The following is a 288,358-nucleotide window of genomic DNA, read 5'->3' on the forward strand; positions in this document are numbered from 1 at the left end:
AGTTCATGACCTCTTTAGGCCTGTTTGTGACAGAGTGTGTTTTACGTGGCCAGAAACACACTCTTGAGTTTGAAATAGTTGAGGCTAGTCAACAGCCATTACTGTCAGGTTCTACATGCGAGCGCCTTGGGCTTATTAACTTCACCATCCCAGCTGATCTTAACATTATAGACAAAGTCCAGGCTGGGCCCCTGAGCAAGGAGACTCTCCTAAGCAAGTACCATGATGTCTTCAACGCACCGGTCGAGTCAGTTCCCGGCGAAGTCCACTTTGAGTTGGATGCAGCAATCCAGCCAGTCCAGTGTGCACCCCGCAATGTACCAGTGGCCATGAAAGCAGCTACGAAGGCTCAGCTTGACAAATACGAAGCAGATGGCCACATCATATCCGTCACCGAGCCTACAGACTGGATAAGTAATATGGTTATCGTCAAGAAACCAGACAAGCTACGGATATGCATGGATCCTAAAAACCTCAACCGGGCTCTGAGACATTCACATTACATTATGCCCACGTTGGAGGATGTTCTTTACAAGCTCCCAAAGGCCAGAGTCTTCACGCTCGTGGACGCCAGAGATGCCTTCCTGCAGTGCAAGCTTGACGAGCCCAGCAGCTACATGACCACCTTTTGGACACCCTGGGGCAGGAAGAGGTGGTTGAAGCTCCCGTTTGGTGTCTCCGTGGCTCCAGAGGTGTATCAGCGGAAACAGCACGAGCTGTTGATGGGACTCAGCGGCGTGGAACCCATAGCAGATGACATCCTCGTAGTGGGCTGTGGGGACAGTGATGAGGAGGCAGAATGTGACCATGACGCCAAGCTGCTGGCCCTGATGGTCAGATGCAGACAGGTCAAGCTAAGGCTAAGCATAAAAAAGCTTCAGTTTAAAGTGCCAGAGGTTCGCTTTCATGGCCACATCTTGTCCTCCACCGGATTGAAGGCGGATCCAGAAAAAGTGAAGGCTGTCTTGGATATGCCCCACCCATCTGATGTGAAGGCAGTGCAGCGCTTCGTCGGATTCGTCACCTACCTGGCCAAGTTCCTACCGCGGCTCTCTGAAGTGTGTGAACCACTAAGGAGGCTCATGGACAAGAACACCATCTGGCATTGGCTCCCAAAACATGACACAGCGGTGAGGGAAATAAAACAACTGGTCACCCAGACACCTGTACTGCGATACTACGATGTGTCAAAACCTGTCACGATTCAGAGTGACTCAAGCCAGTATGGACTGGGCTGTTGCCTCATGCAAGAGGGCCAGCCTGTTGCATTCGCCTCTAGGGCACTCACTCCAACAGAGCAGAACTATGTCCAGATAGAGAAGGAGTGCCTCAGCATTGTGTTTGCATGTCAACGCTTCCACCACTACCTGTACGGGCATGAAAATATTACCGCAGAGACAGATCACAAGCCCCTTATTGCTATATTCAGCAAGCCTCTCCTGAATGCCCCGAAACGACTGCAGAGCATGCTACTGGCCCTACAAAACTACAACCTCAAGGTGGTGTATAAGCCAGGGCCAGAGATGTATGTGAGTGACACGCTCAGCAGGGCTACTGCATCAGGCACTCACACACGCTCCATGCATGAACAACACGCAGTGTGCAGCTTACAAACAGAGCAAGTGGATGTTGAACACATCAACCAGGCTGACTATCTCAATGTTACGGACCAGCGCCTTATACAAATCAGACAGCACACAGGCAGGGACGAGCAACTCCAGGCATTGAGGTCTGTGATTCTGATGGGCTGGCCCGACTGCAAGGAAGAAACTGCTTTAGCCATCAGAGAATATTGGCCAGTCAAAGAAGAGCTCAGTGTTCAAAACTGAGTAATATTCAAGGGTCAGAGAGTCGTTATTCCCCGGTCTCTGCGCCCTGAGATGTTGGCGCGCGTGCACTCAAGTCACATAGGAGGTGAGGCCTGTTACAGACAAGCACGTGACACACTGTATTGGCCAGGAATGCAGAGTGAAATCAAAGACTATGTCAGTAAATGCACAATCTGCAATGAATATGCCATTGAGCAACAGAGAGAGACGATGATGTCCCAAGAGCTACCAATGCGCCCCTGGCAGATAGTAAGTCTAGATCTCTTCCAGCACAGTGGCAAAGACTTTCTGCTGGTAGTTGATCATTACTCAGACTTCTGGGAGATTGACCTCCTCCCCGACCTCTCAGCAGAGACAACGATCAAACGCTGCAAGGCTCAGTTTGCCCGCTATGGCCAGCCAGATAGGGTAATTTCAGATAATGGACCCCAATTCTCCGGATGTGAGTTCCGAAAATTTGCTGCAGAATGGGAATTCGAGCACGTCACTTCATCACCACGACACCCAAAAGCTAATGGGAAGGCTGAGTCGGCAGTCAAAATCGCAAAGAACCTCTGCAAAAAAGCTCTGTGAGAGGGCAAAGATGCCTGGAAAGCAATCCTGCAGTGGCGCAATACCCCGACAGAAGACATGGATAGCAGCCCGGCCCAGCGCCTCATGGCACGGCGTTTAAAAGCAGCTCTGCCAGTAGCAAGCACTCTCCTGGAGCCATGTGTGGTGACAGACGTGCTGGTGAAGCTACGTCACAGAAGACAGGTCTCCAAGTTCATCTACGACAAATCAGCAAAAGACTTACCTGAGCTCAGGGTGGGTGAAACGGTGCGAATGAAGCCACTACCAGGGGACCGGACGGGCCTCTGGAGACTCTGATCCTGTGTACAGAAAGTGGCACCACGCTCCTACTTGGTCGAAGTGAATGGATCACTGTACCGTCGTAACAGGGTTGACCTTCGGATTGCTGAGCCAGCATCTACTCAGAACTCTGATGGTCATAGGGGTCGCATGACAAAAGACGGAACCCCAGCAAGTCACAAAAAAAAGTAACTGTTCATGTTGGAAATTACTACTAGGTTTGTTTTGTTAGTGAATTGACAGCTCCTGTCCTATTTTATAAAAGGGAAGATGTTATGGGTGGAAGATGGCACAATGATGCCATCTGTTGGTAAATGTTAATTACTGTAACTCCAGTGTTTTACCGGTGTACTTGAGATACCCGGATGTATTGCAATTTACTGAACAAGACTGGTTACTCGCATCAATGCCCCCCCCCCCCCCCATCATGCCTAGGTACCTAGTCCTACTGGCTACTGGCCAGCTAGCTAACTGTCTTGATTGTAGTTACTATGATAAATAAAACATATCTCAAATTACCTGCTCACTTTAGCTTTAACTTCTTTGAGATATTTTCTGAACAGCTTCTAATTTCTTTGTTTCTCCAGTTGTCAGTTCGACCACACCATTTACACACTTGTTTGAGGCGCCCAAATTCAAAAATGACAGTTGGAACCCTGCAGCAGAAAATATGCAATTCTTGTTGCTAGGCTACCAGTTACAGTGCTTGCGGTTTGTGCACGCCTTTATCCAGAGGGAATACAAAAATTATAGTGTCTGAAAGAATTATATGGATTTAATATTTGTCCAATTATTGAGCATGTCGTCAAAACTCAAATAAGCATCAGAAATTGTCCTTATTTAGCATATCAAAATGCATATCAAGATCCTGATATGGACCTCAGCCAAGAGATGGATATCTGAACTCAATATAGCTTCCTATCGTCAATGTGCTGAGAAAACACAGTCAGTAGTTGTCAACATGAAGAGAGAAAATAAGATGTCACATATCTCAGGATATCGAATGACTCCATATCCGGCCATCGGAAATGTCCATGTGTGATATTCGGAGTAATCCCAATATCAAAATGTCTAAAAGACACATCTGGATTCAGAATTTGTCAGGATATGGTGCATATCCACAAATCTCCAAATATCTGTATTCTCTAGAATATCAAAAACGTATCATATAAAGATATCCCCTAAAATTGATCCTTTTTGCCCAGTGTAAAACTGCAAGACAACATTGCAAATAAATGAACTTTTTGCCGTGAGTTAAAAACTACAGGTTTGGGTCAAATCCAAAACATACCTTCTGTATTGTCAAGTATTGTGGTGGCAGCATCATGTTACGGGTATGCTTGTCACTGGCAGGGCCTGGGGAGTTTATCAGGATCAAAATAAACATGAAAAGAGCAAAGCCCGGGTAAATAATTTGAGGAAAACCCGCCTCAGATTTCGGATTTATTTTTCAGCGGGACAATTACATACCAGAATGGCTTTCCAAGAGGTGTTGAGTGTTCCTGAGTGGTCCAGTCTCAGTGCTGACTGTTAGTAGCCCATGTGCCTCACCCTAATAATTTGGTCTATTTTCCCCTCTTAATTTTGCCTACTGTTCTGACTTGGTCATACACATGTAGCCAATAACCTGTTTTAGAGAAATGTAATCATTGAATATTGTAAGAGCTTTCATTGTCTGCTTATATGCCCCCTTTATTTATCCTACGGTTCTGACTTGGTGTCACTGTAAGAACGGCCCATGTTCTGAATTCTGTCGCTGTACATTTCAAAAGTGCTGAACAAATAGTTATATTGACTACGCCCGTCCTAGCACTCTCATTAATGTCTTAATCGAAATTACAGATTGCCTCTTATCCGCTTGTCATCACTTTATGCCATAGTTTGTACATCTCAATTGTCAGTAGTAACCACATTTGTTTAAGCAAGTCAGCCATATCAGCTATGTTTTTTTTAAAGGCAGTAAATGAGGCTGAATGAACTGTTTTGCTGCCAGACAAGGCTCCGCTGATAGCCAGGTGTAGCAGTGGTAAGGTGTTGGGACTGCTGTTGGGACTCTGCTGTTGCGACAGCTTTATGTAGGCCCTAACAGTTTGTGGGCACCGTTTGTCACCGTTATAGTGCAATTAATGTATTGTTTAGTGTTGTGTTGTGTAGTGACTTTGCTGGCATGCATCCCACATTATTTATTTTTTTGCCCCACCAATATTTACATGCTAAAATCGGCACTGGTCCTAGCTAGCTAACATTAGCTCTGGTCCAACGTTAAGCCAACTCTCGGAAGTTCAAAGACATTCAAAGCTCCTCCATAGAAGCCGCTCCTCCTTAGGTAAAATTCTGTGGGCCTAATTCAGATAATGCATTTCATAACAAGATGCCCAGCGCTTCAAGCCAAGCCTCCTCCTCCACCCTCTTTCGCTCTCTCCCCACCTGCAATCCTATACAGATTAAATACAGTGTGGGAAAAAAGTATTTAGTCAACCACCAATTGTGCAAGTTCTCCCACTGAAAAAGATGAGAGAGGCCTGTAATTTTCATCATAGGTACACGTCAACTATGACAGACAAAATGAGATTTTTTTTTCTCCAGAAAATCACATTGTAGGATTTTTAATGAATTTATTTGCAAATTATGGTGGAAAATAAGTATTTGGTCAATAACAAAAGTTTCTCAATACTTTGTTATATACCCTTTGTTGGCAATGACACAGGTCAAACGTTTTCTGTAAGTCTTCACAAGGTTTTCACACACTGTTGCTGGTATTTTGGCCCATTCCTCCATGCAGATCTCCTCTAGAGCAGTGATGTTTTGGGGCTGTCGCTGGGCAACACAGACTTTCAACTCCCTCCAAAGATTTTCTATGGGGTTGAGATCTGGAGACTGGCTAGGCCACTCCAGGACCTTGAAATGCTTCTTACGATGCCACTCCTTCGTTGCCCGGGCGGTGTATTTGGGATCATTGTCATGCTGAAAGACCCAGCCACGTTTCATCTTCAATGCCCTTGCTGATGGAAGGAGGTTTTCACTCAAAATCTCACGATACATGGCCCCATTCATTCTTTCCTTTACACGGATCAGTCGTCCTGGTCCCTTTGCAGAAAAACAGCCCCAAAGCATGATGTTTCCACCCCCATGCTTCACAGTAGGTATGGTGTTCTTTGGATGCAACTCAGCATTCTTTGTCCTCCAAACACGACGAGTTTAGTTTTTACCAAAAAGTTCTATTTTGGTTTCATCTGACCATATGACATTCTCCCAATCCTCTTCTGGATCATCCAAATGCACTCTAGCAAACTTCAGACGGGCCTGGACATGTACTGGCTTAAGCAGGGGGACACGTCTGGCACTGCAGGATTTGAGTCCCTGCGGCGTAGTTGTGTTACTGATGGTAGGCTTTGTTACTTTGGTCCCAGCTCTCTGCAGGTCATTCACTAGGTCCCCCCGTGTGGTTCTGGGATTTTTGCTCACCGTTCCTGTGATCATTTTGACCCCACGGGGTGAGATCTTGCGTGGAGCCCCAGATCGAGGGAGATTATCAGTGGTCTTGTATGTCTTCCATTTCCTAATAATTGCTCCCACAGTTGATTTCTTCAAACCAAGCTGCTTACCTATTGCAGATTCAGTCTTCCCAGCCTGGTGCAGGTCTACAATTTTGTTTCTGGTGTCCTTTGACAGCTCTTTGGTCTTGACCATAGTGGAGTTTGGAGTGTGACTGTTTGAGGTTGTGGACAGGTGTCTTTTATACTGATAACAAGTTCAAACAGGTGCCATTAATACAGGTAACGAGTGGAGGACAGAGGAGCCTCTTAAAGAAGAAGTTACAGGTCTGTGAGAGCCAGAAATCTTGCTTGAATGTAGGTGACCAAATACTTATTTTCCACCATAATTTGCAAATAAATTCATTAAAAATCCTACAATGTGATTTTCTGAAAAAAAAAATCTCAATTTGTCTGTCATAGTTGACGTGTACCTATGATGAAAATTACAGGCCTCTCTCATCTTTTTAAGTGGGAGAACTTGCACAATTGGTGGCTGACTAAATACTTTTTTCCCCACTGTATCTTCCCCGCTCCATAGCAAGCTGCTCTTTCTGCACTGATTGGTGAAGTCATTTAATGTCGAGCTAAATGTTCAGAACTTTGTTTTGCTGGTTGGAACAGTGGAACGGAACGAAAAAAATTATGGTTCTGTTCAGAACAAAAATAATTTTGGTTCCAACCCCTGGTCTCAGCATGACTCCCTGTTAAAATAAAGGCTAAATAAATGTAGTTAAACAACAGTAACAATACTAACTTCGGTTCACTTACAATGTGTATCTGTAATGACTGTATTTTCGATGAAAAATCACTCGCTATGCTACACTTTGCAGTAATTCCACTCTCTGATTTAACAAATAAAATGTATTACACTTCTGTGCTTCAGGATACTAAGAGGTAAACCTTTGACAAACGAAAATACATCTTTGGGCTTGGTTTATGAATTCTTAATCAGTATCTACAGCATCCATGCTGCTGATGAAGCTGGTGTTACATATTACATGTGGTGATTTCTGTTTTCGCTGATTCTCCCAGCAAGACAGAGATAAACGGTTCATACAGTGGAGAGCCAGGAGTAAAGGCAAGGTAAAGCAAGTGTGTTCTGATGATTAGCTGGGGTGACTCGAAGGCTATTAATCTCTGCTCCAATGTGAGCTGCCTGCCTGCCTGCCTGCCTGCTTGTCTGCCTGCCTGGCTGGTCAAAGTGTGCTTACGAAACAATCCAGCAGCCAGTCAATAAGGCAGTGGCGGTGCCAGGCGAGGTGTGTGGTAGATACTAGATAGAGGATGTGTTCTGATGAATGGCACGGCATGGAGAGAGCCTTTTTGGAGGATCAATAGACTCCACTTTCACGTCACATTAGAACTCTGTGGAGCTGAGCAAACCCGAGAGCTAAAGGTTAGATGTGAAAACAAACTCTCTGACAGCTTCCATTCCTATGTACACTTTACGCCCTGTCTCAGAACTCCCGGAGAAGTTCTATATACTCTGAAGCCCTCTATCTGTCTCACGGCCCGGCACGGCACAGACTCACTGTCCCATCAGTTAACCTGGGGAGAGAGGAGAATAACTCTCTGTTCAATTACAGGTCTCAGTGGAAACATACAGTATCAGACTTCATCAAATGTACTGTATTTTTGATAGGTAGAGGACTTACAGAAACTACTCCACATGTCCACTTTGTAGAAATTAATACATGGATGTGGCTGAGGAAGTACAGTATGTGATTCCTGTCCTGATACTCAGTTTGTCATAAGAATGCCTTGTCTGATGACTTTCTGAATAGCCATTCTTTCCACAATGTATCGAGAACCTAAATAGTGTTATTGGTGAAAAGAGTGGAACGTGAAAGCTGCATATAAAACATTTTTTCACCCCAGTTGGTAATTATAGACAGCGTGCGCTGACCCCAGAAATGAACAGCAAGAGAACAGTGAGAGATTTCCCTGTCTCTGCAGTTTCTCACCATTTTCTCCTATTGATCAGACCTCCGTAGAGAGCTTGTGCTTTGCGCAGTCAAGGGGCTGCTATGAAGTGTGTCCTTTGTGTTCCTACTATTGCTTATATTTACTGCATTGAGCCTGCACTGACTGTGTCACTGGAACACTGATCATAAGAGACATGAGAGACTGAAAAACAACGTTTTTCATACATATACTACCAGTCAAAAGTTTGGACACGCGTACTCATTCAAGGGTTTTTCTTTATTTTAAAAATGTTTTACATTGTAAAATAATAGTGAAGACATCAAAACTACGAAATAACACATATGGAATCCTGTACTAACCAAAAAAGTGTTAAACAAATCTAAATATATGTTATATTTGAGATTCTTCAAAATAGCCACCCTTTGCCTTGATGACAGCTTTGCACACTCTTGGCATTCTCTCAACCAGCTTCATGAGGTAGTCACCTGGAATGCATTTCAATTAACAGGTGCACCTTGTTAAAAGTTCATCTGTGGAATTTATTTCCTTCTTAATGTGTTTGAGCCAATCAGTTGAGTTGTGACAAGGTAGGGGGGGTATACAGAAGATTGCCCTATTTGATAAAAGACCAAGTCCATATTATGGCAAGAACAGCTCAAACAAGCAAAGAGAAACAACAGTCCATCATTACTTTAAGACATGAAGGTCAGTCAATACGTAACATTTCAAGAACTTTGAAGTTTCTTCAAGTGCAGTCGCAAAAACCATCAAACTCTATGATGAAATTGGCTCTCATGAGGACCGCCACAGGAATGGAAGACCCAGAGTTACCTCTGCTGCAGAGGATACGTTCATTAGATTTACCAGCCTCAGAAATTGCAGCCCAAATAAATACTTCATTTATTTCAAGTCACAGACACATCTCAACATCAACTGTTCAGAGGGGACTGTGTGAATCAGGCCTTCATGGTTGAATTGCTGCAAAGTAACCACTACTAAAGGACACCAATAATAAGAAGAGACCTGCTTGGGCCAAGAAACATGAGTCCAAATTTGAGATTTTTGGTTCCAACCGCCATGTCTTTGTGAGACGCGGTGTGGGTGAACGGATGATCTCCGCATGTGTATTTCCCACCGTAAAGCATGGAGGAGGAGGTGTTATGGTGTTGGGGTGCTTTACTGGTGACACTGTCTGTGATTTATTTAAAATTCAATGCACACTTAACCAGTATGGCTACCACAGCATTCTGCAGCAATACGCCATCCCATCTGGTTTGGGCTTAGTGGGACTATCATTTGTTTTTCAACAGGACAATGACCCAACACACCTCCAGGCTGTGTAAGGGCTATTTTACCAAGAAGGAGAGTGATGGAGTGCTGCATCAGATGACCTGCTCTCCACAATCCCCTGACCTCAACCCAATTGAGATAGTTTGGGATGAGTCGGACCGCAGAGTGAAGGAAAAGCAGCCAACAAGTGCTCAGCATATGTGGGAACTCCTTCAAGACTGTTGGAAAAGCATTCCAGGTGAAGCTGGTTGAGAGAATGCCAAGAGTGTGCAAAGCTGTCATCAAGGCAAAGGGTGGCCGTTTGAAGAATCTCAAATATAAAATATATTTTGATTTGTTTTACACTTTTTTGGTTACTACAGGATTTCATATGTGCTATTTCATAGTTTTGATGTCTCAATATTATTCTACAATGTAGAAAATAGTAAAAATTAAGAAAAACCCTTGAATGAGTAGGTGTGTCCAAACCTTTGACTGGTACTGTATTTTAAACAGTCCATAAAGCTTGTGAAAACAGCTTTAAAATGATACATTAGTTGTGGCTCATTTAATAGAGAAGAGAATGTCAAAAATGTGTACGTCGCTCTGGATAAGAGCGTCTGCTAAATGATGTAAATGTAAATGTAAAAAGACCGAGACCCAATGACATTTTTAGGAAACCACAAGAGTGGAAAGTTGTTCTTCGCTGACACTCTGTAACGGTTCATTTTGTTGTTTATAGTAATTGATTAAGTTATATAATGTCCATCCCTGTAGAGTAACCGTTTTTGTTAATATCAGTCACTGAGAAATAAATAGAGAATTATTTTTTCATGACATTATAGCAGTGTTGTGCTTTTCTGTTTGAAGAGATAAACGTTTTCTGTTTCTGTGTTTTTTGGCAAGGATTTATTTTTTCACTCAGACAAGCAAGATTGTCATTCACCACAGCCACTGTCTGTATTACAAAAATCACATTTTAAGAGTTGTTTGCACAAACATAAACACACACTCACTGAATCAACATAATATTTACATTTACATATAAATAATAATATAATATTCTATGCTAGAAAGTGGAGTTCTACTGTAAATGTTGGAAATAATTTTCCTGAAATAAAATAATGAATTCAGGCCCTTGTCGACATACAATATCCTGTGCTACATAACACATGTAAGTAACACTTATCACACATGAACATCATTGTGTCACTTACAGTTCTTTTCAATCACCTTGGCAGATTTTTCAGATGCAAGTGGTATATTTTCAAAACTCTACATCAGATAATGATAGGCTCAGCATTTAGTCATTTTAACTACCATTTAATCCAATAGCAAAAAGTAAAAGATACACATTTAAAATGTTTCTTTGGAAGTGCTGAATAGAAAGTATAGTAATTTTATATACAGTACATGACTATAACTTGACGTGCACAATTGTTTCATAATTTATATCAAATTTTAGGTTGTGAGCATGTTAAGAAATATGTCAGTCTTACAGCTGCATTATCCTTATACAGTAGTAGTAGTGGTTTAGTATTCAAGTGTTACTACATGCAGGCTACTTGGCAGCTAAAAACTGAATTGCAGCATACCGCACATACAAGTAATTTGAACAAAAAAACTATTTTAAAAATCTGCAAGTCAGTTAGGTTGGGAGCTGAATAAAAGATGGTAATCTGGGAGTTGAAACAGATCAAATGGTAGTGAGAGCGGAGGAAGCATTGATGGTCTCGGAGGGAGCTGGTCAGTCAGAGTCAGAGAGACAGTCAGGTCCGCAGCCTTCGGAATCTCACCTCGCCGTCACCTCTCATCCTCCTTTCTCTGGCTTTGTTGATGGTTAGCTGGCTAGCCACTCCTCTCCACAAACACTGTGTAGCACCAGGGCCGTAACTAGGGTTTGAGGTTTAGTGAGGTCCGGAAGGGTTATTTACTATTTGGTGAACAGCAAAAACAAGCCAAAATGACCCCAGCCATTATCACCTTGGCTGCTGTAGGTTAATTCACCTCAGTCGATCTACAAAAAACACATAGCCTATTAGCTATACAATTTTAATGTAGCAACAGCGATAAAAAAAAACGTATGACATTTTTAGAACTGTATTGTTTGCATTTTGATTGCATTTTAATGTAGACCTATTGGGAAGATAGGCCATGTGGAGATGTTCATATTGAAAAATATTTTATTTTAATTTGTTTTACTTGTTTGATAAGATTAGTACAGTATTTCTCAGGGGATTGTCAGGAAGCTGATGTGGATGTGGTGTTGGAATCAAGCGCAGGACACAGAAGCTTCGTCTAACCAGACTTTACTAGACGACAAAATAAACAAAACGGGCCTAAACAAACCCGGAGGCGAACGATTACGCAACAGTGCGTAAAACACCAATATACTGAATGCGCACGAAAACAGTGCGACGGTCCTAAACAAGCAATAGGCAAAAGGACAGCACTAACAGACAGGCGGAACAATACACACAACACACGACTAACAAACGAGAAACTTATAGGATACATAATTAACACTAACAGGGAACAGGTGTACAACGAAGACAAAACCAAACAAACATCGATAACATACAACGGTGGTAGCTAGTACTCCGGGGACGACGACCGCCGAAGCCTGCCCGAGCAAGGAGGAGGAGCAGCCTCGGCCGAAACCGTGACAGTACCCCCCCCTTGACGCGCAGGCTCCAGCTGTGCGCCGACCCCGGCCTCGGGGACGACCAGGAGGACGCGGAGCAGGGCACGTGAGATGACCACGGTGGAACTCAGTCAGGAGCGACGGGTCTAAGATGTCCCTCCTCGGTACCCAGCACCGTTCCTCCGGGTCGTACCCTTCCCACTCCACGAGATATTGGAGACCCCCCATCCGACGTCTCGAATCCAAGATGGACCGAACTGTGTACGCCGGAGCCCCCTCGATGTCCAGTGGGGGCGGAGGAGTCTCTCCAATCTCACAGTCCTGGAGTGGACCAGCTACCACCGGCCTGAGAAGAGACACATGGAACGAGGGGTTAATGTTATAATCAATAGGCAGTTGTAACCTGTAACACACCTCGTTCAGTCTCCTCAGGACTTTAAAAGGCCCCACAAACCGCCGACCCAGCTTCCGGCAGGGCAGGCGGAGGGGTAGGTTTCTGGTCGAGAGCCAGACTCGATCTCCAGGTGCGTACACCGGCCCCTCACTGCGGTGGAGATCGGCGCTCGCCTTTTGTCGACGGATGTCCCGCTGCAGCTGGACGTGTGCAGCATTCCACGTCTCCTCCGAGCGCCGCACCTACTCATCCACAGCAGGGGCCTCGATCTGGCTCTGATGCCACGGTGCCAGAACCGGCTGGTACCCTAACACACATTGGAAAGGGGTTAGGTTGGTGGAGGAGTGGCGGAGAGAGTTCTGGGCCATCTCTGCCCAGGGGACATACCTCGCCCACTCCTCCGGCCGGCTCTGGCAATACGATCTCAGAAACCTACCCACATCCTGGTTCACACGTTCTACCTGCCCATTGCTCTCCAGGTGGTAACCCGAGGTAAGGCTCACCGAGACCCCCAAGCGCTCCATGAACGCCCTCCAGACTCTGGAGGTGAACTGGGGACCTCGATCAGACACTATATCCTCGGGTACCCCGTAGTGCCGAAAGACATGGGTGAATAGTGCCTCAGCGGTCTGTAGGGCAGTAGGGAGACCCGGCATGGGGAGGAGACGACAGGCCTTAGAGAACCGATCCACAACGACCAGTATAGTGGTACTCCCCTGCGAGGGGGGAAGGTCTGTGACGAAATCCACCGAGAGGTGAGACCAGGGTCGTTGTGGAACGGGCAGGGGTTGTAACTTTCCCCTGGGCAGGTGTCTAGGCGCCTTACACTGGGCGCACACCGAGCAAGAGGAGACATAAACCCTCACATCCCTGGCTAACGTTGGCCACCAGTACTTAGCGCTAAGACAGTGCACTGTCCGGCCAATACCAGGATGTCCAGAGGAGGGTGACGTGTGAGCCCAGTAAAACAGTCGATCCCGAACCTCGAGCGGAACGTACGTCCGACCCACAGGACACTGTGGAGGGCTAGGGTCGGTACGCAACGCCCGCTCGATTTCCGCATCGACCTCCCACACTACCGGTGCCACCAGACACGACTCCGGCAGTATAGGAGTGGGCTCAACGGACCTCTCCTCTGTGTCATACCGCCGGGACAGGGCGTCTGCCTTACCGTTCTGGGACTCAGGGATGTACGTGATTTTAAATACGAACCGGGCTAGAAACATGTTCCACCGCGCCTGACGAGGGTTCAATCTCCTAGCTGCCCGGATGTACTCCAGGTTATGGTGGTCAGTCAAAATGAGAAAAGGGGTGTTGAGCCCCCTCAAGCCAATGCCTCCACACCTTTAGGGCCTGTTCCACGGCTAACAGCTCCCTGTCCCCTACGTCATAATTTCGCTCCGCCGGGCTGAGCTTCTTAGAGTAAAAAGCACAGGGGCAGAGTTTAGGTGGCGTGCCGGACCGTTGCGATAGTACGGCCCCAATACCGGCCTCTGACGCGTTCACCTCTACCTAAAATGGTAAAGCGGGATCCGGATGCGCCAGCACCGGAGCCGACGTAAACAGGTCCTTCAGTCTCCCAAAAGCCCTGTCCGCCTCGGCTGACCACTGCAAACGCACCGGACCCCCCTTCAAAAGGTACGTTATGGGAGCTGCCACCTGTCCAAAACCCCGGATAAACCTCCGGTAGTAATTTGCAAACCCCAAAAACTGCTGCACCTCTTTAACCGTGGTTGGGGTTTGCCAATTACGCACGGCTGACACACGGTCCACCTCCATCTTCACCCCTGACGCGGCCAACCGATAACCCAAAAAGGAGACCGACTCCTGGAAAAACAGACATTTCTCTGCCTTGACATACAGGTCGTGCTCCAACAGCCTCCTCAACACTCGGCGCACCAGGGCTACATGCTCGGCTCGGGTAGAAGAGTACACCAGAATGTCATCAATGTACACGACCACACCTTGCCCCTGCATGTCCCGGAAGATCTCATCCACGAAGGATTGGAAGACTGAAGGAGCATTCATCAACCCGTATGGCATGACGAGAGACTCGTAATGACCCGAGGTGGTACTAAATGCTGTCTTCCATTCATCGCCCTCCCTAATGCGCACCAAGTTATATGCGCTCCTGAGATCCAGTTTTGTGAAGAAACACGCTCCGTGCAATGACTCCGTCATAGTCGCAATCAGAGGGAGTGGATAACTGTATTTCACAGTGATCTGATTGAGACTACGGTAATCAATGCACGGGCGCAACCCTCCATCTTTTTTCTTCACAAAAAAGAAGCTAGAGGACGCAGGGGAAGTGGAGGGCCGTATATATCCTTGTCTCAGAGATTCGGCTATGTAAGTCTCCATAGCCTTCTTCTCCTCTTGAGACAGAGGATACACGTGGCTCCGCGGAAGCGCTGCTCCTGCCTGGAGGTCTATCGCACAATCCCCCTGTCTATGAGGAGGCAACTGCGTCGCCCTCGATTTACTGAACACAAGTGCCAAATCCTCATACTCAGGGGGAATGTGCATTGCGGGCACCTGGTTTGGACTCTCCACCGAGGTCGCCCCCACGGAAACACCTAGACATCGCCCCTCACACTGGGCAGACCACTCCTTGAGAGCCCTCTGTTGCCACGAAATGGAAGGATTATGGGTACTCAACCAGGGAATTCCCAGCACCACCGGATACGCAGGAGAGTCGATCAGATATAGCTGAATAGTTTCCTCATGACCCCCCTGCGTACACATCCTAAGTGGTGCTGTGACCTCCCTAATCAACCCCGATCCCAACGGACGGCTATCTAGTGCATGAACGGGAAATGGAGCTTCAACAGGAAGGAGGGGAATCCCTAACTCTAAACAAAATTTCCGATCAACAAAATTCCCAGCTGCGCCTGAATATACTAGCGCCTTATGCTGGGAATGAGGTGCAACCTGTGGAAATCTTACAGGTATACAGAAGTGCACAACAGAGAGCTCTGGGTAAGTGGGGCGCCTACTCACCTGGAAGGGCTCCCCTGTGCGTGGCCTGTTGTCCCGTCCCCCTGGAGACCCTCCCCAGCACCTAGCCGCAGTGTGCCCTCCACAGCCACAGTTGGTGCAGGGGACGGCCCCCCTCGGGCTCCTTCTCCTCCTCTCTCTAGCGCCAGCACCCCCGAGCTCCATAGGGCTCGGCTCGGAGGTGCTGGAGGATGGAATGGACGGCCCCCACTCGGGACGTCCACGGGTGGCCAGCAGGGTGTCAAGACGGATGGACATGTCCACCAACTGGTCGAACGTGAGGTTGGTGTCCCTGCAGGCCAACTCTCGGCGGACGTCCTCCCGTAGACTGCATCGAAAGTGGTCGATGAGGGCCCGTTCATTCCACACTGCATCTGCCGCTAGAGTCCGGAATTCCAGGGCGAACTCCTGTGCGCTCCTCTTCCCCTGTCGGAGGTAGAATAGACGCTCCCCCGCCGCTTTCCCCTCAGGTGGATGGTCGAACACGGCCCTGAAGCGGCGGGAGAACTCCGCATAGGTGATGGTGGCGGCGTCTATCCCCCTCCATTTGGCGTTGGCCCACTCCAACGCCTTGCCGGTGAGACAGGAGATGAGGGCGGAAACGCTCTCGTGTCCCGAGGGCGCCGGGTGTACGGTGGCCAGGTAGAGCTCCACCTGCAGGAGGAACCCCTGACACCCGGCAGCTGTGCCGGCATGCGCCCTCGGGAGCGAGAGCCGAATCCCACTGGATTCCGGGGCTTGGATGGGAGGGCTGACCGTCGGTGGTGGTAAGGTAGGTGGAGGTGTGGGTACCCCTCTGGTCTCCCATCGGTGTAGAGTGTTTATCACGTCCTGCAGGGTGGTCCCGAGTTAATGGGTCCTGTCGTCCTGCCCACGGACGCGCTCCTCCAAAGACTTGGGCGCTGCTGCTGCTCCTGCTGACTCCATTAGAAGGTGTGTAATTCTGTCAGGAAGCTGATGTGGATGTGGTGTAGGAATCAAGCGCAGGACACAGAAGCTTCGTCTAACCAGACTTTACTAGACGACAAAATAAACAAAACGGGCCTAAACAAACCCGGAGGCGAACGATTACGCAACAGTGCGTAAAACACCAAAATACTGAATGCGCACGAAAACAGTGCGACGGTCCTAAACAAGCAATAGGCAAAAGGACAGCACTAACAGACAGGCGGAACAATACACAAAACACACGACTAACAAACGAGAAACTTATAGGATACATAATTAACACTAACAGGGAACAGGTGTACAACGAAGACAAAACCAAACAAACATCGATAACATACAACGGTGGTAGCTAGTACTCCAGGGACGACGACCGCCGAAGCCTGCCCGAGGAAGGAGGAGGAGCAGCCTCGGCCGAAACCGTGACAGGGATCCCAAATGGAACCCCTGACCCCAAGTTTGGGAACCACTGTACTAACCTCTCTCTCCACTTGCTTCCGCTCTCTCGCTCTCTGTCTCCTCTGCTTCCTCCTGCATGCATTGCAGCCTGTCTCAGCCTCACCACTGAGCACCACATCACTGTCTGTCTCAGTAGCCTACTATCTGTAAAGCAAAGTTATTATGAGATTTTAGTCGTGTATATTTTGCTCCTGCTGAGGTAGGCTTTGTTTAACTTTAGCTTCCTACTTCATCCTTCTAGCTGGCGAGCCCTTCAACATTTCTGCAATTGAAGTCTCTGCCGGCAGATAGCCACCTGACTGACATATCTATAAGCGACTATTTACCAGTTGTGCATTCATTCTCCGAGAGTCCAGTTTTGTTTGTTTGGGGGATGTTTGTAGACACGGCAGGAGTTGCGGGACTGTTTTAAAATTGCATTTTGTTCAACATCTCGCAAACACACTGTGAGCAGCGTATCTAGACTAGTTGCCTATTGAGCCGACTGCGAGCTGGGGTAGTTAGTTTCACGTCGCCCTCTGCCTGTGCCGTGAGAGGGCGGAGTTAGTCGTTTGAGAGAGTGGTGAATGTGCTGCTAAAATGGCAAATACGGGAGGCAAATCCGTGGGACGCAGGCGAATATAACACAACAAACCACTGTTCATGATTTCACTCGTTCGCAAAGAGGCAGGCACGATTAGAACTCAGCCAGATAAAACATATAAGCATTCTGAGCTTTGATCAATGCTGGGAGCAATATTTAGATGTTGACCCGTAATTTATTTTCTTTATTGTGTACAATACAGTGCATTCGGAAAGTATTCAGACCCCTTCCACATTTTGTTACATTACAGGCTTATTCTAAAATTGATGAAATTGTTTTTTTTCCCTCATCTACACATAGTACCCCATAATGACAATGCAAAAACAGGTTTTTAGAAATGTTTGCAAATGTATTAATAATTAAAAACTGAAACATCACATTTACATAAGTATTCAGACCCTTTACTCAGTACTTTGTTGAAGCACTTTTGGCAGCGATTTCAGCCTTGAGTCTTCTTGAGTATGACGCTACAAGCTTGGCACACCTGTATTTGGGGAGTTCTCCCATTCCTCTCTGCAGATCCTCTCAAGCTCTGTCAGGTCTCTCCAGAGATGTTCGATCGGTTTCAAGTCCAGGCTCTGGCTGGGCCACTCAAGGACATTCAGAGACTTGTCCCGAAGCCACTTCAGCGTTGTCTTGGCTGTGTTTAGGGTCGTTGTCCTGTTTGAAGGTTAACCTTCGCCCCCAGTCTGAGGTCCTGAGCGCTCTGGAGCAGGTCATCAAGAATCTCTCTGTACTTTCCTCCATTCATCTTTGCCTCGATCCTGACTAGTCTCCCAGTTCCTGCCGCTGAAAAACATCCCCACAGCATGATGCTGCCACCACCATGCTTCACTGTAGGGATGGTGCCAGGTTTCCTCCAGACGTGACTCTTGGCATTCAGGCCAAAGAGTTCAATCTTGGTTTCATCAGACCAGAGAGTCTTGTTTCTCATGGTCTGAGAGTCTTTAGGTGCCTTTTGGCAAACTCCAAGCGGGCTGTCATGTGCCTTTTACTGAGGAGTGGCTTCCGTCTTGCCACTCTGCCATAAAGACCTGATTGGTGGAGTGCTGCAGACATGGTTGTCCTTCTGGAAAGTTCTCCCATCTCCACAGAGGAACTCTAGAGCTCTGTCAGAGTGACCATCGGGTTCTTGGTCACCTCCCAGACCAAGGCCCTTCTCCCCCGATTGCTCAGTTTGGCCGGGCGGCCAGCTCTAGGAAGAGTCATGGTGGTCCCAAATTTCTTCCATTTAGGAATGATGAAGGCCACTGTGTTCTTGGGGACCTTCAATGCTGCAGACATTTTTTGGTACCCTTCCCCAGATCTGTGCCTCGACACAATCCTGTCTCGGACCTCTACGGACAATTCCTTTGACCTCATGGCTTGGTTTTTGCTCTGACATGCACTGTCAACTGTGGGACCTTATATAGACCGCTGTATGTCTTTCCAAATCATGTCCAATCAATTGAATTTACCACAGGTGGACTCCAATCAAGTTGTAGAAAAGGATGATCAATGGAAACAGGATGCACCTGAGCTCAATTTCGAGTCTCATAGCGAAGGGTCTGAATACATATGTAAATAAGGTATTTCTGTTTTTTATTTTTTATAAATTAGCAAACATTTCTAAAAACCTGTTTTCACTTTGTCATTAGGTGGCATTGTGTGTAGATTGCTGAGGATTTTTTATTTACTTAATCCATTTTAGAATAAGGTTGAAACATGTGGAAAAAGTCAAGGGGTCTGAATACCTCCGAAGGCGCTGTATATACAGTACCAGTCAAAAGTTTGGACTACATTGTAGAATAATAGTGAAGACATCAAAACTATGAAATAACACATATGGAATCATGTAGTAACCCAAAAAATTTTAAACAAATCAAAACATATTTTAGATTTTAGATTCTTCAAAGTAGCCACCGTTTGCCTTGATGACAGCTTTGAACACTCTTGGCATTCTCTCAACCAGCATCATGAGGATTGCTTTTCCAACAGTCTTGAAGGAGTTCCCACATATGCTGAGCAATTGTTCGCTGCTTTTCCTTCACACTGCTGTCCAACTCATCCCAAACCATCTCAATTGGGTTGAGGTCGGGTGATTGTGGAGGACAGATCATCTGATGCAGTACTCCATAACTCTCCTTCTTGGTAAAATAGCCCTTACACAGCCTGGAGGTGTGTTTTGGGTCATTGTCCTGTTGAAAGAAGAATGTTAGTCCCACTAAGCGCAAACCAGACGGGATGGCATATCGCTGCAGAATGCTGTGGTAGCCATGCTGGTTAAGCGTGCCTTGAATTCTAAATAAATCACAGACAGTGTCACCAGCAAAGCACCGCCACACCATCACACCTCCTCCTCCATGCTTCATGGTGGGAACACACATGCGGAGATCATCCGTTCACCTACTCTGCGGCTCATAAAGACACAGCGGTTGGAACCAAAAATCTCAAATTTGGACTCATCAGACCAAAGGACAGATTTCCACCGGTCTAATGTCCATTGCTCGTGTTTCTTGGCCCAAGCAAGTCTCTTCTTCTAATTGGTTTCCTTTAGTTGTGGTTTCTTTGCAGCAATTCGACCATGAAGGCCTGATTAACGCAGTCTCCTCTAAACAGTTGATTTAGAGATGTGTCTGTTACTTGAACTCTGTGAAGCATTTATTTGGGCTGCAATCTGAGATACAGTTAACTCTAGTGAATTTATCCTCTGCAGCAGCAGTGTTGCCAACTTAGCGTCCCTTCTAGCGATATCTTTTCAAAAAAGCGACGAGCGACAACTCTAGCGACTTTTTCTGGTGTTATTGGAGACTTTTGGAGACTCTGACGTGAAAGCACGTATCGTTCTTACGCTTCTCAACGAGCAGCGGGTGCTTTTTTACCCCCGTCCCAAAGCACTCACAGGCGGCCCAGTCCTTGCGCAGCAGTCCCTCCCAGCTGCAGTCAAAGCAGGAGATGTTCACCCCTCCGCGTCCAGACTGCAAATGAATCGTGCATGCTGGAAGCCGCCGCTGGCTGATCCCGCCCTGGCTTACATTCAGGGTGGGATGTAAATGTAGGGTGTTTTTTACTCCCTTTTTGTCTCTCCCATGATGTTATTCCTCTCTCCTACAGCGTCCATCACAATTACATGCACATGGCCAATTACGCAAATTAGGTGATGACGTCATTTAGAGACTTCTAGCGACTTTTAGGACAGCCAATAGCTACTTTCCTTACTGAGGAGTTGGCAACACTGTGCAGCAGAGGTAACTCTGGGTCTTCCTTTCCTGTGACGGTCCTCATGAAAGCCAATTTCATCATAGCGCTTGATGGTTTTTGCGACTGCACTTGAAGAAACTTTCAAAGTTCTTGAAATGTTACGTATTGACTGACCTTCATGTCTTAAAGTAATGATGGACTGTCGTTTCTCTTTGCTTGTTTGAGCTGTTCTTGCCATAATATGGACTTGGTCTTTTACCAAATAGGGCTATCTTCTGTATACCCCCCCTACCTTGTCACAACACAACTGATTGGCTCAAACGCATTAAGAAGGAAATAAATTCCACAAATTAACTTTTAACAAAGTGCACAAGGCACTTAACCCTTATTGCTCCTGTAAGTCGCTCTGGATAAGAGCGTCTGCTAAATGGCTAAAATGTAAATTCCATGTGACTACCTCATGAAGCTGGTTGAGAGAATGCAAAGGGTGGCTATTTTGAAGAATCTCAAATATAAAATGTATTTTGATTTGTTTAACACTTTTTTTGTTAGTACAGGATTCCATATGTGTTATTTCATAGTTTTGATGTCTTCACTATTATTCTACAATGTCGAAAATAGTAAAAATAAAGAAAAACCCTTGAATGGGTAGGTGTGTCCAAACTTTTGACTGGTAGTGTATATTGCCCTGTCACTACACAGCTGATTCAGATAATCAAAGCTTGATGATGAGTTGGTTATTTGAATCAGCTGTGTAGTGCTAGGGCAAAAAACATAACCCTAGGACAGAGTTTGGGAACCCTGGCTTAGATAACCTATGCAGGAAAATTCTCAGATTTCCGGGCAAGTGTCAGCCTCCTGGCAGAGGCAACCAGGTTTTTGGCTAAAATTGTCAAGGGCTGATGTGGATGTGGTGTTGGAGTCAGGCGCAGGACACAGAAGCTTAGTCCAACAGACTTTACTTGTCAGAAACACGACAATACAAAATAACGGGCCTCAACAACAACGGAGGCGAGCGATTACGCATACTGTGCGTAAATACACAAAATACAAGAGATTACGCAAATAGTGCATCCGTACTCTAAATATACGAGAGCAAAATACACAGCACCAACGGACAGGCGGACAACAACACACAACTACAAACAAAACCAAAGGAAACGTATATGTGACATAATCAATACGTGATATAGAACAGGTGCACTAATCAGACAAAACCAAACAAACACAGATAACATCAAACGGTAGCAGCTAGTACTCCGGGGATGACGAACGCCGAAGCCTGCCCGAACAAGGAGGAGGAGCAGCCTCGGCGGAAACCGTGACAGTACCCCCCCTTGACGCGCGGCCCCCCTTACGCCGGAGCCCCCTCGATGTCCAGTGGGGGCGGAGGGGTCTCTCTTATCTCATTCTCCTGGAGTGGACCAGCTACCATCGGCCTGAGGAGAGACACATGGAATGAGGGGTTAATATGATAGTCATTGGGCAATTGCAACCTGTAACACACCTCATTCAATCTCCTCAGGACTTTAAATGGCCCCACAAACCGCCGGCCAAGCTTCCGGCAGGGCAGGCGAAGGGGCAGGTTTCGAGTCGAGAGCCAGACTCGATCTCCAGGGGCGTAGACTGGCCCCTCACTGCGGTGGAGGTCGGCGCTCGCCTTCTGCCTGCGGATGGCCCGCTGCAGATGGACGTGGGCAGCGTTCCACGTCTCCTCCGAGCGCCGAAACCACTCATCCACCGCAAGAGCCTCGATCTGGCTCTGATGCCATGGTGCCAGAACCGGCTGATAACCTAACACACACTGAAAAGGGGTCAGGTTAGTAGAGGAGTGGCGGAGAGAGTTCTGAGCCATCTCTGCCCAGGGGATATACCCCGACCACTCCTCCGGCCGGCCCTGGCAATAGGATCTCAGAAACCTACCCACATCCTGGTTTACTCTTTCCACCTGCCCATTACTCTCCGGGTGGTAACCCGAGGTAAGGCTAACCGAGACCCCCAAGCGTTCCATGAACGCCCTCCAGACTCTAGAGGTGAACTGGGGACCCCGATCAGACACTATATCCTCGGGAACCCCGTAGTGCCGGAAGACGTGGGTGAACAAAGCCTCAGCGGTCTGTAGGGCAGTAGGGAGACCCGGCATAGGAATGAGACGACAGGCCTCAGAGAACCGATCCACAATGACCAGAATAGTGGTATTCCCCTGGGAGGGGGGAAGGTCCGTGACAAAGTCCACCGAGAGGTGAGACCACGGCCGTTTTGGAACGGGCAGGGGTTGTAACTTCCCCCTGGGCAGGTGTCTAGGCGCCTTACACTGAGCGCACACCGAGCAGGAGGAGACATAAACCCTCACGTCCTTAGCCAAAGTTGGCCACCAGTATTTAACACTAAGGCAGTGCACTGTCCGGCCAATACCTGGATGTCCAGAGGAGGGTGACGTATGAGCCCAATAAATGAGCCGATCACGGACCTCGAGCAGCACGTACGTCCGACCCACTGGACACTCTGGGGGAGTAGGGTCGGTGCGTAACACCCGCTCAATTTCCGCATCGACCTCCCATACCACCAGACAAGACGCCCGTGCCACCAGACAAGACTCCGGCAGTATGGGCGTGGGCTCAATGGACCTCTCCTCTGTGTCATACCGCCGGGACAGGGCGTCTGCCTTACCGTTCTGGGACCCTGGGATGTACGTGATCTTAAAAACGAACCGGGTCAGGAACATGTTCCACCTAGCCTGACGAGGGTTTAATCTCCTAGCTGCCCGGATGTACTCCAGGTTACGATGGTCGGTCAGAATGAGAAAAGGGTGTTGAGCCCCCTCAAGCCAATGCCTCCACACCTTGAGGACTTGAACCACGGCTAACAGCTCCCTGTCCCCTACGTCATAATTACGCTCCGCCGGGCTGAGCTTCTTAGAATAAAAAGCGCAGGGACGGAGCTTAGGTGGCGTGCCTGAGCGTTGAGACAGTACTTTCCCAATACCGGCCTCTGACGCGTCCACCTCTACCTGGAACGCTAAAGTGGGGTCCGGGTGCGCCAGCACCGGAGCCGAAGTGAACAGGTCCTTAAGTTTACGAAACGCCCTGTCCGCTTCAGCCGACCACTGCAAACGCACCGGGCCCCCCTTCAGCAGGGACGTAATGGGAGCTGCCACCTGTCCAAAACCCCGGATAAACCTCCGGTAGTAATTGGCAAAACCCAAAAACTGCTGCACCTCTTTAACAGTGGTTGGGGTTTGCCAGTTACGCACGGCTGACACACGGTCAATCTCCATCTTCACCCCTGACGCGGACAACCGATGACCCAAGAAGGAGATGGACTCCTGGAAAAACAGACATTTCTCTGCCTTGACATACAAGTCATGCTCCAACAGCCTACCCAACACTCGGCGCACCAGGGCTACATGCTCGGCTCGTGTGGCAGAGTACACTAGGATGTCGTCAATGTACACTACCACTCCCAGCCCATGCAGGTCCCGGAAGATCTCGTCTACAAATGATTGGAAGACTGAAGGAGCATTCATTAACCCGTATGGCATGACAAGATACTCATAATGACCTGAGGTGGTACTAAATGCTGTCTTCCATTCATCTCCCTCCCTAATGCGCACCAAGTTATAAGCGCTCCTGAGATCCAGTTTTGTGAAGAAACGCGCTCCGCGTAATGATTCAGTCATACTCGCAATCAGAGGTAGAGGGTAACTGTATTTCACAGTGATCTGATTGAGACTACGATAATCAATACACGGGCGCAAACCTCCATCCTTCTTCTTCACAAAAAAGAAACTCGAGGACGAAGGGGAAGTGGAGGGCCGTATGTATCCCTGTCTCAGGGACTCAGCTATGTAGGTTTCCATAGCCGCCGTCTTCTCTTGAGACAGAGGATACACATGGCTCCGCGGAAGTGCCGCACCTGTCTGGAGGTTTATCGCACAATCTCCCTGTCTATGAGGTGGCAGTCGCGTCGCCCTCGTCTTGCTGAACACGAGTGCCAAATCCTCATACTCAGGGGGAATGTGCATTGCGGGCACTTGGTTCGGACTCTCCACCGTGGTCGCCCCAACGGAAACACCTAAACATCGCCCAACACACTGGCCAGACCATTCCTTGAGAGCCCTCTGTTGCCACGAAATGGTGGGGTCATGGGTGATTAACCAAGGAAGCCCCAGCACCACGGGATACGCAGGAGAGTCAATGAGGTACAACTGAATAATCTCCTCATGACCCCCCTGCGTCTTCATCTTTAGTGGTGCTGTGACCTCCCTAATCAACCCCGATCCCAACGGGCGGCTATCTAGGGCATGGACAGGAAAGGGTGCATCAACGGGCAGGAGGGGAATCCCTAACTTAGAGCAAAATTTCCGATCAATAAAATTCCCAGCTGCGCCTGAATCGACTAGCGCCTTATGCTGGGAATGAGATGCAACCTGAGGAAATACCACAGGTATACACAAGTGAACAACAGAGAGCTCTGGGTGAGTGGGGCGCCTACTCACCTGAAATGACTCCCCAGTGCGCGACCTGTTGCCTCGATTCCTTGAAGACCCTCCCTAGCACCTAGCCGCAGTGTGTCCTCCACGGCCACAGCTGGTGCAGGGGACGGCCCCCCTCGGGTTCTCTCTCCTTCTTTCTCTAGCGCCAGCACCGGACAAATCTATGGATATTGTAAAGCAGTTGGCTACTGTAAAAACGTAGCACAGTGTTGTATGCCATTTCTGCCCCATGCAACATTGTATAAGATCACCTTTTCTATGTGACTTGTCAACTGATACAGTACTGTCTCGCTGCTTGAAATTCATCAGTTTGAAATTCAGATAATGAGTGGAATATATTGAGGCACACTGACTGAAGGAGATTGATGATGTAGTATTTACAGCCACATCCATATATAATTAGGTTTTCCTTCCAACATAAATTGATATAAAAATATAGAAATGTAACATTTTCAGCAGTTATCAAACTATATACAGTACATATATACGTTATATACTGTACAGTTGAGCAGTTTGATTAAGTGATAGTCAATTGTCTCCTGTTAACAAAAATCATATCAAAAGTAAAGTGAATATCGAATTTTGAAAAGCAGCCTACTTAGATTGAATATGTATCCAAATTGAAAGAGTGATTTGGTACAGTTCACAAGTGACTGTGAATGTGTTTGTTGTACTCAGTAAATAAAAAATCTGCTTGGAGTTTTGAAACATGAGCCATTTTGAGGATCTGTTTAGATATTTGTGCTGAGAGTTGTGAAAATGTACCACATACTTACTTGCACCAAAGTGATTGAAAAAAACTGTAACCATCACAGCAAACCTGAGTGAGCAGGTGTCATTTGTCGTTTGAGTTACAATAGCCACAGAATAGAGTGTGATGAGGAAAAATTGTTTTCTTGGTTCTTTGTTTTCTAAGAACTTGCTCCACACTTTTTCAGATCTCTGGAAAATAATGTGTTTCTGAAAATAATGTATTTTGTTTTTTACATTTGGCATGGTGGACATATTTGGTAGCGGCTAGACTGTTTATCTATCCTCTAGAGTTTAGTCCAAGAGAAACAGGACTGTTTCTTTTGCAACGTGTGACTAATGGAAATCAATGACAACAAATGTGGAAAAAACAGATTATGATATTGATTTCTCTATGGATGGGTAAGTGCTCTTGGGGTGGATTTGAATACGTGGGTGTAATGAACTCCGGAATTTAGTCAGTGAAACAAGAGTCCCTGTTAAAAATCCACTAGGGATTGTTTACACCACAGAGAAATTTGGGAACCTAAACTTCCAGCAGTGAGAGCGGAGCAGACCAGAGCAGAGCAGCAGCAGTGGTAATCAGTTCCTTGGACCGACTGGGAGAGAAGAAAATAACAGGGCAAATACGCAGAAAGTCGCGCTGCTGTCAGTCTCAGACAACCAGTAGATAGAAAACAAACTCAAGTACTTGTGCTTCCACATGTATTCCCCAGAGCCTGGCCCTGTATAAACTCGGGTAACTCTCTCTCCCCTCTTGAGATTGATTGTTCTCTGTCTGAGCTAGACTTGACTGAACAAATCTCCAGTTTATAGGTTCATCTGGAATGTTAAAGCATTCCTTATGCTATACGGCAGATCAATTTGTCTGCCGTCCGAAATGAAAATGTAAATTTGGTGAAATTCTTAAGAGAGACACGTGCCAATGGGAGCACTTGAGCTAGTTCTAAATACTTTGCCACAGGGATAGGAACGTTTTAAGGAGCGGCTTATCTGATTTTTGTTATACACATCATTGCCTTTATTGATCAGCTTTGTTGCTACAGCACCTGCTCTAATATTGGATGGATGACGTCAAGTAATGGCAACTTAAACTTAAAACTTAGCCTCAGTGATGTATTCTTCCAAACAAATGGCTCTTATCCAGTTGCAGATCTTTCCTGTTTTGTTGTTAATGTTCCCCAGGCACAGTTGATTTGAGTCGAATAAAGTTGCTCTACAATAAGTAATCATTTATTCACTGTCGAACATCAGCAATTTAATAGTATTGTCAAGCCTTTAAAGAAAAGTTGTATCTGAGTATGACTACAGTATTATATCGTTATACACCAGACAGTTGTTAATAGGAATACAGTAATTTTAATAGAAACTTTGAAACATGCCCAATGCATTTGCCAAGTAGTCAAGACTATAGATAAAAGGTTTGGCTCGTGTGAACACTTTTAAATAATTCTTAATCACCAAAGCTTTATTTGAAGATCAAGTTTGGCAGCAGCAAAACAGTGAGAGAACATCCCCTTTTTATCTATTTAGGCTATTGTACATTATGTTAGTCAGCTCCTGTTATACTTTTTGATGTGTGTAAAAATCCCTCCATGTAGGCCATATGCCCATCATGAAATGAGACGTGATAATCTGGTGACACTTGTATTTAGAAACATTTAAGTTATTTTCCTGTAACAATAGCTTGTTTTCCTTAGTCCTTAGTAGGCTACCCTTACCCTACTATAATGAAAGCTGGTTCAACAGTAATGCACCTGGTGTCTTCCTTATCCTGGCCAAAAGGTTTCTAAATGGTCTACTTGTGTCTTTTGCCGACATGCTTTTGCATTATTCACAATTCACATATGTCTACCTGCAGTGCATACTCCATTTGGCTTGTATCCATCCCCATTTCCAAAGAGTGCCTCTTGTCAGGGTTACCAAAGGCGTGTTTCTCCAAACATAGGCTAATAAAAAACAAATCTGTCCTATAACGCCATATCAACGGTAGTCCTAGGCTATATCTTGCTTATTGAGAACCTGCCTCTGGGCGGAAGGCTGGGTTTCATACAGCACAGCAGATAGAGGCAGAGTACTTCTTTCTGTAATCCATCGCAACTTTTTCCTTTCTGCTCTGCTCAACGGGATGGTTTGTATAAGTTTGCACAGGAGGCGCGGAACAGAGCAGAGTGGAGGCAGGATTCCTTGGCCTTACAAAATCTAAAAAAGCCCCGGTCTAACACTTAGACACAAGTCCATGAAACCCAGACAGCAAACTGTGAGCTGTGTTTACCCTTAATGCAAAGCAAGTGAGAAATCATGGTAGTTTATACTGGCAGTGGTGGAGAAGCACTTTATTATGCCAGGATGAGATGCCTGCCACTCTGTCCTCAACGCCATGACCTCTGAAAATACACATAGCTATATCCTCCCTGGACTGTTCAACTCAATTTCATTCTCTCCTGTGAGTTGCATTGGGTAATATCACAAATATGCACTGTAGCCTACTTTACAAAGGTAATGGGACTTTATTTTGAGAGAAAATTCAATTTAGTCTTATTCAGGATGACACATGACCAATGTCAACTCCCATAAAGAGTTTGATGGAGGTCAGTTATTTGCAGTTATTTATTTAACTATCGTAAAAATTAATCTTCAGATATGATGTTGATAGATGTGTCTGATGAAAAGCTATTGTTTAGTGTGCAGAATTAAAATAAAATTGTAATGCACTTTATTTTGGTGAGTTCTGCGGAAATACCAAATAATGTTAGTGTTTCTTGGGAAAATCTTTTTCAGAAAATAAACATTCATTATTAATTCAGCTGGATACTGCGTGACATAAAAGTATGCCAGCTTGTAGTCCTAAAAACTGGAAATGAGTTACCTCTGGTTCGTTCAGCCATCCCTATAGGGAAAATGAATGGGGATAGAATGGGGTTTTGGGACACAGGCTTAGGAGATCTTATACATTTTGTTCTATGAGATAATAGCAGTCAGTTAACATAACCTTTATGAATAATGAAGCCTTTATGTGCTTTGTGTTTTTTTATATTACATAAATTCATAGAAATTCACAAAAAGTGACGTTAGCTGAGGAAGATTATCTCATAGAACAAAACGTATAAGATCTCCTAAGCCTGTGTTTAGCACAGACCTTATTTTCAATTTTTTTTCCAAAAATGCCATTCATTTTCTCCATAGTCTTTGTCCAACGAACCATGGCGAAGTTAGTGCCTACAGAAAGATGCCATTACTATTTCTCTCTATTAGTATTATTTTTAACCCATTCATGTTCATAACGGAAATTAATAATTTTATTTGCTACACTTGTTCTCTGACCTTGCTGATGGACAAATCTGAAGAAGGTTTTACAATCGGCCAAAGCGTTTTTCTACAATGTGAGTTTTTGATATTGTACTATATTTAGTCTTTGGACACATGGGGTTACTGTTTTTTCCACATTTCATGAATGAAGTCATGTGAATACATGTTCAAATGACCAGATCTTAATAATTTTTGGTATATAGATTGTCCGGACCAATATATGAAAACAATATCTAAATAAATACACTCTCTCTCACACACATACCCCTAGAGTATATGCAGTATAAGCAAATCCAATGCAAGTCAATGGAGACTGGAGAGAGAGCCATTTTACAAAGTTTTCTCTCTTTCTCAGATCTTAAACATGTTTAGATCTTAATCATTGTTGCTATATATATATATATATATATATATATATATATATATATATATGTGTGTGTGTGTGTGTGTGTGTGTGTGTGTGTGTGTGTGTGTGTGTGTGTGTGTGTGAAAAGCTGCCATCAAGGCAAAGGGTGGCTATTTGAAGAATCTCAAATATAACATATATTTTGGTTTGTTTAACACATTTTTGGTTACTACATGATTCCATATGTGTTATTTCGTAGTTTTGATGTCTTCACTATTATTAAAGAAAATAGTAAAACAAACTGAAAAACCCTTGAATGAGTAGGTGTGTCTAAACGTTTGACTGGTGCTGTATATACAGTGCCTTGCAAAAGTATTCAACCCCCTTGGCGTTTTTCCTATTTTGTTGCATTACAACCTGTAACTTAAATGGATTTTAATTTGGATTTCATGTAATGGACATACACAAAATAGTCCAAATTGGTGAAGTGGAATGAAAAAAATAACTTGTTTCAAAAAATTAAATTACAAAAAATTAAAAAGGAAAAGTGATGCGTGCATATGTATTCACCCCCTTTGCTATGAAGCCCCTAAATAAGATCTGGTGCAACCAATTACCTTCAGAAGTCACATAATTAATTAAATAAAGTCCACCTGTGTGCAATCTAAGTGTCACATGATCTGTCACATGATCTCAGTATATATACACCTGTTCTGAAAGGCCCCAGAGTCTGCAACACCACTAAGCAAGGGGCACCACCAAGCAAGCGGCACCATGAAGACCAAGGAGCTCTCCAAACAGGTCAGGGACAAAGTTGTGTAGAAGTACAGATCAGGGTTGGGTTATAAAAAAATATCAGAAACTTTGAACACCCCACGGAGCACCATTAAATCGATTATTTAAAAAAATTGAAAGAATATGGCACCACAAGCCTGCCAAGAGAGGGCTACCCACCCAAACTCACGGACCAGGCAAGGAGGGCAAATAAGAGACCAAAGATAACATTGAAGGAGCTGCAAAGCTCCACAGTGGAGATTGGAGTATCTGTCCATAGGACCACTTTAAGCCATACACTCCACAGAGCTGGGCTTTATGGAAGAGTGGCCAGAAAAAAGCCATTGCTTAAAGAAAAAAATAAGCAAACACGTTTGGTGTTCACCAAAAGGCATGTTGGAGACTCCCCAAACATATGGAAGAAGGTACTCTGGTTAGATGAGACTAAAATTGAGCTTTTTGGCCATCAAGGAAAACGCTATGTCTGGCGCAAACCCAACACCTCTCATCACCCCAAGAACATCATCCCCATAATGAAGCATGGTGGTGGCAGCATCATGCTGTGGGGATGTTTTTCATTGGCAGGGACTGGGAAACTGGTCAGAATTGAAGGAATTATGGATGGCGCTAAATACAGGGAAATTCTTGAGGGAAACCTCTTTCAGTCTTCCAGAGATTTGAGACTGGGACGGAGGTTCACCTTCCAGCAGGACAATGACCCTAAGCATACTGCTAAAGCAACACTCGAGTGGTTTAAGGGGAAACAATTAAATGTCTTGGAATGGCCTAGTCAAGGCCCAGACCTCAATTCTATTTAGAATATGTGGTATGACTTAAAGATTGCTGTACACCAGCGGAACCCATCCAACGTGAAGGAGCTGGAGCAGTTTTGCCTTGAAGAATGGGCAAAAGTCCCAGTGGCTAGATGTGCCAAGCTTATAGAGACATACCCCAAGAGACTTGCAGCTGTAATTGCTGCAAAAGGTGTCTCTACAAAGTATTGAATTTGGGGGGGTGAATAGTTGTGCACGCTCTGTTTTTTTGTCTTATTTCTTGTTTGTTTCACAATAAAACATATTTGAATCTTCAAGGTGGTAGGCATGTTGTGTAAATCAAATGATACAAACCCCAAAAAATCAATTTTATTTCCAGGTTGTAAGGCAACAAAATAGGAAAAATGCCAAGGGGGGTGAATACTTTCGCAAGCCACTGTATATACAGTTGAAGTCGGAAGTTTACATACATCTTAGCCAAATACATCTAAACTCAGTTTTTCACAATTCCTGACATTTAATCCTTGTAAAAATGCATTGTCTTGGGTCAGTTAGGATCACCACTTTATTTTAAGAATGTGAAATGTCAGAATAATAGTAGAGAGAATGATTTATTTCAGCTTTCATTTATTTCATCACATTCCCAGTGGGTCAGAAGTTTACATACACTCAATTATTATTTGGTAGCATTGCCTTTAAATTGTTTAACTTGGGTCAAATGTTTTGGGTAGCCTTCCACAAGCTTCCCACAATAAGTTGGGTGAATTTTGGCCCATTCCTCCTGACAGAGCTGGTGTAACTGAGTCAGGTTTGTAGGCTTCCTTGCTCGCACACGCTTTTTCAGTTCTGCCCAGAAATGTTCTATAGGATTGAGGTTAAGGCTTTGTGATAGCCACTCCAATACCTAGACTTTGTTGTCTTTAAGCCATTTTGCCACAACTTTGCAAGTATGCTTGTGGTCATTGTCCATTTGGAAGACCCATTTGCGACCAAGCTTTAACTTCCTGACTGATGTCTTGAGATGTTGCTTCAATATATCCACATAATTTTCCTTCCTCATGATGCCATTTATTTTGTGAAGTGCACCAGTCCCTCCTGCAGCAAAGCACCCCCACAGCATGATGCTGCCACCCCGTGCTTCACGGTTGGGATAGTGTTCTTCGGCTCGCAAGCCTCACACTTTTTCCTCCAAACAAAACGATGGTCATTATGGCCAAACAGTTCTATTTTTGTTTCCTCAGACCAGAGGACATTTCTCCAAAAAAGTAAGATCTTTGTCCCCATGTGCAGTTGCAAACCATAGTCTGGCTTTTTTATGGCGGTTTTGGAACAGTGGCTTCTTCCTTGCTGAGCGACCTTTCAGGTTATGTCGATATAGGACTCGTTTTACTGTGGATATAGATACTTTTGTACCTGTTTCCTCCAGCATCTTCACAAGGTCCTTTGCTGTTGTTCTGGGAATTATTTGCACTTTTCGCACCAAAGTACGTTCATCTCTAGGAGACAGAACGCATCTCCTTCCTGAGCGGTATGACGGCTGCGTGGTCCCATGGTATTTATACTTGCGTACTATTGTTTGTACAGATGAACGTGGTACCGTCAGGCGTTTGGAAATTGCTCCCAAGGATGAACCAGACTTGTGGAGGTCTACAATGTTTTTTCTGAGGTCTTGGCTGATTTCTTTTGATTTTCCCATGATGTCAAGCAAAGAGGCACTGAGTTTGAAGGTAGGCCTTGAAATACATCCACAGGTACACCTCCAATTGACTCAAATGATGTCAATTAGCCTATCAGAAGCTATGACATCTAAAGCCATGACATCATTTTCTGGAATTTTCCAAGCTGTTTAAAGGCACAGTCAACTAAGTGTATGTCAACTTCTGACTTCAACTGTGTATTTATATATATACAGTGGGGAGAACAAGTATTTGATACACTGCCGATTTTGCAGGTTTTCCTACTTACAAAGCATGTAGAGGTCTGCAATTTTTATCATAGGTACACTTCAACTGTGAGAGACGGAATCTAAAACAAAAATCCAGAAAATCACATTGTATGATTTTTAAGTAATTCATTTGCATTTTATTGCATGACATAAGTATTTGATCACCTACCAACCAGTAAGAATTCCGGCTCTCACAGACCTGTTAGTGGTCTGATGAGACAAAAATAGATATTTTTGGTCTAAACTCCACTCGCCGTGTTTGGAGGAAGAAGAAGGGTGAGTACAACCCCAAGAACACCATCCCAATCGTGAAGCATGGAGGTGGAAACATCATTATTTGGGGATCCTTTTCTGCAAAGGGGACAGGACGACTGCACCGTATTGAGGGGAGGATGGATGGGGCCATGTATCGCGAGATCTTGGCCAACAACCTCCTTCCCTCAGTAAGAGCATTGAAGATGGGTCGTGGCTGGGTCTTCCAGCATGACAACGACCTGAAACACACAGCCAGGGCAACTAAGGAGTGGCTCCGTAAGAAGCATCTCAAGGTCTTGGAGTGGCCTAGCCAGTCTCCAGACCTGAACCCAATAGAAAATCTTTGGAGGGAGCTGAAAGTCCGTATTGCCCAGCGACAGCCCCGAAACCTGAAGGATCTGGAGAAGGTCTGTATGGAGGAGTGGGCCAAAATCCCTGCTGCAGTGTGTGCAAACCTGGTCAAGACCTACAGGAAACGTATGATCTCTGTAATTGCAAACAAAGGTTTCTGTACCAAATATTAAGTTCTGCTTTTCTGATGTATCAAATACTTATGTCATGCAATAAAATGCAAATTAATTACTTAAAAATCATACAATGTGATTTTCTGGATTTTTGTTTTAGATTCCGTCTCTCACAGTTGAAGTGTACCTATGATAAAAATTACAGACCTCTACATGCTTTGTAAGTAGGAAAACCTGCAAAATCGGCAGTGTATCAAATACTTGTTCTCCCCACTGTATATATATATATATATATATATATATATATATATTTACAGTATATACGCTGAGTGTACAAAACATCTTTCCATGACATAGACTGACCAGGTGAATCCAGGTGAAAGCTATGATCCCTTATTGATGTCACTTGTTAAATCCACTTCAATCAGTGTAGATGAAGGGGAGGAGACAGGGTAAAGAAAGATTTTCAAGCCTTGAGACAATTGAGACATGGATTGTGTATGTGTGAGGGTGAATGGGCAAGATAAAATATTTAAGTGCCTTTGAACGGAGTATGGTAGTAGGTGTCAGGTGCACCGGTTTGAGTGTGTCAAGAACTGCAACGCTGCTTGGTTTTTCACACTCAACAGTTTCCTGTGTTTATCAAGAATGGTCCACCACCGAATGGACATCCAGCCAACTTGACTCAAATGTGGGAAGCATTGCAGTCAACATGGGAACAGCATCCTTTCGGAACGCTTTCGACACCTTGTAGAGTTCATGCCCGACGAGTTGAGGCTTTTCTGAGGGCAACTTAATATTAAGAAGCTGTTCCTAATGTTTTGTGCAGTGAGTGTATAAACGATATGTAAAGAAATCCACACACTCTCTCTCACACACACGCATAGAGTATATTATATAACGGTAGTCCCGTGTAGCTCAGTTGGTAGAGCATTGTGCTTGCAACGACAGGGTTGTGGGTTCGATTCCCACGGGGGGCATGTATGAAAAAAATAATGATGCACTAACTAACTGTAAGTCGCTCTGGATAAGAGCCTCTGCTAAATGACTAAAATGTAAATAAGCAAATCCAAGTCAATGGAGTGTGAGGCATGCTAAAGCATTCTCCCTCTCTCACAAGCACACGTGTTTACACCCATGAGCGCACACACACACAAGCAACACCTGGTGGGAAATCACAACTGTTTTGAATTTATTTACAAATACAGGTATTTTAAGCTAATCTTGTTTAGTCTGATGTCCTAACTGGTTTCTTTGATTCAATGTTAAGTTTGTAGGAACTGTAGAATTGTTATCTTGTTACCCTTTGCTGTGGTATGTGTTAATAAGTGTAGGTTGTTCATACTATGAATTTAATCACTTTTTGAATGCATAAATTGTGATATGAACAAAACATTTGTGTATGCTTTATAATATACTCTAGGAGTGTGAGTGAGTGTGTGTGGATTTCTTTAGATATTGTTTTTATATATATTGGTCGAGACAATTATTAAAAGATTTGAACATGTTTAATAACTGAGAAAGAGAGAAAACACTGTAAAATGAATCACTCTCCAGTCTCCATTGAATTTGCTTATTGAAAAAGAGCGACCCAGCTCTACGTATTCTACTGGTTTGTGACCCACTGACACTGCCCCGGTTAGAGGGGGATAAAGCAGCCAAAGAGTTAACACATACAGGAACTTGTAATCACACATCCCATGCACATATGTCCACCCATGCTCTGACACTGAAAATAATACAGTTTAGGCCCGGCTAATACGTATATGCTTGAGAGAGTATGCAATGGACCCTACTGGCCAGTGCTGGGCTAGGAGCATCTAACCAATCACAGGATGCATGATCAGCGCATGGGCAGTGTGGGGTGCATGGGGATAGTCTGAAAAATTAGTCCCACTGTAACACTTATACTTCATGTGTGTGTGTGAAAGAGAGTGTGTGTGTATTTCTTTAGATATTGTTTTTATATACAGTATATATTGGTCCGGACAATCTATATACCAAAAATGACTTGATTCATGAAATGTGTAAACAAACACTAACCCCATGTGTCTAAAGACTATCATAGTATGATACAGAAACGGCAGTAGATCACAAACAAGTTGAATCATATATTTGGCATATTTTGGCTTACAACAGGTCTAACAATACTATATGCTTTTAAACAATTTAATTCTGAAATGTATTTCAAAATACACATGCTGAAGTCATTATAACGTTTTCTTTTTATTTCTTTTTATTTTCTCCAAAAATCCCAACTTTGATTGACACTGGAAGTATGATAGACAATCTTACAATTTCAATATGGCGTGTCTTGACACTTGTACTAACTATATTGACACACAAAATATCATGCATTTACGCCAAACAGAATTTGTTCTGTGGCGCATTTTGAAATTGTACTAAATATAGTAAAAGGATGTAAATGGGTTAATATTGTGAAGAGTGCTCCTTGTTTTCAAAGTGATCAGTGCAACACTGATACAGAGTTGTCTCACCAGCTCCTGACTAATGTTCCCTTAAAAATGTTTGGGCACTGAGCAAATTTCAGGTCTTGTGAGTGGAAACTTCCATTCTGTGCAACTTCCGACGCACATTAACTGCTCACTGGGCACACTGTTTGAATCAACGTTGTTGATTTGAGCATAATGTAGGCCTATCAGAGAGGCCTACCAACAAAACCAATGGAGCCAATGCCATAACATTTCCTCATTTGGTAGAGCATGGCACTTGCAATGCCAGGGTTGTGAGTTTGATTCCTATGGGGGACCAGTACAAACAAGTACAAAAATGTATGTGAGTCACTCTGGATTAGAGTGTCTGCTAAATTACTTAAATGTAAATGGATATAGATGTTGACTGCGATGATATTGATATAGCCAATATGTGCTCTGTGATCTCAAATGTGCTTAGGCTACTCTCCCACTGCAGGTGATGGAAAAACCGCTTGTGCCCATAAAATAGAATAAGACTACCTCGAGTGCTCTTTCATGCGCAATGATGTACATGGCCTGTCAACTATTCTTCTATCTTGTTGATTTATATTGAAAATTGGTGCAGATTTAAATGATTTTGTGTGTGATATTATTGCTAGTTATCCTATTGCAGATCTGGACAAACGATCCACCTACCGCTATTGTTACTATGGATAGAGGGCAGGATAGACAGTTGACTGGTAGACTATATTGACCTGTGGTCCTGTGGACTATTTTGACCAGGAAGTACCAAAACCTAGTCAATTGTACAACTGAATGCATCTTCTGCATTTAACCCAAACCCTCTGAATCAGAGATGTGTGGGGTCTGCCTTAATAAACATAATCTGCACCCGGGAGCAGTTGTTGGGGGTTAACTGCCTTGCTCAGGGGCAGAACAACATTTGTTTTTTACCTTATCGGCTCAGGGATTCAATCTACGAACCTTTCTGTTACTGGCCCAACGCTCCTACCCACCAGGCTACCTACCTAACCATAACACCTTGATAAGGGAGGCGCATGCAAGCAGATGAGGACATTTGGCTATGTGCAAGACATTATATAATAAAACCTGCAAAATGGTGAATGTAATTCAGGGAAAAAACGCACTACCCTCCCCTGTACCCAATAAAAAAACACATACAACCCTCCCCAAAGCAAAAAAAATAGTTTGACAAACCCTCCCCACCCCAGTAAATGAACTGTCCTCAATCAATTAAATGTTCATATTCAAAACCAGTATTAACACAGATTTATTTATTTTATTTTCACAAGCTATTATCGTTCCAGTTCCTGCTATTCCATGTTAAACCAGCTGGCACAGACCAACGGGCCAGAGCGTTTTTCACTTTTCATTGGTTCGTTGTTCCAAGTTTCCAACTCTTACCAAAGGAATTAGATCTAATCTTGGGATTTTAAGTAGTGAATTTATAACTGCACACTACATGGCATTTGGACAGACAGTCACATCTCCCGTTTTAGTCAGTTGTCTTTAATCAGGTCTACAAGCCAGCCACAGAGTCATGCCACACTTGTATTGCTTGCAAAAGGGTACCAGGATTATGGCAACAATAAACTGACTCATTCATCTTTGCACCCTATTGCTTTATTATATTCCTGTGTGTTGTATATAGTTAGGTTTCATTATTGAGAGTTTTATTCATTTGATTGTTAGTGTAGGCTACATAACTGTATGTGTCACAGGATCAAGGAATTTCACAAAACCTGCCAACATTTCTATGCCAAACTGATAACTTAAGGACTAGTAAGGCCTGATCCTGAATATTGAATATGAATTCTATGAACTTGTTGTTACCCTTTTCGCTTAAAAAAAAAAAACTTTAAATAAAGGACCATGTAATTGTTAAGTGTCTTAATGGACCTTAAAAGTCATATTTGTTACTTTTTCACAGTCGCTAATTAGCACAATGGTTGTCATTATACTTGTGAACAGGGGCGGCCTGTTCAATAGGGCGATATGGGCGACGCACTGCCAAACGGGAAAAGGAAGGGATTTTTTTTCTAATCAATTATATCACGGCAACAGTAGTTATCAGTGTTCTAATCTGATCTGACTGCCACTAAATGTCAAATCAGGCTAAAGTCGTGCTTCAAATGGCCCCGCCCGTTTTTGGGGCGATTTCAGTCAGGTTGAAAATCGCCCAGAAGTCTCTCATAGCCTCTAATGTAAAATCTATTTTTTTCAAATTTCAAAGCTTTCAATACAATCTCTATGGGTGTCTGAGGGCTTGCACTTACGCGCTTTCGTCATACGTGACGTAACCATGAACGTAACTAAGAAAATAGCGGCTAGCAGCGTCTCTGTTGCGACCTGCAGTGTGGCGTTATCTTATGTTTTTAATTTGTACACTTAGTGGCGTTATTTTATGTTTTTAATTTGTACACTTAGTTTACAAACATTCTGCCAACCATGGATTTCCAGTGGTGGGTTTTGGACTGATCTTGTTGATCGTGTACATACCCGCTACGAACGGACTAAATAATGAAAACGCTGCTGGCAGCGGAATCCAATACAGCTGGGAGACTTGGCTGGATGACAGAGACAGTCACAGGGAAAATCGATCCTGGTAAGAGAGCGACTCTGTACCCCCGACATTGAACTGCTTTCTGTGTCACTGCGACCTTACTATCTGCCCCGTGAGTTCCCCCAATTGTTTGTTACCGTTGTGTACTGTTGATAATCACAAGTTTACTGGAGAACTGAGACCAAGTAGAGACTTTGGACAGGGTGGATATGGTATAATAAAGGCAGTTTATTCAGAGGTAAAGATATCTGGAATCGCGTGCACGGACTCGTTCGTCAAACTCTTAGGGAGCTATCTGAAGAGAGCCCCGAAAACATTGTGTGCAGACATTTTATACAATAAATGATGTAGGTTGAATCTAGTAGTTCTGATCTTCTGATTGGTCCTGATGAGTTGGGCGAGGTCCCCTCCACTGTTGCATTGGCTCTGAGTCGGGTTCTCTGTCTTCAAATGTTCAGCCTAAAGAGAGGGGATTTTTGTGTGTGTGTGTGTGTGTGTGTTTAACAGTGATGATGTGTGTGTGTGTGTGTGTTATCAGTGATGATGATGTGTGTGTGTGTGTGTGTGTGTGTGTGTGTGTGTGTGTCCTCAGAGCAAGAACTCGTGAGTTGGAAGAACTGAGAGACCTATGGCGTGGGTGTTGTCCTTGGCCACCTGCTGACAAGGCTGACAAGATAGGACTCTTTTGTCCATTGTTATAGGATAGGAACAGCATTGATTGAAAACAAACGCCCAACACAAAATGGGTCATGCACAAGATTTTAGTCAGACCAAGCTATAACATTATATATTTACTACGACAGTACATTCAACCAAAAGCTAATATAACAAAGGCATCAGAGATTATTTATAATCTGTCACAGAAACTATAATCCATCTCCACAGATCAGTCAATAAATGCTTCTGGTATTGACTTATATGCTGCCCCTGTCTTCATGTTGTTGCTGGACATATCTTTTTTAAAATGTGTGTAGGTCACCTAAATCATCAGAAAAATTGCCCCTCCTGAGAATTTTTTCAGGAGCCGCCACTGCTTGTGAATATGGCCCAGTAATAGCATATCAGTTAGAGTAGGGGCACCTCTATGTCTGCCACTTCCAAATGGCTATACTGATGTAACGGGCCATAAAGCATCTTAAGATGCTCTGACAGCATACATCATTTATTAAATATGCTTAACCCTTCAGGGATGTTTATAGTTTTTTTGTTGACTGTGCCTCAGATTGCTTCATTCAGAACTCAGTGCCGTCAGGGAGCACAACAGTGATTGGCATGCTTTGAAGGAATTGGAGCATGGCCACTCTATAGCCCATAGAACAGTCATACTGAATAGAAAATGATATAAATTCTGGGAGACCTTGGACTTTGCGCAGAGGTCTTGAATACAGACGAGAGAACCCAGACTGTTGTTTATGAATCGTAAAATTGTAGCAGGTGTTAGGTTGTAAAAATATGGCATCCATTCTAATCAGTGTGAGACAGGAGGTTGTATTGTACTGAGGTGAAGGAGTCAGCTTGTGGTTCAATGGAAGTTTCTTTACACGGCATTCTACCTCCTCTGTATTATCTGAAGCAGGTCTGTGATGTCGCCACTGTGCTCTTGTTAACGTGTTACTGTAAGACCACATTATAATGATATCGTATGCCATATTAGTAGGATTTCTGGGATTTACACAATTGTATGGTCTTAGTGAGAGTGCAAGTCAACACCACTCAAACGGTTATAGGAATACCATCTACCGGGAACATGACTGAGCTTATTACTATTTATGTCTGAAGAGGTATTAAAATGTAGACATGAGCAAGACCTAGAGGGATTTTATAATTACCCATAAAGATACTGCATTCCAGATGGGAGGCCTGAATGCACACCTAACTATACACTTGGGTCCGAAATTACTGACACCCTTGATAAAGATGAGCAAAAATGACTGTATCAAATAAATAATTCAAATACTGAGCTATATTCTATGGGGAAATTACCTTATTTTACACTAATACAATAGATTTTGTTTAACAAGTAATACTTTTTTTCTCTCAAAAACATAGGGGTCAAAATTATTTTCAATATTTTTCAATACCTCACCTTTCAAGGATAATGGCACTGAGTCTTTAAAAAATGTATAAATGAGATTGGAGAACACATTCCTCCATACAGAATCTTTCCAGAGCCTTGTTATCCTTCGTCTGGGCTTATGGACTGCCCTCTTCAATTCAAACCACAGGTTTTCAATTGGATTCAAGTCCGGAGACTGAGATGGCCATTGCAAAATGTTTGTTTTGTAGTCAATTAACCACCCCTGGTGTGTGCAATTAATTATCAGGTAGAACAGAAAACCAGCAGGCTCTGGACCTCGTAGGGTAAGAGTTGAATACCCCTGCTATAGACTATTACTATAGTGATGAGGGAGTTTTACTTTAGGGTGTGTATAATTCTACTTCTGTCTTGAATGTGTGGCTTTTCAGTCAAGGTAATGCGCATACCTTAGGCTGTAAGCATAACTTCTTTTGGAACATGACATTACCACGGTCTCAATGGCTACCCGGACTATTTGCACCCCCCCCCCCCCCCCCCCCCCCCCCCCCCTCTTTTTAAGCTGCTGCTACTCTCTGTTTATTATCTATGCATAGGCACTTTACCTCTACACACATGTACATATTACCTCAATTACCTCAACTAACCTGTGCCCCCGCACATTGACTCTGTACCGGTACCCACTATATATAGCCTCGCTACTGTTATTTTACTGCTGCTCTTTAATTATTTGTTATTTTTCTATTTTTGTTATTTAAAAATGTTTACTTATCTTTTTTTTTACTTAACACTTATTTTTCTTAAAACTGCATTGTTGGTTAAGGGCTTGTAAGTAAGCATATCACTGTAAGGTCTACAGTTGTTGTATTTGGCGCATGTGACAAATACAATTTGATTTGATTAGGTAAATACTAAGTTCTTACATCACCACAATCCCTCCAACATTTGGGAAAGGGGATATCTAGTCAGTTGCATAACTGAATGCATTCAACCTGCAGCTGGTTTTCTATTAACAGATGAGTCCTTCTCAAATAATATCAGCTCTAGGTATTACTGTTGAAACACACTACTACAGTTTATTGCTATACTGAACATTTGATGATCACTTCAAATCTGAGTGTTTGCTTTATTGAATAGTTTGACATCAATCACAGTAGAGGTTGTACTTAATATCTACTCAGGCATATTTTGAGTGCCACTAAGTTTAGCTTATTTCTGCTTCATAAAATCACCTGCAGTCAATTCGATGCCCTGAACCGCTCTTCTTATTCACATTTGGGGTGCAAGTGTCTATAAAATATAATCTAATGTCTTGTATTATCGATTTTTAGGTATAGTCACAGCAGAAACTTCTCCCTGTAATCTCTCCCAGATGACATGACTGGATTGTTGGTTAGCCTACTGACTCCATAATCAATAATGACACTCTTCTAATGAAATTGAATTAGTTGTTCTATATTTTGAGAAACATGTGATTAAGATATTTACTCTGTTGGGAACTCTGTTTTGGGGGATAAAGAGACATTCTGGATGCATGGGTGCACACTGTATCCACATGATATACATTATTAACGGTTTGGCAAATTGCTCTTAATACTTGGCTGCGTCCACATGCCAGAGCAGAGCTGAGGGCGTTGGTGCCAGGCAGGGGAACTCAGTAAATATGAGACAGGAAGAGCACAAGTTAGAGTACGAGGAGCCCCAAGACCATCATTAACCCAAATCTATCGAGGAGTGGGAAAGTGTGTGTCGTTTTCAGTATAATGAGGAAGCTCCCTTGAAATTATGCTGCTTTTTTGGTATGCGGCATCTCCCAGTAAACAGTAACAGGCTGGCTTATACCTGACACACATGGGTCCCTCTGTGCCTGGCAAGGCATCTGTAGTGCACAGAGTTAGATAAGTTGGAAGCAAAGGATCTTCATGTTGTTGAGGATGAATATATAAAATATCATTATACCATGGTAAGCAAAAAAAATTCTGAATATCGGAAAATTGTTAATAGTGATTAAATGAATATAGAAAGTGAGTAAAGGGGACACTTGAAATCAGAGACCAGCTAGAGGACCTGAGGATAAGCTGTCTGGGTCAAAGCTAAGTTCAGGAACAGGAAGCAGCCAAATGATGTGGAAAAATATGGCAAGTGTGAGGCTGGTGAGAAGTCAGAGGTCAGGTTACCTGGCCCTAGAACGTCCTGATTAGGGAGGGGGATTAGAGCTCTGAACCACAGGGCCACAGCTAGGGGAAACCTGAGTCAGATGGCAAGGTGGCTGGAGCTCCATCTCGATTCCAGCATCAGCTAACTGAGGTCGGAGTTGAACTCAGTTTATCTCAGAAGAGACGAACAATGAGATATTGTTTTTAAGTGGCAAATTGAATACAGTTAAAAAGTGAAATGCATGCTTCATATTTAAGTTATTGTGGTACTTTTCAAAGACTGAATATAAGGTGTGATGGAGGAGTAAGATGAGATAATCTACAAAACACATTGCTTAGTTTGAAATGTGTAATTATAAAAGGGAATGGGTGATTTAGATGAAAGGGTGTCAGTATTTAATTGGTCTTCATCTTAAAATGAAAGACATTTCTCTCTGTTCCTCACAAGGTTTTTGATATCTGTTTACGGGCATATTATAAGATACGTAATTAAGCAGTTTGACACCCCTGACCTCACCTCTCAGAAGTTCCAATTCTACCGTACCTTTCACATATGAAATGGCTATACATTGTCAGTTCTTGATAGATTAATTTAAGCAACAACACGTAGCTTGGGCACACTACGTAAGCAAACACATTTGACAGTTATCCAGACAGATGGGTAATGAAGTCAAAGAATGCTGCATGCTAACGCTGTCCAATTTATTCCAAATGTGTTTGTTATAGTGAAGAACAGGGAAGAAATAAATTCTCCAAACACATTATCACATCACTGGATCTCAAAGCACGTAAAATAAATCAGGCTCATACAGATCTTTTCTACTCGAAATTGAAAAAATATATTTCAGAAATGCTCTTGAAAGTGATAAAATGTGTGTTTAACTAGAAAAGTACAGTGAGGGAAAAAAGTATTTGATCCCCTGCTGATTTTGTACGTTTGCCCACTGACAAAGACATGATTAGTCTATAATTTTAATGGTAGGTTTATTTGAACAGAGACAGAATAACAAAAAAAATATCCAGAAAAATGCATGTCAAAAATGTTATTAATTGATTTGCATTTTAATGAGGGAAATAAGTATTTGACCCCTCTGCAAAACATGACTTAGTACTTGGTGGCAAAACCCTTGTTGGCAATCACAGAGGTCAGACGTTTCTTGTAGTTGGCCACCAGGTTTGCACACATCTCAGGAGGGATTTTTTTGAGGCTGACGTTTGGCAACTCGAACCTTCAGCTCCCTCCACGGATTTTCTATGGGATTAAGATCTGGAGACTGGCTAGGCCACTCCAGGACCTTAATGTGCTTCTTCTTGAGCCACTCCTTTGTTGCCTTGGCCGTGTGTTTTGGGTCATTGTCATGCTGGAATAGCCATCCACGACCCATTTTCAATGCCCTGGCTGAGGGAAGGAGGTTCTCACCCAAGATTTGACGGTACATGGCCCCGTCCATCGTCCCTTTGATGCGGTGAAGTTGTCCTGTCACCTTAGCAGAAAAACACCCCCAAAGCATAATGTTTCCACCTCCATGTTTGACGGTGGGGATAGTGTTCTTGGGGTCATAGGCATCATTCCTCCTCCTCCAAACACGGCGAGTTGAGTTGATGCCAAAGAGCTCGATTTTGGTCTCATCTGACCACAACACTTTCACCCAGTTCTCCTCTGAATCATTCAGATGTTCATTGGCAAACTTCAGACAGCCCTGTATATGTGCTTTCTTGAGCAGGGAGACCTTGCAGGCGCTGCAGGATTTCAGTCCTTCACGGTGTAGTGTGTTACCAATTGTTTTCTTGGTGACTATGGTCCCAGCTGCCTTGAGATCATTGACAAGATCCTCCCGTGTAGTTCTGGGCTGATTCCTCACCGTTCTCATGATCATTGCAACTCCACGAGGTGAGATCTTGCATGGAGCCCCAGGCTGAGGGAGATTGACAGTTCTTTTGTGTTTCTTCCATTTGCGAATAATCGCACCAACTGTTGTCACCTTCTCACCAAGCTGCTTGGCGATGGTCTTGTAGGTCTACAATCTTGTCCCTGACATCCTTGGAGAGCTCTTTGGTCTTGGCCATGGTGGAGAGTTTGGAATCTGATTGATCTATTGCTTCTGTGGACAGGTGTCTTTTATACAGGTAACAAACTGAGATTAGGAGCATTCCCTTTAAGAGTGTGCTCCTAATCTCAATTTCTTACCTGTATAAAAGACACCTGGGAGCCAGAAATCTTTCTGATTGAGAGGGGGTCAAATACTTATTTCCCTCATTAAAATGCAAATCAATTTATAACATTGTTGACATGCGTTTTTTCTGGATTTTTTTTTTTGTTATTCTGTCTCTCACTGTTAAAATAAACCTACCATTAAAATTATAGACTGATCATTTCTTTGTCAGTGGGCAAACGTACAAAATCAGCAGGGGATCAAATACTTTTTTCCCTCACTGTACATTCCCTAAAGGTATATAGTATGTATAAGCTGAAAGTAGAGGCCTAAGCGTTGTTGTTCACTAGTTTATTCCATTTTGGGGAGGGGTAGTGGGATTGGAAAGTAATAAAGGGAAATATATTTAAAAAAAGGATATGTATATATGTATGTATGTATGTATATGTATTTATATGTATGTGTATATGTATGTGTATGTATGTATATGTATATATATATATATATATATATATATACACATATATTTGCAAGAAAAAAAAACACATATGGGGGATTGGAAGTGATGCAGACAATTACATTGATGGAAGTTACAGTCTATCTGCAATATTAAAGCTGATCTACCCCCTAAAACAAAAAAGAAAAAAGAAATAGAAAAAGAAAAAGAAAAAGAAAGAAAAAGTACATTCCCTAAAGAAAATGTGTGTGCTTGTTAGCTTGTCTTAAGGTATTTATGGTTGTGAAAGAAGTTATAGTAGTAGTAGTGACTGCAGTAGTAATGGTAGTGACTGGTTATAGTTGAAACGGTAGGTAGATGGAAATATTGATTGATTGATTGATTGATTGATAGGATAGCCTGAACATGTGAAAGTTGGTTTGGCGTCTTTAGCTTGAACTGTTGATGGGTTGATGGGTTAATATATGCACATTTGTGCACATTTTAATTGGTATAGTTTATAACATTTTGAAAATGTTAAAGTTGTTTTAATGTTTGTAGCTGAAATGGTTAAAGAGCAATAGCATTTGAAATGTCTACCACTGTGTTGTTATGGTTGGCATTGAATACATTATGCTAATGTATGCTCATTTAAATATGTTTATAGTTTATAAAGGTTTTAGAGAATTTGGAGTTAGAATAGCCTGAACGTTTTAAAGTTGGTCTTGTAGTGTTACAGGTGGGGGTCGCAGTTCTGGAGCGACCCACTAGGTGTCATCCTCTGACAACCTTAGGCACCTCCTCACTCACAGTCGGGACTAATCATCATCCTATTGGTGTCACCTGTGTCTATCGGTTCACCTGTGTATTTAGGCCCTCACTTCCCTGTGTTCCCTTGCTCAGTTTTCTCTGCTAGTTTCTCTGTCCAGCAGAATTACTCTGTGTCTGATCGGAGATCTACAGTGGGGAGAACAAGTATTTGATACACTGCCGATTTTGCAGGTTTTCCTACTTACAAAGCATGTAGAGGTCTGTAATTTTTATCATAGGTACACTTCAACTGTGAGAGACGGAATCTAAAACAAAAATCCAGAAAATCACATTGTATGATTTTTAAGTAATTAATTTGCATTTTATTGCATGACATAAGTATTTGATCACCTACCAACCAGTAAGAATTCCGACTCTCACAGACCTGTTAGTTTTTCTTTAAGAAGCCCTCCTGTTCTCCACTCATTACCTGTATTAACTGCACCTGTTTGAACTCATTACCTGTATAAAAGACACCTGTCCACACACTCAATCAAATAGACTCCAACCTCTCCACAATGGCCAAGACCAGAGAGCTGTTTAAGGACATCAGGGATAAAATCGTAGACCTGCACAAGGCTGGGATGGGCTACAGGACAATATGCAAGCAGCTTGGTGAAAAGGCAACAACTGTTGGCGCAATTATTAGAAAATGGAAGAAGTTCAAGATGACGGTCAATCACCCTCGGTCTGGGGCTCCATGCAAAATCTCACCTCGTGGGGCATCAATGATCATGAGGAAGGTGAGGGATCAGCCCAGAACTACACGGCAGGACCTGGTCAATGATCTGAAGAGAGCTGGGACCACAGTCTCAAAGAAAACCGTTAGTAACACACTACGCCGTCATGGATTAAAATCCTGCAGCGCACGCAAGGTCCCCCTGCTCAAGCCAGCGCATGTCCAGGCCCGTCTGAAGTTTGCCAATGACCATCTGGATGATCCAGAGGAGGAATGGGAGAAGGTCATGTGGTCTGATGAGACAAAAATATAGCTTTTTGGTCTAAACTCCACTCGCCGTGTTTGGAGGAAGAAGAAGGATGAGTACAACCCCAAGAACACCATCCCAACCATGATGCATGGAGGTGGAAACATCATTCTTTGGGGATGCTTTTCTGCAAAGGGGACAGGACGACTGCACCGTATTGAGGGGAGGATGGATGGGGCCATGTATCGCGAGATCTTGGCCAACAACCTCCTTCCCTCAGTAAGAGCATTGAAGATGGGTCGTGGCTGGGTCTTCCAGCATGACAACGACCCGAAACACACAGCCAGGGCAACTAAGGAGTGGCTCCGTAAGAAGCATCTCAAGGTCCTGGAGTGGCCTAGCCAGTCTCCAGACCTGAACCCAATAGAAAATCATTGGAGGGAGCTGAAAGTCTGTATTGCCCAGCGACAGCCCCGAAACCTGAAGGATCTGGAGAAGGTCTGTATGGAGGAGTGGGCCAAAATCCCTGCTGCAGTGTGTGCAAACCTGGTCAAGACCTACAGGAAACGTATGATCTCTGTAATTACAAACAAAGGTTTCTGTACCAAATATTATGTTCAGCTCTTCTGATGTATCAAATACTTATGTCATGCAATAAAATGCAAATTAATTACTTAAAAATCATACAATGTGATTTTCTGGATTTTTGTTTTAGATTCCGTCTCTCACAGTTGAAGTGTACCTATGATAAAAATTACAGACCTCTACATGCTTTGTAAGTAGGAAAACCTGCAAAATCGGCAGTGTATCAAATACTTGTTCTCCCCACTGTATGTACAGGTACTTGAGAAGTGTTCTCCCTGTTTCATTATTTGTTTCAGTCTTAGGTAGTATTTCGTATTTTGGCTGTCAGCCGGTTTTTGGAGACTTATTTGCTCCGCCTTTCTTTTATCGTGATAAGTCCGTTATTTTGTATTTTGGCTTCGGGACCACCAGTAAAGATCCTTGTTTCACCATCTCTGCCTACTGCCTACTGTATATCCTGCACTGCACCTGGGTCACACCTCACCCCTTACATTGTAGCTTAATTGGCCAAGGGGCAGGACCTTTTTGAATAGCTACCACTATATTCCTATGGTTCTCATTCAAACCTATGTTAATCTATGCTAATTTTAAATGTTGGGTCAGTCTGCACATTTCAATTTGGTTTGGTGTTGATATCTCAAACGGTTCAAGAGGAGTAGCATTTCAAAGTTTTTTACCATTCAAGTCTATGGCACTTTCTAAAATCCTCCTATGGAAGAGATATCTATGTGATGTCTGTGCTCTGGGAAGGAAGTCAGCAGGAACTAAATTAATTCCAAACTCTATTAAACGAGAGCTCTGAATATCTCAAATTCACAATGCAGACTGATGAGAAAAAAATAACCTACCTGGACTTATGGATCACCAAAGATAATGATGCATTACATACAGACTTACACGCAAAGCCCACACACCGCAATACCCTGCTACGTGCGGATAGTATGCATCCCTGTCCCCTCAAAAATTGTCTACCATATAACCAGTTATGCAGGGTTAAACGAATCTGTGGCCACCAGTCAGATTTTGACAGCAATGCTAAGAAAATGGCAGATACATTCAAAATGAGAGGCTACAAGGACAAAACTCTCAATGCTGCAATGATGAAAATATCTCAAAAACCAAGAGAGGAATTGCTAAAAACTAAACCAAAGAAGAAAAACAACGCTACAGTGTTTTGCACTAAGTACACCAAGTGTTCGGAGAAAATGAAAGCAATCCTGAAAAAGCACTGGCATATTCTGCAATCAGACAAAACTAATTGCACATCTCTTCAAGGAGCCCCCACTGGTGGTATATAAGTATGGTCGCAATATTGGGGATAGCTTAGTGAGATCTGACCTGCCCCCAGAGCCCACTCAGACACTCTTGACACCTATTCCAAATTGGAACTGCAAATGTGGCTCATGCGCACAGTGCAATAGCACTACAAAAACATCCTTCTTCAGACACCCACATACAGGTCAAAAAATCCCTGTTAGGTGTATCATCTCATGCAAGACAAAGGGAGTAATCTATCTCATCACCTGTACATGTGGGAAAGGACAAACGAAAAGACAAATAAAACAACGCATAGCTGAACACCGCAGCTCAATCAGGTGTAAGAACACAGACTATCCAGTAGCAGCCCACTTTGTTGAAACTAACCATCCCATCTCCTCCCCCAAATACACAGGCATTGAGCATGTTACTCTACCAAGGAGAGGAGGTAACATCGAGATCCTAGTACTACAGAGGGAGGGCTACTGGATATCCTATTTAAAAACATTGACCCTTGTGGTCTGAATATTGACTTTAATCTCAGGCCCTTCTTATGACCAATTATATTTTCTGTGAACAGGTCTTGAAAATGAATGTATTCTTTCTACAGCTTATCAGCATACACCCAATATGTTCCCCCTGTTGATGATGCATATTATGCATTATGGTTGAACCAAAAGATTATATGTAACAAAAACATTTAATGTTGCTAATGTTATGCTAAAGCTGATGATAACAATGACATAATATATTCAAAATGCTGTGGGCTATTGTCTTTTAACAGTTTAGCTCAATTCATTCTGAGTAACCTAGCAATTACGACACACCCCTCACTATTGTCATTGGTTGCACTTATTGCACTGTTTGTCTACATAATCAGGTTCAAGCATTCATGACATTACCCTGAAGAAGGCACAGTGATGCCGAAAACGTTGGTGGTTTCTTACCCAATAAATGACTGGGAGTTTATACATAGAGTGTGCGACTCTCTTTATTTGTTTTTACAGCTTACAGTTTATTCTCCGTTAGTCAGCACCTCTACACTAAATAATGTTCTCTGGGTGTGCGCCAGCTCATGCTTTTTACTATACTTTTATTACCATTGAAATGCATTGGGAGCTCATTTAAAAGTTGTTGTAGTACAACAAGTATAAATAATATCAAAAAGATTTTCTCAAGCAATCTAAGTTGGGGCAGTCTAAACAATGTTTATTGTTGATAGCTTAAGCAGTTTAAATAAATAGTGTCACGGTTGTTTAAGGATTGGTTGAACCAAGGCGCAGCGTGATAAGCGTACATTTTATTAAAGTACTGAACACACGACAAAACAACAAACAAACGAAACGTGAAGTCTTAAGGTTACACCAAACAAACCTATACAGAACAAGATCCCACACAGACTGGTGCCAAACGGCTGCCTAAGAATGGTCCCCAATCAGAGACAACGAGCTACAGCTGCCTCTGATTGGGAACCACCCTGGCCAACATAGATCTACACGATCTAGACACTAAACATAGAAAACTTAACATAACACGGAATATGCACACCCTGACTCAACAAATAAACGTCCCCTGAGTCAGGGCGTGACAAATAGAAACATAATAAGAGCGCTAGAGTGGTCTTGCTTTCAGCAAGCACATTAATGAAAACAAGGGTAGACTGGTATGTGATGCAACTGTAGACAAACCCTGTCTGGTCTACCTTTTCTTTTCCATAATTGATACAGTCCAGACTCCATGCAAACAGTCAGCCAAACTAGCAGCAGTGTTGGTATATTTTTGCTGGTTTAACAGTGCTGCAGTGATTAATCAGTTTCAGTATGCTGACTGTTGTGTATCGGTGTGCATCTAATGTATTGAGCTGGTTCTGTGACGACCGTTCTTGTGAATGGAGCACCTGTGTGGTGTGCCATTGTGTGTGTGTGTGTTGTATGTGTGTGTGTGTGTGTGTGTGTACGTGTGCAACATGTGTGTGCACAGCATGTACAGTGGGGAGAACAAGTATTTGATACACTGCCGATTTTGCAGGTTTTCCTACTTACAAAGCATGTAGAGGTCTGTAATTTTTATCATAGGTAGACTTAAACTGTGAGAGACGGAATCTAAAACAAAAATCCAGAAAATCACATTGTATGATTTTAAGTAATTAATTTGCATTTTATTGCATGACATAAGTATTTGATCACCTACCAACCAGTAAGAATTCCGGCTCTCACAGACCTGTTAGTTTTTCTTTAAGAAGCCCTCCTGTTCTCCACTCATTACCTGTATGAACTCGTTACCTGTATAAAAGACACCTGTCCACACACTCAATCAAACAGACTCCAACCTCTCCACAATGGCCAAGACCAGAGAGCTGTGTAAGGAAATCAGGGATAAAATTGTAAACCTGCAAAAGGCTGGGATGGGCTGCAGGACAATAGGCAAGCAGCTTGGTGAGAAGGCAACAACTGTTGGCGCAATTATTAGAAAATGGAAGAAGTTCAAGATGACGGTCAATCACCCTCGGTCTGGGGCTCCATGCAAGATCTCACCTCGTGGGGCATCAATGATCATGAGGAAGGTGAGGGATCAGCCCAGAACTACATGGCAGGACCTGGTCAATGACCTGAAGAGAGCTGGGACCACAGTCTCAAAGAAAACCGTTAGTAATACACTATGCCGTCATTTATTAAAATCCTGCAGCGCACGCAAGGTCCCCCTCCTCAAGCCAGCGCATGTCCAGACCCGTCTGAAGTTTGCCAATGACCATCTTGATGATCCAGAGGAGGAATGGGAGAAGGTCATGTGGTCTGATGAGACAAAAATATAGCTTTTTGGTCTAAACTCCACTCGCCGTGTTTGGAGGAAGAAGAAGGATGAGTACAACCCCAAGAACACCATCCCAACCGTGAAGCATGGAGGTGGAAACATCATTCTTTGGGGATGCTTTTCTGCAAAGGGGACAGGACGACTGCACCGTATTGAGGGGAGGATGGATGGGGCCATGTATCGCAAGATCTTGGCCAACAACCTCCTTCCCTCAGTAAGAGCATTGAAGATGGGTCGTGGCTGGGTCTTCCAGCATGACAACGACCCGAAACACACAGCCAGGGCAACTGAGGAGTGGCTCCGTAAGAAGCATCTCAAGGTCCTGGAGTGGCCTAGCCAGTCTCCAGACCTGAACCCAATAGAAAATCTTTGGAGGGAGCTGAAAGTCCGTATTGCCCAGCGACTGCCCCGAAACCTGAAGGATCTGGAGAAGGTCTGTATGGAGGAGTGGGCCAAAATCCCTGCTGCAGTGTGTGCAAACCTGGTCAAGACCTACAGGAAACGTATGATCTCTGTAATTGCAAACAAAGGTTTCTGTACCAAATATTAAGTTCTGCTTTTCTGATGTATCAAATACTTATGTCATGCAATAAAATGCAAATTAATTACTTAAAAATCATACAATGTGATTTTCTGGATTTTTTTTTTTAATTCTGTCTCTCACAGTTGAAGTGTACCTATGATAGAAATTACAGACCTCTACATGCTTTGTAAGTAGGAAAACCTGCAAAATCAGCAGTGTTTCAAATACTTGTCCTCCCCACTGTATTTGTGTGTATAGTTGATGTGTGTAGCTTGTCTGTCTGTGTCCTCCATGTGTCTGGAGAGAGAACACCTGTAAGAATTACACCCCATCTGGAGGGCATGGAGTCATGCTGGACAGTTACGACTGGAATACTCTCTCCACCAAGAGCAGTGATTGAGGCAATACCTTCCACTGGAGGCTGTTGAGAGGAGGACAGCTCATCATAATGGCTGGAATGGAGTGAATGCAATGGTATCAAATACATGGAAACCATGTGTTTGATGTGTTTGATACCATTCCATTAATTCCATTCCAGCCATTACTAAGAAACTCTCCTTCCCAATACTGTCCCATGCCGTCCCTTTGAGAAAGCCATTAGCATCAATGTTTCCTTGTAAATATTGCTTCCACGCTCAATCTCTTTCCCAGGTGTAAGCACATCAGAGATTTCCATTTTCGTGCTGAAAGGCGAAGGCCCAGTAATGCTAACTGATGCGTTTGTGTGTGGAGCCAGATGTTTCTTGCTGACTGCCACAAAATTTTTAATTCTAAACCAAATAACACATACAGTAATAGAGTGGCAAATATACCAGAATGGGTTAGTTATGAATGCGTTGCATCCAGGACAGCCCTTCTTCAAGACCTGCCCGCTGCTTCGGGACTCAAAGGAGAATGAATCAGATAAGCGCTCAAGGTGTAAATGTGTCATCGGTTGTCAGTTCTAATCAGACTTTACATCAGTGCTTCATACATAAACAGTCAAAATAGTTTCCATATGGATGAGAAGAAATCTTAATATTACAGGGTGAGTGCTTTTGTTAACAGTATTACAAGGTTATTCATTTGAATGATTCAGCTAACACAGGATACAGTGGCTTAGTCATAGCAATGCAACACCAATGGCAGAATGAGAGAAAAGTGAATTATACACTGCTCAAAAAAATAAAGGGAACACTTAAACAACACAATGTAACTCCAAGTCAATCACACTTCTGTGAAATCAAACTGTCCAATACATTTCACATGCTGTTGTGCAAATGGAATAGACAACAGGTGGAAATTATAGGCAATTAGCAAGACACCCCCAATAAAGGACTGGTTTTGCAGGTGGTAACCACAGACCACTTCTCAGTTCCTATGCTTCCTGGCTGATGTTTTGGTCACTTTTGAATGCTGGCGGGGCTTTCACTCTAGTGGTAGCATGAGACGGAGTCTACAACCCACACAAGTGGCTCAGGTAGTGCAGCTCATCCAGGATGGCACATCAATGCGAGCTGTGGCAAGAAGGTTTGCTGTGTCTGTCAGCGTAGTGTCCAGAGCATGGAGGCGCTACCAGGGGACAGGCCAGTACATCAGGAGACGTGGAGGAGGCCGTAGGAGGGCAACAACCCAGCAGCAGGACCGCTACCTCCGCCTTTGTGCAAGGAGGAGCAGGAGGAGCACTGCCAGAGCCCTGCAAAATGACCTCCAGCAGGCCACAAATGTGCATGTGTCTGCTCAAACGGTCAGAAACAGACTCCATGAGGGTGGTATGAGGGCCCGACGTCCACAGGTGGGGGCTGTGCTTACAGCCCAACACCGTGCAGGACGTTTGGCATTTGCCAGAGAACACCAAGATTAGCAAATTAGCAAATAGCAAAATTCGCCACTGGCGCCCTGTGCTCTTCACAGATGAAAGCAGGTTTACACTGAGCACATGTGACAGACGTGACAGAGTCTGGAGATGCCGTGGAGAACGTTCTGCTGCCTGCAACATCCTCCAGCATGACCGGTTTGGCGGTGGGTCAGTCATGGTGTGGGGTGGCATTTCTTTGGGGGGCCGCACAGCCCTCCATGTCCTCGCCAGAGGTAGCCTGACTGCCATTAGGTACCGAGATGAGATCCTCAGACCCCTTGTGAGACCCTATGCTGGTGCGGTTGGCCCTGGGTTCCTCCTAATGCAAGACAATGCTAGACCTCATGTGGCTGGAGTGTGTCAGCAGTTCCTGCAAGAGGAAGGCATTGATGCTATGGACTGGCCCGCCCATTCCCCAGACCTGAATCCAATTGAGCACATCTGGGACATCATGTCTCGCTCCATCCACCAACGCCACGTTGCACCACAGACTGTCCAGGAGTTGGCGGATGCTTTAGTCCAGGTCTGGGAGGAGATCCCTCAGGAGACCATCTGCCACCTCATCAGGAGCATGCCCAGGCGTTGTAGGGAGGTCATACAGGCACGTGGAGGCCACACACACTACTGAGCCTCATTTTGACTTGTTTTAAGGACATTACATCAAAGTTGGATCAGCCTGTAGTGTGGTTTTCCACTTTAATTTTGAGGGTGACTCCAAATCCAGACCTCCATGGGTTGATAAATTTGATTTCCATTGATAATATTTGTGTGATTTTGTTGTCAGCACATTCAACTATGTAAATAAAAAAGTATTTAATAAGATTATTTCATTCATTCAGATCTAGGATGTGTTATTTTAGTGTTCCCTTTATTTTTTTGAGCAGTGTGCTTAATTTAATCTCATAAATCTACCTCTTGTAGGTAATTACAATGAATTGCACATACCATAACAGGATTACTATCCCTCGGATTCACTGAGTCCAATGTCCTGTTGGCAGGGGTGCATCCTCATTTTGCTCACAACCATTTCATCAATTGGTGATGATAATCTGAGCACTACCAAAGTTCATGAAAAGTTTTAAATAATTTACTATACGAACTGCAATAGCACCGAACAGCCAGAATGTAAACTATGGCATAATTCATATCTGTAGATAATATTTGAATAATGTTTTCAGAAATCAAACTGCCATTATGACATGAACTTGAGATAAATTACACACCCATACAGTACAGTACCTTATTGCTCTGGAGATAATACTTCTGAGGACATATTATGTACAGTGCCTTCAGAAAGTATTCATACCCCTTGACTTATTCCACATTTTGTTGTCTTACAGCCTAAATTCAAAATGGAGTACATTTTTATTTGTACAAATGTATTCAAAATGAAATACAGAAATATGTACATAAGTATTCACACCCCTGAGTCAATACTTTGTAGAACCACCTTTGGCAGCGATTACAGCTGTGAGTCTTTCTAGGTAAGTCTCCTAGAGCTTTCCACCCCTGCATAGTACAATATTTGCACATTATTCTTTTAGACAGCCATTTTCAAGTCTTGCCATAGATTTTCAAGCTGATTTAAGTCAAAATTGTAATTAGGCCAGTCAGGAACATTCAATGTCTTCTTGGTAAGCAACTCCAGTGTATATTTGGCCTTGTGTTTTAGGTTATTGTCCTGCTGAAAGGTGAATTTGTCTCCCAATGTCTGTTGGAAAGCAGACTGAACCAGGTTTTCCTCTATGATTTTGCCTGAGCATAGCTCTATTCCATTTCTTTTTATCCTAAAAAAAAAACTCTTTACTAAAATAAAACTCTTTAGTCCTTGCCGATGATAAGCATACCCATAACATAATGCAGCCACCACTAAGCTTGAAAATATTAAAAGTGATACTCAATAATGTATTAGATTTGCCCCAAATATAATGCTTTGTAGTCAGGACATAAAATTCATTTCTTTGCCACATTTTTACTTTAGTGCCTTATTGCAAATAGGATACATGTTTTGGGATATTTTTATTCTGTACAGGCTTCCTTCTTTTCACTCTGTAATTTAGGTTAGTATTGTGGAGTAACTACAATGTTGTTGATCCATCCTCAGTTTCTCCTATCACAGCCATTAAACTCTGTAACTGTTTTAACATCACCATTAGCCTAATGGTGAAATCCCTGAGCAGTTTCCTTCTTCTCCCGCAACTGAGTTAGGAAGGACGCCTGTATATTTGCAGTGACTGGGTGTATTGTGGTACAGAGATGAGTTAAAGCTGGGACCGAGAGAATGAAAAACAGCTTCTATCTCAAGGCCATCAGACAGTTAAATAGCCATCACTAGCACATTAGAGGCTGCTGCCGCCTATTGAAATCACTGGCCACTTTAAGAAATGGAACACTAGTCACTTTAATAATGTTTACATATCTTGCACTACTCATCTCATATGTATATACTGCATTCTATTCTATAATATTCTACTGTATCTTAGTCCATGCCGCTCTGTCATTGCTTGTCCATATATGTATATTTTCTTAAATTCCACTCCTTACTAGTTTTGTGTGTATTAGATATATGTTGTGAAATTGTTAGATATTACTTGTTAGATATTACTGCACTATCGGAGCTAGAAGCACAAGCATTTCGCTACACCCGCTATAACATGTGCTAAACACGTGTATGTGACAAATACAATTTGATTTGATTTGATTTGATTTCAAAAAACATGTTTTTATTACTATTATTGCACTAAGAGTGAGTCCATTCAACTTATTATGTGACTTGTTAAGCACATTTTTACTCCTGAACTTATTTAGGCTTGCCATAACAAATGGGTTAAATACTTATTGACTCAAGACATTTCAGCTTAAAATGTTTTATTGATTTGGAAACATTTCTAAAATATAATTCCCCTTTGACATTATGGGGTATTGTGTGTAGGCAAGTGACACAAAATCTCAATTTATTCCATTTTAAATTCAGGCTGTAACACAACAACGTGGTGGAAAAAGTCAAGGGGTGTGAATACTTTCTTAAGGCACTCTAAATACCCTGTATTATGAAGATGTTCATATTATAAAAATACATTCAAAGTCCATAGAGATTCATACAATATTGCACACTGTACAGGACAAGGCCCAAGTGGCCAGATGCAGTCACGGTCAATACAAATGTGGTACATCTGTAGATTTTCCTTGTCCATTTCCCAAAAGGCCATTTCTGAAATTTGAATACATGGAAACATATCAAGTGATGGTACAGATACATATTAAGCTGTTCACCTCACTAAAGGTGAAACACTACACATTTAATTTACATAATCTGAGCAGTCAGAACCCCAATGTCATCTCCACAGCTTTAACCATTACCTCCTGCCTGGGAGTGTTTCAGGTCTGCTGTATAGACCATGTGGCAGCCTTTTGTATACATGTATCCCAAAAGGAGACGTGAACGCAATTAATTTCTTGAACAAAATGGGATTATGTGACCCAACCAGTAATGCAACCAATAGCCTATATGACTATGGCAACTGAAAGCATAATACGTATCAGTTACACTATTCTTGCATGCACTTAGACATGGCTCACATGTCATCTTCATTTTAATTACAGTCATTAAATCCAATCCTATATTCTATGTGTAATGTTGTTGTTGCATGTAATGATTTAATTCACAACCTCTTAGTGGATATGTTATTGGTATGTAGAGTAATTTGAGGCATATTTTCTGTTATGCTCAATGATTAATAAAAAGCATGAGCTGGCGCACACACAGAGAACATCACTTAGTGTAGAGGTGCTGACTAACGGAGAATAAACTGTAAGCTGTAAAAACAAACAAAGAGAGTTTGCTCACTCTATGTATAAACTCCCAGTAATTTATTGGGTAAAAAATGCTCAATGATTAGAGAATACTCTTTTATTTTTCTCTGACTCCTAAATCCTCTCAATCATAGGATAAATACGTGCTTTGCTTTTGAAATCTGTGCAGTTGTTCAACAATACATTTCTGTTGACAGCCTTACAAAATTAGGTATAGTGAGTAATTTCCAGGGCATTTCTGTAAAGTCACCATAAATCCTAACTGCCCTATCTGAGTAACCTCTATTTCTCCTTGTTTCGTAGGGAGTTTCTGCATTTATGGGTACATGAATCTAAGTTCCGGGGGCCCGATGCCTGTGATGGAGGAAGTAGATATCAGCGGCAGTGAGAGGTAAGGACAGTACACTGCATCAATGACCGCATGTGCTCTTGAAAAGGATATGGTAGTCAATGGAATGGAATTATCAATGGAATTCTTGTCTGAGCCAAGTTGATAGATATACTGATAAAGTCCTTGATAGCATAATGAAAAGGATACACATTTACAATGTGAAAAATGTGAAATGTGCACATTGGATATGATTCATGATTCTTCCATTAATTGAAGTGTTGGCACATGTAATAGCGGCTAGGTGTCATACAGTATACGTATGGTAGAGTAAGGGATGGTGGTGATATCGGAAGGCTAATGTCCCTGAGTCCACGACGACGGATGCCTGTGGTCAGTTTTGTAGGAACCAGAGGCTTCCTCCCCTGGCATCATCTTTCCCTGCTTCCTGCTTACCTTCTCAATGTACCCTCATTTGATATCCTGTGACAGGCTTCCTATCAGGAGGATAGGTTTCTATAGAAATATCCTTGAAATAGCATCATACAGAACATGAGCTTTAATGACAAGAGCACTCCTTACAAATAGAACCATTACCCTCTTGACCTGGTCATATAATTTTGACTGCATGACTTATAAATAATAGGTTTATAGCTGGTATCAGAAGTATGCGTTAATAACGTGTTTCTAGTGTAGCCTACACGTGATTGTGTCACGATCGTTATAGGAACCGGACCAAGGCGCAGCGTGATATGCGTACATCTTTTAATGAGTACTTTAAACAAAAAACAAAACTACAAACGATACGTGAAGTCTACAGGTTCACCAACACAAACCTATACAGAACAAGATCCCACAATTAACTGTGCCAAACAGGCTGCCTAAGTATGGTTTCCAATCAGAGACAACGAGAATCAGCTGCCTCTGATTGGGAACCACCCTGGCCAACATAGATCCACACGATCTAGAACATAAACCTAGAAAACTAAACATAGAATCTAACACCCTGGCTCAACATTAAAGAGTCCCCAGAGCCAGGGCGTGACAGTACCCCCCCCCCAAAGGCGCGGACTGCGACCGTGCCAACCAAACACCACAGGGGAGGGGCCGGGTGGGCATTCCGCCTCGGAGGCGGATCCGGCTCCGGGCGTGACCACCCCTCTCTCTCTCGCCCTCGTGGTCTGGCCCTGCTGACCGGAGCTGGACTGAACACCGGTGGAGCGGATTGCTCTGGCTCCGGCGTGGAGCAGCTGACCGGTGCCGGACCAGGCACAGGTGGAACAGGCACGGACCGTGCCGGACTGACGACGCGCACCACTGGCTTGGTGCGGGGAGCGGGAACGGCCCGGACCGGGCTGACGACGCGCACCACTGGCTTGGTGCGGGGAGCAGGAACAGGCCGGACCGGGCTGACGACGCTCACCACTGGCTTGGTGCGGGGAGCAGGAACAGGCCGGACCGGGCTGGCGACGCGCACCACTGGCTTGGTGCGGGGAGCAGGAACGGGCCGGACTGGGCTGACGACGCGCACCACTGGCTTGGTGCGGGGAGCAGGAACAGGTCAGACCGGGCTGGCGACGCGCACCACAGGCTTGGTGCGGGGAGCAGGAACGGGCCGGGCCGGGCCGGGCTGGCGACGCGCACCACAGGCTTGGTGCGGTGAGCAGGAACAGGCCGGACCGGGCTGGCGATGCGCACCACTGGCTTGGTGCGGGGAGCAGAAACAGGCCGGACCGGGCTGGCGACGCGCACCACTGGCTTGGTGCGGGGAGCAGGAACAGGCCGGACCGGGCTGGCGACGCGCACCACAGGCTTGGTGCGGGGAGCAGGAACAGGCCGGGCTGGCGACGCGCACCACAGGCTTGGTGCGGGGAGCAGGAACAGGCCGGACCGGGCTGGTGACGCGCACCACTGGCTTGGTGCGGGGAGAAGGAACAGGCCGGACCGGGCTGGCGACGCGCACCACAGGCTTGGTGCGAGGGCCAGGAACAGCCGGGCCGGGCTGGCGACGCGCACCACAGTCTTGGTGCGGGTAGCAGGAACGGGCCGGGCTGGCGACGCGCACCACAGGCTTGGTGCGGTGAGCAGGAACAGGCCGGACCGGGCTGGCGACGCGCACCACTGGCTTGGTGCGGGGAGCAGAAACAGGCCGGACCGGGCTGGCGACGCGCACCACTGGCTTGGTGCGGGGAGCAGGTACAGGCCGGACCGGGCTGGCGACGCGCACCACAGGCTTGGTGCGGGGAGCAGGAACAGGCCGGGCTGGCGACGCGCACCACAGGCTTGGTGCGGGGAGCAGAAACAGGCCGGACCGGGCTGGCGACGCGCACCACAGGCTTGGTGCGAGGGCCAGGAACAGCCGGGCCGGGCTGGCGACGCGCACCACAGGCTTGGTGCGGGGAGCAGGAACAGGCCGGGCCGGGCTGGCGACGCGCACCACAGGCTTGGTGCGAGGGGCAGGAACAGGCCGGACCGGGCTGGCGACGCGCACCACTGGCTTGGTGCGGGGAGCAGGAACAGGCCGGACCGGGCTGGCGACGCGCACCACTGGCTTGGTGCGGGGAGCAGGAACAGGCCGGACCGGGCTGGCGACGCGCACCACAGGCTTTGTGCGAGGGGCAGGAACAGGCCGGACCGGGCTGGCGACGCGCACCACTGGCTTGGTGCGGGGAGCAGGAACAGGCCGGACCGGGCTGGCGACGCGCACCACAGGCTTTGTGCGAGGGGCAGAAACAGGCCGGGCCGGGCTGGCGACGCGCACCACAGGCTTGGTGCGGGGAGCAGGAACAGGCCTGGCCGGGCTGGCGACCCGCACCACAGGCTTGGTGCGAGGGGCAGGAACGGGCCGGACCGGGCTGGCGACGCGCACTACAGACTTGGTGCGAGGGAAGGGAATAGGCCGGACCATACTGGGAACACACACCACTGGCCTTGTGCGGGGATCAGGAACGGGCCGGACCGGATTGGTAACACACCCCAGTACCTCTCACCGTGCCTCTACACTCTCCTTCCCCCTCATGACCAATGGCCCCCGTAACCTGGTGGCCTCCTCTACTAGTCCACAAACTCGCCCTGTAGCTGCCTCCAGCAGCCCCGTCTTCCATGCCGTGTGCCCCCCCCAATTTTTTTATTGGGGTTGCCTCTCGCCTGTCTGACGACGGCACGGTTGGCGCCGTACCTCCTCTCTCGCCAGGGCTTTAACTTTTGCCCGTGGCCCTTTGCCCGTGAACATGTCCTCCCAAGACCACCATTCGCCCACCTGGGACATCACCAACTTCTCCAGTTCCTTTCCCGGTGTTTGCTCCTGAACACGCTGCTTGGTCCTTCTTTGGTGGGATCTTCTGTCACGCTCGTTACAAGAACCGGACCAAGGCGCAGCGTGATAGGCGTACATCTTTTAATGAGTACTTTAACAATAACAACAAAACAACAAAACGGTACGTGAAGTCTAAAGGTTAAACACCACAAACCTATACAGAACAAGATCCCACAATTAACTGTGCCAAACAGGCTGCCTAAGTATGGTTCCCAATCAGAGACAACGAGAATCAGCTGCCTCTGATTGGGAACCACCCTGGCCAACATAGATCCACACGATCTAGAACATAAACCTAGAAACTAACACCCTGGCTCAACATTAAAGAGTCCCCAGAGCCAGGGCGTGACAGATTGTTGGTGTTTGGAGTAAAGATCTAGAGACTGCTTTCATAGACATTTACATTTTAGTCATTTAGCAGACGCTCTTATCCAGAGCGACTTACAGTTAGTGAATACATCTTTTTTTTATACTGGCCCCCCGTGGGAATCAAACCCACAACCCTGGCGTTGCAAACGCCATGCTCTATCAACTGAGCTACATCCCTGCCGGCCATTCCCTCCCCTACCCTGGACGACGCTGGGCCAATTGTGCGCCGCCCATGAGTCTCCCGGTCGCGGCCGGCTGCGACAGAGCCTGGATTCGAACCAGGATCTCTAGTGGCACAGTTAACACTGCGATGCAGTGCCTTAGACCACTGCGCCACTCAGGAGACAATGACAATGAGTGTATTCATTCAGCTCATGTTTATGTGGTCCTGATAAGCTGACCTCGATTGAAACCTATTGCAGAATGAAAAAGAAGAAGAAGAACAACAAGAACAACGAAACATCCAGGCATGGGTCCAGCCTGTGGTGCTGAATCGCTATAGTAATGCGCCTAACAAAGCTGTCAAAATCTCCATTGATAAAACCCCCAGGGATGGGCTAGCAAAAAATTATCAGCTGAAGCAGCAGAGAAAAGGCAGAGGCAAAGAAAGGCTGAGTTTTCCATTAGACATTGTTCGGACATATTTGTATTAATGTCTTGTAGTGTGATTTATCACATCTGTCAGTGATATCAGAGCACACCACATATAACTTCAATCCTTTTCTACTCCTTTTTTTTTTACAGAGAGTGACTCACTTTTTCGGTGACAGGTTATAAATGAAAAATTGCACCCACCTAAGACATTTGGCAGGACAAAAAGTTTGAACTCTGACTGACGACTTTGCTGAAATTCATAATCTTTCCTGTCACAATTAATCCTTTACACTCGTGGGAATGTCCTATATGGATAGGGCTAAATTGAAATGTTTCTTACAGAAGACATATGAAAAGCATATACATAACCATGGTTGCAATTGAAAGGGAAAATTTAGGAGATTGTGGAGATTATGGGAATATTATTAGACCAAAGGTTGAGGACACAACAGTTCACCTGACACAAGGCTGAATCCAAACATTACACTGTTGAATTTGTGTGCATTTTACATTTACTGTACTTTTCACCGCATTTGTTGATAACGAAATCTTAAAATACTCTGGATACATTCAATAACATGATAAGAATATTCCTGGAAAATGTGGGGTAGGTGCACATAAGACAAAAAAGGGTTTGAGTGAGAGAGTGGCCAAGTGGCCACACACCTCTCCAAAGTGTGCACAGTTCCTAATTCATTTCAATGCACTTTTATGACTCAAAGAATTCTTCAACTATAATATGCTTTTTGATCTCTTAGCTGTGCCGTTGAGGAACTTGAGCAAGCACACTTGTAGTTGTTTTGTTTGGAACACAGCCCTGCATCCCCGCCATCAAACAATTACTGTTGTTGTTTACACAATCCAAAAACGGCCCAATATAAATGGCAATATGGGTCAGGTGGGCATCATTTGAAACCTTATTCGATTGCCAACATGACTAGTTAAGTTATAAAATATGATATTACAGTGTTAGGCTTTCACAATGCAATTCAGGGAAACAGATCGTAATTTTGGTGCGCATAGAAAGGAGTCATGAGTGCATTCAGTTTACAGCATTTCCATCCCTCAGTTCACAAAAAAAATTGCTACGGTTGCCCAATTAGCAGGAGGGTTGCCTAAGTTCAGAAAGGCTGTCACTCAAAACCAATACAGCGCTGTGAAGCTCAGAGCCAGATTCTCACGTCATGTATAGCATGTTAATGTACAGCCACTGTGTTCCAAAATAGCCGTTTATCAGTGCCCAAATCTAAAATGTTCAACCTGGGTACGAGTATAAAGAGCCATGATCTTAACTTTAGGTAGCCATGAAGTTAAGCCATGGTCTGCTGCATGCAGGGATTTAATTCCAGAGATCTTTGATACAGCCTCACAGGACTGCAGCTGTGAGATAAAGTCTTGCTTTATTTCTGAGTTAACTTCAATGATATTGTGGATAGAGCCACACACTAGTGCCAGTCTTACCACCAGTGTGACTTCCATGTGCGCAGATGATTGAGATTTAACAGGTTGGGTTGCCGCACTTGGAGGGGGGATTATTTGTGAGGTAATAAAAGTGAAAGATTAGGGGTGGATAATTGCTTGCTGATACAGTATCTCTATCTCCTGGTAGTATGTGCTGCTAATACTAACTGTCTTGATTATTTCTGGAGGACACAATGTTTGCTTTGTCAGCTTTTTCATTATTTCCACTGACATTACGTGTACCTCAGAAACAATTTGAATTAATTTACTTCATTGTCTTTGTTCAAGTTAGGACACACATACTGCTGAATTGTTCATACGGATTTTTACGTAACTTGATCACTGTTTTGTCACAGAGAATGTTCCTGATGCATCAGGAAAATCAAATGAGCATCATGAGTGGCTGAAAATTTGCAGTTCTCTTTCTCTCCATGCGGCGGCATTGGGATCAGGGCTTTCTATCAAAATTATGTTCTCTTGCGCTTGCTCAAATGCTAGGCCTAGGTCCTATTACAGCAACATTGAAATGCACAAAATTGTATCTGAAATGTAGCCATATACATCAACAACCGTCGTTTTATATAGCTTAATAACACAATATAGATATTGGTCTACACTAGGCTACGCCATACAAGTGTCTAGTATATCCTAAGGTTACCAATTAACTAAACATTTAGTTAAATTGTGGCCTGGGGTGGTCTATTGGTTAAGGCTGCTGCAATCAGCACGCACATATAGGCCTACTGTGTTGGTGTGGGTTCGATTCTGGCCCATGCACTTCTGCCACAAACAACTCAGTCCCCCAATTGACTTGAAGTAGTTACACGTTTCAAATATGGACAGTCCAGGGTTATTTTAAACCCTATCTTGATAGGAAATGACCATACCAGACACTTTTGGATAACATAAATAGGAAACAAATAAAATAATAACAGTCAGTAGGCTACACCAACATTAGTTTCCATTCATACAAAGCGTCGGGTAAATTGCCACTGTAGATTTGCTGTGGTAAACAAGGAAATACTTTATTTATATTGTACGGAATGCTTGTCAAATAGATAAATCACCCTTAGTCTGTTCAAAAAGGACTAAGTTGTTGCGATGACAACACCAACCAGAGGGCGAACATAGCATCTTTCAGGGAGCGGTAATGAGGTGACCAATAATGGTTGCAGTTAAGATCAGCTGTGCGGGTGAATTTAGCATGTATTGATGGTTTAACAACACCAGCTGCTGATAATAAGGTTGCTGCCTGAGGTAGAATTTCCAGGCAGGACGTCAAAATTGGCATGTCCCAATCCAATGTATCCATCGCCGGGAGGCTATCCCATAACACAGCAAAAAATTAAGAAATCGGAATTAATGGCGGACAGAAGTCCCCGCTTGTGATAACATTTTCCAGAAATCCACGAAATGTAAGTATAACATTTATTTACTCACCACATTATGTTAACATTTTCAAGAAATTACTTTCATATGAATTGTGAATTAAAATGTTGAGTAACTGGTGATTATCAGCCCATTGCCAAGCTAGCTAACACATCGGACACGATAGCTAGCCAGAAGGCGATCTCATCCTGTTTATCGGCTGTTTAGAGATGAACAACTAAACTAACTAATCGTAGATTCAGCAATGTGTCAATTGTAAAGACCTGGAGAGTTTTCAAATATTTTTTTCCCATTTGTTTTCAGGGACTAAATTGGCACCTGATCGCATTTCACTCCATTGCATTGGCTTGGCAGGAGAAAAGCAGTCCTGCCCGACTCATTTAGAGGTAAGACATTTTAACAACTTCTGATGAAAAACGTAGGAAATGCAGCCAGCTGTGTTCTGTTCAATCTAGGCTTGCTAGCCAGCCAAGTTATTTGTGCATTCTGTTGAAGAGTGTTTTGCTAGCATGCAGTGTCTGTTTGCCTAGCTAACGTTAGCTAACTTTAGCTTGCTACTTTTCCTTCCCCTATTGTGTTGGTGTTACTGGATAAAAGTAGAGCTAAGTTATTCTACTCTTTACTGTAAACAACTTCATCAAGCCTAAAAATATGCCAAACTGTTAACAAAATGACTGTACATTAATAAAGGTAGTTGTGGCTTCAGCAACTTCAACCGGCACTGAAATTTGAGCAGTGAGGTTAATTTCTCCCCCTTTGTTTCTACTTATTCCAGGTTGAATGACATCCCACCCTGACACCCTGCAGATGTAAATAACTTGTTGCGAAACTCCCAGCCACCAGGATAATCACCATATCCCAGGATATTATTTAGGAGTGTGCCAACATCACAATGTTAGATAGAAATAGATTCACCCATGTTATTGTTTATCATGCAGATTTGTCAGGACATTGTAATTTATAAAGCTCATTCTAAAATAGGATTTCTGTCCCAGGGGATTGCACTGTGTTCAGGTCTTCAATTTAGACCACAATTAGTTGAATTAGGTGTTAGTGAAGGGCTGGAACAAAAACCTGTAAACTCCTGTCTTGTGTATAAACAGATCTGTGGCTGTCATGACTAAATTTTACCTCAAGCTTATGAATGTTGGAGGTTAATCTCCTTGAGATGTCCCTTACTTGGGAATTTATTTTGTACAATGGACTGTGTTTTAAGGACTCATGCACAGATACAGGAAAACCAATAAAAAATGTAACATTTATTCAAAATTACAAGTGTTGATGTCTCCACATGTTTCTGGTTTTAAGGCTTTGGCATCTGGTGACTGCTGTTCATCTGTCTAATTCCCTGCAAGGAGAGAGAAGGCATCAATGCAATTACAATGCTGTATTAATTTAATTGAATATACACTACCGTTCAAAAGTTTGGGGTCACTTAGAAATTTCATTTTTTTCGAAAGAAAAGCAATTAAAATAACATCAAATTGATATATACAGTGTAGACATTGTTCATGTTGTAAATGGCTATTGTAGCTGGAAACAGCTTATTTTTTAATGGAATATCTAAATAGACGTACAGAGGCCCATTATCAGCAACCATCAGTCCTGTGTTCCAATGGCATGTTGTGTTTGCTAATCCAAGTTTATTATTTTAAAAGGCTAATTGATCATTAGAAAACCCTTTTGCAATTTTGTTAGCACAGCTGAAAACTGTTGTGCTGATTAAAGAAGCAATAAAACTGGCCTTCTTGAGACTAGTTAAGTATCAGCAATTGTGGGTTCAATTACAGGCTCAAAATGGCCAGAAACAAATAACTTTCTTCTGAAACTCGTTAGTCTATTCTTGTTCCAAGAAGCTGAAGATCTCGCACAACGCTGTGTACTACTCCCTTCACAGAACAGCGTAAACTGGCTCTAACCAGAATAGAAAGAGGAGTGGGAGGCCCCGGTGCACAACTGAGCAAGAGGACAAATACATTAGAGTGTCTAGTTTGAGAAACAGGCGCCTCACAGGTCCTCAACTGGCAGCTTCATTAAATAGCACCCGCAAAACACCAGTCTCAACGTCAACAGTGAAGAGGCGACTCCGGGATGCTGACCTTCTAGGCAGAGTTGCAAAGAAAAAGCCATATCTCAGACTGGCCAATAAAAAGAAAAGATTAAGATGGGCAGTCTGAGATATGACCCCAAACTTTTGAACGGTAGTGTGTATATGTATATGTATGTGTGTATATATATATATATATATTCCTGTTTGATATGCATTTAGTGCATATCATTATATTGTACATGTTATCCTTTATCACATGCAAGTATTTGCATTTAGCTTACATTAGGAAGAAGTAGCCTAGGCATTCTAATCTAGTTAGAGTAGATTGCATCATATCACCTTTCAATATTAGTTATCAACTAATATAAAACCATGTTATCTTGAACATGTGATTTAATAGTATGGACGGGTGTGATATTTGTCTGAATTAATCACAATGCAAGCCTACTCATTAGAAAAATACAGCAGCTCTAATGCAATGTTAGCTTCACAGTGAAACACCACTATTCTGGCTATTAATCATTCTTAAACAGTCAGTAAAATAGCTTATTTAGCTGTCTAAAATAATCGTAGCCTGTATGATATCATGCATGCAAGCTTACCTGTCATGTCCACAGCGATGGAGTAACAGACCAAGCAACATGCAAAGGAGGACCCTAAACCGTAGGATAATTATTCTGGTTGGTGTCAACTTCATTCATCATTTAGGTACTGAGGAGATCGATTCTGTTACTTGTTTACCTGTTATTCGTGTCAGATATTTCCATTTTGGGATAGTTGTTCACTGAATTGCTAGCACTAGTTGCTCACGCCGCTACAGTTGCTACAATGTGGCTATATCTTTCGCAGAATGTGAATGAGTTATCACTTGATGATGCCTTCGAATTCCGTCCCAAATGGCAGTAACCTACTGGAAAAGTGCTACCTACTAAGGTAGGTGCCTTTGGAGGCAGGTAGGCAGCAGCCTTAGGATTGGTTAAATAATAACAGTATTCTACACCAACATACAAAGTCAAAATTATTACCCAGCACTGGGTGCGAACTCATGATGCTCAAAGCTGAAGCATGATGCTCAGACCACTGCGCTACAGCAGTTCACAATGCTCTAGCAAGCCGTGAGAATACTTGATGATACTTGATGGTATGAGGTCGGTTGGTTTGCAGAGCTTTCCCCAAACCACAGCCCCCTAGGTACGGTACTGCATTGTATAGCCTACAACCACCGCTTTCAGTTGCCCTCTGGCGGCGATTATTCATTTAAAATATTTATTTAAATCCTCTTGCTGCAGGATTATTTTCCTACTGCAATGAAATGGGTAATATTAAGATCCGACATCTGTACATAGTACTACTCAAGCTGTTTTCCAGTAATTCTATAGGTACACTCTTAGAAAAAAAGGTGCTGTCTTGTACCTAAAAGGGTTATTTGACTGTTCCCATAGGATAACCCTTTGAAGAACCCCTTTTGGCTCCAGGTAGAACCCTTTTGGTTCTAGGTAGAACCCTTTCAAGTTTCATGTAGAACCTTTTATACAGAGGGTTCTACATGGAACCCAAAAGAGTTCTGCTATGGGGACAGCCGAAGAACACTTTTTGAACCCTTTTTTCTAAGAGTGTAGCCTTTCTGTTGTTCTTGTGTAATTGTTGAGTAAGCTGCACAGGGTCATAACAGTTTATGGTCGTTTATTTTGTCTGGTGCTTTCCGGGTAGGAGTATCCACACTGTACGTACAGTATATGAGACAATGATTGTGAAAGATACAAACACAGGACATCAGTAAACCCAGTCTTTCATTTCCTCAACAGTGATGAAACTAAGAACTGAATGCTTATTTATTCTCATCCTGTTGTATCATATTTTATTACTAAGATCCAGCCAATGGATTGATTGAGCTGTTGAATGCAGTGAGCTTGCTCTGTCTCCTACCTCTATTGACATTGGAGTGGGAGTTCATGTGTGGGTCATCTGAATGACGGTGTATAGAGGTCCAACACAGCTCTATGTAAACAAAGCCCCAGTTCAGAGTCAATAACTCCTGCAATGTGACAGAGAGAGAGTTTCTCATGTGCTGGAATGATAGGTAAAAAGAAAAGTATCACCAAAGGCACATGCTTGCGTTGTACTGGACTGCTGCCAAATAATAGTATGACGTCCATGTTTATTAGTTATATAAATAATGCAACGCCATGTTCATTTTATGTTTGGATCAGGGCTGCTCAAACTTTTGCGCTTGATGGGCCAAAATATAATCTGAGTGGTGGGCTGTGGGCCGAACAAATATACTGTACATTATCTATTTAGAAATATAAAAGGTAAACAATAGCTTTTTAGGGTCTTTAAACAATGGCCTTTTAGTAATTAATCATAAAACCACACTTCAAACATGAATCAAGTTGTGGTCATATAACTGACACCTAACAACACATTCTGATGACCAGTATTAAATATGTATTAAAAACAAATGTCACCATGTTGGCACAGAAACTGCAACCAAGTTACTATGTTCATTAAGCCTCAGACACACCAAGGATTCAGACTTAGCACCTCTGCCCAGAGTGTCGGCAATACATTTTTTGTTGTTCACATAGAACAGATCATCCACCGTCAGTCTCGTTAAAATAGTCCAGAGCACAGGGTGGCAGTAGCAGTGCTTTCTTAAACTTTGTTTGGCTTGTGCCTGCTTCTAACTTTGTAGCTAGATAGCTAATATTAGCTAACTTGCAAGCTGCTCGAATGTTGTTGCTAGCTAGCTAGAATGTGTAGTAAGCCCTTGTCGATACTAGCCAGATGGCCACAACTAGATAACTAGCAACAATATAATTAAATCACAATGGATTCGTTTTTTTAAAGAAGCAGCTGCCTGTTATTGTACTCCTGAGTGGCGCAGTGGTCTAAGGCACTGCATCGCAGTGCTAACTGTGCCACTAGAGATCCTGGTTCGAATACAGGCTCTGTCGCAGCCGGCCGCGACCGGGAGACTCATGGGCGGCGCACAATTGGCCCAGCGTCGTCCAGGGTAGGGGAGGGAATGGCCGGCAGGGATGTAGCTCAGTTGATAGAGCATGGCGTTTGCAACGCCAGGGTTGTGGGTTTGATTCCCACGGGGGGCCAGTATAAAAAAAAAAAAATATTCACTAACTGTAAGTCGCTCTGGATAAGAGCGTCTGCTAAATGACGTAAATGTAAATGTTAGGTGCCGAGAGTCAGTGGAGTAGCTAGCTAGCAATGTTTTGCTAACTGGCGAAGCTAACCGTTTAGCTAACAGCTACCAAACGAGCTGGCACTGGCAGTATGGGATAATGGAGAGTGGATTAAATCATTTCTTCATCATCTTGTTAGATAGATAACTTGGTAAAGCATTTAGTATTGTGTGCATTGTGCTGCACTTATCATCCCCATTCGTTTCATATGAAGTGTGTGTGACTGCCTGGCTCAGTTAGCAAGATAGCTAACTAATGAGCAAGTGCACATTATCAAACCTAACAAAAAACGCTTCTTCAAGCATGAAACTCCTTTCCTAAAATATATATATTTGTAATAGTATGCAGCTTTATTGTTTTAGTTATAACAATTCTGATGAAAAGGGGGTAGATTACACTGGGAAAAGTGCCTTCTTTTTTGCTTTTGTTGTTACTCCTATTGGCTCCCCCACGTTGAGGTCCGTGCTCTCTGATTGGTTCAAAGTCAAGTTGTCGTCCACGGAGGCGCAGGGCGATTCTACATGTAGAAACGTCCGGTTCGTCCGTACCAGGTCGGTATGCAACAGACGGTGTCTTTTGTTTTACCTATCGGCCATCAGTTTTCTTGGTGTGTCTGACCTCTAAGGCTAATAACTTGAATATGTTTCAAATTATTTCAAAATGGGAATGGTGTAACAATTTATATTTGCAGTAGTAAGTCACTGAAAAGCATGAGAAAGATATTGGAAAGTTGAAAACAATTATTCTGAATTGCGGTTTAGTCACCGTCCCTTCAAACGTCCCCTGCGTGGCTGGTGAGCATTGTAAAGTAAAATAATAGCTGAAAGCTCCAACTGTTCAAAAGCTAGAGCAAAATTTGTAGGAAGAAAACAGAAACCACTCTGCTTGTTCAGACCGCTATTGGAGGTTACTCACGCAACCGCAGTTCTGTGAACTAGGCGGGACATTCACTCGCCAACATTTTTTATGTGTGTGTTTTGTTGGGGCAGGCCAAACCAAACGTCCTCCCCAGTTGGGTCAGCCCTTTTATAGATTATGCAAAGGAATGTTTGTTGGATGATTATCCATGTTTTTTTCCCATAATTGCTATTTAGCAATTAATGACATGATTATCCATCCAGAGTAATTTCTTGCAGCCACATACATAGGGCGACCATCATACATGCATGTTCAATATGGTCTCTCTGGTTACACTCAGATAAGTAAAGGATAATAATAATAATAATAATATGCCATTTAGCAGACGCTTTTATCCAAAGCGACTTACAGTCATGCGTGCATACATTTTTGTGTATGGGTGGTCCCGGGGATCGAACCCACTACCTTGGCGTTACACTACCCCTAATCAACGAGGGGCTATGCATTCTGTGGAAAATAATGCACGACGTGGAAGAGAGTGCCACAACACACAGCGCATAAATTATTTGTTGGTAGAAATGTGATCAACATCCACTGAAGTGCTAGCAAATTTACTAGATAGCTACAGTAGTTCCCTTCAATACAGTAGTTGGGTCATTCCAACAATTAGGTGCCTTCTGAGTAGTGTAAACTTTTGTTTCACTTCATTTTAACATTCTGTCATAAAGAGCACATGTTCAACTTAATAAAATAACATATTTTCCCATCTCAAGAGATTAAAGAAAAAATTGTCCATAGTAAGTGCCAAATAAAGTAACAGGGTTGACGACTTCATCTTACATCATCCATAAATCCCCCTGTGACATGGGGAATTGAAGCTTGTGTGTGCAACAGGGAGGGGCAATTGAATGCAAGTTTCACAAAAAAATTGAAATTGTTAAATCATTTCAAGCCTGTCAAGGTACGGGTAAGAGGGTTGATGTGTTATGCTTGACCCGCTCAGTTTTCCACCACAAAACAATAGAAATTGGCCAAAAAGAGTGAGATGCAGAGTAGGTGAACGGATGATCTCTGCATGTGTGGTTCCCACTGTGAAGCATGGAGGAGGAGGTGTGATGGTGTGGGTGTGCTTTGCTAGTGACACTGTCTGTGATTTATTTAGAATTCAAGGCACACTTAATCAGCATGGCTACCACAGCATTCTGCAGCGATACGCCATTTCATCTGGTTTGCGCTTAGTGGGACTATCATTAGTTTTTCAACAGGAGAATCACCCAAAACACACCTTGAGGCTGTGTAAGGGCTATTTGACCTAGGAGAGTGATGGAGTGCTGCATCAGATGACCTGGCCTCCACAATCACCCGACCTCAACCCAGTTGAGATGGTTTGGGATGAGTTGGACCTCAGAGTGAAGGAAAAGCAGCCAACAAGTGCTCAGCATATGTGGGAACTCCTTCAAAACTGTTGGACAAGCATTCCTCATGAAGCTGGTTGAGAGAATGCCAAGAGTGTGCAAAGCTGTTATCCAGGCAAAGAGTGGCTACTTTGAAGAATCTCAAATATAAAATATATTTTGATTTGTTTAACACTTTTTTGGTTACTACGTTATTCAATATGTGTTATTTCATAGTTTTGATGTCTTCACTATTATTCTACAATGTAGAAAATAGTAAAAATAAAGAAAAACCTTTGAATGAGTAGGTGTGTCCAAACTTTTGACTGGAACTGTACTTTAAATGGAAATGGAATTGGTTAGATGAGTGTGATTATTCACAAAAATTGCTAATTTGAAAGTCAATTAGCAGGATTGTGAAAGAGAATGTGTTTCTATTATCCAGATAACATCTCTGAGTCTTTTAATATAATATGGATTGTCGTTAGAGGCCAGGTACATGTGGAGTCAATCAGGAGACTGAGTTCCACAGTAAACGACAGGTCAGTGGGGACAACACACCCAGTTCAGTTTCCATTTCACTATATGCTTGAACTGTTTGATTGAGACAACCACTAAGCACATTATCCCATTTTAAAAGGACAAATGGAAGGTGCTATTTTACCTCTGTCTGCCCTTTGCCAAGGTGAAGATGTACCCAAGGAACTGAAAGGTAGCCCTTGTCTTAGACATGGCATATCTGGCCAATCTCTAGGAGGAAATCACTCACTAGCTCTAAATCTTACGTGCCCCAACAATGCAGAGAGAAAAATTGAACAATTATAGAAATAATTATAACACGAAGAATAAATACACAATGAGTAACAATAACTTGGCTATATACACAGGGTACCAGTACCGAGTCGATGTGCAGGGGTGAGAGGTAACTGAGGTAGATATGTAAATACAGTATAGGTAGTGGTAAAATGACTAGGCAACAGAATAGATCATAAATAGTAGCAGCAGCATATGTGGGTCAATGCAGATAGTCCGGGTAGCTATTTGGTTAACTATTTAGCTATTTGGTTAACTTATGGCTTGGGGGTAGAATATGTTCAGGGTCCTGTTGGTTCCAGACTTGGTGCATCGGTACCGCTTGGCGTGCGGTAGCAGAGAGAACAGGCTATGACTTGGGTGGCTGGAGTCTTTGACCATTTTTAGGGCCTTCCTCTGACACCGCCTGGTATAGAGGTCCTGGATGGCAGGGAGCTCGGCCCCAGTGATGTACTGGGCCGTATGCACTAACCTCTGTAGCTCCTTACGGTCGGACGCCGAGCAGTTGCCAGACCAAGTGGTGATGCAGCCAGTCAAGATGCTCTCAATGGTGCAGCTGTATATCTTTTTGAGGATCTGAGGGCCCATGCCACATCTTTTCAGCCTCATGAGGGGAAAGAGGCATTGTCGTGACTTCTTCACATCTGTGTCGGTGTGTGTGGACCATGTTAATTCCTTAGTTATGTGGACACGAGGAACTTGAAGCTCTCGACTGCTCCACTAGATGTGGATGTGGGCGTGCTTGGCCCTCCGTTTCCTGTAGTCCACGATCAGCTCCTTTGTCTTGCTGATGTTGAAGGATAGGTTGTTGTCCTGGCACCACACTGCCAGGTCACTGACCTTCTCCCTATAGACTGTCTCATCGTCGTCAGTGATCAGGCCTACCAGCGTTGTGTCGTCAGCAAACTTAATAGTGAGTATAGGACGGGACTAAGCACGCGTGTTGAGGGTCAGCGTGGTGGATGTGATGTTGCTTACCCTCAACACTTGGTGCGGCCTTTCCAGGATCCAGTTGCAGAGGGAGGTGTTTAGTGATGAGCTTGGAGGGTGTTGAACGCTGAACTTTAGTCGATGAACAGCATTCTCACATAGGTCTTCCTCTTGTCCAGGTTGGAGAGGGCAGCGTGAAAATCAATCACGTGAAAATAAAATGTTCAGGTTCAGAACTGAAAAAGCGTGTGCGAGCAAGGAGGCCTACAAACCTGACTCAGTTACACCAGCTCTGTCAGGAGGAATGGGCCAAAATTCACCCAACTTATTGTGGGAAGCTTGTGGAAGGCTACCCAAAATGTTTGACCCTCAACACGCGTGGGTTAGAAGTTTATATACACTCAATTAGTATTTGGTAGCATTGCCTTTAAATTGTTTAATTTGGGTCAAACATTTTGGGTAGCCTTCCACAAGCTTCCCACAATAAGTTGGGTGAATTTAGGCCCATTCCTCCTGACAGAGCTGGTGTAACTGAGTCAGGTTTGTAGGCCTCCTTGCTCGCACACGCTTTTTCAGTTCTGCCCACAAATTTTCTATAGGATTGAGGTCAGGGCTTTGTGATGGCCACTCCAATACCTTGACGTTGTTGTCCTTAAGCCATTTTGCCACAACTTTGGAAGTATGCTAGGGGTCATTGTCCATTTGGAAGACACATTTGCGACCAAGCTTTAACTTCCTGACTGATGTCTTGAGATATATCCACATAATTTTCCTTCCTCATGATGCCATCTATTTTGTGAGTGCACCAGTCCCTCCTGCAGCAAAGCACCCACACAGCATGATGCTGCCACCCCCGTGCTTCACGGTTGGGATGGTGTTCTTCGGCTTGCAAGTCACCCCCTTTTTCCTCCAAACATAATGATGGTCATTATGGCCAAACAGTTCTATTTTTGTTTCATCAGACCAGAGGACATTTCTCCAAAAAGTACGATTTTTTCCCCTATGTACAGTTGCAAACCGTAGTCTGGCTTTTTTATGGCAGTTTTGGAGCAGTGGCTTCTTCCTTGCTGAGCGACCTTTCAGGTTATGTCGATATAGGACTTGTTTTAATGTGGATATAGATACTTTTGTACCTGTTTCCTCCAGCATCTTCACAAGGTCCTTTGCTGTTGTTCTGGGATTGATTTGCACTTTTCGCACCAAAGTACGTTCATATCTAAGAGACAGAACGCGTCTCCTTCCTGAGCGGGATGACAGCTGCGTGGTCCCATGGTGTTTATACTTGCGTACTATTGTTTGTACAGATGAACGTGGTACCTTCAGGCGTTTGGAAACTGCTCCCAAGGATGAACCAGACTTGTGGAGGTCTACAATTTTTTTCTGAGGTCTTGGCTGATTTCTTTTGATTTTCCCATGATGTCAAGCAAAGAGGCACTGAGTTTGAAGGTAGGCCTTGAAATACATCCACAGGTACACCTCCAATTGACTCAAATGATGTCAATTAGCCTATCAGAAGCTTCTAAAGCCATGACATTTTCCAAGCTGTTTAAAGGCACAGTCAACTTAGTGTATGTAAACTTCTGACCCACTGGAATTGTGATACAGTGAATTATAAGTGAAATAATCTGTCTGTGAACAATTGTTGGAAAAATGACTTGTGTCATGCACAAAGTAGATGTCCTAACCGACTTGCCAAAACTATAGTTTGTTAACAAGAAGTTTGTGGAGTGGTTGAAAAACGAGTTTTAATGACTCCAACCTAAGTATTTGTAAACTTCCGACTTCAACTGTATGTCTGGTTCATGATGTTGAGCTGCAGACTGGGTGCCAGATAGCCCAGGAATAGAGGCAGAATGTATGTGGATAATACCTGTAAAAAGACAGGTGCAGGTGCAGCATTGGATTGGTGAGGTCTTTCTTGCATTGTTCAGTTAATAAAGTACACTCTTAGAAAAGAAGGCGCTACCTTGAACCATGAAGGGTTCTTCAATTGTCCCCATAGGAGAACCCTCTGAAAATAACTGGAACCCTTTCACTAATATGAGGTTCTACGTGGAACCCTTTCACCACTAAAATGTTCTAAGTAGAACCTTTTTCACCACAAAAGGGTTCTACCTGGAACCAAAAAGGGTTCTCCTTTGGGGACAAATTATGAAGCTTTTCTTTCTAAGAGTGTAGCCAAAGTCTTCATGATTCACAATATCAAACAAGCAGTGTTGAAAGGCAATTCATACTGGTCTTTGACAGTGGTGATCATAGATGTGATTTCACAAGAATGTCAAGCATAGAAGGGATAAAAGAATGTATCACTGACACTGTCTACACACTGCGCTGTTACTGCCATATTACCTCTGTCCATTATGCCATTGTAAAGCCCTGCTCTATTGCATGCTGCTGCTTTCACTGCTGCTACTCATGAAACTGGATGATATCGCTGAGGAATGGTCATCATCATCATTGTCAATCATCATCACCATCATCATTTATATTGATTACAGTAGAGGTGATGTGTATTTTGATACAGTGCTGATACGTTTGGCAAAACATCATCAATGTGAAGTATGCATGTATCTAATGTGAACAAATTAACTGTGTGCAGTGAGTATAAGGTTGGTGTGAAATGGAATAGCGTGGCATAGTCTGAATTCAGTTGGTAATTCTATCTGGAAAAAAAGAACAAAACAATACAAGACAGAAAATTGAAGGCTTTTCTGATTAAAAAGCATGTCAATCATCTTTTCAGCTTTAGCGCTAATTCAGTTTCACCCTAAAGGAGCTCTTTGTCCACTGGGAGTGAAGGAAGTCACATTCACAGACAGTTTAAATGAGGAGCAATCAAATCCCACCCCAGGTGCAAGCCATTTGCAGATTTCCTTTCTATTACATGCTATTCCATAAACAGGATAAGGCAAATAAATGATTGATAATTGCAAGGAAATAAATGTATTAACAAGAATAGGTTGTATATGATTGGTGGAGGTCAGCTCAATTGACCTAGCCTATTTAGTTTAACTGAATGATGGAAGTGTTTATGTGAGTGTTTATGTGTAAACTGTCAGAATTATGGTTGACTCTAGGATGTGTCATAATGAGAGTATTTTCTTACGAATTCTGTTCCTCTAATTATTATGCTCAACATTAACATTTAAATCTTTCAAAAGCATTAGCATTTTTTGTAATTTGTATTATACAGATACAGATGACATATATATAGATATATATTACAGGATACAGATGTTTCCCTCTAGACAGAATTGCTGAAGTGCTCTCGTCACAACAAATATCTAATTGCATAGTCAGTCACATTCTCCTCACAGAAAGTAGGGATCAGATCTAGTTTGACAGACTCTGTCCAGTCTGTCTGTGAGACAGCTACAGCTCTTTTGTTGCTGAGAATTTTCCTGCACAGCATGAAATGCAAACTTTTAGTGTATTCAAGGTTTAAAAAGGCTTCTAAAGTTATTAATTTCCTTGATTACCCTAACGAAAAATGTATCAACCCTACAAAAATGTTTCATGAATTATAATCCACATAATAATTCACATTTCCTGTTACTGCAGGATTGTTTTCCTGCTGTAGCAAACTGGATCAAATTAAGATCCTACATATGTAGCTAGTTTTAGTGTCTGGCGTGATGAAGTACAAGAGGTTGATTATCTCAGTCACAGTTCATTAGTTTTAACCACCATGCCTGCCACACTTTGCAGATAGAAAAACATCCTTGTCACATGTCTGCTATGCCATTTTATGTGGCCGTATGGTGGGCCAGAAGCCCTGTGAGCCTGAATAGACTCTTTGTCAACTGTCTTTAGAGAAAACAGGACTAACAGAGTGGAAAATTATTTATAATTGTATGCCAACGTCTTGTCCTGTGTCCTGCCCTTTTGTTGCATCTGTATGAAGAAATATGAATCAAATTTCAATGCGTCCCAAATGGTCAAAAGTAGTGCACTATGTAGGGAATAGGGTCACATTTGGAATGTAGACTAACGTCCTGTCCAGAACATTTAAACATCCATAATAACAGAGACTGACATGAATTGGATCACTTCTAGTAATTGATGCAAGATGTCAATCTATCTTTTAACTTTGAGGGCTAATTTCAAGTATCTCAAGTCATATCTTATACTGTATTTTTGAATATTCCCATTTGGCTGCCAGGGCTTGAAATCTGAACAAGCAGTGATGTTATTGGACTGTTTTATCATTTCCTAGACCTAGATATAACTCTCTTTTTCATCTGTATGAAGTGATGATATAAAGAAATAAAGTGTATCTTGCAAACTTGACATTTGCAATCATAACACTAAGCAAATAAACAGGAAGTTGCAATAAACTCTTATTAAAAGCTTTCTGCTGACCTATAGTAACCTCTGTCTATAAGCTTTTTTTCTATCAAATGTTTTGACTGAATCTCTCATTTAAATTCTTAACCTTTGTTTTTTTCATGAGCCAGAGGTTTAATATTTTCATCTAGAAAACTGCATAGCAATATACCTCTCCAAAGTCAGAACCATGCATTTTGATACATTTGCTCTGGTGTGCTTTACACTTTTCAACCAGATTATATTTCATGCATTCATTGTTTTCTCCCCTCCTAAACGATTTTTGCCTGAAAAATCTGTTTCACAAGAGGTAAAGATAACAATAGGATTAACACTTGTCTGAAGCATTCTCCATTACTTCAATGCGTGAACATAAATGTGCCATAAGAGGCAAATATAAGTAGCAGTAGTCTCATAGAAAGGCCCTTTTTGAAAATCTAATAATCATTGGGACTAAAATAACATAGGCTGCCTGGGGCCACTTCAATTAAAATCACAGCCAAGGTACACTTTCAACTTTCAACTGACTTTCTAAACAACAAATTCTGTGTTACAATAAATATAGGATTGAGTCCAACTATTGACTATAGCTATAAATACATGACTCTATTGTAAATGCAAGATTACTATTTTATGTGTTTTTGTTTGTCAATGTCTGTGACCACCCAGATAACAACACTCCTGAAAATGAACAAAAAATGTTTTAGAGGAATATAGCTTGGCTTATAGCTAGCGTTGACATACATTATTCCTGACATGTTGAGAAATCTCCCGGTATGAGTAAACAGGGTAGTGATACCTTCTGATAGTTTGTCTAGCAGTCTTTCTGCTTGGTTCATGTTGAAATAAGCACTTACCCTAATGCTTTGATTTATTCACTTCAGTTATATTTCAGTTATTATACACCACTCTCTGCTTAAATGCACTTTACTTTACAGCTTTTAAGCTTATTGAGGAGAACATACTGCACTCAATTTTCTCCACGTCACTCTGCATAGTCTGTTTTTGTGGTTCTGACCACATTTTGACACTGTTGATTGTAGTGATGAGCGATTGAATATTTGGAGCAGACAGACAGACAGACACTTTGGAGTACAAAATAGGTTGCTAGGACACTCCTGCTGAGAGGGACCACTAATAAAATGTTCATGTCTAGATAGCTATTGTTTATAATAAACCATTTGCATGGAGGACTCCAGCACGGCCAAGGGGCTATTTGTGGTTTGATAGGCCTGTGAAAGGGACAGCATTCTCCAATATAAACTGAATCATCGTGTCATGAATATTAGTAACACCTCTGGCTTAGGTGTGTTTATAATAAATAAATATGCAAAGTACCATATTGCGGTTGATTGTGACAGGTTTTGTAATTGTAGCCATGTAGCAGATGAAACTACTGGGCTGGTGTGTTCACTGAGCCTTAGGTCATCTGTCTTGGAGTTGGAGCGTTGATTGAGCCTGTTGCTCACTGATTGCCTGTTATTGATAGCTCAATTGTACGGCTAAGGGTCAAATGTTTCAGATGTCATCACACACATGTAGATGCATCATGGTAAATATGAGGGAGTTTGAGTTGGACTTCTTTACAATGGGACTTCATTCATGGCGTCATATAAATTGCAGTTAGAATATCTGAACTACATTTAAACTTGAAATCAAACACTTACTAAACAATACTTGTATTGTTAGAAGTTGATACAGTGAGGGAAAAAAGTATTTGATCTCCTGCTGATTTTGTACGTTTGCCCACTGACAAAGAAATGATCAGTCTATATTTTTAATGGTAGGTTTATTTGAACAGTGAGAGACAGAATAACAACAACAAAATCCAGAAAAACGCATGTCAAAAATGTTATAAATTGATTTGCATTTTAATGAGGGAAATAAGTATTTGACCCCTCTGCAAAACATGACTTAGTACTTGGTGGCAAAACCCTTGTTGGCAATCACAGAGGTCAGATGTTTCTTGTAGTTGGCCACCAGGTTTGCACACATCTCAGGAGGGATTTTGTCCCACTCCTCTTTGCAGATCTTCTCCAAGTCATTAAGGTTTCGAGGCTGACGTTTGGCAACTCAAACCTTCAGCTCCCTCCACAGATTTTCTATGGGATTAAGGTCTGGAGACTGGCTAGGCCACTCCTTTGTTGCCTTGGCCGTGTGTTTTGGGTCATTGTCATGCTGGAATACCCATCCACGACCCATTTTCAATGCCCTGGCTGAGGGAAGGAGGTTCTCACCCAAGATTTGACGGTACATGGCCCCGTCCATTGTCCCTTTGATGCGGTGTAGTTGTCCTGTCCCCTTAGCAGAAAAACACCCCCAAAGCATAATGTTTCCACCTCCATGTTTGACGGTGGGGATGGTGTTCTTGGGGTCATAGGCAGCATTCCTCCTCCTCCAAACACGGCGAGTTGAGTTGATGCCAAAGAGCTCGATTTTGGTCTCATCTGACCACAACATTTTCACCCAGTTCTCCTCTGAATCATTCAGATGTTCATTGGCAAACTTCAGACGGGCATGTATATGTGCTTTCTTGAGCAGGGGGACCTTGCGGGCGCTGCAGGATTTCAGTCCTTCACGGCGTAGTGTGTTACCAATTGTTTTCTTGGTGACTATGGTCCCAGCTGCCTTGAGATCATTGACAAGATCCTCCTGTGTAGTTCTGGGCTGATTCCTTACCGTTCTCATGATCATTGCAACTCCACGAGGTGAGATCTTGCATGGAGCCCCAGGCCGAGGGAGATTGAAAGGTCTTTTGTGTTTCTTCCGATTGCGAATAATCGCACCAACTGTTGTCACCTTCTCACCAAGCTGCTATGCGATGGTCTTGTAGCCCATTCCAGCCTTGTGTAGGGCTACAATCTTGTCCCTGACATCCTTGGAGAGCTCTTTGGTCTTGGCCATGGTGGCGAGTTTGGAATCTGATTGATTGATTGCTTCTGTGGACTGGTGTCTTTTATACAGGTAACAAACTGAGATTAGGAGCACTCCTTTTAAGAGTGTGCTCCTAATCTCAGCTCGTTACCTGTATAAAGACACCTGGGAGCCAGAAATCTTTCTGATTGAGAGGGGGTCAAACACTTATTTCCCTCATTAAAATGCAAATCAATTTATAACATTTTTGACATGCGTTTTTCTGGATCTTTTTGTTGTTATTCTGTCTCTCACTGTTCAAATAAACCTACCATTAAAATTATAGACTGATCATTTCTTTGTCAGTGGGCAAACGTACAAAATCAGCAGGGGATCAAATACTTTTTTCCCTCACTGTAGATGACAAAGCTATCACAAGAAAGGCAGTATTATTTGTCTGCTCTCAATGTCAACTAAATGTAATAAAAACAATTTAAATGACTACAGTACATGAAAGTGAATTGTCGTCAGGGAGAGGTCGAATACATTTTTACAACAAATCCTAGATGACAATAAATGTGTTACATGTTGAGTTGGCATCTTTCTCCATCTCTAATTGCTAGAGGAGGTGGATGCTGAGTAACTGTCAGAACTCACAGTGTTTCTGATTAGAACATACCTGTAGGAGCTGACATCAAAGGAATGTTTCATCTTTGAGAAATTACATTTCCTTTTAAACTTGCTGGGATGCTGTGAGCATACCTATTTGGGAAGTAGCTACATTAAGTATTTGGTGATAGTCAAATTCTTATAGGCCCAGTGCAAGCAAAAACTAGATTTTTCTGTGTTTTATATATATTTCCACACTATGAGACTGGAATAATACTGTGAAATTGTGAAAATTGTGAAAATGCCCGTTTAGTGTAAGAGCTGTTTGAAAAGACCGCTTGGAATTTCCGCCTGTTTTGGTGAGATTGAGTTTTGGCCTGCCTAGTGACATCACCAGGTGGTATATTAGTTAATCGACCAATAAGAAAGAGAGTTTCAAACCTCTCTGCCAATAACAGCTAGTTTTCAGTTTTCCCCTCCCCACTCAGACCACTCCCAGACAGTCCTAGAACATTTCTTGCTTGAGAAATTGTTCTTTGCTAAGAAGGTATTTTTGTTTCTTTTTGACCATTTTAATTGAAAACAATCACAGTAAGGTACTTTATCGTTACCCAGAAACTATTTAATATTGAGATAAAAACGGCTGCATTGGATCTTTAAGTGAGGTAGCTCTAGATTTTAGACTTGAGGTAACTTCAGGTCAAATAAAGTAACATAGCGAAGGCAGCAAAAAAGTCTGATCTGAGACATACAATGAAAATATAAAGTTTGTAGTATAGCTGGGTTGATACATGTATTCTATTATTTTCTGTATAAACTCCCAGGGGCAACAACTGTAGTAGTGACTTATTGTGTGGATACTTTAGGCTGACTGTATAACCTGGAGTGTGAAAACTACAAGTATCAGGGGATTACAGTAATGTATTAAATATATCAAACATTCACAACCATACAAATCATTTTAAGGACTTTAAATAATTGTTGTGACAGATACTTACCTTTAAATATCACACACGACACATTAGCCAGGATTTTGGCAGTGTTGTCTGGACAATGCCTGCATACAAATTCATGTTACCAAGGGGACAGAACCAATTTTAGTTTCTCCAATCATCATGTAACATTTAGTTGGATCATTAACAGTAGACTGCAATTCTGAACAAATATGTTCCTTCAACTCACTGTATAAATGAAAGTGGTAAAACAAACTTTTTCTCTTAACAGGTGACTATAATATCAGTGATGTTTTAATAATTCGGAATGTGTTCTTTCACCAGACTAATTTGTCCAGTTGACATTTAGGTATACTCAGACAGGGAAGGTTATTACATGGAAATAACTTTCCAATCAGTTATTACTTCATGGCTTGTTATTGATATGTTCACTGAGTGGTTGTCCTCTCTCTTGTCGTAACCACAGCAACAGCATGCCGAAGAGGATTGCTCTCATCTGCTTCCTTTCCCTGGTGATGCTCATGAGCGTCCTGGGGAACCTCCTGGTCATGACAGCTGTCTGCAAGGACCGCCAGCTCAGGTTAGTCTATCCTTACGTTCTGCCCTCTGTCTGTCTGTCTCTGTTTCTCTCTCTCTCTCTCTCTCTCTCTCTCTCTCTCTCTCTCTCTCTCTCTCTCTCTCTCTCTCTCTCTCTCTCTCTCTCTCTCTCTCTCTCTCGCAAATGTACTCTTCTGTTTAGCATCTTATCACCTGGTTGCACTACACACAGCCTAAGTCAGCCCTGATTTGAATGATCCTGCTCTGAGAGTATTATGCAGTAATTATTTTGTCAATTAAAAGAGCGCCTCCTACTGAGTGGTCTATTGTGATCCCAGTCCCTTGGTGGTTGAGTTACTAGCATGGCATGTGAAAGGCTATCTGATAACCTAGGGATAGTATCATCTCTCAGCACTCCTGATGGGAAGATACAATAGTACTTTTCACTGTTTACACAATCATGCACGCACGCACGCACACACACGTGCGCACACACACACACACACACACACACACACACACATACACACACACACTCAGGAAATGACAGCACGAGGAGGGTTTCTAGGTAGTGTTAACTTCCAATCCCTATTCATCCAAATGTTCAGCCCCAAAAACAAATCACATATCAGCAAAAAATATTGTAATCAGATTACAGATACTTTGAAAAACTAGATGTATACTTTTAAATTCAGGATGGTTGCTAAACCTACTATGCCAATTACACTGCTCCTTTCTACCCACCATGACTTCCCTGCAGCTCAGATTAATAGTGACGTGAAGCAGTACCTCTACCATAGCACATTCCCCATACCCTGAAGAATTCATCCACAATCACCAATTTACCCTGTAATAGCACACCTGTTCCAGCCATCCATAAAATGAGAGCTGTCGTAAGACGGCTTAGCCATAATGGGAGACATTGTGCAGCTGGAGGCAAAGCAACAGAGCCACAGAGCCAGCCTTATATTTGGTCAACTTCTGAAAGTTGATTACCAAAATGGAAAACTGGAGATGGCCTTATTGACATTGACACATTGCGCTAATTCAAATCATCATCATGTCTCTCTCTCTCTCTCTCTCTCTCGTTTTTTTTTATTGCTAACAAGCATTGTTCAATACTGTGGATACATGTGCAAAACACTAAATACAGTTATCAAAACAACATGCAACTTGGCAATGCACATCCATGTCTCAAAAGCAAATCTTTCTACCAAATGAAAGCTAACAGTCTCTCAGGACATGCACACTTTGTCATTCATAGTATCATGACCTACAAAACTCTAAAAACACCTACCACTTGAAAATGTGTCAATTTGTCTTTAATATCATATTTTTTTAGATGGACCAACAGTCATTTTTACAAAAGAAGTGTGGCAAACCTGTACTGTATAGAATGTTCTGCAAGATATGTAAAGAAATAAAGCAGAAAGGCTGAAATATGCTTCAATACAATTTACTGTATTTTTGCAAATTACTGTATTTTGCTTTTTGCAATTCCAAAATACACAAAAATAAATAATTCCAGTACTGTTAAACAAACAAAAAGTGTATACACACTATGAATATGCATAGCATATTGTCCAAATGAAACAGATATATAACAATGCTAGTCAACCCTGTCTGCTGCATTGGGCCACAAGTTCTCATCCACATCACACCGTATGGCCTCTCGCGCAATACACATGGGAAATAATCTCTTTGCATGCCTGATCCATCCCTGGCAATCTTCTGCAGAGATATCCAGGCATTCTGCATTCATTGCATCCAAGAGTGACATTTGATCATGTGGATGGTGGTCATAAACTTTCCACCTCCATGAGGAAAATAATTATTCTATGGGGTTGAGGAAGGGAGAGTAAGGGGGGAGGAAAAGTGACACCATCCTGGGATGGGCTGCAAACCACTGTGACTGTATGGGAGTGGTAAAATGCCACATTGTCCCATACAATCACCCAGGTTTCCATATTTCTTCTGACTTGCCCTCTTTCTTCACCTGGCAAAAGCCTTCCATAGAGGTCATCCATGAATGAAATGAGGCGCTCTGTGTTGTATGGCCCAATTAGTGGTTTATGTAACAGCAATCCTTCAGAGGATATTGCAGCACACATTGTGATGTTGGAACCCCTCTGCCCCGGGACATTCACTGTTGCTCTTTTCCCAATCACATTCCTTCCACGTCGGCGTGTTTTGGCCATGTTAAAACCAGCCTCATCCACAAAGACGAACATGTGGGGTGTTGGCCTGGCTTCAAGCTCCATGACACTCTAAAATATTGTAAATCCACAGGGCAACATAACAGTTATTCTATAACAGTAGTTTACATTACAGTATACTGTAACTGAAATCACTGCTGAATGTGCAGTGCTCTGGTGGGTTTTGTTTACAGTAAAAACAGTACTGTATTACAGGATATAGACATCTTACCTGGACATATTGGTACCGGAGTTCCTTGACACGATCAGAGTTCCTCTCAAAGGGAACAGTGCTGATCATGCTGATATGATGCTTTGTCAAGACTCTAGCAATGGCTGTCGTGCTTACACTTTCAACATTTTGAAATGTATTATTGTCTGCCAACACTCTCTCTTGAATTTCTCAGAGTTTTATGACATTGTTGCTAATGACCATGTCAACAATTACAGCTTCCTGCTGAGCAGAGAAAATCCTACCTCTCCCCCCTCCATTTGTAACCGTTGGGTCCTAAAACATAAATAAAATTACACTCAAGTGGTTCGGAGAGCTTTTGGTCGATTTACTACTCTACAGTAATATTCAGTACAGTTAGATGCCCATGCAGAATGCATATCTTACCTGTTAGTTTGCTGGAAGGTTCTTATAATAGATGACACAGTTGAGCGTTGCCAATTTGGCTGCACTCTGAGACCAGCATCTCTCATTGATAGACCATGATTGACAACATGATCAATGATTGTAGCCCTAATCTCATCTGACACTACAACTCTGGGTCTTCCCCTCAGTCGTCTTCCACCACGGATACGTAATCCTCTGCCTCTCCCGGCAACTCTTCCACCTCTGTAAGCCACTACACGATCTCTGGCTGGGTCCATGTTTATGTAAAATATATTCCAAAGATGTCCCCTTTTGTAGAGATGGTAATGACATAAAAATGGAAAACACCGGGGTAGGTCTTCAGTTATGTAATGTAGAATGAAAATTAGCTGTGAATAATTAAGAGTTATTATTATTATTTTTATTTTAGAATTTATATTTTGCTTTTACTGTAGCAATGTAAAAAATTGCAGTCTAATTCAATTTTCAGTAGCTTTTGAACTTGAGTTTAACAGTTTTTATAAGGGTATCTTAACATTTGCAAAATGGTCTGTAGATACATAGAATTTTGTTGGTAAATGTGTTTTTGTGAGACAAGTATTTATGTAATTTGAAAGATGTTGTCATTGAATGCATTTTGTGTCAAAGCAATGACAAATGATCCACAGGTTGCCACATAGAGTGTTGTTGTGATAACTGTATTTAGAGTTTTGTACATGTATCCGCAGTATTGAACAATGCTTGTTAGCAATCGAAAGAAAACTGTAATTAGGCTTCAGTTCAGTGGTGAACCCAGTGGCGATAAGATGATATCGATTTTTATGTAAAAAAAGTATTTATTTGCATCACTGCAAATATGATCTTACATTCTTTAGATAGTACATTCAGATTTGAATGAAAGACAGTATTTCTGCACTGCATGAAAGCATGTTGATAACAGATAGCTGGTAAACAGCATTTATGGCATGTTCTGGTTAAATGACAACGTGATTTGACAGCCGTTAGCCGTTCTCAGGCAGCTATTTTTAGCCGAGCGGGCTCTGAGTGGTTGCCTCACCCAGAGTTTTATTTGTCATTAATGGAGTGCCCTTGGCCCTGGTCTTTCTCAAACAGACTGAGAAGAGGGATGCCACCACACCAGTGGCTGATCACATCTCTGATTCATTCTCTCTCTCTCTCTCTCTCTCTCTCTCTCTCTCTCTCTCTCTCTCTCTCTCTCTCTCTCTCTCTCTCTCTCTCTCTCTCTCTCTCTCTCTCTCTCTCTCTCTCTCTCTCTCATGTAATCTCTTTCACTCTCTCCTTAAGTCTCTCACACCTTATGTTTCCCTTACAAAAACACACGTCAAATTTGCATTTTCACATGTTTTTACATGTTGAACTTAAATTTCACACTTGAAACCATATTTTCACATGTATTCAATTTAGAGTTCACAAGTTAACTCCACCTTTTCACGTGAGAAAACTAAAATGTTTTCATGTGAAAATCGGATATGCAGTTTCCGTGGAATTGCAAGTTCACGTGAAAATCAATCACATGTGAAAACAAAATGTTCAGGTTCACATTGAAGAAAACTCCACGTGATAATCTCACTTTCAAAAGTGGAATTGCATTTTCACATGTGAAAGTTATTCACATACGAAACTGCAAATTATATTTTTACATGTGATTGTTTTTCACATGTGAACTTACAATTCCACATATGAAAATGAAAATCTAATTTGCAGTTTCACATGTAAGAAAACGTTCACATGTGGAATTGCAAGTTCACGTGAAAATAATCACATAACAAAAATTGTCATAGGTAAGAAAACTGTGAAAATCTAACTTTCGCAAGTTTTTTTTCATGTTTTTTTTGTAAGGGCTTCTCTTGCTCTCTCTCTCACTCTCCTTATGTGTCTCTCTCTCTCAATCTCATTCAGTTTTTACCAATATTTACTGCAAGGTGGAGATTAAAAATATTTATAGTGAAAGCATATTAATATGGCAAATGTGTTGTCATGTGTAACAGACAATTCAAACAATGAAATAGTTTAGTGCATACCTCAGTACATACTCACATACAAAAGCCTATACAATTGTATGTTTATATGCATTTACCCCTAGTAGACAGTCTGTTCTGTTCTTTTCAGTGTGTTCTGAATTATTTATTATTTGTCCACAGCATACCTTTATCATACACTCTACCATATGATACACCTATGCTGCTTCAAGTAAACAATGGAAATCATCTTTAGACATATAGCCAATAAGATACCTCTCACTCGATTCTCTCCCAGGAAAATCAAGACCAACTACTTCATAGTATCGCTGGCCTTTGCAGACCTGATGGTGTCAGTGCTGGTGATGCCGTTTGGTGCCATCGAACTGATCCACCAGAACTGGATTTATGGAGAAACCTTCTGCCTGGTCCGGACATCTCTAGATGTACTGTTGACAACAGCCTCCATATTACACCTATGTTGCATAGCTTTGGACAGGTAAGCACCACTGCTCAACACCTGGCTTGGAAAGATGCTTCCAAGTCAACATGAAGTCAGTAGATATAGTATTTAGTATCGTACTAACAGTATCAAACCATCAACACATTTTACCATCCTATTTTATGAACTGACTTACTTATGGCACTTCCTGTAATTGACTTCATCAAGATATTGAGGACTACTGTATGAGATATTTAAACAGTTGTATGATAGTGTGATAAGTCTGATATGCTGGGCTTACATACACTATATGACCAAAAATATGTGGACACCTGCTCGTCAAAAATCTCAATCCAAAATCATGGGCATTAATATGGAGTTGGTCCCCCCTTTGCTGCTATAACAGCTTCCACTCTTCTGAGAAGGCTTTCCACTAGATGTTGGAACATTGCTGCGGGGACTTGCTTCCATTCAGTCACAAGAGCATTAGTGAGGTTGGGCACTGATGTTGGGTGATTAGGCCTGGCTCGCAGTCAGCGGTTCAATTCATCCCAAAGGTGTTCGATGGGGTTGAGGTCAGGGCTCTGTGCAGGCCAGTCAAGTTCTCCAGTCAAGTTGGCACTATGCATTGAGGCAGGTAACGTTCTCCTGGCATCCGCCAAAGCCAGATTCGTCCGTCAGACTGCCAGATGGTGAAGCGTGATTAATCACTCCAGAGAACGCGTTTCCACTGCTCCAGAGTCCAATGGCGGCGAACTTTACACCCCTCCAGCCGACGCTTGGCATTGTGCATGGTGATCTTAGGCTTGTGTGCAGCTGCTCGGCCATGGAAACCCATTTCATGAAGCTCCCGACAAACAGTTATTGTGCTGACGTTGCTTCCAGAGGCCGTTTGGAACTCTGTAGTGAGTGTTGCAACCGAGGACAGTTGATTTTTACGTGCTACGCGCTTCATCACACGGCAGTCCCATTCTGTGAGCTTGTGTGGCCTACCACTTTGCGGCTGAGACGTTGTTGCTCCTAGACGTTTCCACTTCACAATAACAGCGCTTACAGTTGACCCGGGCAGCTCTATCAGGGCAGACATTTGACAAACTGACTTGTTGGAAAGGTGGCGTCCTATGACGGTGCCTCTTTGAAAGTCACTGAGCTCTTCAGTAAGGCCATTCTACTGCCAATGTTTGTCTATGGAGATTGCATGGCGGTGTGCTCAATTTTATACACCTGTCAGCAACGGGTATGGATGAAATAACCGAAACCACTAATTTGAAAGGGTGTCCACATACTTTTGTATATATTGTGTATGTACACCCCCCTGTATGCTCCAGTTTCCCTATGCGTCAGCTCTCCCTCCATACAAGTGTGTTCTTGGCCTTGTCTCACTGCAGAGGAAGAAATTGTAGTTTCATTCAATTATATGGATAGAGAGCAAAGCTTGTCCAGAGTGAGTAAACAGCACTATTAGCCATTCATAGTAACTGGCTGGCTACCGTGTGGAGAGACACAATGTGCCGGCCATAAATTATTTAGATTCAATTTCCTCTAAAGTTACGATCCACTTTATTTATCAACCTAATTTACCACATTAACACGATTCACGAGTCTGATGATGAAAGCGAATGCGAAATGAAGAGAACATGTTTTTAAAGAATTACAGGCAAAATATGCAATATATGAATGCATTAATATGAGTTCTAAAAAGCTGCTGAGGAAATCAAGGGTTTACATTATATGGTGGATAAAATGTCAGTGTGGTTGCTGGAGGGGCTCTTACATTAAGTGACAAGGAAAGACATATAGACACAGCTACTCAGGAGACTAACCATACACAACAATTGTCACGGTTTCGGCCGAGGCTGCTCCTCCTCCTTGCTCGGGCAGGCTTCGGCGGTCGTCGTCCCCGGAGTACTAGCTGCCACCGTTGTATGTTTCATGTTCGTTTGGTTTTGTCTTGATGTTGTACACCTGTTTCCAGTTAGTGCTCATTAGTGTCCTATTTAGTTCTCGTTGTTTGTGTCAGGTGTTGTGTGTGATTGCGCTTCTGTTTGGTGTTCTGTGCTACGTGTTTCCCTCCGTTGTCTAGGAGAGGGTTTTTCGCACATGTTAGTGTGCCTTTTGTTTGATGCCTGTGTGCGCCTTTATTTCGCCTCCGGGCTTGTTGAGCTCGTGTACTAAGTGAACATTTCACTAAAGTCTTTTGGACTTAGTTTCTGCGTCCTGCGCTTGATTCCTGCACCACACCCACCTACAGCACCCTGACAACAATATGATTCTTATTTCTACAGTATTGCATAGTAGCTAGTTAATTCAAACTGCTTTCTATGTTTGAGCCCAGCATTAGCGTATTAATCAACAGAGGGGTCAGGCTTAGGACAGCTGAGTGCAGAGATAGATAGGCTTGCGTCACTCCATCCCCTGCAGTTATTATTATGGAAGCAACGTTACAATAATAATCCCAGCAAACTAAAATTGGTTCTGAGAAAGCTCCCAGAACATTCAGCAAATGTTTTCATAACACAAAAACTGTCCAGTTGTGCAGATGATTATACAATGTTTGTATAAAACATTCACCTGATGGCCTCCTGAGTGGCGCAGCAGTCTAAGGCACTGCATCGCAGTGCTTGAGGCGTCACTGCGGACCTGTGTCACAGCCGGCCATGACCGGGAGACTCATGAGGCAGCGCACAATTGGCCCAGTGTCGTTAGGGTAGGGTTTGGCCGGCCGGCATTTCCAGTGACTCTTTGTGGCGGGCTGGGCGCCTGCAAGCTGACTTCAGTCACCAGTTGTATGGTGTTTCCTCCGACACATTGGTGCGGCTGGCTTCCGGGTTAAGCGAGCAGAGTGTCAAGAAGCAGTGCGGCTTGGCAGGGTCGTGTTTTGGAGGATGCATGGCTCTCTTCTGAGTCCGTACAGGAGTTGCAGCAATGGGACAACACTACCAATTGGATATCATGTAAAAGTACATGTTGATTTTATTTTTATTCATTTGATGTTTCCAGAACGTTCCCAGAACACGTTTCATTAGGTTGTGGGAACATTCAGGTGGGAGCATTGTAGGTAGGGTGATCACATTTAACATACCCAAATGCGGGACAACAGGATGATTTTGCGGGATATTCATGGGACTGTGTAGTCTACAGAGTAATAATTTTATTAATGACGTCCCAATTTCTTAACATTTGTATCGACAGATGTAGCCTATTAAATATCATTATAGAATATCCATAAAATGCATCCTCTAATTGCAACATCTGCCTATGTCCAAACATATTGTCTCAAGATTATTATAATTTTTTAATAGCCTCAAACACCAAGTTAAGCATACCTAATCTCAAAATAGGCCATGGCATCGTCACTGTCAATCGTGAATGATAATTCTTCGTGGCTTTACCAGCAAAATGTCAAAACTGCATCTGCATCATTTGATCTCAATCAGTTTCATGGGAATTTGCATTTAGATCTTCTTGAATTACTGTTTCGTGAGCAAATTAGAGCAGATGGTGTTAACAAACTACGTAGCCTTCCTGTATTTTGTTTCAATTAAAGCACATTATGCCTAGTGACGCGCGCTGTTGAGTTCTGGAAGCATTATATATTTTTGGTACTATTCAGCTAACCATCCTAAAATCTCATAAGAAATTAGGTGGTGTTTTTGGTGCAACAGTAACTTTATATATGCTATTATATTTGGTTATGTAGAATACTAATTAATCATTATGTAATCTTGTAAGACATTGATTCAGCTTTGTTCTATACTTAACTAAACTAGCACGATTTTGAGAAGTGACGGAGTGTGTCACTCTGGCAACACCGCACCTCTGCAGTCTGCGCACCAAATAAGCAATTGAAGTACACCTACCCTACTCCTTTGCCTGTGCAACATTTGGTAACGCAGAAACAAGAAACCACAAAATCTGGGAATATTTGGCCAAGGAAACATTTCTGGTTGGTCTCAGGGAATGTAAAACAGTTAGGAAGGTAGACTTTTAAAATGGGATTGAGTGAAGTAGCAGCAAATATGTTGAATGAGCAACTAATGAGCATGGAGAGCCTTACAAGTTTGACGAAGTTACCTTATATCTTTAAGACTAATACGGCTACTTACTTTTGTAGCTCTTCATCAGAAGCACTCTTTTTGTAAGTAGTAAGCCTAACTGTCCACTGCAAGTTTAGCTGGAATTTTGCACGAAAGGATTTGAGAAATATGATTAGTTGACAATAGGCCTATGACATTGACCTACGTCTTGTCTTGCGCTGCGCAGAATATCAGATCTCAACAATGATTGGAGAAGTGGGCTTAGGCTACCACATCCTTATGACATATATATTTTCATAAGCGCAACGTGACTACAAGAGACAGGTTGGAAAATATGACTGAAATATGGGACAAATGTACTTTAAAACAATTTTTTTGTGGTGTTTGTTGATAAAATGCGGGACCTGATTGTTTGGTTGGGGACGCAAGACACAGGGCCAAAATGCGGGACAAACCTGTACAATCCGGGAACATGTGGTCACCCTAATTGTGGGGACATCACAAAAAACTGTGCATTCGGAAAGTATTCAGACCCCTTGACCTTTTCCACATTTTGTTAAGTTACAGCCGTATTCTAAAATGGTTTAAATAAATACAAAATCTAATCAATCATCACACAATACCCCATGATGAAAAAGTGAAAACAGGTTTTTAGAATTTTTTGCAAATGTATTAAAAATAAAATACTGTATTCAGACCCTTTGCTATGAGACTTGAAATTGAGCTCAGGTGCATCCTGTTGGTCAGGGAGGTGACCAAGAACCTGATGGTCACTCTGACAGCTCTATAGTGCCTCTGTGAACTCTATGAAGATGGGAGAACCTTCCAGAAGGACAACCATCTCTGCAGCACTCCACCAATCAGGCCTTTATTATAGAGTGACCAGACGGAAGCCATTCCTAAGTAAAAGGCACATGACAGCCCGCTTGGAGTTTGCCAAAAGGCACCTAAAGGACTCAGACCATGAGAAACAAGACACTCTGGTCTTATGAAACCAAGATTGAACTCTTTGGCCTGAATGCCAAGCGTCACATCTGGAACACACCTGGCACCATCCCTATGGTGAAGCATGGTGGTGGCAGCATCATGCTGTGGGAATGTTTTTCAGCGGCAGGGATTGGGAGACTAGTCAGGATCGAGGGAAAGATGAACGGAGCAAAGTACAGAGAGATCCTTGATGAAAACCTGCTCCAGAGCACTCAAGTCTCTGAATGTCCTTGAGTGGCCCAGCCAGAGCCCGGACTTGAAAACAATCAAACATCTCTGAAGAGGCCTGAAAATAGCTGTGCAACCAGACAGAGCTTGAGAGGATCTGCAGAGAAGAATGGGAAAAACTCCCCAAATACAGGTGTGCCAAGCTTGTAGCCTCATACCCAAGAAGACTCAAGGCTGTAATCGCTGCCAAAGGTGCTTCAGCAAAATACTGAGTAATGGGTCTGAATACTTATGTAAATGTGATATTTGCGGGGGGGGTTTTAATTTCTAAAAACCTGTTTTTGCTTTGTCATTATGTGGTATTGTGTGTAATTGATGAGGGGGGAAAAAACGATTTAATCCATTTTAGAATAAGGATGTAACGTAACAAAATGTGGATTAAGTCAAGAGGTATGAATACTTTCTGAAGGCACTGTATATGTTCCAAAAACACAAAAACTGTCCAATGGCACTGGAGTTAATAGCAGCCGTTTTGCGGGCTCCTGACCAATTGTGCTATTTGGTGTGTTTTTCTGCGCTGATCTTAACTTTTTTTTTTACAAAATGTTTCCGCCATCATTTCCTATGACCAAAAAGAGCTTCTGAACATCAGAACAGCAATCAATAACCTCAATTTGGATGAGGATTTGTACTTCAATGAGTCGGCAGCGAACAACTTATTGCTCATCCCGGACCAGGCCCAAATCCCCTACATACGGAGAAGGAAGAGGTGGCGATATAGAGGCTGGCGTGCGGGATACCTGACGATACTACGTCGGTGAGTGGATAGACCCTCCATTCTTTTGGCAAATGTGCAATCACTGGAGAATAAGCTGGATGAGCTCCGTTCGAGACTCTTCTATCAATGGGACATTAAGAACTGTAATATACTATGCTTCTCGGAGTCATGACTGAACAAGGACATGGATAATATACAATTATCTGGGTTTTCTGTGCATCGGCAGGACATAATGGCTGCGTCCGGTAAGCCCCCGAGGCGGGAGGGGTGTGTCTCTTTGTTAACAACAGCTGGTGCGCAATCTCTAATATTAAGGAATTCTTGAGGTTCTGCTTGCCTGAGTTAGAATACCTCATGATAAGCTGTAGACCATACTATTTATCGTAGCTGTCTATTTATCACCACAAACCGATGTTGGCACTAAAACCGCACTCAACGAGCTGTATAGGCCCAAAAGCAAACAAGAAAATGCTAATCCAGAGGCGGCACACCTAGTGGCCGGTGATTTTAATGCAGGAAAACTGAAATCCATTATACCTCATTTCTACCAGCATGTCACCTGTGCAACTAGAGAAAAAAAAAACTCTAGATCACCTTTACTCCACACACAGAGGCGCATACAAATCTCTCCCTCGCCCTCCATTTGGCAAATCTGACCATAACTCTATCCTTCTGATTCCTGCTTACAAGCATAAACTCAAACAGGAAGTACCAGTGACGCGCTCAATACGGAAGTGGTCCGATGAAGCGGATGCTGAGGTACAAGACAAATATGTTCCGGGATTCATCTGATGACATTGAGGAGTTTACCACATCAGTCACCGGCTTCATAAATAAGTGCATCGAAGACAACCAGAAGCTATAGATTACAGGCAACATCCGCACTGAGCTAAAGGCTAGAACTGCGCATTCCAGGAGTGGGATACTAATGTTCAGGCTTATAAGAAATCCTGCTACGCCCTCCAACTAACCATCAAACAGGCAAAGCGTCAATAGAGGACTAAGATCGAATCCTACTACACCGGCTTTGGTGCTCATTGGATGTGGCAGGGCATGCAAACTATCAGCGATTACAAAAGGAAACCCAGCCACAAGTGCCCAGTGACGCGAGCCTACCAGACGAGCTAAATGCCTTCCACGCCTGCTTTGAGGCAAGCAACATTGAACCATGCATAAGAGCACCAGCTGTTCCAGATCACACTCTCCATAGCCGATGTGAGTAAGACCTTTAAACAGGTTAACATTCACAAGGCCTCAGGGCCAGACGGATTACCAGGACGCATACTCAGAGCATGTGCTGACCATCAGGCAAGTGTCTTCACTGACATTTTCAACCTCTCCCTGACCCAGTCTGTAATATCTACATGTTTCAAGCAGACCACCATAGTCCCTGTGCCCAAGAACGCCAAGGTAACCTGTCTAAATGACTATCGCCCCGTAGCACTCACATCTGTAGCCATGAACTGAAAGGCTGGTCATGGCTCAACTCAACCCCATCATCTCATACGCCCTGGACCCACTCCAATTCGCATACCTGCCCCAACAGATCCACAGATTACGCATTCACTATTGCACTCCACACTGCCCTTTTCCACCTGGACAAAAGGAACACCTACGTGAGAATGCTGTTCATTGACTACAGTTCAGTTTTCAACACCATAGTGCCCTCCAAGCTCATCACTATGCTAAGGACCCTCTGCAACTGTATCCTGAAATTCCTGACGAGCCACCCACAGGTGGTGAGGGTAGGCAACATCACACCCGCCACACTCACCCTCAACATGGGGGACCCTCAGGGGTGCGTGCTTAGTCCCCTCTTGTACCTTTTCATCCACGACTGCGTGGTCATGCAAGACTCCAACACCATCATCAAGTTTGCCGATGACGCGATAGTGGTAGGCCTGATCACCGACAACGATGAGACAGCCTATAGGGACGAGGTCAGAGACCTTGCAGTGTGGTGTATGGACAACAACCTCTCCCTCAATGTGAGCAAGACAAAGGAGCTGGTCATAGACTACAGAAAACGGAGCATCACTTGCTGCATCACCACATGGTATGGCAATTGCTTGGCATCTGACCGCAAGGCGCTACAGAGGGTAGTACATACGGCCCAGTACATCACTGGGGCCAAGCTCTCTGCCATCCAGGACCTCTATACCAGGCGGTGTCAGATGAAGGCACTCAAAATTGTCAAAGACTTTGGCCACCCAAGTCATAGACTGTTCTCTCTGCTACCGCACGGCAAGCAGTACCAGAGCGCCAAGTCTGGGACCAAAAGGTTCCTGAAGAGCTTGTACCCCCAAGCCATAAGACTACTACATAGTTAGTTAAATAGTTAACCAAATAGCTACCTGGACTATCTGCGTTGACCCTTTTTGCACTAACTTTTTTACTCATCACTTATGCTGCTGCTACTGTTTATTATCTGTCACTTTATGTACATATCTACTGTACCTCAACTACCTCGTACCTCTATCTACTAGGTACTCGTACCCCGTGTATATAGGCAAGTTATATTTACTCATTGTGTATTTATTATTACTTTTATTATTACGTGTTTTACTTTTCTATTATTTCTCTATTTTCTTTCTCTCTGCATTGTTGGGAAAGGCCCGTAGGTAAGCATTTCACTGTTAGTCTACACCAGTTGTTTACGAAGCTTGTGTTGAATTAAATTTGATTTGAAATGATTTCTTTAGCTTGTGGTAACATTGTGGGGACATGACAATAGATATGTTGCCAAAACACAAAAACTGTCCAGTTGTGCTGATGATTACAATGTTTCTATTAGGTTGAAAAAACATTTGCATAATGTTGCAAAACCATTCCCAGAACAAATGTTTTATGGTCTTTAAAAGTTCCTAATACATTTTTTAGGTTATGGGAATATTGTGGGGATATGAAAAGAGATAGGTTCCCTTAACACTAAAACTGCCCAGTTGTTCTGACATTCAGAAAATGTTTGTATCAGGGTGCACAAAACATTCCTTTGATGTAGCAAGAATGTTATTCCTATGTTCCCAGAATTATAAAACGTTTGAACAGTCCATGAAGGTTTCTTTCATGTGTTAGTGTTATTTTACTGTTGAGGAAGTTAGTTGTACAACAATCCATGTAGAAACACATATGGCAGACATTTTGAATAACATTACAATTTATTAGACATTTATTGTACAAACATATACAAGGCAGAGACAGTAAAGGTGCATCAAACCTGGGACTGAAAGACTAATAAACAGCTTCTATCTCCAGGCCTTCAGACTGTTAAAGTCATCACTAGTCGGCCTCCGCCCAGTACCCTGCCCTGAACCTTAGAAAAAACAAATATATCTTGATTAGATAAGTGTCTTTCTGGGTAAGCTTTGCACAAATGTACAATACTTGCACATTATTCTTAAATAAATGATTCAATCTCTGTCAAGTTGGTTGTTGATCATTGCTAGACCGCCATTTTCAAGTTTTGCCATAGACTTCCAAGCCGATTTAAGTCAAAACTGTAACTAGGCCACTCAGGAACATTCACCGTCTTCTTGGTAAGCAAGTCCAGTGTATATTTGGCCTTGTGTTTGAGGTTATTGTCCTGCTGAAAACAGGATTTCTTCTTGGATTTTGCCTGTGCTTAGCTTCAGTTTCTTTTTTATCATAGAAAACTCACTAGTCCTTGCCGATGACAAGCATACCCATAACATGATGCAGCCACCACCATGCTTGAAAATATGAAGAGTGGTACTCAGTGATGTGTTGTGTTGGATTTGCCACAAACATAACGCTTTGTATTCAGGACATAAAGTTAATTTCTTCGTCACATGTTTTGCAGTTTTACTTTATTGGCATATTGCAAACAGGATGCATGTTTTGGAATATTTTTATCATGTACAGGTTTCCTTCTTTTCACTCTGTCAATTAGGTTAGTATTGTGGAGTAAGTACAATGTTGTTGATCCATCCTCAGTTTTCTCCTATCACAGCCAGTAGACTCTGTAATTGTTTTAAAGTCACCATTGGCCTGATGGTGAAATCCCTGAGTGGCTTCCTTCCTCTCCGGCAACTGAGTTAGGACAGAAGCCTGTATCTTTGAAGTGACTGGGTGTATTGATACACCATCCAAAGTGTAATTAATAACTTCACCATGCTCAAAGGGATATTCAATGTCTGCTTTATTTATTTATTTATTTTTTATCTACCATTGGTGCCCTTCTTTGCGAGGCATTGGAAAACCTCTGGTCTTTGTGGTTGAATCCGTTATTGAAATTCACTGCTCGACTGACGGACCTTACAGATAATTGTATGTGTGGGGTATAGAGATGAGGTAGTCATGTTTAATACTATTATTGCACACAGAGTGAGTCCATGCAACTTGATAAGCACATTTGTACTCCTGAACATATTTAGGATTGCCATAACAAAGGAGTTGTCACGATCGTCGGAGGAAGTGGACCAATGCGCAGCGTGATAAGTGAACATACTTTATTTATTAATTCACCACACGAAACAAAACAACAAACGATACGAAACGTGAAGTCCTTGGTTACAATACAAACCATACGGAACAAGATCCCACCACACACTGTGGAAAACAGGCTGCCTAAGTATGGTTCCCAATCAGAGACAACAAGCAACAGCTGATACACGTTGCCTCTGATTGAGAACCACACCGGCCAACATAGAAACAAATGAACTAGATAATAACCCTAGCACACAAAACACATAGAAACAACACACCCTGGCTCAACATAACAGAGTCCCAGAGCCAGGGAGTGACAGTACCCCCCCCCCAAAGGCGCGGACTGCGACCGCGCCAAACATAAACCGAACAGGGGAGGGCCGGGTGGGCTTTCCTCCCCGGAGGCGGTTCCGGCTCCGGGCTTGACCCCCACCCTCCAACAAACCCCCCAAAGCGCCCCTGGTCCGGTCTGGCCCTGCTGGCCGGAGCTGGACTGAACACTGGTGGAGCGGATTGCTCTAGCTCCGGAGTGGAGCAGCTGACCGGTGCCGGACCAGGCACCGGTGGAACAGGCACGGGCTGTGCCGGACTGACGACGTGCACCACAGGCTTGGTGCGGGGAGCAGGGACGGGCCGGACCGGGCTGACGACGCGCACCATTGGCTTGGTGCGGGGAGCAGGGACGGGCCGAACCGGGCTGACGAAGCGCACCACTGGCTTGGTGCGGGGAGCAGGAACAGGCCGGACCAGGCTGACGACGCGCACCACAGGCTTGGTGCGGGGAGCAGGGACGGGCCAAACCGGGCTGACGACGCGCACCATTGGCTTGGTGCGGGGAGCAGGGACGGGCCGAACCGGGTTGACGAAGCGCACCACTGGCTTGGTGCGAGGGGCAGGAACATGCCGGACCGGGCTGACGACGCGCACCACAGGCTTGGTGCGAGGGGCAGGAACATGCCGGACCGGGCTTGCTACGCGCACCACAGGCTCGGTGCGAGGGACAGGAACAAGCCGGACTGTACTGGGGACACACACCACTGGCCCTACGCGGGGATCAGGAACGGGCCGGACCAGACTGGCAACACACCCCAGTACCTCTCGCCGTGCCTCTACATTCTCCTTCCCCCTGGTGACCAGTGACTCCCGTAACCTGGCGGCCTCCTTTGCCAACCCGCTGAACCACTCTATCCCGGCCTCCTGCTGCCCCGTCGTCCACGGCGTGAGCCCCCCCCAAAAAAAAATTCTGGGCGTCTCTCCTCCCCGTGGGCCAGGCCTCCATGGCTCTCGCCAGACTCTCGCTCCTCTGCTCCAAAGTCCAGCCTCGCTCCTCCTCACGCTGCTTGACCCAGTCGAGGTTGATATTCATCAGAGTCACCTCTGGCGTTGGCTCCTGGACACACTGCTTGGTCCAGTTATGGTGGGATCTTCTGTCATGATCGTCAGAGGAAGTGGACCAATGCGCAGCGTGATAAGTGAACATACTTTATTTATTAATTCACCACACGAAACAAAACAACAAACGATACGAAACGTGAAGTCCTTGGTTACAATACAAACCATACGGAACAAGATCCCACCACACACTGTGGAAAACAGGCTGCCTAAGTATGGTTCCCAATCAGAGACAACAAGCAACAGCTGATACACGTTGCCTCTGATTGAGAACCACACCGCCCAACATAGAAACAAATGAACTAGATAATAACCCTAGCACACAAAACACATAGAAACAACACACCCTGGCTCAACATAACAGAGTCCCAGAGCCAGGGCGTGACAGGAGTTTAAAAATTATTGACTCAAGACATTTCAGCTTTTCATTTTTAATATATGTGTTAAAATGTCCTAAAACATTATTCCACTTTGACATTGTGGGGTATTGTGTGTAGGCCAGTGACAAAAAATCTCAATCTAATCAATTTTCAATTCAGGCTGTAACACAACAAAATGTGGAAAAAGTCAAGGGGTGTGAATACTTTCTGAAGGCACTGTATAAATATATATTTATATTCCGGACTCTGACTTTGCTCATTCTGATATTTCTTCATTTCTTTTCACTTTTGGATTATGTATGTATTGTTTTGTATTGCTAGATGTTACTGCAATGTTGGAGCTAGAAACACAAGCATTTTGCTGTACCTGCAAATCTGTGTACGCGACGAATAAACTTTGATTTTATTTAAATGATTGCCTGGCAGATTGAGGTGAGGTGTACATAGATATGCATATTTACTAAGACATATCATACCCATAGTTTGGATAAAAATGTAAGGATTGCAGTACAAAGGGAAAACTACTAGAAACATTAGGATCCTGTTGGTGCAGCAGACTAAATCATCTACAGGGCTTGAAGATGGCAGATCGCAGGTTCAAATCTACTTGATTACCATTCTTTAAAAATGTTATAGCTATGTTTGGTAGCCATTTAATTAAAAGTTTGGCAACTTCATATAATAGTGCATTCGGAAAGTATTGAGAGCCCTTAACTTTTTCCACATATTGTTACGTTACAGCCTGATTCTGAAATTGATTAAATGTCCCCCCCCCTCAGCAATCTACACAAAATACCCCATAATGACAAAGGAAAAACAGATTTGATAAATTTTTGCAAATGTATATAAAAAACGGAAATATCACATTTACATAAGTATTCAGACCCTTTACTCAGTACTTTGTTGAAGCACCTTTGGCAGCGATTACAGCCTCGAGTCTTCTTGGGTATGACGCTACAAGCTTGGCACACCTGTATTTGGGGAGTTTCTCCCATTCTTCTCTGCAGATCCTCTCAAGCTCTGTCAGGTTGGATGGGGAGCGTCGTTGCACAGCTATTTTCAGGTCTCCCCAGAGATGTTCAATCGGGTTCAAGTCCGAGCTCTGGCTGGGCCACTCAAGGACATTAAGAGACTTGTCCCAAAGCCACCCCTGCGTTGTCTTGGCTGTGTGCTTAGGGTCATTGTCCTGTTGGAAGGTTAACTTTTTCCCCAGTCTGAGATCCTGAGTGCTCTGGAGCAGGTTTTCATCAAGGATCTCTCAGGACTTTGTTGAAGCACCTTTGGCAGTGATTACAGCCTCGAGTCTTCTTGGGTATGACTCTACAAGCTTGGCACATGTGTATTTGGGGAGTTTCTCCCATTCTTCTCTGCAGATCCTCTTAAGCTCTGTCAGGTTGGATTGGGAGCGTCGCTGCACAGCTATTTTCAGGTCTCTCCAGAGATGTTTAATTGGGTTCAAGTCCGGGCTCTGGCTGGGCCAATCAAGGACTGTGTGCTTAGGGTCATTGTCCTTTTGGAAGGTGAACTTTTGCAACAGTCTGAGATCCTGAGTGCTCTAGAGCAGGTTTTCATCAATGATCTCTCTGTACATTTCTCCATTCACGTTAGTCTCCCAGTCCCTGCCACTGAAAAACATCCCCACAGCATGATGCTGCCACCACCATGCTTCACCGTAGGGATGGTATTGGCCAGGTGATGAGTGGTGCCCGGTTTCCTCCAGACGTGATGCTTGGCATTCAGGCCAAAGTGTTCAATCTTGGTTTCATCAGACCAGAGAATATTGTTTCTCATGGTCTGAGAGTCCTTTATGTGCCTTTTGGCAAACTCCAAGCGGGCTGTCATGTGCCTTTTACTGAGGAGTGGCTTCCGTCTGGCCACTCTACCATAAAGGCCTGATTGGTGGAGTGCTGCAGAGATGGTTGTTCTTCTGGAAGTTTCTCCCAGCTCCACAGAGGAACTCTGGAGCTCTGTCAGAGTGACCATCGGGTTCTTGGTCACCTCCCTGACCAAGGCCCTTCTCCCCTGATTGCTCAGTTTTGCCGGGCGGCCAGCTCTAGGAAAAGTCTAGGTGGTGTCAAACTTCTTACATTTAAGAGTAACGGAGGCCACTGTATTTTTGGGGACCTTCAATGCTGCAGAAATGTTTTGGTACCCTTCTCCAGATCTGTGCCTCGACACAATCCTGTCTCTGCGCTCTACAGACAATTCCTTCGACCTCATGGCTTGGTTTTTGGTCCGACATGAACTGCCACCTATGGGACCTTGTATAGACAGGTGTGTGCCTTTCCAAATCATGTCCAATCAATTGAATTTACCACAGGTGGACTCCAGTCAAGTTGTAGAAACATCTCAAGGATGACCAATGGAAACAGGATGCACCTGAGCTCCTTTTCGAGTCTCATAGCAAAGTGTCTGAATACTTATGTAAATAAGGTATTTCTGTTTTTTTATTTTTAATACAATTGCAAAAACTTATAAAAACCTGTTTTCGCTTTGTCATTTGGGGTATTGTGTGTAGATTGATGAGGAAAACATTTATTTGATACATTTTAGAATAAGGCTGTAACGTAAAAAATGCGCAAAAAGTGAAGGGGTCTGAATACTTTGCGAATGGTCTGTATTACACATCAATATTAGCAGAACATGGGAGCAATGTTTTGGGAACTACTTTGCAAATGCTCTGTTAATATTAGCTGTAACACTCTGGCTCCGGGACTTTTGTATTTGAGCCAGGGTGTATTGTGTTTTGTTGGGTTTTGGGTGATTTTCTATGTTTGCATTTCTGTCACGTTTATTTCTAGGTTTGGTCATTGACTCCCAATCGGAGGTAACGAGTGTCAGCTGTCGGCTCGTTATCTCTGATTGGGAGCCATATTTATACTGCATGTTTTCCTGTGGGCATGGTGGGTTATTGTTTCCGTTTTCAGTCAGGTTGACTGTGGACTTCACTAGTCGTGTTTCTTGTTTTTTGTGCTTTAACTAAATAAAGTACCATGTTCGTTTCACACGCTGCACCTTGGTCTCCTTCACTCCTCGACGACCGTGACAGAAAAACCCACCATAAAAGGACCAAGCAGCGCGTCCAGGAGCAAAGGGTCTGGACATGGAAGGAACTGTTGGACGGTAAAGGGTCCTGGACTTGGGAGGAGATCCTGGAGGGTATGGATCGCCGTCCATGGAGCGAGACGGTGGAGAGGCGACGGCGAGAGGAGCAACGGCGTCGGCAGAGCCAACGTCGGAAGGACGAGAGGCAACCCCAATAAATTTTTTGGGGGGGGCACATGGCTTGGGCGACTGAGCAGCAGGAGGCTGCCACAAGGCAGATGCAGAAGGCTACCAGGTTAAGGGGGCTGACGGAGGCAGAGAAGGGACGGATTCAGGAGGCTACCAGGTTAAGGGGGCTACTGGGTAAAGCAGGGAAGGAAGGTGTAGAGGCTCGGCGAGAGGTACTGGGGTGTGTAACCAGTCCGGTCCGGCCCGTTCCTAATCCCGAGGTACAGCCAGTAGTGTGTGTTCCCCGTACGGTACGGCCTGTTCCGGCCCCTCGCACTAAGTGTACGGTGCGCGTCGCCAGCCCGGTTCGGCCTGTTCCTGCCACCCGCACCAAGTGTACGGTGCGCGTCGCCAGCCCAGCCCGGCCTGTTCCTGAGCCTCATACGAAGCCTACGGTGCGCGTCGCCAGCCCAGCCCGGCCTGTTCCTACTCCCCGCACCAGGGATACGGTGCGCTTCGTCAGCCCAGCCCGGCCTGTTCCGGCCACTCGCACCAGGGATACGGTGCGCGTCACCAGCCCAGCCCGGCCTGTTCCTACTCCACGCACCAGGGATACGGTGCGCTTCGTCAGCCCAGCCCGGCCTGTTCCGGCCACTCGCACCAGGGATACGGTGCGCGTCGCCAGCCCAGCCCGGCCTGTTCCTACTCCACGCACCAGGGATACAATGCGCTTCGCCAGCCCGGCCCGGCCTGTTCCGGCCTCTCGCACCAGAGATACGGTGCGCGTCGCCAGCCCAGCCCGGCCTGTTCCTGCTCTCCGCACTAGGCCTCATGTGCGTCCCCAGGGTCCAGCATGCCCTGTTGCTGCTCTCCGCACTAGGCCTTATGTGCGTCCCCAGGGCCAAGCAGGCCCTGTTGCTGCTTCCCGCACTAGCCCTGAGATGCGTGTCCTCAGCCCGGTACCTCCAGTTCCGGCACCACGCATCAGGCCTACGGTGCGTCCCCAGGGCCAAGCATGCCCTGTTGCTTCTCCCCGCACTAGCCCTGAGATGCGTGTCCTCAGCCCGGTACCTCCTGTTCCGGCACCACGCACCAGGCCTACGATGCGCCTCAGACGGCCAGAGTCTGCCGTCTGCCCAACGGGGCCTGAACTGTCCGTCTGCCCAACGCCGTCTGAACTGCCCGTCTGCCCAACGGCGCCTGAACTGCCCGTCTGCCCAACGCCGTCTGAACTGTCCGTCTGCCAAGCGCCGCAGGAGCTGCCCGTCGGTACTGAGCCTGCAAAGCCGCCCGTCTGCCATGAGCCTTCAGAGCCGTCCGCCAGACCGGAGCCGCTAGAGCTCTCCGCCAGACAGGAGCAGCCAGAGCCTTCCGCCAGACAGGATCAGCCAGAGCCTTCCGCCAGACAGGAGCAGCCAGAGCCTTCCGCCAGACAGGATCAGCCAGAGCCTTCCGCCAGACAGGATCAGCCAGAGCCTTCCGCCAGACAGGATCAGCCAGATCCTTCTGCCAGACAGGATCAGCCAGAGCCTTCTGCCAGACAGGATCAGCCAGAGCCTTCTGCCAGCCAGGATCCGCCAGAGCCGTCCAGCCAGGATCCGCCAGAGCCGTCCAGCCAGGATCCGCCAGAGCCAGCCAGCCAGGATCCGCCATTCAGTCCGGTGCTGCCCCTCAGTCAGGTACTGTCCCTTAGCCCGGTGCTGCTCCTTAGTCCGGTGCTGCCCCTTAGTCCGGTGCTGCCCCTTAGTCCGGTGCTGCCCCTTAGTCCGGTGCTGCCCCTTAGTCCGGTGCTGCCCCTTAGTCCTGTGCCGCCCCTTAATCCAGTGGGGTTTAGTGGGGGGGTGGTCATGTGGAAGGGGCTACGGAAGCGGAAAGTGACTAAGGTGGGGTGGGGACCACGACCTGGACCAGAACCGCCACCATGGACAGACGCCCACCCAGACCCTCCCCTAGACTGTATGCTGGTGCGCCCGGAGTGCGCACCTTTAGGGGGGGGGTACTGTGACACTCTGGCTCCATGGACTTTATTATTGAGCCAGGGTTGTTCATTTTCATTGTTTGGGTGTATTTCTATGTTGGGGATTTCTGGTTGTGCATTTCTATGTTTGGGTTAATTGTTCTTTATTAGTCATATGACTCCCAATCGGAGGTAACGAGTGTCAGCTGTCGGCTCGTTATCTCTGATTGGGAGCCATATTTATACTGTGTGGTTTCACCTGGGTTTTGTGGGTTTTTGTTTCCTTGATCCTGTTTAGTCAGTGTCAGATTTGGACTTCACTTTCGTCATTTTGGTTTGTTGTTTTTATCGTGGTTTCTTTAATTAAATAAAGTCTACGATGTTCGCTCAACACGCTGCGCTTTGGTCTCCTCCTTTCGACGATCGTGACATTAGCATGACGTTGGAGCAATGTTTTGGGAATTACTTTGCTAATGCTCTGTATTACACATCTTAATATTAGCAGAACATGGAGCAATGTTTTGGGAGCTACTTTCATTATCGTTGAAGTATGTTTTTAGAACAATTCTGGATCATACCTTACAGAATTACTTCATATTTAGAGTCTCGCAGGAATGTTTCTTGTTTGTTGTTATAGGTGTTAGTAGGAAAATCTCAATCAACATTAGCTGAATATTCCAGGAATGTTTTTTTAGAACAACTTCTATTGTGGCAATATTTTATTGCTGAAGTATGTTCACGGAACGTTATTGGAACCATCATGCCATAATGTCACACTTTAACTTTATGAGACCATTGTAGGAATTGTTCCTGTTTGTTGTTATGGGTGTTTTGAATAACATATCCATCAACAGTAGCAGAACGTTCATGTAATATTTCCTCAGAACCACTTCTATTGTTCCCTCATTTTTTTTACAGCAATATGTTCTAAGAACATTACTGGTACATTGTGTTAATATATTACCTGGAAACCTAATGAGAACATTTTTGGGAAATGTTCTGTGGTGGTTGTTACAGATGTTGTGCACTCCATTTTAGTGAACATTAGGAGAACATTCCAAGGATATTTAATTTTTTTAAATTCTGAAAAAAATTAAGCATTTTGTTATCAAAAACATTCTTTGAATGTTTTTGGGATGTTTCATCCTAATGTTATATAAAACCTAACTATAACTTAATAGAAATCTTAGGTGATACTCTGGTAATGTTCCTGGTTTCTGGGATGGATCTTACCGGGGTCAAAGGGTCAGACAGTAGGACAGAGAGAGAAGAGAGAGCGAGAGAGAAAGAGAGAGAGATAGAGAAAGCATTTTGCATGAAAAATTGTGTGTCTTTCTTTCTCTCTCTCTCTCTCGCTCTCTCTCTCGCTCCCTCTCTCTTTCTCTCTCTCTCTTGCTCTCCACCTCTCCCCAGAGAAGAGATGGCTGTTAAGTTTAACCCACTGATAGCTCTTCAATTAATGTTAATGGCAGATGGAATTTTGCTGGCTATATTCTATAGTTGTTTTATTGAGAGCGCACACCTTTCCATGGAGACAAGAGTGTACACGAAAAGGAAATGTGTTTAAGGTGAACGGCGGATTTCATTATTTGAGAATGAATGATGTAACGTATGGCGGTTCCATTTATTCATCGTTTCATCCCTCAATGCTCAGTGAAGTGAAGTAAGCTCTCTTGTATATTGCACAACTCTAGTGTGTGGATTATTACTTGCATGCGTCAAGCTGCAAGCTCCAGGGGAGGTTCCAGTAAGCTAGGACTGCTACCAGCCAGTTCAGACAATCATGAATCTTGCCGGAAAAGAGAAACAGACTCATTTTGGCCATTTCACAACCCATTTGCCATTGTAAGTCTTTACGAGGAAGAAAAATGCAACAGAAATGGTCTCTCGCCTGGCAGTTCTTTATGCAGTCACTTAGTTATCGCATAAAACAATATTAGCGATGTCATTTCCTTTAAAAGGGTGTAAAACATGGACTGACCTGAGTCCAAACGGCTCTCTCTCCTCTCATATTTCCAATCTGCCCCTCAAGCCTTAAATGTTCAAATTCTATTCTTCGATTAAACTGATTTAGAGAGCGTAGTGTGTTTACATGCGCTGTAGGCGAGAGTCATTTTGTTGTTCTCTAATTGGCCTTTTCAAGTAATTTTTTCTGCCTTTTTTTTTTCTTCATAGGAATTTCAATGAGACACCAAATTATTTTGGGTCTTGTAGGACAGTACATGAATAGTGGATGAATGTTATCAGTTCACGCACCCCAACTCTCTGTGCTCCACTGTGTACTAGTAGTCATCCGTGTTTGCACATCCTCAGACAGCCATACTCTTTCTAGAACAATTGCTTTGAGAAGAATAAGAATTTGAGTATTTTTTTATGTAGTCTTTCTGGTATCATACATTTTTTCCAGAGATCTTCAGTTCACTGTGACAGTAAGTCCTTGATATTGGCAAAGAGAAAAACTGAAAAGCTTCAGGATATACAGCCATTCATTTGTAGACAGTCAGTGAGTGAATACAAATGAAAAGGACAAAAAATTGCTACAGTGAACAGTAGAAAGACTGCTGTGTTTTTTAATGCAACGGTCTTCTAAGCAGTAAATATATATCAGATCAGCAAAATAGAAAGGCTACATGAGATACATTATGTTTTACTAAGGGTGGTGTATTTAAAAAAGGCAAGAGAGCCTGAATGGACAATCTGTTTCTCAAAAATAGAAGAGGGTTGAAATAAAATGTTCGTAGCTAGCGCTTTGGTCTCTGCTCGTACAGCACAGATGTCTGCTTTTCATTTGCCTTCAGGTTAATTTCTCCACAACATATACTGAACAAAAATATAAACGCAACATGTAAAGTGTTGGTCCCATGTTTCATGAGCTGAAATAAAAGATCCCAGAAATCTTCCATACGCACAAAAAGGGTATTTCTCTAAATGTTTTGGCACAAATTCGTTTACATCCCTGTTAGTGAGCATTTCTCCTTTGCCAAGATAAGTTATCCATCTGACAGGTGTGACATATCAAGAAGCTGATTAAACAGCATGATCATTACACAGATGCACCTTGTGCTGGGATCAATAAAAGGCAACTCTAAATGTGCAGTTTTGTTACAACACAATGCCACAGATGTCTCAAGTTTTGACGGAGCGTGCAATTGGCATGCTGACTGTAGGAATGTCCACCAGAGCTGTTGCCAGAGAATTGAATGTTCATTTCTCTACCATAAGCCGCCTCCAATGTCATTTTAGAGAATTAGGCAGTACGTCCAACCGGCCTCACAACCGCAGACCATGTGTATGGCGTCATGTGGGCGAGCGTTTTGCTGATGTCAACGTTGTGAACAGAGTGCCCCAAGGTGGCGGTGGGGTAATGTATAAGCTACGGACAATGAACACAATTGCATTTTATCGATGGCAATTTGAATGCACAAAAACACAGTGACGAGATCCTGAGGCTCATTGTGAGGCCCATTTTTTTAAGGTATCTGTGACTAACAGATGCATATCTGTATTCCCAGTCATGTGAAATCCATAGATTAGGGCCTAATTTATTTATTTAAATTGACAGATTTCCTCATATGAACTCAGTAAAATCTTTGAAATTGTTGCATGTTGTGTTTATGTTTTTGTTCAGTATACATTTGTGCGGTGCCAGCAGAGCTTGGATTTTTGTTTTACACAACTTCCTATAATGCCCTATTCCATCCAAGCATAAGACCTGAAGGAAGATTTGAAATTAATGATGGATCACTCAAACATTGAAAACATGCATTTAGGATGAAGGGGAGAAGTGAAGGATGTTTTGCTCCCTAATTTCACATGCAGATTGGTCACACTTTTCATTTCTCCGTCATTAAACGCAGCCATCCGAAGAGTGAGGATTTTTATTTCATTTTTTACTGTTCATTCCTGTCTCTTAAATTAAACTCCAACCTTGACTACTTACAGCAGCAAACTTGATCACATGGATCACATGTAATTAAAGTGTAAGTGCCTGGTTTGTTGGTCCCATCTGTTTTCCATTATATGTCCTATAAGTAGCTATTGGTTGCCAAAGTGAGCTCAATAAGCCAGGTGAACAGATGTAGAAGGCTGGCCTGCTGTCAACAATCCACACTGCTGCTGTGCCACTGGCACTCTGACACACAGGCCAGGTTTTGGCTAGCTGAGACGATAAGCAGCACAGTGCACACATACAGCCATGCTCCATCTAACCTAGACTCACAAACATTTTATTAATACAGTCATGCTGTTTCAGAGCCATATTGAACTCATTACTCAAGAGACACAGGCAGGCACATAAAAAGCATCCTAGTTTGTGAGTACAAAACTGCTGCATAGAACTCCGGGAAAACCGGCCTGGGACTATTTTCTTTCAGATGTGTCAGCTTTTTGCATCGGACCGACTAATCAGGTGGTCTGCTCATTTATGTTGTTAACAGTTGGTGACTCCAGTTCAGTTCACCTGCAATGAAATATGAAATGACCTCACTAACATCCCTCTGAGTCATGAAAACAGCCTCAGGGTGACAGAGTCAAATCAACAGTGAGAGTGAGAGTAAATATAGTAGTGCTTTGAAGATGTGTCAGGCTGCAATGGGCTGCAGCGGGCAGTGCTGTGGCACAGTGAGACAGAAAGACCTGTGTATTGTGATCCCTTACAGTAGGCCCCAGTTTTGCTAGGACAAAATGTGATGAACACATGCCAGGAATGTCACACCAAGCCGAGGGGTGAACAACTACAGCGATGGTTTTTGGCCAGAGACTGAATACTGCACAGGGATGGAAGAACTGATTGACTGTGGGGAGCCTGTGGCCTCAGAATATTCAGCTCAGAAGACAGGGGACTACAGACTGGTATCACTTCTTTCTTTTCTTTCCAAAACACTTGAGTGTGCTGTCTCTGACCAACTCTCTCGCTATCTCTCTCAGAATGATCTTCTTGACCCTAACCCGTCAGGCTTCAAGACCGGTCACTCAACCGAGACTGCTCTTCTCTGTGTCATGGAGGCTCTCCACACTGCCAAAGCTAAATCTCTATCCTCTGTTCTCATCCTCCTAGATCTATCCACTGCCTTTGACACTGTGAACCATCAGATCCTCCTCTCCACCCTCTCAGGTCTGGGAGTCTCAGGCTCTGCACGCTCTTGGATTGCATCCTACCTGGCAGGCCGCTCCTACCAGGTGACGTGGAGAGGATCTGTGTCTGCTCCACGTACTCTCACAACTGGTGTCCACCAGGGCTCAGTTCTAGGCCCTCTCAACTTCTCTCTATACACCAAGTCACTCAGCGCCGTCATATCCTCACATGGCCTGTCCTATCATTGCTATGCAGATGACACTCAACTACTTTTCTCCTTCCCCCCTTCTGACACCCAGGTGGCGACACGCATCTCTGCATGCCTGGCAGATATCTCAGCTTGGATGTCAGCCCACCACCTCAAGCTCAACCTCGACATGACAGAGCTGTTCTTCCTCCCGGGGAAGGCCTGCCCGCTCAAAGACCTCTCCATCACGGTTGACAATTCCACGGTGTTCCACGGTGTGCAAAGAAAATTGGCGTGATCCTGGACAACACCCTGTCGTTCTCTGCAAACATCAAAGCAGTGACTCACTCCTGCAGGTTCATGCTCTACAACATCCGTAGAGTACGACCCTACCTCACACAGGTAGCGGCACTGGTCCTAATCCACATCTCCCGTCTGTACTACTGCAACTCGGTGTTGGCTGGGCTCCCCGCTTGTGCCATCAAACCCATGCAACTTATCCAGAATGCAGAATGCTCTGCACACTCCACTGGCTTCCAATTGAAGCTCTCCTCCACTACAAGACCATGGTACTTGCCTACGAACTGCCCCTCCCTACGTTCAGGCTTTGCTCAAACCATACACCCCAACCCGAGCACTCTGTTCTGCCACCTCTGGTCTTTTGGCCCTGCCACCCCTATGGGAGGGCAGCTCCCGCTCAGCCCAGTCCAAACTCTTCTCTGCCCTTGCACCCAAATGGTGGAACCAGCTTCCCCCTGAAGTTAGGACAGCAGAGTCCCTGCCCATCTTCTGAAAACATCTGAAACCCTACCTCTTCAAAGAGTATCTTAAATAATCCCACAACACGCCCCCTCACCCCACCTTCTCACCCTCCCCTCCCCCCAAAAAAGAAAAAAATAGAATGCCTTTCATTAACTAACACTGACACTTTTTATTTTATTTTTTACTATCTCTGACTTAGCTGATAGCTACGTTATTGAGGAGAAATGTACTTACTATGACTGTGATATGTGGTTGTCCCACCTAGCTAAAGTGCCTTCGGAAAATATTCAGACCCCTTGACTTTTTCCACATTTTGTTACGTTACAGCCTTATTCTAAAATGGATTAAATAATTAATCAACCTCAGCAATCTACACACAAAACCCCACAATGACAAGGCAAAAACTAGTTTTTAGATATTTCTGCAGATATATTAAACATAAAAAACAGAAATACCTTATTTGCATAAGTATTCAGACCCTTTGCTATTAGACTCGAAATTGAGCTCAGATGCATCCTGTTTCCATTGATCATCCTTCAGATGTTTCTACAACTTGATTGGAGTCCACCTGTGGTAAATTCAATTGATTGGACATGATTTGGAAAGGCACACACCTGTCTATATAAGGTCCCACAGTTGGCAGTTCATGTCAGAGCAAAACCAACCTTTGAGGTTGAAGGAATTGTCCATAGAGCTCCGAGACAGAATTGTGTCGAGGCACAGATCTGGGAAAGAGTAACCAAAACATTTCTGCAGCATTGAAGGTCCCCAAGAACACAGTGGCCTCCATCATTCTTAAATGGAAGAAGGTTGACACCACCAAGACTCTTCCTAGAGCTGGCCGCCCGGCCAAACTGAGCAATTGGGGGAGAATGGCCTTGGTCAGGGAGGTGACCAAGAACCCAATGGTCACTCTGACAGAGCTCCAGTTTCTCTGTGGAGATGGGAGAACCTTCTCACAAAGGAATGACCACACCAGGTTGTAATGGTATTGTTTGTTGTTATTCTTAAAATTATAATATTGTGTGCACCCCATGTTCCATTACGTTGTCATGTTTCCAACTACCAATCAGCAACTGCACCGTAAATCATTTTCTTTGGCAAATGACAGGAGTGGCAAGGAGTGGAACGTTAGCTAAAGAGACTGGTACCCAGACTAGCTAGTCAGAGAGGGAGAGGTTTACCACTCTGGAGCCTACATCAAAGTCTACGTGACAAGCTGCTCATCCACAAGCCTACCCACCAGGTGGCCACCCCTGTGACCCGGTTGAGGATTCATGTGATGTTTGAGATAAACCCCATCCAGTGGGGAACATATTACAGTGAAATAGTGCCAACATATGCATGGAATGATCAATCTCTGTGTTTTTTTCTATTTAGTGGAATAGTAATGAATTGAACTGTCAAATGTCAACGATCAGTTAAAAACCAATCATAAAGCAATCACATCTGAGAGCTTCGACCTGGTTGCTGTGTGGTCATGTTGTAACCTGAAGTCCCTTAAAGAGAAAAAGGAAGTCAACATTTGAGGTCTCTGGGACATCAGGTAGGGTTAACCTCTCAAACTCTACAGACAGTGGGTTCAGCCAGGCCAAGTAGCAATTTGTGGCTGAAGACATTTCAGGGATTTCAGAATCCAATTGCTTGTTGCAAATAATTTAATGATCATAGCACTTTCCCTCTAATAGCACTTTCCCAGCAGAGAGGTAGAGAGCATTGATGTCTAAAATATCAGAGATATAGCAAAACTCTCAGGTACAGTATGCTCTTAACATGAGAAAAAGACAGCTTTAGAAAGCATCATCAAAACTTTTGAGATCACAAGTATATATTTTATCTGTCTTTAACGCAAGGATAATGTGTTTTTCCACAAGGTGTCATTTCACATGCAAGGTACACTTGTTGACCAGCATTTTGTCTAATGAAATAAAAGCTTGAATTGAATGTAATCATATATACTGTAGTTCCCTCTATCCCATCTTTCTTACAACAGGTACTATGCCATCTGCTGCCAGCCGCTGGTCTACAGGAATAAGATGACACCACTGAGAGTGGCTCTTATGTTAGGAGGATGCTGGGTAATCCCCACATTTATATCCTTCCTACCCATAATGCTAGGATGGAACAGTATCGGAATAGACCATTTGGTGAGTAATAACTAATGTGTCTGTATCAATGTGTATATACACTGCAGATTTTTGATAAACCATGCTGTGAAACAGGATCAAATGGAACTTTATGTGAAACCACATTAAGTGTTTTTTTTATGTGCTAGCTACAGTGAGGGAAAAAAGTATTTGATCCCCTGCTGATTTTGTACGTTTGCCCACTGACAAAGAAATGATCAGTCTATACATTTAATGGTAGGTTTATTTGAACAGTGAGAGACAGAATAACAACAACAAAATCCAGAAAAACACATGTCAAAAATGTTATAAATTGATTAGCATTTTAATGAGGGAAATAAGTATTTGACCCCCTCTCAATCAGAAAGATTTCTGGCTCCCAGGTGTCTTTTATACAGGTAACGAGCTGAGATTAGGAGCACACTCTTAAAGGGAGTGCTCCTAATCTCAGTTTGTTACTTGTATAAAAGACACCTGTCCACAGAAGCAATCAATCAATCAGATTCCAAACTCTCCACCATGGTCAAGACCAATGAGCTCTCCAAGGATGTCAGGGACAAGATTGTAGACCTACACAAGGCTGGAATGGGCTACAAGACCATCACCAAGCAGCTTGGTGAGAAGGTGACAACAGTTGGTGCGATTATTCGCAAATGGAAGAAACACAAAATAACTGTCAATCTCCCTCAGCCTGGGGCTCCATGCAAGATCTCACCTCGTGGAGTTGCAATGATCATGAGAACGGTGAGGAATCAGCCCAGAACTACACGGGAGGATCTTGTCAATGATCTCAAGGCAGCTGGGACCATAGTCACCAAGAAAACAATTGGTAACACATTACGCCGTGAAGGACTGAAATCCTGCAGCGCCCGCAAGGTCCCCCTGCTCAAGAAAGCACATATACATGCCGTCTGAAGTTTGCCAATGAACATCTGAATGATTCAGAGGAGAGCTGGGTGAAAGTGTTGTGGTCAGATGAGACCAAAATGGAGCTCTTTGGCATCAACTCAACTCACCGTGTTTGGAGGAGGAGGAATGCTGCGTATGACCCCAAGAACACCATCCCCACCGTCAAACATGGAGGTGGAAACATTATGCTTTGGGGTGTTTTTAAGCTAAGGGAACAGGACAACTTCACCACATCAAAGGGACGATGGACAGGGCCATGTACCGTCAAATCTTGGGTGAGAACCTCCTTCCCTCAGCCAGGGCATTGAAAATGGGTCGTGGATGGTTATTCCAGCATGACAATGACCCAAAACACACGGCCAAGGCAACAAAGGAGTGGCTCAAGAAGGAGCACATTAAGGTCCTGGAGTGGCCTAGCCAGTCTCCAGACCTTAATCCCATAGTAAATCTGTGGAGGGAGCTGAAGGTTCGAGTTGCCAAATGTCAGCCTCGAAACCTTAATGACTTGGAGAAGATCTGCAAAGAGGAGTGGGACAAAATCCCTCCTGAGATGTGTGCAAACCTGGTGGCCAACTACAAGAAACGTCTGACTTCTGTGATTGCCAACAAGTGTTTTGCCACCAAGTACTAAGTCATGTTTTGCAGAGGGGTCAAATACTTATTTCCCTCATTAAAATGCAAATCAATTTATAACATTTTTGACATGCGTTTTTCTGGATTTTTTTGTTGTTATTCTGTCTCCCACTGTTCAAATAAACCTACCTTTAAAATTATAGACTGATCATGTCTTTGTCAGTGGGCAAACGTACAAAATCAGCAGGGGATCAAATACTTTTTTCCCTCACTGTATAACATAACTAATTCCATATAATGTCAATGAGACAAAGAAACACCTCCACACAACCAAAAGGCTTTTAGTGTATATCTGGTCAATGTGATGTAGGATACAGTGGGGAAAAAAAGTATTTAGTCAGCCACCAATTGTGCAAGTTCTCCCACTTAAAAAGATGAGAGAGGCCTGTAATTTTCATCATAGGTACACGTCAACTATGACAGACAAAATGAGAGAAAAAAAATCCAGAAAACCCCACTGTATGTGTAAGTTGTTTCAGGCTATCACATCCCTCCAGAGCGGGCTTAGTCTGTGTCTACGATATGATACTGAGTACGTAATAAGCATGTTGTCCAATCTGAACGCAGATCTCGTCCAATCCCCCGCTGCTGCTCATAATAAAACAATGGCTGTAAGTGAAAGCTCAATGAAAGACATTGGCTGAATGATACTGTGTGATAATAATGCTACAAAGAAACAGCAGGTAGTCTGCATTAAAATGTCAGACCCAATGCTACCATGTACCAACCCAAAACAAATGGACCGGGGGAAAGACTGATGTAATGAAAAGCATGGGTAGAGAGTCGGTAACTGATTATAGTCATGAACAGGCCTAATGAACAGGCCTAGGGAGTGCTATGCTTATATATGTTTCTCTGGAAATACTTTAGATTTGTTTTAACGGAGGACATGTATCTCTCGTTCTAATAAAACTATTCAGGCATGAACTCAGATTTCACTCCAGTAGTAATATTATCTCATAAAGTTTTGTTTACTAATCAGCTTATTTGATCCATTGTTGAGTATATATATATATATATATATATATACACACTACCGTTCAGTTTTAGAACACCTTCTCATTCAAGGGTTTTTCTTAATTTGTACTATTTTCTAAATTTTTGAATAATAGTGAAGACATCAAAACTATGAAATAACACATATGGAATCATGTAGTAACCAAAAAAGTGTTAAACAAATCAAAATATATTTTATATTTGAGATTCTTCAAAGTAGCCACCCTTTGCCTTGGTTGACAGCTTTGCACACTCTTGGCATTCTCTCAACCAGCTTCACCTGGAATGCTATTCCAACAGTCTTGAAGGAGTTTCCACATGGGCTGAGCACTTGTTGGCTGCTTTTCCTTCACTCTGTGGTCCGACTCATCCCAAATCTCTATTTGCAACTCTGCCTAGGTCAGCATCCCAGAGTCGCCTCTTCACTGTTGAGGTTGAGACTGGAGTTTTGCGGGTACTATTTAATGAAGCTGCCAGTTGAGGACCTGTGAGGCGTCGGTTTCTCAAACTAGACACTCTAATGTATTTGTCCTCTTACTCAGTTGTGCACCGGAGCCTCCCACTCCTCTTGCTATTCTGGTTAGAGCCAGTTTGTGCTGTTCTGAGAAGGGAGTAGTATACAGCGTTGTACGAGATCTTCAGCTTCTTGGCAATTTCTTGCATGGAATTGCCTTCATTTCTCAGAACAAGAATAGACTGATGAGTTTCAGAAGAAAGTTATTTGTTTCTGGCCATTTTGAGCCTGTAATCGAACCCACAATTACTGATGCTCCAGATACTCAACTAGTCTCAAGAAGGCCAGTTTTATTGCTTCTTTAGATATTCCATTACAAATCAGCCGTTTCCAGCTACAATAGCCATTTACAATATTAACAATGTCTACACTGTATTTCTGATCAATTTGATGTTATTTTAATGGTTAAAAAAAAAGCATTTCTTTCGAAAAAAATGACATTTCTAAGTGACCCCAACATTTTGAACAGTAGTGTATATGTACTGAGTGTTCAAAACATTAGGAACACCTGCTCTTTCCATGAAAGCGATGAATCCAGGTGAACGCTATGATCCCTTATTGATGTCATCTGTTAAATCCACTTCAATCAATGTAGATGAAGGGGAGGAGACTGGTTAAAGAAGGATTTTTAAGCCTTCAGACAATTTAGACATGGATTGTGAATGTGTGCCATTCAGAGGGTGAATGGGCAAGACAAAATATTTAAAGGGAAGTTCACCCAAAAACACTTCTGGGCCCGTTATAACACTTGCCTGGCTGTATCCCAGACAGTTTTTAGGTCCATTGTTTGAGTATTTAGATTTCTGTATTTTTATATGAAATGCGAATTCCCGAAATGACCTGAAATGCATTAAAAACTGTATTTATTGTTACATAAACAACAATTGGTGTCAGCATTGAATTGCCAATTACATGTGTTGTTTAATGTAAAACATATAAAAAAACAAAGACATACTTCGTGCGCAAAGATGGATATCTACAAGACGCGGGACGAATGAGCGTTTTACTTGGTCTTCAAGAAAGGAAATCAGAATGAATGAAAGTAAACAAAGAGATTGGAGCTAGCGGTTAGTAATCGCTTAAATAAAGTAAGGCACGGCGAATAACATTAGTAGTTGAGTAGCTGAGCGATGTTGGCCAAAATGAAGTGCAGTAATGTTCCAGGTAACCATTCCATTGTAACGGTAACCTTATCCTGTCCTACTGACTGTTTTGCTTGCTTTGCTTTGTGATGCAATTTCCTTTTTCATTATAACATTACTGATAAGAAATTGTATATTCTTCTCTACTAGGAATCATAGTTTTCTGTAGTGCTAACGTTATTGATTGCATAAAATCACTTGCCCTAGTTAAGGTCCATGAGTAGGACACAGACCTAGCCAGAGCCATATAGATAAATATATGGCTATGGCCCTAGCTGGTGCATGAGTTGTAATGACAACAAACTAGCCCAGCCTTTACATTATTTCAATTAAAACATTTTGAATATCAGCTCATGCCCTGAATTGACATGTAATGACTGATTCTGTTTTAAACCAGCCAACATCACCAATCACTTGTTCTGTTTATACCTGCCTGGAAGGGAATGGAAGAAGGAGAGGGGTGGTGGACCAGACATGAGGATAGGACAATGAACCATAGTGTCTTGGATTTTATCTTTGTTTACTTTCTCACATCTTCTATCTTTGTATCCTTTTCACAGCCTTTTCAAAGGGGGGGGGGGGGACCCAATGTTCCTCATTTTTCAGGAGGACGCAAGGAAAGACTAATTAGGACTATTTTTTATTTTTTGTTTTGTTATTCTGTTACACATTTTTCAGGAGATCCGAGAAGCCGTATGGAGTATTCCAAACAGGCCAAGGACTGGGTAGAGAAGAGTGTCTGGCATTCAACTTTAGAACCTGATTGGTCCAGCAGACTGTCAAGCGGCGGGAAGATAAACAGATCATGTAAAAAGACCCAGACTTCAAAGTTGACACCAGACCTATCTCCTAACATCGCCCCGGTTGAAAAACCAACCAAGGAGGAGCTGGTGGCAAAACTTTTCAGCCTAACTTTGCAACTAACTTTAGCTTGCCTAATGATGGCAGTGTGATGTTGTGGAACGCCATCAATAACATGTCATGCAATCATTGGTGGCTGCGTGCAGTGTGACTGCTACACTACATGACCAAAAGTATGTGGACACCTGCTCGTCAAACATCTCATTTCAAAAACATAAGCATTTATATGGAGTTGGTCCCCCCTTTGCTGCTATAACAGCCTCCACTCTTCTGGGAAGACTTTCCACTAGATGTTGGAACATTGCTGCGGGGACTTGCTTCCATTCAGCCACAAGAGGATTAGTGAGGTCGGGCACTGATGTTTGGCGATTAGGCCTGGCTCGCAGTCGGCATTCCAATTCATCCCAAAGGTGTTCGATGGGGTTGAGTTTAGGGCTCTGTGCAGACCAGTCAAGTTATTCTACACCGATTTCGACAAACCATTTCTGTATGGACCTCGTTTTGTGCACAGGGCATTGTCATGCTGAAACAGGAAAGGGCCTGCACAAAACTGATGCCACAAAGTTGGAAGCACAGAATCGTCTAGAATGTCATTGTATGCTGTAGCATTAAGATTTCCCTTCACTGGAACTATGCATTGAGGCAGGTAGCGTTCTTCTGGCAGCCGCCAAACCCAGATTTGTCCGTCGGACTGCCAGATGGTGAAGCGTGATTCATCACTCCAGAGAACGTGTTTCCACTGCTCCAGAGTCCAATGGCGGCAAGCTTTACACCACTCCAGCCAACGCTTGGCATTGCGCATGGTGATCTTAGGCTTGTGTGCGGCTGCTCGGCCATGGAAAACCATTTCATAAAGCTCCCGACGAACAGTTCTTGTGCTGACGTTGCTTCTAGCGGCAGTTTGGAACTCTGTAGTGAGTGTTCATGCAATGGAATGTATTTTTTGTAATTAATTTGTTGAGTTGATTCAACAAATCACAGCACAGATTGAAGGGTACACTTCCTGCTTTTACTTTTACTTACTATTTTGCTCCTATGGGTACGCTCGCAATGGCCGGCAGTCCACCCGTTATGCCATCATTGTCTTGAATGGGAACACCCGTTCTATTCAATGAGGGGATTCGATTGATCTGGCCCGGGTGCCCGGGTAGGTGTGTTTTGCACAGGGTGAAGTTTTGGATCCATTCAAGACAATGGCTGACTCCCAGGCATGAGCCAGCACATGGAGTAATGAGTAGGATTCTGTGGAACGATCTCAATTGCATACTGTGTAATTGTTGTTTTATATGTTTTATAATAACATTAAATTGTTTATTAAAAATGATTGTAACTACAATATTATTTCTTGAAAATGTTATTATATGCTTAACTTCCTGGAATCTAATGTAGCTGCTGTTGGGGTCAGAGTAGTTAGATGTAATTGTTGCCACCACAAAGGCTGGGAGTACCCGTCGTTGGCCTCCACCTAGATGTTCTCCCCTCAGCATCCACTCCAGGGTAATCCGATAAGAGACCAGTCTGTATAGTCAAGAGAGACAGAAAATATATGCATGACAATGTTATATACAACAATCAAGAAAATAAATAGGCCTAGGCCTATGCAACATAAAATATAACAGGCTCAGGGATCATTAAGCATATTCCAGAGTGACTAACAGGAGCAGTTAGGATTAAGTGCCTTGCTCATGGGCACATAGACAGATTTTTCACCTTGTCGGCTCGGGGATTCGAACCAGCAACGTTTCGGTTACTGGCCCAAAACTTTAACCGAAAGGCTACCTTCCGCAATACTATTGACTTGATGACTCTCTTGGTCTTGTATACTTGAAGACTGTATAGCCAACTCATTGTTCAAACGGTGTTAGTGGTCAAGTGAGGCTGTTTTTCTTCCTCTTGTGTGTGGGTTTACAGGCTAATTAGGAGATTATTGGTATAAAAGATAAACTGGCAGCTGCAAGCAACATGTTCTTCTCTACTACAACAATTGACTTTATACTTCTTATACTGTTTGTTAATATCAATTATTGTTTATGTAGACCCAAATTGTGAAGTGCGTGTCACATACATTCTGTTTCTATGGCACTTATCCACTCATTCTAGACACTGTTTACCTAGCCAGCATGTCATCATTGTCAGACAAACTTGAAGGGGACTACAGTAGCCAGTTACATTATAGGCAGGATTAACGAAAATACCATTGGAAGGGTGTCATTAGGTAGGCTATTTATTATAATCTTAGAGAGTAATATAAATATCCTGTAAGTAATATTAGCCAAAACATTTACGCTTCAGAGAGCTTGCCATTTGGACAGGTGTGGCACGTCATTTCCAGTCGATCCTGGGCATTCTGAAGAAAGTCTCCAATACACTATTGATGATAGACAAGAAATCGGAGTGTTTAGTTACGCATCTTCTGCTGCATCTTCAGTCTGATGTTCTATCTCCTCCGTTATCGGAATAAGATGGTCGCATTCTGGACAGCCGAGACATTCCCTGACTGTTGGTAAAGGTAGGCATCTCCCGCAACTGCCACATCAGTCATCGTGCGTTCTGGGAAGAGCCTGTTATTCCTTGACATTTGCTCGCTCCTGTCTCTTCTAGCTCCTTTTTCTCGGTCAGCCCGCAAATGGAACAACTCAGCCTCAGTATACTCCTACTCAAATTGATATGGCACAACAGTACCATTCTGAAAATAAGGCAGGTCTCCAAGTTCCTCTTAGTTCTCGATCTGACATTCTTTACTCTAATAAAATTTCACGAGGGCAGCAAATACTGGGAGGGAGTGAGAACAGAAAATTATTGTTTACATGCTTCAACCACGCCCACCTCGGAAGTCCCGGGTTCCGACTCGCGGCGCGCATTAATCTACTTTCTGGATTTCAATAATAAAATAATAAAATACATTGGTAAAAATGTGCCTACCGAAATAAGTACGCTGAAAAATTGTGCCAAGAAAGTCATTACAAGGACTATTGCGGTCATGGGAGGCCAGAGTCGTGTGTTTGGGAGGTATTTATGATGGACTTTGACGTTGCATGGGGTTTCAATGGGGAAGGCGGGAGTAGAATCAGCTTGTTACCTACATCTAAATACTCACACAATGGACCAAAAAACTGTCTGGGGTACTGACAAACGACTAGGAAAGTGTTATAAAGGGCCGAGAAGTGTTTTTGGGTGAACTTCCCCTTTAAGTGCCTTTGAACGGGATATGGTAGTAGGTGCCAGGCGCACCGGTTTGAGTGTGTCAAGAACTGCAACGCTGCTGGGTTTTTCACGTTCAACAGTTTTCCGTGTTTATCAAGAATGGTCCACCACCCAAAGGACATCCAACCAACTTGACACACAAATGTGAGAAGCATTGGCATCAAGATGGGCCAGCATCCCTGTGGAACGCTTCCGACACCTTGTAGAGTCCATGCCCCGACGGATTGAGGCTGTTCTGAAGGCAAAAGGGGATGCAACTCAATATTAGGAAGGTGTTCCTAATGTTTTGTACACAGTGTATATAGGTCTACACATTGCAAGTGACCACAACTATATACCTAGAAATGATACTCAACTAATCAGTGGGTCAAGCAGAAACACATCTTCAGGCTCAGTCGTTAGTAACTCTGCCAAAGCTTCATCCAACGAGAGGGCCCAGTAGATATACTAATGCATGTCTATTTTGAACCACAAATAAACAACAAGCTGTTAAAGAAGTTGAGGACATGAAGCAAATGGTGCCCTGATTACCAACATTTTGGGGCACTAAATGGGGGGCATTAATCTAAAGGAGGATTTACCTAAATTGGTCGAGAGGGAACTCAAGAGTTAACCAACCCTGCGAGCTGGTTTGGTAGCTTTTTCTTTTATACTTTAGCAACAAAGATAAGTAAGTTGGAAGCTTGTGTAGTAGAGCTTTGTAGACAAAAAGGGAATACAGGACTTCAATGAGGGCCAGCCAACCCTTTGATACAGGATGCAGTGTATCAGATCTTTGTCACTCCAAATGCCCAGATATTTATAGGCGAGAACCCAATTGATGGGAGAACCATCCAATGAATAAATATGTAGTCCATCTGAAACATTTTGCAAGAATTAGAGAACAACATGTATTTAGTCTTGCCCGCACTAAGTACAAGTTTTAAACCAACCAGGGCTTCATGTAAGGCAACATGTTCAGATTGCAGCTGGTCAACAGTTGGGGCAATGACATACATAACAGTGGCGTCTGCATACTGATGAATATTACAAGTTTTAACAGATAGACCAATATTAATTAATTTAATATTGGCTCCTGAGCCAGGACTAGCAAATACGCTAACCACTGGGCACAGACGTCAATTCAACGTCTATTCCACGTTGGTTCAACGTAATGTCTTTGAAATTATGTGGAAACAATGTTGATTCAACCAGTGTGTGCCCAGTGGGTAGGACGCTAGCCCAGTCAAAGCTGCCTCCCCAATGAAAAAATGTAGTTCCTGTTGATTAAAAAGAAAGATATGCATCACGTATATCCATCGATCGTAATGTTATTTATTTTCTCCTGACAGAGCTCAATAGGCTTTGGATACGTAGGCAGTAGGCACAGATGTGATGTGAAAGTGGCCTGAGGTTCTGTCAGGGTGCTAATAGAGGACAGTGAGGAATGATCAGTTCAGAGAACCTCTTCTTTCCCAATCTGGACCTAGTCAGTCTGCTCAGGAAATAGCATTGATTGGAGTTTGGTTTGTGCACTGTTCATCATTGCACTCCTCCTTAAGTTTCATTGTTTAGAAAATCTACGTAATCATCAGTAGCCTACAGGACTCCATTGTAAATGGTGGACTACCCTGACAAGCTCATCCTCTTACCATGGAAGTAATTAATTGCCAAATTTTTTCATGGAAAGGTCCTCATCCATATCAACTTGTCATGTAATAGACCTATTCTCAGAATTATTACTGTACTGTGTTCGTGGAACTAAAGTTCCATGAACTGTCACATTAACTAATGTATGTATGTATGTATGTATGTGTGTATGGTATATGTGTGGTGTTACCATATCCCAACCCCTTGGTAGATAGAGGAACGGAAGTTCAGCGGTGATGCAGCCAACTCGACATCGTGTGTCTTCATGGTCAACAAGCCCTACGCTCTGACGTGTTCCGTGGTGGCCTTCTACATCCCGCTGGTTCTGATGGTACTGGCCTACCAGCGTATCTATGTGACTGCACGGGCGCACGCACGCCAAATCAGTGTGCTGCAGCGGGCTGGGGGCGCGGCCGCCTCGGCAGACAGCGCCGACCACCAGCGCAACCACCGCATGCGGACGGAGACCAAGGCGGCCAAGACTCTGTGCATCATCATGGGCTGTTTCTGCCTGTGCTGGGCCCCCTTCTTCATCACAAACGTCGTGGACCCCTTCATAAGCTATACAGTGCCCGACCAGCTGTGGGCAGCGTTCCTGTGGCTGGGCTACATTAACTCCATGCTCAATCCCATTCTCTATGCCTTCTTGAACAAGTCCTTCCGCCGTGCCTTCCTCATCATCCTCTGCTGTGGGAGAAAGCGTTACAGCGTCAGGCGGCAATCCATACTGGGACCGGGGCCCCCCTGCTCGGCCACACAGATCAACGGCTCCACGCATGTGCTCAAGTAAGTGCCCTCCTTACCTACGTACCTGAGAGACACTCTCTAACTCTCCACAGCCCACATATACTCTTCAGATGATGTTTGCCTCAGCTTGATATTTTATTATTAATATATTGTTTCCAATGGAAAGGAATGGGGTCTTAGGCAGGGGAGACATGGATCAAGTCCATGTGGATGAACTGTAGCCTACATGACCACCATGCAGCTGCCATAACATTCCCACCATGTTCCAGGACCTGAGTGACATATGACTTTATTACTTTACACAGATTATACTCTACAATAGACTGTTTGCTTTCCCGTGAGACTTGGGTTGAGTTAGAGACATACAGTCAGGCTCTGTCATGTTGCTTTAGTAGGACATCAAGCTCCCGTGTTATTACATTTCAGTCATTCATCCACCCAACTGTCTAATTTCAGAATTCTCAGACTATAATGGGAAACATTTTTATTCATCCCCTTGGCTTCTTCTAGAGATTTGGCCTGATAGATGTTGCAGTACATGGCGATAATGCAGAGGGTCACTACTAAACCATTGCATGTCAGGATGTCTATTTTATTACTTCCTTTACCCTATGACCAGCAGTCCCTGCTAAGTGCCAGCTAGCCCATATCTCAGACAAGCAGCTAGTCCTTATGAGGATAGAGTCAAGATGGCTACATTCCACCTCTCCATTGAAGCGCTCTCTCTTAAGGGAATCTCTATCTACTTGTGTTGCTGGTGAAGAATGATTGGGAGAGTCAAGAAAATAAGGCATCATGATTAATGCGTATAATATTACTACCAATGAATCACTGATGCCCAGCTCTCCTCTCCTAGATCAGTACTCTACTCTAGGTCATTAGACAGGTAAATGATGGCCATAACCATAGCCATAGCCATTGTTGGTTAAGGCCTTGTAAGTAAGCATTTCATGGTAAGGCCTGTTGTATTCGACGCATGTGACAAAATCAATTTTGACTTGATCATTTAGTCCATAACTGCTTTTCCCAGACAGAAATCTTACAAAACAAGAGAATGTAATTACACAATGTACCAATGCAGACGTTACTGCATACAAACTAATGTTCCCAACTTTTCACATTTGATTTGTTTATTTTGTTGCTACAGTTATATGAATGTTATTACCATAGCTGAGAAAGCTTGTATTACATCAACAGGAAAAAGATACAGAGTAGATATTTTAACTGGCATAATGAAGAAAAACTGCTTCCTTAATATTTCCAACTACATTGTCATGGCCCTAAATGAAATAATAAAACTTTGTGCATTCTACAAAGGCATCACAATTATGTTTAATAGATGGGGGATTAATTGTTTTAATTATTCACAGTGGCAGCCAGTTAGCATGGCATGGTTTTGTAATAACTGTGCTTTATGCATGGTTCGTTAGTGACAGGAGACACAGATGCAGAGTTCAAATACAAATACGTCTGTGTCGTCATCTTGTAGCAGCTTCCATCTCTCAGGCGAATGGACCTCTGATGTGGTCAGTGAAGAATTCAAATCGTTCTCTTTTGTCCTGTTGTAAAATACAGTTTACACTGGAATCTAGACTAAACACAAATACCAAGTATTTTTCTACAGGAAGGTTGCGTGTTTAAGGTTGCGTGTTTGAAAAACATTCACTACTGACAACCCTTTAGTTTCCATAGCAATAACACTAGAATAGAAATGTTAAGAAACAGAGCATAGTACTGGGCCCTGTGACACCAACTATTTGAATTAGCAAAAGTGCTGAACATTAACAAATAAGAAAACATAAATCTGTGACATGTATTAACCCTTCACATTCGTGGGAATTGGCTTATATGATAGGGCTAAAGTGAAATGTTTCTTACAGAAGGAATCTGACATTCATATGCATAAACATTGTACTAATTGAAAGGGAACAGTTTGGAGATTATGGGAAAACTATTAGACCAAAGGTGAGGACACAACAGTTCACATGACACAATTGAATCCAAATATTACACTGTTGATTTTATGTGCATTTTACATTTACTGTACTTTTCAGGGTCACCGGAAAACGTGTGGCAATGCAGCATTTGCCACAGCACTTTTCAATCATGTGTGGCAGCGCCAAACCACTTTGATTTAGTTTAGGGATGGATCGAAATTTACAGAATGGTTACCTGGAGGAAAATGGGGGAGGGTCATGCTTTTTCAATTTCAGTCAAGGGGAGGGTTTAGTATTTTTAAATCTAGTCCAGGGGAGGGTAATGTAATTTGTAATTGATGAAATGTTAATATGTCTCAGTGTTTTAGAATTAGTTGCTTATAAGACTATACATCGATGTGTGTCCGATGCCACCCCTCATCTCTGATTCTCTGCTGGGCACTCAATATTAAGTGGGCCTATAGGCTATTTAGTGTGGTCTCAATCAAATTATCCATAGCATATAGGCCAGGGGCGTCAAACTCATTTTAGCTCAGGGGCCCGGTGTGGGCCGGACCGGAAAAATCATGGTATATATAACTTAAAAACAACAATTTCAGATTGTTTTCTTTGTTTTAATACGATCAACATACAACATAAAGCTGGAGCCTGAGGACAGTGTGTCCAAAATAGTACAAGCACAACATCACTATTAATCATAAAACACGTCAAGTTTATTTGAAAATTCTAAAGAAAAAGAACACACAAACACACAATGCCTCAGTGATTAACAGAACTGTTTCACAGATCACAGAACTATATCAGGGTGTCATTTCTCAGGCAGAAATGTAGATAAAAATAATGAAATCCTGTTCCCCAAACAAGTGCAAGAACCACAGAGCAAGAATAGGTTAAATATACAAATAAAATAAAATCTATTAAAAACAATAGCACATCAACATAAAAACATATAAACATAAAGCTGGAGCCTGAGGACAGTGTCCAAAAGCACAACATCACTATTAATCATAAAACACCTCAAGTTATTTGAAAGTTCTGAGGACAAAGAACACACAAACACACAATGCCTCAGTGATTCACAGAAGTATATCACAGATCACAGAACTATATCAGGGTGTCATTTCTCAGGCAGAAATGTAGATAAAAATAATGAAATCCTGTTCCCCAAATAAGTGCAAGAACCACAGAGTCAAGAATAGGTTAAATATACAAATAAAATAAAAACAATTAAAAACAATAGCACATCAACATAAAAACATATAAACATAAAGCTGGAGCCTGAAGACAGTGTCCAAAAGCGGGACCAGTCCACCAGTCCACCAGTCCGACCCTGTCTAGCGCGCCGACGAGTGCGGTAAAAATATCAGCTGCTGTCGTTATATCTGTAATCGGCACCAACTCCACGAACTCTTCGGTGACGGTCAATGTGTCATCAACTCCGCGGATGAAAATGGCTAGTTGTGCAACATCTGTAATGTCCGTGCTTTCATCAATTGCAACCGAAAACGCAATAAATGACTTTACTTTTTGCTTCAACTGGCTGTCCAAATCCACTGAAAGATCGGAAATCCTGTCTGCAACTGTGTTTCTTGTCAGGCTGATATTTGCAAAAGCCTGCCGCTTTTCAGGGCACACAATCTCCGCTGCCTTCATCATGCATGTTTTTACAAATTCACCCTCACTAAATGGTTTTGAAGCCACTGCGATTTCATTAGCAATGAGGTAGCTTGCTTTCACTGCAGCGTCTCGGCTGTGAGTAAACACAGACTGCTGTTTCTTCAGACCCGCCAACAGTTCATTCACCTTCTCTCATCTCCACTGTCCTTGAAAGTTGTCATATTTGTCGGCATGAAGACTCACATAGTGGCGACGAAGGTTATATTCTTTCAGCACTGCAACATGCTCTGAACACACCAAACATACAGCTTTCCCATTCAATTCCATGAATAAATAGGATGACCATTTTTCTTGGAACACTCTGCACTCTGGGTCCACTTTTCTATTTTTTGACAGAGACATATTGGGGCAATGAGGGTGCCAAAGCACATAATGTTAAAAGTAGAAGCCGTAATAAATATCGCAGGCAAAACAAAGTAGCTCATTGGCTGTACGTGCTTGACCTACTTGCTCTGCCCCGGTATAAACAGTTTGCTTGCTTAACACAATTGCTATTGCGCCATCCAGTGGACGCAATTGGAACAGCAGTTTATTTTATTGAAAAATTGCAGCGCATTTTTATGCTTTACAAATTCTTATTTTTTTTATTCTTTTTAAAAAAATTTTTTTTTTTTTTCCAAAATCATCTCGCGGGCCGGATTAAACCCGTTTGCGGGCCTGATCCGGCCCGCGGGCCGGACGTTTGACACCCCTGATATAGGCTATGAAGTGCATGCTCGGAGAAGCACAGAGCAAAGTTATATTTCTAAGATAGCTTCTGGGATGGTGTAAATACAACTAGGCTGCATTACATTGCAATGGACATTCCAACCCTGAGCCCCAGCCTGCTCTGCTCTTGCTGATCAAAAATGTTTGTGTGTGCTGCCTAACCAATGGCTGTGCTGTGTAGGCCTACGGTGGCAGTTAAGGAGGAGAGTCAAAGGCTTCTTCCGAACGAAAATCTCACAAAAATGCACTTGCGCGCCAACTAGCTTATAGCTTATGTTCTGTTCAGTTTGAGAAGCAGAGCGCAAAGATGAGAAGGAGGATCGGAGGTCAACTTTGATAGCTTGCTACTACTATAAGAGATTGGATTAAAAACAATATATTTCTTGGCCATGATGTATTTATTAGAGTTATTGACCTCACATTTTTTTTTTTTATTTATTTAACTAGGCAAGAACAAATTCTTATTTACAATGGACGGCCTACACCGGCCAAACCCGGACGACACTGGGCCAATTGTGCGCCGCCCTATGGGACTCCCAATCACAGCCGGTTGTGATACAGCCTGGAATCGAACCAGGGAGTCTGTAGTGACGCCTCAAGCACTGAGATGCAGTGCCTTAGACCGCTGCGCCACTCGGGAACCCACAATAAGCCAGAGTCGAGTAACTTACATTGTGTTGCTGAAACTTCAAGCAGCAGCCGCGGCACAATAATTCAGAAATGGACAGCTCATGGTGCTGAAAGTAGGCAAATTCGAGTTGGCATAATTCATTTAAACCATCTTCATTTTAATTAGACTTTACTAACAACAATAGGGCTTTGTGTTGGAGCCTATTTCTTCCTATTTAAGAAATAAGAGGTAGGTCTACCTGTTTGACAGACGAAATTAGGCTATAGGCTGCTATATCCATAGATTTGTAGGTAAATTCCTCTACCCACCATGCACTCTTTAAATAGCCTGCCTCCGTGTCAGTGAAGGGCTGTTACGTTAAAACCAAGACTGGAAATGAGGGGGTATGAGAGGGTATGCCATAGGCCTACCTTTTATTAAAGAAACTTGCAAAAAGCACAGGTCTTGTTAGCTTAAGATTTAGAAGAAAATAAAATGGGTCCGATTATATCAAGTGATCTATATGTCACGGTTTCGGCCGAGGCGGCTCCTCCTCCTTGTTCGGGCAGGTTTCGCCGGTCGTCGTCTCCGGAGTTCTAGCTGCCACCGCTCTATGTTTCTTGTTTGTTTGGTTTTGTCTGTTAGTCACACCTGTTTTGTGTTAGGTCTCATTTAGCACCCTATTTAGTTTCCTTGTTGTTAGGTTAGTGTGGTGTGTAATTCTGTCACGATGCTGTGTATAGGTGTGGTGTAGAATCAGGCGCAGGCAGCAGAAGGTAAGTCCAACAAGACTTTACTTAAGCACAAAAATAATCCAAAATCAGCCCGGAGGCAAAAAGACGCACACAGGCGTAAATGCAAGCGCACACACAGGTGCGTAAAACTCTCCTAACACAACAAGGAGGAAGCTAAGGAAAATCGCGTACCGACACGGGTAGCGCAACCACGACACGAACAATTACACACAACACTAACCTAACAACAAGGAAACTAAATAGGGTGCTAAATGAGACCTAACACAAAACAGGTGTGACTAACAGACAAAACCAAACAAACACGAAACATTGAGCGGTGGCAGCTAGAACTCCGGAGACGACGACCGGCGAAACCTGCCCGAACAAGGAGGAGGAGCCGCCTCGGCCGAAACCGTGACACTATAACAATGCTTTGGTCCGTGATGCTTTGTTAGAAACAAGCTGTAAAATCCCAGGGAAAGACGTGACTCCGATGCATATGGGAATATTATTGTTTCGTTTCTTTGACATTCTATAGCCGAGGAGACAAAAAATCTACTTTGCTTGGGAAGTAATCTAATTCTGTCACTATCAATTGATTAAGCTATTCACTTTCTGTACAATAAAATATGTTTAAACCCAGATGGGGGTTAAGCTAACTAAGCTAACATATGGAACATGTTTAAGATGGTCATACCATGGATCATTTAGCTATTTGATTTGGAATAATATAGGTATAACACATTTTATTTACAACTTATTTGATATAATATTGAATTTGTCCTTTCCTACTATAGCCCATGGAAACGCATTGAATAACACATTCAGAAATGGCAAAAAGGACAGGCAAAAAATAAATCATAAGGAATAAGGTAATGAAGTGTCTGTCCTATATCTAGGAGATATATGAATGCTCATAAAATATTGTCGTTTTTTGGACTATTTAACCCTGTATTTTTGTATGCACAAAACTACTGTACCTCCATACTTCCATTCATTTGTATGGGTTACCTTCAGACGGGCAAAACTGAGGTCACCATCATGTTCGCGAGAGTCTCCCCTTTCCACAGTGGGGTCATAATAGTTTGTAGCCCAAACGGTTTGGACGCTACAGACAGACATTGGCACATCAACATTACCGACTTCGGACGAGTCCTGTGTCACTTGTGGGGGTCATAGAGCAAAACGGACAACACCATCGTGTCCGTAAGATTCCCCCCTTTCAATAGAGTGGTTGAATTCATTTTGGATGCTACAGACGTTTTCGTGAGAAGACCGATTTCTGGGATGTCTCATGGTCTGACAAACACCGCTGTAGCTCTGCCACCTTCCCCCGCAGATGCGGAAGGCCGACATACAGTGCCTTCAGAAAGTATTCATACCCCCTGAATTATTCCATATGTTGTTGTTACAGCCGTAATTCAAAATGGATTACATACAGTACCAGTCAAACGTTTGGACACACCTACTCATTCAAGTGCTTTTCTTTATTTTTACAATTATTGCATTGTAGAATAATTGTGAAGACATCAAAACGATTAAATAACACATATGGAATCATGTAGTAAACAAAAAAGTGTTAAACTAATATTTGAGATTCTTCAAATAGCCACCCTTTGCCTTGATGACAGCTTTGCACACTCTTGGCATTCTCTCAACCAGCTTTTCCAACAGTCAATGTCAAAGTGAAAACATGTTTTTAGAAATTGTAGCACATGTATTGAAAATTATATACAACAATATCTAGTATTCACACCCCTGAGTCAATACATGTTAGAATCACATTTGGCAGCGATTACAGCTGTGAGTCTTTCTGGGTAAGTATCTAAGAGCTTTGCACACCTGGATTGTAAAATATTTGCCAATTTATTATTTTTAGAATTCTTCAAGCTCGGTCAGTTGGTTGTTGATCATTGCTAGACAACTATTTTCATGTCTTTCCATATATTTTAAATGTCAAAACTGTAACTCGGACACTCAGGAACATTCACTGTCTTCTTGGTAAGCAACTCCAATGTAGATTTGGCCTTGTATTTTAAGTTATTTTCCTGCTGAAAGGTGCATTCATCTCCCAGTGTCTGGTGGAAATCAGACTGAACCAGGTTTTCCTCTAGGATTTTGCCTGTGCTTAGCTCCATTCTGTTTCTTTTTTATCTTGAAAAACTCCCCAGTCCTTAACAATTACAAGCGTACCCATAACACAATGCAGCCACCACTATGCTTGGAAATATGGAGAATGGTACTCAGTAATGTGTTGTGTTGGATTTGCCCCAAACATAACACTTTGTATTCAGCACATAAAGTGAATTGCTTTGCCACATTTTTTTGTAGTATTACATTACTTTAGTGCCATGTTGCAAACAGGATGCATGTTTTGGATAATTGTATATTCTGTACAGGCTTCCTTCTTTTCACTCTGTCATTTAGATTAGTATTGTGGAGTAACTACAATGTTGTTGATCCATCCTCAGTTTTCTCCTATCATAACCATTAAACTCTATAACTATTTTAAAGTCATTATTGGCCTCATGGTGAAATCCCTGAGTGGTTTCCCTCCTCTCCGGCAACTGAGTTGGAAAATCTCCACATTACATATAATTGTATGTGTGGGGTACAGAGATGAGGTAGTCATAAAAAAATTGTGTTAAAAACTATTATTGCACACAGAGTTAGTCCATGCAACTTATTATGTGACTTGTTAGGCCAATTCTTTACTCCTGAACCTATTTAGGCTTGCCATAACAAAGGGGTTAAATACTTATTGACTCAAGACATTTCAACTTTAAATGTTCTATTAATTTGTAGAAAATTCGAAAAACATAATTCCACTTTGACATTATTGGATATTGTGTGTAAGCCAGTAACAACAAATTTCAATTTAATCCATTTTAAATTCAGGCTGTAACATAACAAAATGTGGAAAAAGTCAAGGGGTGTGAATACTTTCTAAAGAAATTGTAGGCAGATGCAGTGGATTGGTTTTATCTCTAGCTTAAACTGACAGATTTTGATGGGGATTTTTTAAATTATGTTAATAGACTCTTAAATTAAAGCCTACATTTTTCTGCGTCAGTAGGCCTACTCTGTCTGGGGTGGTAAGGTAGGCCTAACTTTTGAATGTACCATGTTCAGATTCCTAATGACATCTCTGATTTAATTACTTCAAACAGGGACAGTTTCATTGCAAACAAGACACACTGATTTGGTATTGGAGAAATACGATAAGATGAACACATAGGCCTATCTCTCTGTCCATTCTTAGCCTGTAATTTCGGTAATTTTTGTGGTATGATAAAATATTATATTTATATTCAAACTTGGGCTAACTAGGCTACCTAGACTTTTTCAATAAGCACAATAGCTGGCATAGACTGTGAGTTCATTTTTTATTAGGCCTACAGTTGCATAGGGCAGGACTATATGATGAAAACCTGCATAAAGCAAGCTCAGCCCTGTGAGTTTTATTTTCCAATCACGTTGCTTTCTCTGTGTCTGTGTATATGAAACCCCCCCTTTTTAACATCAAGTAACCTGATTGGAAACACTCTGGTCCAATCATAGCCCATATTAAACCTTTTTACAAGAGAATCAGATTAATGACGTCATACTGTATAAGGTCCGGAGTTTTAACAAATTAGGTTACCAGATCAGGAAAAACTAGTGGCCCCAGATATTTTTTGGGGCCACTCCACTCCGGGACCTGTGGTGCCACCTCTGGTACCTTTTGCCGCATTTTTGATAACGTAATCTGAAAACACTCTGGATAAATTCAGCAACGTAATAACAATATTCCTGGAAAATGTGGGGTAGGTGCAACATAAGACAAAAAAATTACAAGGGTTTGAGTGTGAGGACTAACTTGTGTCTCCAAGTGGCCACACACCTCTCTAAAGCGTGCTCAGTTCCTAAGTAATATCAATGCACTTTTATGACTCAAAGAAGAGTCTTCAACTATAAGTTGTGTTGTTTTAGCTCTCCTGTCTGTGCCCCTTGGGAACTAGAGCAAGCACACTTGTAGTTGTTTTGTTTGGAACCCAACCCTGCATCCCTGCAACAATTACTGTTGTTTATGCAATCCAAAAACACTCCATTATATATCGCAATCTGGGTCAGGTGGGCAGCTTGTTCTATTGCCAACATGACCAGCTAAGTTATAAAATACGATATTACAGTGTAAGGCTTTCACAATGCAATTCAGGTAAACTAATCTTGGCGCGCATAGAAAGGAGTTATGAGTGCATTCAGGTGCGTGTGCCGCAGCAAATCTTCTTCAAAATAGACAAACATAGGCTCATTCTGTTCAGAACAACCCAGGGTTTGACGCCATGTCATCTTGTAACTGTACATCAAACATAGTGATCATAAACGTTGACACTGTATATGACATGAGTTTTATGATATGGAAATGTAAAGTGCACATTTGGACTAAAGGGTGTTTGGCTTGCTTGTATGACTTCAAAGTGGTATTTATTATAATCCTCAATGGCTTCATCTTTCAAAATAGAAAGAGTCTTCTTAATTTACAGTATTTCCCTCACTCAGACAACAAACATTTGCTAAAGTTGTCCAATTAGCGGGAGGGAAACATCTTGTTACGCGAGGTGCTCAAATTCAGAATGGCTGTAAATCAAAACCCATACAGTGATGTGAAGTGCAGAGCCAGAGGTCTGACGTCATGTATAGCATGTTATTGTACAGCCACTGTGTTCCAATTTAGGCGTTTATCAGTGCCCAAATCTGCCATTTTCAACCTGTATACGGGTACGAGTGGAAAGGTCTAAAGTGTGTAAGTTTGTGTGTTTTTGTATGAAGTTATTTCAGAAAACTTGGTTATGGCTACATGTATGTTAATGTCACATTCAAGTAGTAGTATTGAATTTCTAAGTTAAGTGTTTAATGTTTTATAATGCTAATATATATTTTACCAACTTGGGGGCCGCAGTAAAGAGTGCTCTTTTTGAAAGGGTTGAGAGGCTGTCTGTGCTAACAGACCTTAATTGAAAGCATATACGTTTGTAGTTTAACAACATTCTCCTTCACCACAGGAGTCTGTTCTGTAAACAGAACATGTTGAAAGTATCTCCATATTGAAAAGTATAAATTACCATGAAATAATCTACACAATGTCCCCGCAAAGAAATCTTTGTCTTCTCCTGCGGCACTTGGAAACTCTTGGTGAACATAAATTCTGGAACTGTTTCCAAATGGTGGAGCTGTCAGCATGTTAATCTAGTTGATAAACAGAGGAGTGAATTATGCTGGAATGTCTGTCGGTCGGGGCAGCTGTGGCGAGTCAGCTATAGACCTGGGAGAATGAGTTAAGTGGAAGGAACCCAGGCTAATCAGTGATTATCTAACACAGCAGAATGAGATTAAAACACAGGCCCTATTTACAATCTCCTCCTGTCTTCATTCTTCAATCAGTGGGGCCCTGCTCCCAGACAGACTCTATCAATGCATCCTTCACACTAATCTGTGACTAGAGTGAAGGATGCATTGTTAATAATAATAATAATGAATAATAATAATTATTATTATTATTATTTATTAAATCTCTAGTGCTTTTCATAGAATCTCAAAGCGCTTCAAGATAAAACAAACTAAACAAGCAATACATCATGACAGGTCAACCAATAGAGGCCAAGTCTTTGAAAGCTACATCCTCCTAAAATGGAGAGGGTCAATTTATGGCTTGAGCAAAGGGAGCTAGACAGAGGATGGTAGATGATGATGATGGAGTCTGCTGATGAACTTGTATAGGGCAAGTCTGGGAACCAGCCTGAGTCTTATAGCCACTGGACTTCTCCTCTTCCACTCTGTGTACCACCCTCTTGGGTGATGCCTCAGCAGCTATGGGCGCCAGAAAGCTCACCACACAAAATTCAGAATCGTAGCCAGTCGTCCTCTCTATGAGCCCTCTGCTTCAGCACTGCTGTATTCCTCCATCTCCCATTCCTCTTACGCTTCAGGCAACTCCTCAAATTATGTTCTCAAAAGATCAGGAATTGGTAGCCAGATGAAACAAAGAAGATGGTATTGTGTCCAGATGCATTTTTCAAACAAAAGCTTGCTAGCCAAGCCAAGCCAATAAGTGTTAACCTGTCAGTCAATCTGCAAAGCAGTGGCTCAAAAACAGCAGATATATGCAATAAAAACTCAATGTTATCAAAAACAAAAGAGCTGAGATTCTTTTTTTTAAACACCTAAAAATATGTACACATTTACAGGAGCTCTGTGCTTAGGCTTCTACTAGGGCGCCATGGCAACTATATAACTTTGATCCATCTTGGCAGCCAGGTTTGGACACATTGCAACTGATTCCTGATAACTCCCCAAACACCTTCACCCAGATGTTAATAAAAGATGGGTAACAATGGGTAACAATGTTAATGTCTTGCTTGGAATTCATCAAGTGCTGTCAAGGGGGCAAGACCCAGGTTCTAGTTGTATACTAGGCAGGGTTCCAGGTAGGGATGCTGTAGGAACACTGAACGTTGTTGCACAATTTACACAAATTGGTTGAATTTGCTGCTGATTGCGCCGCCACCGCTTCTGTAATAACACTAATTACCACACCTAATGGGAAGAAAGGTCATATTGTTGGTCAAGTTCAGTATTTTGTTCTAGATGATTACCTCTGGTACTGTATGCAGTAAAATGGAATATAACAGCATGAGTGAGCACAGCACAGTCCACAATTATGGACTTAACTGAAGTTCAGCGGTAAACACATAAAAAAAGATTACATTACTAAGTGGTGAATTCCAAATGGGAACAAACTAATTGAAAAATAAACACATTAACTCATAATTACCTTCTTGCAGGTAATTGGGTCGTTCCACCAATTCGGTGCCTTTTGAGAAGTTTAACTTGGAAGTACGTAACTTTTGATTTCACCTAATTTTTACATTCTGTCATAAAGAGCACATTTTTTACTTCATAAAAAAACAAGTTTTGCCATCTCAAAAAATTACTATAGTAAGTGCCTATTAAGTGACAAATAAAGTAACAGGGTTGACCGTAACAGGGTTGACGATTTCATCTTAAATCAATCATAAATCCCCTCGTGACAGGGGGAATGCAAGCTTGTTGTGTGCAATAGGGAGTGGCAATTGAATGCAAGCTTCACAAAAAAATAAGAAATTGATGAAACATTTCTAGCCTGTCTATCTATGGGTAACAAGGTTGACGTGTTATGCTCGACCCACTCAGTTTTCAACCACAAAACACCAGGAAATTGCCAAAAAGAGTAGAACCAGCTCACCTGCTTTTAAACTATGTTCAACGTTTCTTTTGAGAAAAAAAAAAACATTTTAAAAGGAATAGTTTCACCATTTTACAACGAGAGTTCAGTTGACATACAGAAACAGAGTTGACCTTAAAATGAGGGACAGACATAAATGAACACTAACCAAATGAAATAAATAATCTTCAGAAATGACTTTGTCAAAGCACCAAAATAACTAGGGCTTTGCAATATTGGTGAAACATGGAAATGTTCTTGATTAAGTGGGTTGAAATCTTCCTAGAAGTAGGGTTGCAAAATTCCGGAAACTTTCAATAAATTCCATTGTTTTCAGCTTTAGTGCTCATGCACGACCTTGGCAACTAGCATTTCGAAACGCCCCTTTTTAACCACATATGGTCAAAATCATATATTTAAAGCCCGTGGGAAATATACCATGCCATACAATGAAATACAACGGAAAACGTTTATGAGACTGAAATAGAGGCGCTAGTGTCAGAGATTGAGTAAAACCAAAAGGTTTTATTTGGCTCACTCAGTTGTGGTTTGACCAGTAAAAATAAAAACAAAGCTACAAAGACATGACCATTAGGACAATTCAAGTTGCTTTAGCAATGGCAAATATACTTCAAATGAGTAGGCAACACTCACCAATACGCCATCCATCCTCAACAGGTCCTTCATGTAGGCATACAGGCCAACATTGCTGTTCTGCAGAATGAACGAGTCGTGCATTCCACCTGGCCACCTTGCCACCACAATCAGCAGCGTTTTTTGCGCATCACATAACCTATCACCTGCACAATAAGAGTTTTCTGTTCACATAGTTGAAGTCGTTTTGGGATGGTGCTTTTATGGCGATGTGGGTGCCGTCTATTGCTCCGTTCGTATTTGAGAACCCATTGACGGCAAATAAATCCTTCTTGACTTCAACCTGTTGTGTAATGGTGTATGGAAATTGTATGTTACAGTTCGTTTTGCTGATGATTGCATCCAAAACATTGGCTCATCGAGGGATGTGAGATGCCGATCGGCAAGTTCCAACTGAAAAGTACCCAAAAACCCGAGGGTGGATAGCACATCGGAAAGGCATGTTTTTGCCTTTCTAAAGTAGGTCTTAAATTGTCGCAAAGATCCTATAAGATTGTTTTTGGGAACTTATATCTGATGAGCCAATCTGTACTTTCTGCAAAAAAAGTCCCAACTGTGTCTAAAAATGCGCTCTCTGCGAAATGCAGCTTCCAACAGAGCAAGATAAGCCATCTCTCATTCGATTTCCCATTATCTCTACAAGAGTTTCACTTTCACACGTGCCTCTAAATTAACAGATTACTGTACTTTATATGGGTTATTATCGTAACAAATGCATTGATGTGGTCAAATGATACATAGGCTATCAAGATATGCATGAATTCACAATGGAAATAGAATTAAATCGAAAAATGATTAAATTATTACTCTCACAATTTCACACATTTTCAACATATATTTTCCCCATTCTAAGCTTGACAAGAAGTTCCCATATTCCACCACTTGGCACTGTGCGTATGCATGCTCATGACTGTGTGGTTAAATTTAGGCACACTCTCAAGCAAATGTTCATGTTGATAAATCTCACACTTTGCATGGAAATGATCCCACACATGGTTTACGCACAGATTTGTGCCTACGCATGATTGATAAATGAGGCCCCTGGAATTTTGCAACCGTACCTACAGTTGAAGTCGGAAGTTTACATACACTTAGGTTGGAGTCATTAAAACTCGTTTTTCAACCACTCCACACATTTCTTGTTAGCAAACTATAGTTTTGGCAAGTCGGTTAGGATATCAACTTTGTGCATTTTTCCAACAATTGTTTACAGACAGATTATTTCACTTATAATTCACTGTATCACAATTCCAGTGGGTCAGAAGTTTACATACACTAAGTTGACTGTGCCTTTAAACAGCTTGGAAAATTCCAGAAAATGATGTCATGGCTTTAGAAGCTTCTGACATAATTTGAGTCAATTGTAGGTGTCCCTGTGGATATATTTCAAGACCTACCTTCAAACTCAGTGCCTCTTTGTTTGACATCATGGGAAAATCAAAAGAAATCAGCCAAGACCTCAGAAAAAAAATTGTAGACCTCCACAAGTCTGGTTCATCCTTGGGAGCAATTTCCAAATGCCTGAAGGTACCACGTTCATCTGTACAAACAATAGTATGCAGATATAAACACCATGGGACCACGCAGCCGTCATACCGCTCAGGAAGGAGACGCATTCTGTCTCCTAGAGATGAACGTTCTTTGGTGCGAGAAGTGCAAATCAATCCCAGAACAACAGCAAAGGACCTTGTGAAGATGCTGGAGGAAACAGGTACAAAAGTATCTATAGCCACAGTAAAACGAGTCCTATATCGACATAACCTGAAAGGCCGCTCAGCAAGGAAGAAGCCACTGCTCCAAAACCGCCATAAAAAAGCCAGACTACGGTTTGCAACTGCACATGGGGACAAAGATCGTACTTTTTGGAGAAATGTCCTCTGGTCTGATGAAACAAAAATATAACTGTTTGGCCATAATGACTATCATTATGTTTGGAGGAAAAAGGGGGTTGCTTGCAAGCCGAAGAACACCATCCCAACCGTGAAGCACGGGGGTGGCAGCATCATGCTGTGTGGGTGCTTTGCTGCAGGAGAGACTGGTGCACTTCACAAAATAGATGGCATCATGAGGAAGGGAAAATATGTGGATATATTGAAGCAACATCTCAAGACATCAGTCAGGAAGTTAAAGCTTGATCGCAAATGGGTCTTCCAAATGGAGAATGACCCCAAGCATACTTCCAAAGTTGTGGCAAAATGGTTTAAGGACAACAAAGTCAAGGTATTGGAGTGGCCATCACAAAGCCCTGACCTCAATCCTATAGAACATTTGTGGCAGAACTGAAAAAGCGTGTGCGAGCAAGGAGGCCTACAAACCTGACTCAGTTACACCAGCTCTGTCAGGAGGAATGGGCCAAAATTCACCCAACTTATTGTGGGACACTTGTGGAAGGCTGCCTGAAACGTTTGACCGAAGTTAAACAATTTAAAGGCAATGCTACCAAATACTAATTGAGTGTATGTAAACTTTTGACCCACTGGGAATGTGATTAAATAAATAAAAGCTGAAATAAATCATTCTCTCTACTATTATTCTGACATTTCACATTCTTAAAATAAAGTGGTGATCCTAACTGACCTAAGACAGGGAATTTTTACTAGGATTAAATGTCAGGAATTGTGAAAAACTGAGTTTAAATGTATTTGGCTAAGGTGTATGTAAACTTCCGACTTCCACTGTAGATGTGGAACAGGGTTGATCTAGGGACAGAATTCTGGCTCTTTAGCAAGCACTTTATTCATTTAAATAATCTGATTGATTGAATTCTACAGTACATTTGTCTAAATTAAAGGGCACTTCATTTAATATAACAGGCTTTTAAAATTCAATATTGGTGCACAATTTGTACTTAAAATATCAAAGGGATGCAAACACACTCTTCGCGGAATAACCCAATTATGCAGAGTAAATTGGAGTAATTATGAGTAATTTAGAGAAAAAATTAAGTATTTGACAGCAATAAATGCCAAATGGTCAAATTTTTCATGACCTGTTCAAGAATCATCAGTTTCTCTCTTCTGGGACACATGGGGTTAAACACTGGTTGGTGAGATGCTCACAGGAGCTGACATGTACCCAGATGCAGGGGTCAGATTCTTATCTATAACAGAACGAACGGGGCACATCTCTCCTCCTAGTCGTCTTTCTCTCTCAGCATGCTCCAACCTCACCTGACTCCTAACTCTAACCACAAGATCACACAGCTTCCTTTAATTCTTCCCTTCTTTCTATTCAAGCAGTCACACCTGATGTAGTTCCTGCCAATTGTATGTAAGCAAATAGGGAAATACAGGGATGTGAAGCCTTGACCTTCAGGGTAGTGGAGACACGCGTATGCCTTTTTGACTCCTGAGTAAAAGCAGATGAAATTGCACCCGCACACACAGTTATTCAGCTGACCCATTGTGTTAACCCCAATCTCAAATCTACAGCAACATTACATGCGTATTAGATTTCTGGCAATGAAATCATAAAACTACGTTACAAAATGCATTATATTGCAAGAAAACAATTGTTCAGTAGAAATGCTGATATCTGCAATCTGATAATCTACAATGTATGAGCATAATAGCCTGTTATGGTTTAAATGGGAAAATACAGAACCCTAAGGCCATTGATAGTATCAGACTGTTGTATGTGATATATTGTCATTTTATTACTTCCCAAGCACAACTAATAACATTCGTAAGATTTTCTCCAGTCTACTGAGCCTTTAACTTACCACGTCCTCACCACGTAGGCCTAGTAGTCGTGTTGTTCTCCGAGGAGCCATATTTCTAAGTTATGTCAAGTGAGTGTGGAGACAGAGGCCAGGCCAGACAGTCATCATGTCTGAGGCGCTAGCAGCCACTGTTTGTGTTGGTTCACACTCCCTGGCTCCCCTCAGTGTGCCATAAATTACATCTATTATGATTTATATTTTAAGTTAAGCTTTGACTTAATAGGGAAACTCAATCATTTTATGACGTTTTGCTACTTACAATTTCCACCATTACAATATTACAAAATCCACTTCTAAAGAGAGTTGTCGGAGGGATTTTGTGATTGTGTAAACATATTAGACATTCATCACAGGGACAGCTCTGAGAGATTAAAATTTTACTTTTTTCACACTTTAAAAGACTATATGTTTCAAAGATGTACTGACATACTGTCAGTTGCCCTTGCCTCTTAGTGTTGACCCCTACACATTCTTCAAAGCTCTAAGGACGTAGGTACATAATTATATAAAAAAATATATACATCTGACCACGTTTAGGCTATTATAAATATATACAACCGAAAGGGATGCTGTTTTTCAGACCTGGAACAACAGTTTTGTTGCATTATTCAGTCTACACTCACACACGGTGTCTTACCTCGAACAAGAAGGCCTCTTTGACCTGCTCCTTTATTTATATGTGTGCCACGTCTTGAACCAACAGCAGTTTTATGCATCAGCTCCAGGGTTAATAGGGAAGGGTTAAATGGGGCAATTGAGAGAGCAAAGCCAGCAAAGCCCAGTCTGGGCCTACATCTAGCTTCTTCACAATCTACACTGCTACAGCGATGAAAGCTCACCCCTGAGCTTAGCGTTATTCTGGCAGGGGGAGTGTGTAGCGATGCTAAGAAAACATATACAGTCTCACAGACACGGGCGCTGCTAGTGAGCACCGTGTGGCATTGCAGATCAGTTTCACTGTGGTGGGGTTTTAAGCCCACTCTGTTCAGAATGATCAAATGCCCTTGGACTATCAAATAACATAGACATATTTTAAACAGATATTTGATCTACTGTTTCCCCCAACGTATAAGCTACGGTATATTGGATATATTATATCTCTGGATAAGAAGTCAGAAGTCTTTACCAGATGCAGTGTCCCCCTCGGGTATTTGACCTCAATTTCACAGATTGCTTAACGGCTCAATCAGGTAGCACATACGACACTGAGCAGCATATTATATGCAATTTGTAATACACTTCCTATACTCACTGGACTTCCTATACTCTGGACCTGGATGTTTGGTTCTGGTAGAATGGCTTTGAAACAATGCTGCACGTACAGTACGTGTCAGGTCTGGACCAGACAGTGTCTGGACAGCGTGGGGAGTCTGTCTGCTTTGTTTTGTCTGCAGAAAATAAACAGAAAGAAACCGGAAGTGGCCGTGGCAGCGGTAAATACCTTGACAGGAGTATGACATTGTCAGCTGACACCAGAACCGCATAGAAAGACATTACATAATGATCACTAACTATACTACACTACACATTTTCTGATTTTGTAAATGCATTTATGGGCTAAAGATAATGTTTAAAGCATCTGGATTTCTCAGTGCGATTTCTGCATCAGGAGTTATAATAAACCTCATTCCTTTTTACCATAACATCAATCAATACTGTACGTATGTACGTTTATCCGGGGACCTTCATCAATTACCATATCATGATTGAGGCACATCAATCAATGTATGTAAGGTTATCTGAGGACTCAGCCATGTTATTGACTGGGAAAGGCACATATCGAAAGAGGTCATGCTCGTAATGTTCTTTAGACCGTAAGGCTCTATTTTAACAAACCTAACGCAATTGTAAATCTAAGCGCTGGTGGTAGTGCTATAGGTCTGGGGGTGTGTCAGAAATATATTTGCTATTTTAACAGACGGAATTATGAGCACAATAGCTGGCGGTGGCGCGAAAGGCCTGTGTTTTGATTAATAAACAAGTTGTAGGTGTGATGAGGGCTTGACCACTGGTTAATCAAGGCCTTCCATGGCTTAATACTGCATGTGTTTGTCTCAAGTTTTGTAGGTTAATGACGGTCTTTGCATTGTCATCAACTCCAATTTGGCTGAGACCACAGAATATTCTCATCCTAGTCCATTGTAGATTGATACTACAGTTTATTAAATAGTATAGGCTACAGTAACGTGTGATAGCAACAGTAAAAAAATAAACATCCAGTGTTTGCTCAATATGTTTGGAGTGTTGACAGTCAACATTGTTGTAATTGGTTTTAACGAGTAGCAGGTTAGCATTTTTCATCATGAATCTTGTTCTGGATGCAGCTCTGCAGAGTGGTCACTAGCTGGCACAGCCACAAAGTCATAAAATCTGATTTTAAACCTAACCCTAACCTTAACCCTTTACCACACAGCTAACCCTAATGCCTAACCTTAAAGTAAGACCAAAAAGCAAATATTTGTTTTCATGAATTTTTACAATATAGCCAATTTTGACTTCGCAGCTGGCCTATCTAAGGGGAAATTGCTCAGTTCTGCCTTCAGGACAAGACTCATGACAATAAACATCAACATGCCAACAAGTATAGGTCTTTTCGCATCACACTTATCCTCAAATAAAAAATACTAAATTGTATTATATATGTGAGGCACATTCTCAATAAGCAAGATATAGCCTAGGCCTACCGTTATAGGACTGCATTTTTAAAATATGTTTTGAGGGGCTCGACTTTGGTAACAGGCCAAGAGGCAGTCTTTGGAAATGGGGATGGATACAAGCCTAATGGAGTATGCACTGCAGGGCCTATGTGAATTGTGAATAATGCAAAAGCATGAAGGCAAAAGCCTCACGAGTAGAACATTTAGAAGCCTTTTATGGATAGGCTACTTGGCTAATGCATGGCCAGGATAGGAAAGTCACCAGATGCATTGCTGTTGAACCAGCTTTCGTTAGAGTATGGTAAGGGTAGCCTACTATGGACTTGATTTTTTATCAAATGAAACAATTTTGCTATATACAAGGTTGACTGGCACAAAAAGCACATCTCTCTTGTTCCATGTGCATATGGGTACTGCGCGTCAAGACTGGATAGGCTGCGCTTCCATTGTCAAAATCCATGCCAGAACCAACCGCGATACCGCTAAAGGCCCGCACAGACTGTACGATTTTAGCCGTCTTATGCCACGTTGTTGCTGTCCCAGAAAAAATGTCCAGGTCGTAAACGATTGTCGGACGTCTTGGCTCGTTCAGTGTGACAGGGTCTCGGTCTGCCGATTAAGTACCACTACGTGCAGTCGTAGGCTCAGACAAAGTTATGTCAGTTTCCAAAATGTTAAGCCTTTATTGTGTAGTGTGGCTGGTGTTAGTTTCAAGTTTTAATGTCACATACACAAGTACAGTGAAATGTCTTTCTTGCAAACTCAAAACCCAACAATGCAATAATCAATAACAATATATTACTAGAAAACAACACACGAGAAATTAGAATAGGAAACATCAAATACACTAAGTAAGTAAGTATACTATATACAAAAAAAATAAAAAATAAAAAAATTAAAAAATTAAATAAAAAATTATAAAAAAATAAATAAAAAAAATAGGGAAATATATAATATAAAAAATAACAAAAATATTAAAATTAAATAAAAAATAATAATAAAATAGTATACTATATACAATAAATTTTTAAACTCAGTGATGGAGGTAGATACTGTATGTATAGGGATAAGGGGACTAGGCAACAGGATATAAGATAAACAGAGTAGCAGCAGCTTGCATGTGAGTGAGTGTGCGGGTGAGTAAAGTCAGTATAAATGTATGTGCATATTATGTGTGAGTGAGAAAATGATGGAGTGAGTGTTTGTGTGTGTGTTGGAGTGACAGTGTGTGTAGAGTGTGCATAGAGACTGCAAATATTGAAATAAAAGGTCAATAAAGAGGTAAAGGTAAAATCAGTCCATGTAGCAATTTTTAAAGCTATTTATCAGTCGTATTGCTTGGGGATTGAAGCTGTTAAAGAGCCTGTTGGTGTCAGACTTGATGCACTTATTGCCGTGTGGCAGCAGAGAAAATAGTCTATGGCTTGGGTGGTTGGGGTCTGACGATTTTCCGGGCCTTCTTTTCACACCTCCTGATATAGAAGTCCTAGATGGCAGACAGCTCGGCCCCAGTGATGTACTGGGCTGTCCGCACAACCCTCTGTAGCACCATGTGATCGAGGGCGGTGCTATTTCCATACCAGGCAGTGATGCAGCCAGTTAATATGCTCTCAATGGTACAGCTGTAGAACCTTTTCAGGATTTGAGGGCCCATGCCATACTTTTTCAGCCTCCTGAGGGGGAAGAGGCACTGTCGCGCCTTCTTCGTGACTGTGCGCGTTTGGACCATTTTAAGTCTTTTGTGATTTGGACACCGAGGAACTTGAAGCTGTCTACCTTCTCCACTGCCGCCCCGTCCATGTGGATTGGGGTGTGCTCGCCCCCCCGTTTCCTGTAGTCCACAATCAGCTCCTTGGTCTTGCTGACGTTGAGGGAGCGGTTGTTGCTCTAGTACCACACTGCCAGGTCACTGTTCTCCTCCCTGTAGGCTGACTGATCGTCGCTGGTGATCAGGCCTACCGCCGTCGTGTCATCAGCAAACTTGATAATGGTGTTGGAGTCATGCTTGGCCACACAGTGACTAAGCACGCACCCCTGTGGGGCCCCTGTGTTAAGGGTCAGCGTGGTGGAGGTGATGTTGCCTACCCTCACTACCTGGAGTCAGCCCGTCAGGAAGTCCAGGATCCAGTTGCAGTGGCGCAGTGGTCTAAGGCACTGCATCGCAGTGCTAACTGTGCCACTAAAGATCCTGGTTCGAATCCAGGCTCTGTCGCAGCCGGCCGCGACCGGGAGACTCATGGGCGGCGCACAATTGGCCCAGCGTCGTCCAGGGTAGGGGAGGGAATGGCCGGCAGGGATGCAGCTCAGTTGATAGAGCATGGCGTTTGCAACGCCAGGGTTGTGGGTTCGATTCCCACGGGGGGCAAGTATAAAAAAACAAAAAAACAAAAACAAACATGTATTCACTAACTGTAAGTCGCTCTGGAAAAGAGCGTCTGCTAAATGACTAAAATGTAAATGTGTTCAGACCTAGAGTCCTAAGCTTGGTGACAAGCTTGGAGGGGATAATGGTGTTGAACGCTGAGCTGTCGTCAATGAACAGCATTCTCACATAGGTATTCCTCTTATCTAGATGTGTGAGGGCAGTGTGGAGAGCAATTGAGATTGCATCGTCTATGGATCTGTTGGGGCGGTATGCAAATTGGAGTGGTTCTAGGGTGGCTGGGATGGTGGCTTTCATGTGTGCCATAACCAGCCTCTAAAAGCACTTCATGATTAAAGAAGTGAGTGCTGCATAACGGTAATCATTGTGGCATGAAGCATTAGAGTTCTTAGGAACAGGAATTATTGTGGTCATCTTAAAACATGTGGGGATTACAGACTGGGACATGTCTTCTCACGTCGGCCTCTAAGAGCGATATCACCCAGTCCTCTGGGTCGGTGACTGCCCTCACACCCGGCTTCATGTTGTTGTACTTATTCCTGTCTTCGGCCAAAGCATCAGGGTTGTCTACGATATCTCTGTGTGCGGTAGCCCTGTAGTTTAGCGCCAACCTCAGTGTTAATGCAGGGCTTTTGATTGGGGAAGCCGTGAACCCTCACCGTGGGTACAACGTCGCCGATGCATCTTCTAATAAAGCCGGTGACGGAGCTGGTTAGCTCGTCAATGTTATCGGCGGAGTCTCAAAACATATTCCAATCAGCGTTAGCAAAGCAGTCCTGTAGCATACCCTCTGATTCTGGTGACCATTTCTCAACGGAGTAAATCGCGGGTACTTCCTGTTTCAGCTTCTGATTTGCCAAATAGCGGACGAGGGAGGGCCTTGTATGCTTGCTTGTGGGTAAAATAGCATTGGTTTAGGACTTCATCGCCCCTACTGGCGTTGGACACATGTTGATGGATGTTGGGCATCATGTGTCTTAGTGGTGCCGAATTAAAATTGCCGGCAACCAGAAAGGCAGCCTCTGGGTGAAGTGTTTCCTGCTTATTTATAGCCTTGTACAGTTCGTTAAGCGCCAGCTTGTTATTTTTATTGTCCTGAGGTGGTATGTATACAGCAGTCATGATAACAGCTGAAAACTCCCTCGGGAGGTAGAAGGGTCGGCATTTGACCATCAGGTATTCCAAGACGCGTGAACAGTGGGTCGACACTTCCACCATGCTGGAATTGAATCAAATCAAATTTGATTTGCCACATGCGCCGAATACAACAGGTGTAGATCTTACAGTGAAATGCTTACAAGCCCTTAAACAACAATGCCGTTTTTAAGAAGAAAAAAAAGAAAGTGTTAAGTATAAAATAGATAAGTAAAAAATGAAAATAGCAAATAATTAAAGAGCAGCAGGAAAATAAAATAACAGTAGGGAGGCTATATACAGGGGGTACCGGTACAGAGACAATGTGCGGGGGCACCGGTGGGTCGAGGTAATTTAGGTAATATGTACATGTGGGTAGAGTTAAAGTGACTATGCATATATAATAAACAGAGTAGCAGCAGCATAAAATATGGGGTGGGGTGGGGGGGACAATGCAAATAGTAGCCATGATTAACTGTTAAGGAGTCTTATGGCTTGGGGATAGAAGCTGTTAAGAAGCCTTTTGGACGTAGACTTGGCGCTCTGGTACCGCTTGCCGTGCGGTAGCAGAGAGAACAATCTATGACTACGACTGTGTGGCCAAGCATGACTCCAACACCATCATTAAGTTTGCTGACGACACAACGGTGGTAGGCCTGATCACCGACAACGATGAGACAGCCTATAGGGAGGGGGTCAGAGACCTGGCAATGTGGTGCCAGGACAACAACCTCTCCCTCAACGTGAGCAAGACAAAGGAGATGATCGTGGACTACAGGACAGGGAGGGCCGAACACGCCCCCATTCACATCGACGGGGCTGTAGTGGAGGGGTCGAGAGTTTCAAGTTCCTTGGTGTCCACAAGTTCCGATGTGCCAACTTCTATCTGTAGCGTCCAAACGGTTTGGCTACAAACTACTATGACCCCACAATGGAAAGGGGAGATTCTCACGAACACACATTTTTTCTCAGTTTTGCTCTACAACCCCCACAAGTGTCACAGGACTCGTCTGAAGGTAATCTGGTACCGGTTGCCATTTATGGATGTGTTATTCATTGTGTTTCTATAGGCTATAGTAGTAAAAGCCAAATTCTATATTTGATCAAATAATTTATTTTAGAAAAATGTGGATACCTACAGGGGTCCTAAAATTCAAAATCAAATAGCTAAATGATCCATGGTATGACAATCTTAAAACAATTCCATATGTTAGCTTAGTGACCTGCTTGCAGAGCTGTCTCCTACAGTACCTGGTTGTATGTACACTAGCTGTGTGTTAGTAACTGCTGAATGAGTCACTTGGGTGTGGATTAACCAGATTTTTCCCCACTCTCTCTCTCTTTCTCTCTCTCTCCCCTTTTCTTCTCCTCTGCCTTTCTCCACCTCTTCCTTATGTTATTTTCCCCTCCCTCCCTCCCTCCCTCCCTCCCTCCGCTCTTTCTTCCTCTCGCCTCTCTCCCTCTGTCTGGACCTCTTCTGCCCCCTTCTCCTGCTACCCTGTGCCTCCTCCAGTGGCTGCTCCTCTGCCTCCAAACTCTTGCTCTGGTTCTGCAACACTAGGCCTGTTCCTGTCTAGTGCTGCTTGACAACCTCTCAAGTGAGTCTATTTCACACCCCCTTACCCCCTCAACCTGCTCTGTGTCCTCTGTCAATCTCTCTGACACGCAAGTTCAGGTTACATGCATGATGTTTGATGTGAAGAGTGTGTGATGATGTGCATCTATTTAATGTTCAATTGCATGGTTTTATGTTCAATTGCACATACTAAGAAATTATCGTTTTCTGTATTCTGTATTTTCTCTGTGTGTGTGTGTGTCTGTGTGTGTGTGTGTGTGCATGCATGTGCTCCTCTCCATATCTTGAGAGATCTTGAAAGATCTCCCATTACCGGCCAGTCAGCCAGATTGTCTGTTGAGCCTATTGAGTAGCTGAATAGGCCTGACTGTTGCTAATCTCTTTTTGCCTGTTAATCTAATTCTGGCCTCTGATACAGTGGGGGAAAAAAGTATTTAGTCAGCCACCAATTGTGCAAGTTATCCCACTTAAAAAGATGAGAGAGGCCTGTAATTTTCATCATAAGTACACGTCAACTATGACAGACAAAATGAGAAAAAAAATCCTGAAAATCACATTGTAGGATTTTTTATGAATTTATTTGCAAATTATGGTGGAAAATAAGTATTTGGTCAATAACAAAAGTTTCTCAATACTTTGTTATATACCCTTTGTTGGCAATGACACAGGTCAAAAGTTTTCTGTAAGTCTTCACAAGGTTTTCACACACTGTTGCTGGTATTTTGGCCCATTCCTCCATGCAGATCTCCTCTAGAGCAGTGATGTTTTGGGGCTGTCGCTGGGCAACACGGACTTTCAACTCCCTCCAACGATTTTCTATGGGGTTGAGATCTGGAGACTGGCTAGGCCACTCCATGACCTTGAAATGCTTCTTACGAAGCCACTCCTTCGTTGCCCGGGCGGTGTGTTTGGGATCATTGTCATGCTGAAAGACCCAGCCACGTTTCATCTTCAATGCCCTTGCTGATGGAAGGAGGCTTTCACTCAAAATCTCATGATACATGGCCCCATTCATTCTTTCCTTTACACGGATCAGTCGTCCTGGTCCCTTTGCAGAAAAACAGCCCCAAAGCATGATGTTTCCACCCCCATGCTTCACAGTAGGTATGGTGTTCTTTGGATGCAACTCAGCATTCTTTGTCCTCCAAACACGACAAGTATTTTTTTTAACCAAAAAGTTATATTTTGGTTTCATCTGACCATATGACATTCTCCCAATCCTCTTCTGGATCATCCAAATGCACTCTAGCAAACTTCAGACGGGCCTGGACATGTACTGGCTTAAGCAGGGGGACACGTCTTGCACTGCAGGATTTGAGTCCCTGGCGGCGTAGTGTGTTACTGATGGTAGGCTTTGTTACTTTGGTCCCAGCTCTCTGCAGGTCATTCACTAGGTCCCCCCGTGTGGTTCTGGGATTTTTGCTCACCGTTCTTGTGATCATTTTGACCCCACGGGGTGAGATCTTGCGTGGAGCCCCAGATCGAGGGAGATTATCAGTGGTCTTGTATGTCTTCCATTTCCTAATAATTGCTCCCACAGTTGATTTCTTCAAACCAAGCTGCTTACCTATTGCTGATTCAGTCTTCCCAGCCTGGTGCAGGTCTACAATTTTGTTTCTGGTGTCCTTTGACAGCTCTTTGGTCTTGGCCATAGTGGAGTTTGGAGTGTGACTGTTTGAGGTTGTGGACAGGTGTCTTTTATACTGATAACAAGTTCAAACAGGTGCCATTAATACAGGTAACGAGTGGAGGACAGAGGAGCCTCTTAAAGAAGAAGTTGCAGGTCGGTGAGAGCCAGAAATCTTGCTTGTTTGTAGGTGACCAAATACTTATTTTCCACCATAATTTGCAAATAAATTCATAAAAAATCCTACAATGTGATTTTCTGGATTTTTTTTCCTCAATTTGTCTGTCATAGTTGACGTGTACCTATGATGAATATTACAGGCCTCTCTCATCTTTTTAAGTGGGAGAACTTGCACAATTGGTGGCTGACTAAATCCTTTTTTCCCCACTGTATATCCAATGGGAGCTATCTGCTTGATTAGATTGTAATATAAACTATATATTAATGGTCCCTCAGTACAAGCAGTGTTGGGATTAGTTAATTAATATATTACATTGAACAAAAGTAACATATTACTTTGCATGGAAAGTAATATATATATATTTTTTGTACTTTTACCCCTTTTTCGTGATATCCAATTGGTAGTTAGTGTCTTGTCCCATCGCTGCAACTCCCGTACGGACTCGGGAGAGGCGAAGGTCGAGAGTCATGCGTCCTCCGAAACACGACAATGCCAAGCCGCACTGCTTGCTTAACCCGGAAGCCAGCCGCACCAATGTGTCGGAGGAAACACCGTACAACTGGCGACTGAAGTCAGCTTGCAGGCACCCACAAGGAGTCGCTAGAGCACGATTGGACAAGGACATCCCAGCCGGCTGTCCTTGTTGGCCAAACCCTCCCCTAACCCGGACGAAGCTGGGCCAATTATGCACCGCCTCATGGGTCTCCCGGTCACGGCCGGCTGTGACACAGCCTTGGATTGAACCTGGGTCTGTAGTTAAATTCTCTGGTCATTTCATACAATTTTACTTTAGAAGAACGAACTTATTTCAATAAAAAAACTCAGATCAGTTTTTAAATAGTTTTATTCACCCATGATGCATAATCTAGAGGGGTATCCCAAAAGATGAGCACAAGTTAAGTTAATTTATTTGCTTATATGCCTTCAGAATGCGGTTCTTATTCTCAAACACCCCCTTTACCTTCTCATTACCGAAATGGCTAAAAAGCTGACCAACATACCAAATACCTTACCAACATGGAGGCATGAATGGGCTTTAGTGATGTGGTCAATTTTTCAAATAAAATCAAATCTTATTGGTCACATACACATATTTAGCAGATGTTATTGCGGGTGTAGCGAAATGCTTGTGTTCCTATTTCCAACAGTGCAGTATCTAACAATTCACAACAATACACACCAATCTAAAAGTAAAATAATGGAATTAAGAAATATATAAATATTAGGACGAGCAATGTCGGAGTGGCATTGACTAAAATACAGTAGAATACGGTATATACCAGTGGATGCTGCTGAGGGGAGGATTGCTCATAATAATAGCTGGAACGGCGCAAACGGAATGGCATCAAACACCTGGAAACCATGTGTTTGATGTATTTGATACCATTCCACCGATTCCGCTCCAGCCATTACCACGAGCCTGTTCTCCCCAATTAAGGTTCCACCAACCTCCTGTGGTACAGTGGGGAAAAAAAGTATTTAGTCAGCCACCAATTGTGCAAGTTCTCCCACTTAAAAAGATGAGAGAGGCCTGTAATGTTCATCATAGGTACACGTCAACTATGACAGACAAAATGAGAAAAGAAAATCCAGAAAATCACATTGTAGGATTTTTTATGAATTTATTTGCAAATTATGGTGGAAAATAAGTATTTGGTCAATAACAAAAGTTTCTCAATACTTTGTTATATACCCTTTGTTGGCAATGGCACAGGTCAAACGTTTTCTGTAAGTCTTCACAAGGTTTTCACACACTGTTGTTGGTATTTTGGCCCATTCCTCCATACAGATCTCCTCTTTACCAAAACACAAAGCAGTGATGTTTTGGGGTTGTTGCTGGGCAACACGGACTTTCAACTCCCTCCAAAGATTTTCTATGGGGTTGAGATCTGGAGACTGGCTAGGCCACTTCAGGACCTTGAAATGCTTCTTACGAAGCCACTCCTTCGTTGCCCGGGCGGTGTGTTTGGGATCATTGTCATGCTGAAAGACCCAGCCACGTTTAATCTTCAATGCCCTTGCTGATGGAAGGAGGTTTTCACTCAAAATCTCACGATACATGGCCCCATTCATTCTTTCCTTTACACGGATCAGTCGTCCTGGTCCCTTTGCAGAAAAACAGCCCCAAAGCATGATGTTTCCACCCCCATGCTTCACAGTAGGTATGGTGTTCTTTGGATGCAACTCAGCATTCTTTGTCCTCCAAACACGACGAGTTGAGTTTTTACCAAAAAGTTCTATTTTGGTTTCATCTGACATTCTCCCAATCCTCTTCTGGATCATCCAAATGCACTCTAGCAAACTTCAGATGGGCCTGGACATGTACTGGCTTAAGCAGGGGGACACGTCTGGCACTGCAGGATTTGAGTCCCTGGCGGCGTAGTGTGTTACTGATGGTAGGCTTTGTTACTTTGGTCCCAGCTCTCTGCAGGTCATTCACTAGGTCCCCCCGTGTGGTTCTGGGATTTTTGCTCACCGTTCTTGTGATCATTTTGACCCCACGGGGTGAGATCTTGCGTGGAGCCCCAGATCAAGGGAGATTATCAGTGGTCTTGTATGTCTTCCATTTCCTTGTAATTGCTCCCACAGTTGATTTTTTCATTTACATTACATTTACATTTTAGTCATTTAGCAGACGCTCTTATCCAGAGCGACTTACAGTTAGCGCATACATTATTTTATCGAACCCACAACCCTGGCGTTGCAAACGCCATGCTCTACCAACTGAGCTACATCCCCTGCCGGCCATTCCCTCCCCTACCCTGGACGACGCTGGGCCAATTGTGCGCCGCCCCATGGGTCTCCCGGTCGCGGCCGGCTACGACAGAGCCTGGATTTCTTCAAACCAAGCTGCTTACCTATTGCAGATTCAGTCTTCCCAGCCTGGTGCAGGTCTACAATTTTGTTTCTGGTGTCCTTTGACAGCTCTTTGGTCTTGGCCATAGTGGAGTTTGGAGTGTGACTGTTTGAGGTTGTGGACAGGTGTCTTTTATACTGATAACAAGTTCAAACAGGTGCCATTAATACAGGTAACGAGTGGAGGACAGAGGAGCCTCTTAAAGAAGAAGTTACAGGTCTGTGAGAGCCAGAAATCTTGCTTGAATGTAGGTGACCAAATACTTATTTTCCACCATAATTTGCAAATAAATTCTTTAAAAATCTGGAGAAAAAAAATCTAAATTTGTCTGTCATAGTTGACGTGTACCTATGATGAAAATTACAGGCCTCTCTCATCTTTTTAAGTGGGAGAACTTGCACAATTGGTGGCTGACTAAATACTTTTTCCCCCACTGTATATACATATGAAATGAGTAAACCAGTATGTGAACATTATTAAAGTGACCTGTGATTCCATGTCTATGTATATAGGGCAGCATAGGGTAATGTTTGCTGATTCATAATGGCTGTCTCCTATTATTTGCAGATTGAACTAACCTCTCATTACCAAAACATAAATGTATCATTACCACTTCATTTGCAGTTTTTTTTGGGAATGTGAACCTTAATTTCGGTAATGATAATAAGCTAATTGTAATGTATTGTCAATGGGCGTGCTGTGCTGGTGACTTTAATTTATTACTAGGACCATTTATTACTATACACCTACTGTATAGATTTTTGGAAAACAGTTATTTGATTAAGTAGGGTTTGTCAAGAAATATTGGGTGCATAAACCCCATTTAATTTACTTAAAACCACAATCTGGAGTTTGTGTTTCAGCAAGGAGCATCCCCACGACTTAAATTAGGATATCCCCGATTTTCACACTTACAGTGAGGGAAAAAAGTATTTGATCCCCTGCTGATTTTGTACGTTTGCCCACTGACAAAGAAATGATCAGTCTATAATTTTAATGGTAGGTTTATTTGAACATTGAGAGACAGAATAACAACAACAAAATCCAGAAAAAAGCATGTCAAAAATGTTATAAATTGATTTCCATTTTAATGAGGGAAATAAGTATTTGACCCCCTCTCAATCAGAAAGATTTCTGGCTCCCAGATGTCTTTTATACAGGTAACGAGCTGAGATTAGGAGCACACTCTTAAAGGGAGTGCTCCTAATCTCAGTTTGTTACCTGTATAAAACACACCTGTCCACAGAAGCAATCAATCAATCAGATTCCAAACTCTCCACCATGGCCAAGACCAAAGAGCTCTCCAAGGATGTCAGGGACAAGATTGTAGACCTACACATTGCTGGAATGGGCTACAAGACCATCGGCAAGCAGTTTGGTGAGAAGGTGACAACAGTTGGTGCGATTATTCGCAAATGGAAGAAACACAAAATAACTGTCTATCTCCCTCGGCCTGGGGCTCCATGCAAGATCTCACCTCGTGGAGTTGCAATGATCATGAGAACGGTGAGGAATCAGCCCAGAACTACACGGGAGGATCTTGTCAATGATCTCAAGGCAGCTGGGACCATAGTCACCAAGAAAACAATTGGTAACACAGTACGCTGTGAAGGACTGAAATCCTGCAGCGCCCGCAAGGTCCCCCTGCTCAAGAAAGCACATATACAGGGCCGTCTGAAGTTTGCCAATGAACATCTGAATGATTCAGAGGAGATCTGGGTGAAAGTGTTGTGGTCAGATTAGACCAAAATGGAGCTCTTTGGCATGAACTCAACTCGCCGTGTTTGGTGGAGGAGGAATGCTGCCTATGACCCCAAGAACACCATCCCCACCGTCAAACATGGAGGTGGAAACATTATGCTTTGGGGGTGTTTTTCTGCTAAGGGGACAGGACAACTTCACCGCATCAAAGGGACGATGGACGGGGCCATGTACCGTCAAATCTTGGGTGAGAACCTCCTTCCCTCAGCCAGGGCAATGAAAATGGTTTGTGGATGGGTATTCCAGCATGACAATGACCCAAAACACACAGTCAAAGCAACAAAGGAGTGGCTCAAGAAGAAGCACATTAAGGTCCTGGAGTGGCCTAGCCAGTCTCCAGACCTTAATCCCATAGAAAATCTGTGGACGGAGCTGAAGGTTCAAGTTGCCAAACGTCAGTCTCGAAACCTTAATGACTTGGAGTGGGACAAAATCCCTCCTGAGATGTATGGAAACCTGGTGGCCAATTACAATAAATGTCTGACCTCTGTGATTGCCAACAAGGGTTTTGCCACCAAGTACTAAGTCATGTTTTGCAGTGGGGTCAAATACTTATTTCCCTCATTAAAATGGAAATCAATTTATAACATTTTTGACATGCGTTTTTCTGGATTTTGTTGTTGTTATTCTGTCTCTCACTGTTCAAATAAACCTACCACCATCCGTGGGCAAACGTACAAAATCAGCAGGGAATCAAATACTTTTTTCCCTCACTGTACCTATACTGTTGTTTGATATCCCAAGACAGTTTTTGGTCCATATTTCACATATTTAGATACTTTATAGGCATATAATGTTATGCCACTTTCCCATAGGATGCCATTCAATCCAGAAATACATCAAAAATACCTTACAACCACACATATCCACATCCTAATACACTAATATGACCCTGAAAAAGACCATGGATAATTAATTTTTATTACTTTCTCACTTTGTTACACTCAAGTTCACTTTTGACTTTTGAAAATTCATGCATGTAATTACAGGACTTCTTCTGAAATAAGCATAAGATCAGTGATTGTGGTATTATGCAAGTAATTGCCCTCCTTGCCTGGTCCATGAGTTTTGGTGGGCGGCCCTCTCTTGGCAGGTTTGTTGTGGTGCCATATTCTTTCCATTTTTAAATAATGGATTTAATGGTCCTCCGTGGGATGTTCAAAGTTTCTGATATTTTTTTATAACCCAACCCTGATCTGTACTTCTCCACAACTTTGTCCCTGGCCTGTTTGGAGAGCTCCTTGGTCTTCATGGTGCCGCTTGCTTGGTGGTGCCCCTTGCTTAGTGGTGTTGCAGACTCTGGGGCCTTTCAGAGCAGGTGTATATATACTGAGATCATATGACAGATCATGTGACACTTAGATTGCACACAGGTGGATTTTATTTAACTAATCATGTGACTTCTGAAGGTAATTGGTTGCACCAGATCTTATTTAGGGTCTTCATAGCAAAGGGGGTGAATACATATGCACGCACCACTTTTCCTCATTTATTTGTTAGAATTTTTTGAAACAAGTAATTTTTTTCATTTCACTTCAACAATTTTGACTATTTTGTGTATGTATATTACATGAAATCCAATTAAAAATCAATTTAAATTATAGGTTGTAATGCAACAAAATAGGAAAAACGCCAAGGGGGATGAATACTTTTGCAAGGCACTGTACTATAGGGACAGTTTAAAAAAAGGGAGGGACAGACAACTTACAAGAAGAGTATCTGCAGACTTTTTCCACCCACCACTAAACTGTTCTCACATTCACTTGTTTCTTCTTCTTCTTCTTCTTGGATACTGGCTTGAAATACTTTTCTGTGTAGCTCAGTTGGTAGAGCATGGTGCTTGCAACGCCAGGGTTGTGGGTTTGATTCCCACGGGGGGCCAGTATAAAAAAAATTACAAATGTATTTACTCACTAACTGTAAGTCGCTCTGGATAAGAGCGTCTGCTAAATGATGTAAATGTATTTTTGTGTGTGTTAATTTTCTGCATACTGACAGCAGCAATGTGATACTTGACTGATCATGATAATGTGATTGCTTAACCTTTTTTTGGCATTGTTTGACTGATTTTTGCCTGCCAAAAGACAGGAAGACTGCATGGTGCAGATTGCAGCGCCATTTACAGAGCTATAAGCATGATGGTTGTCATAGCTCTTTGAATGGTACTGCCATATGTACTGAAATACCAGCTCCATGATCCACTCACGCAGGCAGGCAAGCAGACGTCTGCACTTTGACCTTTGGTATGTTTTTCAGGTCGTAGTGAATAGGGTAAGTGGTTAATTATGTCAGTTTATGAATAGCATGTGCCCTTTTAAGCCAGAGTGATAAATGAATGCCTTTCACATGAAAAATAGCCTAATAGCTATCGTTGGGTCACATGTTACAGGTAATCTGATGTTTAAAGTCACATAGATACAAGGTTACTAACTGTAATTCGCTGTACTGTAGGTTTACAAGATAGTTTACAAGACGTTGGTAATGTTAAAATCTGATATACAAAACAAACACATTTTACGAGTGGATTTATTGAGACGTGCACGTCTCATTTATTTTTTAGATCAGGTTTTAAAGTATGGAAAGCGAATTCCATATCTATTATTAGCTGTATTAGGGTTATGTAAGAGCAATTATTACATAAGAGGACTAAAGTACTAGGTGCTGCTGGTTTTCAACATTTCACCTAAAGTACCTTTAGCATTCCTTTTGCTCTGTCTGCAATTATATGGGTTCTGAAAGATGTGCCTGTCTTTGTGCTGGACTCTAAGTAGCACTTCTCAACTGTTATTTTATAATTGAATGAAATGACTGTATTTACTTTCACCTTTTCACTGCACGATGACACTTATGTCCACAGCAGAGTAAGTACGTTAGCCTACTTGTCATATTTGCTAGACTGTACATTTCCACGTACACACTTTTATATTCTGAATTATGACAAAAAATGTATTTGACAAAATGTGGAAAATATCACCCATCCTCCCACCTGTGGCAACCCACACGAACTATAAGAAAGACCATATAGGCACCATACAGTGCATTCGGAAAGTATTCAGACCCCTTGACTTTTTCCACATACTGTTACGTTACAGCCTTATTCTAAAATGGATTACACTGTTTTTCCCCCTCATCAATCTACACACAATACTCCATAATGACAAAGCAAAAACAGGTTTTTAGAAATGTTTGCAAATGTATTACTAATAAAAATCTGAAATATCACATTTACATAATTTCATTAATAATAATAATTCAGACCCTTTATCAAATCAAATCAAATCAAATCAAATCCAATTTTATTGGTCACATGCGCCGAATACAACAGGTGCAGACATTACAGTGAAATGCTTACTTACTGCCCTTAACCAACAGTGCATTTATTTTTAACAAAAAAAGTAAAAATAAAACAACAACAAAAAAAGTGTTGAGAAAAAAAAGAGCAGAAGTAAAATAAAGTAACAGTAGGGAGGCTATATATACAGGGGGGTACCGTTGCAGAGTCAATGTGTGGGGGCACCGGCTAGTTGAGGTAGTTGAGGTAGTATGTACATGTGGGTAGAGTTAAAGTGACTATGCATAACTAATTAACAGAGTAGCAGCAGCGTAAAAAGGATGGGGTGGGGGGGCAGTGCAAATAGTCCGGGTAGCCATGATTAGCTGTTCAGGAGTCTTATGGCTTGGGGGTAGAAGCTGTTGAGAAGTCTTTTGGACCTAGACTTGGCACTCCGGTACCGCTTGCCGTGCGGTAGCAGAGAGAACAGTCTATGACTAGGGTGGCTGGAGTCTTTGAAAATTTTGAGGGCCTTCCTCTGACACCGCCTGGTATAGAGGTCCTGGATGGCAGGAAGCTTGGCCCCAGTGATGTACTGGGCCGTACGCACTACCCTCTGTAGTGCCTTGCGGTCGGAGGCCAAGCAGTTGCCATACCAGGCGGTGATGCAACCAGTCAGGATGCTCTCGATGGTGCAGCTGTATAATTTTTTGAGGATCTGAGGACCCATGCCAAATATTTTCAGTCTCCTGAGGGGGAATAGGCTTTGTCGTGCCCTCTTCACGACTGTCTTGGTGTGTTTGGACCATGATAGTTCGTTGGTGATGTGGACACCAAGGAACTTGAAGCTCTCAACCTGTTCCACTACAGCCCCGTCGATGAGAATGGGGACGTGCTCAGTCCTCTTTTTTTTCCAGTAGTCCACAATCATCTCCTTTGTCTTGGTCACGTTGAGGGAGAGGTTGTTGTCCATTTTGGCAAACTCCAAGCGGGCTGTCATGTGTCTTTTACTGAGGAGTGGCTTCCGTCTGGCCACTCTAACATAAAGACCTGATTGGTGGAGTGCATCAGAGATGGTTGTCCTTCTGGAAGGTTCTCCCATCTCCACAGAGGAACTCTGGATCTCAGAGTGATCTTTGGGTTCTTGGTCACCTCCCTGACAAAGGCCCTTCTCCTCCGATTGCGTCTTGGTGGTTCCAAACTTCTTCCATTTAAGAATGATGGAGGCGACTGTGTTCTTGGGGTCCTTCAGTGCTGCAGAAATGTTTTGGTACCCTTCCCCAGATCTGTGCCTTGACACAATCCTGTCTCGGAGCTCTACGGACAATTCCTTCGACCTCATGGCTTGGTTTTTGCTCTGACATGCACTGTCAACTGTGGGACCTTATATAGACAAGTGTGTGCATTTCCAAATCATGTCCAATCAATTGAATTTACCACAGGTGGACTCCAATCAAGTTGTAGGAACATCTCAAGGATAATCAATGGAAACAGTATGCACCTGAGCTCAATTTCTGGTCTCATAGCAAAGGGTCTGAACAAAGGGTCCCCCTTTTTCCTCCAAACATAATGATAGTCATTATGGCCAAACAGTTCTATTTTTGTTTCATCAGACCAGAGGACATTTCTCCAAAAAGTACGATCTTTGTCCCCATGTGCAGTTGCAAACCGTAGTCTGGCTTTTTTATGGCGGTTTTGGAGCAGTGGCATCTTCCTTGCTGGGCGGCCTTTCAGGTTATGTCGATATAGGTCTATGATGGTGCCGGAGAAGATGGCTGCCGTTTTACAGCCCTCTAACCAATTGTACTATTATGTGTGTTTTTTCGCGTTATTTGTAATTTATTCTGTACATAATGTTTCTGCCATCGTCTCTTATAACCAAAAAGAGCTTCTGGATATCAGGACAGCGATTACTCACCTCGCATTGGACAAAGATTTTTTCTTCAACGAGTCGGACGTGAAGGATATCTCAAGGTTTTGCTCGCCTGAGGTAGAGTATCTTATGACAAGGCCCAAATCCCTGTCATTCGCAGGAGAAAGAGACAGAGATATCGTGGACGTAGGTCGGGGTGCCTTGTAAGGATCCGACGGCGAGCGAGTAAACTGCCTCTTCCATCAATCCTATTAGCCAATGTTCAATCATTTGAAAATAAATTAGATGACCTAATATTACGGTTATCCTACCAACGGGACATTAAAAACTGTAATATCTTATGTTTCACCGAGTTGTGGTTGAACGACGACATGGACAACATACAGCTGATGGGATATACGCTACATCGGCAGGATAGAACGGCTGACTCCGGTAAGATAAGGGGTGGTGGTCTGTGTATATTTGTAAACAACAGCTGGTGCACAAAATCAAATACTAAGGAAGTCTCAAGGTTTTGCTCGCCTGAGGTAGAGTATCTTATGATAAGCTGTAGACCACACTATTTACCAAGAGAGTATTCATCTATATTTTTCATAGCTCTTTATTTACCACCACAAACAAATGCTGGCATTAAATCCGTTCTACCTAATTTATACCAGCATGTTAAATGTGCAACCAGAGGAGAAAAAAAACTCTAGACCATCTTTACTCCACACACAGAGACGCATACGAAGCTCTCCCTCTCCCTCCATTTGGCAAATCTGACCATAACTCTATCCTCCTGATTCCTGCTTATAAGCAAAAACTAAAGTAGGAAGCACCAGTGACTCAGTTAATAAAAAAGTGGTCAGATGATGCAGATGCTAAGCTAGAGGACTGTTTTGCTATCACAGACTGGAACAAGTTCCGGGATTCTTCAGATAGCATTGAGGAGTACGCCACATCAGTCACTGGCTTCATCAATAAGTGCATCGATGACGTCGTCCCCACAGTGACCGTATGTACATAACCCAACCAGAAGCCATGGATTACAGGCAACATCAACACTGAGCTAAAGGGTAGAGCTGCCGCTTTCAAGGAGCGGGACTCTAACCCGGACGTTTATAAGAAATCCCGCTATGCCCTCCGACGAATCATCAAACAGGCAAAGAGTCAATACAGGACTAAGATTGAATCGTACAACACCGGCTCAGACGCTCGTCGGATGTGGCAGGGCTTGAAAACTATTACAGACTACAAAGGGAAGCACAGCCGCGAGCTGCCCAGTGACACAAGCCTACCAGACGAGCTAAACCACATCTATGCTCGCTTCGAGGCAAGCAACACTGAAGCATGCATGAGAGCACCAGCTGTTCCGGATGACTATGTGATCACGCTCTCCGTAGCCGATGTGAGTAAGACTTTTAAGCAGGTCAACATTCACAAGGCCGCAGGGCCAGACGGATTACCAGGACGTGTACTCCGAGCATGTGCTGACCAACTGGCAAGTGTCAACATGTCCCTGACTGAGTCTGTAATACCAACATGTTTCAAGCAGACCACCATAGTCCCTGTGCCCAAGGACACTAAGATAACCTGCCTAAATGACTACCGACCCGTAGCACTGACGTCTGTAGCCATGAAGTACTTTGAAAGGCTGGTCATGGCTCACATCAACACCATTATCCCAGAAACTCTAGACTGGATCCTGGACTTCCTGACGGGCCACCCCCAGGTGGTAAGGGTAGGTAACAACACATCTGCCATGCTGATCCTCAACACGGGGGCCCCTCAGGGGTGCGTGCTCAGTCCCCTCCTGTACTCCCTTTTCACCCATGACTGCATGGCCAGGCACAACTCCAACACCATCATTAAGTTTGCAGAAGACACAACAGTGGTAGGCCTGATCCCCAACAACAATGAGACAGCCTATTGGGAGGAGGTCAGAGACCTGGCCGTGTGGTGCCAGGATAACAACCTCTCCCTCAACGTGACCAAGAGAAAGGAGATGATTGTGGACTACACGAAAAAAAGGCCTGAGCACGCCCCCATTCTCATCTACGGGGCTGTAGTGGAACAGGTTGAGAGCTTCAAGTTCCTTGGTGTCCACATCACTAACAAACTATCATGGTCCAAACACACCAAGACAGTCATGAAGAGGGCACGACAAAGCCTATTCTCCCTCAGGAGACTGAAAATATTTGGCATGGGTCCTCAGATCCTCAAAAAGTTATACAGCTGCACCATCGAGAGCATCCTGACTGGTTGCATCACCGCCTGGTATGGCAACTTCTCGGCCTCCGATCGCAAGGCACTACAGAGGGTAGTGCGTATGGCCCAGTACATCACTGGGGCCAAGCTTCCTGCCATCCAGGACCACTATACCAGGCGGTGTCAGAGGAAGGCCCTCGAAATTGTCAAAGACTCCAGCCACCCTAGTCATAGACTGTTCTCTCTGCTACCGCACGGCAAGCGGTACCGGAGCGCCAAGTCTAGGTCCAAAAGACTTCTCAACAGCTTCTACCCCCAAGCCATAAGACTCATGAACAGCTAATCATGGCTACCCGGACTACTTGCACTGCCCCCCCCACCCCCACCCCCACCATCTTTTTACGCTGCTGCTACTCTGTTAATTATTTATGCATAGTCACTTTAACTCTACCCACATGTACATATTACCTCAACTACCTCAACTAGCCAGTGCCCCCGCACATTGACTCTGCACCGGTACCCCCCCTGTATATAGCCTCCCTACTGTTATTTTATTTTACCTTTGCTCTTTTTTTCTCAACACTTTTTGTTGTTGTTGTTTTATTGTACTTTTTTATTAAAAAATAAATGCATTGTTGGTTAAGGGCTGTAAGTAAGCATTTCACGGTAATGTCTACACCTGTTGTATTCGGCGCATGTGGCAAATACAATTTTATTTTATTTTATTTATGTAAATAAGGTATTTCAGTTTTTTATTTTTAATACATTTGCAAACATTTTAAAAACCTGTTTTCGCTTTGTCATCATGGGGTATTGTGTGTAGATTGATGAGGAATAGTTTTTATTTAATACATTTTAGAATAAGGCTGTAACGTAACAAAATGTGGAAAAAGGGAAGAGGTCTGAATACTTTATGAATGCACTGTATAGGCAACATGAATGCACCTGTGACATTTAATTTAAAAGTTGACATTCAACACATGCTCCCCTAGTTACAGAAAAGAGCACCAACCAATCAGTTAATAGCCTGTCTGATGGTCTCATTGTAGAGCTGATGAGGACAATCTCTACCACGTAATTCAGAGGAAAGGGATCTCTCTCTCTCTCTCTCTCTCTCTCTCTCTCTCTCTCTCTCTCTCTCTCTCTCTCTCTTCTCTCTCTCTCTCTCTCTGTGTGTGTCAGTGCTTCCACCTTAAATATGAGTTGAATTTTTTTGATTAACTCTGAACATATGATTTAAAGATGTTTGTTTTACACTGTCAGGACATCACATAAATATGAGGGTTTTCCTCTTCAAATGGACTGTAAGAAATTCCTTTTTGTCTAGATAGAAAATATAGCACTCTGGGCTATGTTGGACACAGTCCAGCTGCAGGTTTCCTGGAGAGTCCGTTCATTTTAGAGTTACTCCTTCCATTTGTGTGGTGTCGCTCTTTTGTCATAGTAATGTAGTATAATGTTTACATTATCATAAACGCAACGATTGTGTCTTCAATATGAAATGTGAATGGGGTTTCTATACCAATATCTAAGATATGTGTAGAGTTTTAAAAGTAACTTTTGTATGAATTAGTCAATGAAACACCACACCTCTAACCATCACTTGTGTGGTGCAGCGCTCTGTCCTGAGTCATAAACGCTAATGCTCTCGTGTTGGCGATGAGCAGGTAAACACTAGCTGGTATTTTTTCATGTTTTGTTTCCTAACTTTTCCGCCCATTGAAATATGTAATGTAATCTTGGGATGTTGTCTGCCACCGGCTAGCTACAATTATTCATGAGACAGCAGTCTGGTCTCACCTGAGTCAATGCTCTTCACCCTACTGTATTCCCCTGGCTGCTCTGGCTGTGAGGCTCACAGACTGTGATGATGGGGATGTTCTCAAAGAAAATGCTCCCATTTGAAGGAGGGGATAGGACCCCCTTTAGTGCGGTCTTCACCTAAACTTTGGCCATAGAACTTCAGGCATTGGGGCCGTCCTCTGAAAATGTATAGCAAGATTTTTATCTGGTTTATGTGAAGGCAAAAAGGCATCATACTTGTACATTTACAGCACACTCCCCTCCACAACACACTTTTAAAAACATGTTCACACACACAAATGTTTACTCTGTCTTATTCTCATGCCTCAACACTCTCTCTCTCTGTCAAACACACACATACTGCACACACACACACACACGCACACAAACAGGCCATCTGAATTGTTAAGGTGAACACAGACTTCTCCTCTGTACTTTTCTTATTTTTGTTCTCTCCATGTTGGCTCCTCATTCCAGTCAAAGAAACAATCAGGTCAGGAATGCTCTACCACTGCAACGGCAACCGTCACTCAATGGTTCCATCTTTGTTCCATTTGGAGTTTCAGCATGTTGATGTTATTATCAAACTTGAAACAGACACAACGTTCCTCCAACTACCACAGCTGGCTCCCCTGTGTGTTAGCTAGCCTGGACACCCACAGCTGCCTGCTGGAATTTGGTGCCTGTCTATCCCCTACCCTGATTGTAGGCGTGTGTGTGTGTGTGTGTGTGTGTGTGTGTGTGTGTGTGTGTCTAGCCAGCCAGGAAACTGTCCGTATTCTGGACCCCTCTCTGTGGTCCTGCCAGACTTGCACTGGGCCCTGTTTGGAGCTCCATGTCTATATCCAGACTAGCATATGGGTATTCTGTATGATGGAGTTCCATGTCTATATCCAGACTAGCATATGGGCATTCTGTATGATGGAGTTCCATGTCTATATCCAGACTAGCATATGGGCATTCTGTATGATGGAGTTCCATGTCTATATCCAGACTAGCATATGGGCATTCTGTATGATGGAGTTCCATGTCTATATCCAGACTAGCATATGGCCATTCTGAATGATGGAGCTCCATGTCTATATCCAGACTAACATATGAGCATTATCTATGGTGCCATGTCTCATTTAAGGCTCCCTTCAAAAAAAATGTATATATTAATGAGATTCTTATGTAAATGAGATTCTTATGTTAATGCAACTTTGCATAAATAAATACTAGAAACAAGAGTGTGTAGTGGATGTGGAGCAGTACCCTTCATTCAGCCTACATCCTCAGAGAGACAATAGCTCACTTAATCAGGCTGGCATCGTTCAAATAAAGACTTCAAGTCAAATCTGGGGCCCCCTGCCCGTGGCCCCCCTGCTGCCGTGCCTCTCCCTCTTCTGGAGAAAGACAGGTGGAACATGAGCCCCAGTGTAATGAAGGGAGGCCCCTCCTGCTGTGTCCTGATGCCATCCCTTTCCCAGTGTGAAATAGTTCCTAATCATTCTGATTGTGTTGTGATTGTGACGTCATGTTGTAAACTTTTTCACAGCGTGAAAATGTTCCCAGTCAATAATTGCACACGTGTCTGTGTGGATGGCTGAGCTCACGCAGATGTTTCCCTCACACCCCCTTGCCCTTGATTTCGCTAGTTAACTAGCATAATTAGATGTAAACTGGTCGAGATGGCTTGTTCTCAGAGGTGTACAGTTTTAACTTGTTTGTAAAGCTAGCTAACTAACTAACAAACAAATATACACTGTCAATCGAAAACGTAGCGCCCAAGTCTATGCAATCGCAAAGAATCTTTGACCCGCGAGTCCGTATTTACAGTGCCTTCGGAAAGTATTCAGACCCCTTGACTTTTTCCATATTTTGTTACGTTACAGCCTATTCTAAAATTGATTAAATTGTTTTTTTTCCTTCATCAATCTACACACAATACCCCATAATGAGAAAGCAATAATAGGTTTTATAAATTTTTGCAATGTATTACTAAAAATAATCTAAAATATCACATTTACATAAGTATTCAGACCCTTTACTCAGTACTTTGTTGAAGCACCTTTGGCAGCAATTACAGCATTGAGACTTCTTGGGTATGACGCTACAAGCTTGGCACACCTGTATTTGGGGAGTTTCTCCCATTCTTCTCTGCAGATCCTCTCAAGCTCTGTCAGGTTGGTTGGGGAGCGTTGCTGCACAGTTATTTTCAGGTCTCAACAGAGATGTTAGATCGGGTTCAAGTCCGGGCTCTGGCTGGGCCACTTAAGGACATTCAGAGACTTGTCCCGAAGCCACTCCTGCGTTGTCTTGGCTGTGTACTTAGGGTCGTTGTCCTGTTGAAAGGTGAACCTACGCCCCAGTCTGAGGTCCTGAGCACTCTGGAACAGGTTTTCATTAAGGATCTCTCTGTACTTTGCTCCGTTTATCTTTGCCTCGATCCTGACTAGTCTCCCAGTCCCTGCCACTGAAAAACCTCCCCACAGCATGATGCTGCCATGACCATGCTTCACTGTAGGGATGGTGCCAGGTTTCCTCCTACAAACAGAAGTTGGCACATCGACGGTACCAACTTCAGACGAGTCCCGTGGGGGTCGTAGAGCAAATCGGAGAACACCATCGTGTTCGTGAGAGTCTCGTCTTTCCACAGAGTGGTCATATTAGTTTTGTAGGCAAACCTTTCGAACTGAACAGTTTGGCCTGCCATTCAGATGCTACAGACGTTTTCGTGAGAAGACCGATTGTCGGGATGTCTCATGGTCTGACAAACACTGCTGTAGTTCGGCCACCTTTCACCGCAGATACGGAAGAGTGATATCGGCGGATGCAGTGGATTGAGATGCAGCCCATGCAACAAAAAGTATATCTCTAGCTTAAACTTTCTCCTACAATTTCCACGGCCCGTGGAAATCTAATTAACATTATAAAAAAATCCCCATCGAAGTCCGGCTGCATCTCAATCCACTGCATCCGCCGATATCACTCTTCCGTATCTGCGGTGAAAGGTGGCCAAACTACAGCAGTGTTTGTCAGACCATGAGACATCCCGACAATCAGTCTTCTCACGAAAACGTCTAAAGCGTCCAAGCGGTTTGGCCTACAAACCCCTCTGTGGAAAGAAAAGACTCTCATGAACACGATGGTGTTCCCCGTTTTTGCTCTATGACGCCCACAAGCGTCACGGGACTAATATGACCACTCCATGAAAGGTGAGTCTGTTACGAACATGTACAGTACATGTCGGCTGGTTTGCTCTAGGACGCCCACAAGCCTCACAAGACTTGTCACAAGGTCCCATGTACCAGTAAAAAAAATGTATGGAAGTATATATGGAGAAAAAAATATATAGTTTCCTATCTTTCTTATATCTCTCAGATATAGAACAGACACTTCAGAACAAACTATATTGATTTTTTGGGGGACTATCTGTTGTTCCATTTAGTGAATCTGTTAATCTTGCGTTTCTATGGGCTAATAGCAGTAATGCCAAATTCAATGTTTAATCAAATAATGTTTTTATATATTTTTTGATACCTTAAGGGGTATATAATCCTTGTTATGACCATCTTAAAACAATTCCATATGTAAACTTAGTGGAACACCACCCCCCATTAACATGTCAGCGGTTAAGCGTTAATAAAGTCAGGATGAGAGTCAGAGTGGGCAGCAGAGAGTGGGTGGTGGAAATACCAGTCAAGAGGGGGCTCTGGCCTATGTGTTCCTGCCATCCCTTAGTACAGAGCTCAGGAACTTATATAGGGACACAGAGAAAGAGAGGAGGTGGACTCATCTGCCCCTCGATCACTGTAATTACATAGTGCACTATACCTAAGTCATGTGTTTCCAGAGCATTTTATCCATTAGGAGCAGTGTCACCATCTTCCTTTCAGTCTGTGGTCCTCTCTATGGGTAGTTGGTACCACTATATCAGCTGTACCAACACAAGCAGGACATTGTTGGGTTAAACACTGCAATGTGGTAGCAATTTGGGGTTCTGCTCCATTGGAAACCTTAAATCCCGGAACATTAGACAGTTTTGAGTTTTTTTCACAGCCAATTTCTAAGCAGGAATTGCCTTTGGTTTGGTTGTTTATGAAAACAGATCTTAATGGTTTTAGGATGGCTTGCACCTCACAGAGACAATGAATATGACAGTGAAATGTTTGATTCACTTCAATGTAAGCAATTTACTCCAGAGAAATCACTCATTATATGGTTTCCAAATGGTATTTCTTTGTCACCTGTTTGATTAATTGCTTTCTTACAAGTGGGATTTAGTTAGTATGATTATTTTATGCAAATATTTTTACCATATTCATATGTCTCAATTTCCCTCTAAAGTATGTTTTATGTTTGGAGTGAATTAATGATCACATTACAGTCAATGTGACTGTTTTGTACTTTATTGGGAGTTCATACTAACTTCTGATTGTATGTCCTTTGTGGGGAGATGATCAGTGCAAAGCATCACAGAAATTGAAGAAACAGTTGATCATATTGCTTACTCATCTGAGCGTTAACAAAGTAATGTTTTACTGCGTCAGGAAAAATAACTATTAAGAAAACATCTGTGGCCCTAAACTTGTGAAAGTAAAATTATGACATGCGACTAAAATGTGCAGCTGAATGGTTTTCACTCACCATTCTGTATCATCTCAAATCATCAACATGACACCATTTCAGTCATCCATTAAAGGCAAAATGTCTGCATATATGATGTATCTTCAGGTTGTCATGATGCCAGATGGTGAAAGGGAGAGGAGTAGGACTCTTGTAGACTTGGCTCTGGCTTGACTCAGCTTTCTATCCCACGTTTCTATGTTGGATTGGATGATTGCTGAGGTAAATTTCTATATTTCTATAGTGGATCTGAATATTGTCATTTAACGCACTCTGACAACATTATAGGTTTATCACTAATTCTGGTTGACCATGACCCTTAGAGTGAACCAGTTAAGGTTTTACTGTAGTTCCACTCCTGTATAGCAGCCAACAACCCCAGAAAAGAGAAGGTCAGGCTCCCCTCCGCAGTGCCAAACCCAATGTACTGTATCCCAGAGCTTCACATTAACCATACTGCTTGAACCAGGCACGAGTGCTGCTCGCTTCATATGGTTTTAAGTTACTAAACAAACCTCTCTCATTTTCAGGGTAGGCTACAAGTTCAACAAAACAGTGAATCCTGTGTAAAATCTATTGTTCTGTTCATTCTGTATTCTGTGAACTGTCTGTTTTCGGAGTTAGTCATCAAAGAGTATTGATGCATCTCAGATAATGAAGTACATTGAATGATTAGCCAATGTCACTTTGAAACTAATGTTACATTCTGTGTTTGTATCATTTCAGGTATGCTGCCCTGCACAATGGAAACCATATTGAAAAGGAAAAGCAGTCGTTGCAAAGAGAGGACACAGTCGCCGGAGTCCTGCTTCTGACAACCACAGACAGACACAGTCAGACAGACAGACACTACCCTGTGCAGTCTAAGACAGGGACTGGGTCAGAACCAGAACCAGCCCTAGAGGGGGTCATTCTAAAGCGGCCTCTCCCACTGAGAGACAGCCAAACCGACAACATCTCTGGACTTAATTCTTAGTAGCGGGATCTGATTATGGACTGTGGAATACTTAAAGGTGAAGAATGTTGCCAAAGCTATTTGATATTAACTTTGTTTTAAGATATGTATTTCCATATTTCCTTTGCTTAGAAAAGGAAGAAATACACTGAAAATCTTTTTGATCCACTATAGCTAGCTCCGTTAGTTAACGGATGTTCCAGTAATGCTTAGTGTTATCTGTCACCAATATAAACATTTCAATAAGCTGTATTGATCTAAGGAGGTGCAATTTTACACAGGCACAGAGGGCTCATAACCCCTTCATTTAGAATTAAGTATGAACTTGAAATGTTCTCATTTTATTAAAATTCAGGTTTCTTATCTCTCCCTGTCATTGGTTGCCCTATACTCAATCACTATCAGCCTAGATCCCGTAACTTTCCTTTGATGTTCTGCATAATCCTCAAAAGCCGAAAGCGATAGAAAGTAATTGAACACACCCACGGTATTGTATGGTATGTGATGAAATGATTCATACCCTGAAGTGCATTATTAGCTGCTACACTTTATAAATGATCCATCCCTTCTCTGTCATGACTCCTCTCTCAGATGTCTACAAAGATGGACCATGCAATAAGATGGACATGTTTCAATAAAAGGTTTTTAAAGGTTATGGTTGCTGAAGCAATTTAATCTTGGTCACAGTATTTTGCCTCCTACTGATGTGTGTTATCTACTGCAGTATGTGCATACTATGTACAGTATGTGGGTGCATGCTTGAGATCATGTCCTATACTTCATGAAGTGCCCCTCTCAACAACACATGTTTAATGTAGTCCACAGTAACATCCCATTTCTTATGCATTACTAACAGTAGTCCGAAAACATTTGCTAGAATGTACTAAAATTTTCCGGCATTTTGTATTCATGAACAATCCAAGGTATCCTTGAAATGTATATGTAGCACTTGAGCCAATACTTACCTGCACCTGAAATGTAAACATTCCCTTTCTTTTCCTGTGCAATTCCAAAGCAAAACCAATCCAACCAATCCTTTCAGAAAACAATGTAAAGAGATCATAAATAGTCATATAGAACAGAATGTATAGAATACCAACTGAATTTTCCCCACACATTCATCCATTAAACACACACTCGAGCGACGTATCGCAGCAACTTAAACAAAATGACCCTGTTGGTTGAACTTCCTGATGAAATGTCCAACCTTAAAGGGGCAGTGCAGTAAAAAACATGATTTATTAGTTTTTTGTATATTTCCACACGATCAGGTCAAAATAACACTCTGAAATTGTGAAAATTATGATAATGCCCTTTTAATGTGAGCTTTTTGAAGAAAATAGAAATGCCTGGAATTTCAGCTTGTTCAGGTGGGATGGAGTTTTTGGCCCAAAGCATGACATCACAATCTGATCTGATTATTCTAACCAATGACCAGTCATATTTTATTTTCATATGTATCCTCCTACTTTGAGGGGGTAAGCTCTAGAGTCTAGACCAGGGTTACCCAACCGTCTCCCCATATGTTTCACATTTGAGTTTTAACCCTAAATTGCCACATCTGATTTTAGAGTTAAAATAAAATGTGAGAGGGTTGGGAAACCCTGGTCTAGACGATCCTATCTGCCAATCAGGGCTGTATATGTAAATATATTTAAATTTGTCTCAGACTGAGCATTTCAATGGCAAAAGAAGGTTCAGGGAAATAAATGATAGAAAATATATTTAGATTTATTATCATGAAATAAACACACACAGTGATTTATTAGACAGAGAGTGATGATTTAAAAAATAATAATGACTGCATGGGGGTGCAGTGGTCTAAGGGTGGCGCAGTGGTCTAAGGCACTGCATCGCAGTGCTAGCTGTGCCACTAGAGATCCTGGTTCGAATCCAGGCTCTGTCGTAGCCGGCCGTGACCGGGAGACCCATGGGGCGGCGCGCAATTGGCCCAGCGTCGTCCAGGGTAGGGGAGGGAATGGCCGGCAGGGATGTAGCTCAGTTGATAGAGCATGGCGTTTGCAACGCCAGGGTTGTGGGTTCGATTCCCACAGGGGGTATGAAAAAAATAAGAATAATGTAAGTCCCTCTGGATAAGAGCGTCTGCTAAATGACGTAAATGTAAATGTAAATGTTAATACAGTAGATAGTCCATTAATAGCAGATGGTCCTCATGTTTCTGTAATGTACATGTTGATACATAAATATCAGAATTACCATTAAGTTGTCTCTGAGTGGGGTGTTGGGGGAAAGGTTGAACGTGTTACACAGTGTCCAGTAGCATTAAGCCATACGTCATTACATCCATCCTGTCTTCCTCCTTACAAAACCGAAATGTCAGTCACTCACTCCTCCCTCCTGTCCTTGGACTCAATCTTTCCCCTGAAGATTCAAGGGAAGTAATAATGACTGAGTTTTATTTTAGGAATATATTCAGAATATATCTAGATAGACTTTACAGGGCATGATTTTCAGTGGCAATGACAGCTCTTCTATTCAGAGGGTTTTGGTCAATACAAATGTTCTTGTTTTTTCCTGCAACAATTTACAGCTAAATGTATTTAGAATATATACACAGAGTTTACAAAACGCTTTTGTCCTCTGAACAGCCTCAATTCGCCAGGGCATGGAGTCTACAAGGTTTCAAAAGCATTCAACAGGGATGCTTGCCCATGTTGACTCCAAAGCAGTTGTGTCAAGTTGACTGGATGTCCTTAGGGTGGTGGACCATTCTTGATACACACGGGAAACTGTTGAGCGTGAAATACCCAGCAGCGTTGCAGTTCACAAATTGGTGCGCCTGGCACCTACTACCATACCCCGTTCAAATGCACTTAAAACCTTTGTCTTGCCTAGTCACCCTCTGAATGGCACACATACACAATCCATGTCTCAATTGTCTCAAGCCTTAAAAATCCTCCCCTTCATCTACACTGATTGAAGTGGATTTAACAAGTGACATCAATAAGGGATCATAGCTTTCACCTGGATTCACCTGGTCAGTCTATGTCATGGAAAGAGCAGGTGTCAATAATGTTTTGTACACTCAGTGTAGGCAGAGAATTTACAGTGCTATACCCTTCTGGAACAGATATCAAACCAATGTTTTTTTTGTTCTTGTTTTTTTCATGCTCCTTAAAAAAAGAAGCTATTTATCTCAGACTGTGACCTCTTCGTAATTGAAGCACTTTAGCAATATATATATGATAATGATGTAAAACGATTATTCCATAGTATTCTCATCAGTTGATCGTGCGAGACCAACATTGTAAACAAAGGTATTTTAATCACTTAAGTTATTGACTTTCCTTTTCATTCACCCTGAATAATTTATTTTGGATAGTATTTTTGAAGATACATTCAGAAAAGTCTGTAGAGTGTAATTGTTTTTACGATGGATACAAAAGTAAATGCCATGTGTACAATCCATGAAACACGTTCTAATTATATAAAAATCGAAATATTCTCAAATCATTCCCTTTGTGAGTAGGACTTTACTTGCGTGCATTTTGTACAAACAATGCAACATAATGTTTGTCCATGAACAATCTTAAAATGAAATCTGTATATTTTTCTTTGTTTTTTGTTTCCTTTTTCAGGAATTTTATTTAAAAGCCAATTAAGAAGATGATATATGCATTGTACTTTCAGCATAATTAAGGTTTATGTTTCTGGGATTTTAAAGTGTACATAGATGTATATTTTTCAGCAAAAACTGTGATATGAGTCTGTGTCTCTTCAGTGGACTTGAACAAAGCAATTATAATGACTTTATATTCTTCATTCCAGTAGCTCTGCTGGCCTTTCCTTCCAGCACAGTATAATGATAAAGCCTGAACATGTATGCTACCATATACTACAGTATGCAGATGTGTACATAGTCTCATACAGCTGTTGATTGAGCTTTTGTATGTTCAAGATGTTCATAAACCTTGTACATCACAACATTTTATTGCCTGTTTTCAATTGACGTGGCGAGCATAAGAATTTGAGCCCCAAAAAAAAAAAACATAATGTTTTGTATGTGATAATAGATGTGCTGCGTACATACTCCCCTGGGCCGGCGGTTTCCATGACACCTGGAATATGAATCTCTGTGATCAACATGTATGGTACATTATGTGTTGGTGGTTGAATGTCCAGAATTAGAACACTACCTGTAGAGATTTATGAGGACAACCACCTGCGGTAATAACATAGCTTTCATCATGTACTTTAGTTACACCCATGAGGTAGATTTGAAAGGGGAACCATCAACTACCTAATTTTATATATTCAGATACCAGTTAAATAATTATACTGCATATTCTGTATCAGCCATTTTAAAAACAGACATGTGATACTGGGAACGGTACAGTAATACATTGGTAATACATTGTATTTTCCCTGTGAATAGTCCTGTAGGACCTCCTTTAATCCTTGTTGAATTACACACACGTAGAGCTGGGACGATAAACCAGGCATTTCGTTCATTAGGAGAAGTAGCCTATACTAGAGAATGTGAAGTTTGAAATGAAATAAGTTTGCTAATATGGGTGATTGTTAATAGAATAATTGATGGCTACAACCATCAAACTAGTAGTAATAGTTTAAAGCAGGGGTCTCCAACCTTTTCTAGCATGAGACCTACTTTTTTTTTTTATATACAATTTTACCAAGAAAAATCTAGTTTTCAAATAGGCACAATATTATTTTCTCCTCTTCCTCAGGTCCTTAGTATACAATATACCTGGTAAAATAATGGTTTATAAACTACTCTGTGATTTTTTCCCCAAAAAATTCTGTTTGATATTTTCCCATATTACGTTCACAGTTTTATTTTTCACTCTTAAAATTACAATTGTTCATAGAGAAACAACAAAATTGGATGTTCTGCTTAAATCACAGAATACCAATTTTTTTTAGGTCTGGAAGAAATTTTGATTTTTTAGTGTAATTCCTCTTTAATTGTGCATCTGACCCTTTAACTGCTAGCGAGTGAGGAATGTGCCATCTAATGTGCAGGTTTAGCAATGGTTCTGTACTGCTGCTTCTCAATTCATGACAAAGTTAGAAAATAAATAATAGATACAAGTGGCATACTTACTCATGATATACTTCTGCCAGGTAAGCCTACTTTGCAGTTAACATTTAATTGAGAAGATTTGGGGGAAAGTATTCCTGTCAACCCACAAGACGGTTATCACATCAACTGGCTACACACAGAGTGATAAACAAACGGGCGCAGACAGGGGCAATATTTCTGGAAATTCATTGGCAGATATTGTGTTACGTTTGGCTTTTTAAGCCAATAGTGGCTAACCAGGGGTGGGATAATGCCAATGTTGCGTTGATTAGATAGTAGGTGGGAGCTTGCGCCGTCTGATACTTGTGAGATTTGTTTGACAGTTTGCGGTTTGTTTGAAAGTTGCATGTAGCCTACTTTCAGAATTGTTTGGCAAGCTACTCATAAGTGGGCTGCGAGCTACTGGTAGCTAGTGATCGACCTGTTGGAGATCCCTGGTTTAATGGATCATTTAAAAAATAGCTGTGGTAAAGATTAAGGTAATGTCATAAACGTATCGTTCTATTTATCGTTATTGCATCAATTCAGGCAATTTATCGTCATATGGATTTTTGTCCATATCGCCCAGCTCTACATCCATGTACGTAAAGGTCAAGGTGATGATCAATTAAATGCTTCACCTGTTCATTAGTGATCAGAACCACAGGCATCATCTGTCCCTGTGGTGTATTCCCCAGCCTCTGCATGTTGAGAACATCTGAGAGAGGCTGAGCTTTGAGGTGGGCCCGTATCCACAAAGCGTCTCAGAGCAGGAGTGCTGAGCTAGGATCAGTCCGTACAATCTTATTCATTATGAAATAAAAGGTCCTAGATCAGCACTCCGACTCAGAGACACTTCATGGATACGGACCCAGTTGGATACGGACCCAGGCAAGGGACTGCATCTCACGTAGAGCCACAATGTAATATACAGATCAAGTCAATTGTAACCTACATAACTAATCGGGGGAGATATTAGACAATGAGGAAGAATAAAATGAAATATGCAGTTTCAACAAACCATTTAAATTGCAGCCAATTTCATACCTCCAAACATACACAAATGTTGGTACTTTAACAACTCAACACAGTATTGCCTTTTTAAAAGTTTGTTAAGATGCAACCATTGTCTGGGAAAGAGTTGTATCTCAAAGCCATACATTCCCTTAAGGTTTGGAAGCTTTGGTGCAATCGTTTTCAGTTTCAGTCAGTCCCCTTCATGTCGTCACCATGCCTTCAGCCCAGGAACCTCCTCCAACCTTCCGCTCTCACTCTTTGGGTGCCACCTCTGAAGGCTGCCCTGAAGGCAGTGGAAGCTCACAACATGAATGTGTTGTACAGTAAATCTCCCAACAGTAAACTTTTGTAATAAAACTCATCAGTATTTATTTTGATGGAACACAGATGGGTCACTATTTTCATGAACTACGGCTTCTTCTCTGTCAGGGAGCCATAATGTGTATGAGTTTTTCTGTTGCTATGTGAGAGCTCTAATAAATAAATGATGATTAAAGATGGAGAGATGTTAATAATCCCTGCCGTTAGGTTTCGTTTCGGCATCACCTGGTTTCAATAGGGAGCATGCTAGTAATTTAGATTACAGATAATAGTATCCTTCAAGCACTCCATAGAGAATTACAGTTGTTTGTTCCAAATGTAAAGCATTCTCAGTCTTTCCCTCTCTTTCCACACAGAATGAGTGAGGGAGTGTTGTTCATTGGCTGCCTAGCTTGTTATATAATTGTGAATAAAGAGGGTCACTCCGAAGGGACCCTTTACCCTTTTACCGTAAGCAATGGCCTTCTGTCCAGTCCCGGGGCACAGTTGAATACAGCCTATTGATTCAGACAGCAGGAGCGCATTTCTCCTTTAGACAATACAAGGTAAGCTGTGTGCGTCACTGCCAACCTCTCCCCTGGTTTATTTACAGTACACAGGGACTGCATCAGACTGAGAGTCTTTAGAATAAACATACTACATGTACCAGGTAAAAGCAGAATTCTCAGTGTGTAAATCTTATCATGTTTTTTAATCGAGTTCCATGGGTTAATAATTATGCTAACCATGTTAGCATAATGTCACAATGTCTCAGGTGTATAGTAAGGCTAACGCTGAACATATCACGGAGGTCCTCAAACATGGAGGTTCTTGTACAAGCTGGGTTGCTGCTGTGTCATTTTCGCCCCAAAACTGTGGACCATATGGCTCAGCTTGGTTACTGACAGACTTTTGACGGACAAGTACCACACATCCTGGTTCCCAGACAGACCTAAGTATGACAGACAGACGTGAGCCTCATTACACAATGGCATGTTTCAATCGGATGGAAACCCGTTACAGAATCACAATATCCTGCAGCTGTCAAAGAAAGTTTTCCATAACTGGCTTAACAGATGGACCCGCCACATTGGAGCTTTATTTCCTCATTCAGGATTACAGTAGGCTATGTCCCTGACACACAAAGTAGTCTCCTTCTTTCGTCCTCTGCTTCTTGACTTTAAAATACATTTACTGTGTATCCTGACACTTAATGCACATGCGCATGCACGCACACCTGCATACACACACACACACGCACGCACGTACACGCACACACACACACATCCTGCTACAGATTCATTGTACAGTGCCATGACAGGTTGGACTATTGCACAATCATATATTTGCTTGTTCACGTTCAGAAACAATAGGTTGGCAGTAAGCGTAGATATAATTGGTTTCAGAAATTAAAAGCCTAAATAGTCAATCATATTTCCGAAGCTGATTGGCCCTAAGGGGCTCACACAGTTTCCTTATTTCCTGCTTTTTTTATTTCCTCTTTATTTCTCATACCTGACCTTCAGTTATGTATTTCTCAGTCTGTTAAGTGTGAATATAATTGTGAGAGACTTTTGGGCATTCCTCAAAGACTATTGTTTTGAAATAAACTTCAGTTTAAATGGAAATAGTTTCCTATTGATTTCCATGACCATGTTGAATTCACAGTTTGGCCAGATTACAAAGAGGATTTATTGGTCCCTAACAGTTATGAAGCACCATGCTGAAGCTAACCTTATAATTTTTGGGTGGAAACTGAACAATGTCTTTCCCTGATTGTCTTGCAGAGCCCATTGATTTCCTATGGCTCTGATAACTGTCTCAATTTGACCTTTATACATATATTCTAGATTTTAATGGCTTTGTAAGCTTTCTAATAATGCATCTAACATTTAGAAGTTCAGAGGAGGATCTCACTCTCTCAGCTCAACTTGGATGGAGTTTGGCCCCTATACTATAGGGCTCTACACTGTAATCCAGAGATGAGAGCTGTGTTAATTTGGAACAGTACACTCCATTGTAACGAGATGCTCATGGGGCAGCCATGTTGAGCCAACCGTTTATTTCCTCTGGATGGATCATAGCGGACGGTGCCTCTTAGGGATCAAAAGGTGATCAAAAGGAGATTTGATTTGTGTTTAGCTTTGTTTGATCTTCTGGTATCATGTTCTGTATTTGTTCTTGGTAGAACGGCATATGAAGCTGATTGTTACCTATACTCATTTACCTAACACACATAGCCAGAGGAGATCTCTGAGTTGTGAATAGGAAGCAGTTGTCCAAGCAGTGCTTATTACAACACGACTGAGTACAACAAGACTGAGATAAAGAGATGTTTTGAAAGCAGCACTGTGTGAACCTTCGCCACTCACTCACTCAAACGCCCTTATTGCCTTCAGTTCTTCATAAAATTTGTATTTTTGTTTCTCAATTTTGTCTGCCTTGCTTAGTTCACCAAATCTCCTCCTGATATGTTTCTCCAAAAATATATATATATTTTAAAGGCCAGGCTGTCAAAGTAAGGTAATGCTTCAGCATATCCTTTACAGTTTAAGATGATTTCATTTAGGATACCTGTTGCCATTTTACTAAAATAAATGAATGATGGCATCAGTGATGGCATACTAGGCCAGCTATCTGTATGATATAATTTCCTCCACACGTTCCATAGATATTTAGAGCACTGCTGGGAAATGGGTTTACCAGTAGTGTCCTAAAGTGTCTCTCTGCTGATTTCTCTTTATGACCAACACTCCCTCCTTTTATAAGATGAGCGGAGAACCACAGGTTAGTGTTTTCTGTCATCAATCTTGTTCTGGATGCAGCTCTGCAGAGTGGTCACTTGCTGGCACAGCCACAAAGTCATAAAATCAGATTTTATACCTAAACCCTAATCTTAACTCTAACCTTAATCACATTGCTAACACTAATTTTTAATTAAGACCTATTTTATTTTATTTTATTTTTTTATGTATTTTTACAATATTTATATCACTCTTAATCGCTAGAGCCAGGGGAGAGGTGGAGAGAGAGATACCAGAGTTCCACTGGGGTGATGCTGATGATGACTCCCCCAGGCATGGGCCTGTATAAAGATTCTCAGACAGAGTATGACTGCTGATATAGGATCAGTTTCGCCTTTTAGATCTAATGAATAAGATTATATGGACAGGGGGACCTAGATTCTAGAGTCTGAGACGCTTTTTGAGCCATGGAGGGAGATGGAGTTCACTGCATTGAGCCATGGCTAGAGATGTAGGCATGTTTGATCTCCTACCATGCGGATGTGGCTCCTCTGGCCCCTCTGAAACAGCACAGAACATAACTGCCTATCCTGACTGAGCACTGAGGCACTATTTGTTTGTTGACCCTGTTTGTCCATGACTACAACTCTAGTATAAGAGTCTTAGTGATGGACAGATTATCAATGGTGCCATGGTGTGTGACATACCGTAGAATCACAGTCTCTGATGAGGTCCTAGTGGATCAATGTAAGATCGATCCAGATCCATCATAACTTCAAACTCAGAGCAAATTATATATTTTCATAACCTTCAGTCATTTAGCTCCAATTCTTTCAGATACTAAGTCATGAATATGCTTTGTAACTCCTCCAGTCTAGACATAAGTGAGTTGATTTCATTTGAATGTGTATTTGTTCAGTTTGGGACCACACTGTGCAAGAAATGTGCACAAAATGTGCACAAGGTGAGTGAAGGACTAGTCTGACTGCGAGGGATATTGAAGACATCTTTCACTCACCACACAGTCCTATGTTCCATTCAAACACCCCACAGTGAAACCACTGCCAAGCACAAACCATAAATCACAAAGCCATATTGTGTGTGGCTCAGCTGGTAGAGCATGGCTCTTACAATGCCAGAGTTCTGTGTTCGAATACCACAGGGGACCAGTACGAAAATATATGCACTCACTACCGTAAGTCGCTCTGAATAAGAGCGTCTGCTAAATGTAAAAATGAAATGAAAATGTTATTTGACTGGAGAAATGCATAACTTGTCAAATACTGTCTTGATCTAAGGCCAGGTGTTTCCATGGATAAAGCCCCGTTCTATACATCTGTTGTGATTTATAGAAAGTTATATCATTGGATATGCTGTGGTGCTTTTATCTCAACACAATCAATCTGAGCTATGTCTGTTTTTCGATGTATTCTACTAAATTGTTTTAGCAGGAGTAGAAGACTGATCGATAGAGGACTGTGGTTCTAATAGTTTATATTTACTGGGCTCAGTGCAGTTTGGCACTAGCCAGGAGGACCCACTGTTGTCAGCACTGTGGCAATTTTCATTATGTGTTCCCTTCCTTTCCACCTTGCAAAAACACTTATGGTTAAGTTGGATCACAAATCAAGCTAGCTCCAACTCAATTAACAATGTGCCTGCTTTCCACATAATCTGATTTAGTCAAATACTAAGTACCAGTAGGATAAAACGAATTCATCATTGTGTTGGATGGATTTACTTCCGAGTGGCACATCAAGTGGCTAGTGTTGAGCACTTGAAGGTAATGGCTTTGCCTGATTTGACAATGGGATTTACAGCCATATAACCTAACGTAGCAGGCTTAAAAAGATGCCTGAGTGGAGTTCCCACTTACGTTTTTCAGGGGAAGTGGAAGTTAAGTTGAAAAAACTGTATCCCACCCTGAAACCTGGAAACATCCACTTTCTGTCGACTCCGTGGAGAGTGACAGCCATAAGACAAGATTAATATTGGCCTACATTATTATTGGTTTACAAGGGCCAATGTCACAGCCATTTCTAGTTTTCATTCATACACACATTGAATGCTCTATATCAGGGGTGTCAAACTCATTTTAGCTCAGGGGCCACATGGAGGAAAATCTATTCCCAAGTGGGCCGGACCGGAAAAAAATCATGGTATATATAACTTAAAAACAACAACTTCAGATTGTTTTCTTTGTTTTAATACGATCAACATACAACATAGCTTAGTGGCAGGTAGCTTAGTGGTTAAGAGCGTTGTGCCAGTAACCGAAAGGTCGCTGGTTCTAATCCCCGAGCCGACTAGGTGAAAAATCTGTCGATGTGCCCTTGAGCAAGGCACTTAACCCTAATTGCTCCTGTAAGTCGCTCTGGATAAGAGCGTCTGCTAAATAATGTAAATGCAAACATAAAGCTGGAGCCTGAGGACAGTGTGTCCAAAATAGTACAAGCACAACATCACTATTAATCATAAAACACGTCAAGTTTATTTGAAAATTCTAAAGAAAAAGAACACACAAACACACAATGCCTCAGTGATTAACAGAACTGTTTCACAGAACTATATCAGGGTGTCATTTCTCAGACAGAAATGTAGATAAAAATAATGAAATCCTGTTCCCCAAAGAAGTGCAAGAACCACAGAGTCAAGAATAGGTTAAATATACAAATCAATTAAAAACAATAGCACATCAACATAAAAACATATAAACATAAAGCTGGAGCCTGAGGACAGTGTCCAAAAGCACAACATCACTATTAATCATAAAACACCTCAAGTTATTTGAAAGTTCTGAGGACAAAGAACACACAAACACACAATGCCTCAGTGATTCACAGAACTATATCAGGGTGTCATTTCTCAGGCAGAAATGTAGATACAATGGTGGTAACAGTCCCGTTATTTTATCTTTGAACCGCTTCATGTCTGCCACATGTTGGGTCGCGCACACATTTTTCAGACAGGGGAAGTGAGCTGCATCACCACCGGCAAGTTGCGTCTCCCACAATGACAGCTTCAACTTGAAAGAACGTATGCTGTCATAATACTGCGTGACAACTTTGTTGCGCCCTTGCAGCTGTTTGTTCAAGTTATTCAGGTGCTCTGTAACATCCACCATAAATGCAAGGTCCTGCATCCATTCTGCGGAATGAAATTCTAACACTGGTTTGCCCTTTTCTTCCATGAACTGTTCAATTTCTTCTCGTAAATCAAAGAAACGCCTCAGCACAGCACCTCGGCTTAACCATCTTACCTCAGAGTGGTATGGCAGGCCATAGATGTGGTCTTTCTCTCTGAGAAGGCTGTCAAACTGACGGTGATTCAGGCTTCTGGATCGGATGAAATTAACAGTTTGGATGACCACCTTCATGACGTTATCCATCTTTAATGACTTGCAACACAAAGCCTCCTGGTGCAAAATACAGTGAAAAGTCAAAAAATCACGTCCTCCATTTGCAGATTGCACTTTCTCTCTGAACTTTGTCACAACGCCTGCTTTTTTCCCGATCATTGAGGGCCAGTGGCGGCTCCTGAAAAAATTCTCAGGGGGGGCAATTTTTCTGATGATTTAGGTTACCTACACACATTTTAAAAAAGATATGTCCAGCAACAACATGAAGACAGGGGCAGCATATAAGTCAATACCAGAAGCATTTATTGACTGATCTCAAAGTGTTGGCTTACAAAAGCAAAATAAGTTATCACAGTAAAAATAATCAAGGGTGTTCTTTCACATTCCTCAACACTGCATAAACAATGTGCATTTCCATAAAACACCTCATCTAATTGTGCCACAAAGTTGACAAGTCCAAGAAAAATACCAGGGTTGGTGGAGCCCTCAGTTTCATCTTTGCCTCGCAAAGCTAACTCAAACACTCCGCAAAACTTCACACACTGGATTAGCCGGCTGAGGATGTGGCGGTTCTTGCTAACCTCATCGTTGTGGCGGCGGACAGCTAGCCTGTATCCCTCATCCAGTTGAGTGGCAATGTTCACTCTCCCCAAAGCAGACAATCTCAAACAGCTATCCATGTGGGTCTTTGACAGCTCATGTTTCTTAATCTTTTCTGAAAGATGGTGCATGTCCGTTACACCAGTCGCTGTCCAAGCGGTGCTGTCTGCCGTGCCGCCATCAGGGTGAAAGAGTAAGCAGGGGTAGCAGAAGACTGCATTAGCTACATCGCAGCCTGCTAGCCAGGTTTTTCGTTCGTACCAATTTTTGGAAAATCCTCGTAGGACTTTCCCCCTTTAGTAGAAACCTGTTGAATTATTAAATTTGGTCTGGGAGGTCCTAATTGTTTCGTTGCCAATTTATCTTGATTTGTTCGCCGACAAAAAGGAACTTCTTTCAAAGAGACAATCGAGTTGCACTGAACGCTAGCCATCTTGACAGTAGTACGTGAATTGATTGACGCTGCTACCCGCTCTTTTCTTAGATACGTTCATGGTTATGTTACGTATGACGAAAGCGCGTAAGTGCAAGCCCTCCCGGAACCCATAGAGATTGTATTGAAAGCTCTGATATTTGAAAAAAAAATGATTTTACATGAGAGTCTATGAGAGACTTCTGGGGCGATTTTCAACCTGACTGAAATCGCCCCAAAAGGGGCGGGGCCATTTGAAGCACGACTTTAGCCTGATTGGACATTTAGTGGCAGATCAGACGTCTAGATTAGAACACTGATAACTACTGTTGCCGTGATATAATTGATTAGAAAAAAAATCCCTTCCTTTTCCCGTTTGGCAGTGCGTCGCCCATATCGCCCTAATGAACACACCGCCCCTGTTGAGGGCGCACCATCTGTAGCCAGGCTGACAGCGTGGGACCAGTCCACTCCGACCCTGTCCAGCGCGCCGACGAGTGCGGTAAAAATATCAGCTGCTGTCGTTGTATCTGTCATCGGCACCAACTCCACAAACTCCTCGGTGACGGTCAATGTGTCATCAACTCCGCGGATGAAAATGGCCAGTTGTGCAACATCTGTAATGTCCGTGCTTTCATCAATTGCAACCGAAAACGCAATAAATGACTCTACTTTTTGCTTCAACTGGCTGTCCAAATCCACTGAAAGATCGGAAATCCTGTCTGCAACTGTGTTTCTTGTCAGGCTGATATTTGCAAAAGCCTGCCGCTTTTCAGGGCACACAATCTCCGCTGCCTTCATCATGCATGTTTTTACAGATTCACCCTCACTAAATGGTTTTGAAGCCACTGCGATTTCATTAGCAATGAGGTAGCTAGCTTCCACTGCAGCGTCACTGATGTCTCGGCTGTGAGTAAACACAGACTGCTGTTTCTTCAGACCCGCCAACTGTTCATTCACCTTCTCTCATCTCAGCTGTCCTTGAAAGTTGTCATATTTGTCGGCATGAAGACTCACATAGTGGCGACGAAGGTTATATTCTTTCAGCACTGCAACATGCTCTGAACACACCAAACATACAGCTTTCCCATTCAATTCAGTGAATAAATAGGATGACCATTTTTCTTGGAACACTCTGCACTCTGCGTCCACTTTTCTCTTTTTTGACAGAGACATATTGGGGCAATGAGGGTGCCAAAGCACATAATGTTAAAAGTAGAAGCCGTAATAAATATCGCGGGCAAAACAAAGTAGCTCATTGGCTGCACGTGCTTGACCTACTTGCTCTGCCTCGGTATAAACAGTTTGCTTGCTTAACACAATTGCTATTGCGCCATCCAGTGGACGCAATTGGAACAGCAGTTTATTTTATAGAAAAATTGCAGCGCATTTGTATACTTTACAAAATTATTATACTTTTTTTTTTTTTTTTTTTTTTTTTAAATCATCTCGCGGGCTGGATTAAACCCGTTTGCGGGCCTGATCCGGCCCGCGGGCCGGACGTTTGACACCCCTGCTCTATATACTGTAACACAAATCTAAACAAGAAATCAAGAAATGACAGAATGGGTCAAATCAAATCACATTTTATTTGTCACATACACGTGTTTAGCACATGTTATAGCAGGTGTAGCGAAATGCTTGTGCTTCTAGCTCCGACAGTGCAGTAATATCTAACAAGTAATATCTAACAATTTCACAACATATACCCAATACACACAAAACTAGTAAGGAATGGGATTTAAGAATATATACATATATGGACAAGCAATGACAGAGCGGCATGGACTAAGATACAGTAGAATATTATAGAATAGAATGCAGTATATACATATGAAATGAGTAGTGCAAGATATGTAAACATTATTAAAGTGACTAGTGTTCCATTTCTTAAAGTGGCCAGTGATTTCAATAGGAAGCAGCAGCCTCTAATGTGCTAGTGATGGCTATTTAACAGTCTGATGGCCTTGAGATAGAAGCTGTTTTTCATTCTCTCGGTCCCAGCTTTGATTTTCCTGTACTGACCTCACCTTCTGGATGATAGCGGGGTGAGCAGGCAGTGGCTCGGGTGGTTGATGTCCTTGATGATTTTTTTGGCCTTCCTGTGACATCGGGTGCTGTTTGTGTCTTGGAGGGCAGGTAGTTTGCCCCCGGTAATGCTTTCGGACCGCACCACCCTCTGGAGAGCCCTGCGATTGCGGGCGGAGCAGTTGCCGTACCAGGCGGTGATACAGCCCGACAGGATGCTCTCAATTGTGCATCTGTAAAAGTTTGTGAGGGTTTTAGGTGCTAAGCCGAATTTATTCAGCCTCCTGAGGTTGAAGAGGCTCTGTTGCGCCTTCTTCACCACACTGTCTGCGTGGGTGGACCATTTCAGTTTGTCAGTGATGTGTACGCCAAGGAACTTGAAGCTTTCCACCTTCTACACTGCGGTCCCGTCGATGTGGATAGGGGGGTGCACCCTCTGCTGTTTCCTGAAGTCCACGATCATCTCCTTTGTTTTGTTGATGTTGAGTGAGAGGTTATTTCCCTGGCACCACACTCCCAGAGCCCTCACCTCCTCTCTGTAGGCGGCCGCGTCATTGTTGGTAATCAAGCCTACTACTGTTGTGTTGTCTGCAAACTTGATGATTGAGTTGGAGGCATGCTTGGCCACGCAGTCATGGGTGAACAGGGAGTACAGGAGGAGGCTGAGCACGCACCCTTGTGGGGCCCCAGTGTTGAAGATCAGCGAAGTGGAGATGTTGTTTCCTACCTTCACCACATTTACATTTACATTTACGTCATTTAGCAGACGCTCTTATCCAGAGCGTCTGCTAAATGCCAGTGGGATAACCACTTAACAATATGTTATTTATTTTTTATTTTATTTTTTTTGGGTGGGTGGGTGGGTTGGGGTAAGGGGGGGTAGAAGGATTACTTTATCCTATCACAGGTATTCCTTAAAGAGGTGGGGTTTCAAGTGTCTCCGGAAGGTGGTGAGTGACTCCGCTGTCCTGGCGTCGTGAGGGAGCTTGTTCCACCATTGGGGTGCCAGAGCAAAGAACAGTTTTGACTGGGCTGAGCGGGAACTGTGCTTCCGCAGAGGTAGGGGGGCCAGCAGGCCAGAGGTGGATGAACGCAATGCCCTCGTTTGGGTGTAGGGACTGATCAGAGCCTGAAGGTACGGAGGTGCCGTTCCCCTCACAGCTCCGTAGGCAAGCACCATGGTCTTGTAGCAGATGCGAGCTTCAACTGGAAGCCAGAGGAGTGTGCGGAGGAGCGGGGTGACGTGAGAGAACTTGGGAAGGTTGAACACCAGACGGGCTGCGGCGTTCTGGATGAGTTGTAGGGGTTTAATGGCACAGGCAGGGAGCCCAGCCAACAGCGAGTTGCAGTAATCCAGACGGGAGATGACAAGTGCCTGGATTAGGACCTGTGCCGCTTCCTGTGTAAGGCAGGGTCGTACTCTCCGGATGTTGTAGAGCATGAACCTACAGGATCGGGTCACCGCCTTGATATTAGCGGAGAACGAAAGGGTGTTGTCAGGGTCACGCCAAGGCTCTTCGCACTCTGGGAGGAGGACACAACAGAGTTGTCAACCGTGATGGCGAGATCATGGAACGGGCAGTCCTTCCCCGGGAGGAAGAGCAGCTCCGTCTTGCCGAGGTTCAGCTTGAGGTGGTGATCCGTCATCCACACTGATATGTCTGCCAGACATGCAGAGATGCGGTTCGCCACCTGGTTATCAGAAGTGGGAAAGGAGAAGATTAGTTGTGTGTCGTCAGCGTAGCAATAATAGGAGAGGCCATGTGAGGATATGACAGAGCCAAGTGACTTGGTGTATAGCGAGAATAGGAGAGGGCCTGGAACTGAGCCCTGGGGGACACCAGTGGTGAGAGCACGTGGTGCGGAGACAGATTCTCGCCACGCCACTTGGTAAGAGCGACCAGTCAGGTAGGACGCAATCCAAGAGTGAGCCGCGCCGGAGATGCCCAGCTCGGAGAGGATGGAGAGGAGGATCTGATGGTTCACAGTATCAAAGGCAGCAGACAGGTCTAGAAGGACAAGAGCAGAGGAGAGAGAGTTAGCTTTAGCAGTGCAGAGAGCCTCCGTGACACAGAGAAGAGCAGTCTCAGTTGAATGACCAGTCTTGAAACCTGACTGGTCTGGATCAAGAAGGTCATTCTGAGAGAGATCGCAAGAGAGTTGGCTAAAGACGGCACGCTCAAGAGTTTTGGAGAGAAAAGAAAGAAGGGATACTTGTCTGTATTTGTTGACATCAGAGGGATCGAGTGTTGGTTTTTTGAGAAGGTGTGCAACTCTCGCTCTCTTGAAGAAGGAAGGGACATAGCCAGCAGTCAAGGATGAGTTGATGAGCGAGGTGAGGTTAGGGAGAAGGTCACCGGAGATGGTCTGGAGAAGAGAGGAGGGGATAGGGTCAAGCAGGCAGGTTGTTGGGCAGCCGGCCGTCATAAGTCGCAAGATTTTATCTGGAGAGAGAGGGGAGAAAGAAGTCAAAGCATAGGGTAGGGCAGTGTGAGCAGGACCAGCAGTGTCATTTGACTTAACAAACGGGGATCGGATGTCGTCAACCTTCTTTTCAAAATGGTTGACGAAGTCATCCACAGAGAGGGAGGAGGGAGGGGAGGGGGAGGAGGATTCAGCAGGTAGGAGAAGGTGGCAAAGAGCTTCCTAGGGTTAGAGGCAGATGCTTGGAATTTAGAGTGGTAGAAAGTGGCTTTAGCAGCAGAAACAGATGAAGAAAATGTAGAGAGGAGGGAGTGAAAAGATGCCAGGTCCGCAGGGAGTCTAGTTTTCCTCCATTTCCGCTCCGCTGCCCGGAGCCCTGTTCTGTGAGCTCGCAATGAGTCATCAAGCCACGGAACAGGAGGGGAGGACCGAGCCAGCCGGGAGAATAGGGGACATAGAGAGTCAAATAATGCAGAAAGGGAGGAGAGGAGGGTTGAGGAGGCAGAATCAGGAGATTGGAGGGAGAAGGATTGAGCAGAGGGAAGAGATGATAGGATGGAAGAGGAGAGAGTAGCGGGAGAGAGAGAGCGAAGGTTGCGACGGCGCATTACCATCTGAGTAGGGGCAGAGTGAGTAGTGTTGGAGGAGAGCGAGAGAGAAAAGGATACAAAGTAGTGGTCGGAGACATGGAGGGGAGTTGCAGTGAGATTAGTAGAAGAACAGCATCTAGTAAAGATGAGGTCAAGCGTATTGCCTGCCTTGTGAGTAGGGGGGGGACGGTGAGAGGGTGAGGTAAAAAGAGGAGAGGAGTGGAAAGAAGGAGGCAGAGAGAAATGAGTCAAAGGTAGACGTAGGGAGGTTGAAGTCACCCAGAACTGTGAGGGGTGAGCCATCCTCAGGAAAGGAACTTATCAAGGCGTCAAGCTCATTGATGAACTCTCCAAGGGAACCTGGAGGGCGATACATGACAAGGATGTTAAGCTTGAATGGGCTAGTGACTGTGACAGCATGGAATTCAAATGAGGAGATAGACAGATGGGTCAGGGGAAAAAGAGAGAATGTCCACTTGGGAGAGATGAGGATTCCTGTGCCACCACCCCGCTGACCAGATGCTCTCTGGGTATGCGAGAACACATGGTCAGACGAGGAGAGAGCAGTAGGAGTAGCAGTATTTTCAGTGGTAATCCATGTTTCCGTCAGCGCCAAGAAGTCGAGGGACTGGAGGGTAGCATAGGCTGAGATGAACTCTGCCTTGTTGGCAGCAGAACGGCAGTTCCAGAGGCTGCCTGAGACCTGGAACTCCACGTGGGTGGTGCGTGCAGGGACCACCAGGTTAGAGAGGCAGCAGCCACGCGGTGTGAGGCGTTTGTATAGCCTGTGTGGAGAGGAGAGAACAGGGATAGACAGAGGCATAGTTGACAGGCTACAGAAAATGGCTATAATAATGCAAAGGAGATCGGAATGAAATGAACTAAACATCTGGGAAAGGAGAGAGCGGTGCCTCCCTCACTTACGTTTCACTGAAACACCCAAATATAACTCTCCCAACTTCCACCTCAGAAACTATAATTGTTGTAAACTACAGTGGTTCAATGTTTTCTAGGAATAGACTAACTTAGTTTATTCAGCTAGCTAACTTGGTACAGTAGTCTTCCGTGAAAAATGTCCAGGGCACCTAGTCATATGACGCCACAGACAACTATCATGCCGGACTCCAACAACACGGTTTAGCACCAATACTCGGCCACAACAAACCACCAGTGTGTCAACACGCCAAGCAGATCATTCGTGTCCGTGTCTAACGTTGTGGGTTAGTCTCGACAGCTTGAGCGAGTCCGTCGTCAACTTATTCAACCACGGGGCTGCCCGTCAGGAAGTCCAGGACCCAGTTGCACAGGGCGGGGTTCAGACCCAGGGCCTCGAGCTTAATGATGAGCTTGGAGAGTACTATGGTGTTGAATGCTGAGCTATAGTCAATGAACAGCATTCTTACATAGGTATTCCTCTTGTCCAGATGGGATAGGGCAGTGTGCAATGTGATAGCGATTGCATCGTCTATGGATCTATTGGGGCGGTAAGCAAATTGATATGGGTCTAGGGTGACAGGTAAGGTAGAGGTGATATGATCCTTGACTAGTCTCTCAAAGCACTTCATGATGACAGAGGTGAGTGCTACAGGGCGATAGTCATTTAGTTCAGTTCCCTTTGCTTTCTTGGGTACAGGAACAATGGTGGCCATCTTGAAGCATGTGGGAACAGCAGACTGGGAAAGGGAGAGATTGAATATGTCCATAAACACACCAGCCAGCTGGTCTGCGCATGCTCTGAGGACGCGGCTAGGGATGCCGTCTGGGCCGGCAGCCTTGCGGGGGTTAACATGCTTAAATGTCTTAATCACGTCGGCCAGGGAGAAGGAGAGGCCACAGTCCTTGGTAGTGGGCCTCGTCAATGGCACTGTGTTATCCTCAAAGCGGGCGAAGAAGGTGTTTAGCTTGTCTGGAAGCGAGACGTCGGTGTCGGCGACGTGGCTGGTTTTCCCTTTGTAGTCCGTGATTGTCTGTAGACCCTGCCACATACGTCTCGTGTCTGTGCCGTTGAATTGCGACTCCACTTTGTTTCTATACTGATGTTTTGCCAGTTTAATTGCCTTGCGGAGTGAGTAGCTACACTGTTTGTATTCTGCCATATTCCCAGTCACCTTGCCATGGTTGAATGCGGTGGTTCACGCTTTCAGATTTGCGCGAATGCTGCCATCTATCCACGGTTTCTGGTTAGGGTACCGTTTCAGTGTATTCGTCTAAATTATTTTTGGAAGCTACCTGGAACATATCCCAGTCCGCGTGATCAAAACAATCTTGAAGCGTGGATTCCGATTGGTCAGACCAGCATTGAATAGTCCTAAGCATGGGTACTTCTTGTTTGAGTTTCTGCCTATAGGAAGGGAGAAGCAAAATGGAGTCAGGTCACATTTGCCGAAAGGAGAGTGGGGGAGGGCCTTATAACCATCCCGGAAGTTCGAATAGCAATGGTCGAGGATTTTGGCAGCGCGAGTACAACAGACGATATGTTGCTAGAACTTCGGCAACCTAGTCCTCAAATTTGCTTTGTTAAAATCCCCGGCTACAATAAATGCAGCCTCAGGATATGTGGTTTCCAGTTTGCATAAGGTCCAGTGAAGTTCTTTGAGGGCCGTTTTGGTATCGGCTTGAGGGGGGATATACACAGCCGTGACTATAACCGAAGAAAATTATCTTGGGAGATAATACATTTGATTGTGAGATATTCTAGGTCGGGTGAACAGAAGGACTCGAGTTCCTGTATGTTACTACAATTACACCATGAGTTGTTAATCATGAAACACACACCTCCGCCCTTCTGCTTCCCGGAGAGATATTTATTCCTGTCAGCGCGATGAACTGAGAACCCATCTGGCTGGACCAATTTCGACAGAATATCCCAAGAGAGCCAAGTTTCCGTGAAACAGAGTACAGTATGTTACAGGCCTTGTGCAATTACCAATCCAGAGTAGATATGTTAGAGTGAGCATGTGTTAGGTACGTTTTATATTTAGGTTAGTGTATAATATTATAAAAGGACTAAAATTGAGAATATATTCAAAAATAGGATATACAGGCCCCTTAATTTGACATTGGTTTAACAGATGTTAAACTGTTCACTAGTCTATATGTTGATGACAAATCACCATGGCAGACACAAGCATCAGAGGCAAGGTTTTTGTGCTGCAGAACATGTCAAGTATATTTAACAAATCAGTTTAATGCAATTCTGACTCACCCGTTGAATATGGCCGGTGTAAGTAAACGTTGGCAAAAAAGCGTAATTAAATTGTTGCCAGCAGCACAGTTGGAGTCAACAACACTCTGGATAACATAAAAACAGCCTAACTAGCTCTGCTAGGGCAAGTAAAATGGTCAGAGTAAGCTGTTCCCTCATTTGTGTCTGGAAGTAGCTAGCAAGCTAGCCAACGTTAGCCAGTTAGCTTGGGTGCTTGACTGCTGTTGTTAGGTCAGAATGCTCGGATCAAACCTACTCCTCAGCCAGAGCGTCCAGTGTGCGCTCTGAACGCTCCGAGAGCAAAATGCTCTGAATTTAGGAACGGACAATCTGACAACGCTCTGAGTTTACAAATGCCCAGAGCACACTCTGAGCACACTCTGGCACTCCAGATTGAATTTACGAACACACCCGTAGTATAAACCAGCCTTTAGTCTTAAAATCTTTGGTTGTTTAGTACATGGCCTCACATGTGAATCCTTAAAGAGCTGGGTGGGGCTAAAGCTTAAGAGGGTGTGAACGATGATGAATGGGTGTAGATAAAGAAGAGCTCTCCAGTAGGTGTACCAAAACATTCAAGGGCCATTTTCTCAAAAGTGAAATTACAAGTTTATCAACTTTCAAAGCAGAATTACTTTCCCTTTGTTCCTCAGCTGTAGTGTATGATATGCCATTTTCAAGCTCCGAGTCTCTACTTTTATCCAATGTAAAAAACACAATTTCAAATGTTGCTGCATAAGACTGAATCGAGCCAGTCGGTCACAAATGGCTAACTGAGTGACTGTCAGTGACTGACCTAACAAGATAAAAATTGCTTATGAAAAACCTAATTTAGAACTTGCACCTTGTGTAATCTACTATTCTAACTCTGAACAGTAAGTTGAGACTTCCTAAAAAAAAAAGGGGTTGGGGGCCCCCTAGCGGCCTGGGGCCCTAAGTGACTGCTGATGTCGCTTATGCCTGAAGCAGGCCCTGTGACTCACCACCCACCCATCCATCAGAGTACAGTGCATTTGGAAAGTATTCAGACCGCTTCCCTTTTTCCACATTCTGTTACGTTACAGCCTTATTCTAATATTGATTAAATAAATAAAATTTCCTCATCAATCTACACACAATACCCCATAATGACAAAGTGAAAACAGTTTTAGCACATTTATAAAAAAATACAAAACAGAAATACCTTTAAACAAGTATCCAGATCCTTTGCTATGAGACTCGAAATTGAGCTCAGGTGCATCTTGTTTCCATTCATCATCCTTGAGATGTTTCTACACTTGATTGGAGTCCACCTGTGGTAAATTCAATTGATTGGGCATGATTTGGAAAGGCACACACCTGTCTTCAGTTGAAGTCGGAACTTTACATACACCTTAGACAAATACATTTAAACTCAGTTTTTCACAATTCCTCACATTTAATCCTAGTAAAAATTCCCTGTCTTAGGTCAGCTAGGATCACCACTTTATTTTAAGAATGTAGAGAGAATGATTTCTTTCAGCTTTTATTTCTATCATCACATTCCCAGTGGGTCAGAAGTTTACATAAACTCAATTAGTATGTGGTAGCATTGCCTTTAAATTGTTTAACTTGGGTCAAACGTTTCGGGTAGCCTTCCACAAGCTTTCCACAATAACTTGGGTGAATTTTGGCCCATTACTCCTGACAGAGCTGGTGTAACTGAGTCAGGTTTGTAGGCCTCCTTGCTCGCACACGCTTTTTCAGTTCTGCCCACAAATTTTCTATAGGATTGAGGTCAGGGCTTTGTGATGGCCACTCCAATACATTGACTTTGTTGTCCTTAAGCCATTTTTCCACAACTTTGGAAGTATGCTTGGGGTCATTGTCCATTTGGAAGACCCATTTGCGACCAAGCTTTAACTTCCTGACTGATGTCTTGAGATGTTGCTTCAATATATCCACATAATTTTTCTTCCTCATGATGCCATCTATTTTGTGAAGTGCACCAGTCCCTCCTGAAGCAAAGCACCCCCACAGCATGATGCTGCCTCCCCCGTGCTTCACGGTTGGGATGGTGTTCTTCGGCTTGCAAGGCACCCCCTTTTTCCCCAAAACATAACGATGATCATTATGGCCAAACAGTTCTATTTTTGTTTCATCAGACCAGAGGACATTTCTCCCAAAAGTACGATCTTTGTCCCCATGTGCAGTTGCAAACCGTAGTCTGGCTTTTTTATGGCGGTTTTGGAGCAGTGGCTTCTTCCTTGCTGAGCGGCCTTTCAGGTTATGTCGATATAGGACTCGTTTTACTGTGGATATAGATACTTTTGTACATATTTCCTCCAGCATCTTCACAATGTCCTTTGCTGTTGTTCTGGGATTGATTTGCACTTTTCGCACCAAAGTACGTTCATCTCTAGGAGACAGAACGCGTCTCCTTCCTGAGCGGTATGCCGGCTGCGTGGTCCCATGGTGTTTATACTTGCGTACTATTGTTGGTACAGATGTACATGGTACCTTCAGGCGTTTGGAAATTGCTCCCAAGGATGAACCAGACTTGTGGAAGTCTATAATGTTTTTTCTGAGGTCTTGGCTAATTTCTTTTGATTTCCCCATTATGTCAAGAAAGAGGCACTGAGTTTGAAGGTAGGCCTTGAAATACATCCACAAGTACACCTCCAATTGACTCAAATGATGTCAATTATCCTATCAGAAGCTTCTAAAGCCATGACATCATTTTCTGGAATTTTCCAAGCTGTTTAAAGGCATGGTCAACTTAGTGTATGTATACTTCTGACCCACTGGAATTGTGATACAGTAAATTATAAGTGAAATAATCTTTCTGTAAACAATTGTTGGAAAAATTACTTGTGTCATGCACAAAGTAGATGTCCTAACCGACTTGTCAAAACTATAGTTTGTTAAAAATAAATTTGTGGAGTGGTTGAAAAACGAGTTTTAATGACTCCAACCTAAGTGTATGTAAACTTCCGACTTAAACTGTATATAAGGTTGACAGTGCATGTAAGAGCAATAACCAAACCATGAGGTCAAAGGAATTGTCCGTAGATCTCCGAGACGGGATTGTGTCGAGGCACAGATCTGGGGAAGGGTGCCACTTCATTTCTGCAGCACTGAAGGTCCCCAAGAACACAGTGGCCTCCATAATTCTTAAATGGAAGAATTTTGGAACCACCAATACTCTTCCTAATCCAAACTGAGCAATCGAGGGAGAAGGGCCTTGGTCAGGGAGGTGACCAAGAACCCGATGGTCACTCTGACAGAGCTCCAGAGTTCCTCTGTGGAGATGGAAGAACCTTCCAGAAGAACAACCCGTCTCTGCAGCACTCCAACAATCAGGCCTTTATGGTGGAGTGGCCAGACGGAAGCCACTCCTCAGTAAAAGGCAGAAGACAGCTGGCTTGGAGTTTGCCAAAAGGCACCTAAAGGACTTTCAGACCATGAGAAACAAGATTCACTGGTCTGATGAAACCAAGATTGAACTCTTTGGCCGGAATGCCAAGCATGGTGTGGGGATGTTTTTCAGCGGCAGGGACTGGGAGACCAGTCAGGATCGAGGGAAAGATGAACGGCGCAAAGTACAGAGAGATCCTTGATGAAAACCTGCTCCAGAGGACCTCAGAGGTCCTCAGACTGCTCAGGACCTCAGACTGGGGCGCCTGTTCACCTTCCAACAGGACAACGACCCTAAGCACACAGCCAAGACAATGCACAAGTGGCTTTGGAACAAGTCCATGAATGGCCTTGAGTAGCCCAGCCAGAGCCCGGACATAAACTTTTTACGGTCTCTTAACCAACTGTGCTATTTTGTGTGTTTTTTTTGTACATAATGTTGCTGCAACCGTCTCTTATGACCAAAAATAGCTTCTGGATATCAGAACAGCGATTACTCAACTCGAACTGGATGAAGATTATTTCTTTAAAGAATCTGACGCGAAGGATATACTGCTTCTCTGAGACCAGGCCCAAATCCCTGTAATTCGCGTGAAGAAAATAAAAAAATACAGGGGTTGAGATCGGGTGCCTTGTGAGAATTAGTCGGCGAGTGGGTAACCCGCCTCTACCATCCATTCTATTAGCCAATGTGCAATCACTGGAGAATAAACTGGATGATATCCTTTACCTTACCAACGGGACATTTCAGCCACGACTGTTTCACGAGTCGTGGCTGAAAGATAACACAGATAATATACAGTGGGCTGGGTTTTCTGTGCATCTACAGAACAGAACAGATAGGTCTGGTAAGACGAGGGCTGGTGGTGTGTATCTATTTGTCAATAACAGCTGGTGTGCGATGTCTAATATTAAGGAGGTCTCGAGGTATTGCTCGCTGGAGTACCTCATGATAAGCTGTAGACCACATTATCTACCAAGAGAGTTTTCATCTGTATTTTTCGTAGCTGTCTATTTACCACCACAAACGGATGCTGGCACTAAGACCGCACTCAATGAGCTGTATAAGGCCTTAAGCAAACAAGAAAAAGCTCATCCAGAAGCGGTGCTCCTAGTGTCCGGGGAGTTTAATGCAGGCAAACTTAAATCAGTTTTACCTCATTTCTACCAGAATTTTTTATGCTCGCTTCGAGGCAAGCAACACTGAAGCATGCATGAGAGCACCAGCTGTTCCGGACGACTGTGTGATAACGCTCTCTGTAGCCGATGTGAGCAAGACCTTTAAACAGGTCAATATTCACAAGGCCGCGGGGCCAGATGGATTACCAGGACGTGTACTCTGAGCAAGCATGGCCAACTGGCAAGTGTCTTCACTTACATTTTCAACCTCTCCCTGACCGAGACTGTAATACGAACATGTTTCAAGCAGACCACCATAGTCCCTGTGCCCAAAAAAGCGAAGGTAACCTGCCTAAATGACTTCCGCCCCGTAGCACTCACGTCGGTAGCCATGAAGTGCTTTGAAAGGCTGGTCATGGCTCACATCAACACCATCATCCCGGAAACCCTAGACCCACTCCAATTTGCATACCGCCCCAACAGATCCACAGATGACACAATCTCAATCGCACTCCACACTTCCCTTTCCCACCTGGACAAAAGGAACACCTATGTGAGAATGCTGTTCATTGACTACAGCTCAGCGTTCAACACCATAGTGCCCACAAAGCTCATCACTAAGCTAAGGACCCTGGGACTAAACACCTTCTTCTGCAACTGGATCCTGGACTTCCTGACGGCCACCCCCAGGTGGTAAGGGTAGGCAACAACACATCGGCCACACTGATCCTCAACACGGGGGGGCCTCAGGGGTGCGTGCTTAGTCCCCTCCTGTACTCCCTGTTCACCCACAACTGCATGTTCAAGCACGACTCCAAACACCATCATTAAGTTTGCTGACGACACAACAGTGTTAGGCCTGATCACGGTCAACGATGAGACAGCCTATAGGGAGGAGGTCAGAGACCTGTCAGTGTGGTGCCAGGACAACAACCTCTCCCTCAACGTGAGCAAGACAAAGGAGCTGAGGGCCGAACACACTCCCATTCACATCGACGGGGCTGTAGTGGAGCAGGTCGAGAGTTTCAAGTTCCTGTGCGTCAACATCACCAACAAACTATCATGGTCCAAACACACCAAGACAGAGGGCACGACAACACCTTTTCCCCCTCAGGAGACTGAAAATACTTGGTATGGGTCCCCAGATCCTCAGAAAGTACTACAGCTGCACAATCGAGAGCATCACCGCCTGGTATGGCAACTGCTCGGGATCCGACCATAAGGCACTACAGAGGGTAGTGCGTACGGCCCAGTAGAAGCCAAGCTTCCTGCCATCCAAGACCTATATAGTAGGTGGTGTCAGAGGACGGCCCAAAAAATTGTCAAAGACTCCAATCACCCAAGTCATAGACTGTTCTCTCTGCTACCGCACGGCAAGCGGTAACGGAGCGCCAAGTCTAGGTCCAAAAGGCTCCTTAACAGCTTCTACCCCCAAGCCATAAGACTTTTGAGCAATTAATAAAATGGCCACCCGGACTATTTACATTGACCCCCCCTTTCTTTTTACACTGCTGCTACTCGCTTTTTATTATCTATGCATAGTCACTTTACCCCTACCTACATGTACAAATTACCTTGACTAACCTGTACCCCCGCACATTGACTCCATACCGGTACCCTCTGTAGCTCAGCTGGTAGAGCACGGCGCTTGTAACGCCAAGGTAGTGGGTTTGATCCCCGGGACCACCCATACACAAAGAAAAATGTATGCACGCATGACTGTAAGTCGCTTTGGATAAAAGCGTCTGCTAAATGGCATATTATTTATATAGCCGTGGTATTGTTATTTTATTGTGTTACTTTTTATGTAATTTTTTACTTTAGTTTATTTAGTAAATATTTTCTTAACTCTATTTCTTGAACTGCATTGTTGGTTAAGGGCTTGTAAGTAAGCATTTCACCTGTTGTATTCGGCGCATGTGACCAATAACATTTTATTTTATTTTATTTGAACCCGATTGAACATCTCTGGAGAGACCTGGAAATAGCTGTTCAGCAACGCTCTCCATCCAACCTGCAGAGAAAAATGGGAGAAACTCCCCAAATACAGGTGCCAAACTTGTAGCGTCATACCCAAGAACACTGCCAAAGGTGCTTCAACAAAGTACTGAGTAAAGGGTCTGAATACTTTTGTAAATGTGATATTTCAGTTGTTTATTCCTTATAGATTTGCAAAATGTTTAAAAATGTTTAAAAACGATTTAAACAATTTTAGAATAAGGTTGTAACGTAACAAAATATGGAAAAAGTCAAGGGGTCTGAATACTTTCCGAATGCACTGTATGTATGCACTAGCTTACATGAGACGTGACAGTTAGGGGTGTCACATTTACAACCCTTTCATGGTGCTCCTTGGTGGTAGCCATTTCTCAACTGATTTTGATCATAGAGCTATGTAGATACATGTAGGCCTATATATGTAGTGGCACAGAACTAAAACATGAATCATCTGTTGCATTGTAAACTCCCTTTACTTCTTTCCGAATGGAGCATACTAACTTGACAACATGATCGTTTTCTAACGATGAACAAGGTATCTCAATTTGCCTCCAACACAGCCAAAGAAATCATGAAAATATGTTTGCTGTACAAAGAGGGGAACTGTTGTCTGGAAAGTCTTACAGGACCTTAGCCATGAGACATGGGTCTTGATGTTGTTGTTATTAGGTTTGGGTAGCTGAGGGTTGGTTCAGTAATTGTGTCTATAACAAAGTAAATCAGAAGGAAAATAATTTGTTCATAGCTTGATTTAATTTGTATGAATACTGTGAGAAAATGAAAATAGGCTATAATTGACTTATCCAACTTCATTGTATCAATTGAATGCTGGTGATCAAAAAACTAATTTCAGTGGCAAATAGAGTTTGTTTTCTTCTTACTGTCTTTAAGTAATCTGGTAGCACTGTTTAGAGGATAAATTATTATTTATTTCATTTTGTAAAGGATCTCAGTTGTTTCAGTAGTAGAGGAACAGTGGCAGGATGTCTCCCCCTAGTGGTTATAAGGAGACATTACCGACCTGTCTCTAGCCAGAGGTTCTTGCCCAATCCCAAATCAACCCTTAATCCCTACACCCTATGCAGCTGTGGAGATCTGAGATTATTTGACGGGTGTAAGCAATATGGTAATAGCTCCACCTTAGGCCAAATGGAAGTTTCACCATGTTGTTTATACCAATCATATCCTCTCAGATCTCCACAAGGAGGAGAGGCCTGCTGGTTCGACTTAGGTGGCGCGCACACCACCCTCCGCGTCCAAGTATACTACTCGCTAATGTTCAGTCTTTGGATAACAAAGTCGACAAGCTCAGGGCAAAGATTTCTTTCTAGAGAGACATCAGGGCCTGTAACATACTTTGTTTCGCGGAAACATGGCTCTCTGGGGATATTCTGTCGACATCGGTCCAGCCGTGCTAAGGACTATTCAACGCTGGTCTGACCAATCAGAATCCACGCTTCAAGATTATTTTGATCACGCGTACTGGGATATGTTCCGGGTAGCTTGTGAAAATAATTTTGACGAATACACTGAAACGGTGACTGAGCTTATCAGGAAGTGTATAGGAGATGTTGTGCCCACTGTGACTATTAAAACCTACCCTAACCAGAAACCGTGGATAGATGGCAGCATTCGCGCAAAACTGAAAGCGCGAACCACCGCATTCAACCATGGCAAGGTGACTGGGAATATGGCAGAATACAAACAGTGTAGCTACTCACTCCGCAAGGCAATTAAACTGGCAAAACATCAATATAGAGACAAAGTGGAGTCGCAATTCAACAGCTCAGACACGAGACGTATGTGGTAGGGTCTACAGACAATCACAGACTACAAAAGGAAAACCAGCCACGTCGCCGACACCGACGTCTCGCTGCCGACAAGCTAAACACTTTCTTCACCCGCTTTGAGGATAACACAGTGCCACCGACGCGGCCCACTACCAAGGACTGTGGGCTCTCCTTCTCCGTGGCCGACATTTAAGCATGTGAACCCCCACAAGGCTGCTGGCCCAGACGGCATCCCTAGCCGCGTCCTCAGAGCATGCGCAGACCAGCTGGCTGGTGTGTTTACGGACATATTCAATCTCTCCATATCCCATTCTCCTGTCCCCACATGCTTCAAGATGGCCACCAATGTTCCTGTACCCATGAAAGCAAAGGTAACTGAACTAAATGACTATCGCCCCGTAGCACTCAACTCTGTCATCATGAAGTGCTTTGAGAGACTAGTCAAGGATCATATACTACCTTACCTGTCACCCTAGACCTATTTCAATTTGCTTACCGCCCCAATAGATCCACAGACGATGCAATCGCCATCACACTGCACACTGCCCTATCCCATCTGGAGAAGAGGAATACCTATGAAAGAATGCTGTTCATTGACTATAGCTCAGCATTCAACACCATAGTACTCTCCAAGCTCATCATTAAGCTCGAGGCCCTGGGTCTGAACCCCGCCCTGTGCAACTGGGTCCTGGACTTTCTGACGGGCTGCCCCCAGGTGGTGAAGATAGGAAACAACATCTCTACTTCGCTGATCCTCAACACTGGGGCCTGCAAGGGTGCGTGCTCAGCCCCCTCCTGTACACCCTGTTCACCCATGACTGCGTGGACAAGCACGCCTCCAACTCAATCATCAAGTTTGCAGACAACACAACAGTAGTAGGCTTGATTACCAACAATGACGAGACAGCCTACAGGGAGAAGGTGAGGGCTCTGAGAGTGTGGTGCCAGGAAAATAACCTCTCACTCAATGTCAACAAAACAAAGGAGATGATCGTGGACTTCAGGAAACAGCAGAGGGTGGACCCCCCTATCCACATCGACGGGACCGCAGTGGAGAAGGTGGAAAGCTTCAAGTTCCTTGGTGTACACATCACTGACAAACTGAAATGGTCCACCCACGCAGACAGTGTGGTGAAGAAGGCGCAACAGAGCCTATTCAACCTCAGGAGGCTGAAGAAATTTGGCTTGGCACCTAAAACCCTCACAAACAGATGCACAATTGAGAGCATCCTGTCGGGCTGTATCACCGCCTGGTACGGCAACTGCACCGCCCGCAACCGCAGGGCTCTCCAGCACCCGATGTCACAGGAAGGCCAAAAAGATAATCAAGGACATCAACCACCCGAGCCACTGCCTGTTCACCCCGCTATCATCCAGAAGGTGAGGTCAGTACAGGTGCATCAAAGCTGGAACCGAGAGAATGAAAAACAGCTTCTATCTCAAGGCCATCAGACGGTTAAATAGCCATCACTAGCACATTAAAGGCTGCTGCTGCCTATTGAAATCACTGGCCACTTTAAGAAATGGAACACTAATTACTTATATATTCTTAAATTCCATTCCTTACTTCGATTTGTGTGTATTGGGTATATGTTGTGAAGTTGTTGGATATTACTTGTTAGATATTACTGCACTGTCGGCGCTAGAAGCACAAGCATTTCGCTACACCCGCAATAACATCTGCTAAACACGTGTATGTGACAAATAACATTTGATTTGATTTGATTTGAAGTGCATAGGGTTTAGGGGTCGGACTTGTCCAGTGAGTGGGCTCTGTAATGATGGAACAGTGTAAGGTCAGTTCTAGATCTTCTTGCTGATTTTCTTCATGGCCACACTATTCTTTCCATGGGTTGTGGTGTGCTGGAATGCATGAGAAGAATGAGAGAATGGACGAAATGAGAGTCAAATTAAAGTATCTCTCTCTCTCTCTCTCACCTCGATGAGCTTGTCTCCGATGACAGTGAGGACAATAAAATCACTTTGAATAAAGGCTATCAATTTTAATATCCTTTTTTAAACCTATTTGAGTTCTAGGAACAGAAGGTGCGACTAGGCGACCCTTATGATAGGAGGGAACGGGACAGGGGTGACTGTCAACAGGACTTAGGGTGGTGGTGGTGCTGTATTTAAGGTAGCAGGGTGGTACTCATCTTTACCTGTCTGCTCTCAGCAGCACCTCACCATAATCCTTGTCTACTCATCGCTCCACACCGCAGCACTGCCATGGCCTTCACCGGGACCTATGAGATGAAAGATGTTAGATTGCAAAGTACAACGTTTTATCTCATAGTAGAGAGAGAATACGTTTTGTCATTATTTTATTCCTCAGTAGATGTGTGTTTGTCCGTATATTATTGCATATAATAATCATAATAACTCAAAAAAATAGATAATATGACAATATGAGTCGATAATTCTATAGAAATAGAAAATCAATAGAAAAATAGGAAATAGACCTATATCCAAGGACATGGTTGAGGACATGGTTGAGAAAGGCTATGAGTTGAAGATTAGGACTGAAATGGAGCAGAATGGAGACGAGTTCACCTTGACCAAGGTCCTCCCCTACAAGACCTGGACCAAAAAGTTCACCCTCAGCAAGAAGAGCGAGATGGAGTCAAAGTCTTAAATTAAGAAACTGTTCTTGAGAAAATTGGAATTTTACTGTGTATGTTTCAAACAGGTTTGAAAATTTTTGTTTAACCATTTTTTTTCTTTGTACATATTTTTGTCCTTCTTTGACCACCGTCACCATGGAAGGGGGCAAGATTAGGATCCAATATCCCCTGTATCTTTCTTTACACTGCTGAGGTGGATGGTGACAAGCTCATTGATGTGAGAGAGAGACAGATAAAGAGAGAGAGAGAGTTACTACCACAGATGTTACGATTCCCAAGAATATACATGATGAGATGGCATAGATCACTACTTACTTTGATCCTCTCTGCCTTGTGTCATGCCCTCCAGATCTCCACATCCGCGAAGAGAATCAGCAAGAGGGCCTAAAGCTACCCGTCTCTTCGCTGAGCCTCATTGAGCTAAAAACACATCTGCATCTCCTTTTAACCAGTAGGGGGAGACTGACTGCAACTGTTCCTCTGACAGCAACAACTGAGCTCAGGATTTAAATATAAATAAGTCTGGTTTCTCTTGCATTATTTATTTCGCTTTTATTTTACACAATCAGCTGGTACAAATAAATTGGGCATTACTTTATTCACAAGAAAGTTGATCATAGATACCAATTTGCCACTACAAACAGTGAATAGGTTGAATACCAGAAAGTTGCATCGATTGTAGTTGATATGTTTATTTTATTTTTTATAAAGATGGACAGAGGACTGTTGCTGGACATGTAGCCTACTGGAAGAGGCATCCAACAGATATGAGTCATCCAGGTCTCTCTGGACATGCCAAGGTGAAACAGTATAATACGGGTAGTTTATGAGGTATTGGGAACATTTCCAGTTACAGTGCACACAGAAGACATCTGCATCAACACATTGGATGTTTGATTTCAGATCCTCTTGCTGATTCTCTTCATGGTCACACCCTTCTCTCCTGGGGTTGTACAGAGCTGTATATTAAAGAGAAAGGAGGATAGTTGAGAAAGGGTTTATCAGAGAGTATTGGAGCATCATCCTTTGGAATGAAGATAGTCATTCCAAAGGATGATACTCTGTACTAATAGTACAACATGCTATTTAATATGTACTGTTTAGTAAAAACATATGAAGTAAGCAACAAATATCAAAATACTACTCATCAATACTGATATGGCGTCATCTAATGAGCAATCGTGCCTGTTCCCCGCCATTCGTGAATATTTGTAGAGCGCATCCCCTATTCTGATTATCAGCTGTTGTCAAATACATATGGGTGCGAAAAGACGATTAATTGCCTCAATAGTGTGCAGCGAATTCTACTAGATGAAAAGCCTAAATGAGTATGACATCCAGGCATTTATGACATACTGTAGCGAATTCGGGGGTAGTCCCTACTCAAACCCGGGTCTAGCCAACAGCTTAACGCTAGAGTCCTTAATTGAAACACTAACTAAATTGTAACCCGCCTCTGTTTTGGTAAAAAGCTGTGTGATGGGAGAAATGTAACCACTCTCAAATTCGTAGACAGAGACATGGATGCAAGGACTGACCATCCATGATATCAAAAGTATAGTTTTAACCATGTTTTGAGGCTATATAGTGTTTGTTTACTTTTACATTGTTTACAAACATTGGAGTAAAACAAGCTTATATTTTGCGGTCTGATAGGGTATGACAGTTGAACTAAGCTCATGAGGCCTTCATAAGGTATATATCTTTAATAAAAAGTCCAAAAATGTATGTAGCAACTAAGGATTCTAGCTTTAACCATTATGCCAAAAGGTCCAAACCTCTTGACCAGGTCTCTAGATGTTGAGTTAAGGTTGTTACATTACCCCCTTCATTCGGGAGAGCATGTCCCTCTATACCAAGTTCCTTGTGTGTACACGCCTCTCCGATGGCTTTACGGGCACCATCCCACTTCTGACACCAACTTAGCGAATGAGGGGGAAGGGAAGCGAACCCTGGTCACTGGCGTGAAAGGCAAACACCCACTTGGTGGGAATTGTAACATCACTCATATAACCAGGATCGCTACAATACTATAAAACGTTATATTTTCAAATTCCCAAAAAGCCTACTATTTAGAATGCAATATGGGTATTTGGACACTTCTTCACTCTATATAAACTCAGCAAAAAAAAAAAAGTCCCTTTTTCAGGACCCTGTCTTTAAAAGAGAATTAGTAAAAATCCAAATAACTTCAAAGATCTTCATTGTAAAGGGTTTAAACACTGTTTCCCATGCTTGTTCAATGAACCATAAACAATTAATGAACATGCACCTGTGGAATGGTCGTTAAGACACTAACAGCTTACAGACGGTAGGCAATTAAGATCACAGTTATGAAAACTTAGGACACTAAAGAGGCCTTTCAACTGACTCTGAAAAACACCAAAAGAAAGATGCCCATGGTCCCTGCTCATCTGCGTGAACTTGCCTTAGGCATGCTGCAAGTAGGCATGAGGACTGCAGATGTGGCCAGGGCAATAAATTGCAATGTCCGTACTGTGAGACGCCTAAGACAGCGATACAGGAAGACAGGATGGACAGCTGATCGTCCTCGCAGTGGCAGACCACGTGTAACAACACCTGCACAGGATCGGTACATCCGAACATCACACCTGCGGGACAGGTACAGGATGGCAACAACAACTGCCCAAGTCACACCTGGAACACACAATCCCTCCATCAGTGCGCAGACTGTCAGCAATAGGCTGAGAGAAGCTGGACTGAGGGCTTGTAGGCCTGTTGTAAGGCAGGTCCTCACCACACATCACCGGCAACAACGCCGCCTATGGGCACAAACCCACCGTCGCTGGACCAGACAGGACTGGCAAAAAGTGCTCTTCACTGATGAGTAGCGGTTTTGTCTCACCAGGGGTGATGGTCGGATTCGCGTTTATCGTCGAAGGAATGAGCGTTACACCGAGGCCTGTACTCTGGAGTGGGATCGATTTGGAGGTGGAGGGTCTGTAATGGTCTGGGGCGGTGTGTCACAGCATCATCGGACTGAGCTTGTTGTCATTGCAGGCAATCTCGAGTGGCGCAGCGGTCTAAGGCACTGCATCTCAGTGGTTGAGGCGTCACTACAGACCCCCTGGTTCGATTCCAGGCTGTATCATAACCGGCCGTGATTGGGAGTCCCATAGGGCGGCGCACAATTGGCCCAGCGTCGTCCGGGTTTGGCCGGTGTAGGCCGTCATTGTAAAATGAATTTTGTTCTTAACTGACTTGCCTAGTTAAATAAAGGTAAAATAAAAATCTCAACGCTGTGCGTTACAGGGAAGACATCCTCCTCCCTCATGTGGTACCCTTCCTGCAGGCTCATCCTGAGTTGACCCTCCAGCATAACAATGCCACCAGCCATACTGCTCGTTCTGTGCGTGATTTTCTGCCATGGCCAGCGAAGAGCCCTGATCTCAATCCCATTGAGCACGTCAGGGATCGGAGGGTGAGGGCTAGGGCCATTCCCCCCAGAAATGTCTGGGAACTTGCAGGTGCCTTGGTGGAAGAGTGTGGTAACATTTCACAGCAAGAACTGGCAAATCTGGTGCAGTCCATGAGGAGGAGATGCACTGCAGTACTTAATGCAGCTGGTGGCCACACAAGATACTGACTGTTACTTTTTATTTTGTTCAGGGACACATTATTCAATTTCTGTTAGGCACATGTCTGTGGAACTTGTTCAGTTCATGTCTCAGTTGTTGAATGTTGTTATGTTCATACAAATATTTATACATGTTAAGTTTGCTGAAAATAAACGCAGTAGACAGTGAGAGGATGTTTCTTTTTTTTTTGCTGAGTTTATGTCTTTCATTTAATCTCTTACTTACTTAGTCACTCTCCTCTTTCTTTCTCTCTACCTCGCTCACTTGCTCTTACCATGATAAGCTTCTCCCCACTGATCTCAGCAGTAAAATGGTACTGGGGGAACGGAATAGCAATCTTGCCTCCTTCCATAGTGACGGTGGTCTAAGAGGGACGTAAAGAGTTCAGCACATGAAACAAGTTCAGATGCAACATACATATGCTGTACATCTTTGAAATGACAACTTCTAGAATACTTTAGCTGATATTCGATGATTTTAATGAGCATATTCATTCGTTCACTCACTCATTCATTCATTCCCTCACCGTGAATTTGGAGCGTCTCATGGTCTCTAACTCACACTCCTTTCCAATGGTGAACTTGTTAGTCCAGGTCCAGTTTGGGATCATCTGAGACCAGGTGAAATCATCCCCCTCCTGAAGCACCTCTGTTATCACCTTGAAGTCTGTCTTGGCATTGGCAAAACCTATGGGAAGAGTACAGCAGGTGTGGGTTAGAATGTATCAATAATATCTATCTATCTCTCTCTCTCTCTCTCTCTCTCTCTCTCTCTCTCTCTCTCTCTCTCTCTCTCTCTCCGTCCGTCCGTCCGTCCGTCCATCTATCTATCTATCTACTGTATCTGTCTGCCTGCCTGTCTAGGGTTCGGTTGGGCTAAGGTTTGGTAAGGTTATGTTTAGGGTTAGGGTTAGTTGGGAAATATTGATGATATTTTGACGTTAACAACAATGTTCTGTGCAATACCCTAATTCAAAATATTATTGAGTGTTTTGACTTACCAATTGCCTCTAGAAACTCATCGTAGTTTTCCTGACTTTCGAGCTTGTACTTCCCAGAGAATGCCATGGTGGTGAAGCAATGTGGAACGGTGAAGAACTGAGAAGAGCCAGGTGAGACCTGACAGGAACTCTAGAGAGGTGTGGCATTCTCCTTGTTTTGAAAGAGCTGTATTTTTCCCTATCCAACGTTCAGTGGCTCACTGCCAAAAGAGCCTCATTCTCTTCCTCCACACATAGGCCTACCTGACAGCAGCACAGAAAGGCCCAAAGAAGAAGTATGTAGAATGCATGCCAGTGACGCCAAATTGACGTTCTATTGCCAATGCAATGACGGAAATGTTGTTGTATGCAGAAACAGTCAGGTACTCAAGTGTTGTGTTCAGAAATGTGGATTCCACCTATCCTATTCAGTATTGGGTTGCTGTTGCTTTAAAAAATGAGTGAGCTTGAGGTGTTGATATTATATGGGATGTGATTGAGTCATACAGAACAGAGCAAGTATTTGTGCAAGTTTGTGCAGTATGAGAGACAGAGGTTACTGCACATAGTGCTTATGTAACACCCCTATGGCGGTCTCTCCCGAACCATATATTTAATTTAGGGATCTGGTCCATGTTATTCCGTGGTAGGGTCCCAAGTCAGTATTGATGATAAAGATAACCTTGGTTTAGAAGCCGATATAAACACGTTGTTGAGATAAAAACAACAAAAGTTCAAGGTTTGATGACAATGCTGTACTGACGACTAGTTCCCGAGTCGTGCTTTTCAGTGAATATCCACCTGGTGGCGAACGTCACCACTGGTCGTCCTCAGCATACAGAACAAGCAAGGCAACAGCATGCTCTGCCACTACAGCTCCCTCCAACAACAGGCTAGCGTGGGCGAATTCAAACTGAATAGGTAAACTAGAGTGCTGTTGGGAGCTGTAGTTGTAATTATTGTAGGGTGAGCTGCAGTTCTAAATATGACCACCAAAATACACAACATGAAACATGCATGATGATTGTTACAATCTTACAATCATCAGTATTTGAAGTCTCTGTGATGTGACAACCACTATGCTAGTCTACATCATTCACCACCCATCTGGGTTCAAAGCACCGTCATCTTCCAGATTGCCTTTATTTGCCTTTAATGAATAATGAAATAAGAGCGTTTTAAATGATAAGAGTGTGGGGTAGGTTTAAGGGCGTGTGGGGGATATAGGGGTGGGGTATCGGGGCCTTTTTTTGTGGAAAATAGGAGGGGTTCATGGTGGGATGGGTCATATGGGAGTGGGGTAAAGGCAGCTTCTTTTGGGGGGGAAAACTCTTTCCGACTCATTTGTATTGTCTGGGAATCTGAAAGTGGAAGAAACAGTACAGTTATTTCTATAGTTTCCATAGTAACAACATCACTACTTTGAGGTGGTTTATGCATCCAAACAAGACCTGGGGTCCATTCAGTCTCATCTGTCCTATTGCTAATGTTAGTGAATAGTGTAAGTGGCTGTGGCCATAGAGGTAGCTGTATTGTTATTCTATAAGTGTGGATCTCAGTCTCTCCTGGCCCATAGACTGCTGCCAACATAAGGACAAATCTGAGTGTTTAGCTCATCATTTCCTCCTCTTTTAATTTCTCCTCCTTAAAGCTTCTCTCCAACTCATCTCTCCTCTCCTCCACATCCTTTCTCATCCCATCCACCTCTTTCTCTCTCCTCCATCCTCTCCCTCCCTCACTCCTTCCAACTCTTCTCTCACTCTCTTGAGGTCCTCTCTTCTTTCCTCCAAGGGCTCAGCTGGTAGAGCACGGCGCTTGTAATGCCAAGGTAGTGGGTTCGATCCCCGGGACCACCCATACACAAAAAAAAAATGTATGCACGCATGACTGTAAATTGCTTTGGATAAAAGCGTCTGCTAAATGGCATATTATTATTATTTCCAAACTCTGTACCCACACTCTCAATCTCTGTATTCCACCTCTTCTTATACTCCTCCCTTGCCCTCTTCACATCTTCCTCTCTTTCCACCTCACCCATCATCTTTTGAATCATATAATCTCTCTCAGTTAACCTCTCCTTCAGTTATTTCATCTCAAATGTAACTAGTGATTTCGTCCTCCTTGCTCTCCGTCACCTATCTCATCAACTCCAACTTCTAACTTTCTTCTCCCACTTGGCCCTCTCGTCCTGCATCTCTTCCCCTCTCTTCACCTTCTCCTCTACCACCGTCATCTTCTCTTTCATTCCCTCCAACACCTCCCTCACTCTCTCCACATACTCCTTTTTGTTCTTACCCATCTCCAATGTGATATTCTCTATTTCCTCCTTGTGTTTCTGGTAAATTTCATTCATCAGTTTCTCCACCTCATGCCTTCCATTCTCCTCCATATCCAATGTTACTTGCTTCACCACCTCTTTTAGCACCACTCTCATTTGCTGCAATTCCATCTTGATTTTTTCCTTTTCATCCTTGTGTTTGTGCTCAATGTCCATCTTTGTTTTCTGCAACTCCTCCCCTTTCAGTACCTCAATCTCCATCTTGATCTTTTCCATTTCCACCATATGTCTTTGCTCCATTTTCCACAGCTCCTTTCTTCCCTTCTCCTCCATCTCAGTTTTCACTTGCTCCATCTCATTCTCACACATCTTGATGACAGTTCCTGCTCTGTTGATCTCCTTCCTCATCGCCTCCATATCTTCTTTTAACCTATTCACTATCTCCTCCTTCTTCTCCAACATCTCTCTCTCCTTTTCAAACTCTTTCTTTGTCATTTCCCTATGGGCTCCTGAGAGGCGCAGCGGTCTAAGGCACTGCATCTCAGTGCTTGAGGTGTCACTACAGACCCCCTGGTTCGATTCCAGGCTGTATCATAACTGGCCGTGATTGGGAGTCCCATAGAGCGGCCCACAATTGGCCCGGGTTTGGCCGGTGTAGGCCGTCATTGTAAATAAGAATTTGTTCTTAACTGACCATAGGATTACTAGAATGGACCGGTGGCCGTATTGGGTGTACCACAGACATGTATTATTCAATACAACTTTATTAACAACTAACTCAATTGATATTGGAATGTTTGGTAACACTTTACTGTAAGTGTCCTTATAAATGCATTCATAAAGCCTTTATAACATATATATAGCACATTATAAAATGTGTCATAAGCTGTCATAAGTAATTTTAAATAGTTATGAGTCACCGCATAAGAGGTTATAAAAATTGTTATAATGGGTGTTAAAAATGACTGTTCATACTGTTGTCATATGCTCTAATGTCAATTGTTAATAAAAACTGCTATTAAACCGTCTGCATGACAACTTATGTCATATGTTATTACATGCTGCATAAGAGTCTACATACCAGATGTTATAACAGGGTGTTATGTAATTTACCAAGCTCTGTGTCACATTATTACATTGAATGGAATGATGGGCATCATAACCATGTCATATGACCTTATAGAGTGTGCACAGACACCTTAAGTAAAGTGACAATAATTTGAAGTGTTATAAAACAGTTATGAACGTGCTTATACCACAGTATGAGTTGAGAGTATGAAAAACTTAACCATTCAAAGGATCTCCAAGAGACAATGGCAAATGGGAGAACAGATGTACTTAGGATTTGTATTTATTTTTTAAAGAGGACACATTATAAAACCATCAACTTGCCAAGAAAACACAAATGTTGAAATGAAACTGACAACAAAATCAACATTGCTGGGGCACAACAGGATTTGTGACAGCTGTGAAAAAAGGAAGATGTGCAGGCTACTGTAACAATGACAGCTATATTATGAAAGAATTGCTAGTTAATCAGGTAAAAGTAGCTAGCTAGTTGATGTTGCAATACGGTATGAACGTACTTCCTACTTCCTGTTGCAAGTCCTGTACTGTTTTTGAAGGGCTTCAAGCTTATATAATCAAATTCATGAACATGTGGTCATAAATTATATTCATATTCCTCTATTGATTTGCTCATACCCTATGCCTTTAATTTAAAAACATTTGATGCTCAAGAAGTTAGACACATTGCCGATAGTTAGAAAAATCTCAATTTAACTACATGCCAGAGCATGCCTGGACAGTAAGAACCCGTAACTTTTTTTTTTTACTGAACGTTGCCAGACAGCTGTCAAAATTGTATTTGTTCATGTGTGTAGTTCTGATTAAACTGATGTACGTTTTTGGTTTCGTGTTCTTCTTGGCCGTCAAATACATAGAAAATTGGCCTATGGTAAGTTAATTAGCTCGGAAACACTTATACAATTGAATATATATCTTAAATGGGCACGTTTTCATGACTTTGACGATGCAAATTTGAGGCTAATTCTAATTAACGAGTCACTTACACATCGTACTGCAACATTTATTTGGCCCACCGATGGCTAGCTGGCTATCTATCTAGCAATCTGTTAGCGCCAGCTAGCTAGCTAACGTCACTAGCTACAGGTGGTATTCAATAATGAACTCTGGCACTCTTTTTTAGATTTAGTCTAGTCTTAGTCATTTGGACTAAAATATCATTCAGTTTTAGTCACATTTTTGTCATTTGAAAAAGGGTGTAGTCTATGCCCTTTAATTTTAGTCACATTTTATTCACACCACCTTTTTATTGCCTCATTAACCCCCTAGAGCACCGGTGTGTCAATCTAAGTTACAGAACAAAACAATCCCCATCAAAATCCATCAGTTTAAGCTAGAAATATCTGTTTTCTTGCATTGGAAACGTCTCAATCCACCACATCTGCATCCAGTGATGCCAACTTAGCATTTTGTTGCTAGATTTAGCAACTTTTCAGACTACCCTGGCAACTTTTTTTTCAAACAGCACCTAGCAACTTGAAAAAATTTATTGGCACACCTGTATTTGGGGAGTTTCTCCCATTCATCTCTGCAGATCCCCTCAAGCTCTGTCAGAGATGTTCGATCGGGTTCAGGCTGGGCCACTCAAGGACATTCAGAGACCTGTCCCGAAGTCACTCCTGCATTGTCTTGGCTGTGTGCATAGGGTCGTTGTCCTGTTGGTCGGTGAACCTTCGCCCCAGTCTGAGGTCCTGAGCACTCTGGAGCAGGTTTTCATCAAGGATCTCTCTGTACTTTGCTCGATTAATCTTTGCCTTGATCTTGACTAGTCTCCCAGTCCCTACCACTGAAAACCATCCCCACAGCATGATGCTGCCACAACCATGCTTCACCATAGGGATGGTGCCAGGTTTCCTCCAGATGTGACGCTTGGCATTCAGACCAAAGAGTTCAATCTTGGTTTCATCAGACCAGAGAATCTTGTTTCTCATGGTCTGAGAGTCTTTAGGTGGCTTTTGGCAAACTCCAAGCGGGCTGTCATGTGCTTTTTACTGAGGAGTGGCTTCCGTCTTGCCACTCTACCACAAAGGCCTGATTGGTGGAGAGCTGCAGAGATGGTTATCCTTCTGGAAGGTTCTCCCATCTCCACAGAGGAACTCTAGAGCTCTGTTAGAGTGACCATTGGGTTCTTGGTCACCTCCCTGACCAAGGCCCTTCTCCCCCGGTTGCTCAGTTTGGCCGGGTGGCCAGCTCAAATTTTTATAAATTAGCAGAACTCTGCAAAAATATCCTCAGTGTACAATGTAAAACACCAAATAATGCATCCATAGCAGAATTAGGGCGATACCCGCTAACTAGCAAATTCCAGAAAGGAGCTGTTAAATTCTATAACCACCTAAAAGGAAGTGATTCCCAAACCTTCCATAACAAAGCCATCACCTACAGAGAGATGAACCTGGAGAAGAGTCCCCTAAGCAAGCTGGTCCTGGGGCTCTCTTCACAAATACAAACAGAGCCCCAGGACAGAAACTAAATTAGACCCAACCAAATCATGAGAAAATACAAAGATTATTACTTGACATGTTGGAAAGAATTTAAAAAACTGAGCAAACTAGAATGCTATTTGGCCCTAAACAGAGAGTACACAGTGGCAGAATACCTGACCCAAAATTAAGGAAAGCTTTGACTATGTACAGACTCAGTGAGCATAGCCTTGCTATTGAGAGAGGCTGCCGTAGGCAGATGTGTGCACACTGCCCACAAAATGAGGTGGAAACTGAGCTGGACTTCCTAACCTCTTGCCAAATGTATGACCACATTAGAGACACATATTTCCCTCAGATTACACAGACCCACAAATAATTCAAAAACGAATCAAATTTTGATAAACTCTCATATATATTGGGTGAAATATTACAGTGTGCTATCACAGCAGCAAGATTTGTCACCTGTTGCCACAAGAAAGGGCAACCAGTGAAGAACAAACACCATTGTAAATACAACCCATATTTATGTATATTTATTTTCCCTTTTGTACTTGAACTATTTGTGACTCGTTTCAGGAAACTAGGCGTATGTTGCAAAATGTGTTTTTTGGCAGAAATGCCTTCTGGAACATGTAAACTTTTATGTGCCTTAATAACAAACTTGTATGCCATCTGTAAATACGAATAAAATTGTTAAATTACGAGCCTAGTTGGTTTAGCCAAAGAGAAAGACAGCAACCTTCCCACTAGCCATGATTGGCTGAGATAATGAGTGGGCTGGTCATGCCGAGAGAGGAGTATGAATTGGGCTGCCATATAGAAGGCTTCTGTCTATTTGAGCTGGTCAGTATGTGTAGGTAATCCTGTCTAATGTGGCTTTTTAAAAAATGTATAATGTAGTGGAGCTGCATAAGTGTTGCTCTCCACTTTCTGGAGGATCTAGTTTTGAAATCAGTGGAATTAGAGTATGATAGCTAAAGAGATGGAGAAAACAGCTCAAATTAAATGAAATCACATTTTGTTTTCCACATGCGCCGAATACAACAGTGAAATGCTTTCTTACAAGCCCTTAAATATCTAAGTAATGTACTGGGCCGTACGCACTACCCTCTGTAGTGCCTTGTGGTCGGAGGCCGAGCAGTTGCTATACCAGGCAGTGCTTTCAGTGGTCGACCGTCCAACTGCTCCAACTGGAGAAGATTGTTGGCTTCCACCGAGGTAACCCTAGGAAGACAGAGAAAAATATCAGTGTTAGGGAAACTAAAACTAGCTTTAGGTTATTTTGTGTGCAAATGCAAATAGTTATTAACTGAGATTTTATATATTCACCTTAACAGATGGTGACCCCAGCTAGGAGCAAAAGAGCAGCGAGGTTTCCCAGGTCTCGCCTTCCTTTCATCCTTCTTCCAAAAGTAATTCGCCCGGATGTCGTAGCACATGTCCCCTTCTTGATTCTGCTCCGGTAGCTCTCCTTCTGTTTCTCCTGCGACTTGTCCATGTTCAGTCTCACCTTGATTGATAATCTTGGTGGGCCAGAAAATAAATTAACAGCGGACAATCATTTTTACCCGGTCAAAAACCTCCACATCCTTCTCAGTCTGTGCCTGAAGGTTGTCCTCGAAGGCGTTCTGATCTGGCCCTCCAACAGTAATAGACAAACATCAACACTAAGTCAATTATGGGTGAACCATGGGTTGAAGATGTCCATCATCGCCTTGGAGGTGGCCTCGCCAGTCTCATCCTTAATGGGTATCATACAATACGAAAATCTATTTTTGGTTCCAAGCACCCTTTTTAATGGGTTACAGAAGGGAATTTAGAGTTAAGCACGTACTCTTCATTTACTGACCTTAATGGATATTGCCTCCACCCACTTGGTAAAGTGATCGGTTGCCGTCAGACACCAGCTGTTGCCATTCCTGGATTTCGTGAAGGGTCCGATGAGGTCCACCCATAACATTTAAAGTGGTCCGATAAGGTCCCTCATAATCATTTCAGATATAATAGAATGTGATTGATAAACAAAAGGTTATTTCACTTGCCCAGCTGTCCACCTTGACAATTCCCCGTAAGAAGAACGTAGGTTGCTTCACTCCGAAATGGCCAGCATGCATCTCGGTCAGCACGGCCTCCTTCTCCTCCTTAGTAAAAATCATCCTTCCCCCGTAGGTACATATGATTGCCTAACAAGAGAAGAGTTGTTGAAATACTCTAGTCTAAGTACATTTGCACTGCTGTCTTTCTCTCTCTGTTTCTCTCTCTCCGTCTGTCTTCCACTCTCTTCCCACCTCTCTCTACCTTTCTCACTTTCATGCTTTCTTTCTCACTTTCTTCCTCTCTCTCCCTCCCCCTCTCGCTCTCTGTGTCTGTCTAGCGAAGACACCTAGTTAAGGGCATTTGGAATTACCATAATTGCTTACACCTATCCATTTGATTGATCAGGATTAATTTATAGCTAGATACCTCAATATGACAGACATATAACTATATCAGTGGAGGCTGCTGAGAGGAGGACGGCTCATAATAATGTCTGGAATGGGGTCAATGGAATGGTATCAACCACATTGAAACCACGTGTTTGATACCATTGCATTTACTCCATTCCAGACATTATTATGAGCCATCCTCCCCTCAGCAGCCTACACTGAACTATATGTATAGCTAGCAACATGTAGATGACCAACTAGCTAGATGGAAAATGGTTGTTGAAATTTGGTTGTACATAGCTAAATCCATCCAGTTATCTAATAGAAGTTAACTGCTTAACGTTACCCTGAATTGTGAATTTCTCTGAATGTTGCGCCTCTTGTCGAGATCAGTGGTGCCTTCAAAGTACTTTGCCTGGTTGGAAAGATAGAAGAAAATCTCCTCGAGGGATGCCATTGAAGTGCAAGCTACAGTTGAAGTCGGAAGTTTACATACACTCAGGTTGGAGTCATTAAAGCTTGTTTTTCAACGAGCATGACACAAGTAATTTTTCCAACAATTGTTTACAGACAGATTATGTCACTTATAATTCACTGTATCACAATTCCAGTGGGTCAGAAGTTTACATACACTAAGTTGACTGTGCCTTTAAACAGCTTGGAAAATTCCAGAAAATGATGTCATGGCTTTAGAAGCTTCTGATAGGCTAATTGACATCATTTGAGTCAATTGGCGGTGTACCTGTGGATGTATTTCAAGGTCTACCTTCAAACTCAGTGCCTCTTTGCTTGACATCATGGGAAAATCGAAATATATCAGCCAAGACCTCAGAATTTTTTTGTAGACCTCCACAAGTCTGGTTCATCCTTGGGAGCAATTTCCAAATGCCTGAAGGTACCACGTTCATCTGTACAAAGAATAGTACGCAAGTATAAACACAATGGGACCATTCAGCCGTCATACCGCTCAGGAAGGAGACGCGTTCTGTCTCCTAGAGATGAATGTACTTTGGTGCGAAAAGTGCAAATCAATCCCAGAACAACAGCAAAGGACCTTGTGAAGATGCTGGAGGAAACAGGTACAAAAGTATATATATCCACAGTAAAACTAGTCCTATATCGATATATATATCGGGGGGACAGCCCCCTCCTGTTCTCCCTGTTCACCCATGACTACGTGGCCACGCACACCTCAAACTTAATCATCAAGTTTGCAGACGACACAAAAATAGTAGGCCTGATCACCAACAATGACGAGACAGCCTACAGGGAGGAGGTGAGGGGCCTGGCGACATGGTGCCAGGAAAATAACCTCTGCCTCAACGTAAAACAAAACGAAGGAGCTGATCGTGGACTTCAGGAGACAGCAGAGGGAGCATGCCCCTATCCACATCGACGGGACAGCAGTGGAGAAGGTGAAAAGCTTCAAGTTCCTCGGAGTACACATCACTGACAATCTGAAATGGTCCACCCACACAGACAGTGTGGTGTAGAACCTCAGGAGGCTGAAGAAATGTGGCTTGGCCCCTAAGACCCTCACAAACGTTTACAGATACGCAATTGAAAGCATCCTGTCGGGCTGTATCACCATCTGGTACGGCAACTGCACATCCCGCAACCGCAGGGCTCTCCAGAGGGTGTTGCGGTCTGCCCAACACCCGGGGGCACACTGCCTGCCCTCCAGGCCACCTACAGCACCCGATGTCACAGGAAGGCCAAAGAGATCATCAAGGACATCAACCACCCGAGCCACTGCCTGTTCACCCCGCTATCATCCAGAAGGCGAGGTCAGTACAGGTGCATCAAATCTGGGACCGAGAGACTGAAAAACACATTCTATCTCAAGGCCATCAGACTGTTAAATAGCCATTACTAGCCGGCTCTCACCCAGTTACTCAACCCTGCTCCCGAGTGGCGCAGTGGTCTAAGGCACTGCATCTCAGTGCTTGAGGCGTCACTAAAGACCCCCTGGTTCGATTCCAGGCTGTATCACAACTAGCCGTGATTGGGAGTCCCATAGGGCGGCGCACAATTGGCCCAGCGTCGTCCGGGTTTGGCCGGTGTAGGCCGTCATTGTAAATAAGAATTTGTTCTTAACTGACTTGCCTAGTTAAATAAAGGTAAAATTAAATAAAAAAGAGGCTGCTGCCCTATAGACATGGAATCACTGGTCACTTTAATAATGGTACACTAGTCACTTTAATAAATATAATAATAATAAAAATAATGCAAGCAACCCCCTTTTTCCTCCAAACATAATGATGGTCATTATGGCCAAATAGTTATATTTTTGTTTCATCAGACCAGAGGACATTTCTCCAAAAAGTAAGATCCATGTGCAGTTGCAAACCGTAGTCTGGCTTTTTTATGGCGGTTTTGGAGCAGTGGCTTCTCCCTTGCTGAGCGGCCTTTCAGGTTATGTCGATATAGGACTTGTTTTACTGTGGATATAGATACTTTTGTACCGGTTTCCTCCAGCATCTTCACAAGGTCCTTTGCTGTTGATTTGCACTTTTCGCACCAAAGTACGTTCATCTCTAGGAGACAGAACGCGTCTCCTTCCTGAGCGGTATGACGTCTGCGTGGTCCCATGGTGTTTATACTTGCGTACTATTGTTTGTACAGATGAATGTGGTACCTTCAGTCGTTTGGAAATTGCTCCCAAGGATGAACCAGACTTGTGGAGGTCTACAATTGTTTTTCTGAGGTCTTGGCTGATTTATTTTGATTTTCCCATGATGTCAAGCAAAGAGGCACTGAGTTTGAAGGTAGGCCTTGAAATACATCCACAGGTACACCTCCAATTGACTCAAATGATGTCAATTAGCCTATCAGAAGCTTCTAAAGCCATGACATCATTTTCTGGAATTTTCCAAGCTGTTTAAAGGCACAGTCAACTTAGTGTATGTAAACTTCTGACCCACTGGAATCGTGATACAGTGAATTATAAGTGAAATAATCTGTCTGTAAACAATTGTTGGAAAAATTACTTGTGTCATGCACAAAGTAGATGTCCTAACCGACTTGCCAAAACTATAGTTTGTTAACAAGAAATGTGTGGCTCCAACCTAAGTGTATGTAAACTTCTGACTTTAACTGTAACTATTCATCCCCCCCAAAGTCAATACTTTGTAGAGCCACCTTTTGCAGCAATTACAGCTGCAAGTCTCTTGGGGTATGTCTCTATAAGCTTGGCACATCTAGCCACTGGGATTTTTGCCCATTCTTCAAGGCAAAACTGCTCCAGCTCCTTCAAGTTGGATGGGTTCCGCTGGTGTATAGCAATCTTTAAGTCATACCACATATTCTCAATTGGATTGAGGTCTGGGCTTTGACTAGGCCATTCCAAGGCATTTAAATGTTTGCCCTTAAATCACTTGAGTGTTGCTTTAGCAGTATGCTTAGGGTCATTGTCCAGCTGGAATGTGAACCTCCATCCCAGTCTCAAATCTCTGGAAGACTGAAACAGGTTTCCCTCAAGAATTTCCCTGTTTTTAGCGCCATCCATCATTCCTTCAATTCTGACCAGTTTCCCAGTCCCTGATGAAAAACATCCCCACAGCATGATGCTGCCACCACCATGCTTCACTGTGGGGATGGTGTTCTCAGGGTGATGAGAGGTGTTGGGTTTGCGCCAGACATAGCGTTTTCCTTGATGGCTAAAAAGCTCCATTTTAGTCTCATCTGACCACAGTACGTTCTTCCATATGTTATGGGAGTCTCCCACATGCGTTTTGGTGAACACCAAACGTGTTTGCTTATTCTTGTCTTTAAGCAATGGCTTTTTTTCTGGCCACTCTTCCGTCAAGCCCAGCTCTGTGGAGTGTACGGCTTAAAGTGGTCCTATGGACAGATACTCCAATCTCCACTGTGGAGCTTTGCAGCTCCTTCAGTGTTATCTTTGGTCTCTTTGTTGCTTCTCTGATTAATGCCCTCCTTGCCTGGTACGTGAGTTTTGGTGGGCGGCCCGCTCTTGGCAGGTTTGTTTTGGTGCCATATTCTTTACATTTTTTAATAATGGATTTAATGGTGCTCTGTGGGAAGTTTTTGATATTTTTTTATAACCCAACCCTGATCTGTACTTCTCCACAACTTTGTCACTGACCTGTTTGGAGAGCTCCTTGGTCTTCATGGTGCCGCTTGCTTGGTGGTGCCCCTTGCTTAGTGGCGTTGCAGACTCTGGGGCCTTTCAGAACAGGTGTATATACAGTGGGGGAAAAAAGTATTTAGTCAGCCACCAATTGTGCAAGTTCTCCCACTTAAAAAGATGAGAGAGGCCTGTAATTTTCATCATAGGTACACATCAACTATGACAGACAAAATGAGAAACATTTTCCAGAAAATCACATTGTAGGATTTTTAATGAATTTATTTGCAAATTATGGTGGAAAATAAGTATTTGGTCAATAACAAAAGTTTCTCAATACTTTGTTATATACCCTTTGTTGGCAATGACACAGGTCAAACGTTTTCTGTAAGTCTTCACAAGGTTTTCACACACTGTTGCTGGTATTTTGGCCCATTCCTCCATGCAGATCTCCTCTAGAGCAGTGATGTTTTGGGGCTGTCGCTGGGCAACACGGACTTTCAACTCCCTCCAAAGATTTTCTATGGGGTTGAGATCTGGAGACTGGCTAGGCCACTCCAGGACCTTGAAATGCTTCTTACGAAGCCACTCCTTCGTTGCCCGGGAGGTGTGTTTGGGATCATTGTCCTGCTGAAAGACCCAGCCACATTTCATCTTCAATGCCCTTGCTGATGGAAGGAGGTTTTCACTCAAAATCTCACGATACATGGCCCCATTCATTCTTTCCTTTACACGGATCAGTCGTCCTGGTCCCTTTGCAGAAAAACAGCCCCAAAGCATGATGTTTCCACCCCCATGCTTCACAGTAGGTATGGTGTTCTTTGGATGCAACTCAGCATTCTTTGTCCTCCAAACACGACGAGTTGAGTTTTTACCAAAAAGTTATATTTAGGTTTCATCTGACTATATGACATTCTCCCAATCCTCTTCTGGATCATCCAAATGCACTCTAGCAAACTTCAGACGGGCCTGGACATGTACTGGCTTAAGCAGGGGGACACGTCTGGCACTGCAGGATTTGAGTCCCTGGCGGCGTAGTGTGTTACTGATGGTAAGCTTTGTTACTTTGGTCCCAGCTCTCTGCAGGTCATTCACTAGGTCCCCCTGTGTGGTTCTGGGATTTTTGCTCACCGTTCTTGTGATCATTTTGACCCCACGGGGTGAGATCTTGCGTGGAGCCCCAGATCGAGGGAGATTATCAGTGGTCTTGTATGTCTTCCATTTCCTAATAATTGCTCCCACAGTTGATTTCTTCAAACCAAGCTGCTTACCTATTGCAGATTCAGTCTTCCCAGCCTGGTGCAGGTCTACAATTTTGTTTCTGGTGTCCTTTGACAGCTCTTTGGTCTTGGCCATAGTGGAGTTTGGAGTGTGACTGTTTGAGGTTGTGGACAGGTGTCTTTTACACTGATAACAAGTTCAAACAGGTGCCATTAATACAGGTAACAAGTGGAGGACAGAGGAGCCTCTTAAAGAAGAAGTTACAGGTCTGTGAGAGCCAGAAATCTTGCTTGTTTGTAGGTGACCAAATACTTATTTTCCACCATAATTTGCAAATAAATTCATTAAAAATCCTACAATGTGATTTTCTGGATTTTTCTTTTCTCATTTTGTCTGTCATAGTTGACGTGTACCTATGATGAAAATTACAGGCCTCTCTCATCTTTTTAAGTGGGAGAACTTGCACAATTGGTGGCTGACTAAATACTTTTTTTCCCCACTGTATATATTTTAACCCTACTGTGATGTTTTACAAAAGTTCTGAACCTTTCTATTCTCATTGCTTCTACAGATTGTGAATTAAAAATAAACATTTTTGCTAAAAGTATTATTATATTATTGATCGATTGACTATGACTTTTCAGATCACCCAGTAATGCTATCTGCAGAGTTAGCTCCAGGTAAATATTGCAATCCTTTAGCCATTCCTGGACCTGTGTCCAAAAACAAGCTACAAATGGACAGAACCAAAACAAATTATCTAATGATTCGGTCTCTTCACAGCAAAATCTGCAGAGCTGGGAAGATTGTATCCCCCATATAAATAACATTCTATTGGTAGCAAGAATTGTATATAATAATTTAAATTGAAAGATTCTAATTTTTGAATCCGGTGTCGTTTTGCGTGTGTTACTTGGGCCATTCTTGCAAAGATTGAACAATTGTGCAAAGAAGTTTTGCAAACATGCAGAAGAGGTTCACATTTATTGGAGTAATTTGTATCAGCTGTGAGCAAATGTTTTCATTTTGTTTGACTTGATTTACTCAACTGACTTTTGCATCTTTTGAGAGTTGTGTTTACTGTTTTGCAAAACTGTGCTTAGCTTTTGCATTGTGTGAAAGCAATGAGTAATGACTTACAGTTTATGTAAAAAATAATACTGTTGTCCTCATTAGGTTGTGATGGAGATCAAGTGGACCCCAGTTTCATTAAAATTGTCTTAGCAATCGAGAAAAACTATAACACCTCCCAGGAAACTTTCAGGAAACCATAGTAAAATGTTCTCAGAACCTCCGGCAACCAAAGAATGTACGTTCCCAGAACAGGCGGAATGTCCACTTCAATTCTCAGAACGTAAAAAAAATATCTGTTTTACTGGTCAGAAAACGTATGGCTTCGTTCCCAGACCCAATGGGAAACCAAAAAGGTATGTTCCCACAACTTTCAAGGAACCAAATGTGCTAGCTGGGAAGTTGATAGCATAATGGCAGTTACCATGGCAATTCATCAAGCATTCCAAAAGGGCCTACACAATATGGCCAAAGGAATAATAAATAAACGAAATGTTTATTATTAGCGGCACCCCTCCCTTACGGCGGTAAATCATTGGAAATTAATCATTTGATTCAATGCAATTCCCCCCTCCTGCAGATCCCACATCTGTTTTTTGGTCTCTGGCTACCAATATTCTCAACTCCGGAACATTAAAAAAACTCCCATATTTCCCGTGGGATCATGCGCTTGCTTTCTCCTTAAAATTCAATTGTGATAGGCCTACCATGAACCCATGTTATCCATAGATAAAAAACAGTATAGGCACACTGAAACACACATATTGTACAGTATGGACATTTGTTTTATTTATTTGCTAAATCAAACATCAGTGGTCATTGGCATATGACAGTTCAAGTGTTAAGGGCTCGATTCAATCCGTACCGCGATAGATCTGCGCTGTAGTGCAATTGACATTTAAAGGCAACGTTACCGCGCTCGCAAGACTGCATTCACGGTAAACGCTGCAAATGTCGGCTCAATCGGAAATTACCTTAAATGTCAAGCGCGCTACAACACAGTTCTTCCATGCTACGGATTGAATCAAGCCCTTAATCTAAGTACGCTATATACAGTATCTTATCTTTGACATATGAATGACAGTTGGGGTAATATTTGAAAATACATTTATTTATGGAGTGTATCACATTCTTCATAGATGGGTTAGTGCGTGTAACCATAGCAGTGGTTTTATAATCTCCTCTTAAATCAAAGCACACCTCAATGTTCCCGCTACACTTCTTTTTTTTTTTTACCCACTATATTTATGATGAGTACACTGAATAACCAGGTTATACTTTATTTACAAAAACATTCAATAAAAGATATTGAGTGACCGTAACAGAAAAATGATCATCAGCTCTTTACATGTAACACAAACCTATTCTCTGACTGACCACAGACCCAGCAGAGAAGAGGCATTCACAGATCAGGCAAACTGAAAGAGAATTGATGACAGCTTAGGGTGCAGTTCCACACGTAGTCCCAATGTGGCATGAATTTGTCTCTGTCAAATCCATAGTGTACAGTTTATGTGGTTTATCACATTACTTCACTATTGCCCTTGATCATCTCTTTGAGAAATACAGTACAGCCTTATCTGTCGTCGTTTTCCTCTGACAGTGAGAGTTCCATTGAACAGATGCTGGACTGATCCTGATGCTCAGTAATGCCGGCTAACATACAGCAGAGGGCAACTTAAACCATTTCTCATGCCAACAATACAAAACCATTGACCGTTCAAGGATCATTTGACTTGACTTTAACCATTGACAGCGAATGGAACCATATATCACTCCCCTGGATTGATCCTGATGCTCAGTAAAGCCGGCTAACATACAGCAGAGGGCAACTTAAACCATTTCTCATGCCAACAATACGAAACCATTGAACATTCTAGGATAATTTGACTTGACTTGACTTGACCCACTGACAGTGAATGGAACCATACATCACTCCCCATTCAGTCAGGGACTGAACATGATTCAAATCCCCATCAAGAATCATTCAACAACAACTCATGAGTCTGTAAGATTCCCAGACAGTCACACCTTATCCTCAGGTATGTCCCCTCCACACTCCCCGTTCTGCCCCCCACAGGGGAACGAGAACACCCCCTGACCGGACTCCCTGTGAGACATCACGCCATGGGTCCCTCCACTCCCCACACCCCCCCCCAGTGTCTCCAGCTGGCAGCCAGCAGGACTCACAGGCAGCAGGGAGGGGGACCTGGAGGCGGCGGAGGCCCAGCAGGTGTAGAGGGTCTCCCCCTCGGGGCAAGCCAGCAGGTAGCTCGGGCTGGGGCTGGCTGAGGAGGACAGGGTGTGCTGGCTCCCGTTGAGACAGGCAGAGTTCTTCTGTGAGTGGCTAGACTCAGCAGAGTTCTTTCGTGAGTGGCTGGAGGAGTTGAAGTGGGAGGTACGGTAGTTGTAGGCCCGCCAGCCTGGGCGTCTCCTACGGTGGCACTGGCATCTGAAGATGGGGAGGTGGGGGAAGGATTAAGTCCAAATTAAAACACTTTATTGTCCATTAAGGTTTAACATGGAGATTTGGATTTGGCTTATACATGGCTCAGATCAACAACCACAACGTACACAAAAGGCTACTACGAATAATACTTGGCCACTCTCTGAGTAAATTGTAATACAAAAGGCCAATCGGAAGATGCAGAGGAATTAAGGAGTACTGTAATATGATAGGTAGTAAGTAATAGACCAACCTGAGGATGCGTATGAAGGCCAGTTTGAACTCTCGGCTGTAGCAGGGGTAGATGATGGGGTTGAGACAGGAGTTGAAGTAGCCCAGCCAGAAGATCACCTTGAACAGTGTCTCAGGAGGGCGGAAGTCTGGGTTGAAAGACCCTGGGGGGGGGGGACAATAACAGATAAAGGTTATACATTTTTATATTCCTTTAAAAATATTATTTTCAAAAGAAATGTACAATTATTTTACAATAAAGAGTAAAAGCAGGTGAGCTGGTTGTAATGTTTTGGGCCATTTTCTGGTGTTCTGTGGTGGAAAACTGAGCGTAACCTGTTACCCAGACAGGCTAGAAATGTTTTAACAGCTTGTCTTCAATTGCCACTGCCTGTTACACACAGCAAGTTTCCACTCCCCCTGTCACAGAGGGATTAATGGCTAATTTAAGAAGAAATTGCCAACCCTGTTACAGTAAACCCTGGTACTTTATTTGGCACTTATTAGGCACTTACCATAATATTTTTTTATTTAACCTCTTGAGATAACAAAACATGTTTTTTATGAGGTTGAACGTGTGCTATTTATGACAGAATGTTAAAATTAAGCAGACTTTATACAGAGTCAGTGCCATTACCACATTTCTATGTGCAGGGCTGCTGGAGTATTTGAGGTAGATATGGACATGTAGGCGGGGATTAGGAGAAGGTGACTGGTAGCAGGATAAATAATAATAATAATAATAATAATAATAATAATAATAATAATAATACTACTAATAATAATAATAATAGTAAACAGTACTGCGGCAGCATAAGTGGTGGGTGGATTTGAGCTTGGTGGTGGGTGTGTGTATGTAAGTGTAAGTGTGTAGGTGTTAGTGGGTGTGAGTGTGTGTGCCATAGTGATAGTGTAGGTGTGATAGGCGGATATACATGTAAACAGGGCTGAAAAGTGACTGGTAGCAGGAATATACACATACTTATGGTAATATACTAGTAGTAATATATACAGTAGATGTAAACAGGAGTAATAGTGACCAGTAGCATGATAAATAGATATATACTAATATATACATGTAAACAGGGCTGAAAAGTGACTGGTAGCAGGGATATATACATACTTATGGTAATATACTAGTAGTAATATATACAGTGCAGTGGCGGTCAGTGCCGTTTATGAAAAGGGAGGACGATAATTTTTTTTAATGAGCATGGCCTTATTTCTATTACAGCATGTTCGATGACTGACATTCATATTCCATTCACCCAGTTCAATGTAACATCGATAGGTTTAGGCTACTACATGATACTCTAATTTTCCCTATACCCATCATGAGGTTGCTACAACCTAGCCTAAGAATGAAAGTTTACAACGTAGGTGCACACAGGTCGAGAGAAATCTGAGGTGACAGACAGTGACACATGGACAGACAGTGACACATTCAATACCGCCTTGCACACTCTTGCCTGCATCTAGCTTATCTAGGGTGTAATTATTAGTCCAACAGTTGCAAACAAGAGTTTCTATTGGACAAATTCAGGTATTTTTATCCCTGTTTCTTTTGCTTCTGTTTAATAAAGGTTTTTCAACAGAATCGGCAGAATGAATACACCCTTGATCGTTTGTGGACTTCAATGCACAACACATCAGCTGTATGTGACCAGGACCATAATCCTCAGTGAATTTCAGAAACATTTAAATAGTGAAACATTTAAAAAGTTATCCTTTTTAGATAAAACTATACTAAATATATTCACGTATTAGGTTCTGACAAAAAGAGTAAAAAACTCACGGACAACAAGTGAAAGCTCAAACCAAGATTATTGACCCACTGGGTCAAACAGCTGTAAAAGGCAAAGACATGTTTACACAAGCACATATATTCACCTCCTTGCACATCTAGATAGCCAACACATCTCTGCTGCTAGTCAGGAATTTAATTGGTTCCTCTCACTGGTGTAATCATGGCCCCGCTTCCTGCTAGAACCTTTGTGGACATGTAAGTATATGTGTGTGTAACAGGAATGTTCCTTCTCACTTCATCTGACCTGAACTCGGGCCGAATTCCTCACTGCTCCCTAATCCACAGCTGTCCTACCTTATCAGTGACTGAAACCAGACTGTTGCCCTTTGCCTCCCTCCATAGGATCCATGAGATTTAACAATAACATGTTCGACAGAATGTAAACTTCCTACCTTCCCCCATTGTCTCACTCAGTAACTTTCCACACACCTAGTTATTATCCACCCTCCATTGACCCCAACATATACATTCATTATACGTGTAAACGAATCAATACGTTCTAGTAAGGTAACATGAATAAGTGTATTGCAAGCTAGAATCCAGCACATCACCAAATAATTGATTAAAACACACTGTTTTGCAATGAAGGACTACAGTAGCCTCAGCAGCAATCTGTAGGGTAGCACCATGTTGTAGCCGGAGGACAGCTAGCTTCCGTCCTCCTCTTGGTACATTGACTTCAATACAAAACCTAGGAGGCTCTTGGTTCTCACCCAATTTATTAGACTAACACAGTAATTATGATAACTTCCGGAGGACATACTCCAAATTATCAGAGCTATTGTGGCATGAACTGACATGTTGTCCACCCAATCAAAGGATCAGATAATGAATCTAGTACTGAAAGAATAATCTACAGCATTGCAGTGCATAAAATGTGGTGAGTAGTCGACTCAAAGAGAGAGAAAGACAATAGTTGAACAGTTTGAACAAATTAATTTATTCAAAAATGAAGGAGAAGTGTGCCCGAGAGAGAGAGCTAGCTATATTTTGTATTTTTATCACTTTCACTTACTTAGCTAGTGAATGTAGCTACCTAGTTTAGCCTACTCAAACAGAGAGGGATGATATGTTAGCTAGCTGCCTATGGCTATCCAACACTGGAACTCTTCCAAGTCAAGGTAAGCTTTAACTGCTAAACGCCTTGCTGACTGTACACTGTACTGCATTGCTGTAGTGAGTTTACTAACACGTTAGTTCTAGTAGCTACAGTGCCTTGCAAAAGTATTCATCCCCCTTGGCGTTTTTCCTATGTTGTTGCATTAAAACCTGTAATTTAAATGGATTTTTATTTGGATTTCATGTAATGGACATACACAAAATAGTCAAAATTGGTGAAGTGAAATGAAAAAAATAACTTGTTTCAAAAAATTCTAAAAAATAAATAATGGAAAAGTGGTGCGTGCATATGTATTCACCCCCTTTGCTATGAAGCCCCTAAATAACATCTGGTGCAACCAATTACCTTCAGAAGTCACATAATTAGTTAAATAAAGCACCATTAAATCCATTATTAACAAATTGAATGAATATGGCACCACAACAAACCTGCCAAGAGACTCATGGACCAGGCAAGGAGGGCATTAATCAGAGAGGCAACAAAGAGACCAAAGATAATCCTGAAGGAGCTGCAAAGCTCCACAGTGGAGATTGGAGTATCTGTCCATAGGACCACTTTAAGCCGTACAATCCACAGAGCTGGGCTTTACGGAAGAGTGGCCAGAAAAAAGCCATTGCTTAAAGAAAAAAATAAGCAAACACGTTTGGTGTTCACCAAAAGCCATGTGGGAGACTCCCCAAACATATGGAAGAATGTACTCTGGTCAGATGAGACTAAAATTGAGCTTTTTGGCCATCAAGGAAAACGCTACGTCTGGCGCAAACCCAACACCTCTCATTACCCTGAGAACACCATCTCCACAGTGAAGCATGGTGGTGGCAGCATCATGCTGTGGGGATGTTTTTCATCGGCAGGGACTGGGAAACTGGTCAGAATTGAAGGAATGATGGATGGCGCTAAATACAGGAAAATTCTTGAGGGAAACCTGTTTCAGACATCCAGAGATTTGAGACTGGGACAGAGGTTCACCTTCATGACCCTAAGCATACTGCTAAAGCAACATGAGTGGTTTAAGGGGAAACATTTAAATGTCTTGGAATGGCCTAGTCAAAGCCCAGACCTCAATACAATTGAGAATCTGTGGTATGACTTAAAGATTGCTGTACACCAGCGGAACCCATCCAACTTGAAGGAGCTGGAGCAGTTTTGCCTTGAAGAATGGGCAAAAATCCCAGTGGCTAGATGTGCCAAGCTTATAGAGACATACCCCAAGAGACTTGCAGCTGTAATTGCTGCAAAGGTGGCTCTTGTTTGTTTCACAAAAAAAATTATTTTGCAGGATTTTTCGACTGGTCACAGACAGCTGATGTATTGTGCACTGAACTCCGCAAGCAAAGTCAAAACTTTGAGAGGAGGAGAGCGTTTAGATGTGAGAAGAAATTATACAACGATCAAAGGCATCATGCTGTATGTATGTGGCTGCTATGAAAGTGAACCGTGTTTGCATGTGATCAGGTGTGTATTCATTCCACCGATTCTGTAGAAAAAAAGTATTAAAAATGGAAGCAAACGCAACGAAATGGGGAAAAACATACCTGAATTTGTCCAATAGAAACTCTCGTTTGCAACCGTTGGACTAGTGATTACACAGTAGATCAGCTAGATGCAGGCAAGGCGGTATTGAATGTGTCAATGTCTGTCACCTTTATTACTCAAATGTATTTCATTCATTCATAGGCTAGATTGTAGCATCCTCATGATGGGTATAGGTAGGGCTGTGGCGGTCATGACATTTTGTCAGCCGGGGATTGTCAAGCAAATAACTGCCGGTGTCACAGTAATTGACCGTTAATTAACATAAACACATTTAGCATCTCTTAGCTTCCACGCATAGCCTACAAGCCACTGATGCAAACCTTTGGAACATCTACATTTTAGTCGAATTAGTCCATGTAATATAGCCAACACCATCACAATAAATCCATTATTTATTTTAGACAGTTCTAAAGAAACATGATATGAAGAAAATGTAGTCTATTTCAGAAGAACAGAATAGCATACTCTGAGTTGTCCTTATGCTAGGCCCTGATCTGGCTATGCCATATGGCTGTGGGCTACACTCATTAATTTAGCAAACAAGATTTGCTTAGAATTCCGTGGCATTATTTTATATTATTTTATAGTATGAAGAATACAATTGAACATAGCTGAATAAAATAGAAAGAATATCTTCTCCAAACGATTTGAGGGAGTGTGCACATGTGGCTACAAAGAAACAGGACCTTCCATATGCTTTATTTAGAGTTATTTATGCAAATGTAGCTGTGATACAAACATTGGGCTATATGTTTTTATTTTGAATACATTCTAAGGCTGCATGATCATCTAATGATGATTTGAAAAAAGTTGCATGAAAGCCATGAGCTCTGCTTAGTTTTTTTTGCGGAGGCTGCACACACTTCATCACTCTCATTCACAATTTTACAAGCACTTGATAATGCCTCGAATTTCACGGCGGCATCCCCTTTGTGTGGCCGTAATGCCCCCTAAAATAATCTATGCCTTTTGCGGCCAGTGGCTGTTGTGCCCTTGGGCTGAGTATAATAATTATAATTCCTTTCTCCCGGCTGCGTGCTCCGAAGCACCTCTCAATCAAATAGCTCTCTCAGATAGCTCAATTCTTAGTAGCCAATGCCTGTCGCGTGATTGGGTCTTTCTCACAGGCTACAAGTGAAAACAGACACATCGGGGACGCAACTGCACGCGTCCTTATCCAATTCCGAGGCGCATATTGAAGATATTGGAATAACTTTTCGTCAGCCAACAAGATCAGCAGGCCTAACAAACAGCAAAAGCACTATCATATGTCAATCTACTATCCTCCATAGTACAAAAGTTGACCTATTCTATTCGAGAAATAAATATTCCAAACATAGTCTGGGACAGTTGTGGGATGCGATAGATCCCAAATTAATATAATCACTAGCAAAAGAAAAACACTTTTAAGCAATGATTTTGGCGTAACAGATCAGAACGTTTAGCTTAAAATGTTGATAAACTATTGGGTTATTTCTTCACATTATAAGCGCAGCAATGCACACACGGCAGTAGGCTATAAGCACGAATGTTCCAAAATGGGAAAACACCATTTTAAAAAGTGACAAACTTGATTATGCATGTAATGCTTTTTTGTAAAGGTGCATTATTATGGTGAAAATTATCTTCCCCAAACGTAAAACTCGCGCGCTGTGTATGTATGCCAGTTAGACTCTGCACCCATTGTAAAGCAGATTAATATGCTTAATTTTAAGAAGTTATTTGGCCACTTTAGTTGTGATACAAAGGGGGAAAAAAGTATGTGTCATCTATGCACTTAAATAGTGAAGACACAATGTGCTTAATATTAGGAAAGTTGAAAGATAAATATAGTAGGCCTAGCCTATAGAAAGCTGATGGGATCCTCCTCTTTTTAATAGAGGCCATCAAAACTCTGTTTTCTCACACAATTGCATAGCCTATAGTTTGTTGCGCAACATGAGCTCATGGGCACTCATGAAGTGATTGATTAGATTTCAGGTACATTTGCATTGATGTCAGAGTGATTAGAGGGACAATAGAGTGCTGAGTACCAGGCAGTTAGCAAGTTTGGTAGGCTACTAATGACCATCAGCAGCATCAGAGCTTGGAGAAGCCTAGTTATCGTGACTAAACTGTCATGTGGAATTTGACTGCGGTCATAACTCGTGACTGCTGGTGTGGCTGTAATACGGTCACCGTAACCGCCCTAGCTGTAACACAACAAAATGTGGAAAAAGTAAAGGGGTGTGAATACTTTCTGAAGGCACTGTACATGTAAACAGGAATAATAGTGACCAGTAGCAGGATAATTAGATAGGTACTAATGGTAATGGCAATCAATAATCAACAGCAGCATAGTGGTAGTAATACATCTAATCAATAATAATTTTAGCAGCAGCATAGGTGTGAGGGGGAGCAGTATTTGTTAGCCATTTAACACTAAAAGTCTTATGGCCAGGGGAAATAAGCTATTTTGGAGTTTTGGTTTGAGCCTTGATGCACCAGTACCGTCTGCTGGACGGGAGCATGGAGAACAGTCCATGTATCGGGTGGCTGGAGTCTTTGGCAATGTTTCGGGCCTTTCTCTGACACCACCTGGCATGTACATGGGAGCTCACCCCCAGTGATCTGCCGGGCCGTCTGCACCACCCTCTGTAGGGCCTTCCGGTCGAAGGCGGTGCAGTTGCCATACCAGACGGTGATACAACCAGTCAGGATGCTCTCGATGGAGTAGATGTAAAAGTTCCTAAGGATCTGAGGGGCCATGCCAAATTGTTTCAGCCTCCTGAGGGAGAAGAGGCACAACCGTGCCTTCTTCACGACTGTGCTGGTGTGAGAGGACAATGATAAGTCCTCATGTATGTGGACACAGAGGAATATCAAGCTCTCTTAACTCTTAAACTAACCCTCAAATCCTTTCAAATAATGCTGTCCATCAAGCAAGGTAGGCCTATATATTGTGTCAAATAAGCACTAGGCCTAAAGCATAGGCAGCAAACGTGAGCTAGTAGACAAACTTGAGAGTTGGAGATTAGCTGGTCACGTCGCTCAAAACGTTCTATTTGTGGGGCAGCTAAAACCATGATTTAGTCAAACAGCAGCATCCTGATCCTGCATGAAAGTGTTTGCCCTGCCCGTTTGTCACTGTGCGCTCCAAGTAGCCTAGATGGAGAGAAGGGGAGGAAAAGAAAAATGCTTTCTTATTGCGCAAATTTCAAAACACAAAACAACAGTAGGCTGTTGTGGTTTTGGTTTCGAGTTTCCCCTTCCTCAGTGATTAGCCCATTGATATTTGTACACAACAAGATGTAAGAAAATTAATCTCTATGAAACGAAATAAATCTGCAATTCTGGAACCCTAATTTGACAGTAAAATTATAGCAACAATAGCCTAATTGTCAACCCAAAATGTACTGGTTTAGATGTTGCACATCAAAATATCTTTATCAAGCATTCCTGCTTGGAAATGTTAGATGAAACAACTTATTTCTTGAATCATAACATCTCAATAGCACTGTGAATGACTTTACACTTAGAAACCAAGGTGCTACCTAGAACCTAAAAGGGTCCTTCGTCTGTCCCCATAAGATAACCCTTTTTGGTTCCAGGTAAATCCGTTTTTGGTTCCAGTAAGAACCCTTTTGGATTCCATTTAGAAACCGTTCCACAGAGGGTTCTACATGGAACCAAAAAGGGTTCTACCTGGAACCAAAAAGGCTTATCTTATGGGGACAGCCGGAGAACCCTTTTGGAACCCTTTTTTCTAAGAGTGTATAACATTATTACTACCGTGTAGCTCGGTTGGTAGAGCATGGCGCTTGCAACGCCAGGGTTGTGGATTCGATTCCCAAGGGGGGCCAGTATGAAAAAAATATAAAAAATAACTCACCAACTGTAAGTCGCTCTGGATAAGAGCGTCTGCTAAATGACTAAAATGTAAATGTAAATTGTCCTATTGTGTGATGCTTTGGTGTAACCGAATCATGGGCTGGTGCCACCATCTGAAAATGTTAATGGCACCAGTGCCACCAGGGGGAAAAGTTAGTGTGGAGCCCAAATATACAGTTTTTTAATGGATAACATGGGTTGATGTTAGGCCAATCATAACATTGAATTTTAAAAAGAAACAAGTGCCATGATCCCACGGGAAATAGGCCTATGGGAGTTTTTTAAATGCTTCGGAATTGAGAATATGAGTATATCCAAAGACCAAAAGCTGAACAGATAAACACCTTTTTGATTTGCAGGAGAGTATAATTGTATTGAATCAAATTATTTGTTTCCAATTACTTGCCGCCCGTAAGATTGGCGTACTGCTCGACTTTCATTTATCCTGACAACGACCCCACACTATTCCCAGGTATGTGACTAGCAGCCCTGGCTGGTGGACATTGTCTTAGCCACTTGGAACAGACACATAACAACACTACGAGGGCGTGGGATGACCCAACATTCCGAGGGAAGACAGATGCGTTCTGGACGAGATGCAACTCTTCAAAAATAGTAATTGGTATGTGCCCTAGGCTACATAACCTCACAAACTTCTTAGCCTTGCTCCTGGATCCAGTCATGCCTACCAGGGGTGGCTCTCTCTGCCCAAAGAGTGCTTCCACTTGAGATAGCAAATCTGCACTGTCTCAGGTTGTTGTCAGTACCAGTACACTAAACCTAGAAGATTCCAGCACTGGTGGGAACAAAACAAGAAGAAGAAGAAGAAGAAGAAGAAGAAGACCGCATGCATTTCCTTACTAAATGCCAAAAACCTGGACTCATCAATTATAAACATTTAACGTTCCATGCATTCCAACACCTAGCTGGACAACAAGATTAGCATGGATTCTCATCAAACACTTTTTTATGTAAGCTAATGAGTGCAGCTGGTCTGTGTTATGTTGTGTCACACTCCCCACTGTGCACTGGCGTGCTACAGACGACTATATCGGTCCACTAATACAGGACTAGTAAAGGCCCAGTGCACAACTTTAGTGAGAATTATTATTGGGGGTGCTGCAGCCCCCTCAGCACCCCGACTTCACGCGGCTATGAGCTATGCCTTAGGAATGAAAACACTGAGTTACGAAACACAGACAGGAAGGTATGGAATAGCTGGGCTGTGTATTTGTTATATATTTGTGTGTGTGTGTGTGTGTGTGTGTGTGTGTGTGTGTGTGTGTGTGTTTGTGTTTGTGTGTGTGTGTGTGTGTGTGTGTGTGTGTGCGCGTGCGTGCGCACGTGCGCCTGTGTTTGTGTGTGTGTGAGCATGTGTGTTTGTATGTAAGCCACACTTGGCCTCTAAGTAGAAGAATGGCCCAAATTAGTATCACATTCCTGCCGAGATTGTGTATGCTCTATAATCCCAGGCAATCGTGTGTGAAATTACCTCTGTTAGGATATAATATCTGACAGGCCAGATAGAGACTTCTGTTCCTAGAGAGCAATTTAGGGTCACCTCTTCCGGGACACCACACTGTAAAACAAATAATCTAGTTGTTTCAACTAATTATTATTAAGTAACTGGTTCCACAGCCTTTTTTTTTTTGTTTACTCAAATTTTCGGTCCAAGTGTTACCTGAACAAAAAAAAATAGCTGGCCCAAACTTACAGTTGCAAGTCGGAAGTTTACATACACTTAGGTTGGAGTCATTAAAATTTGTTTTTCAACCACTCCACACATTTCTTGTTAACAAACTATCGTTTTGGCAAGTTGGTTAGGACATCTACTTTGTGCATGACACAAGTAATTTTTCCAACAATTGTTTACAGACAGATTATTTCACTTATAATTCACTGTATCACAATTCCAGAAAATGATGTCATGGCTTTAGAAGCTTCTGATAGGCTAATTGGCATAATTTAGTCAATTGGAAGTGTACCTGTGATGTATTTCAAGGCCTACCTTCAAACTCAGTGCCTCTTTGCTTGACATCATGGGAAAATCAAAATAAATCAGCCAAGACCTCAGAAAAAAAATGTCAGACCTCCACATGTCTGGTTCATCCTGGGAAGCAATTTCCAAACGCCTGAAGGTACCATGTTCATCTGTACAAACAATAGTATGCAAGTATAAACACCATGGGACCACGCAGCCGTTATACCGCTCAGGGAGGAGACGCGTTCTGTCTCCTAGAGATGAACGTACTTTGGTGTAAAAAGTGCAAATCAATCCCAGAACAAGAGCAAAGGACCTTGTGAAGGTGCTGGAGGAAACAGGTAAAACAGTATCTATATCCACAGTAAAAAGAGTCCTATATTGACATAAACTGAAAGGCCGCTCAGCAAGGAAGAAGCCACTGCTCCAAAATCGCCATAAAAAAGACAGACTACGGTTTGCAACTGCACATGGGGACAAAGATCATACTTTTTGGAGAAATGTCCTCTGGTCTGATGAAACAAACAGAACTGTTTGGCCATAATGACCATCGTTATTTTTGGAGGAAAAAGGGGGGACTTGCAAGCCGAAGAACACCATCCCAACTGTGAAGCACGGGGGTGGCAGCATCATGCTGTGGGGGTGCTTTGCTGCAGGAGGGACTGGTGCACTTCACAAAATAGATGGCATCATGAGGAAGGAAAAATTATGTGGATATATTGAAGCAACATATCAAGACATCAGTCAGGAAGTTAAAGCTTGGTCGCAAATGGGTCTTCCAAATGGAAAATGACCCCAAGCATACTTCCAAAGTTGTGGCAAAATGGCTTAAGGACAACAAAGTCAAGGTATTGGAGTGGCCATCACAAAGCCCTGACCTCAATCATAGAGAACATTTTGTGGGCAGAACTGAAAAAGCGTGTTCGAGCAAGGAGGCCTACAAACCTGACTCAGTTACACCAGCTCTGTCAGGAGGAATGGGCCAAAATTCACCCAACTTATTGTAGGAAGCTTGTGGAAGGCTATCCGAAACGTTTGACCCAAGTTAAATAATTTAAAGGCAATGCTACCAAATACTAATTGAGTGTGTGTAAACTTCTGACCCACTGGGAATGTGATGAAATAAATAAAAGTTGAAATAAATCATTCTCTCTACTATTATTCGGACATTTCACATTCTTAAAATAAAGTGGTGATCCTAATTGACCTAAGACAGGGAATTTTTACTAGGATTAAATGTCAGGAATTGTGAAAAACTGAGTTTAAATGTATTTGGCTAAGATGTATGTAAACTTCCGACTTCAACTGTAGCTAGAACTTCAGAAACTCAGTCAATTTAAAATGATGTGTTTGCTCAACTTGTCTCATATGTTCATTCAACTATAAATTATTAATTGGTTATCTTAAGAAAAAAGTCTGTGCAACTAGTTACACACACAAAAACAGTGCTTTTAACATACAATTCTTTTAAGATACATATTTGACACAAGTTTCCATTGTGCATCTTCATTTATACAGTAATTATTCAACATGGTTTGACCTCACAACCTCTTGGCCTATGGAACTCCGATATTCCTGCTACGCCACCATGTCTGTGTCATTTACCAGTTCATCTGACTATTCTCTTATCATTGATTTCATTTACTTATTTTAGCAATTTGAGGATTTTCTGTATAGTTGTCTAATGTTGGTGGGGCATATTATTCTGTTTTAACATCACTCCTTATTCACTATGATAAATAAAATAGTTTTTCTTGAGTGTACTTTTAACAGGGCTAAGATGAATATTAAGTGCTGTATAAATGAACATGAACAACGGTATCATGTACACTGAGTATATCAAACATTAGGAACACCTTCCTAATATTGAGTTGCAAGCCCCCCCCCTCCCCTCAGAACAATCTCAGTTCAACAGGGCATGGACTTTACAAGGTGCCGAAAGCGTTCCACAGGGATGCTGGCCCATGTTGACTCCAATGTTTCCCACAGTTGTGTCAAGTTGGCTGGATGTCCTTTGGGTGGTGGACCATTCTTGATACACACGGTAAACTGTTGAGCGTGAAAAACCCAGCAACGTTGCAGTTCTTGACACAAACGGGTGCGCCTGGCACCTACTACCATACCCCATTTAAAGGCATTTAAATGTTTTGTCTTTAACCTGTCTCCTTCCCTTCATCTAAACTGATTGAAGAGGATTTAACAAGTGACATCAACAATGGATTATAGCTTTCACCTGGATTCACCTTTCCATGTCATGGAAAGAAAAGGTGTTCTTAATGTTTTGTATACTCAGTGTATGTCAACATGTGTCAAATATGTACAGTGGCTTGCGAAGGTATTCACCCCCCTTGGCATTTTTCCTATTTTGTTGCCTTACAACCTGGAATTAAAATTGATTTTTTGGGGGGTTTGTATCATTTGATTTACACAACATGCCTACCACTTTGAAGATGCAAAATATTTTATATTGTGAAACAAACAAGAAATAAGACAATAAAAACAGAAAACTTGAGCGTGCAAAACTATTCACCCCCCCAAAGTCAATACTTTGTAGAGCCACATTTTGCAGCAATTGCAGCTGCAAGTCTCTTGGGGTATGTCTCTATAAGCTTGGCACATCTAGCCACAGGTCCTGCTCCTTCAAGTTGGATGGGTTCTGCATTTAAATGTTTCCCCTTAAACCACTCGAGTGTTGCTTTAGCAGTATGCTTAGGGTCATTGTCCTGCTGGAAGGTGAACCGCCGTCCCAGTCTCAAATATCTGGAAGACTGAAACAGGTTTCCCTCAAGAATTTCCTTGTATTTAGCACCATCCATCATTCCTTCAATTCTGACCAGTTTCCCAGTCCCTGCCGATGAAAAACATCCCCACAGCATGATGCTGCCACCACCATGCTTCACTGTGGGGATAGTGTTCTCGGGGTGATGAGAGGTGTTGGGTTTGCGCTGAACATAGCGTTTTCCTTGATTGCCAAAAAGCTCAATTTTAGTCTCATCTGACCAGAGTACCTTCTTCCATATGTTTGGGGAGACTCCCACATGGCTTTTGGCGAACACCAAACGTGTTTGCTAATTTTTTTCTTTAAGCAATGCCTTTTTTCTGGCCACTCGTCCGTAAAGCCCAGCTCTGTGGAGTGTACGGCTTAAAGTGGTCCTATGGACAGATACTCCAATCTCCGCTGTGGAGCTTTGCAGCTCCTTCAGGGTTATCTTTGGTCTCTTTGTTGCCTCTCTGATTAATGCCTTCCTTGCCTGGTCCGTGAGTTTTGGTGGGCGGCCCTCTCTTGGCAGGTTTGTTGTGGTGCCATATTCTTTCAATTTTTTAATAATGGATTTAATGGTGCTCCGTGGGATGTTCAACGTTTCAGATATTTTTTTATAACCCAACCCTGATCTGTACTTCTCCACAACTTTGTCCCTGACCTGTTTGGAGAGCTCCTTGGTCTTCATGGTGCCGCTTGCTTGGTGGTGCCCCTTGCTTAGTGGTGTTGCAGACTCTGGGGCCTTTCAGAACAGGTGTATATATACTGAGATCATGTGACAGATCATGTGACACTTAGACTGCACACAGGTGGACTTTATTTAACTAATTATGTGACTTCTGAAGGTAATTGGTTGCACCAGATGTTATTTAGGGTCTTCATAGCAAAGGGGGTGAATACATATGCACGCACCACTTTTCCGTTATTTATTTTTTAGAATTTTTTGAAACAAGTTATTTTTTTCATTTCACTTCACCAATTTGGACTATTTTGTGTATGTCCATTACATGAAATTCTAATAAAAATACATTTAAATTACAGGTTGTAATGCAACAAAATAGGAAAAACTCCAAGGGGGGTGAATACTTTTGCAAGGCACTGTAAGTTGAAAACATTGTATGTTAAAAGCACTGTGTGTGTGTGTAACTAGTTCCACAGCCTAGTTAATATTAATTTATAGTTAAACATGAGACAATTCGAGCAAACACATTTGACGTTTTCTCAAGTTGGAACTAAGTTTGGGCCAACATTTATTTTTGAGTTTAGGGGTACTTAATAATAATTAGTTAAAACAACTAGATTTTTTTTTTTACAGTGCATTATCAAGGCAAAGGCATCTGTTAGTGGTAACACTTGTCTTCGAACCACAACTGAGTAATGCATTCAGAGTATAGTTACACATAATTCTACCACTCCATAGTGCATGACACAGCTATGAAAACATAAGCATTACCTACAGGTGGTTTATAGATTGTGTTACCAAACATTTAAGTCAAGCTGAGGACTGTTTCAACAAGGTTAGCAACACTAACACATAGGTACCCTCTAGGATCTGGACTGTGAGAAAGTGCACAGTGGTAGGACCCAATTCATATTTTACCCCAGACTGGACCCTGTCAAGGGGATTCAGTCCAACTCTTACCCCAGATCCGACTTTGGGCCCTGTCCAGGAGTCAGACATAATGTCTGTTTCCATAGTACTGTACTCTCCCAGTCACAGACACATGGCATCCACAACACAATCAGCTCTGAGTGGTATTAGTCTGGGAGCAGGGCTCCTGGGAGCAGGAGATCGATGAAGAGAGAGAGAGAGAGAGATTAAATCCCAACCTATTCTGCACCTCAAGCAGTCCTACTCTGCATCCATTCTAGGTTACGTAATCCCATTTACAGTTGACATCTAGGGGTGAAAATAGCATGTGAAAATACCAACCACTAAGCGTTGGGCCATTAATCTACTGTACAGGAGGCCAAGACACGTACAGATAACATTATCCCTCTACCATCTCTCTTTCCCTCTCTCGATCTTGCAGTCTGTCAGACCAAAACCCACACGTAGGGACATTACCTTAATTGCAAAAGCATTGCGCCACCTGCGACTCAAGCCTCACTGTAAACACTGCAGCCTTGCTATCCTTGCCACACAGAGAGAATTGCTGATGGCTGGTCTATCTCTCCCTCTCGTTCTCTCCAGCCCTCTCTCTCTGTGCCACCTTGGCCTGAGCTAAAGGTTTTGTGCCAAATGAAAGGAGCAGTGTACTGGGACTGAGAGGGGGACCAGTGTGTACTGGGAAGCTTTGCTTCCTGCACAAAGCCTCAGAGGGGCCGTAAAGCTGGCATGAGCTCGGGCCAACACAGCTGTGTGCCTGTCTGCCTCTCCCTCAGGACTGGGCCCTACACACACAGAGAGGCCCCTGGGGGCCATGATAATGGGTCAGTGCCTGGACCAATACACACAGACACTGTGTCAACCCAACACACACACACACACAAACACACAAACATCATACAGACAAGCATGCATGTACAGTGGGGAGAACAAGTATTTGATACACTGCCGATTTTGCAGGTTTTCCTACTTACAAAGCATTTTTTATCATAGGTACACTTCAATTGTGAGAGATGGAATCTAAAACAAAAATCCAGAAAATCACATTGTATGATTTTTCAGTAATTAATTTGCATTTTATTGCATGACATAAGTATTTGATACATCACAAAAGCAGAACTTAATATTTGGTACAGAAACCTTTGTTTGCAATTACAGAGATCATACGTTTCCTGTAGGTCTTGACCAGGTTTGCACACACTGCAGCAGGGATTTTCGCCCTCTCCTCCATACAGACCTTCTCCAGATCCTTCAGGTTTCGGGGCTGTCGCTGGGCAATACGGACTTTCAGCTCCCTCCAAAGATGTTCTATTGGGTTCAGGTCTGGAGACTGGCTAGGCCACTCCAGGACCTTGACATGCTTCTTACAGAGCCACTCCTTAGTTGCCCTGGCTGTGTGTTTCGGGGTCGTTGTCATGCTGGAAGACCCAGCCACGACCCATCTTCAATGCTCTTACTGAGGGAAGGAGGTTGTTGGCCAAGATCTCGCGATACATGGCCCCATCCATCCTCCCCTCAATACGGTGCAGTCGTCCTGTCCCCTTTGCAGAAAAGCATCCCCAAAGAATGATGTTTCCACCTCCATGCTTCACGGTTGGGATGGTGTTCTTGGGGTTGTTCTCATCCTTCTTCTTCCTCCAAACACAGCGAGTGGAGTTTAGACCAAAAAGCTATATTTTTGTCTCATCAGACCACATGACCTTCTCCCATTCCTCCTCTGGATCATCCAGATGGTCATTGGCAAACTTCAGACGGGCCTGGACATGCGCTGGCTTGAGCAGGGGGATTTTAATCCATGACGGCGTAGTGTGTTACTAATGGTTTTCTTTGAGACTGTGGTCCCAGCTCTCTTCAGGTCATTGACCAGGTCCTGCCGTGTAGTTCTGGGCTGATCCCTCATCTTCCACATGATCATTGATGCCCCACGAGGTGAGATCTTGCATGGAGCCCCAGACCGAGGGTGATTGACCGTCATCTTGAACTTCTTCCATTTTCTAATAATTGCGCCAACAGTTGTTGCCTTCTCACCAAGCTGCTTGCTTATTGTCCTGTAGCCCATCCCAGCCTTGTGCAGGTCTACAATTTTATCCCTGATGTCCTTACACAGCTCTCTGGTCTTGGCCATTGTGGAGAGGTTGGAGTCTGTTTGATTGAGTGTGTGGACAGGTGTCTTTTATACAGGTAACGAGTTCAAACAGGTGCAGTTAATACAGGTAATGAGTGGAGAATAGGAGGGCTTCTTAAAGAAAAACTAACAGGTCTGTGAGAGCCGGAATTCTTACTGGTTGGTAGGTGATCAAATACTTATGTCATGCAATAAAATGCAAATTAATTACTTAAAAATCATACAATGTGATTTTCTGGATTTTTGTTTTAGATTCCGTCTCTCACAGTTGAAGTGTACCTATGATAAAAATTACAGACCTCTACATGCTTTGTAAGTAGGAAAACCTGCAAAATCGGCAGTGTATCAAATCTTGTTCTCCCCACTGTATGTGAGCGCACACACACACATAGGCACATGCACACACACGCATGCACACACACACACATGCGCACACACACACACACACACACACACAGGCATACACACACACATGCACAAACACACACAAATACACAGCCCAGTTATTCCATACTTCCTGTCTGTGATTCGTAACTCAGTGTTTTCATTCCTAAGGGGTAGCTCCTAGCGTCCACTCTCACCTCATTAGCCTATGAGATTCCCTCTCACCAGCGATGCTTGACAGTAGCAGGAGGGAGTGCACAGTGGGGAGTATGACACAACATAACACAGACCAGCTGCACTCATTAGCTTACAAAATAAAAGTGTTTGATGAGAATCCATGCTAATCTTGTTGTCCAGCTAGGTGTTGGAATGAATAAAACATTCAATATTTGTAATTGATGAATCCAGGTTTCAGGAATTTGTGATCTTTAGCTTTAAAGGGACATTTCACCCTGGCTCTGCCACTGCATATAGTCATTACTATACTAACAATTATCCACACCACAAGCTAGAACGAGTGCATTTTAATTTCACTTGTAGAATCAGGAAGTTTCGACTTCCTGTGTATTCGTCTGCTCATAGTGAATCACAAAGTCTGGCATTCATAGCGAATGCAGATACCGCCCTACTAGGTAGATGGGGTGTACCCACAAACTTGGATTTAGATGGCTAACCAGCTTGCTGCTATCAAGAATTATGCTTACAGTGACTAAAGATTATCAAAGGGATTTTAGGCTGAACTGATGTGGAATCCATTTTGACGCCAGCTGAGAAGTGATGCGATACCATCGTTTTTTTCCCTTTACAACAAAATGGATAATTCTCTATTAGAGGTAACCTAACGTTAGCTAGATTTCTAGCCTAGATGGACTAGATAGTTACAGTCCTGTATTGAACTCTGAAAGTCATCAACTAAATCATATAGCTATCTTTTCGATACACACTGTCAATCAATTTCGCCTACGCCATGGTAGTAACTTTTAGACTGGTAGCTAGCTTCAGCAGAGTAAACATGTTTGTTTGTTCTATCTTTGACTAACGTTAGCTAACATAAGCTAGATAATGTTAGCAAATAAGAGTAGCTCAATCTGGTAGCTATCTATTCCAGCCTTGCCTTGAAAACACTCTGCTACTAAAAATAGAATGGCTGATAAAGCTAACTAACTCTCTGTTTGCGTGTTGGTAGCAATGATTAATTTGTTTAAATCATCTATGGTTGGTTAGTTGGTTCTCAGTTGGCTAGCAATCTTGCTAACAGCAAGCTGACAAAATTAAAATGTCCATGTTAAGTGTGCTAAGCTAGCCAGTCTAATAGAGATCAATTCCATGGTGGTTAAATTGTGTATTGTTGTGTATTTTGTTGTAGGCGCAGTGGCGACCCGTCTGAGCCCCACCTGTTTTGAGCCCCACATGTTTTGGGGGTTGCCTGTTTTGCATGTTATTTTGGCTCAGTGTTCTGTCACTCATGGGACACTACATCACTGCCGAATCTAAGGGAAGAGCTCGAAAATTCAAGCCCCTTGGGTGCTGCCATAGAGGTACATTAGAAGTGCCCATCCAAGAAGGCTCAAGGTCATTGGCCACAGATAAAATTATGTAAAATCACGTTATATCTACAATAGCTTTGATTGGACTGATCATGTCAACATCATACTTTCAAAGTCTTAGCTAGTAGTCATCATCATAAATCAAGTCGACAATCTGCTGGCAAATCCTTTTTAATCCTTGTCATATCAAGAGAAATAATGAAGAGAAATTATAGATAAAACGTATCAGTGCACATTGGCCATTGGACAAACATTACACAACAAGTTGGAAATCGCAAATTCAACAATGAGTGGTTTGGAAGGAATCAGTGGATAAATGCAAGCATTGGAAAGCAATCACTAGCCTGCTATTCAGTGGAGTGGGTGTGTGGTCCCAATTCTCGGTTTAAGGGTCTCTTTTCCAAGCGTAAAATTATAAATCCAGCATGATTTCTGTCACGCTCAAAACATCTGTTAACTCAGAACTGGGAAATCTGACTTCAGTGAGTTCAAGACAACTAGGAACTCTGGAAAAAAAAACTAGCTCCGACTGGGAAAATACGTTTTGAACGGTCATCCAACTCGGAATTGTAAGTCAGGAACTCTGCCCTTTTTCTAGAGTTACAACCTGAAGATCACTGACGTCATGTTTCGACCTTGTTTTTTTCAGAGTTCCCAGTTGTCTTGAAAGCACCATAAATCCAGAGAATGGCAGACTTTAATGACAAAGTTTGATGACAATATTTGCCCACGAAGGACCGCCGCGCCACCTTCCTGTTCAAGTGAGCACAGCACAACAAGTCGAGTCCAAAAATGTATTGTATGCTGCTGAATAAATGATGTAATATGCCAGGGAGATATGTATACTGTAGCTAAGAAAGTTGCTAAGTTTATGTTGTGTAGTAAGCTGTTTGTAGCCCATGTGCCTGACCCTAATAATTTGGGTCTATTTTCCCCTCTTAATTTAGCCTACTGTTCTGACTTGGTGGTGCACATGTAGCCTAAAACCTGTTTTAGAGAAATGTAATCATCAAATATTGTAAGAGCTTTCATTGTCTGCTTATATGCCCCCTTTATTTATCCTACGGTTCTGACTTGGTGTCCAGGGAGAACACTGTAAGAACGGCCCATGTTCTGAATTCTGTTGCTGTACATTTCAAAAGTGCTGAACAAATAGTTATGACTACTTCTGTCCTAGCTCACTCAATAATGTCTTAATCGAAATTACGGATTGCCTCTTATCCGCTTGTCATCCCCTTCTGCCATAGTTTGTACATCTCAATTGTCAGTAGAAACCACATTTGTTAAAGCAAGTCAGCCATATCAGCTATGTTTTTTTTTAAAGGCAGTAAATGAGGCTGAATAAACTGTTTCGCTGCCAGACAAGGCTCCGCTGATAGCCAGGTGTAGCAGTGGAAAGGTGTTGGGACTGCTATTGGGACTTTGCTGTTGCGACAGCTATATGTAGGCCCTAACAGTTTGTGGGCACCGTTTGTCATCGTTATAGTGCAATTAATGTACTGTTTAGTGTTGTGTAGTCTAGTGGCTTTGCTGGCATGCATCCCCAATTGTTTTTATTTTTTGCCCCACCAAGATTTACATGCTAAAATTGCCACTGTGTAGGCGGTACATAATCTTATTCCACCAGCATACAAGGTGAAGGTAAGTTGGCAAAAATATTTACGACCTGACAGCTAAGATAGCTCAATTTAAATGGCATAAACATGAATTGGGTAGTGTTTGTACGGGTTTGTGTTTGTGTTATGGGGTTACAGGTGGTTAGAGGTAGCCTGAGGATCACAGAGTACCTTCCAGACCATGTAATTAATTTAGTCTACCCCTTTTCTCATTTTACCTTTTCTCTTTGTAAAACTTTATCTGGAGTCCTTCCACAGTGCCCTGCTGAAATATACCCTAAAGGGGCTGTATTTTAGGTACACACGCATGAGGGAGCGGACACACCTTGCCGTTATGGAGCACAACAAGAATGTGGGACAGAAACCAGCAAGGGATACCGAAAGGTATAAAATCAAGACTACAACAGTAATGACACAACCACCTCATCATTCTCTCTGCAGATTCTCAAAACACAATACAAAGACTGCCCAGGGCTACTATTGACAAGAATGATCTGTCAATTGGCTAAGGGAGGTTTACAGACAGGTCTTTGGGATGAGGGAGGTTTAGGTTGTGCAGGATTGTGTTTAAAGAGAGCGATTGAGAGGTGACATTTCTCCCATACACAACAATACATACTGGGATTTATTTTAACAAACCTAACACAATGGTAAATCTTAGCGCTGGTGGTAGCGTTATAAGTTCGGGGGTGTCTCAGAAATATTTTTGCTATTTTCACAACTGAAATTATGGGCGCAGTAGCTGGCAGTGGCGAAAGGGCTGGGTTTTCATGAATAAACAAGTTGTGGTTGTGTCGAGGCTTGGCACCTCACTGGCCAATCAGAACATGCTCCATGGCTAAATATGTGGTTGCTTCAAGTTGCGTATTTACAGTCTTTAATGTATTGCAATGTCATCAACTCTAATTCGAATGTTAGTCCATTATAGCCTAGTTGGTTAAATAGCCTGCACAATATTTGCTAAATATGTTGAACATGTTTGCAGTCCACATTGTTCTAATTGCATTGCTTCAATATAGAAATACATTGTTAAACATAAACTACAGCATTCCTACTAATATAGGGGCCAGGCCTACTGTAAATTGCACTCTGGATATGGACATGCCAAACGTAGTCTATAAGCAAGATTAAATTCACTTGGCCTAAAAAGACTGGGCCACCAGTATTTTTGGGCTAGAGAATGCAGGGTGTGCGTAATACCAGAGTGCCCTGCCGTAAGGGTGGTGTGGGCCCAGATCAGCAGGCGGTCACGGACACTGGTGGGTACATACACGCGCCCCGGAGGGGCGTTAACAGGCGCTGGGTCCTCCTGAGCCGCCAGGCGGATGTCTTCGTCCACATCCCAAACGACAGGTGCAACGATGAGAGACGAGGGCAGGATAGGACCCCCCAGATCCTTCCTTTCTCCGGTATGGTGCATCCTGGAGAGTGCGTCAGCCTTCACATTCTGGGATCCTGGTCGGTAGGACAGAATGAATTGGAAGTGCGTGAGAAATTGGGCCCACCTGGCTTGACGAGAGTTCATCCGTTTCGCTGCCCGTATGTGCTCCAAATTCCGGTGGTCAGTAAGAATCTGGAATGGATGGACTGCGACCTCCAGCCAGTGTCTCCATTCCTCCAGAGCGAGGACCACCGCCAACAGCTCCCTGTTTCCAACTCCATAGTTCCTCTCTGCGGGGGTAAGCTTTTTAGAGAAAAAGGCACAGGGATACATTTTCTCTGGCTTACTGTGCCGCTGGGAGAGGACCGCACCCACGCCCTCCTCCGATGCGTCCACCTCTAGGATGAAAGGATGAGATGGATCTGGGTGTTTTAGGATGGGCGCTGTGGTGAACCTCTCCTACAGCCTCTTGAAGGCAGCGTCAGCCTCAGGGTTCCAGGCCAGCTTCTGAGGCCCACCCTTAAGGAGAGAGGTGAGCGGGGCGGCTATGGAGCTGAAGGACCTGATGAAACGCCGGTTGAAATTAGCGAAGCTCAGGAAGCACTGTAGGCCCTTGATGGTGGTGCGAACTGGCCATGACCTGACGGCGTCCGTCTTCACTCCTTCCATGAACACCCCCTGAGGACTGATCCGGTATCCCAGGAAGGAGATGGCCTGTTGGTGAAATTTGCATTTCTCCCCCTTCACCAACATGCTTTGTTCCCGGAGGCAGAGCAGGACAGCTCGGACGTCCCTGACATGCTCCTCGAACGTAGCCGAGTAGATCAGGATATCGTCGATGTACACCACCACCTGTCTACTCAGCATGTCCCGGAACACGTCATTGACGAAGGACTGGAACACAGAAGGTGCGTTGGCGAGGCCGTAGGGCATGGCGCGGTATTCATAGTGGCCTGAGGTAGTGCTGAATACCGTCTTCCACTCGTCTCCTTCCCGGATTCGGATCAGGTTGTAGGTACTCTTCTGGTCCAACTTGGTAAAGTACCGGGCCCCTCGTAGCTGCTCGATGGCCATCGGAACCAGAGGGAGGGGGTACCGGTACTTGGTGGTGAATGCATTCAGCCCCCTGTAGTCAATGCATGGTCTCAGTCCTCCGTCCTTTTTGGCCATGAAGAAGAAGCTGGCGGAGGCAGGAGAGTTAGAGCGTCTGATGAACCCCTGTTTCAGGGTCTCCGCCACATACTTCTTCATGGCCTCAGTCTCCGCCATGGAAAGGGGGTAAATGCGACTCTTCGGGGGGTGTTGTCCCTCCAGCAGGTCAATAGCGCAGTCCCAGGGCCTATGAGGAGGGAGACACGTAGCCTTTACTGAAGAGAAGACATCAGAGAGATCTGCATACTCACGTGGAATGTTGGGCTGGAGGGCGCACCCTGGACTCTCCACTGACGTGGAACAACAAACTACCGGCAGGCAGGTCTTCCGGTATGAGGTAGACCAGGCTGTGATCCTCTTGGTGCTCCAATTGATGGTGGGGTTGTGTAGTCTGAGCCAGGGCAATCCCAAGACGATCCGGTGAAGGGGTGATGTGACGATGTGGAAGGACAGCTCCTCGTGGTGCTCCGGTAGTGTGGGAATGGTGATGGTGATGGGGAGAGTGACGTGCGTAATAGTGCCTGATCCAAGGGGTTTATTGTCCAGTGAGGTGACGTGTAGCGGAGATGGCAGTGGCACGGTGGGCAACCCCCATTCAGAGACCAGCTCCCTATCGATAAGGTTCCCCGCTGATCCGGAATCTATCATTGCAGTAGAAATGGAAGAAAAGGAATAACCAGACACCGTTATGGGAACTAAAAACAATGGTTTTGTGATAGGAGCTGACGTAACACTCACGGAGCGGCGACGGGAGTCATACCGCCTAGATAGATCTGTGGTCCGTGGTGGTGTAGGGGGTGCTGCCAACCTCCATGGGTGAGGACTCGGAAGCAGGGCGGCTTCCATAGCTCAGATGGGGTGAGCGTCGAGACTCCGGGAGGTGTTGGGAATGCCGTCTCTCTCTCAACATGTCGTCAAGACGGATGGACGTGGTGATGAGGGCATCAAGGTCCATCTCGTCGTCCCGACATGCGAGTTCCGTCTTGATGTCCTCCTGTAAGCCTCTCCTGAAGGCTGTGCGCAGAGCATGCTCATTCTAGCTGGAAGACACTGCCACCGTGCAAAAGCTCAGAGCGTACTCTTACGCGGGCCCCTCTCTCTGTTGTAGATGGAGGACACGCTCACCCCCGTCCTTTCCCCCCGTGGGATGATCAAACACCGCCCTGAACCAAGCGAGGAAGGTGGGGTAGGGTAGTGCCACTGCCTCCTCTCCTTCCCAGACTGCCGTGACCCACTCCAGCGCCTTCCCTTTCAGTAGCGAAATCACCAGCGCTATCCTGGCTTGGTCAGATGGATATGCCCCAGGCTGACGCGCCAGATAAAGTGAAACCTGTAGCAGGAAGCCGCTACATTTATTCATTTTACCGTCAAAGCGCTCCGGTAGGGTGAGGGTTCCCGCAGAAGTGGGTGATAGCCCGGGAACATGTGGATTGGGGGCACTCGCCGCTCCCTGAGGTGGAACCGGAGCGCTGGGCAGATTATGCAGAGTTTGGAGCACTTCCTGCATGGCGGCGTTCAACTGGGCAAGCTGCTGCTGCTGCTGGTCGAGGCACTGGGAAACTCCTGCTGCATCCATTTTCGTTTGGTGTGTGATTCTGTGACGAGTACTGAGTATACGAAGAGGCAGGACGCAGACGCAGGAATCAACAAGGTCAATGTTTACTTCAACAATGACAAAGAGAAATAACAAAGATAGAGTACACGACACGAAGCTAAACAATCACACACGACATCATAAGGAACAGTCCAGGGCTAAATAGGGGTGGTGATGAGATGATGAGGTGCAGGTGCGCTGGAGGTGATTAGGGTGCATTGGGTTTCCATTCCGGTGTTGCCGAGGTGGTGCGCTCAGACCGGTGGCTCAGTAGACCGGCAAATCAGAGCGCCGGAGGGGAGCAACGGGAGGAGACGTGACAGACAGTGCATGTCCAAGGAACTGTCCCTAGAACTCCGAGATATAATTGTGATGAGGCACACAATGAAAGTATTCACACCGCTTGACTTTTTCCACATTTTGTTGTGTTACAGCCTGAAGTTGTTAATTATTGTGTCACTGGCCTACACACAATACCCCATAATGTCAAAGTGGAATTATGTTTTTAGAAATATGTTTAAAAATAAATAATGAAAAGCTGAATTGTCTTGTGTCAATTAGTATTCAACTCCTTTGTTATGGCAGGCATAAGTAAGTTCAGTAGTAAACATAAGTTGCACGGAATAAAAGTGTTTAACATGATTTTTGAATGACTGTATCCCACAAATACAATTATCTGTAAGGTCACTCAAATCGAGCAGTGAATTTCAAAGTAAGATTAAACCACAAAGACCAGGGAGGTTTTCCAATGCCTCGCAAAGAAGGGCACCTATTGGTAGATAAAAAAAAAAAATGACATTGAATATTCCTTTGAGCATCGCGAAGTTGTTAATTAAACTTTGGATGGTGTATCAATACACCCAGTATCGACAAAGATACAGGCATCCTTCCTAACTCAGTTGCCGGAGAGGAAGGAAACCGCTCAGGGATTTCACCATGAGACCAATGGTGACTTTAAAACAGAGTTTAATGGCTGAGATAGGAGGAAAATTAGGATACATCAACAACATTGTAGTTACTCCACAATACTAACCTAAAAAAGGATGCCTGTACAGAATAAAAAATATCCTGTTTTCAATAAGAAACTAAAGTAAAACTGCAAGAAATGTGGCTAAGAAATTAACTTTATGTCCTGAATACAGAACGTTATGTTTGGGGCAAATCCAACACAACAAATCACTGAGTACCCCTTTTCATATTTTCAAGTATGTTGGTGGCTACATCATGTTATGGGTATGCTCGTCACCGGCAAGGACTAGGGAAGTTTTGGGGATAAAAAGAAACGGAATAGAGCTAAGCACAAGCAAAATCCTAGAGGAAAACCTTGTTCAGTCTGCTTTCCAACAGACACTGGGAGAGAAATTCACCTTTCAGCAGGACAATGACTGAAAATACAAGGCCAAATATACACTAGAGTTGCTTACCAAGACAACATTGAATGTTCCTGAGTGGCCTAGTTACAGTTTTGACTTAAATTGGCTTGAAAATCTATGGCAAGACTTGAAAATGACTGTCTAGCAATGATCAACAACCAACTTGACAGAGCTCAAATAACTTTTTTAAAGAAAATTTACAAATATTGTACAGAACTACAGAGTTCCTTGACTGAGGTGGGAGAACCTGCCAGAAGGACAACAGTCTCTACAGCACTTCGCCAATATGGGCTTTATGGGAGAGTGGTCAGACGAAAGCCACTCCTGAGTAAAAGGCACATGATAACATGACTGGATTTTGCAAAAATACATGTAAATGACTCAGAGCATAAACCAAAGTAATCTGTAGTCTGATGAAACAAAAATGTAACTCTTTGGCCTGACTCATCACACATCTAACACCATCCCTACCATGAAGCATGGTGGTGGTAGCGTCATGCAATGGGGAAGATTTTCAGCGGCAGGGACTCTGAGACTGGTAAGGATAGAGGGATCAATTAATGGAGCTAAATACAGGAAAATCCTTGACGTTTGCTCTGGTCCAACGTTAAACCAACTCGGAAGTTCAAAAGACATTCAAAGTTCCTCCATAGAAGCCGCTCCTCCGTAGGTATAATTCTGTGGGCCTAATTCAGATAATGCATGTCATAACAAGATGCCCAGGGCTTCAATGCAAGCTTCCTCCATCCTCTCTCCTCACCCGCACATTTTCAGTTGCATCTCACGCCCTACACTGTGACTATATATTCTATCCACATACTGTCCATAATATCTATACAATGTCCCATCACATATATATATATGTTGGTCCCATGTTTCATGAGCTGAAATAAAACATTCCCGAAATGTTCCATACTCACAAGAAGCTAATTTCTCTCAAATTATGTGCACAAATTAGTTTACATCTCCTTTGCCAAGATAATCCATCCACCTGACAGGTGTGGCATATCAAGCAACTGATTTAACAGCACAATCATTACACAGGTGCTTCTTGTGTTGGGGACAATAAAAGGACACTCTAAAATGTGCAGTTTTGTCACACAACACAATGCCACAGATGTCTCAAGTTTTGAGGGAGCGTGCAATTGGCATGCTGACTGCAGGAATGTCCACCAGAGCTGTTGCCAGATAATTTAATGTTCATTTCTCGACCATAAGTCGCCTACAACGTCTTTTTAGAGAATTTGGCAGTATGTTCAATCGGCCTCACAGACCATGTGTATGGCGTCGTGTGGGCGAGCCGATGTCAATGTTGTGAACAGAGTGCCCCAAGGTGGCGGTGGGGTTATGGTATGGGCAGGCATAAGCTACGGACAACGAACACAATTGCATTTTATCGATGGCAATTTGAATGCGCAACATTACCGTGACGAGATCCTGAGGCCCATTGTGAGGCCCATTTATTTAAAGGTATCTGTGACCAACAGATGCATATCTGTATCCCCAGTCATGTGAAATCCATAGATTAGGGCCTAATTTATTTATTTCAATTGACTGATTTCCTTATATGAACTGTAACTCAGTAAAATCAATGAAATTGTTGCATGTTGCGTTTATATTTTTGTTTGCTATATAAATGTATACTCCGGACTCTGACATTGCTTGTCCTAATATTTCTATGTTTCTTAATTCCATTCTTTTACTTTTTGATTTGTGTTTATTGTTGCGTATTGTTAGATATTACTACACTGTTGGAGCTAGGAACACAAGCATTTCGTTACACCCACAATAACATCTGCTAAACATGTGTATGCGACCAATACAATTTGATTTGTTTTGACTGGCAGCACAGTATGTTTGTCTTTCATAATGATTAAACCATGCTGTTACGGTAAAATACTATTTGCTCTTAATGACTTTCCTATACAGATCAAATCGCTCACCCACTTCATAGCAAACTTCTCTATCCACACTGATATTGGTGAAGTAATTTAATGTCGAGCTAAATACAAATAAAAACATTAATTTCAGAGGTTTCAAAAGGAACAGAAATGAACGATATAAACCGGTAGTTTTTTTGGGTTCGAACCAGTTCAGAACATTATTTTGCTGGTTGGAACAGTGGAACGGAACAAAATAAAAGTATGGTTCCGTTCAGAACGAAACGATTGGAAAATTATTTATGTTCCAACCCCTGCTCATGCCATTCGATTTTTTCCTGTTAACGTAACGACCGCTGAAACGTTTGTAATGACCTGACATACACAATGAACGCCAACGCTGCTTCGGAGATTTAACGCACCGTCTCGACAGTTACATCACAAGAAAGAGTTAAAATAACTTTATTTTGATGGGTATTGTTTTTTTGTACAATTGAAAAAAGTTATGATTTAATACCGTTAGATAATACATTAGATGAATGTATTAATGTATGCAAATACACTCAGTGTATATTATGCAAATTAAGCACATTTTCTTTATTTTATGAAAGTATTAAAAAAATACCTGATATACTAAGAAAATGTGTATAAGAAAAAAAGTATAATTTTACAATAAATTGAATACCTGAATTCCCACCAAAATGACTGAACTCCAATCATTACTTGTCCATGCCAGTACAATCATATGTGCCATAATTCAGTCAATATCTGAAAGATGATTTTTTTTTTACTTTGAGTGTATTCATCCATTGACCAACTGTTGAATTTATTAGGGGTTCACAGCAAACCAAATAACTCAAGCATAGATTGGTAAACATTTTTCTAATTTGGCAGACAGAAACTAGAGGCCATGAATAACTTGGTCAAAAAGAATGGCACCGATTAGCCTATAGGTGGCGCTGTTATGTGTAGTCTCACTTAAACCCTCATATCCTCCGCCCCATTTGACCTAGAGACTTGAAACTTTGTACAGTGCCTTGCAACCTGTAATTTAAATGGATTTTTATTTGGATTTCATGTAATGGACATACACAAAATAGTCCAAATTGGTGAAGTCAAAAGAAAAATATAACTTGTTTCAAAAAATTCTAAAAAATAAATAACGGAAAAGTGGTTTGTGCATATCTATTAACCCCCTTTGCTATGAAGCCCCTAAGCAAGATCTGGAGCAACCAATTACCTTCAGAAGTCACATAATTAGTTAAATAAAGTCCACCTGTGTGCAATCTAAATGTCACATGATCTGTCAAATGATCTCAGTATATATACAGTGAGGGAAAAAAGTATTTGATCCCCTGCTGATGTACGTTTTCCCACTGACAAAGACATGATCAGTCTATAATTTTAATGGTAGGTTTATTTGAACAGTGAGAGACAGAATAACAAAACAAAAATCCAGAAAAACGCATGTCAAAAATTTTATAAATTGATTTGCATTTTAATGAGAGAAATAAGTATTTGACCCCCTCTCAATGAGAAAGATTTCTGGCTCCCAGGTGTATTTTATACAGGTAATGAGCTGAGATTAGGAGCACACTCTTAAACATGACTTAGTACTTGGTGGCAAAACCCTTGTTGGCAATCACAGAGGTCAGACGTTTTTTGTAGTTGGCCACCAGGTTTGCACACATCTCAGGAGGGATTTTGTCCTACTCCTCTTTGCAGATCTTCTCCTAGTCATTAAGGTTTCGATGCTGATGTTTGGCAACTCGAACTTTCAGCTCCCTCCACAGATTTTCTATGGGATTAAGGTCTGGAGACTGGCTAGGCCACTCCAGGACCTTAATGTGCTTCTTCTTGAGCCACTCCTTTGTTGCCTTGGCCGTGTGTTTTGGGTCATTGACATGCTGGAATACCCATCCATGACCCATTTTCAATGCCCTGGCTGAGGGAAGGAGGTTCTCACCCAAGATTTGACGGTACATGGCCCCGTCCATCGTCCCTTTGATGCGGTGAAGTTGTCCTGTCCCCTTAGCAGAAAAACATCCCCAAAGCATAATGTTTACACCTCCATATTTGACGGTGGGATGGTGTTCTTGGGGTCATAGGCAGCATTCCTCCTCCTCCAAACACGGCGAGTTGAGTTGATGCCAAAGAGCTCCATTTTGGTCCATCTGACCACAACACTTTCACCCAGTTCTCCTCTGAATCATTCAGATGTTCATTGGCAAACTTCAGACGGCCCTGTATATGTGCTTTCTTGAGCAGGGGGACCTTGCGGGCGCTGAAGGATTTCAGTCCTTCACGGCGTAGTGTGTTACCAATTGTTTTCTTGGTGACTATGGTCCCAGCTGCCTTGAGATCATTGACAAGATCCTCCTGTGTAGTTCTGGGCTGATTCCTCACTGTTCTCATGATCATTGCAACTCCATGAGGTGAGATCTTGCATGGCCGAGGGAGATGGACAGTTATTTTGTGTTTCTTCCATTTGTGAATAATCGCACCAACTGTTGTCACCTTCTCACCAAGCTGCTTGGCGATGGTCTTGTAGCCCATTCCAGCCTTGTGTAGGTCTACAATCTTGTCCCTGACATCCTTGGAGAGCTCTTTGGTCTTGGCCATGGTGGAGAGTTTGGAATCTGATTGATTGATTGCTTCTGTGGACAGGTGTCTTTTATACAGGTAACAAGCTGAGATTAGGAGCACTCCCTTTAAGAGTGTGCTCCTAATCTCAGCTCGTTACCTGTATAAAAGACACCTGGGAGCCAGAAATCTTTCTGATTGAGAGGGGGTCAAATACTTATTTCCCTCATTAAAATGCAAATCAATTTATAACATTTTTGACATGTGTTTTTCTGGATTTTTTGTTGTTATTCATTATGTCCTCTTTCCTCTCAAATAAACCTACCATTAAAATTATAGACTGATCATTCTGGCTCTCACTTCAAATAAACCTACCATTCAAATAAACCTACCATTAAAATTATAGACTGATCATTCTGGCTCTCACTTCAAATAAACCTACCATTAAAATTATAGACTGATCATTTCTTTGTCAGTGGGCAAACCTACAAAATCAGCAGGGGATCAAATACTTTTTTCCCTTCACTGTACACCTGTTCTGAAAGGCCCCAGAGTCTGCAACACCACTAAGCAAGGGGCACCACCAAGCAAGCGGAGATTGGAGTATCTGTCAATAGGACCACTTTAAGCCGTACACTCCACAGAGCTGGGCTTTACGGAAGAGTGGCCAGAAAAAAGCCATTGCTTAAAGAAGAAATTAAGCAAAGATATGGAAGAAGGTACTCTGGTCAGATGAGACTAAAATTGAGCTTTTTGGCCATCAAGGAAAACGCTATGTCTGGTGCAAACCCAACACCTCATCAACCCGAGAACACCATCCCCACAGTGAAGCATGGTGGTGGCAGCATCATGCTGTGGGGATGTTTTTCCATCAGCAGGGACTGGGAAACTGGTCAGAATTTAAGGAATGATGGATGGCGCTAAATACAGGGAAATTCTTGAGGGAAACCTGTTTCAGACTTCCAGAGATTTGAGACTGGGACGGAGGTTCACCTTCATGACCCTAAGCATATTGCTAAAGCAACACTCGAGTGGTTTAAGGGGAAACATTTAAATGTCTTGGAATGGCCTAGTCAAAGCCCAGACCTCAATCCAATTGAGAATCTGTGGTATGACTTAAAGATTGCTATACACCAGCAGAACCCATCCAACTTGAAGGAGCTGGAGCAGTTTTGCCTTGAAGAATGGGCAAGAATCCCAGTGGCTAGATGTGCCAAGCTTATAGAGACATACCCCAAGAGACTTGCAGCTGTAATTGCTGCAAAAGGTGGCTCTACAAAGTATTGACTTTAGCGGGGTGAATAGTTATGCACGCTCAAATTCTGTTTTTTTGTCTTATTTCTTGTTTGTTTCACAATAACAAATATTTTGCATCTTCAAAGTGGTAGGCATGTTGTGTAAATCAAATTATACAAACCCCCCAAAAATCAATTTTAATTCCAGGTTGTAAGGCAACAAAATAGGAAAAATGCCAAGCGGGGTGAATACTTTCTCAAGCCACTGTATGTAGGTGTCTTTCTTTATGCTGAACACATTTGCCTCAAGGACCCATAAGGTCCGCCAGGATAGATTTTCCTTTTGGAAAACCTTTGAAAGATTTTACTCATGAACCATAAGTACAAATAACACAAAATTCGGTATGTAGGCCCATGGTACAGCTCGTAATTTACCATCTGAGTAAAGCTAAGGGATTAGTGAAGAGATGGTCGAGTTGTAATGGCCGAGTTGTAAATCCACTTCACAATGGCCTATCAATTTCACCCTGCCACTGCATATAGTCATTAGTATATTAACAACGTTACCTTTTTGTCATAAACATAACAATTATCCACACCACAAGCTAGAACGAGCGCAGAGCTAGAACAGACTTCCTGTGTATTTGTATGCTCATAGTAAACCACAAAGTTCGGCTTGATAGCAAATGCAGATACTGCCCCGCTAGGTAGATGAGGCGTGCCCACAAACTTGGATTTTGATGGCATTGTTTACTTCAAATGAACAACACACAGTATTCTCAGAACTTCTCTAGGCATTTTTTAAACGTTTGTTTTAATGTTTGTCATCATGCCTGTGTGGTGTTTTGTGCCTGGCTGTGTTAATTACAAACAAGTGCAAAAATGAGTTATCTTTCACTGTTCTACATACCGGGGATTTACCCCGATGTGACCAAAGATTACTAGAGGGATTTTCAAACTGAACTGATGGGGAATCCATTTTGATGCCAGCTGAGAAGTGATACCGTCACATTTTTTCTTCACAATAAAACAGAAGATTCTCGATTAGAGGTAACCTTACGTTAGCTAGCTTGCTAGCATAGCTGGACTAAGTTAGCTAGCTACAGTCCTGTATTCCACTCTGAAATTCTTTTGGATACAGACTGTCAATCAATTTCAACTATGTCATGGTCACTTCTAGTCTGGTATCTACCTTCAGCAGAGTAGACATGTTTTTTGTTCCATCTTTGACTAACATTAGCTAACATAAGCTAGTTAACGTTAGCAAATAAGAGTAGCTGAATGTGGTAGCCATCTATTCCACTGTTGTCTGGAAATCCCACCATTACTAAAACATAAAATCGCAGATATAGCTAACTCACTCTGTGTGTTGATAGCAATGATGGTTGGTTAATTCTCAGCTGGCTAGCAATCTTGCTGCCAATTTAGTGACGCTAGCTATCTAAAAGAAAGCTGACAATATTGAAATGTCCATGTTAGGTGTGATAAGCTAGCCAGTCTAACAGAGATAAATTGGTTAAATTGTGTATTGTTGTGTATTTTGTTGTAGGTGGTACAGAATCTGATTCCACCAGCATGTGCTTCCAACCCCTAGCTCTGCACAAGGTGAGGGTAAGTTGGCAAAAATATTTGCAAGCTGACGGCTAAGACGGCTCAATTTACAGTAAGCATAGTATAAACATGAATTGGGTAGTGTTTGTACGGGTTTGTGTTTGTGTTATGGGGTTACAGGTGGTTAGAGGTAGCCTGAGGATCACAGAGTACCTTCCAGACCATATAATTAATTTAGTCTACCCCTCTTCTCTTTTTACCTTTTCTCTTTGTAAAAATACACGCACATCAGGGAGCAGACACACCTTGCATTTGTGGGGCTGAAACTAGCAAGGGACACTGAAAGGTATAAAATCAAGACTACAACAGTAATGACACAACCACTTCATTATTCTCTCTGCAGTCTCAAAACATACAGTACCAGCAAATCTTCTGCAAGAGGTTCAGGCAGTTGGTGGTTAAGAAGGTCTACGAGCCCTGCACTCACCACTTCCATCAGAGTCTTATCCAGCTGGCCGTTCACCACAGACAGGACAAGACCATTCGCCACAAGCATAAAGAGTCTCAGCTTCCCCTGCCCACAATGCCAAACACCATTGCCAGTGTACCGAAGCCAGATAAAGGACAGTGTGGCTCAACATAAGACCATGCAGAACCACCATAAAATCAATATGGATATTTTATATCAAAAACAGAACTACATATTCAACAAGAATGTTATATGGTAAAAGTAACATACAAAACAAATACAGTACTGAAGTGTAGTACAGTTCAGTGTGTCTGAGAGTGTCTCAGGTGTAGTAAAGTGCAGAGAACTAGTGATCAGCAGAATGGGAGAGGTGGTCATGATGAAATTGTCATTCACAAAGAAACATACAGTAAGACAATACAGTATGATCCACGTATTAAAGTTCAGGGAATACGTTGTGTGTGAGTGTGTCTGAGGTGTAAAGTACAGACATCTGTGTTGTCATGATCTAACTGCCATTCAGCTCCTCTTGAGTCATCTAGGCCTGCTGCTTGAAATCCAGCATAATGTTCAATTCATCGAGAGGGATACAGTGCACAGGATACAGTTCTGCTTCAATGACAAACACAGGCAAAGGAATTATGTTTCTCTCCATCTAGAATCCACTCCAGGAAGAACCCCAGGCTCCACATGGTATTGTCTCTTCGACGAAAAAGATACTCAATTATACTCTATAGTACAGTTTGAACTACAGTTGAACTGTGCCAGCATAACATCAACATTAGTGTAGGTTAATTGAACATGCATACATGTGCACAGGCACAGAGATTACATTTAGACCAATATTTAGCCTAATAGAAATAACTTTTTCACAGTGACCAGACTGTACAAATTTACCTAGGTAGGCAGACAGTACCTAGCTACAACCATGTCTAACAATCAAATGTTATAAAGCCCTTTTTACATCAGCAGATGTCACAACGTGCTATATAGAAACCCAGCCTAAAACCCCAAACAGCAAGCAATGCAGATGTAGAAGCACGGGCATGCTTAGGCAAATATCTTTATAGTTAAACCAACTAATTCGTTTTAGAGATTTACAACACTAAATTGTTGCATTATTGTTTCTCCTCACTGTTAGTAAACTTAGCTAGCTAGCTAGCTTGCTGGATAGCCAATAATTGTTATTTGCATCTTTTTGGAATACTATCTTGCGTCATGCCTGTAATGTTGTTAGAATGAAATGCATCCACTGTCATTACCATAACCAATGTCAACCTTCGTAAAATTTAGTTACATAGCTAGCTTGAGAGTAAAATTATTTACAGTTGCTGATTTTACACGTTTGCTAAAACGTTTAGAGGTTTTACAATCAAGATTGGCGCAGTGGTCTAAGGCTGTGCCACTAGCTGTGCCACTAGAGATCCTGGTTCGAATCCAGGCTCTGTCGTAGCCGGCCGCGCCCGGGAGACCCATGGGGCGGCGCACAATTGGCCCAGCGTCGTCCAGGGTAGAGGATGGAATGGCCGGCAGTGATGTAGTTCAGTTGGTAGAGCATGGCGTTTGCAACGCCAGGGTTGTGGGTTCGATTCCTACGGGGGGCCAGTATGATTTTTTTTTTATATATAAAAAAAAGTTTAAAAATAAAATTAATAATAATAATAATAATAATGTATGCACTAACTGTAAGTCGCTCTGGATAAGAGCGTCTCCAATTGTAAAACATATTATTTTGTTTGTCATATAGATGTCTACCGGTAGCTGTTTAGCTAACTTTACCAATTTTTTTGTCATTTAGCAGACGCTTTTATCCAGAGCGACTTACAGGAGCAATTAGGGATACGTTTCTTGCTCAGGGGCACAGACAGATTTTTCACCTAGTCGGCTCGGGGATTCGAACCAGCATCCTTTCGTTTAATGGCCCAACGCTCTTAACCGCTAGCCTACCTTCCGCAATACACATACACAATATGGGTTTCAGTAGATAAACTAAAGTTAGCTAGCTACCGTATTTGTCATCATCTCCCCTTTGGGTGCTGGCATCGGCTGTAGCTGAGTTCTAGCCAAATTCAAAGCTTTGTTTCGAATCCTCTTCGCTATATTCCGGTTGAAACATACATGGTTGAATGTCACCATGTTGCTAGCTAATAGAACATCAAACAAAAAAAATAGTTGAATTCGTGTTGATGAGAGGATTCACTTGAAGTTATTGCGGTCTGGTCAGTTCTTTCAGTTTTGCCCAGAGGATTTTGTTTTGTGTCCGCATCTATTTTTTAAAAAGCCCACTTTTGGCAGATACTGGGTCAGAGCAGGAAGCACCGCCCCACACGAGTTGTAGTCTTTCAGAGACTGGAAAGAATGTGTCACCTTGTATACTTAGCAATGACTCCGCCGATAGGAACATCGCTGAAAGACATCCAATGGCTCTATCAAACAAGGACAACCATATTTTCTGGTTCAATGAAAGTCAATTAACTAAGTAGACCAGACCCAGCTGCTATTGCATTGGTGTCTATGGGAGACCCACCCCGTTAAGTAGACTGGAACTGACAATTATTTTCAATGGTAAACGGCCTAAGTGAACCATCTTCATTTATCCACAATCTTTGGACGAGATTCCCACTAGTAATTACCAGTTGGAGGGCCGTTCAAGTGGATTTGTCCCAGTCGTATGTGGTAAATTCTCACTTGGTTAAAGGGATACTTCGGGATTTTGAAAATGAGGCCATTTACTACTTCCCCTGAGTCAGATGAACTCAAGGATACCATTTTTTTGTCTCTGTGTCCAGTATGAAGGAAGTTAGAGGTAGTTTCGCAAGCCAATGCTAACTAGCTTTAGCGCAATGACTGGAAGTAATAGCACTAACACTAGTTAGCAATTGCGCTAGCGCTAGTTAGCAACGTCCTTCAAACTGCACACAGAGTCATACAAATGCTATCCAACAAGTTCATCTGACTCTGAGGAAGTAGAAAAAGGGCCTCATTGCCAAAATCCCGAAGTATCCCTTTAAGAATGCAGCATAACTATTGATCAAGTGGACTTTGTCTTATGCAAAATTACTGTTAGATTTAAATTATGTACACGAACAATGTAAAATATTGTGATTAGTATAATCACATATTTTTGCCCTATTATGTGGTCTGAACGTAGTGAAAAATCAGTGCAGTCAGCGTATAACAGCTGCTAGAGTGTATTGATGTATTTTGGAACGCTAATGTAGAGTGTATCAACAAATTTAAATCAACATGGTAAGGCTTTCACTGATTGCAAATAAAGGAAAATAGTTCCTACATAATAGAGTGCTTGCTTTGTTATTTGTTATCAAACTGAATGCACTCAAGACACAAGCTCAATGCACTAAGACATAACATTGGGCAGATACTGTATGCGTTGGGGAGATGAATGAGTGAAATGAGCGGCTCACAGGAAATCCCCCTCAGTGGGTTGACGGAGGCTGAAGAAGGATGTGGGAGCAGAGCTGGGCTGGGAGGGAGAGGATGTGTGTGTGTGCGTGCATCCGTGCGGTGTGTGCATGCGTGTCTGTCTGCTCCAATCAGGCTCCTATTACTAGGGCTTATTCATTGAGCCAATGAGCAAGACATTTAAGCAGGGCTCAGAAAAGCAGGAGCTTATTCTTTTATTTTTTTAAACGACAACCCATCCCTTAACCCTTCATTTACAGACTATGGGATAGGAAGAATAGAGGAAGCATGGGTAAGGAAAAGCCTATGGGATTGCCATAATATACTGGATATTACATTTTTTTGTGTGGGTATGTAAACAATATGGATGTATATGGTCCACTGTTCGAACTGTATGTGTGACCGACCACCTCTATTCGGTCTTATGTTGCAACATTTGAAATGGTGTTTTTTACATTGGATAAAAGTAGAGACTCAGAGCTACAAAATGGTATATCATGCACTGCAGTTGAGTAACAATGGGAAAGTAATTATGCTTTGAAAGTTGATAAACTTGTAACCCCACTTTTGAGAAAATGTCCCTTGAATGTTTTGGTACACCTACTGGAGAGCACTTATTTTTCTACACCTATTCAGCGTCGTTCTCTTAAGCCTTAGCCCAACCCATCTCTTTAAGGATTCACGTGAGGCCATGTGCTAAAACAGAGTGAATAAGGTAATGTAGTAAACAAGATTTCAAGACTAAAAGTGGTGAAAGTAGTAGCCTACACTAAGGAAAAGGTCCAGGTAAAAATACACTATCTAGTCCTTGGCCTATATCCTAATCTGAATTTGGTGCAGGTCATGTTGTTCTTCACATTGCCATCTCTGGTAAACACACACAACATTAAATAAAATCTAAATGTATTTGTCACATGCACAGGATACAGAACGTGTAAACGGTACAGTGAAATGGTTACATAGTAGCAATATAAAAAATGGAAAGTATCCATAAAAAATATTGTATTCATATTTTATAATTATTAGATGATGCTTACCCAGACACACTTGTCTAAATTGATGGGTCATGTGAAAGAAATGCTATAACCACTCTCCAGCCACATCTAGCTAAGTGGATGGGTCACTATTGTCCAGACATGTAAACAAGTTCATGAAATACAATAGATGGCCGTAATCACCCCCAGACACACCTGGCTAACTTGATGGGTCATGCAATCATCTGGCGAAGTGGAGTCTTTTGTTTAGCTAGCTAAACAATGAAGCATGAACCCAACCCATACAGCCACCATGCATGAAATACTGTAGTATGAATCTGCAGGTAGCTAAAGCTAACCAACTAGGTTAAATGTTAACTAGCTAGCTAACATCAGGCTATAACTAACAATGCAAATGGTTTTCTGAGACACCAATAATATTGCTACACAGATCATACACGTAACGTTAGCTAGCGAGCCAGCTAAAGTTCGCTAGCTAGCTAACAGTAAGCTTTAACTTGCAATGAAAACGACTTTCTGACAAAATTAGAAACGTTTAATATCTGAAAAGCTAACTTGTAGCGTTCTATCACTTGCAACTACGTAGATGATTTTAATTGGCTGATGCAGATTGAGACATAAAATGTTTTTCAAGAGTTCGCAAGTATGAACCCTTGGTTTTCTGTTGATTGGTCTTAAATAAACAGAGTCCAGAGCCATCCTCATTCTCACATCCTCCTCCTCCCCCTCCTCCTCCTCCAAAGAACCCTGAGGATCAATGGAATACAACGCAAGAATGTTCCAAGAATGTTCCCAGAGTTCCATGGTTCTGCTATCTAATTTAACTTTCCTTGGGAGTGATTGGAGGAAGCTCCTGCTGTCCGATCTTGCCTGGATAGGAATGCATGCTATGCAAATTCATAATAATAACCTGGACTTATAGAGAATGAGAGTGTGTGTGTGTGTGCATGCACCTGCCTGCCTGTGTATGTTTCTGAGTGTGTGTTTGTGTGTGGTGCCCGCGTGTGTGTGTAGTGGCGAGGGGTGGCCTAAGACCAGGGCCTGTCACCAAGCACGTTCCCACATGGCTGCTGTAAACAACTTAAAGGTCCCACACAGTCATCCTATTTCCCTAGTAAAAGTAGCCTTTGAATGAACAAAACATCACCCATAATATTTGTACGCTATTAAAATGTTCCGGATTCAATACACTTGACCTTATCTCTCATCTCTAACTATCAGGATGACTGAAAGAACAGGCTGAGTGGGCGGGGAGCTTATATTTATGAGCTCACCTTAACTGACAGCTCTTTGAAACGCCATTGTGGTCATTGCCAGGTAACAAGGTAAACAATGGGCCACATGTCATTCTGAGCCTAAATTGCATGCCTCAACCCATTTTATCTGCAAAATGCTCTCATGGTCAACAGATCTGTTCGTGGACTGTTGGATATCAGACAAACATTTCTATTGTTTTGTAACTAATTACAGAATACAGTTCACTGATACACTTCTTCACCAGACTTAGTAAAGCCTGAATCACCTTAGAAGCTTAGACATAAGTGAATGTACACGAAAACTGCATACAATAAGTGTACCGGACCATTAGCATTAGAAATTACAATATGTTTGTAATTGTGTGTATTGATCAGACATTTATTTGATATTTTACGATAGGCCAGCATATCCAAAATATTGATCAACATGAACACTCATGAGAAATAAAGGTGAGAAATAATTTGACATAAAAAAAAGTTTTTTAGCAATAAGCCTAATATAGGTACCCGGCCACCCTAGTGTCCCTTGACCCATTGATTCATACAATTTGTAACACTCATCTCCCGTCCGAATGTTTGAATAAAAAAACTATACAAAGTAACAATGTGATATCATACAGTATCACGTAAAAGGGAATTACTTTGGCTTTAGGAAATGCAACCAACTACAGAGACTGATGGGGAGGGGAGGGGAGCGGAGGGGGACCCATGTACCCCATTTCAATCAAGCAGGTGTCAGTCACCCACTTGGCTTCAGTCACCCCCAAGATTGAAGCAGGAGACATATCCAGCTATTTCCTCCTAGTCAGGCCTCTCATTCTGGGCAGACAGGGGTCCTGGGATGGACAGCTCGCACAGCTTCCACACATACGTCGCTGGAGCATTTTACTGTTGGTCTACACCTGATGTTTATGAAGCATGGGACAAATTAAATGTGTTTTGATTTTATCAAGGGTGACCTCGTTGAAGAGGAGATCCAGGAACCTGTCTACATAGCCTGTAACATTTTTGAAAAGGGAAATGTTTGTTAAATGGGTAGTGAATTTAATGTTATTTTATTTACTGTTCTGAGTTATGATGCTCTCAATTCATTGATGTAGTGATCTACTCATTCTACAATGTGTTTTCTGGTGTTTTTGATGTATGCAATATTTTGTTATGCACTTTTTTGTGAATGTTTTCAATGTTTCTAATTGGAATTTTTGTGTGCCTGAAATTCTCAATTAATGCAGATTTGAAATGAATAACTATGACTTACAGTATGTTGGGTCTGTCTTCACAGGCTTCACAGCATATCACCCCTTCTTTGCCTTGGGAAAGATGATATTGTATCACATAATTCCTGCTGCAGTTGCCTGGGTGCTTTATGTCGATTTTTCTAAAATGTCTATCATTACAGCTTGATGATATTTGAATGACAAAAGGAGATGGAAAGTGAAATAATATTACCCCTCATCGTCATGATTAGTCCCAATGACACAAGCCTCATCAACTGTAAAAAAATAAAATTAAAATAAATAAATTTAAAAACGACACAATGGAATGGCAAAATATGATTTTCAGGGGTCAATTACAAATACTACACACAATCCCATTTTGTGGACAACATCACTGGATAAGAGCGTATGCTAAATGCTAAAATGTAAAATGTGTCAGCTATGTACTGGCAGTTCTAAGACTCAATGTAGGAGGCTTAGGGATGAAGGAACAAAAACGATATAGTGACTATCAGGTGTGTTACAGAAAATATAGAGTTCACAAGTCAAAGCAGTCACAGCCAAAGTTGCATTATCTAACGTTAGCCCCCTGGTCCCACCCAAAATGTTGGCTACCGTATCAAACTCTGATACTTACATTATGGTCATTGCTTGCAAGATCCACTGTCAATGACGCATCCGTCTTCAGGATTAGTTTCCTGGCAAGACCCATCGAATGTTCTCCCCAATTGATAAAGCAACTTCACTCGAAATGTGCACTGCACACGCGTGACATGATCATAATTTTCAGTCAGCCCTTCCACAGAAAGCTAGCTACGAAATGAAAAGCAACCCTTGCTGTCTTCATTCTTTGGAAAATAGCGTAAGGTTAATTTTACACTATGGCATCCAGTCACGACACAGTGTGCTTTTGCCAGCATGCTGGTATGTAGCTTGCTAACTAACAGTCATACCACAGATGAAAGGTTACCAGTATCTTTGGTCGTACCTTCTGCTTGAGCTAGCTTATAGGTTTGTAAACAAAGCCAAAGCAGGGTGTAGGGGCACGTGATGACGGTTTGAAGGTAGTACATATTTAAATTAGTTCAGGTAAGATGCTACCATTGGCGTATTGCATTTCCGGCTTTATGTGATGTTGCATAAAGCCGGAAGGAAATCCTTGATAATGCCTGCCTCCTAAATCCAAGTATTTGACACTGGGGGAGGGGACCAGCAACTTTCTGATCAAACTTTATCAATGTACAGTACCAGCTACAGTAATTTTTCATATTTGGGTCACCCTATATAAATATCATCCAATTTAATGTTTTCTTAGCCTCCCTCATCGGTCTGCACTGCTCTGTCCCTCACCACAACGTGCCCGCAGCACGAGTCCCCTCTCCACAACATATTTTGTTTCATTTCCTTTGAGATGTTTTCTCTACAGCCGTGGCGGTGGGCACTGAATGGGTGAATATTATATCATATATGTCACTGTCTGTATCAGTGCCAACTGTCTGGAGATGGAATTTATGGAAATGGGACCACTTAGATTTACTTCCAGATATGAATGAAAAAGCTTCTCAGACATGTTTCAGCAGTTGGTAAATAAAATACATTTCCATCTGACTGGAAGTGTGCTGAGACTTTCTCCAGTTTTATATTTGCCTCCAGCACCTTCACTATTCAGTTTTGGGTGTGGGTAGATTATGGTTTGTGCCTATTATGGCTTGTGAAATTGAATATGGCACCAAAATGTATATTAATTTACCATTATATTTGATCATGTGTCTTATCACATATTGAGGGTTGTTTTAATTGTTGATTATATTATCAAATTAATAGGCTTACTATCGTTTTTTCATTAAAACTGCTGGCCTGCTGTGTCTTGGATATTCGTTTGGAAAGGGATCAATAAAATATGTTTACAAAATATATATACATATATATATACCTACCAATGGGTAACGCTAGGAAGAACGGCAGCCAACAAAGCGTAAACATGCCAACCACGACTCCCAACGTTTTAGCTGCTTTCTTCTCCCGGGAGAATTTCAGAAGTTTCACTGTCAGGGAGCTTCTTGCCTGGTTTGCACGGCCCTTCCCAGTGCTGCTGCTGTCATCCTGTACCTGAGATCCCTTGTGGATCCTGAGCGTGAGCTCACTCGTGTTCATCCTCTCCCTCATCACCCCGGCCTCCAAGTTCTTGGTGGTCCGTTTGGCGACTACATAAACCCTAAAATACATGGACAAGATAACCACCAGCGGTATATAGAAGGAACCGAGGGAGGAAAACAGTGCGTAAAACGGTTCCTCGGTGATGAGACACACCGTGTTGTCCGGCGACGGAGGCTGCTTCCACCCGAGGAGGGGTCCAATAGAGATGACCACCGAGAGCACCCAAACCCCAAGCATGGCCAGCAGTGCCCGCTTCTCGGTCACTATGCTTGGGTACTGCAGCGGGTGGCTCACCCCGATGTAACGGTCGATAGAAATTACGCACAGGCTCATGATGGACGCTGTGCAGCACAGAACATCCACAGCCGCCCAGATGTCACAGAAGATCCGGCCGAACACCCAGTAGTTAAGGATCTCCAGGGTGGCAGACACCGGCAGCACTGTGGTTCCCAGCAGCAGGTCAGCGATGGCCAGGTTTATAATGAAGTAGTTGGTCGGGGTCCGCAGGTGCCTATTGGTCACCACAGCCAGGATGACGAGGATGTTGCCCACAATGGCGAACACGATGAAAGCCCCCAGGACGAAGCCGAGCGGGATGGCATGGGTAAGGTCCACTTCACCAGGCGACTCTGACAACCACGGTGTCCCCACTGTCCCGTCATATTGTTCCAATAAGGAACCATTTCCCCATAAGTTTGCCGCATCGTCAGTGGTCAGATTCATTTTGACTAAAGAGGTTCTCCATAGCAGGTTTCTAATCACATGGAGCTGTAGCACACGAAAACGAGCAACACCATGTCAAAATACATTTACTCAGTTAGGCCAAGTGTTGTTAGGCTACATGATTATTGGAGAAGTTATCAAGGATTAAAATTCCATTTGCAAAAAGGTGCGTTTTCTTAACGTTCCACTCAATTATGAAACCAATTGGGTGAAATTGTATCATAACGAATTTTGTCACATCCGTCCACTTGCAGTGCAGTCTCGCTTTCTCGTTGTCTCTCTGTTTTCCCCCTAAACTGTCTGCTTTAAAAGTACGGAGGGGGCGGGCAGAAGTACCCCTGTGTGCTCCTGTCAAACCTCACTGCTTGGCGCGCAATGCTGAAGCTACAGCTGCTCTCTCCTAAACACAGCTTGACTGTATAAATTGGATGATATACGGGAAAACAAAAATACGTATATTACTCAATAGCTCAAGAATAACGTACTAGGAAAATCGTTCTGGCACCGCAGAAAACGCATGGATTTCTGTGTTGGTTTTGTGGTGAGGTTTATGCATGCAACGTTTCAGGGCTGCCCCCCACCCCTTTGGATAATGACCAAATGACTTGGTAAAAAATATATAGAGAGATGTCATATATATATGCTGCAGTAGTTTATGTGTCGGGGGGCTGGGGTTAGTTGGTTATACCTGGAGTACTTCTCCTGTCTTATCCAGTGTCCTGTGTGAATTTAAGTATGCTCTCTCTAATTCTCTCGTTCTCTCTTTCTCTCTGAGAACCTGAGCCCTAGGACCATACGTCAGGACTACCGGGCATGATGACACCTTGCTGTCCCCAGTCCGCCTGGCCTTGCTGCTATTCCAGTTTCAACTGTTCTGCCTGCGGCTACGAAACCCCTACCTGTCCCAGACCTGCTGTTTTCAACTCTTAATGATCGGCTATGAAAAGCCAACTGAGAGACCTGAGCCCTAGGACCATACGTCGGGACTACCGGCCGTGGTGACTCCTTGCTGTCCCCAGTCCGCCTGGCCTTGCTGCTATTCCAGTTTAAACTGTTCTGCCTGCGGTTATGGAACCCCTACCTGTCCCAGACCTGCTGTTTTCAAACTCTTAATGATCGGCTATGAAAAGCCAACTGAGATTTATTCCTGATTATTATTTGACCATGCTTGTCACTTATGAACATTTTTGAACATCTTGGCATGGTTCTGTTATAATCTCCACCCGGCACAGCCAGAAGAGGACTGGCCACCCCTCATAGCCTGGTTCCTCTCTAGGTTTCTTCCTAGGTTTTCGCCTTTCTAGGGAGTTTTTCCTAGCCACCGTGCTTCTACACCTGCATTACTAGCTGTTTGGGGTTTTAGGCTGGGTTTCTGTACAGCACTTCGAGATATTAGCTGATGTAAGAAGGGCTATATAAAATAAAATTGATTGAAAATTGATTGATATAGACAATAACCTCCTTATGTGACTGTATATTACTGCCTCTGCCAAGAGGTCTGGAGTTTCATGGCACAGGTGGTAGTGCATTTGCACCATAATTACAGGGTTGCTGGTTCAAGCTCTGCTCTGGCTGTTCCCTCTCAGTATTAACACACACTTTTTAATTTCCTTTTGGGTGGGTAGGCTTAAATTCATTCACAAATTTGGCCCAATATGAGTAGAGGGTATAAAACAAAAGTAAGCTTTCACTCAAGGGTAAACCTAAAACCAAACAATTACCACTTTATGTCCATAATGGGCTTTAATAAGAGCAGATGCTGTTTTTTCAAACTATTGACCATGCATCTTATGTGTTGGACGACAGACCATTTTGCGAGGAATAGCTGTCTGATCTAAAAATGGTTTAGTATGGATTATTCCCTCAATATATGTATCTGCCAAGAAACCCCACAATATTCAGGTAATATTAACAATGTTGAGAAATAAATAATCTAAAAGTCTATCACTACATATCCTAAACTGGATTTTAGTGGTGGGCTTTAGCAGATTGAATATTTTGGGCTTTAAAAACAGTGAAGGTTTGTCTGCTTTAGAACACTGAGCGTTGCCAAGTGGAAAGCGCCTCAGGTGAGAACATGGGAGGAAAATGTCATATATTTCCTCCAAAGATTAACTTTTTAATAAGGGTTTAATAGAGCACTGCATGTGCCTCTTGATCTGTCATTTAGTTAAATGGAGTGGAGACATTGTCAAGAGTTGAAGAGGCTCAATGGCTGAATTTGGCTGTGTTTGAACCCATAGAATACATGTATGCAATGCATAGATGTAAAAATAAATCCCATCAAGACTGACTGATATCCTTGCTCATCATTAACAGAAGCTGAATATATTTTTCAAACTGGTGGTGCAGTAGACTATAGGGTGGCATAATGCAAGTGATGGACTATCATGCATTTGCAGAAAAATAGATGTTCTTGTCCAATTTTTGCTGATCAGGCATTTCAATTATTGCTTTGGCACGGGCAGAATTTCTCTTGTAGGATAGTTATGCAGCCATACATAATAAACACTATCTATGTACTGCATCCTCCCTTCATACTGTCACTGCCCGAAACCAAACTACCGTGAGTGCATATAGAAAGAAAAGTCCTAAACTATGCAGCACACATTGGTGGATTGAGGTGTTTTTTATTTTGACAAAACTTATGGCTTAGGTAAGGGAATTCAAAAAAAATTCATAATAATTCATTTTCTTTTCTGGAGAGTGTCCAGCGGAGCGCTAAACCAGAGCTGCTGCGATGGGAAGAACAAGGGTTGGATGTTGTAACCTATGACGATGTTGATAACCCAAGAGGTTGAAAGGTGAGGGAGCAAGTGCTCTGGGATATATTCCCCCTTTGAGTGCTAATTCACTAGTCATGTTAATGCTACACCACATTCATTCATATGTTCTGTGTGTTCCGGTCCAGCAAGGGCAACAAATCCATTTAACAAGGGAGAACTAATGTTAACATTGTAAGGGGCTGAGCTGCAGCGCTTCCCCTTAAGTCAACAAAGTCTGAGGCATGTGATGCCAGTCTTTTACATTGAGATATCGTTCATTAAAGTCAATTTATGCTGGATCCGACAATGTGGTCCGGAGGCTCCGTACGGAGGTTGTGACGCAATTGTGGACCCTACGGAGGCTTGTGGTGGCCAAATCGACCTCCGTACAGCGATGCGGTGCACTTCCCAAATGTTGTAACAATGCGGAGGGCTCCGCATAGCTCTGTATAGCTCCGCATTGACATGATTGGTTGACTGTAGGTGGGGGCGGAACATCCTGCAGAAACACAAACTAACTATGTTGAGGTAAAAATTGGAGCATAATGCTTGTATGGATGTCAACCCCAATACATGTTCATGTCATCATCATCAATCAACTGCATTGCAGTTAAAAACTACTTTTGACTACCACCACCGATTTCTGTATGATAGCTATGCTACCAGCTTTTCCGAATTATGGGAGTTAGCATTAACTTTTTTTATATATATTTTTTGTTGTTGTATTTTCTCCCCCTTTTTCTCCCCAATTTTGTGATATCCAATTATAATCTTGTATCATCGCTGCAACTCCCCAACAGGCTTGGGAGAGGCGAAGGTCGAGTCATGCGTCCTCTGAAACAAGGCCCGCCAAACCACGCTTCTTAACACCTGCCCACTTAACCCAGAAGCCAGCTGAACCAATGTGTCGGAGAAAACACTGTTTAACTGATGACCGAAGTCAGCCTGCAGGCTTCCGGCCCGCCACAAGGAGTCGCTAGAGCACGATGAGAAAAGTAAAGCCCACCCTGCCAAACCCTCCCCTAACCTGTACGACGCTGGGCCAATTGTGTGCCACCCTATGGGACTCCCGGTCACGGCCGGTTGTAACACAGCCTGAGATCGAACCCGGGTCTGTAGTGACGCCTCAAGCACTGTGATGCAGTGCCTTAGACCACTGCGCACTTTTCCTGAACCTGATAAGGGACAACTTCTAAATGTTATTCAGCGAAAACAGCCAAATTTATCCAAATCGGATTTTAGTAACCACATTGTGGGCATGTTATGAACGATCGCCATACAGAGCTCAATTTTGCCTCCGCAAGCCTCCGGACCGGAGCCTCTGGACCACACTTAAGGATCTAGCATAAATTGTCTTTTAAACAATAGATGGGGTGGCCAAGCTGCATTACGGACCTTTTCATGCATACGTTTGCTATCCATAAACAAGGCACCAAGACTAATTGCTATGGCTGTCAGTCAGTCAGTCTGGAAACACTTTGAGCTGAACCAAAAACACAAGATCTTTAACGATCTGTTCTCTCATTACTGTTTGTTTTTTAGAGAACCACCCCTAGAGTAAGGGTGTTGATGTTTTCATCCAGATGATTGGCACATGCCAGAGGAAGCACATGTGGCTTATCCCACACGCAGCCCTAGTCCAGTCCAATATACGGGCGGCAGGTAGCTTAGTGGTTAAGAGTGTTGTGCCAGTAACCGAAAGGTCGCAGGTTCTAATCCCCGAGCTGACTAGGTAAAAAGTCTGTCGATGTGCCCTTGAGCAAGGCACTTAACCCTAATTGCTCATGTAAGTCGCTCTGGATAAGTGTATCTACTAAAATGGAAATGTAAAATGATTACATTTGTACCAGTCCGCCCTCCATTCAGAGTGGTCTTCTGATTCTGCATAGAGTCTGTCCCTGCCCATATATGGTTCATCTGTAGAAAAAGAACTAAGACCACTTTTTTTAGTTGCATGTGAGACTTATTTATATAATATGTTTTTGACACCACAGCAAAGCAAGTACTCACTCATAATCAATCAGGAGGCCAAAAGATATTCTCTCTCTCTCTCTCTCTCTCTCTCTCTTTCGCTCTCTCTCTCGCTTTCTCTCTCGACAATTGCCTACTGCGCTATTTCCATTGAACTATCGTGTGTCGATAGAAACAGCTGGATGTAATGACGTCACCCCCAAACAACCAAATTGCGACAGAAACCTGGGTCAATGGGAAAATGCCTAGTGTCACCCTATGTTTACATATTAGGCTATGGATTTCATACAGAAAAATCAGTTGTTTGCAAATGCAACTGAGGCCATGACATCACGTGCCCCGCGTACCTTCAAAATTATTCGGCAATCAACATTGATTCGATAAACACTGTTTCCATCAGGGGCGTCATGCACCCCACAAATCTGAGGGGGCACAAAATACATGAGGATGGCTAGGGGGCTTATGCTTTTATTCTATGTCAAAAATATGTCTATTGTTCAGCATGTCTAAACATACCTCTTGAGCTGTGTGTATCCTCCTGACTGGGGGTTCTTTTTTTAATTGAACTAAATATGCTTCTCTGCATTGCTGCTAAAATCGGGGTCTTATTCAGTAAATGTAGTTATTGCTTGCTTTTCTGAAGTCTACCAACCTTGCCAGCAGGCATGCCAGCTAAGATAGTTAGACAAGCTAGCTAATCTAACTTGACTGATAGCCTGCAATGGCATCTTGGTAGCTAGTTATGAGGTTAGGAACCTATCTGAGCTAGCTAAAGCCAACTTCATAAAATTGCTAGGTGACTAGTAGTATTACAGAGAAACAACAAAAACATTTACTTAAAAAAATGTTTAAAGAAAATGTACAAAATTTCAGGCAGATCTGAAGGGGCACTTGCCCCTGTGCCCCCAATGGGCATGACGACTCTGGTTTCCATCATCATTTGTAGCAATAAGGAAAGTTTGACAAAATAAAAATCCACCCCTGTCATACGGATACACATTTTGTCGATCTTTAGAAAATGTATCCTATACCTGCCGTTTCCATTACACATGCCACAATGTAAAAGTACTCTATAAAAGTCAGTAAAACAACCTCTTAGATGTAAAGTCCCCTGTTTAGGGGACCTGTGTAGTTCTTGTACTGGTTCCGACCGACATTACATTTTAGTAATTTAGCAGACGCTCTTAACCAGAGCGACTTACAGTTAGTGAGTACATACATTTTCATACTGGCCCCCCGTGGGAATCAAACCCACAACCCTGCCGTTGCAAACGCCATGCTCTACCAACTGAGCTACACGGGACACATATTCGCTTATAAATCAATCTGCGGACACCGTAGATTGAAATGGCTTGCATTGAGTGGTAGCCCTGTGTCTGACACCACTTGAAGCTGGGCTGTCCCTCCTACCATTTCATTTGCTTTTCCGACTGTCCATCAACTCCAGGCTGAACCCACAGCCACTGACAAAGCACATGCCTGCAATCCTTACATCGTAGCGCAGCAGACTCTAGAACATTCAGAAATCGATTTATAGCCAACTTTATCAAAGTAATCTAAAATGTTTAATAGATTTGAAACAAAAAACACTTTCTGTTTGTCATAGATGGACAAGATTAATATGAGCTGAAAGATGAGTTCCTTACGAGTTCAGCCAAGCTAGAGCTGATGTTCACAGCAGTGGGGGCAGACGTTTTGATCAAGAGAGACCTTTAGAAAATATGCACATTTTCTCTAACACTGAACATACAAATATATATTTTACAGTTATAAGGAAGGTGAAATCTTATAGTTAGTCGTTTTATACACTGAACAAAAATATAAACGCAACATTTGTGTTTCATAAGCTGAAATAAAAGATCCCAGAAATGTTTCCATACGCACAAAAAGCTTATTTCTCTCAAATTTTGTGCACACATTTGTTTACACCCCTGTTAGTGAGCATTTCTCCTTTGCCAAGATAATCCATCCACCTGACAGGTGTGGCATATCAAGAAGCTGATTAAACAGCATGATCATTACACGGGTGCACCCTAAGGCCACTCTAAATGTGCAGTTTTGTAACACAACACAATGCCACAGATGTCTCAAGTTTTGAGGGAGCGTGCAATTGGTATGTTGACTGCAGGAATGTCCACCAGAGCTATTGGCAGATAATTAATTGTTCATTTCTCTACCATAAGCCGCCCCCAATGTCGTTCTAGAGAATTTGGCAGTACGTCCAACCGGCCTCACAACCGCACACCATGTGTATGGCGTTGTGTGGGCAAGCGGATTGCTGATGTCAACATTGTGAACAGAGTGTCCCATGGTAGCGGTGGGGTTATGGTATGGGCAGGCATAAGCTACAGAATTGCATTTGATCGATTGGCAATTTGAAAAATACCACGACGAGATCCTGAGGCCCATTGTGAGGCCCATTTATTTTAAGGTATCTGTAATCGACAGATGCATATCTGTATTCCCAGTCATGTGAATATTTAGAAAGAATATGTCATTTCGATGTCATATAAAATAGTTCATATTTTTATCATAATTGTATTGTGCACTGGAGCTTGAGTCCTCAAGAGTGACTACACCTCAGCAATTTATAACTATTTTCACCATGATCTCTTCAGAAACATGTAAGTGATATTGACTTGCCGAAAGAGCTTTAGCACACTTCCATATCTGGAAGAGCACCCTAACCTCAATCGTATGAATAGTCTTTGTTTATTTATTTAATTTCATTTTACTAGGCAAGTCAGTTAAGAACAAATTCTTATTTACAATGACGGCCTACACCGGCCAAACCCGGACGACGCTGGGCCAATTGCGCGCCGCACTATGGGACTCCCAATCACAGCTGGTTGTGATACAGCCTGGAATCGAACCAGGGGGTCTGTAGTGGCACCTCAAGCACTGAGATGCAGTGCCTTAGACCACTGCGCCACCTGTCTTTGTTTAGGGAAGACAAAATCCTTTAAAACAAGCTAAACAATTGTGTGATTATGTTGCTTGGCCACAGGCCTCTTCACAGTACTACTTTTTTATTATGATTATTTCTCCCTCTCTGATTCTGCTAGTCTTCTGTAGCGGACTGACCGAGTCCCTGGAGATTGTGATTGAGCATCAAGTGATGAGAGCCATATGTGTGAGATGGCATGCATGGACGAGTGAGAGAGAGAGAGAGAGAAAGAGAGCTCTAAGTTCTCACTCATCACCCAGCTTTGCGCACCACACATACTGTAGCTCTCTCCATAAACCCTCCTCCAATAGCACGCAACAACAATCACAACCCTGCACCACCCACCACGCTCATGTATTGTACATCAGAACACAGTCGACGGAATACCAGGAAGCGTTCTCAGAGCATGTGCTGACCAGCTGGCAAGTGTCTTTACTGACATTTTCAACCTATCTCTAATAAACTTGTTTCAAGCAGAACACCAAAGTATCCATGCCCAAGAATGCCAAGGTAACCTGCCTATCGCTCCGTAGCACTCACATCTATAGTCTTGAAATGCTTTGAAATGCTGGTCATGGCTCACATCAACACCATCATCCCAGATACCCTGAACCCACTCCAATTCACATACCGCCATAACAGATCCACAGACGACGCAGTCTCTATTGCACTCCACACTGCCCTCACCCACGTGGACAAAAATAATACCTGTGTAAGAATGCTGTTCATTGACTACAGCTCAGCATTCAACACCATAGTCCCCTCCGAGCTCATCACCAAGCTCAGGACCCTGGAACTGAACACCTCCCTCTGCAACTGGATCCTGGACTTCCTGACGGGTCTCCCCCAGGTGGTGAGGGTAGGCAACAGCACATCCGCCATGCTGACCATCAACACAGGGGCCCTTCAGGAGTGTGTACTTAGTCCCTTCCTGTAAATGTGCTTAGTCCCCCCACTGTTCAAATACTAATTTCCCTCATTAAAATGCAAATCAATGTATCAAATTTTTGACATGCGTTTTTCTGAATTTCTTTGTTGTTATTCTGTCTCTCACTGTTCAAATACACCTACCATTAAAAGTATAGACTGATCATGTCTTTGTCAGTGGGCAAACGTACAAAATCAGCAGGGGATCAAATACTTAATTCCCTCACTGTAGTTGCACTATTGAGAGCATCTTGACTGGCTGCATCACCACTTGGTATGGTAGCTGCAAGGCACCCGAACGCAAGGCGCTACAGAGGGTAGTGCGTACCACCCAGTACATCACTGGGGCCGAGCTCCCTGCCATCCAGGACCTCTACACCAGGCGTTCAGAGGAAGGCCCAAAATAATTGCCAGACTCCAGCCACCCAAACCATAGACCAGGGGTCTCCAACCTTTTCTAGCATGAGAGCATCTTTTAGATGATGAAACTTGTCACGAGCTACTGAGCTTTCAAATAGGCACTTTCCGGAATTATGTTTTCTTGGTTTGATTTTTTCCTGGTTTTGGTGTTTTTCACTCAAAATTACAATTATTCATAGAGAAACAATGAAATCTGATGTTCTGAGTCCATGGCAATGCTTAAATCATATCAGCAGACCATTTTTGACAGTTGAAAAAAAAAGCCCACCCGATTGATACAAATAATCATGATATAATTATTCCAGGTCAGCCTACTTTACAGTTAACATTTAATTGAGAATGTTTTGAGGAAAGTCTTTCTGTCTGTCAACCTAGAAGTCAGTTATCTTTAACACTAAATGCCTACATGAACTGAATTATAGACAAACACAGACATACTGCTGGAAATTAATTGGCAGATATTGTGTTACGTTTGGCTTTTTAAGCCAATTGTGGCCAACCAGGGATGGGATAATGTCAATGTGGATTTGATTGGATAGTAGCCGGGAACTTGAGGTATCTGATACTTGTGAGATTTGTTTATGAAAGTTTGCATTTTCAGAATTGTTTGGTGAGCTACTCATAAGTGGGCTGCGAGCTCCTGGTAGCTAGTGATCGACCTGTTGGAGAACCCTGCCATAGACTGTTCTCTCTGCTACCACAGGGCAAGACGTACCAGTGCACTAAGTCTGGAACCAACAGGACCCTGAACAGCTTCTACCCCAAAGCCATAAGACTGCTAAACAAGACTGCTAAATAGCTAATAAAATAGCTACCCGGACTACCTGCATTGACCCTTTTTTGCACTAACTCTCTTGCACTGACTCGAAGCATGTAACAAATCAAATTTGATTTGATTTGATGGAAGTTGGATACATAGTTGGTGCTCTCCAGGGATAGACATTGTGGGTCCTGTTGACTGTTTCTGTGTTATACGATGACTCGAGGTGACATATTATATGTTGGGAGGGAAATGAGAATGACTCACTCTGCCTCTTGAGAGGCACTTTAAATGGGAACTAAATTGAGGCAGTCATTCACAGCTTTGATTTGAAATAATTTCACAGGCGCAGAGAGAATAGCACTAGAGAGAATAATCGCTTATATGGTTACATGATGATGATATTTCACCATCGTTACGACATTTTTAGTTTCTTATAATACAGAGCAGTTGGCATTGTTTCATGTCCCTGAAAGAAACAGCTCTGTATAACTAAATGGCTTTCATTTAGGGAATAATGTTTTATTTTTATTTTGAAAAAATTATGCAGATATTTATGTCTAGCATTTGCAGCTTGAAAATGTCTTCTAAATATACCTCCCCAGTAATCGAGCACTGGAATGAGATGGAATAGCTGTAACACCATTTACAGAGACAGTCATACAATAAGTATTTCAGCTAAAATGTTATGGTCCTTACTGAATAGAACACATTTTCCCTCTTCATAACGCAAAATGCATATTTCAGTTGGTTAATGTGGTCTGTAAGAGTTCAGCTTAATCAGCATTGCTGTTGCATTTTCATGGATATTCTGATGAATGTGGAAGAACCCCTGGAGATAGTATACAATAATACCAATACAGAGATCCTAAACTCTGGTGGGTTGGTTTACCATTCTTGAGTTATATTGCCTTACTCTCTTCAAAGGTTTTCCAAACAGTTTGGTACAGCATGTTGTGAGAAAATGGCTAAAGTATATCTCAGCAGTCTTGCATACTGTAGTTCTTTATCCTTGTACTCTTTTGTTTCCTGATTAGAGATCCAAAACGTCTTCAGGGATTGTCGGGGCTTACTCCTTACCCTGACCTATTCCCGACAGGATCGGTGGTCATGCAGGAAAGGAGATAAGAAAAGAAAACCGGTTATGAGAATTGGCACCAAGCCAAAGCTCTCTTAACGTATTGACATTGGTCTTTCCCTAGATCGCCAGTTTAATATTGATTCTAGACCTGTCAATCACAGATGTTTTAGGCGTTTTAAAGTCCAGAGAGGCGTCTCAGGTTTCTGTCCCTAGATTAGTAGTTAAGACCTTTCTCACATTAACAGAGGCTGCTTTCCAAATGGCACCCTTTATAGTGCATTACTTTTGACCAGAGCCCTATAGGCCTCGGTCAAAAGTAGCGTGCTATAAAGGGAATACGGTGCCATTTGGGTGCAGACAGGACATTCTCATCACATTAATAACTCCACATTAACTTCCTTGCCGAGGCCCTGTTGTTGCCACTCTTCAGAACAGAGGGAATACCATCATCTCTAGCTTCTCTGTCTGCTCATCAAGCACACTTCAGGGAGACAATAATTACTCCCTCCCTCTGTCTGTCTCGCTCTCTTTGTCCCTTTTTCCAACTCTCTCATTTGCTCATTTTGTCTTTCACTGAGTTTATCTAAGATTATATGTCTATTTAACAATTAGAACTACTTGTATTTGTTTTTATTTGTTCCTAGGCAGAGTCCACTAGTACTGAACTGTTGTTGACCGCTGTGAAGATGTGTTGAAAACAACTATGGGACCTGCTGCGGGGTGGAGGGTTAGCTGGGACCAGTGCCTTGGATCAAATTAAAGACAGCCTTGTCCTACTGATTTCATCATGGCTTTAGGGAATCCGAGGCTAAGAATAATGAAGGCGGTTAACCAGGAAAATAAGTTAAATCATGTTGTTTTCTTACCACTGTGCCAGAGAGGGCTGAAAGGACACAGTAATATTTTGGCTGCTGAGGAATATGGATGAATAGCTTTTGAAATTGGTAATGGGGCTTAGATAGCATTCAGCTCTGATGACCAAAAGGGGAGGAGAGATACTGTGAAACCCTGTCTCCCTGCCTATTCTTGTGTCTGACTATCCTTCTTTGTCTCTCTGATGCACACAAACACAATGTTCCTCTCACCTCCTCTCCCGCCTTCTCTCTGTCCATCCGGGATAAGTTATCACGGCAGCCCACATGGTGACAGTCACAGCCCATACAGTTCTATACTGTACATCATGCAACCGGCTATTTACTACCGCACATCAATATGAAGCCCCCTAGCCACTGGGTGATTTCTGCCCCTCCAGAATCAAAATGCAAGGCTGGCACTTTCTGAAGCGCCATTTATACTTGGGGGGGGGAGGCCCAGCCACTCAAATTTGCTAAAGGCCCAGTTTGCTCCCTGAGAGAAAGCCACTCTGTGTGTTGTAAATGTGATGGTGTCTATCAGGGTGAAAGCCTGCATGTGCATGGGCTGGCTGATGGCTGGGGGGGTTGTTGGATGAAGGGCTCTGTCTGGCAGGCCACAAACCGCTCACAGCAGGCTCCTGAGCTGGATGCTTTAGCTCGGAGTCTGACCATTAGATGATTGACTTCCTGGCTTTCTGACGAGAGTAGGGCTTGTTATCTATTCTCTGTTGGGTCACGGTGATTAACGCTCTGACCTCAGGGTCCATAACTGTGTCTTATGTGTTCTATAAAATAGGCCAGGTTCAATGACACTGTGTTTACTGAAAACATCCACATACCATACGGCAGCTACATTCCTTCTGGTAGACTGCTCTTAATATGGCAGCCCCCCGCACCTCTCTGATTCAGAGGGGTTGGGTTAAATGCGGAAGACACATTTCAGTTGAATGCAATCAGTTGTACAATTGACTAGGTATCCCCCTTTCCCCTTTCTCATAGACACACATCAAGCATGTAGCATATTGACTGCTATAAGCCAATATAGAGTTGGTCTAAGATGAAGAGGTGATTTTCCATAGACAGAGAAAAGAGCAATGGTAAGGTGGTAGTACATTTAAGTTATCTATGATTAACAATATCGACCATGATTTTATGGTTTTTATTCGGATTCCCATTAGCTGTTGAAGAAGCAGCAGCTATTCTTCCTGGGATCCACACAAAACATAGAAAAAATTAAATAAAATAAAATGTATTGGTCACATACACATGGTTAGCAGATGTTATTTGCGAGTGTAGCGAAATGTTTGTGCTTCTAGTTCCGACAGTGCAGCAATATCTAGTAAGTCATATCTAACAGTTCTACAACAAAAACCTAATACACGCTAATCTAAGTAAAGGAATAAGAGTATATAAATATATGGATGAGCAATGTCATTATCATTATCAGAGTGGCATAGTCTAAGATGCAATAGATAGTATAAAATACAGTATATACATATGAGAAGGGTAATGCAAGACATGTAAACATTATTAAAATAGTATAGAATACAGTATATACATATGATGGGTAATGCAAGACATGTAAACATTAAAGTGACTAGTGTTCCATTTATTAAAGTGGCCAGTGATTTTCAAGTCTGTATGTAGGCAGCAGCCTCTGTGCTAGTGATGGCTGTTTAACAGTCTGATTGCCTTGAGATAGAAGCTGTTTTTCAGTCTCTCGGTCCCAGCTTTGATGCACCTGTACTGTCCTCGCCTTCTGGATGATAGCGGGGTGAACAGGCAGTGGCTCGGGTGGTAGTTGTCCTTGAATATCTTTTTGGCCTTCCTGTGACATCGGGTGCTGGCTGTAGGTGTCCTGGAGGGCAGGTAGTTTGCCCCCGGTGATGCGTTGTGCAGAACGCACCACCCTCTGGAGAGCCCTGCGGTTGTGGGCTGTGCAGTTGCCATACCAGGCGGTGATACAGCCCGACAGGATGCTCTCAATTGTGCATCTGTAAAAGTTTGTGAGGGTTTTAGGTGACAGGCCAAATTTCTTCAGCCTCCTGAGGTCGAAGAGACGCTTTTGTGCCTTCTTCACCACACTGTCTGTGTGGGTGGACCATTTCAGTTTGTCAGTGATATGTGCGCAGAGGAACTTAAAACTTTCCACCTTCTCCACTGCTGTTCCGTCGATGTGGATAGGGGGGTACTCCCTCTGCTGTTTCCTGAAGTCCACGATCATCTCCTTTGTTTTTTTATGTTGAGTGAGAGGTTATTTTCCTGACACCACACTCCGAGAGCCCTCACCTCCTCCCTGTAGGCTGTCTCATCGTTGTTGGTAATCAAGCCTACTACTGTTGTGTCGTCTGCAAACTTGATGATTGAGTTGGAGGAGTGCATGGCTACGCAGTCATGGGTGAACAGGGAGTACAGGAGGGGGCTGAGCACGCAACCTTGTGAGGCCCCAGTGTGAGGATCAGCGAAGTGGAGAAGTTGTTTCCTACCTTCAACAACTCTTTGGTAGCGGAATGACTTTGGCTTCCCTCCAGGCCTGAGGACAAAGACTTTCCTCTAGGCTCCGATTAAAGATATGACAGATAGGAGTGTGTCACGGATTCAGCCGAGGCTGCTCCTCCTCCTTGCTCGGGCAGGCTTCGGCGTTCGTCGTCCCCGGAATACTAGCTGCTGCCGATCTATGTTTCGGTGTTTGTCTTGTTTGGTCTTTATTGTTTACACCTGTTTCCCATTATGTTGGATTGTATTCCCTATATTAACCCCTGTCTGTCATTTGGTTATTTTGTGTGTGATTGTTCGTTTGTCATTCCAGCAGTTTCTCGTATGTACGGGTCTTTGTGTTTTCCTCCCTGTTTTGGAGGTTTGTTGTTTTGTATGTTTATTTTACTGTGTTCAGTAAAGAACGTTGCCAGCCGCTCTGTGTCCTGCATTTGACTTCGCTAACCGCATACACGTCGCTTGACAGAGTGGCTATAGAGTCAGCTACCATCCTCAGTAGCTTTCCATCTAATGCCAGGAGGTTTGTCATTGTTGATCGATAACAATAATTGTTCCACCTCTCCCACACTAACTTTACAAAATTCAAACTCGCAATGCTTTTCTTTCATTATTTGTTTTTTTATGCATGAATACAATGGCTCACTGTTCATTGTTGCCATTTCCTGCCTAAGTTTGCCCACTTTGCCAATGATGTAATCATTAAAATAATTGGCAACATGAAATGGTTTTGTGATGAATAAGCCATCTGATTCGATGAAAGATGGAGTTCAATTTGTCTTTCTGCCCATAATTTCATTTAAAGTAATAATTTTTTATATCATTGATCTTGTCATCATAATACAGTTTCTTCTTTTTTGTTGTTGAGTTTAGTCACATTATTTCTAAATTTGCAGTAAGTCAACCAGTCAGATGTGCAGCCAGACTTATTAGCCATTCCTTTTGCCCCATCTCTTTCAACCATACAGTTTTTCAATTCCTCATCAATCCATGGAGCCTTAACAGTTCTAACGGTCAGTTTCCTAACAGGTGCGTGTTTATCAATAACTGGAAGAAGCAATTTAATAAATTCATCAAGTGCAGCGTCTGGATGCTCCTTATTAATCACATCAGACCAACACATTTTTTTTTACATCATCCACATATGAGTCACAGCAAAATCTTTTGTATGATCTCTTATATGTGGTGAAGAGCATGGGACCACATGGTGTTCATGAAATTAGGAATGATCGATATGTTCCATACATAATGAAAGTTAAATCAAATTCAAGTTTTCCTAACATTAATTGAGTGAACAGGGTTCGTGTTGAGCTCGACCACCTCAGTCAAAGAGGATAAAACAAGTATAAAGAGACCAAAAAGAGACACAAGAATGTCTTCCTTTTCCACCATGCTGTTCGGAGGACCCAAAGATGTCACCTACTGTGAATCATTTAACTTAGTGGAATGGTCCATTATTTTAAAGGGGTAAATTGTTTGCATAACAGGGTTGACCTTAAAATGACTGACAGAAACGCAAATGCACCACTAATTAATATAAATATAAATAATAATCTTCAGAAATGACTTGTCAAAGCAGTGAAATAAGTAGGCCTTTACAATGATGGTAAAACTTGGAGAATTTTTTTGGATTAAGTGTAGTTGAAATCTTCTTGGAAGTGGCATAGGCTTGATGGAGGGACATGTCAAAATGCTGAATTTTGGCACTTTAGCAAGCCTTTTTTCTATTAAAATCTGATTTATTGAATTCTCCATGTGGTCTATATTAAAGTGCACTTCATTTAATATGAGGCTTTTAAAATTCAATATTCGTGCATAATTTCTTCTTAAAATATCAAAAGGCACAGAACTAAAAAGAGTAGTAAAAAATAACCCTTCATGCACACACACACACACACACACACACACACACACACACACACACACACACACACACACACACACGGAATCATACGCACACAGGCAGGCAAGCGCACACGCTCTTCTTTCCTCCAGAGATTACAGCACATTTTTAGTGTGATTAATATTTTTATCGCTTTGGTATTATTTTCACAAGTATATGGTACATTTTCACAACTCTCAATACAAAACTCCAAACTGGTCACATTTGTAACGCAGCCAGTCTTTCATTCAAAACCTGTCATTGTGAAACGTAATGAGAACATTGGTTTAACCACCAAGACACAACATAATGATATCTTTTCAATTTAGTAATTTTAACTTCCAGTTAAATCAATAGCAACCAGTGCAAGATATGTGTTTCAAATCGCCCTTAGAAGTGCTTAAAGTAATATGCTACAGTACTGTAAATTACAGTACATTTCACAGTTTTCACATTAGGCAATACACTTACATTACCCAACAAAATTGACAGAAAATCTATAATATCTATCCAATGTTTAATCAAAGGTGTGATCAATGAAGACATCCTCTACAATCATTCATGCAATAGAAAATAAATTACTAAAATATATAATTGCAACATAGGTGTACTGACTGTAATCAAATGTAAGAAATTAAATGAATGAAAATAAAACATAACGCTTAGCACGCATTAATTTGCATCAAGCCTCTCTTGAGCATTTGGCCTTAAATTCTCATCCACTTCACAGTGAATGTCCTCATTGTTCATGCACTGCGGGAAAAAACTTTTGGCATGGTGAATCCAAGCTTGACACTGGTCTGCATTGATGTCGTTACATGCCTCATCCATGGCCAGAAGGAGGAAGGCACGCTTATGGGGATGGTGATCGTACACCTTCCACCTCCATGCTGAAAGAAAATCCTCAATAGGGTTGAGAAAAGGAGAGTATGGGGGCAGGTATAGGGTCACGAATCGGGGATGGGCCCGAAACCATGCCTGAACCACCTCTGCATGGTGGAACCTGACATTGTCCCACACGTTGACATAAGTGACCACTTCACCTTTACAGGCCTACTCAATTTCATTGAGAAACACAATGAGGTGTGCAGAGTTGTAGGATCCAAGTAATGACCTACGTCCTACCACACCATCTTCAGAGATACACTACATGGTATGTGGACATGTCATTCCAAAATCATGGCCATTAATATGGAGTTGGTCCCCCCTTTGCTACTATAACAGCTTCCACTCTTCTGGGAAGGCTTTCCACTAGATGTTGGAAAATTGCCACGGGGACTTGCTACCATTCAGCCACAAGAGCATTAGTGAGGTCGGGCACTGATGTTGGGCGATTAGGCCTGGCTCGCAGTCGGCGTTCCAATTCATCCCGAAAGTGTTCGATGGGGTTGAAGTCAGGGCTCTGTGCAAGCCAGTCAAGTTCTTCCACACCGATCTCCACAAACCATTTCTGTATGGACCTCGCTTTGTGCACGGGGCATTGTCATGCTGAAACAGGAAAGGGCCTTCCCCAAACTGTTGCCACAATGTCAGAAGCACAGAATCGTCTAGAATGTCATTGTATGCTATAGCGTATTTCCCTTCACTGGAACTAAGGGGCCTGGCCCGAACCATGAAAAACAGCTCCAGACAATTATTCCTCCTCCACCAAACTTTACAGTTGGCACTATGCATTCGGGCAGGTAGTGTTCTCCTGGCATCCACCAAACCCAGATCCATCCGTCGGACTGCCAGAGAATGCGTTTCAACTGCTCCAGAGTCCAATGGCGTCGAGCTTTACACTAGTCCAGCCGACGCTTGACATTGCACATGGTGGTCTTATGCTTGTGTGCGGCTGCTCGGCCATGGAAACCCATTTCATGAAACTCCCGACGAACAGTTATTGTGCTGACATTGCTTCCAGATGCAATTTGGAACTCGGTAGTGAGTGTTGCAACTGAGGACAGACAATCTTTACGCACTATGCTTCCAGATGCAATTTGGAACTCGGTAGTGAGTGTTGCAACTGAGGACAGATGATTTTTACGCACTACGCACTTCAGCACTCAGCGGTCCCATTCTGTAAGCTTGTGTGGCCTACCACTCCATTGTTGCTCCTAGACATTTCCACTTCACAATAACAACACTTACAGTTGACCGGGGAAGCTCTAGCAGGGCAGAAATTTGACAAAATGACTTGTTGGAAAGGTAGCATCCTATGACGGTGCCATGTTGAAAGTCACTGAGCTCTTTAGTACGGGCCATTCTACTGCCGATGTTTGTCTATGGAGATTGCATGGCGGTGTGCTCAATTTTATACACCTGTCAACAACGGGTCTGGCTGAAATACAGTGAGGGAAAAAAGTATTTGATCCCCTGCTGATTTTGTAAGTTTGCCCACTGACAAAAAAATGATCAGTCTATAATTTTAATGGTAGGTTTATTTGAACAGTGAGAGACAGAATAACAACTAATAAGTATTTGACCCCCTCTCAATGAGAAAGATTTCTGGCTCCCAGGTGCCTTTTATACAGGTAACGAGCTGAGATTAGGAGCACACTCTTAAAGGGAGTGCTCCTAGTCTCAGCTTGTTACCTGTATAAAAGACACCTGTCCCAGAAGCAATCAATCAATCAGATTCCAAACTCTCCACCATGGCCAAGACCAAAGAGCTCTCCAAGGATGTCAGGGACAAGATTGTAGACCTACACAAGGCTGGAATGGGCTACAATACCATCGCCAAGCAGCTTGGTGAGAAGGTGACAACAGTTGGTGCGATTATTTGCAAATGGAAGAAACACAAAAGAACTGTCAATCTCCCTCTGCTTTTGGCTCCATGCAAGTTCTCACCTCGTGGAGTTGCAATGATCATGAGAA

General features: G+C 42.9%; 3 protein-coding genes across 4 annotated transcripts; 1 reads left to right on the forward strand and 2 right to left on the reverse strand.

The window, feature by feature from the left end:
• Nucleotides 1-58,412: 58,412 nt before the first annotated feature.
• Nucleotides 58,413-171,442, forward strand: LOC311107550 (5-hydroxytryptamine receptor 4-like; the record flags this gene model as incomplete). The annotated part of the gene is given in 7 exon segments (XM_084150057.1): nucleotides 58,413-58,477; nucleotides 83,996-84,109; nucleotides 89,137-89,337; nucleotides 114,655-114,808; nucleotides 124,887-125,461; nucleotides 171,354-171,419; nucleotides 171,421-171,442. Coding segments are annotated over 7 exon segments (1,197 nt in total).
• A 33,296-nt stretch (nucleotides 171,443-204,738) lies between these two features.
• On the reverse strand, nucleotides 204,739-208,901 carry LOC311107565 (gastrotropin-like). Of its 2 annotated transcripts, none has more exons than XM_084150071.1 (4): nucleotides 208,807-208,899; nucleotides 208,333-208,493; nucleotides 208,081-208,170; nucleotides 204,739-205,166 (listed from the first exon to the last, which is right to left on the reverse strand). In XM_084150071.1, exons 1-4 carry the CDS (start codon nucleotides 208,871-208,873, stop codon nucleotides 205,107-205,109), a joined length of 378 nt encoding a protein of 125 aa, XP_084006197.1. In that variant the 5' UTR covers nucleotides 208,874-208,899; the 3' UTR covers nucleotides 204,739-205,106. The 2 variants fall into 2 exon arrangements, with proteins under 2 accessions (XP_084006197.1, XP_084006198.1); XM_084150072.1 differs by having other exon boundaries at nucleotides 204,742-205,166; nucleotides 208,032-208,170; nucleotides 208,807-208,901.
• A 15,251-nt stretch (nucleotides 208,902-224,152) lies between these two features.
• Nucleotides 224,153-269,524, reverse strand: LOC311107567 (alpha-1A adrenergic receptor-like). The gene is made up of 3 exons (XM_084150073.1): nucleotides 268,460-269,524; nucleotides 226,080-226,221; nucleotides 224,153-225,832 (listed from the first exon to the last, which is right to left on the reverse strand). Exons 1-3 carry the CDS (start codon nucleotides 269,400-269,402, stop codon nucleotides 225,406-225,408), a joined length of 1,512 nt encoding a protein of 503 aa, XP_084006199.1. The 5' UTR covers nucleotides 269,403-269,524; the 3' UTR covers nucleotides 224,153-225,405.
• Between the last annotated feature and the right edge of the window lie 18,834 nt (nucleotides 269,525-288,358).

The sequence above is a fragment of the Coregonus lavaretus genome (genome assembly GCF_964263955.1).
Source record: "Coregonus lavaretus genome assembly, chromosome: 32".
NCBI classification, from domain to species: Eukaryota; Metazoa; Chordata; class Actinopteri; order Salmoniformes; family Salmonidae; genus Coregonus; species Coregonus lavaretus.

Excerpts from the sequence above, each read along its gene's own strand:
- LOC311107567 (XM_084150073.1), bottom strand. The coding sequence starts at position 269,402 with ATGAATCTGACCACTGACGATGCGGCAAACTTATGGGGAAATGGTTCC. Across the intron at positions 226,222-268,459 it reads CTTCCTAGCGTTACCCATTG|GGTCTTTCAACCCAGACTTC; the intron begins GTAGGTATATAT and ends CCCCCCCCCCAG. Across the intron at positions 225,833-226,079 it reads GCCTTCATACGCATCCTCAG|ATGCCAGTGCCACCGTAGGA; the intron begins GTTGGTCTATTA and ends CCCCATCTTCAG.
- LOC311107565 (XM_084150071.1), bottom strand. The coding sequence starts at position 208,873 with ATGGCATTCTCTGGGAAGTACAAGCTCGAAAGTCAGGAAAACTACGAT. Across the intron at positions 208,494-208,806 it reads TGAGTTTCTAGAGGCAATTG|GTTTTGCCAATGCCAAGACA; the intron begins GTAAGTCAAAAC and ends CTCTTCCCATAG. Across the intron at positions 205,167-208,080 it reads GTGGGGAGAAGCTTATCATG|CTCTGTACAACCCCAGGAGA; the intron begins GTAAGAGCAAGT and ends TTTAATATACAG.